The 288358-nt window shown below is 42.9% G+C and overlaps 18 protein-coding genes and 1 non-coding gene across 37 annotated transcripts in view; 7 read left to right on the forward strand and 12 right to left on the reverse strand.

Moving 5' to 3' along the window:
• Positions 1-7938: 7938 nt before the first annotated feature.
• LOC121540261 (ETS-related transcription factor Elf-1) lies at positions 7939-86362 on the reverse strand. Of its 6 annotated transcripts, none has more exons than XM_041849033.1 (9): positions 86124-86362; positions 35098-35485; positions 22056-22227; positions 21749-21853; positions 21081-21236; positions 19042-19125; positions 17729-17921; positions 12544-12906; positions 7939-10004 (listed from the first exon to the last, which is right to left on the reverse strand). In XM_041849033.1, exons 2-9 carry the CDS (start codon positions 35167-35169, stop codon positions 9221-9223), a joined length of 1929 nt encoding a protein of 642 aa, XP_041704967.1. In that variant the 5' UTR covers positions 35170-35485; positions 86124-86362; the 3' UTR covers positions 7939-9220. The 6 variants fall into 6 exon arrangements, with proteins under 6 accessions (XP_041704967.1, XP_041704931.1, XP_041704958.1 ...); XM_041848997.1 differs by having other exon boundaries at positions 21749-21856; XM_041849024.1 differs by lacking the exon at positions 86124-86362 and adding an exon at positions 69940-70222 and having other exon boundaries at positions 21749-21856; positions 35098-35481.
• A 770-nt stretch (positions 86363-87132) lies between these two features.
• Positions 87133-87204, reverse strand: trnae-uuc. The gene has a single exon. It is a non-coding gene; the product is annotated as a tRNA-Glu (tRNA).
• A 4148-nt stretch (positions 87205-91352) lies between these two features.
• Positions 91353-97565, forward strand: LOC121540288 (ubiquitin-conjugating enzyme E2 A). The gene is made up of 6 exons (XM_041849052.2): positions 91353-91732; positions 92046-92126; positions 92353-92378; positions 95999-96088; positions 96246-96334; positions 96511-97565. Exons 1-6 carry the CDS (start codon positions 91689-91691, stop codon positions 96637-96639), a joined length of 459 nt encoding a protein of 152 aa, XP_041704986.1. The 5' UTR covers positions 91353-91688; the 3' UTR covers positions 96640-97565.
• Positions 97566-97797: 232 nt separating this feature from the next.
• LOC121540295 (NF-kappa-B-repressing factor-like) lies at positions 97798-102682 on the reverse strand. 2 transcript variants are annotated; one of them, XM_041849065.2, is made up of 3 exons: positions 102509-102682; positions 100925-101049; positions 97798-100754 (listed from the first exon to the last, which is right to left on the reverse strand). In XM_041849065.2, exons 2-3 carry the CDS (start codon positions 101013-101015, stop codon positions 98515-98517), a joined length of 2331 nt encoding a protein of 776 aa, XP_041704999.1. In that variant the 5' UTR covers positions 101016-101049; positions 102509-102682; the 3' UTR covers positions 97798-98514. The 2 variants fall into 2 exon arrangements, with proteins under 2 accessions (XP_041704999.1, XP_041705007.1); XM_041849073.2 differs by lacking the exon at positions 102509-102682 and having other exon boundaries at positions 97798-100758; positions 100925-101002.
• A 1070-nt stretch (positions 102683-103752) lies between these two features.
• Positions 103753-141874, reverse strand: LOC121540307 (septin-6-like). Of its 5 annotated transcripts, none has more exons than XR_006657392.1 (11): positions 141771-141874; positions 139615-139729; positions 134709-134904; positions 132820-133006; positions 128697-128858; positions 119850-119946; positions 118698-118866; positions 113222-113354; positions 112841-113031; positions 109453-109649; positions 103753-105041 (listed from the first exon to the last, which is right to left on the reverse strand). XR_006657392.1 is itself a non-coding variant. In XM_045207173.1 (11 exons), exons 1-10 carry the CDS (start codon positions 141798-141800, stop codon positions 110873-110875), a joined length of 1284 nt encoding a protein of 427 aa, XP_045063108.1. In that variant the 5' UTR covers positions 141801-141874; the 3' UTR covers positions 103753-105041; positions 110829-110872. The 5 variants fall into 5 exon arrangements, 4 of the variants coding, with proteins under 4 accessions (XP_045063108.1, XP_041705019.2, XP_045063106.1 ...); XM_045207173.1 differs by lacking the exon at positions 109453-109649 and adding an exon at positions 110829-110876; XM_045207171.1 differs by lacking the exon at positions 103753-105041 and adding an exon at positions 110829-110876 and having other exon boundaries at positions 109050-109649.
• Positions 141875-142692: 818 nt separating this feature from the next.
• On the forward strand, positions 142693-144356 carry pttg1 (PTTG1 regulator of sister chromatid separation, securin). 3 transcript variants are annotated; one of them, XM_041849118.2, is made up of 6 exons: positions 142693-142876; positions 143240-143330; positions 143539-143681; positions 143768-143849; positions 143944-144105; positions 144190-144356. In XM_041849118.2, exons 1-6 carry the CDS (start codon positions 142856-142858, stop codon positions 144270-144272), a joined length of 582 nt encoding a protein of 193 aa, XP_041705052.1. In that variant the 5' UTR covers positions 142693-142855; the 3' UTR covers positions 144273-144356. The 3 variants fall into 3 exon arrangements, with proteins under 3 accessions (XP_041705052.1, XP_041705061.1, XP_041705070.1); XM_041849127.2 differs by having other exon boundaries at positions 142697-142840; XM_041849136.2 differs by having other exon boundaries at positions 142859-142918.
• An 86-nt stretch (positions 144357-144442) lies between these two features.
• On the forward strand, positions 144443-146971 carry sowahd (sosondowah ankyrin repeat domain family d). Of its 2 annotated transcripts, none has more exons than XM_041849096.2 (2): positions 144443-145160; positions 145599-146971. In XM_041849096.2, exon 2 carries the CDS (start codon positions 145715-145717, stop codon positions 146738-146740), a length of 1026 nt encoding a protein of 341 aa, XP_041705030.1. In that variant the 5' UTR covers positions 144443-145160; positions 145599-145714; the 3' UTR covers positions 146741-146971. The 2 variants fall into 2 exon arrangements, with proteins under 2 accessions (XP_041705030.1, XP_041705039.1); XM_041849105.2 differs by having other exon boundaries at positions 144443-145122.
• A 1035-nt stretch (positions 146972-148006) lies between these two features.
• Positions 148007-149502, reverse strand: rpl39 (ribosomal protein L39). Its single transcript, XM_041856980.2, has 3 exons — positions 149380-149502; positions 148865-148968; positions 148007-148214 (listed from the first exon to the last, which is right to left on the reverse strand). The coding sequence occupies exons 1-3, from the start codon at positions 149380-149382 to the stop codon at positions 148166-148168; spliced, it is 156 nt and encodes a 51-aa protein (XP_041712914.1). The 5' UTR covers positions 149383-149502; the 3' UTR covers positions 148007-148165.
• A 139-nt stretch (positions 149503-149641) lies between these two features.
• Positions 149642-161786, reverse strand: upf3b (UPF3B regulator of nonsense mediated mRNA decay). The gene is made up of 10 exons (XM_041849149.2): positions 161144-161786; positions 159905-160011; positions 159709-159815; positions 159489-159587; positions 157995-158105; positions 157801-157844; positions 157508-157696; positions 157218-157381; positions 152916-153240; positions 149642-151150 (listed from the first exon to the last, which is right to left on the reverse strand). The coding sequence occupies exons 1-10, from the start codon at positions 161255-161257 to the stop codon at positions 151013-151015; spliced, it is 1398 nt and encodes a 465-aa protein (XP_041705083.1). The 5' UTR covers positions 161258-161786; the 3' UTR covers positions 149642-151012.
• A 114-nt stretch (positions 161787-161900) lies between these two features.
• Positions 161901-162587, forward strand: ndufa1 (NADH:ubiquinone oxidoreductase subunit A1). Its single transcript, XM_041849162.1, has 3 exons — positions 161901-162138; positions 162289-162378; positions 162492-162587. Exons 1-3 carry the CDS (start codon positions 162037-162039, stop codon positions 162510-162512), a joined length of 213 nt encoding a protein of 70 aa, XP_041705096.1. The 5' UTR covers positions 161901-162036; the 3' UTR covers positions 162513-162587.
• Positions 162588-165348: 2761 nt separating this feature from the next.
• LOC121540363 (NF-kappa-B-activating protein) lies at positions 165349-170319 on the reverse strand. The gene is made up of 8 exons (XM_041849188.2): positions 169829-170319; positions 167661-167741; positions 167476-167540; positions 166926-167027; positions 166795-166834; positions 166506-166694; positions 165812-165961; positions 165349-165703 (listed from the first exon to the last, which is right to left on the reverse strand). Exons 1-8 carry the CDS (start codon positions 170164-170166, stop codon positions 165529-165531), a joined length of 1140 nt encoding a protein of 379 aa, XP_041705122.1. The 5' UTR covers positions 170167-170319; the 3' UTR covers positions 165349-165528.
• Positions 170320-170532: 213 nt separating this feature from the next.
• Positions 170533-174615, forward strand: LOC121540356 (transcriptional regulator Kaiso). The gene is made up of 2 exons (XM_041849175.2): positions 170533-170701; positions 171464-174615. Exon 2 carries the CDS (start codon positions 171466-171468, stop codon positions 173377-173379), a length of 1914 nt encoding a protein of 637 aa, XP_041705109.2. The 5' UTR covers positions 170533-170701; positions 171464-171465; the 3' UTR covers positions 173380-174615.
• Positions 174616-184682: 10067 nt separating this feature from the next.
• LOC121540369 (transmembrane protein 255A) lies at positions 184683-207668 on the reverse strand. 2 transcript variants are annotated; one of them, XM_041849200.2, is made up of 10 exons: positions 207338-207667; positions 199040-199182; positions 197433-197495; positions 188195-188284; positions 187755-187826; positions 187454-187542; positions 187221-187292; positions 186643-186805; positions 185826-185975; positions 184683-185561 (listed from the first exon to the last, which is right to left on the reverse strand). In XM_041849200.2, exons 1-10 carry the CDS (start codon positions 207390-207392, stop codon positions 185415-185417), a joined length of 1044 nt encoding a protein of 347 aa, XP_041705134.1. In that variant the 5' UTR covers positions 207393-207667; the 3' UTR covers positions 184683-185414. The 2 variants fall into 2 exon arrangements, with proteins under 2 accessions (XP_041705134.1, XP_041705145.1); XM_041849211.2 differs by lacking the exon at positions 187221-187292 and having other exon boundaries at positions 207338-207668.
• Positions 207669-208904: 1236 nt separating this feature from the next.
• Positions 208905-215436, forward strand: LOC121540378 (protein ATP1B4). Its single transcript, XM_041849222.2, has 9 exons — positions 208905-209089; positions 209338-209407; positions 210276-210501; positions 212412-212540; positions 212674-212781; positions 213419-213618; positions 214272-214328; positions 214455-214547; positions 214666-215436. The coding sequence occupies exons 2-9, from the start codon at positions 209342-209344 to the stop codon at positions 214825-214827; spliced, it is 1041 nt and encodes a 346-aa protein (XP_041705156.1). The 5' UTR covers positions 208905-209089; positions 209338-209341; the 3' UTR covers positions 214828-215436.
• A 5932-nt stretch (positions 215437-221368) lies between these two features.
• On the reverse strand, positions 221369-233499 carry LOC121540401 (lysosome-associated membrane glycoprotein 2). Of its 3 annotated transcripts, none has more exons than XM_041849257.2 (9): positions 233295-233499; positions 230835-230950; positions 230025-230235; positions 229749-229910; positions 229327-229520; positions 228961-229080; positions 228756-228810; positions 228358-228528; positions 221369-222952 (listed from the first exon to the last, which is right to left on the reverse strand). In XM_041849257.2, the coding sequence occupies exons 1-9, from the start codon at positions 233338-233340 to the stop codon at positions 222810-222812; spliced, it is 1218 nt and encodes a 405-aa protein (XP_041705191.1). In that variant the 5' UTR covers positions 233341-233499; the 3' UTR covers positions 221369-222809. The 3 variants fall into 3 exon arrangements, with proteins under 3 accessions (XP_041705191.1, XP_041705184.1, XP_041705199.1); XM_041849250.2 differs by having other exon boundaries at positions 222866-223620; XM_041849265.2 differs by lacking the exon at positions 221369-222952 and adding an exon at positions 223770-226265.
• A 366-nt stretch (positions 233500-233865) lies between these two features.
• LOC121540387 (cullin-4B-like) lies at positions 233866-250318 on the reverse strand. Of its 2 annotated transcripts, XM_041849238.2 has the most exons (21): positions 250153-250318; positions 249306-249728; positions 248811-248926; positions 248022-248125; positions 247643-247712; positions 247445-247518; positions 247163-247325; positions 242477-242566; positions 241899-241981; positions 241618-241685; positions 241303-241421; positions 240939-241131; positions 240620-240724; positions 240253-240363; positions 238599-238684; positions 238293-238391; positions 237974-238087; positions 237786-237891; positions 237407-237579; positions 236748-236900; positions 233866-235133 (listed from the first exon to the last, which is right to left on the reverse strand). In XM_041849238.2, exons 1-21 carry the CDS (start codon positions 250169-250171, stop codon positions 235038-235040), a joined length of 2565 nt encoding a protein of 854 aa, XP_041705172.1. In that variant the 5' UTR covers positions 250172-250318; the 3' UTR covers positions 233866-235037. The 2 variants fall into 2 exon arrangements, with proteins under 2 accessions (XP_041705172.1, XP_041705164.1); XM_041849230.2 differs by lacking the exon at positions 250153-250318 and having other exon boundaries at positions 249306-250141.
• A 431-nt stretch (positions 250319-250749) lies between these two features.
• On the forward strand, positions 250750-263021 carry LOC121540419 (malignant T-cell-amplified sequence 1-A). Its single transcript, XM_041849277.1, has 6 exons — positions 250750-250947; positions 251150-251302; positions 252021-252118; positions 252219-252352; positions 256396-256463; positions 262792-263021. Exons 1-6 carry the CDS (start codon positions 250937-250939, stop codon positions 262871-262873), a joined length of 546 nt encoding a protein of 181 aa, XP_041705211.1. The 5' UTR covers positions 250750-250936; the 3' UTR covers positions 262874-263021.
• Positions 263022-272665: 9644 nt separating this feature from the next.
• On the reverse strand, positions 272666-274990 carry LOC121546018 (C1GALT1-specific chaperone 1-like). 2 transcript variants are annotated; one of them, XM_041857003.1, is made up of 2 exons: positions 274448-274990; positions 272666-273948 (listed from the first exon to the last, which is right to left on the reverse strand). In XM_041857003.1, exon 2 carries the CDS (start codon positions 273928-273930, stop codon positions 272974-272976), a length of 957 nt encoding a protein of 318 aa, XP_041712937.1. In that variant the 5' UTR covers positions 273931-273948; positions 274448-274990; the 3' UTR covers positions 272666-272973. The 2 variants fall into 2 exon arrangements, with proteins under 2 accessions (XP_041712937.1, XP_041712927.1); XM_041856993.1 differs by having other exon boundaries at positions 274444-274990.
• Positions 274991-284612: 9622 nt separating this feature from the next.
• LOC121540425 (chloride intracellular channel protein 2) overlaps positions 284613-288358 on the reverse strand; it is a 4247-nt gene continuing 501 nt past the window's right edge. Inside the window, exons 2-6 of the mRNA XM_041849290.1 lie at positions 287211-287320; positions 286497-286622; positions 286307-286410; positions 285802-285983; positions 284613-285534 (exon numbers count right to left, since the gene is read on the reverse strand). Coding sequence (XP_041705224.1) covers positions 285373-285534; positions 285802-285983; positions 286307-286410; positions 286497-286622; positions 287211-287320 — 684 coding nt within the window. The 3' untranslated portion in view covers positions 284613-285372. The remainder of the gene's footprint in view (positions 285535-285801; positions 285984-286306; positions 286411-286496; positions 286623-287210; positions 287321-288358) is intronic.

Consider the following 288358-nt stretch of genomic DNA (forward strand, 5'->3'; position numbering starts at 1 on the left):
CCAAAATGTATTGATTAAGTCATATGCCACTTTGCGTCAAAAGGCATTATACATCCTGTTCATAATGCTCTATGAAAGTAGTTATAGATGTTTATGAGTACAGTTATTAGCACAGATGTTGTTATAATGTATTATATAGGTTGTTCATGAGAAGTGTTACTGATATCCTTCCTCAAAAATAAACCTAAATAGATGCTCTTTAACCAAAACAACAAAAGAGGTAAAAAAGACAGATGAGAAAAGATAGAGCTGGTTTCACTTTGATTCATGTTGGTTTGAAGTACATCCAATGTCTTGCTCTGTACCCTCCCTCCCAGTAATGTTGCTTTAAACATACCTTAGATTCTCTACATTTAGAATGTTGAGAAGGTAAACAAACTATCAACCTCAAAAAGGTAAAACATTTCGCGAAAATAAGCACATTGACTGTGTCTGTCTTAAGTCTAAACTCAACTTCATTAGTTATGTTAATGTTTTAACAGGCGGAAGTAAAGAACTTGAAGTTCAAGCTGCAAACACATTGTATTTCAAATCAATAATGTCAATGGCCAAGGGCAACATGTCGGGTAAAAATAGTGGCAGGAGTTAACAAATGCAATAATTGCAAACATACTTCAAATGTGCCGATAGGCAGCTCCACCATGCCCCAAGGCGGTTCTGAAAATAATATACAATTTGTGTTGATATGTATTTTGTTTCTGCCTGTATTTTTCCCTTATCACGTCAAATGCTGCTGTGTGTATTGAAGCTGACACAATCAGTATACTGTAGCAACAGACATGGCAAACGATGGAAAGAGAAGGGGAGGGAGAGGGAGAGAGGGAGAGAGGGAGCAGGAGAGGGAGACAGAGAGACAGAGAAAGTCAAACAGACTGAAAGAGCAAGATAGAGAGAGAGGGGATGGACTGACTGTGTATAACAATGGTTAGGTTATCTGAGCACTAGTATTATGTTTGATATTATTGTGATATTGTATGTTTGATGACCAGCGGTATAATGCATTGTCAATCCAACAAGGTTTCCCAGGAGATTCAGGCTTGGCTATTGTGCGGCTGTGAGAGTAAATTGCCCATGGGAGCCTTGAGAGTAATTTTGAGTGGGCCGCCTCACCCTGACGGTGGAATGTGATACAGATATTACAGCAATAGTGTTACTGAGAACATTTCACGCCTACTTGAGAGTCTTGGCCAGTGAATAGAGACGATGAAAGTCAGTCTGTAATGTATTCTACTGTTGTTCCCCTCCCCTCATAATTGAGGATTTCTGAAAGTAAAAGGAGACAGGCAAAAGTTGTTCTGTTAGACAATGCTTTGATACGATTTCCCCACTAATGATGGGTGGGTGTATCAATATCAAGTTGGTCCATAATTGTCAAATTTGCCATGAATAAAATCTCAATTGTTCTCCATCTTTAATGCCATGAGAGCAATAGATTTTGATTAGTAGAGAGACTGAGGACAATCGTTGTTTGGCTGTTGAAATGTGAATTGTCCAATTTGTGAGTAGGTGTATCTTTCCTCAACATACCATGTCCAGATGACTACAAGCTACACATTAAAATCTGTATCTATGATTCCACTCATAGTAAACACCAGAATCAGTAGTTTCAAAGGTAAATCCCTCATGTCCATGTTCCTCATGTAAATGATTCAGCATCTAGGAAAAAATCCCTGGAAGCTTATTTAGCATTGTGTTAAGCAGAGCAGGCATGCAAAAGAGAAACAGTGCTGCAGGATCCATACTGCAGCCATGCAGCCATCAAGTTCAGTCCACCAGGTTAACAAGGCTTTGCTTCGCCTGACTGGCCCAAGAATTAGCCTAGTAACAGGTACTGTAGCCCACTAACCTACACTTGTGAATTCAATCCTTTTGTTACGACATCAAAACTGCAGTGTCATTTACCTCTGAGCTTTTTATTTTGGTTTCAAACGTTACTTATCCATTTATTTAGTTGTGTTGTGTTATTCTGGGGTGAAACTGAGTGTTAGCTAATAAGCAGACACTATGAGAGGGGAGAGCCATATTTGGCTTGTCAGGCGGTTAGTGTTACAGATGTATTACTAGTGCCATCTTGTGGTCTCATGACAGAATGGCCATTTTGAGACTGATCTCTACCAGTGTTGCGTTATGATTACCTGTAGGGGCCCTATGCTTTAACTTGTCAGCTTGAGTACGTAAATGCCTTTCTTTGCCATTTCTAGCTCCAACTTTGAATCATCTGTAAAATTTAAATAACAGCACATATCAACATCTATGGAGAGAAGAGAGCCTCTCCTTTGAAAATCCTTTCATTTTTTCAGAGCCCAGTGGTCCCTCAGATGGCCAAATTCCAGTCAAGGCGGGTTGCTAGGCAGAGCACAGTGCATGGCAGTAGTACTACTAGGCCATGAGACAACAGACAAATGTTACTAAGCTTGGGCTGTATTGTGGGGTCAGTGTACATGGTCCATGATGCACTGAAGGCCTGGTGTTTGAATAATCTCTCCGCCATGGTTCCCGACACAGGCTGGAGGCTCTACCGTGACAGCCGTCATCCTTCAACAGCTCCCTGCTCCGCGTGAGAGAGGCATGTGGCGCCGGCACGGCAGTGAACACTCACTAGCGCTAGCTAGCTCGTCTCACACTGTCACTGGCTGCAGGCGAAGCAGGAAATAGAACTCTCCCCTCCCAGGACCCGGATGGAATGGGCTGTCTGGCTCTCTCTCCGGGGCTCTCTGACTCACTGCAGCACACACACACACACACAATCTCGTCTTTCATTAGCTTTATAATCCCACTACCATCTTGCTGGCTTTGAAGTCAAGACACCACAGGTCTATTCTTCACAGGTCTATTCAGGTGGAGTGAAAAGGTATTTAGCAGCTCACTGTGTGATACAGCATGAAACATAAATGGAGACGGTTTTCGAGTATTACATCGCTATGGATACGTGCAATCGTCCATCGGCGAAGGCTTATGCTGTCATTGTTGGTGACAGGAAGTGGTATTGTGGCAGTTTTTCTATGTTGTTTGGTGTGGTAACCCTATGGTGTGGCAGGAGTGTGTGGTCCACAGCTGTGTGGGGAGGGGGGTTGGGTGTCGTGCATGGAGTGTTGGGGGGGTTTGTGTATAGCAGCCAAACCCATCTGCCAGACAGCGCTCTCAGCAGACCCCCCCCACCCGAGGCTCACTTAATCCCAGCCAATGTACACGTCCCCCCCCCTCCCCTACTCTCAACCCACTGCACAGGCTGCTCTGCATAGTAGGTCAACAGCCATCGCTGTCCCCCAGCACGACTGGACGATCCGCATCACACACACACTAATGTATTCATCTGCCCACGGCGACTGGAAGAGGACTCCGAGGTACGGTCCAATCAGTCTTTTCGGCCTGCTAAAGGCTTCATTCCAGTAGAAAGGCCTTTTCTTCTCCTGTTCTTCAAATCCCATGTTGCAGATTGTCCCCCTAGTACACAGCAATATTGCTCTCTAACTTCAAAGCTTCCAGCTACTTCAATACCATTATGTGTACAATAAAAGCCCATAAGTAGCCCTTTAGAAACCAGCAGCACAGCTGCTTCTGCTATTATCTAGAACAGACTGGTTTATCTGTCTGTCTCCTGAGCACGATTCGTAGCCTCAGTTGCACCAATGAACAGCTTATTATTGCTCAAATCTCAATTGTTGCCAGTTTGTTTCATGTAGACATATTGTAGTTGTTGCCAGTTTGTTTCATGTACACATATTGTAGTTGTTGCCAGTTTGTTTCATGTAGACATATTGTAGTTGTTGCCAGTTTGTTTCATGTACACATATTGTAGTTGTTGCCAGTTTGTTTTATGTAGACATATTGTAGTTGTTGCCAGTTTGTTTCATGTAGACATATTGTCATTTGTTTTCTGCAGTAGCACTAGCAGGCCCACTGTTTTCTGTTGTTTTTACAGCAACAGACGTGGAAGAGGGACATATGACTGGAAACAGCCTGTCCCTCATCAGAGCTCCCTTTAGTTTGTGTTACGGAGTTAAGAACTATAGCTTGAACTATAGCCGATGGAGCTATCCAATTGGTACCTTTGGTATAGCTCAATCAGTTGGTACGTTGTAAGGGAGGATGGTCACGTGTGTTTGTGAGCAGAGGAACACTGGTTCAAGCCTGGCATGGGGACAGAGACAGTGGAGGAAGATATACTGAGAGCAGCACACTGACATCTGTTTGATTTGACCTTGTGGGAAAGTGTGTGTTAATACGCTCATCCAAGAGGAGACAAGGGAATAGTAGTCAGTCCCAGTTTTCAAAACAGCCTGTCTACACCATTTTAATTGTCTCGTGTCATATTGATAGCCTGGTTAAACCAGACTGAATGCTGGACAGATGTTAAAAGTAGCGGAATTAGTCTGGATTCCTGGCTATTACACTGAGTATACAAAACATTCTCTTTCCATGACATAGACTGACCAGGTGAATCCAGGTGAAAGCTATGATTCCTTATTGATGTCACTTGTTAAATCCACTTCAATCAGTGTAGATGAAGGGGTGGAGACAGGTTAAATAAGAATTTAAAGAAGATACATGGATTGTATATGAGTGCCATTCAGAGGGTGAATGGGCAAGACAAAACATTGAAGTGCCTTTGAACGGGGTATGGTAGTAGGTGCCAGGCGCACCAGTTTGTGTGAAGAACTGCAACGCTGTTGGGTTTTTCACGCTCAACAGTTTCCCGTGTGAATCAAGAATGGTCCACAACCCAAAGGACATCCAGCCAACTTGACACAACTGTGGGAAGTATTGGGCCAGCATCCCTGTGGAACGCTTTTGACACCTTGTAGAGTCCATGCCCCAATGAATTGAGACTGTTCTGAGGGGAATGGGGGGGGGTGGTGTTGCAACTCAATATTAGGAAGGTGTTCCTAATGTTTGGTATACTCAGTGTATATTGAATAAACACTGAAGCGGAATTTAAGCAAAATGTGTTTTATTATTAAAAAGGTCCAATGCAGCGTTTATCTCAATACCAAAATCAATTCTGGGTAACAACTAAGTACCTTACTGTGATTGTTTTCAATTAAAATGGTCAAAAAGAAACAAAAAATAGCTTCTTAGCAAAGAGCAATTTCTCAAGCAGGAATTTTGATAGGACTGTCTGGGAGTGTTCTGAGTGGGGAGGGGAAAACTGAAAACGAGCTGTTATTGGCAGAGAGGATTGGAACTCTTTCTTATTGGTCTATTAACTAATTTACTGCCTGGTGATGTTATCAGGTAGGCCAAAACTCCATCCCACCAAAACAGAATGACATTTCAGCCGGTCTTTTTAAACCACTCTTACACTAAAACGGCATTATCATCATTTTCACAATTTCACAGTATTATTCCAGCCTCATAGTGTGGAAATATATATAAAACACAGGAAAATGATGCTTTTGACTGCGCTGGGCCTAAATGTTCTTTCTTAAAAAAAATCTAATCTAGTTTCAGCATAGGAGGAAACCACAGAAAACCCAAGACAAAGAAAAACGTAATGATCGGACAGACAGCGCGGACAGACCCAACATCTCACATACAACAGTGCTTAAAAAGGAAAATACCTGTATATACAACGTAAGTGTCTGTAAGCAGGAAAATCCAGTCAACCCCACCAACAGAGGTCATTGCAGTCAATTATCAACACCAAAGACTGTTTTGGTACTTTTTGTAACCCTAGAGAGAGCATTGATTGTCAGAACTTTGCATTACTTTGTACTGTACAACATTCAGATTGTCAACAAAGAGAGCCCTTTGGTTGACATAAGACTGATGCTTGGGCACAAGTTCTAAAAAGTTGTATTCAAAGTAGCATAACCTAACGTAGCAGGCGTAAAAGAAATGCCTGAGCGGCATTTCTTTCTTTCTGGTCCTGACGATAAAAAAAAACTGTCAGGGGAGGTTCTCTTCTGCACTGTTGAAACAATTCCGTAAATGTGGAGGAGGAGTTAAGATGGAGTGTCACCTTGTTAATGTCCAAAAGCGGAAGTCACATCACAGACTCTCAATTTCCCATGACAATCCGGTTAACCCAGCTGTAGCATTAAAGCTTGTCCTCAGGTGCTGAGCTAGAGGTCAGATGATCTGTTGCTCGCTCCAGCTCCAGTGAAAAAATACAAGCAATTTAGCCATGATAGCGCTCAGGATAAATATGGGTTTACTTACACTAGCATCTGCAGGCTATCACGGCCATTCGTAGACCCTGAGGCCTCCGCCTCAGGTCCTTAACAAAACTGGGACACCCAATAAAAAGAGCACTGACACCAGTCTGACCAAAGACCAAGAGCTAGGAGCGGAGCACCAGAATTGTAAATGCATAGAAGTAGGGAGGAAAACACTGGTGTTGAGTCACAATTTGCGTCACAAAATAACTGGGTTAGGAGAGGTCACAGAGGACCTGATTGAGACCAAATGAACTGGACAGGGGTGTGTGAATCTAACCAACTGTTCTCTACTGCTTGACTGTTGAATAAGGCTAGAGGTATGTCCGCTGTACAACGGGAAGAAGAACCAAAGCACATACAACGCAATGTTTAAATGACACAGGACAGAGATATCTATAGAGACCATCATTTGCGTCGGGTACAAACCACTTTGAGTCCAAAACAGAGAAAGTATCATCATCAACGCTGCGCTGATTATACGGAATGCTTAAAAATTAAAAATATCAGCTTTTCAGAAAAAAAATGTAACCGACATATAAACTTCCTGTTATTTCATTTCATATACTTTGTAGATTTTCCCTCGTATTTTCCATATGTAAATAACAAACAAATGTGCCTTTTTATACAGAATTGAGAAATTCACAAAATAAATACATTTGTGGCCTTAAATTGAATGTCAATAGTATATATATATATATATATATATATATATATATATATATATAAATATATATATATTCCATTTCATATCAACAGGATTAAAGGCCTTAATGGGAAGATAGGAGGCTAGTAAAATCTATTTTATTTTTCCTCCGTATTCTCGCTCTCTCGCTCTCTCTCTCTCTCCCTGCATCAAGTCTGCAGCTATTTACAAACAGGTTTGTGATTGGACTGTCCAGGGGGACAGGAAATCCCAATTTCCATAGTAACACATTGCTGTAAGGTCATGAGTAATGGAGGGGAAAGCACACCTTATAGACAATCTGATAATAAGGGGGGCATATGGAGAAAACTCTGGAAAAGTCACAATCGTTTGAATCAAAACAATCTGAACCGTCATTATTTCCCCTCACAGACTTTTCCTATCAAGATTTTAAACCGTTTTACCTTTACGTATAAGGCACTCTTCAGTAAAGGTCTGTGAGGTGCGTTTCCGTCATTCTTCCATAAAAAAAAAGTGGAGACGGCGTGTAGAAATGACACATTTTCTGTTCATCAAGTCTGATTTCATTGCATTCTCCCACATGAGTTCCCATCTCCTGTTTTTGATTTGCTGTTTTTGTTTCTGTTAGCATTGACACAAGTCTGATGAGATGTACAGGTAGGTAGAAAATTGACTCGTCTAACTGGCACGTGTGGTGGAGTAGATCCCTGGTTATCCAATGGCTGTTCTCCTGGTAGGGACAGGTTTGGGAAGGGGGCGGGACTACTGACAGTAGCAAGGTAGGTAGGTAGATAGTTCGATAGGCCCTCAACACATCACAAAACAATCCCTTGATGTAGAAATTTGGGCACATGATCACAACATCAGTGAGTAAGCAAAAACATCCTGCAGGGCCTAACGTTTGGCCTCCGTTTGTCGCTCCACATTTCAAAATCCATCGCTTTTCAAAATAAGATTATCATTGGGATAAGAACAAGGAAACTTTGTTAAAGAGCAATTCCGCCACTTTTCAACCTCATATTCATTATCTCCAGCACCAAACCAGTATCTACATATGTGAAAACAGCGTGTTTCTATGATCTGTGGTTAAAAAGATAAGAAGAAAGGTCCTAAAAAATGCTTCTCTGTGACATCACAGATTAAAAGAAAAAAACAATTAATCTCATAGTGTTTGAAAATCACTGTTTTTCAAATGTGTTAACTTTTGATGATGTCGGGTAGAACTTTTTAACTTTATATTTGTTTCTACAAAACGTAGAAATGCGCCATTTTCACATATGTATACAATGGTATTGTGCTGGAGACAATGAAAATGAGGTTGAAAAGTGGTGGAATTGCCCTTTAAGTAGTCTTTCTTTATGTTGATTCCATAGTCCAGCTTTGATGGAGTCCAGGCCTACTAGCAGCTTGGCATTTATTGTCATGAATCTTGCCCTGGAGGCAGCTCTGCAGAGTGGGCACTAGCTAGAACAGCCACAAAGTCATAAAATCAGATTTTAATCCTAACCTTAACCAGACGGACTACATAGTTATTCATTGAATGGTTCTCCCATTGATGGGGTTCCCGACTATAAATATCTGGGCATTTGGATTGACAAAAAAATACAGATGAGATAGTTTAAAAGCTAAGATTTAAAGTGGGCTTCTTTTTTAGAAATAGATATTGCCTCTCCCTAAATAGCAGGAAAAAAGATTGTACAGTAAACTTTCCTGCCAGTTATTGACTATGGTGACACCATTTACCAGATTGCAGCAGCCACTACTCTTAAACCTGTAAATGCCATCTCGCATAGCGCCCTTCGTTTTATCACAGGTGACAATTTGATTACTCATCACTGCATCCTGTATCAAAAGCTTGGCTGGTCCTTATTAACGTCCCGTAGATCACTTCATTACTCCCTTCTTGTTTACAAATCTCTAGTACACAAGCTTCCGACTTACCGAACTACGTTGTTAAAGAATAAAAACATGAGATACCAAACTCTTGAGGTTCCTTGTGGTCTCCACCGAACTAGGTAAATCTGCTTTTAGTTTTAAAGCACCTCATTGTAACAGTTTTTTTTGAATATTTGTGTTGTGCTGTATTTTAGTTTTTTCTACATTGTATCTGATTTTGATTAGATTGTGTCTTATGAATTGTATGTGCAGGGCTCCCTTGAAAGAGACCCTGGTCTCAATGGTGACTCCCTGTTTAAATAAAGGTAAAATAAAAAACCTTAACCACACTGCTAACCGTATTGGCTAACCCTAAATTAAGACCAAAAAGCTCATTTTGGTCTTCATTATTTTTTAAGATATAGCCTATTTTGACTTTGTAGCTGGCCCATCTAGTGGAAATCACTCAGTTCTGCCTCCAGGACAAGACTCATGACAATAAAGGTCAGCCTGTGGTCTACTAGCCCTCTGTGGGTTCTGTCTTGATCTGGATGAAGGAGGCCGGGAGGTGGACGGTGATCTCTGGCAGCTCCTGGAGCCCCCTGACCCTCACCATGTGATCCGGTTGCAGGGCCATCTCCCCGCGCACCTCTAGCTCCTCCACGGGGGTCAGGCCCTCACTGGGGCTGCTTCCCTGGGCAAAGTGTCCGTTCACTGGGGACTCACTTCCAGTCTCCCCCTGGCTCGGTCCAAGGCTCTGGTTCATCCCGATGATCACAGTCCTGTAGGTGAGCTCTGCTTCCCCTGCCTCCATCTCCTCCTTCCCAAACGACGGGTCTCCATTAACCAATGACTGCAGGTAGTAGGGGTCCAGCATCTCCTCCTTGATGCCGTGCAGGCCGTGGAGGAGCTCGCCACCACTGGAGGACTTGAGGACCGTAGCAATGACGGTACCCGGCTGCTGGGCCACCATGGGCTGACCGGTGGCCGCGTTGAGGGTGACCAGGCGGGGAAGGACGTTGTGGGAGGCCGTGGTGGAGCTGATGACCCCCGTGGTGGTGGTGGTGGAGCCAAGGCTGGTGACAAGGAACTGGGGGTGCTGATGGTGGTGGTCCTGGAGGCTACCCGTCCCGGTGGCCAGGGAGGCCGTCTGGATGGTGAGGATGTCCTTGCCCCCCGCCGTGGTAGAGGGGACGGTGTGGAGGATGACCCTGGGCTGGGAGGAGTCACCGTTAGACAGGAGGGGCTGCAGCTGGCCGGAAGACGTCAGGACCATGGGGACGGAGGTAGGCATGTTGATGGTCCTGAGGAGAGAGAGGAGATCAGATCAATCAATCAATCAAATGTATTTTATAAAACCCTTTCTATTTCAGCAGTTGACACAAAGTGCTTTACAGTCAGGTTCAGACTCCATGTTTGACGGTGGGGATGGTGTTCTTGGGGTCATAGGCAGCATTCCTCCTCCTCCAAACACGGCGAGTTGAGTTGATGCCAAAGAGCTCGATTTTGGTCTCATCTGACCACAACACTTTCACCCAGTTCTCCTCTGAATCATTCAGATGTTCATTGGCAAACTTCAGACGGGCATGTATATGTGCTTTCTTGAGCAGGGGGACCTTGCGGGCGCTGCAGGATCTCAGTCCTTCACGGCGTAGTGTGTTACCAATTGTTTTCTTGGTGACTATGGTCCCAGCTGCCTTGAGATCATTGACAATATCCTCCCATGTAGTTCTGGGCTGATTCCTCACCGTTCTCATGATCATTGCAACTCCACGAGGTGAGATATTGCATGGAGCCCCAGGCCGAGGGAGTTTGACAGTTCTTTTGTGTTTCTTCCATTTACGAATAATCGCACCAACTGTTGTCACCTTCTCACCAAGCTGCTTGGCGATGGTCTTGTAGCCCATTCCAGCCTTGTGTAGGTTTACAATCTTGTCCCTGACATCCTTGGAGAGCTCTTTGGTCTTGGCCATGGTGGAGAGTTTGGAATCTGATTGATTGCTTCTGTGGACAGGTGTCTTTTATACAGGTAACACGCTGAGATTAGGAGCACTCCCTTTAAGAGTGTGCTCCTAATCTCAGCTCGTTACCTGTATAAAAGACACCTGGGAGCCAGAAATCTTTCTGATTGAGAGGGGGTCAAATACTTATTTCCCTCATTAAAATGCAAATCAATTTATAACATTTTTGACATGCGTTTTTCTGGATTTTTTTGTTATTCTGTCTCTCACTGTTCAAATAAACCTACCATTAAAATTATAGACTGATCATTTCTTTGTCAGTGGGCAAACGTACAAAATCAGCAGGGGATCAAATACTTTTTTCCCTCACTATATTTGGGCTGCAATTTCTGAGGCTGGTAACTCTAATGAACTTATCCTCTGCAGCAGAGGTAACTCTGGGTCTTCCATTCCTGTGGTGGTCCTCATGAGAGCCAGTTTCATCATAGCTTTTGATGGTTTTTGTGACTGCACTTGAAGAAACTTTCAAAGTTCTTGAAATTTCCCGGATTGACTGACCTTCATGTCTTAAAGTAATGATGGACTGTCGTTTCTCTTTGCTTATTTGAGCTGTTCTTGCCATAATATGGACTTGGTATTTTACCAAATAGGGCTATCTTCTGTATACCCCCCCATACCCTGCCACAACACAACCTATTGGCTCAAACGCATTAAGAAGGAAAGAAATTCCACAAATTAACTTTTAAGAAGGCACACATGTTAATTGAAATGCATTCCAAGTGACTACCTCATGAAGCTGGTTGAGAGAATGCCAAGAGTGTGCAAAGCTGTCATCAAGGCAAAGGGTGGCTGTTACAGGGGGGTTCGCAGTTCCGGAGCGACCCACTAGGTGTCCTCCTCCGACAACCTTAGGCACCTCCTCACTCACAGTCTGGACTAATCATTATCCTATTGGTGTCACCTGTGTCTACCTGTTCAGTTGTGTATTTATGCCCTCACTTCCCTGTGTTCCCTTGCTCAGTTTTCTCTGCTAGTTTCTCTATGTCCAGCAGTACTACTCAGTGTCTGATTGTAGATCTATGTACAGGTACTTGAGAAGTGTTCTCCCTGTTTCGTTATTTGTTTCAGTCTTAAGTAGTATTTCGTATTTTGGCTGTCAGCCGGTTTTTGGAGACTGATTTGCTCCGCCTTTCTTTTATCGTGATAAGTCCGTTATTTTGTATTCTGGCTTCGGGACCACCAGTAAAGATCCTTGTTTTACCATCTCTGCTTACTGCCTACTGTATATCCTGCACCGCACCTGGGTCACACTATTTGAAGAATCTCAAATATAAAACATATCTTTAGCTTTATGCTACAAGTAGCTTTATGTTACATACTGGCCTTCTATATGAGCATTCAAAATCTGTGTGTGTGTGTGTGTGTGTGTGTGTGTGGACGTGTTGAACTATTCTTGTGCGGACCAGAAGTCCCCACAAGAATAGTAAACAAACAACAATTGGACCAACTGGGGACATTTTGTTGTCCCCACAAGGTCAAATGCTATTTCTAGGAGGTTTAGGGTTAAGGTTAGAATTAGTGTTAGGGTTACAATTATGTTAAGGGTTAGGGTTAGGGTTAGTTTTAGAGTTAGGAGCTAGGGTTAGGTTTATGGTTAGGGTTAAGGTTAGGTCTTTGGGTTAAGGTTAGGGTTAGGGTAAAAGTACAGGTTAGGTTTAGGGTTAGGGGTTAGGGAAAAGAGGATTTTGAATGGGACTGAATTGTGTGTCCCCACAAGGTTAGCTGTACAAGACTGTGTGTGTGTGTGTGTGTGTATGGATATGCATGTGCATGTACGCATGTGTGTGTGTGTACATATGCCGGGTTGCCATCCATCTCTCACCTCACAGTGTGTGTGGATGCCGGCACAGCCGCCCCCTGGTTGGGCTGCAGCACGTGGACCGTCTGGATCATGTGTTCTGCCTGTTTCCCATTGACCTCATGGTACAGCCCATCAAAATCAATGGGCTCTCTCTTCACTTGTTTTACCGATATAGGACGGTGCACATGGGCATGGTTTTTACCGTGCCCCCCTCTGGAGCCTCCCCGGCCGTGGTGGCTGGGGCGCTGGCCCCCGTAGCCAGGGGTGAGGTCGGGGCATGGGTCCTCGTCGTCAATCACCACTAGGTCAGGAGGCATGTCTTTAAACTGGTAGACCAGCCGCTGACCCTCCACCTTAGCCAGGATACCACGCTGGTAGTAATACCTTAGGGAGGGACAGAAGGGACAGGTAACGTAAGATGTTTGTGGCATTGAATAAACATGAAGTAACATTACAAACAGAAAGAGACTTCAGGAAAGTTACAGCACTTTTCACCATTGACTTCAAAGGATAACTTTCCTTTCTACCCTGTTAGCCCGCATTTTGAATGATCATGGCCGTGGCTTGAATAAGGTCCACCTTGAATAAGGTGCCACTGAATACTTATTTTATGCTTTGGTCCTTGACCTGAGAGACGTGACTTAAACTCCTGGTACAAAGGATGTCTGGGGTCCGAGTGCCTTGCTCACTGTATTCAACATTTTTCTCAGTTATGTTTCATAACAGACATTTATGTTATAATACTGCCTTCAAGAGGAGAAGGGGATGGAGGTGAGATAAGATTGTATTATGTCGGTACAACACAACATACTGCAGTTTGTTGGCTATGTTATCTAGAAGCACCTACTCCATTTTCCATTTAACTATTTACTGCAACAGGGCCACAGACATTTAACTATTTACTGCAACAGGGCCACAGACATTTAACTATTTACTGCAACTGTCATGAGCCCTCTCACTCCACCGGGTTACCACCTTAATTTGTTTCCACTCTGCTCACCACTCTCTCTCTACTCAGCCTAATTAGCTCCACCTGTCCCTGCTCTGCTCGGCTCTAATTACTCTGCCAGCTGCGCTGCATTACCCACTAACCTCTCCCAGTATTTATAGCCCTGTCTTTCAGCTCTCCTTTGTCAGATCGTCTGCAAAGCTCACACCCGAACCTGTGTGCTCGCGCTTCTGGCTCACCCCTGTTTTGTGACCCCCGGACCTGCCTGATTCCTGGATACTCTTCTGCCCCAGGAAAACCAGACCTGCTTTCTGCCATTACGACTCCTGACTACTCTTCGACCCCCGGTAACTCTGACCAGCCTTCTGTCTTGCTACAACGTATTTGGATTTCCCTTGAACTGTACTTCTGCCTGTTTTCATCCGCCCCGTTGTGTCTGTGTTTCCTCCCCCCAGGACTTCTGGACCACCAACCACCGGCGTCATCGGACGCATCGCTGCCACTGGGGGAGGCACAGACCCAGCACATCGGACGGGATAACCCCTGGAGCCTTCACTCACTCCCTACATCCCTTTCCCCTTAAGTTTAAATAAACTTTCTGGTGTGACGCAATTGTGGTCCTCTTGTCGTCTGTCTGAACCGTGACAGTACGATCTGACCATTATGGACTCAGCGCACACTTCCCCCGACATGGAAACCGAAGAACCTGAGCAACCCACCGCCATGCTACGCCTGGAACACACTGAGAGAGAGCTAGGCCGCATGAGCGGCGACATCACCTCTCTGCTTCAGGTCGGCCACCAACAGCATCAGCAGTTCCAGCAGCACCAGCAGCAGTCCCAGCAGCAGCAACAACAACTTCGCCATGATCATCCAACTCCTCACCAACCTTACCCCAGCCAGTCTGCCCACCAGCCCTGCCTCCGAGTTACCTGCCCCGGTCATTGCAGCCGCTGCCCCGGAACCCAAGATTGGAAACCCCGAGCGGTTCAACGGCGATTCTACCCAGGTCCGGCCATTCCTGACTAGTTGCCGACTTCAGTTCTCCTTGCAGCCAAGGACCTTCGCCACGGAGGGGGCTAAGGTCGGGTATGCCATCACTCACCTGACGGGCCGAGCCCGACTCTGGGGAACAGCAGAGTTCGAACGTCAAACCCCCGCATGTGCAACCTTCGACCTGTTTGCTGAGGAGATGCTGAAGGTGTTTGACCTGGATTCACCCACCGCAGAGGCGTCTCGTGAACTGTTCAGTATTCGACAAGGCAGACGTACAGTCGCAGACCATTCCATCGACTTCCGAACCCTGGCTAGACGAAGTTCTTGGAACACACCATCGTTGGTGGACGCGTTCTTCCATAGTTTGGCTGACTATATCAAGGACGAGTTGGTCTCCCATGAACTGCCTTCCACTCTTGATGAAGCCATCGCACTGACTGTCAGGATCGACAGAAGGATACAGACCCGTCGTCGTGAGAGGGGGCGCCAAGGTCCACCTACTACCGGCATTCGGAGAGATCCGACTGGGCTCCTGTCATCTACTGCCACTCACCCAGGTCAGCTTGATCAGTCTGAGCCTATGGAGATTGGGCGAGCCTCTCTCACTCCTGCAGAGCGCCAGCGACGCTTCACCTCAAACCTCTGCCTCTATTGTGGAGGTGATGGACATCGTGTGGTAACCTGCCCTTTAAAGGGCCGAAGCTCACCGGGCATAGGGGGAGTCCGGTTGAGTTCAATGACCATCCAGTCCTCCGACCGCAAACCCCCTGCTGCAAGTTCACCTCCGCCTCTCTGACTCAACTCACACCCTGGCTGCTCTGGTGGATTCTGGCGCCGAAGCCAACATAATGGACATCAAGCTGGCACGCCAACTGGGACTGGAGAACCTCCGTTTGACACCTCCTATTCCTGCCCGGGCACTGGACGGACACTTACTCGGATCGGTCACTCATGTCACGGCCCCGGTCTCGATGGGTCTGTCCGGAAACCATCAAGAAACTATCCAGTTTCACCTGCTCCCCTCTCCAGGCCAACCCCTCATCCTGGGTTACCCATGGCTCCGCCGGCACAACCCTCAGCTCGACTGGGTGACCGGGGTGATCAGGGAGTGGGGAGAGGACTGCCACCGAACCTGCCTGCTTGCTGCCGCACTACCCCCTCGGCCAGTACCTACTAACTCCGCTCCTGACCTCTCCAATGTCCCAGAATGCTACCATGGTCTCAGAGAGGTGTTTAACAAAGCTAGAGCCACACTCCTCAGATCCGTTGCCAGCTACACTACCGGGGCCAACCGTCGGAGAATTCCTGCTCCCACCTACCAGGTTGGTCAAAGGGTGTGGTTGTCATCGAAGAACCTGCCACTCAGGGTGGAGTCGCAGAAGCTGGCACCTCGGTTCATTGGCCCATTCCCTATCATAAGAGTGATTAGCCCAACTGCTGTCCGGCTCCAACTGCCTGATTCCCTGAGGGTGCACCCCACGTTCCATGTGTCTAAGATTAAGCCCATCCATGAGAGTCCGCTGGTCCCTGCTGCGCCTGGTCCTCCTCCTCCACGGCTCGTCGATGGTGGTCTGGTTTACACCGTCCGCCGCCTGCTTCGGTCCAGACGGAGGGGTAGGGGTCTCCAGTACCTCATTGACTGGGAGGGCTATGGACCTGAGGAAAGGACCTGGGTGCCAGCTAGTCGGATTGTGGATAGGACTCTCATCACCGCTTTCCACCAACGGCATCCTGATCAACCTGCAATCCGTAGGGGCCGCCCCAGAGGGATCCCTAACCGTCCTGCCCGCTCGGCTTCCTGTCCTGTGCCTGATCCTGTCTCGGGACCTGTCCCATCTCCCGACCACGGCCCTCCGGCTTCCTCCGAGGATGAGGACGTTCGCTCGGACCGTTCGGAGGAGTTCTAGCCCTCCTCCGGCTCCCCTCCTCCCGCCCGGCGTGGTGTTGCTCTTGGGACTTCTGGGGCCGTCCCTTGGGGGTTCTGTCATGAGCCCTCTCACTCCACCGGGTTACCACCTTAATTTGTTTCCACTCTGCTCACCACTCTCTCTCTACTCAGCCTAATTAGCTCCACCTGTCCCTGCTCTGCTCGGCTCTAATTACTCTGCCAGCTGCGCTGCATTACCCACTAACCTCTCCCAGTATTTATAGCCCTGTCTTTCAGCTCTCCTTTGTCAGATCGTCTGCAAAGCTCACACCCGGAACCTGTGTGCTCGCGCTTCTGGCTCACCCCTGTTTTGTGACCCCGGACCTGCCTGATTCCTGGATACTCTTCTGCCCCAGGAAAACCAGACCTGCTTTCTGCCATTACGACTCCTGACTACTCTTCGACCCCGGTAACTCTGACCAGCCTTCTGTCTTGCTACAACGTATTTGGATTTCCCTTGAACTGTACTTCTGCCTGTTTTCATCCGCCCCGTTGTGTCTGTGTTTCCTCCCCCCCCCAGGACTTCTGGACCACCAACCACCGGCGTCATCGGACGCATCGCTGCCACTGGGGGGAGGCACAGACCCAGCACATCGGACGGGATTACCCCTGGAGCCTTCACTCACTCCCTACATCCCTTTCCCCTTAAGTTTAAATAAACTTTCTGGTGTGACGCAATTGTGGTCCTCTTGTCGTCTGTCTGAACCGTGACAGCAACAGGGCCACAGACATTTAACTATTTACTGCAACAGGGCCACAGACATTTAACTATTTACTGCAACAGGGCCACAGACATTTCACTATTTACTGCAACAGGGCCACAGACATTTCACTATTTACTGCAACAGGGCCACAGACATTTCACTATTTACTGCAACAGGAGCACATACATTTATTATTTACTGAAACAGGGGCACAGACATTTAAATATTTTATGCAACAGGGGCACAGACATTTAACTATTTACTGCAACAGGAGAACACACATTTAGCTATTTACTGCAACAGGGCCACAGACATTTAACTATTTACTGCAACAGGGCCACAGACATTTAACTATTTACTGCTACAGGGGCACAGACATTTAACTATTTACTGCAACAGGGCCACAGACATTTAACTATTTACTGCAACAGGGGCACAGACATTTAACTATTTACTGCAACAGGGGCACAGACATTTAACTATTTACTACGATGGGGGCACAGACATTTAACTATTTACTGCAACAGGGGCACAGACATTTTAGTGTGATAGCCTTCTTAAGTGTGCAGGCCAAATTATGTATGTCTGTGATGTAGGCCAACACCATGTGTGTAGTAACGTTCCTCTCACCTGAGTGCCCTGCCCATGGTTTCATAGTTCATGTCAGGTTTGTTCTTGTGTTTGCCCCACAGTTTGGAAACAGCCTTGGAGTCCACCAGCTTAAAGATGCCCTTCTCCCTCTGCGTCCACTTGATGTACTTGGGACAGGTGTTCTTGTCCTGCAATAGGGCCAGGAGGAACTCCCATAGGTAGATTGTGTTCCCTACATAGGGGGGAGAAAGGAGGAATTCACAGTTTTAACACAGTTCTAATACAGTAAATTTGAGTCTAATACAGTACATGTCAGTCTAATACAGTACATGTCAGTCTAATACAGTACATATGACTCTAATACAGTACATGAGCTTGTAGTTCTGCTACACCTGTCCATAACTCATTCAGCATTGCAGGTTTTACTTAACAAATGGAAATAGGCAGAGACGCAATCGCAGTATTCCCTCCTCATAACCTAAATCAATCAATTTGCTGTTCTCGTCTGTTGTGTGTGTGTACCTAGGCTTGGAAAATAAATACATTGGATGGGACTCTGGCAGTAGATGACTCTTGTTTGTGAAACGGTTAGGGCCAGAAGTAGTTAAAAACAGCAACCCCTCCAGCAGCCACCGTGACAGCGTAATGTATATGTGTGCGGCTGAACCAACCCCGTCTCCCTATCCCCTCTATGTGTCGTGCAAGGGGACACACACAAGGAGAGGGGAAAGGGGTTTTATCAGTAGTTCATCAATGTACCCTCCAGCGTGCAATCACTTGTTTCCCTGTGAAACACAGCACGTTGAGAGCAGCTCGTCAATTAGCAAGCTGAGGTCCAACCCAACTGGACTACAGGGGCTGCTGGTTGCTGATTGCACCACTCTACAAGCAGAAACATGCACAGTAGCTTACAGAAGGGCCCAGGAGAGACCTTCATTTCGATTGGCTGTTTTTTCAAGAAGCAAGCTGGTTGAGAAAGGGCCAGGCGAGACCTTGATTTCGATTGGCTGTTTTTTCAAGACGCAAGCTGATTGAGAAGGGCCCAGAAGAGACCTTGATTTTGATTGGCAGTTTTTTAAAGAAGCAAGCTGGTTGAGAAGGGCCCAGGAGAGACCTTGATTTCGATTGGCTGTTTTTTCAAGAAGCAAGCTAGTTGAGAAAGGGCCAGGAGAGACCTTGATTTCAATTGGCTGTTTTTTCAAGAACCAAGCTGATTGAGAAGGGCCCAGGAGAGACCTTGATATTGATTGGCTGTTTTTTCAAGAAGCAAGCTGGTTGAGAAGGGCCCAGGAGAGACCTTGATTTTGATTGGCTGTTTTTTGAGAGGTGAGCTGGTTGAGAAGAACGCTCACCTTTGCCCTCCTTGCTCTTCTTCTTGAGTGGCAGGCTGGGAGTGGTAATGGGGGAGCAGGGACGTACCGGCCGAGGCTTGCGCACTAAGACAGGACCAAGGAAAATGGTAAAGGTCAACACTGTGACACCCAATTAAGCACATCCCTGTTAATTACTCAATTTAAAAAATGGTCAGCACTGAACAATTTGCTAATAATAAGGCTATACGCTATAGTTAATAAGGATATAAGCTATGGTTAATAAGGATATAAGCTATGGTTAATAAGGCTATAAGCTATGGTTAATAAGGCTATAAGCTATGGTTAATAAGGCTATAAGCTATGGTTAATAAGGCTGTAAGCTATGGTTAATAAGGCTATAAGCTATGGTTAATAAGGCTATAAGCTATGGTTAATAAGGCTGTCAGCTATGGTTAATAAGGCTATAAGCTATGGTTAATAAGGCTATAAGCTATGGTTAATAAGGCTATAAGCAAATATATTTTCCAAGGTACTCCTGTGTAACTCTTAAAAGCATATATTTTCTAAACATGAGAGTAAGTGGAATATCTTCATATAAACTCAGCAAAGAAATAAACGTCCTCTCACTGTCAACTGCATTTATTTTCAGCAAACTTAACATGTTAAAATATTTGTATTAACATAACAAGATTCAACAACTGAGACATAAACTGAACAAGTTCCACAGACATGTGACTAACAGAAATGGAATAATGTGTAACAGTCAGTATCTGGTGTGGCCACCAGCTGCATTAAGTACTGCAGTGCGTTGAGATTGCCTGCAATGACAAAAAGCTCAGTCCGATGATGCTGTGACACACTGCCCCAGACCATGACGGACCCTCCACCTCCAAATCGATCCCGCTCCAGAGTACAAGCCTCGGTATAACGCTCATTCCTTCGACGATAAACGCGAATCTGACCATCACCCCTGGTGAGACAAAACCGCGACTCGTCAGTGAAGAGCACTTTTTGCCAGTCCTGTCTGGTCCAGCGACGGTGGGTTTGTGTCCATAGGCGACATTGTTTTGTTGCTGGTGATGTCTGGTGAGGACCTGCCTCAGTCCAGCCTCTCTCAGCCTATTGCGGACAGTCTGAGCACTGATGGAGGGATTGTGCGTTCCTGGTGTAACTCGGGCAGTTGTTGTTGCCATCCTGTACCTGTCCAGCAGGTGTAATGTTCGGATGTACCGATCCTGTGCAGGTGTTGTTACACGTGGTCTGCCACTGCGAGGACAATCAGCTGTCCGTCCTGTAGCGCTGTCTTAGGCGTCTCACAGTACGGACATTGCAATTTATTGCCCTGGCCACATCTGCAGTCCTCATACCTCCTTGCATGTTCACGCAGATGAGCAAGGACCCTGGGCATCTTTCTTTTGGTGTTTTTCAGAGTCAGTAGAAAGGCCTCTTTAGTATGACCTTAATTACATTTACATTTTAGTCATTTAGCAGACGCTCTTATCCAGAGCGACTTACAGTTAGTGAATACATATATTTTTATTTATTTATTATATACTGGCCCCCCGTGGGAATCGAACCCACAACCCTGGCGTTGCAAACGCCATGCTCTATCAACTGAGCTACATCCCTGCCGGCCATTCCCTCCCCTACCCTGGACGACGCTGGGCCAATTGTGCGCCGCCCATGAGTCTCCCGGTCGCGGCCGGCTGCGACAGAGCCTGGATTCGAACCAGGATCTCTAGTGGCACAGTTAGCACTGCGATGCGGCGCCTTAGACCACTGCGCCACTCCGGAGATAATTGCCTACCGTCTGTAAGCTGTTGGTGTCTTAACGACCGTTCCACAGGCGCATGTTCATTAATTGTTTATGGTTCATTGAACAAGCATGGGAAGCAGTGTTTAAACCCTTTACAATGAATATCTGTGAAGTTATTTGGATTTTTACAAATTTTCTTTGAAAGACAGGGTCCTGAAAAAGGGACGTTTCTTTTTTTTTGCTGAGTTTAGAAGATTAAAAGCAAGACTAAATAATGTGTTGTAACACTGCTCCCTACATTCCAGGAGAACCCCTGCAGTACCTTTGGTTTTCCTCTGTGGTTTGGACACGCTCTTCTGAGGGATCTCGTCCATGGAGGATGTTTCATCATCCAGCGATACATCCATGCAGCCGTTGGGCTCCGGCCTCAAGTGGATATAGGTGTAGTCAGACTCCAACATGGTCCCGTAGGTGTGAACTACAACAACAGAGAAAACAGTAGTACACTCAATTTGACTCCCAGTTACGTAATATTATTGTGAGACTGTGAACTAAAGCAACAGCCAGAGATAATGATAGGAGTTAGGAAATACTACAAATGAAACTGCATACAAATTAAACTGCATACAAATAGCCTTCACCAAAAACGTGCAGGTTTTAACAATATGTTTTGAAAGTGATAAAGCAAATCAAAATGTATTTGTCACATCCACAGGGTACAACAGGTGTAAACAGTATAGTAACTTACAAGCGCTTCTTCAACAATGCAGTATTCAATATCAAAGGTAAAGAAATTGAAAATCCAGAATAGAATCTTAAAAAGAGCACGTAATCAATTCTAGGTCAGAAAAAATAAAAACCGACAAGATAAATGCTCTGGGGTAGAAATTGGATTCAGTTAATACACATGTGGTACCAACATATACAAAAATACTCCTTCCCCTAACCCCCTCCAAGAGAGTAGCAACAACAGAACAACAGAATTCGTACTCATGCGTTTCTCATCCAGGATGTTGTTTGGTGACTCCATGTTAAGAAGGGCTGCCGCAGCCTCGTTGGTCTCCATGTTATCCTCTGTGCCCGACACCGTCGTTTCTACTGGCCAATCAGACAGGGATTGTCATCAGAACAAGAAACAGACAGCTTTAGAGACAAACCTGAAAGGATATTACAAATCTAAGGGTGAATTCTAGGTAATTTAGTTCATACCAGGCACTGTCCGGAATCAACTCCTAGCTCCTACCCCCTAGGCATGCATGCACGCTTGTGTAAAGTATCATGCCCTCCTCCCCCTCACCTGAGAGGCCCACGTCGCCAACCAGAATGGGCTCCTCCATCACATGTAGAGTGTTGTCCACCATAATGCCATTGGTCACCTCGTCCGACTCCATGCCCGAGTAGACCTGCATGAGGTCAGCGGCGGGCACCTGCTCCACAATGACTGCTGGGAACACGGACGGATCATCCAGCTGGACACACAGAGAGGCCAACAGAAGACAGAGACCACAGATGTTAGACCACAGACGTTAGACCACAGACGTTAGACCACAGACGTTAGACCACACACGTTAGACCACACACGTTAGACCACACACGTTAGACCACAGACGTTAGACCACAGACGTTAGACCACAGACGTTAGACCACATACATTAGACTACAGACATTAGACCACAGACTTTAGACCACACACGTTAGACCACAGACGTTAGACCACAGACGTTAGACCACACACGTTAGACCACAGACGTTAGACCACAGACGTTAGACCACAGACATTAGACCACAGACATTAGACCACAGACATTAGACCACAGACATTAGACCACAGACATTAGACCACAGACTTTAGACCACACACGTTAGACCACAGACGTTAGACCACAGACGTTAGTTTTTTATCTTATATCCTGTAAGTACTACAGCCATTGTAAAGTTAATGTAGACTTATACACTGTGCTTTTACAGTTGCTCTTGTATATCTCACACATTGGCTTGGTCCATATGCAGCTGAACAAAAGGAACTACTTACTTTTATAATATTCATACATGTTTCACATACAGACAGACATATCTATATAAACCCATATTTCTCATGTGACCAACATGTCCTCATCCTAACAAGAATTTACATAAACTGCTGGTAATAACGCTACGTATATATTTTTTAAGATGTTTTATTGTCACATACTGTACACCAGATAGGTGCAGTGAAATGTGTTGTTTTACAGGATCAGCCATAGTAGTACACTGCCCCTGGAGCAAATTAGGATTAAGTGCCTTGCTCAAGGGCACATCAACATATTTTTCACCTTGTCGGCTCAGGTATCAGTGTGATATACAACAGAGGGAGAGCTCATTTCAACAGTGCTTCAGTGGCCCACTGGGACATTCTTCTATAGACTGACACCAGCTGCTTCTAGGGGCAGTGGCGGCTCCTGAAAAAATTCTCAGGAGGGGCAATTTTTCTGATGATTTAGGTGACCTACACACGTGCACGAGTCCGTGCACGCGATTCCAGATATCTTTACCTCTGAATAAACTGCCTTTATTATACCATATCCACCCTGTCCAAAGTCTCTACTTGGTCTCAGTTCTCCAGTAAACTTGTGATTATCAACAGTACACAACGGTAACAAACAATTGGGGGAACTCACGGGGCAGATAGTAACCACTTAAAAGGAAGCGATTCCCAAACCTTCCATAACAAAGCCATCACCTACAGAGAGATGAACTTGGAGAAGAGTCCCCTAAGTAAGCTTGTCCTGGGCCTCTGTTCACAAACACAAACAGACCCCACACAGCCCCAGGACAACAACAACAACAACAACAACAACACAATTAGACCCAACCAAATCATGAGAAAACAAAAAGAGAATTACTTGACACATTGGAAAGAACAAACAAAAAAACAGAGCAAACTAGAATGCTATTTGGCCCTAAACAGAGAGTACACAGTGGCAGAATACCTGACCACTGTGACTGACCCAAACTTAATGAAAGCTTTGACTATGTACAGACTCAGTGACCATAGCCTTGCTATTGAGAAAGGCCGCCGTAGGCAGACCTGGCTCTCAAGAGAAGACAGGCTATGTGCACACTGCCCACAAAATGAGGTGGAAACTGAGCTGCACTTCCTAACCTCCTGCCAAATGTATGACCATATTAGAGACACATATTTCCCTCAGATTACAGCGATCCACAAAGAATTCGAAAACAAACCCAATTTTGATAAACTCCCTTATCTACTGGGTGAAAAACCACAGTGTGCCATCACAGCTGCAAGATTTGTGACCTGTTGCCACAAGAAAAGGGCAACCAGTGAAGAACAAACACCATTGTAAATACAACCCATATTTATGTTTATTTATTTTCCCATTTGTACTTTAACTATTTGCACATTGTAACAACACTGTATATATACATAATATGACATTTGAAATGTCTTTATTCTTTTGAAACTTCTGAGTGTAATGTTTACTGTTAATATTTATTGTTTATTTCACTTTTGTTTACTATCTACTTCCCTTGCTTTGGCAATGTTAACACACGTTTCCCATGCCAATAAAGCCCTTAAATTGAATTGAATTGATAGTAAGGTCGCAATGACACAGAAAGCAGTTCAATGTCGGGGTACAGAGTCGCTCTCTTACCAGGATCGCGGTCCGCTCTGACCAGGGTGAAGGTGGCCGGCTCCACTTCTCTGTCCGGGACTCATCCAGCCAAGTCTCCCAGCTGTATTGGGATTCAGCTGCCAGCAGCGTTTTCATTATTTAGTCCGTTCGTAGCGGGTATGTACACGATCAACAAGATCAGTCCAAAACCAACCACTGGAAATCCATGGTTGGCAGAATGTTTGTAAACTAAGTCTACAAATTAAAAACATAAAATAACGCCGCACTGCAGGTCGCAACATAGACACTGATAGCCGCCATTGTCTTAGTTACGTTCAACGTTACGTCACGTATGACGAAAGCGCGTAAGTGCAAGCCCACAGACACCCATAGAGAATGTATTGAAAGCTTTGAAATGTGAAAAAATAGATTTTACATGACAGGCTATGAGAGACTTCTGGGCGATTTTCAACTTGACTGAAATCGCCCCAAAAACGGGCGGGGCCATTTGAAGCACGACTTTAGCCTGATTTGACATTTAGTGGCTGGCAGATCAGACGTGAACACTGATAACTGCTGTTGCCGTGATATAATTGATTAGAAAAAAAATCCCTTCCTTTTCCCGTTTGGCAGTGCGTCGCCCATATCGCCCTATTGAACAAGCCGTCCCTGTCTAGGGGTGAGTTATAATCACATTACGGAGATTATGTAAACCCTAAAGGAAACCATAGGATTCATCATGAATACTGTCAACCCATTCACTCCTATCATACCTCATGAATACTATCAACCCATTCACTCCTATCATACCTCATGAACACTGTCAACCCATTCACTCCTTTCATACCTCATGAACACTGTCAACCCATTCACTCCCATCATACCTAATGAACACTGTCAACCCATTCACTCCTGTCATACCTCATGAACACTGTCAACCCATTCACTCCCATCATACCTCATGAATACTGTCAAACCATCAGCTCCTATCATACCTCATGAATACTGTCAACCCATTCACTCCTATCATACCTCATGAATACTGTCAACCCATTCACTCCTTTCATACCTCATACCCCTGTGTCTTGTTGCTGGGGATTCCAGACACGCTCCTTCATTTCCAGCACAACATTTCTTAACACGGGAAGAGCACATTTCTCAACTAAGGAAATTACCAGAGCTCTGGCCAAACTGAGTACACTGAGTATAAAAACCATAAGAACACCTGCTCTTTCCATGCCATAGACTGACCAGGTGAATGCTATGATCCCTTATTGATGGCACTCAGTGTAGATGAAGGGGAGGAGACAGGTTAAAGAAGGATTTTTAAGCCTTGAGACAACTGAGACATGGATTGTGTATGTGTGCCATTCAGAGGGTGAATAAGCAATACCTTAATATAGACCACATTGAGAATGCAATAAATCAAACAAATGTATATGAATAAAGACTTGCTTAAGTGCCAAAATTCAGCATTTTGACATGTCCCTCCATGCACCTTCTGTGACTTTCAGGAATTTTAACCCACTTAAGCCCAAAATGTCTCCATGTTTTTACCATCATTGAAAGCTCTAGTTTTTTTTTCGCTTTGACAACGTCATTTCTAAAGATTATTATTTATTTAATGTGATTAGTGATTAATTTTAAGGTTTAAAAAATCCTGTCCCTCATTTTAATTTCAACCTTGCTACGTGAACTGAACTCTCGTTTTAGTATGATGAAACTATTCCTTTTTTAAATACTATTTTCAAAAGAAACATTGAACATCTAATAGCCAAATCATGGTGTAAATGCAGGTGAGCTGGTTCTGCTCTTTTTGTAAATGTTCTGGTGTTTTGTGGTGGAAATGTTTGTTTTTTATTGTGAAGCTTCAGCTTGCATTCAATTGCCCATCCCTGTTGCACACAGCAAGCTTCCCTGTCACAAGGGGATTTATGGCTGATTTAAGATGACATCGTCAACCCTGTTACAGTCAACCCTGTTACTTTATTTGGCACTTAATAGGCACTTACTAGTCATTTTTTTATGAGATGGTTAAACTGTTATTTTATTAGGTTGAACATGTGCTCTTTATGACAGAATGTTAAAATTTGGTAAACCTAAAGGTTTTTTTCACCAAGTTACAAATCTCAAAAGGCACTGAATTTGTGGAATGACCCATGCCCAAAAAGCTCCAGTCCCAGCTCGAAAAAAATACATGGAGCAGGCAGGACTCCTAGCTTGCAGGTCTTTTACTTTAGGTTAAGCTATTATATATATATTTTATTTTTTATTTTTTTAAAGGCTCTAATGAAATGGTGCAAAGTATTATAGCCTGATTACAGTGCCTGCACTCTCATAGCCAGAGAGAGAAAAATGAATTCAGTGTCAGTTTCTGAAAATAACCAGGAGATGGCAGCAGACTACAACTCATTGCCTGATTATCATATGATCTGTGATACTTTGTCCTACCCAAACAGTTCATGCAAGTTCTCAATCATTACAAAACAATTAGTGGCCAAATACTTAGCCATATTGAAAGGCAGTAACAACATTTTGACTTAAACTTCCAAACAGGTTTTAATGGAATAGCCTAACAATGTTCAGAGTTGTAGGATAAGAGAGTCTGCTAAATGACTTAAATGTAAATGTAGGACTTTACCTTTCCAATCCCTTGAGATAGTCCTTGTTACGTTGTGGCACATTATAAGGGTTCTGCTTTTTTGGTAATTCTCGTCCATTCTTGTAATTCTATTACTATGGGTCAGCCATCTCTCTCTCTCTCCTCTAAAGCACAAGTTTCCTTTGTTGTGGTTGAACCCCAGGAATTCCAGGTGTCTGAGCTTTGAGCCTTGAGCCCCAGGGAGGGACTAGGGAGTCCAAGGCTACATTCACTCAATGCTACACTTTAACCAGAGAACAAAAAGCACACTGCCACACACAACTGCATTATGTTGAATCATTAATCCTCTAGGGGTCAGTACCATACAATTAGACTATGTAAACGTAGCTACGAGTTCAGGGATTGTTCTAGTAACTTCACAGACAATATCTGTGTATAAAGTATAAAATAAAGAGTTCTGTTGTTGTGAGCTTTGACTGTAAAAGATGAAATGTCATTGACATAATGTTCTCAGACTGTAGTAGCATCTCCGTCAGTAGGGAGCCCCATCTGATGTGAGTGAGTGAGTGAGTGAGTGAGTGAGTGAGTGAGTGAGTGAGTGAGTGAGTAAGTGAGTGAGTGAGTGAGTGAGTGCGTGAGCACATGTGTGTATCCAGACATTAAAAGAGCACTAGTGAGTCTGCTGAGTTCACTCATCTGTATATTAAACACCACACTGTCTTCCCTCCCTAGCAGGACCAGACCACGACAGACTGAATCCCACACAGAATCTGCTGACGGGGCAGAAGACATCTGTTTCTGTCTACTGTTGTTGTTTTGACGTAATGGGGCTCAGTTGCACCTGGAGGGTTTGTCACAAAGCAGGATCAAATAGTTAGCCAGCTAGCTAGCTTTCGTACATATTGCTCCATATGTTTTCTAGAGAAAGACATTTAAAATGTAAATGCTATAGCCTAATTGACTCGATATTCTCAATAATATGTCAGCTCCAGTTTTGTAACAATCCAGAAAATAGCTATATCTGTAGGCTGGCTAACTTAGTGAATCTCCTTTGTGATACACCCCACACAGAAAAACATGGCCGCCCAGTATCATGAAAACATGGCCACCCAGTACCATGAAAACATGGCGGCCCAGTACCATGAAAACATGGCGGCCCAGTATCATGAAAACATGGCGGCCCAGTACCATGAAAACATGGCGGCCCAGTATCATGAAAACATGGCGGCCAAGTATCATGAAAACATGGCCGCCCAGTATCATGAAAACATGGAGGCCCAGTACCATGAAAACATGGCGGCCCAGTATCATGAAAACATGGCGGGCCAGTATCATGAAAACATGGCGGCCCAGTATCATGAAAACATGGCGGCCAAGTATCATGAAAACATGGCCTCCCAGTACCATGAAAACATGGCGGCCCAGTATCATGCAAACATGGCCGCCCAGTACCATGAAAACATGGCCGCCCAGTACCATGTTGACCAGAAGGAGTCAAGAGACACTCTCAGCTATATCAACAAGATAATTAAAGGTGTAAAACAGAGTATGGAATTTAGAAAACGAATTACACAAGCGCCATAATGGCTGCCTCTAGGGAAACCAGAGATAACGATCACTGGGGGATTTTAATCTCCAAGTTCCCAGTTTCGGTTATGAAAGCAAGCCCCTGTGTGTGAGAGGTTCCCTATGATCAACTCTGTTCTGCTTTACCTGCCCATGACGCCATTGTTAGCCGCACCTACCTACTTTTAACATCCCCTAATGGGGCTGATAGAGGAAGTGAATGGCAAACATTACATAGCCACACCACAGATAACAACTGAAATACTTAAAAAAGGGGTGTGCTTTTGAGAGACTGGACCTTATGGAGTGCTGTACTTGAATGGCTGTTCAGTTAAACATGTAAGTGGGTGTAAATAATGTAAGTGTATGACCACAGCAGGCTGCTATATAACTCTAACAGCAGGCTTCCTTAGAACTCCAACAGCAGGCTGCCATAGAACTCTAATAGCAGGCTGCCATAGAAATCTAATAGCAGGCTGCCGTAGAACTCTAACAGCAGGCTTCCATAGAACTCCAACAGCAGGCTACCGTAGAACTCTAATAGCAGGCTGCCGTAGAACTCTAAGAGCAGGCTGCCGTAGAAGTCTAATAGCAGGCTGCCATTGAACTGTAATAGCAGGCTGCCATAGAACTCTAACAGCAGGCTTCCATAGAACTCTAATAGCAGGCTGCCATAGAACTCTAACAGCAGGCTTCCATAGAACTCTAATAGCAGGCTGCCATAGAACTCTAACAGCAGGCTTCCATAGAACTACCAACAGCAGGCTGCCGTAGAACTCTAAAAGCAGGCTGCCGTAGAACTCTAACAGCAGGCTTCCATAGAACTCCAACAGCAGGCTGCCGTAGAACTCTAATAGCAGGCTGCCGTAGAACTCTAATAGCAGGCTGCCATTGAACTGTAATAGCAGGCTGCCATAGAACTCTAACAGCAGGCTTCCATAGAACTGTAATAGCAGGCTGCCATAGAACTCTAACAGCAGGCTTCCATAGAACTCCCAACAGCAGGCTGCCGTAGAACTCTAACAGCAGGCTTCCATAGAACTCCAACAGCAGGCTGCCGTAGAACTCTAATAGCAGGCTGCCGTAGAACTCTAACAGCAGGCTTCCATAGAACTCAAATAGCAGGCTGCCGTAGAACTCTAATAGCAGGCTGCCGTAGAACTCTAATAGCAGGCTGCCATTGAACTGTAATAGCAGGCTGCCATAGAACTCTAACAGCAGGCTGCCGTATAACTCTAATAGCAGGCTGCCGTATAACTCTAATAGCAGGCTGCCATTGAACTGTAATAGCAGGCTGCCATAGAACTCTAACAGCAGGCTTCCATAGAACTGTAATGGCAGGCTTCCATAGAACTCTAATAGCAGGCTGCCGTAGAACTCTAATAGCAGGCTGCCGTAGAACTCTAATAGCAGGCTGCCGTAGAACTCTAACAGCAGGCTTCCATAGAACTCAAATAGCAGGCTGCCGTAGAACTCTAATAGCAGGCTGCCGTAGAACTCTAATAGCAGGCTGCCATTGAACTGTAATAGCAGGCTGCCATAGAACTCTAACAGCAGGCTGCCGTATAACTCTAATAGCAGGCTGCCGTATAACTCTAATAGCAGGCTGCCATTGAACTGTAATAGCAGGCTGCCATAGAACTCTAACAGCAGGCTTCCATAGAACTGTAATGGCAGGCTTCCATAGAACTCTAATAGCAGGCTGCCGTAGAACTCTAATAGCAGGCTGCCGTAGAACTCTAATAGCAGGCTGCCGTATAACTCTAACAGCAGGCTTCCATAGAACTCTAATAGCAGGCTGCCGTAGAACTCTAATAGCAGGCTGCCGTAGAACTCTAATAGCAGGCTGCCGTAGAACTCTAATAGCAGGCTGCCGTAGAACTCTAACAGCAGGCTCCCATAGAACTCTAACAGCAGGCTGCCGTAGAACTCTAATAGCAGGCTGCCGTAGAACTCTAATAGCAGGCTGCCGTATAACTCTAATAGCAGGCTGCCGTAGAACTCTAATAGCAGGCTGCCGTAGAACTCTAATAGTAGGCTGCCATAGAACTCTAACAGCAGGCTTCCATAGAACTCTAATAGCAGGCTGCCGTAGAACTGTAATAGCAGGCTGCCGTAGAACTCTAATAGCAGGCTGCCGTAGAACTCTAATAGCAGGCTGCCGTAGAACTCTAATAGCAGGCTGCCGTAGAACTGTAATAGCAGGCTGCCATAGAACTCTAACAGCAGGCTTCCATAGAACTCTAAAAGCAGGCTTCCATAGAACTCTAATAGCAGGCTGCCATAGAACTCTAACAGCAGGCTTCCATAGAACTCTAATAGCAGGCTGCCATAGAACTCTAACAGCAGGCTTCCATAGAACTCCCAACAGCAGGCTGCCGTAGAACTCTAATAGCAGGCTGCCGTAGAACTCTAACAGCAGGCTTCCATAGAACTCCAACAGCAGGCTGCCGTAGAACTCTAATAGCAGGCTGCCGTAGAACTCTAACAGCAGGCTTCCATAGAACTCTAATAGCAGGCTGCCGTAGAACTCTAATAGCAGGCTGCCGTAGAACTCTAATAGCAGGCTGCCATTGAACTGTAATAGCAGGCTGCCATAGAACTCTAACAGCAGGCTTCCATAGAACTGTAATGGCAGGCTTCCATAGAACTCTAATAGCAGGCTGCCGTAGAACTCTAATAGCAGGCTGCCGTAGAACTCTAACAGCAGGCTGCCGTAGAACTCTAATAGCAGGCTGCCGTAGAACTCTAATAGCAGGCTGCCGTATAACTCTAATAGCAGGCTGCCGTAGAACTCTAATAGTAGGCTGCCGTAGAACTCTAACAGCAGGCTGCCGTAGAACTCCAACAGCAGGCTGCCGTAGAACTCTAATAGCAGGCTGCCGTAGAACTCTAACAGCAGGCTTCCATAGAACTCTAACAGCAGGCTGCCATAGAACTCCAACAGCAGGCTGCCGTAGAACTCTAATAGCAGGCTTCCATAGAACTCTAATAGCAGGCTGCCATAGAACTCTAACAACAGGCTTCCATATAACTCTAATAGTAGGCTGCCATAGAACTCTAACAGCAGGCTGCCATAGAACTCTAATAGCAGGCTGCCATAGAACTCTAACAACAGGCTTCCATATAACTCTAATAGTAGGCTGCTATAGAACTCTAACAGCAGGCTGCCATAGAACTCTAATAGCAGCTTTCAGACACTAAACTGAGCTAAACATCATTCTGAAGTCATTACACCATGGCTCTGACTCAGGGAGCTACTTATTGACTGTAAAATCCAATATAAGAAGGCTAGTATTACTGTCCAGCAAGCTATGCTAGCTGTGGCTTTCTCTGATTGCAACAGCCCACATACGGAAAGATAAACCCTTCAGACTAGCTAGCTCCAGCAAAAACAAAATGGCCACCTTCGCTAGCGTTAGCATTAAATGTAAATAAGTTATCCCAGAGCTATTTTAAGAGCTATTTTCAAGCTACCAGGTGGACAGGCGATGTAATCCTCTGGTAATTGACTGAGTGTGCGCAGGGAAGAAACGAGAGGAGGCCTGTGTTATTTCCACACAACAGGTCTGTCTGGTTAGGCATGAACCAGGACATTCAGGCGAGAGGATCCAGTGACAACTCATTCCTCCACATATACACAAATACAAACAAAGAGACACACAAACACCCACACACACATCGCACAAACATCGGGCACACACACACACACAAACCTGTTCCACAGAATTCAGACAAAGATGTGGAGGTAAGATAAACACACTGAAGTACACTTACACATACAAACCGTACATTTTGTGCCGTAAATTGACTGGGTCCTGGCAAAGCCCCACCCTCTCCTCCAGCGCACACTAAAATAGTCCCAACTCCAGTTCTCGCTCACTTTCCGTCTCTGTCCTCCCAACAGCCCACACTCCATTTCCCAGCCCTCTCCCTGCCATCCCTTCCTCCTCCACTCCTTCTCTCCTTCTCTCCATCTCTCCAAACTAAACTAACATATGGAATTGTTTTAAGATGGTCATACCATGGATCATTTGGCTATTTGATTTAGAATTTTAGGACCCCTTTATGTATACATTAATTTTCTCTTTTTTTATAAAATTATTTGATAAAATATAGAATTTGGCCTTTACTACTATAGCCCATAGAAACGCATTGAATAACACATTCATAAATGGCAAAAAATACAGTCCAAAAATAAATCATAAGGAATAAGGTTTTGAAGTGTCTGTCCTATATCTACAGTTGAAGTCGGAAGTTTACATACACTTAGGTTGGAGTCATTAAAACTAGTTTTTCAACCACTCCACAAATGTCTTGTTAACAAACTATAGTTTTGGCAAGTCGGTTAGGACATCTACTTTGTGCGTGACACAAGTAATTTTTCCAACAATTGTTTACAGACAGATTATTTCACTTATAATTCACTGTATCACAATTCCAGTGGGTCAGAAGTTTACATACACTAAGTTGACTGTGCCTTTAAACAGCTTAGAAAATTCCAGAAAATGATGTCATGGCTTTAGAAGCTTCTGATAGGCTAATTTACATCATTTGAGTCAATTGGAGGTGTACCTGTGGATGTATTTCAAGGCCTACCTTCACACTCAGTGCCGCTTTTCTTGACATCATGGGAAAATCAAAAGAAATCAGCCAAGACCTCAGAAAAAAAATTGGAGACCTCCACAAGTCTGGTTCATCCTTGGGAGCTATTTCCAAACGCCTGAAGGTACCGCGTTCATCTGTACAAACAATAGTACACAAGTGTGAACACCATGGGACCACGCAGCCGTCATACCGCTCAGGAAGGAGACGCGTTGTGTCTCCTAGAGATGAACGTACTTTGGTGCGAAAAGTGCAAATCAATCCCAGAACAATAGCAAAGGACCTTGTGAAGATGCTGGAGGAAACAGGTACAAAAGTATCTATATCCACAGTAAAACAAGTCCTATATCGACATAACCTGAAAGGCCGCTCAGCAAGGAAGAAGCCACTGCTCCAAAACCGCCATAAAAAAGCCAGACTACGGTTTGCAACTGCACATGGGGACAAAGATCGTACTTTTTGGAGAAATGTCCTCTGGTCTGATGAAACAAAAATAGAACTGTTTGGCCATACTGACCATCGTTAAAATTGGAGGAAAAAGGGGGTTGCTTGCAAGCCGAAGAACACCATCCCTACCGTGAAGCACGGGGGTGGCAGCATCATGCTGTGGGGGTGCTTTGCTGCAGGAGGGACTGGTGCACTTCACAAAATAGATGGCATCATGAGGAAGGAAAATTATGTGGATATATTGAAGCAACATCTCAAGACATCAGTCAGGAAGTTAAAGCTTGGTTGCAAAATGGACAATGACCCCAAGCATACTTCCAAAGTTGTGGCAGAATGGCTTAAGGACAACAAAGTCAAGGTATTGGAGTGGCCATCACAAAGCCCTGACCTCAATCATATAGAAAATGTGTGGGCAGAACTGAAAAAGCATGTGCGAGCAAGGAGGCGTACAAACCTGACTCAGTTACACCAGCTCTGTCAGGAGGAATGGGCCACAATTCACCCAATTTATTGTGGGAAGCTTGTGGAAGGCTACCCGAAACGTTTGACCCAAGTTAAACAATTTAAAAGCAATGCTACCAAATACTAATTTATTGTATGTAAACTTCTGACCCACTGGGAATGTGATGAAATAAATAAAAGCTGAAATAAATAATTCTCTCTACTATTATTCTGACATTTCACATTCTTAAAATAAAGTGGTGATCCTAACTGACCTAAGACAGGGAATTTAAATGTATTTGGCTAAGGTGTATGTAAACTTCTGACTTCAACTGTAGTAGATATAAGAAAGCTCAGGAAATATTTTCATTTTTTTGGACACATATTTAACCCCTGATTTCTGTTGGCACAAAACTACCTCCAAATTTCCATTTGTTTGTATGGGTTACCTTCAGAATAGTCCCATGACACTTGTGCGGAAAACAGAGAACACCATCGTGTTCGTGAGAGTCTCCCCTATCCATAGAGTGGTCATAATAGTTTGCAGAGATGTTTTCGTGAGAAGACCGATTTTCGGGATGTCTCACGGTCTGACAAACACCGCTGTAGCTCGGCCACCTTCCACTGCAGACGCGGAAGGCTGACATAGGTGGATTGAGACACAGCCCATGCTCTAGCTTAAACTGACGGATTTTGATGGGGATTTTTGTATTATGTTACTTAGATTGAGGTGCTGGAATCCTTAATGGTGAATCAGCCACGTCCGATGCGATATTACAACAGTAAAGAAGTTACTGCAAACAACGAACACCGTTTTTTCCCCTCAGACATTATTGCAAGCGCGGTAGAAGAGCACAATATGTACTGCAAGTTTTTTTTTACCATGCTGCACGACGCTCCTCAGCTCAGCAGCAAAAACTATAACAGTGGTGGTGGTGCGGCCAGTGGCGCCGTTTCCCCCTACTGCAGATTCCATCTTGAACTTTCTATATTGGTGGTGGTGTTACATCATGATAACACTACTGATATTGACTACTGCTAAACTCCAATGTAATGAAAGGTACCTGGTTGATCTCATCCATCCCATTGCTGGCAAACTCAAACACCAGCTCGTTGGGCTGCACCGCGGTCGCCATAGTGATGGAGGTCCGAGGGTAGGACGCAGACGGACAGACGGGGTGGGTGATTTCCTACCCCTCTAGGGTGTCCAATCACAGGAAAACCACCAGATTGAACCAAAGGTCAGTGATACTGTGGGTCAAAACAAAATAGCTTCCCTTCTTGAGAATCTCCAGTGGCCTCCTCACACCTGTTTCTTTTCTCTGTGGTTGCCTGTTAAGGTGTGGAGCAAAGTGCGACTGAGAGACCCAGGAATCAGAGAAGAGCCGCACTGAGCCTGGATGGAGGCAGCCTCTTCCTGGGGCCTGCTGCGTCTGGAGCATCTACACCTGCCTGAGAGAGAGGGGAGAGAGAGGAACATGTCAGTAAACAGTCATTAGGAGCCAAGTGTGTGTGTAAGACCAGAAGTCGAACCTGGGTCTCCTGTGTACCACAAGACTGTGTTAGCCTGATGAAATAAAGCCTATAGGCACAAAGCCTGTTAAACTAAGCCTCTGGGAGTTCATGCAAGTCTTCAGGTCGCAGGCAATGTTACTCATCACACGAGCAAGATTCACTAAACCACCTATAACCGTGGAACAAAACAAAGTATTTGAAATGTGTGAGAGTGTTTAACAACCACACTCATAGTGTGAGGCTTGCAGCCCAGACAGCGTCTGTGTGTTTATGTGTCTGAGGCCAAGTAGTAAGAAAATATCCCAGCCAGCACAGTACTGTTCGGGTCGACACGAAAGTGTGAAAAGGATATAGGAGACAGCCATGGGCCTGACTCTCTGCTTGCTCCCATGACAAGACTGCTGGTTCCAGTGGATAATTCAGATCCCTGGTTCATTGTTGGCTCAGAGGGCCCCAACCGCGTGCCTGCTTGGCTCAGAGGGCCCCAACTGCCTGCCTGCTTGGCTCAGAGGGCCCCAACCGCATGCCCGCTTGGCTCAGAGGGCCTCAACCGCATGCCTGCTTGGCTCAGAGGGCCCCAACCGCCTGCCTGCTTGACAGCCACTCTTAAAGTAGAATCAAGAGTAGCACTGAGCACACGGAAAAATGCACCACGCTTTCCAATACATGCATCACCCGGCTTCACATTCAGTTACTCTTGCACTCACTTGAAACTGTGTGTGATTATAGCTGCCTGTCTCCTTGGTGAGTAGCTATATTCCTGTTAAATGTGTGTGATTATGGCAGCCTGTCTCCTATAGGTTATACCAGTGTGATGTTCAACATTATGTGAAGTGTCATGACCACCATTTTTGCTGGTGTCAGATCATACTACCATCCAGCACCGTTGTGTCCTTGAGCAAGGCACTTAACCCCTACATAACAACCACTACATAATAACCCCTACATAACAACCACTACATAATAACCCCTACATAATAAACCCTACATAATAACCACTACATAATAACCTCTACATAATAACCACTACATAATAACCACTACATAATAACCCCTACATAATAACCACTACATAATAACCCCTACATAATAACCACTACATAATAACCACTACATAATAACCCCTACATAATTCCAGCCAGGGGCGTTGCACTGCGTTCAACCCTGTGCTTTTCCCCAAATGTGTTGGGTGTGTTTCTGCTGTCTGGAAGACTAATTTCCTTCGCACAATGGACAAACATATTACTGTTCTATTCTACCACCATTTCATGCAGTTAGATCAGGTTATAGAATCTCATGACGGATAACAAACATGATTTCAGGAATCATGACAGAAGTAAATGTTTTTGTTGCTTTTTACATAAACTCAGAAATGCTTCCCTGGCTTGTCAGTGTTGCTCCACTTTCAGAAGCACATACTGTAGTTCCCTTTACTTCGTCAAAGCCCAGTAGCCGTAAGTAGACTACTCCCCTTTTGACGTCACGTCTGAAGTCCCTTGGGAAGGGGGGTAGCACCCCCCTCAACCCCCCAAGGATGTGAGCTCACCCCTGGTCATGAGGGCCAGTGTAAATAAGGGGGGCTGTGGAACCATGGGTAGGGTGGAAGAACAGAACACCTCTGGAAAAAGAACACAGTCTTTCTGATGATCTCTGCCCAAGCCCCCTTCAGGAGATGGCAGCAGTACTTAGAAATACAGTATTTTTATTTCAGGCATATTTAATTATATGTAGTATACAGTCTATGACATCATTGGTACTGCCCAACTCTAATGCTCCCTTATAGACGTAAAGGGACCGTTCACGTCCAAGTCAAATTCAATTACTTCAAATGTATGAGTGTTTTGGGCCTTGAGAAATTTAGATTTTTAAATGAACTGTCCCTTTTAGAGAGGCTAGAATATGATATGACCCTTACAATCCTATCTCCCTTCTCTGTTCAATTTCCCCCTTCTCCTATTCAGCATGCCATCCACCATGACTGTCTAGTTTGGTTGATTCATGGCACTTTCAAATTCTATTACGTTATCTTATTCCAAGAGTTTAGAGATAAGCTTGTGACTGAATGAATCATTCGCACCCTCCAATCTGTTAACAGATCAATAGAAACATCAAGGTAGAAGGGCCTGGCTTTTCTATATGATGGGTTAAATGTGAACAATGTCTGTGTGTGTGTGTGTGTGTGTGTGTGTGTGTGTGTGTGTGTGTGTGTGTGTGTGTGTGTGTGTGTGTGTGTGTGTGTGTGTGTGTGTGCTCTATATCCCTCTTGTTACTGCATCGTTGATCTGGGTGGCCCAGTTGGCAAAGTGCTGAAGGCAGACAGGGACACTACAGTCAGCCATTAGAGAGACCTGCACAGTATCCCAGAGCACATGACAACAGCTGCCTTGTCTGCTCAGGCAGAGGGAGGCTGAGATCACTCTCAGCCACAGCAGAGGAGACACAAGCAAAGCAAAACAGAACAGAGAAGGGAGGGACGCTCTCTTGTTCTGTTAAAGTGTTCCTCAATTTCACAAGCCTCCACAGAGCAAATAAAGCAGTGTGACTTTAGCCTGGGTGGGGCCACTGTAGAACAGCCTCAGACTGCAGGAGTTAGTAGAGGTAATTACCACTCCACTGTGGCTCACGTCACATGACTGACGGTTGACGTGCTCCACACTCTCCCTCCCTCTCCCTGCCTCAAACATGCCTGTCTGTTGTAGCGTGTCCTCAGGTCAGCTCTATGTGCTGTATGCTGAGGAGGAGGAGCTAGCCGAAAACAAACAGCAGAAGACTGCTCTGCCTCTCCCAAAGTGACTAGCAGTCGCAGTAACAACCAATTAGAGGCCTGGGGTCTGTTCAGAAGGGAGCAATGTTACAGAACATTGTCTTTCAGGTGGAATAGAGATTACCCACTGGGCAAAAACCGGTTGATATGACTGTCTGTCAGGTGGAATAGATATTACCCTCTGGGCAAAAACCGGTTGATATGACTGTCTGTCAGGTGGAATAGAGATTACCCACTGGGCAAAAACCGGTTGATATGACTGTCTGTCAGGTGGAATAGATATTACCCTCTGGGCAAAAACCGGTTGATATGACTGTCTGTCAGGTGGAATAGAGATTACCCACTGGGCAAAAACAGGTTGGAATCAATGTTGTTTCCATGTCATTTCAACACCAAAAATCTATGTGATGATGTTGAATCAACTTGGAAAACTGACTGGACTTGCAAAAAGTAATCCAATTACATGGTGATTTTTTTTTCGATTTCGTGTTGAATTCACATTGGTTGACAACTCAATCAAATGTAAAAAAAAAACTCAACGTTGAACTGCAGTCTGTGCTCAGTGGGCAGTGTAGGTACAATTTGTTAGGCCTACCTTTCTATCTGCAATGTTCTGAACGTTTCACAAAATGTAATACACCCCATGTAACAAATGCACAGCTCCCAGCAGGCCATGCTTCCCTCCTCTTCGCTCTCCTCAGCTGAGCTCATTGTTGACCATGAAAGGAGGTAATTTAAGCCAATTGAATGACTAGGCAATGAGTCAGCCTGCATGTGGCGACCACGCAAACATTGTGGGAAACGAAAAAACCGACCAAGAACAAACTATTCTTATCGACCCTGGTTACTTGCGCGAATTACAAAATGTGAGATGTTCAATGTTCAAAAGAGGTGACGTTGTTATAGGGTGGTTGGAGCATGGGTCCGGTGCTTCTGGTGGTTCTGGTATAACTATGTGATGGGCGGTAGTAGTATGGGTGGTGCTGCTTGCTCTAACACTCACTAGCGCTGTATCGAGAGAGTGAGACCAAGGCCTCAATGCTGTCAGCACAAGAGTCTCAGAATAGCTCCTGATCTAATGAGCACTTTTGGGGTGGAAAGGGGAGGAAGTTAGAGAGGGAGGACAGGGAGAGTGTGGAGTTCTTTCCTGCTTGGTGATAGCGGGGAAACTGACTAACACTGGCATTCCTGGCATTTCAGGCAGAACACGCTCAGTTTTCCCAACGCGAGGTTGGATGGAGAGGATAGACAGTGGGCATAAATCACACTCCTCTCTTCACTAAACACCACAAAGTTGAGGAAAACTGACCCACTGCAGTCAATTACAACAGCTCATCATATCCCAGTGACGTAATATAGCCCTCCACTTGAGTAGTTCAGTCTCCGTCTGAGAGACAGACAGAAAAGTTAGCCTCAAATGAATCTCTAGAGCATGGTTTCGTTTCCAGAAACTGCTAGCTATTAGCCTGGCAAAAGTGAGGCTACATTGAAGGTAAACCAATGCAGCTGTATTTCCATAGATCTGACCTGAGAGAGCAAAGCAAAATGCCAATGTACAAGTTGTCAGAAAACCCCAGAAAAACCGAGGACAACACCACATTTTTGTGCTCATCAAGTATAGTCAGCAGAGAAGTGCTGTTTTGCAGGAATCCTCTGGGTTCCTGTTGGGGAAATGACTCAGTGGTATTAGGCTGGTGTCAAGTCAGTCCTGGAGCTCTGTGATAGCCAGTGCCGGGCCTGAGAGGATTCTCATATCAGTTTGCCTGTTTGGCCTCATGCACATCAACAGGGAAAGAAAACACATGGTGTCAGCAGACCAGAGGCTAAGAAATGTATTTCATTTAACAACAACAGCAAAACCCTACTGAGGGAGACAATGAACTAACCACTGTCCTGACATGGTCACAGACAATTAAACATCAAGAGTCTTTTAGACATGCTAGTTGCAAAAAGCTTTTGAGACAACATCTCACACCATGTCCCATGTTAGCGGAACAAAGCACAGACAGCCTTTCAAGGCAAACTAGCCCAGTTGTTTGGGAATTATCCATAGCAGAAAAGGTCACTGTCCTACGAAGTGGCTGTTTGCTAATTCAACAGAGTGAAGGGACAGCAATTAAGAGGCTGCTGCCTAGACACCAGAGAACAGAGCATACACAGACAACGTCCTTTCACCACCACAGCAAACTACAGCAGTGTGTGTAAAAACCGGCAGTAGTATTCTCTGCTCTGCTCAGCACATGTTCATGCATGGGTCATGGTAGTGTACAATGCTCACAGTCCTGGCATGTTTAAACTTTATTGGAGAATAGGAGGTTGGAAGTTACCATGCCGGTCGAGATATATGGCCGGAAATGAAGGCAGAGGACATAGGCATCCTCTAACGATGCCAAGCTTTACCCCTACCCATATGTACATATCTACCTCAATTACCTCGTACCCCTGCACATCGACTTGGTACTGCTACCCCGTGTATATAGCCAAGTTATCATTACTCATTGTGTTTTTATTCCTTGTGTTATTCTTTTTCTATTATTTCTCAATTTTTCTCTCTGCGTTGTTGGGAACGGCCCGTAAGTAAGCATTTCACTGTTAGTCTACACCTGTTTACGAATCATGTGACATATACAATTTGATTTGACTTGATTTGAGCTGGCAAGTGCGGCCAGTAAAGCGAAACAACAAAACATGCTGTTATGTCTGCACTTATATGTCAGAGTTCGCAGTGTTCATTAAGAGTTACATTAACACACAGTTTTACAGTGCTGTTACTGTTCGGTTATGCCTGACGTTTGGGATATGGGATTGATTACTCTGTTCTGTATGAGTCAGTTGAGTTTGATATTAAACAACATTGAGTTAATAATGGAGCTGTCATTCTAAACACAACACCTGCATCCAAACCAACAGTGATGTCTGTCTGTTGTAGTAATGCACAGGGCGGTGGGCTGGTGTGCTAAGGGCGAATGAAGATGGAGAGAAAAAGTTCACCTCCAGCACAGGGTTTTCCGTGGGAGAGATGGAATTTAATCTGATCTCTCGTGAGTCTTGTACTATTCCACTGCAGCCCGAGGCTCTGAGTGAGAGAATATAGACAAGGTCGCAGGCAGCAGCACCCACACGCTCACCCAGACAGCTGCTGCTAGTGCTAACTCGCTAAGGCCAACCCCGAAGAGCTATAGCATTCTGTGGTGTGTGACAACACAGACTGGTGCTGCTAGTGCTAACTCCTTAAGGCAAAATCTGAAGAGCTATAGCTAGCCTTCTGGTGTAACAACACAGACTGGTGCTGCTAGTGCTAACTCCCTAAGGCAAAATCTGAAGAGCTATAGCTAGCCCTCTGGTGTGACAACACAGAATGGGGCTGCTAGTGCTAACTCCCTAAGGCTAAATCTGAAGAGCTATAGCTAGCCCTCTGGTGTGACAACACAGACTGGTGCTGCTAGTGCTAACTCCCTAAGGCTAAATCTGAAGAGCTATAGCTAGCCCTCTGGTGTGACAACACAGACTGGTGCTGCTAGTGCTAACTCCCTAAGGCAAAATCTGAAGAGCTATAGCTAGCCCTCTGGTGTGACAACACAGAATGGGGCTGCTAGTGCTAACTCCCTAAGGCTAAATCTGAAGAGCTATAGCTAGCCCTCTGGTGTGACAACACAGACTGGTGCTTCTAGTGCTAACTCCCTAAGGCTAAATCTGAAGAGCTATAGCTAGCCCTCTGGTGTGACAACACAGACTGGTGCTGCTAGTGCTAACTCCCTAAGGCTAAATCTGAAGAGCTATAGCTAGCCCTCTGGTGTGACAACACAGAATGGGGCTGCTAGTGCTAACTCACAGCTCGTACAGCCACACGAGTGCCATGATCATTTGCATGGTAATTTACAAAAAAATTTAAGCAGACATATCAGCTGTGTGTGTAGAGTTTAGACCATCATAATCTAATTTATTGATCACAGATGACCAAAATTCACATGACTTCTGCATTGAGTCTTCATACGGATGTGGGAGAGTTAAATCATACAAATCTAGGAATGTTTTTTTGAATTACCAATTGTAGCTTACTTGTAGCCTACACAAGTATCCTGATGCTTTGGAAATATATTGACACACACACCTCCCTATCATGGCCGAGCATACTGTGCATGAGGAAACAGAGAGAAAAGGGAGTAGAAAAGTGAAAATAGAGGCGCAAAATATAATTGAGAGAAGAGAAACAAACAGCAGCCACAAACTGACCTGTGAAGCTTGCGCTGACAGGAAATGCATCACTGGGTTTCAGCGACTTCCTGTCTGTTAAACCACATTCAGTAGAAAGTCTCTCTCAGTGCAAGAGTGGAAAGTTATTTTGCACAACTACCCCTCCTTCCTTCTAACTAACTGATTGGGTCTTTGACATGTTTCTACCCCTCCTCTGTGGCCTTACAAAGTCCAAAACGAATTTTACTGTGGGGTCTGAAATGATTGACACCCTTGATAAAGATGAGCAATAATGACTGTATAAAATAAATAATATTGTATGCTATATTGTACGCTACATTTTGGGGGGAAATTATATTATTATACAATTGCTCAGAGAAATATATTTTTTTTTTACAAGTAATACATTTTTTCTCAAAAAGGTAAGGGTCAAAATTATTGACACCTCTAAAGATTCCTATAAATAAAGTAGTCAAAAGTTTAGTATTTATTCCCATATTCCTAGCACAAAATGACTACATCAAGCTTGTGACGCTACAAACTTTTGGATGCATGTTCAGTTTGTTTTGGTTGTGTTTAAGATTATTTTGTGCCCAATACAAATTAATGGTAAATAATGTATTGTGTCATTTTGCAATAACTTTTATTTAAAATAAGAATAGAATGTTTGTGTTTCTAAACACTTCTACATTAATGTGGATGTTACCATGATTATGGATAATCCTGAATAAATCGTGAATAATGATGAGTGAGGATCGAAGATCATACCCCCAAGACATGCTAACCTCTCACCGTTACAATAACGAGAGGTTAGCATGTCTTTGGGGTATGATCTTTGACCCTCTGTAACTTTCCCACTCATCTTTATTCACAATTCATTCAGGATTATTTAGTATATACAGTCCTTATTGCTCATCTTTATCAAGGGTGTCAATCATTTCAGACCCCACAGTATGTATTAAAAATGCCCATATTAATTTGTAAATACGAAAAACTGTGTGATTGCGATTGTGACAGTGAGCCTCTTCTTGTTAACCTAGATATGCTATACATGCCCTTTCAAAACTCACACTTACATCTAATACATATAGAAACACACACACACACACACACACACACACACACACACCACACACACCACACACAGAAACCTGACTAGGTGCCCCCTTTCCATTCCTTCCTTCCTTCCCCATGTGTTCCTGAGCAAGGTGTTGCCTCCCACCACACCATAATGCACCACCAAAGCTGGCCCCTTTCACCACTGGTTTTATGCCAATTCTAAGAAGAACCAAGCTCCTGTCACACTATGTTCTGCCAGTAAAGCATTGGTCAAACATAATATTTTCTATCTTACCAGAGGTAAATAGCCCACAGTCCAAACCATGGATTCTGAATGACAGTCATGGTGTGGTCTTCAGAAACATTTTCAGAACTACCCCCACCACCAGCAATCTATTTCTATTATGTGGCAACAGGCAACATGCCACAGATAGGAAGAGCCATTTGACTTGTGAAAACAGGACAGGAAATTGCAGAAAGGGGCTCAAAAATACATCTGTCCCCTTATATCTCGAGTAAAGCTAGTAGCTACATGAGTGCTACAAGAGGCTACTCATTAAAATGTCAATTCAGCCATTTTACCTGTTCACAGAATGGCAAGAATTATTAGAATCTGGAAACTGCAAAGGCGCCTATTGGTAATCTGTGACCAAAAACAAAGAGTATGTTAATTATATCGAAGAGCAGCGATGCACATCTCACATGGGAGATGGTTGTTTGTTCATCATCATTGACCCCATCTCCAACCTGCTTCATGTGCACTGAGGTGAAATTAATAACTATTAGCAGGATCCAGTTGTGAACTTAAATGATTGCAAAATGTGGGTGTAGACGGATGACTCTGTTGTTGAAGAATCTTTACATTTGTCCTTGGTCCAATAATTTGTTCCCTACTTCTCAAGGCACGTCAAAATAAAGTTTTAGGTTTATGTATGATGTTAATTGTATATCTAATGGTTTTGACATCTGTGATATGAGCCTGGGTGGGTGTTAGCCGGTTAGTTCTCTCTCTATCTCTCTCTGGGCTTTTAGAACCTTTGAGTGACACAATGGGTTGAAATGGAAAAGACAGTCAATGAAAGTATGCATCTCTCTGCCTCTTACTGCGCAATGACAATTCTCCTCTCTCAGAAATATTTGAATTGCTTTGTTTTGAAGACTCTCCCATTGTTTTGGCTGCTGTGAGGGAACAATTAGGTACATGACCAGACTGGAATAGCAAAAAACACTTTCAGTTCCATCCAGCATCCCAACGATCTACAGAAACCTCCCTCTATCTACTAAGCAACAGCTGCCTAAACGCTAACATAGTATCCCTTTAAGTCAAAATTAAGTGGAAACTATTGCTAAGACATGGCCCTGTGAAGCTAATTCCAAGTCCAAGTGCCCTCAGATGGACTTTTTTGAATTATGCTCCATGGTAGCAGATGTGTGATTGTGAAATAGCCAACTCTCTGTCTCTCTCACACACACACAAACACACACACACACACACACACACGCCCACCCCTGATCTGTTTACATTCATACCAATACTGACATGTCACAGCACAGGTCGGCAGGAGGAGATAAAAAAAATAGAAACATACCAGCAGCACAACACCATGCTTCACAGTTCATACACTCACCATGCTTCACCGTTCACACACTCACCATGCTTCACAGTTCACACACTCACCATGCTTTACAGTTCACACACTCACCATGCTTTACAGTTCACACACTCACCATGCTTCACAGTTCACACACTCACCATGCTTCACAGTTCACACACTCACCATGCTTCACAGTTCACACACTCACCATGCTTCACAGTTCACACACTCACCATGCTTCACAGTTCACACACTCACCATGCTTCACAGTTCACACACTCACCATGCTTCACAGTTCACACACTCACCATGCTTCACAGTTCACACACACACCATGCTTCACAGTTCACACACACTCACCATGCTTCACAGTTCACACACTCACCATGCTTCACAGTTCACACACTCACCATGCTTCACAGTTCACACACTCACCATGCTTCACAGTTCATACACTCACCATGCTTTACAGTTCACACACTCACCATGCTTCACCGTTCACACACTCACCATGCTTCACCGTTCACACACTCACCATGCTTCACAGTTCACACACTCACCATGCTTCACCGTTCACACACTCACCATTCTTCACAGTTCACACACTCACCATGCTTCACAGTTCACACACTCACCATGCTTCACCGTTCACACACTCACCATGCTTCACCGTTCACACACTCACCATGCTTCACAGTTCACACACTCACCATGCTTCACCGTTCACACACTCACCATTCTTCACAGTTCACACACTCACCATGCTTCACCGTTCACACACTCACCATGCTTCACCGTTCACACACTCACCATGCTTCACAGTTCACACACTCACCATGCTTCACCGTTCACACACTCACCATGCTTCACAGTTCACACACTCACCATGCTTCACCGTTCACACACTCACCATGCTTCACCGTTCACACACTCACCATGCTTCACCGTTCACACACTCACCATGCTTCACAGTTCACACACTCACCATGCTTCACAGTTCACACACTCACCATGCTTCACAGTTCACACACTCACCATGCTTCACAGTTCACACACTCACCATACTTCACAGTTCACACACTCACCATGCTTCACAGTTCACACACACTCACCATGCTTCACAGTTCATACACTCACCATGCTTCACAGTTCACACACTCGCCATGCTTCACAGTTCACACACTCACCATGCTTCACAGTTCACACACTCACCATGCTTCACAGTTCACGCACTCACCATGCTTCACAGTTCACACACACTCACCATGCTTCACAGGTCACACACCCACCATGCTTCACAGTTCACACACTCACCATGCTTCACAGTTCACCCACCATGTTTCACAGTTCACACATTCACTCATGCAGCAGCAACCTTGAATGAAAACAAAGTTGACCGTGAGATTCCAGCTTTTTCACCTCACCAGACGACCACGGCGCCTTGAAACTTTGCTCTGCATTCTCCAACAGATAATACTTCCGACATGCCAGTTGGCAAGGCTACCCTAAAAACCATGGTTCCATAGACATCTGTTATCAAACGCAGTCAAGATACTTTTGTTTCTCCAGTAGTTGCTTGAGGCAGAAATGATAGCATAACAAGTCTGTATTGAGATAGTACTTAAAGATTTGAGGGCACTATCAGAACACTGAGGCTTTGGCTCCTTCTGGGAGTGGGGACCTGGCTGCTCAGAGCGGTACATACCAAAACAGGTCTGGACACAAGCAGGCTGGTGTGTCCACCCATCGTCAGGCATTCTGCAAGTCAGCAACAGACACAGTCAGCATGCCGACAGAAAGAGGAACTTAACTCTGCTTCATTGGCCTCAATCTTCTCGCAAGCTTTGGGGTCAAAAGCTATAAAATAAGGCTACTTGTCTGTGGGTGAGGGACCAGGGTTTTTCTGCATGCATCCAGATGCATTGAAACTGAGAACATGGGGAAACTGAAGTGAGCACATGTCCTGTGTCCCCTTAATTTTATCCATTTGTAGGATAAAATACACAAGATTTCTTCAATTTACTTGAAACATAATCAATTCGAAGACATTGAATTTGGTCTTCAGTGCCCCTTCAAACAAATCACTTGCATGCATCTACAGTACTGCATTGAGTAAACTCATGAGGTTCTGAAACTGTGGCATATTTCCTGTGGATGAGTCACTTCAGTTCAGTGGCGATTTTAGCATGTAAATCTTGGTGGGGCAAAAAAAATTATTGTGGGATGCATGCCAGCAAAGCCACTACACAACACTAAACAATACATTAATTGCACTATAATGTTGACAAACGGTGCCCACAAACTGTTAGTCTCAACAGCAGTCCCAACACCTTTACACTGCTACACCTGGCCATAAGCTTAGCCTTGTCTGGCAGCAAAACAGTTCATTCAGCCTCATTTACTGCCTTTTAAAAAAACATAGCTGATGTTGCTGACTTGCTTAAACAAATGTGGTTTCTACTTACAATTGAGATGTACAAACTATGGCATAATGGGACGACAAGTGCATAAGAGGCAATCCGTAATTTCGATTAAGACATTAATGAGCGAGCTAGGACGGACGTAGTCAATATAATTATTTGTTCAGCACTTTTAAAATGTACAGCGACAGAATTCAGAACATCGGCAGTTCTTACAGTGTTCTCCCTGTACACCAAGTAAGAACCGTAGGATAAATAAAGGGGGCATATAAGCAGACAATGAAAGCTTTTACAATATTCAATGATGACATTTCTCTAAAACAGGTTATAGGCTACATGTGCACCCCCACGTCAGAACAGTAGGTGAAATTAAGAGGGGAAAATAGACACAATTATTAGGGTGAGGCACATGGGCTACTAAAAGCTTACTACACAGTATTACTTTCTTAGCTACAGTATACTTATCTCCCTGGCATATTACATCATTTATGCAGCAGCATACAGTACATTTTTGGACTCACTTTGTTGTGCTATGCTCACTTGAACAGGGAGGTGGCGTGGTGGTACTTCGTGGGCAAATTTTGTCATCAAATTTTGTCATAAAAGTCTGGCATTCTCTGGATTTATGGTGCTTTCAAGACAAATGGGAGTAGGGCTGTTGCGGTGACCGTATTACCGCCACACCAACGGTCATGAGTCATGAAGGCAGTCAAATTCCACGTGATCGTTTAGTCACGGTAATTAGGCTTCTCCAAGCTCTGATGCTGCTGATGGTCATTAGTAGCCTACCAAACTTGCTAACTGCCTGGTACTCAGCACTCTATTGTCCCTCTAATCACTCGGATATCAATGCAAATGTGATCGAAAATCTAATCAAACAATGAGAGCTCATGTTGCGCAACATTTCTATAGGCTATGCAATTGCGCGAGAAAACAGAGGAATGGCCTCTACTAAAAAGAGGAGGATCCCATCAGCTTTCTATAGGCTAGGCCTACTATATATATTTTTCAACTTTCCTAATATTAAGCATATTGCTTATATTTACAACAGGAGTATAGCCTACCTGGCTGGCATGAAATTGAACCACAGGAAAAGCGTCCTCCATTCGCTATTTAAGTGCATAGATGACATTTTTTCCCGCTGCCCCTGTTTTGAGACAGGTGCATGATAATGGTCCATTCTAAATCAAAACAAATTACACACATATATTATTTAGTATACACTACCGGTCAAAAGTTTTAGAACACCTACTCATTCAAGGGTTTTTCTTTATTTTTACTATTTTCTACATTGTAGAATAATAGTGAAGACATCAACACTATGAAATAACACATATGGAATCATGTAGTAACCAAAAAAGTGTTAAACAAATCAAAATGTATTTGAGATTTGAGATTCTTCAAATAGCCACCCTTTGCCTTGATGACAGCTTTGCACACTCTTGGCATTCTCTCAACCAGCTTCAGCTGGAATGCTTTTCCAACTGTCTTGAAGGAGTTCCCACATATGCTGAGTACTGGTTGGCTGCTTTTCCTTCACTCTGCGGTCCGACTCATCCCAAACCATCTCAATTGGGTTGAGGTCGGGGGATTGTGGAGGCCAGGTCATCTGATGCAGCCCTCCATCACTCTCCTTCTTGGTAAAATAGCCCTTACACAGCCTGGAGGTGTGTTGGGTCATTGTCCTGTTGAAAAACAAATGATAGTCCCACTAAGCCCAAACCAGATGGGATGGCGTATCGCTGCAGAATGCTGTGGTAGCCATGCTGGTTAAGTGTGCCTTGAATTCTAAATATATCATAGACAGTGTCACCAGCAAAGCACCCCCACACCATAACACCTCCTCCTCCATGCTTTACGGTGGGAAATACACATGCAGAGATCATCCGTTCACCCACACCGCGTCTCACAAAGACACGGCAGTTGGAACCAAAAATCTCAAATTGGACTCCAGACCAAAGGACACATTTCCACCTGTCTAATGTCCATTGCTCGTGTTTCTTGGCCCAAGCAAGTCTCTTCTTATTATTGGTGTCCTTTAGTAGTGGTTTCTTTGCAGCAATTCGACCAAGAAGGCCTGATTGACACAGTATCCTCTGAACAGTTGAGGTTGAGATGTGTCTGTTACTTGAACTCTGTGAAGCATTTATTTGGGCTGCAATTTCTGAGGCTGGTAACTCTAATGAACTTATCCTCTGCAGCAGAGGTAACTCTGGGTCTTCCATTCCTGTGGCGGTCCTCATGAGAGCCAGTTTCATCATAGCACTTGATGGTTTTTGCAACTGCACATGAAGAAACTTTCAAAGTTCTTGACATTTTCCGTATTGACTGACCTTCATGTCTTAAAGTAATAATGGACTGTCATTTCTCTTTGCTTATTTGAGCTGTTCTTGCCATAATATGGACTTGGTCTTTTACCAAATAGGGCTATCTTCTGTATACCCCCCCACCTTGTCACAATACAACTGATTGGCTCAAACACATTAACAAGGAAAGAAATTCCACAAATGAACTTTTAAGAAGGCACACTTGTTATTTGAAATGCATTATAGGTGACTACCTCATGAAGCTGGTTGAGAGAATGCCAAGAGTGTGCCCAGCATAAGAAACAATGCCTTTTTGCGACTTTTTCTAATCATAGTCGCACACCTCATGTAGCCTAGCCCAGTGGTTCCCAACCTGGGGTCCGCGCCCACCTTAGGGGGGTGCCAGAGTTCACAGGGGGGAAGCATGATCTCATTTGCTTTGAGGTCAAACATGCATAACATGTTCCATTATAATTTAATTGTAAAATGAATACATTTTAAAATGTTATTAAAAATCATATGCTTGCAATGCCAAGGCCAATCTAAAAAATAATAATAATGGCAGAGAAACGTAAAAGCGGTAATTCCCCCCAAAAAGATCAGTTTCAGCTAGCAGCTCGTTTTTCCTGCAGTCAGAGCATCACTATTTTATTAATAAAACAACATGTCTAAGAAACGAAAAAGTGCCGTAATAAAGTAAGGCTATATCTCGAGAGTTATCTTAACTTCGGTTTTATTGAAGGACAGGACAGGACTCGGCCAGAATGTGTCATTTGTTGCGAGAAGCTAGCTAATGACAGCATGAAGCCAAGCAAAATGCAACGACACCAGGAAACAAAACACCGGTAGACTATTGGTGAAGGTCAAGATCTATTTGAGAGGAAGAAGCAGTTGGCACTATCAAAAAGATCCACAGACATCAGAAAAGCATTTGAAAGAGCAGGCAGTGATTTACACAGAGCCACGGAGGCGTCATTTGAGTGTTCGCTATTAATTGCCAAGGTTAAAAAGCCGCACAATATTGGAGAGCAGCTAATCAAACCCGCCTGCCTGAAAATTGTAGAGAGGCTGTGTGGCCCACAGGTGGTGGATAAAGTGAGAACAGTCCCACTCTCTGACAACACTGTCAAAGACAGAATTGATCAAATGGCTGGAGATTGTCCAAACCAGCTGCACGAGAAGCTTAGGAATGTTCCCTTTGCCATTCAGTTGGATGAAACAACAACAGTGTCAGACGAATCCATGCTCATCGTTTATGTGCAATATATTGACGGTGATGACTTGAAACAAGACATTCTTATGTCTACCAATCTAGCGACAACAACAACAAGCCAATATATTTTTATAGCTATGGACTCATATCTCTCGTCCAACAATCTGCCCTACGAGAATATTGTTGCATGCTGCACTGATGGGGCTGCAGCGTTGATGGGCAAAAACAAGGGATTTAACAGCCGATTTAAGGAAAAAGCCCCGGGGTGCGCAATTTTCCACTGCATGCTACATCGCCAAGCATTGGCCAGTAAAAAACTTTAGGAAGACCTTAGTAACACCCTGGCAACTGTTGTTAAAGTTGTAAACTTCATTAAGGCTCGCCCTACTAACAAGAGACTGTTTGCCCAGCTGTGTGAGGACGAAGTGCATCAAACACTGCTGTTACACACAGAGGTATGCTGGTTGTCACGTAGACAAGTGCTTGTGCGTTTTATGGAACTTCAGGAAAAAATAAAGGAATTCTTGCAAGATCACAATCGACCACTGTGTGAACAGCTGACTGATGCGTTTTGGATCATAACGGCATACCTAGCGGATACATTCACTCTCTACAATGAGACAAACAAGCGGATGCAGGGTCCTGAATCAAACGTCATGCAGTGCAAAGACGCTCTCAACGCTTTTGTGCAGAAACTGGAGTACAGAGTTGGAAAAATGTCGAAAGGGGAGCTACAACAATTTCCACTGCTGATGAAACAGTCTGGTGGCACTGTGCCTGCGTCTTTACGCACTGAGTTTACCCGGCACATGAACATGCTTCGGGAGGAAATTAAATCCCGTTTTGCCGATGTTGACGAATACTTATCAAAGGAATCGTGGGTGATGGACCCTCACATTTGCAGTATCGAGGATGTGGAATACCTCGGCTGATTCTGTGTCAAATAAATATTTCCACGAGAACGGATACAAAAAGTTTTGGATTGTCAAAGGACACGCTGTTGCACCCAGACTGGCCAAACACGCAGCTACAAGGGTTATTCTACCATTCAGCGCTACGTACCTGTCTGAGACGGCCTTCAGCGCGCTTGGAACAATAAAAACAAAAGCCCGTAACAGGCTCCATGTCCACCAGGACTTTAGGCTGGCTGTCACTAGCATCACACCTGACATCCCATCCCTGGTCAGAGGTATGCAGGCCCAAGGTGGCCATTCGTTTTTTAAGGAAGGAAAAAGTTATTGATTGTAACTTACTGTTTGTTATTGTTACTTATTGTTATTTTTATAACACATACATTATACCTGTGTCAAAACCAGTGTTCACATGATGTGCATGTGTGTATGCAACAAACAATAAGGGCCCCGTTTCAGTTAATTGGTCTGAGGGAGATCTAGGACAGAGCTATATAGGATTGGTCTGAGGGAGATCTAGGACAGAGCTATATAGGATTGGTCTGAGGGAGATCTAGGACAGAGCTATATAGGATTGGTCTGAGGGAGATCTAGGACAGAGCTATATAGGATTGGTCTGAGGGAGATCTAGGACAGAGCTATATAGGATTGGTCTGAGGGAGATCTAGGACAGAGCTATATGGATTGGTCTGAGGGAGATCTAGGACAGAGCTATATAGGATTGGTCTGAGGGAGATCTAGGACAGAGCTATATAGGATTGGTCTGAGGGAGATCTAGGACAGAGCTATATAGGATTGGTCTGAGGGAGATCTAGGACAGAGCTATATAGGATTGGTCTGAGGGAGATCTAGGACAGAGCTATATAGGGGATTGGTCTGAGGGAGATCTAGGACAGAGCTATATAGGATTGGTCTGAGGGAGATCTAGGACAGAGCTATATAGGATTGGTCTGAGGGAGATCTAGGACAGAGCTATATAGGATTGGTCTGAGGGAGATCTAGGACAGAGCTATATAGGATTGGTCTGAGGGAGATCTAGGACAGAGCTATATAGGATTGGTCTGAGGGAGATCTAGGACAGAGCTATATAGGATTGGTCTGAGGGAGATCTAGGACAGAGCTATATAGGATTGGTCTGAGGGAGATCTAGGACAGAGCTATATAGGATTGGTCTGAGGGAGATCTAGGACAGAGCTATATAGGATTGGTCTGAGGGAGATCTAGGACAGAGCTATATAGGATTGGTCTGAGGGAGATCTAGGACAGAGCTATATAGGATTGGTCTGAGGGAGATCTAGGACAGAGCTATAGGATTGGTCTGAGGGAGATCTAGGACAGAGCTATATAGGATTGGTCTGAGGGAGATCTAGGACAGAGCTATATAGGATTGGTCTGAGGGAGATCTAGGACAGAGCTATATAGGATTGGTCTGAGGGAGATCTAGGACAGAGCTATATAGGATTGGTCTGAGGGAGATCTAGGACAGAGCTATATAGGATTGGTCTGAGGGAGATCTAGGACAGAGCTATATAGGATTGGTCTGAGGGAGATCTAGGACAGAGCTATATAGGATTGGTCTGAGGGAGATCTAGGACAGAGCTATATAGGATTGGTCTGAGGGAGATCTAGGACAGAGCTATATAGGATTGGTCTGAGGGAGATCTAGGACAGAGCTATATAGGATTGGTCTGAGGGAGATCTAGGACAGAGCTATATAGGTGCTGTTAATCACTTATTACGCTGATAATGAATCATTATTATTATTATTTTGGTAACAATGTGTGTGTATAGGCCTACAGTTAATTATACACAAAGATAACCAGGGCAAACCAAAGAGAAAAGGAAAGAAAAACTATAATTGATGTACATTTTTGCCAATAAAGATTTGGAAAGAATCACTTTATTATTTTGGTGTGTGTGTGTGTGGAATATCGCACAGAATAGAATAGGCTAGTGCTTTTGCTGTTCGTTAGGCCTACTCATCTTGTTGGCCTATGAAAAGTAAATGTGGACAGTTCTTCCAATATCTTCAATATGCACCTCGGAATTGGATAAGGACGCAAGTTGCGTCCCCGATGTGTCTGTCTTCACTTGTAGCCTGTGAGAAAGACCCGATCATGTGATGGAGAGCCATGTGAGTGAGATGTGATTCGGAGCACGCAGCACTCAGGGAGAAGGGCACAATGGCCACTGGCCGCAAAAGGGATGGATTTTTTTAGGGTGCATTATATTTTACATTTTAGTCATTTAGCAGACGCTCTTATCCAGAGCGACTTACAGTTAGTGAGTGCATACATTTTTTTTCATACTGGCCCCCCGTGGGAATCGAACCCACAACCCTGGTGTTGCAAGCGCCATGCTCTACCAACTGAGCTACACGGGACCATTACGGCCACACAAAGGGGATGCCGTCGTGATTCTAGGCATTATCAAGTGCTTGTCAAATTGTGAATGAGTGACTGATGTAGTGTGTACAGCCTGCGTAAAAAAACCAAAGCAGAGCTCATGCCTTTCAAGCGACTTTTTTCAAATCATCATTAGAGTCGCATCATGCAGCCTTACAATTGATTAAAAATCAAAACATATAGCCCAACGTTTGTAGAACAACTAAAGTTACATTAATAACTCTAAATGAAGCATATAGGAATACCTATTTCTTTGTTAACCGCTCAACACAGAGTAGCTGCATGTGCGCACTCCCTCAATCGTTTGGAGAAAATCAATTGTATTCTTCATACTATAAAATAATGCCACAGAATTCTAAGCAAATCGTGTCTGCTAAATGAACTAGTGTAGCCCACAGCCATTTGGCATGGCCAGATCAGGACCTAACATAAGGACAACTCAGAGTATGTTATTCTGTTCTTCTTCTAAATACATTTTCTTCATATCATGCTTCTTTACACCTGTCTAAAATAAATAATGGATTTATTGTGGTGGTGTAGGCTATATTACATGGATTTATTAGACTTTTTAAAATGTAGATGTTCCAAAGGTGGCTTGTAGGCTATGTGTGGAAGCCAGGAGATGCTAAATGTGTTTATGTTAATTAACGGTCAATTACCATGAGACCTACAGTTATTTACTTGACAATCACCAGCTGACAAAATTTTGTGACCACCACAGCCCTAGTGTCAAGTCAACCCCAGTCTCAATATGAGAAGTTTGTAAGAGTCAGTCATTTCTCCATGACGTCAAGCAGACACATCTCAGAGGGACGTGGGGAAAAAAGTATTTTGTGACTAAGCTAACCAGCCCCAAAAAATTCACTCCACATTCATTCATCAGTGACGTTTGGTATGGTATTGCATGCCTGAGGTGTTACAGTAGTAGTAGAGAGTAGTCTCTGCACTTGGCCTTGCCTCGTCATCTTTGTCACATGATGTTGTCAGAACTGAAGCACGTTGGGGGAAGGGTTAAGGGAAGAAAAGAGCTCTAGGACAATGTTGCTTGAAGTCGAGCCACTGTCATTGTATAGGTTGTGACTAAGCTTTTCATCCTAGAAAGACTTTTACACTGCAGCATGTTTGGAGTTTGCACAATTTCATACAAAATAATTGAGATGCGTGCCTAAATATATGACACGTGTGTATGTGTCTGATTTAGAGACTTACGTCCAAAATTAAAATATTTAACTGTTACTGAGGTTGTGGGTTCGATTCCCACGGCGGGCCAGTATGAAAAATGTATGCACTCACTAACTGTAAGTCGCTCTGGATAAGAGCGTCTGCTAAATGACTAAATAAATGTAAAACGACAGGGGGGATTTGTTCATTTGAGTTTCATTCTCGTTGTATTATTTAAAAGTGGAACATGAATTGCATCATTCAAGTCAGGAGTGTGTCCCGAATTTGATGGGTTTACTGATCCCCTCGCCACTCTGGAAGTCACCCTCTGAGTTTCGTCAGCAACACGTAACAACGGAGGGCCCACTGAGCGAGGGGGTATTTTGGGATTCACTGATTGTGCTCAAAAACATAGAATAGAATTACTAAAATGGACATCCATCAAATTGCTGTGGCTTTTCATGTTCTAGTAATTCATTTCCACGTTTGACCATTTTGTAATTTGGCTTTCACTGCAAGGTATTGTATTGTGTGAGGCTGGGTGCAGGTGGGAGAGAGGGAGCCGAGCCAGTACAGGTCAATATTTGTGAAGCAGCGCCGGCCAGACTTTATAAAGCAGGTCGTTTGTTTATGATAGCAGAGGGGAAGGTGCAGCATTGATGCAGGAGATGAGGAGGACAATAAACCACATGGCCATAGACAGACAAGCATTGTTGTAGAAGAGGTGCGGAATGGCGACCTGTTGTTATTCAACCATAGGAGGTGAAAGTAATGTAGTAAGGCCTACTTTAAAGCTGAGTGATCATGTGTATGATACTAGGTGGAAAACATATTACACTATCAGCACACAACATACACATACAGTGGGGGGGAAAAGTATTTAGTCAGCCACCAATTGTGCATGTTCTCCCACTTAAAAAGATGAGAGAGGCCTGTAATTTTCATCATAGGTAAAATCCAGAAAATCACATTGTAGGATTTTTAATGAATTCATTTGCAAATTATGGTGGAAAATAAGTATTTGGTCACCTACAAACAAGCAAGATTTCTGGCTCTCACAGACCTGTAACTTCTTCTTTAAGAGGCTCCTCTGTCCTCCACTCGTTACCTGTATTAATGGCACCTGTTTGAACTTGTTATCAGTATAAAAGACACCTGTCCACAACCTCAAACAGTCACACTCCAAACTCCACTATGGCCAAGACCAAAGAGCTGTCAAAGGACACCAGAAACAAAATTGTAGACCTGCACCAGGCTGGGAAGACTGAATCTACAATAGGTAAGCAGCTTGGTTTGAAGAAATCAACTGTGGGAGCAATTATTAGGAAATGGAAGACCACTGATAATCTCCCTCGATCTGGGGCTCCACGCAAGATCTCACCCCGTGGGGTCAAAATGATCACAAGAACGGTGAGCAAAAATCCCAGAACCACACGGGGGGACCTAGTGAATGACCTGCAGAGAGCTGGGACCAAAGTAACAAAGCCTACCATCAGTAACACACTACGCCGCCAGGGGACTCAAATCCTGCAGTGCCAGACGTGTCCCCCTGCTTAAACCAGTACATGTCCAGGCCCGTCTGAAGTTTGCTAGAGTGCATTTGGATGATCCAGAAGAGGATTGGGAGAATGTCATATGGTCAGATGAAACCAAAATATAACTTTTTTGGTAAAAACTCAACTCGTCGTGTTTGGAGGACAAAGAATGCTGAGTTGCATCCAAAGAACACCATACCTACTGTGAAGCATGGGGTGGAAACATCATGCTTTGGGGCTGTTTTTTCTGCAAAGGGACCAGGACGACTGATCCGTGTAAAGGAAAGAATGAATGGGGCCATGTATCGTGAGATTTTGAGTGAAAACCTCCTTCCATCAGCAAGGGCATTGAAGATGAAACGTGGCTGGGTCTTTCAGCATGACAATGATCCCAAACAAACCGCCCGGGCAACGAAGGAGTGGCTTCGTAAGAAGCATTTCAAGGTCCTGGAGTGGCCTAGCCAGTCTCCAGATCTCAACCCCATAGAAAATCTTTGGAGGGAGTTGAAAGTACGTGTTGCCCAGCGACAGCCCCAAAACATCACTGCTCTAGAGGAGATCTGCATGGAGGAATGGGCCAAAATACCAGCAACAGTGTGTGAAAACCTTGTGAAGACTTACAGAAAACGTTTGACCTGTGTCATTGCCAACAAAGGGTATATAACAAAGTATTGAGAAACTTTTGTTATTGACCAAATACTTATTTTCCACCATAATTTGCAAATAAATTCAATAAAAATCCTACAATGTGATTTTCTGGAATTTTTTTTCTCATTTTGTCTGTCATAGTTGATGTGTACCTATGAAGAAAATTACAGGCCTCTCTCATCTTTTTAAGTGGGAGAACTTGCACAATTGGTGGCTGACTAAATACTTTTTTTCCCCACTGTAGTTTCTAACAAACATGGTAGCCTTCACTACTTTGAATAAAGGGAACAGACAACAATCTCTGGGGGCCTGCGACTTCTCTTGATGAGAATCACAATGCAAAAATGCATAGGTAAACAAGGAGTGGCTGTTGCTTAGGAACGGGCAGAGGGAAAGAGTTTGTAGGGCAGGCTCTGTGATGAGAGAGACTGGCTGGGGTTGTGTGTTTGAGAAGACACAGGCTGCATCCCCCTGACAAACACACACACACACACACACACACACACACACACACACACACACACACACAATGACAGTGCATTGAATGAGTCTTTCAGTCACACAACCCTCAAAGACCTACTCTCCGTGAGGAACTAAGCAGAGTGAGTAGGGCATAAATTATGAACTGAAATGTGCGCACTACTTTCAAGCATCAATTTCCTGGCATGAATTTTTAAACTGAATCTTTCTGAGAGAGGACGATAATGATGTAAATGATGTCATCCTTCACAGTGATGGGAGCTCAGACAGTCAATTTAACAATTTGAAGCCAAGGAAAAAAGGGGAAAATGACTGTTTTGTCATCAATGGAACAAAACTAATGAGCAGCACCTGAGAGAGCAGGTAGTGATTAAGGTCAAAGGGGACAAAGCCGCTCTAAGTTTCCACCCACATGGAAGTTGATTGGCAATTTGACAAGAAGTGAAGCTCAAAAACTTGACAGATTTCACTTTCACAGAGCGTCTAAGGCTGCGTTTACACAGGCAACCCAATTCTGATCTCTTTTTCCACTAATTCGTCTTTTGACCAATCAACTCCTTTGCCAATATTTGAGCAAAAGATCAGAAATGGCCAGCCTGTGTAAAGGCAGTGAAATCTAACCCAATTTGACATCCAAACGGTCTAGAATGTTTAAATAAACTCAATAAAACATGCATACTATTGATAAAAGACATGGCAATCCCAATGCACATTATGTAAGGAATAACAATGTGTGTATGTACTAACCTGTCCTAGATAGAGTTAAACCATGTATTGGTAAGGTGACATGCATTATGGGTACTGTAGTATATCATGCTCCAAACCACAGACAGCATTCATTCCCTGTCATCCTCACTCTCCTCTCAGATCAGTCTGTATTGATCCAGACTGATCTCTGCTGCATTACTGTATTAGTGTGGCTGCTTTGGGAGAGCTTAATGGCTGGAAACTCACACTCATCCCCTGGCAGCCATTCCCAGCCAGCCTCTGATGCAATTTTCTGACTGCATTAAAATTGAACTTTGATATGGCCAGGGCAGCATGGATCATTTTAAGAGCAGTTCTAGCTTCTCTTCTCAGACAGAAACATGAGCAGGCTTCTTAGGTCATCAGATTATTTTTAGCTATGTTTTCTATGGCAATGTTGGGTACAGTGGGAGCTCCTAAATGAATTAACTACATTGTGAGTACATACTTATCAACATATTTTCCACTGTTACATTCTATAGAACTATCAAGTAAAAAAAGATCTGTGCCATCCTTGGCTGCAACCTTTTAGGACCCAAGTTTTGTTAGCTACCAACCTGCACATTACAGACCGATCTGCAAGCAGGAAATAGTTTCATTTCATGGTGGCACCATGGTTGTTGTCGAATACTTGTGAAGCCACTTTCTCACAACATCAGCCACCCTACCCTGTGTCTGTTACTTCACACTGTTCTCATGTCCTCGTACTATTTACACAACTGTAAAATTATTATTCTCACTCTGCTTCTAAAGCTTTGAACTAGGCTTTGAATTTGATAGAGGTTCTGAGGGTGTCTCTTCGGTGTGAAATAAAAGTGCTGAAAACATCAGTAACATTTCAACAAACTTTCTACTAATCCTAACCCTAGCTCTAACCCTAACCCTTATTGTAAACCTTACCCTAACCCTAACGCTAACCTTAGCAAGCAGTTGCTTATCAACAGATAGTCAGTTGATAGTATGACTATCTGTAGAGTATCTACAGATGGACTATCCAAATAAAGTGTTATGGGGGGATCGATACAGTTATTATATCGCAATATTTGTATTTATTTATTTATTTATCATTTGCTAGGTAGCGTTAGCTAGCACTAGTCGGCTGTACCTGCGCCAAAACTCTGGTATTTTTCATCCTATAGCTTGTTCTCCATCTTCTTTTTAAATAGTGAGCCAACATGTTTTCAGCACTTTTATTTCCATGACTGATCAAAACTCATTTTCTCATGCTCTCTCGTCTCTCTGCAGCAGACAGTATAGTATAGTGAGCAATATGTTCGGAACATCAAATTGCAAGTATTGAATCGCAATACATATAGAATCGTAAGAATCGCAATACATATCGTATCGGCACCGAAGTATCGTTATAATATATTGTGAGGTCCCTGACAATTCCCAGCCCTAATTTTGATAGAGGTTCTGATCTTCTCTCTGTAACTGTGGGCTCTTACATCAATCACATTTATTTATAAAGCCCTTTTTACATCAGCAGATGTCACGAAGTGCTATACAGAAACCCAGCCTAAAACCCCAAACAGCAAGCAATGCAGATGTAGAAGTTGCAAGTACATGTGTCTAAGTCAGGAGCCTAGCAGACAGGATCAGTCTCTGTACTGGTCATGGAAGGCATGGCCAGTTTTTCGGATGAAGGACAAGCCTTTGAGCTAGGCATTTGGAAAGAGGTTCTGAACTAGTCTCTGTAACTGTGGGCCCGTGCCTGTGTCTGACTGAGGACTCAGAGCATAGCAGACACAGGAGAAGTCTGTGTTCCTGGAGTCATGGAAGGCTTAAAAAGGCAGGGACCAGTTTTCCACACCACTGACTGCAGAGGCCCACTCCACTCCCGACCAGCCACAGACAACAGTGCAGCTGCGGCGTCTGGGAGCCAAGCCTCCGAAAATCCCATGAAAAATTGTTTTCTCCCGGTGCCTAAGTTAGAATGGCTGATTGTATTACATGCCACTGCATTGCAGGCCCAGATGTTATTGAATAAGGCAGTGTGGCAGTTAATATTAAACGATCGCGATACGATATAGGGAGAAGAAGAAGAAGTTGGATTCAAATGACTGGTTGGTGGTCAGATATTTAAAGGTGGTAGTACTGGGCTTGATGTGTCCTGCAGTTGAAGCACTATAATGTATTTTTGAGGCATGTTACCTCAAGAAGGGTGGGACCGGACCAATGCAGCTGGAAACATGATGCTGTATATGCATGTGCAGAGGCCACAGAACTATACTGTGCTCTTCTGAGATGTCAGTTGGTGGAAATGTCAATACTCCACCTACCATCTCTTCACTAAACAAGAAAAGTTGCAAGTAGCCATGTTGTCTGTATGAGTAAGCCATCAATTGCTGAACCTATACATTTCATACAAACTATTCATCTCTTGCCGCCCACGTACATGTGATACATGTTTCCACGATAGATATTATAGCAAGACAGATTGCAAGAGGCGCTACTGAATCATTGAGGTTTCAATGGGACGTGGGTTAGGGTTGTTCTGTAAAGACTTGCAACATACTCCTGCAGTATGCTGCTGACTAACTTCACCAGATTGACCATACTTGTTGTACTTTATAAGAAAGAATCCTAATTTTGACTAGCTATTTTTCAAGATGATGGATCCCGTTGAATTTCCATGGTATATCAGTCACTAGCCTTGCTATGACTCCTATTACCCAAGGAACCCTGTTGCTGTGTATGTACATAGCTACCTCAATTACCTCATACCCCTGCACATTGACTTGGTACTGGTACTCCCTGTATATAGCCATGTTGTTACCTGCTACTGCCTGTATATAGCCATGTTATTACCTGGTACTCCCTGTTATATCCATGTTCTTACCTGCTACTGCCTGTATATAGCCATATTGTTACCTGCTACTGCCTGTATATAGCCATGTTATTACCTGCTACTCCCTGTATATAGCCATGTTGTTACCTGGTACTCCCTGTATATAGCCATGTTATTTCTACTTGTTTTTGTTATTTGTTATTCACTGGGTATTTATTCCTCGTGTCACTATTTCCATTTGAAAAAAAATCTTTAGCTCTGCATTGTTGGAAAAGCACCCATAAGTTAGCATTTCACTGTTAGTCTACACCTGTTGTTTACGAAGCATGTGACAAATACCATTTTATATCATTTTGATTTGACACTACCAACCCTATTCCCAGAGTTGGAAAGGCTCCGCCCCTCAGCTCACAGCCCTGATGTTGAATAACCGGGAGCGTTATCAATAGGAAGGTGTGATCTGATCTTCACCACAAACAACTCTTTCTTCCCAGGAAAAAAAACTATTTTTATTACCACAACAAGCTGCCTGGGGGCATGGTGGTGGAAGTCGGGCACACCTGCCCACTCCTCAGGGCTAGTGTGGGACAGTGGGAGGGAGGGAGAGATAGGGGGGAGGCAATAGATCTGGCTAATGATCCAGTGAGGCTGAGGACAAAGAGACTTGGTAGGGAGGTAGACGGGAGCGTGTCCCCCAAACATGAGTAAGATGTGTGGTCACATGGTCTTGGTTCCCCTGGTTCACAAACCAAACCAGCCTGAGAGACTGACTAGCTTGCATTCCCCAAAACTCTCATGATTCTTTGTAAGTCATTTGAACTAAGGATGATAATCATGTAGATTTTAAAGAGATTCTCCGGAACTTTTGTATACTTTTTAGCCAGTAGTTCTGAAAGTAGCCCTCACGAGCCAAAAGTGGTCCCCGAAAATTGCTTACTACGTCACGTATGTGCAGATAGGTACACCAAGTCGTTGCTCGCTCTCTCTCGCTGCTGTGTCTACTGAGCCGTTGGGCCCTCTCTGTAACCTCATTGGATAACGCTGGGCAGGCCTCTTGCTAACGGTCACTCAAATGCGAGGGGCTGAAGCTCATTGGCTAGAACTCGAATTGCTAGGGGTCTGGCCCACGTGGGGGGAAATATAGGGAAAATGGCATGGCACAGCTTCAAGAAAACAGTCGCTTTCAAACTAGGGATTTTGTGGCTTATTGAGGTAAAACAGTCATTCTGCTCATAGATAATGCATATATGAACTACACATTGACACAGCCCAAAGTGGGAAGTTTAAAAAATACTTTCTTAGTCCCCAACGTACCGGTGCATGTCTTTAACAGTGACTTGAATTAAAATACTGAATGGCCTATGCAAGTTAAAATAATTAGTCATGTGGAGCTGAATGTTAACCAGATGGAACGGATCAGTGACCTACAGCACCAGTCAAAAGTTTGGACACACCTACTCATTCAAGGGTTTTTCTTTATTTTTACTATTTTCTACATTGTAGAATAATAGTGAAGACATCAAAACTATGAAATAACACATATGGAATCATGTAGTAACCAGAAAAGTGTTAAACAAATGAGGAATGATTTTCCAACAGTCTTGAAGGAGTTCCCACATATGCTGAGCACTTGTTGGCTGCTTTTTCTTCACTCTGCGGTCCAACTCATCCCAAACCATCTCAATTGGGTTGAGGTCGGGTGATTGTGGAGGCCAGGTCATCTGATGCAGCACTCCACCACTCTCCTTCTTGGTGAAATAGCCCTTACACAGCCTGGAGGTGTGTTTTGGGTCATTGTCCTGTTGAAAAACAAATGATAGTCCCACTAAGCGCAAACCAGATGGGATGGCGTATCGCTGCAGAATGCTGTGGTAGCCATGCTGGTTAAGTGTGCCTTGAATTCTGGGCCTCCTGAGTGGCGCAGTGGTTTAAGGCACTGCATCGCAGTGCTAGCTGTACCACTAGAGATCCTGGTTCGAGTCCAGGCTCTGTCGCAGCCGGCCATGACCGGGAGACCCATGGGCGGCACACAATTGGCCCAGCGTCGTCCAGGGTAGGGGAGGGTTTGGCCGGCAGGGATGTTCTTGTCCCATTGCACACTAGTGACTCCTGTGGTGGGCCGGGCGCCGTGCACGCTGACTCGGTTGCCAGGTGTACAGTGTTTCCTCCGACACATTGGTGCGGCTTCTGGGTTAAGTGGGCACTGTGTCAAGAAGCAGTGCGGCTCGGTTGGGTTGTGTTTCGGAGGACGCACGACTCTCGACATTCGCCTCTCCCGTGTCCGTACGGGAGTTGCAGCGATGGGACAAGACTATATACCAATTGGATACCACAAAATTGGGCCTTGAATTCTAAATGAATCACTGACAGTGTCACCAGCAAAGCACCCCCACACCATCACACCTCCTCCTCCATGCTTCACGGTGGGAACCACACATGCAGAGATCATCCATTCACCTACTCTGTGTCTCACAAAGACATGGCGGTTGGAACCAAAAATCTCAAATTTGGACTCAGGTCTAATGTCCATTGCTCGTGTTTCTTTGCCCAAGCAAGTGTCTTCTTCTTATTGGTGTCCTGTAGTAGTGGTTTCTTTGCAGCAATTCGACCATGAAGGCCTGATTCACGTAGTTTCCTCTGAACAGTTGACGTTGAGATGTGTCTGTTACTTGAACTCTGTGAAGCATTTATTTGGGCTGCAATCTGAGGTGCAGTTAACTCTAATGAACGTATTCTCTGCAGCAGAGGTAACTCTGGGTCTTCCATTCCTGTGGCAGTCCTCATGAGAGCCAGTTTCATCATAGCGCTTGATGGTTTTTGTGACTGCACTTGTAGAAACTTTCAAAGTTCTGGAAATGTTCCGGATTGACTGACCTTCATTTCTTAAAGTAATGGCGCACTGTCATTTCTCTTTGCTTATTTGAGCTGTTCTTGCCATAATATGGACTTGGTCTTTTACCAAATAGGGCTATCTTCTGTATACCACCCCTATGTTGTCACCACACAACTGATTGGCTCAAACGCATTAACTTTTAACAAGGCACACCTGTTAATTGAAATGCATTCCAGGTGACTACCTCATGAAGCTGGTTGAGAGAATGCCAAGAGTGTGCAAAGCTGTCATCAAGGCAAAGGCTGGCTATTTGAAGAATCTCAAATATAAAATATATTTTGATTTGTTAAAAAAAAAAATGTGTTATTTCATAGTTTTGATGTCTTCACTATTATTCTACAATGTAGAAAATAGTACAAATAAAGAAAAACCCTGGAATGAGTAGGTGTGTCCAAACCTTTGACTGGTACTGTATATACAGTGGGGAAAAAAGTATTTAGTCAGCCACCAATTGTGCAAGTTCTCCCACTTAAAAAGATGAGAGAGGCCTGTAATTTTCATCATAGGTACACGTCAACCATGACAGACAAAATGATCCAGAAAATCACATTGTAGGATTTTTAATGAATTTATTTGCAAATTATGGTGGAAAATAAGTATTTGGTCAATAACAAAAGTTTCTCAATACTTTGTTATATACCCTTTGTTGGCAATGACACAGGTCAAATGTTTTCACACACTGTTGCTGGTATTTTGGCCCATTCCTCCATGCAGATCTCCTCTAGAGCAGTGATGTTTTGGGGCTGTCGCTGGGCAACACGTACTTTCAACTCCCTCCAAAGATTTTCTATGGGGTTGAGATCTGGAGACTGGCTAGGCCACTCCAGGACCTTGAAATGCTTCTTACGAAGCCACTCCTTCATTGCCCGGGCAGTGTGTTTGGGATCATTGTCATGCTGAAAGACCCAGCCACGTTTCATCTTCAATGCCCTTGCTGATGGAAGGAGGTTTTCACTCAAAATCTCACGATACATGGCCCCATTCATTCTTTCCTTTACACGGATCAGTCGTCCTGGTCCCTTTGCAGAAAAACAGCCCCAAAGCATGATGTTTCCACCCCCATGCTTCACAGTAGGTATGGTGTTCTTTGGATGCAACTCAGCATTCTTTGTCCTCCAAACACGACGAGTTGAGTTTTTACCAAAAAGTTATATTTTGGTTTCATCTGACCATATGACATTCTCCCAATCTTCTTCTGGATCATCCAAATGCACTCTAGCAAACTTCAGACGGGCCTGGACATGTACTGGCTTAAGCAGGGGGACACGTCTGGCACTGCAGGATTTGAGTCCCTGGCGGCGTAGTGTGTTACTGATGGTAGGCTTTGTTACTTTGGTCCCAGCTCTCTGCAGGTCATTCACTAGGTCCCCCCGTGTGGTTCTGGGATTTTTGCTCACCGTTCTTGTGATCATTTTGACCCCACGGGGTGAGATCTTGCGTGGAGCCCCAGATCGAGGGAGATTATCAGTGGTCTTGTATGTCTTACATTTCCTAATAATTGCTCCCACAGTTGATTTCTTCAAACCAAGCTGCTTACCTATTGCAGATTCAGTCTTCCCAGCCTGGTGCAGGTCTACAATTTTGTTTCTGGTGTCCTTTGACAGCTCTTTGGTCTTGGCCATAGTGGAGTTTGGAGTGTGACTGTTTGAGGTTGTGGACAGGTGTCTTTTATACTGATAACAAGTTCAAACAGGTGCCATTAATACAGGTAACGAGTGGAGGACAGAGGAGCCTCTTAAAGAAGAAGTTACAGGTCTGTGAGAGCCAGAAATCTTGCTTGTTTGTAGGTGACCAAATACTTATTTTCCACCATAATTTGCAAATAAATTCATTAAAAATCCTACAATGTGATTTTCTGGATTTTCTTTTCTCAATTTGTCTGTCATAGTTGACGTGTACCTATTATGGAAATTACAGGCCTCTCTCATCTTTTTAAGTGGGAGAACTTGCACAATTGGTGGCTGACTAAATACTTTTTTCCCCCACTGTAGCTCCATTTTGGCTCTTTAGAGATAGCTCACATAGAAAAGTGGCCTAACAATATCACATCAGCATTATCAGTCACTGTAATGAAATCCACATCATCTCCTTTTTCAGGTTTTCTGATTCTGTGGCGAGCAGAAATCTTGCCCTATGTTTCTGCTTCCAGTATTGAGACACCCAGCTCGCATTTCTGGTTCCCCTTGTACCTCAGAACAATGGCTTGCGAGTCTCAACTTGTTTATGTGCGTGTCAGACAGTTGCAACATTGGGAGAGCTGCGCTTTACTCAATGGAAATGGAGAGACGAGTATGGAAACGCGATGCAAATCCGCTCCTGGGTCAACACAAAGGACCCTCAGGCAGGCAACACAGCGCAAGAACAAAAGACAGTCACAGAGTACTAGATCTTTCAACTGTGACCAATGTCCACCATGCACTTTTAGCATGAACAGTCAAACGCATAGTATACCACTTTTTCCATCATCAAGGCTATTGATACTGAATGGGTCCATGTCTCCTTCTGTTTCTGGCTAGCTAGAGCCTGCAGCATCCCCCACAATAAAGGAGGGGCGGCGTTTCAAACCAGAGGTGTAGAATTCAGATCACCTCGAGCAATTCAGATCACCTCGAGCACATTGTGACCTGTTACAGCCAATTTTCCCGTCACTCAGGCCTCAGATGTGTGTGAAACCCCCAAACAACAAAAAGAAGAAGGGGACCACAACCCAACCTAGAATTACCACCCAAACAGGTTCCTGTCACCCCCGTTACCTGAGATCATGTCACCCCTGTTACCAGAGATCACCTGAGACACATGCGTGTAAAAAAAAAATGGAAACTCTGAAATCTCTGACTTACGACTTCAGTGCGTTCAAGACAACTGGGAAAAAAAAATAATAATAACAAACTCCGACTGGGAAAAATCGTTTTGAAATCTAGTTAATGTGTCATAGCAACACGAATGACAAACCAGCATGCCACAGAATGTGCTTATTTACCCATCAACCGCGAAACAGCTTGAACAAACTGCCACCCTCTGTCATTCAATGTCAAATACAGGTTGGATTGTGAAGGGAGAAATGTGAGCCAGAACAGACCCAACCCTCTACTGTTCCATATGCGGGCATGTCAAGCCTGGGCTGATTAAATCCACCCCCCCTCCTCCTCGGCCAGGCCTAATGATCTAATTACAGGCTAAGACTTGTTGACTCTGTATTGTGTGAGGAGCCAACCTGATACTACTGCTGCCCTCCCTCCGTTCCTCCTTCTCTTCACCTCTCTGCCGCTCCCTCCCTTGTGACAGAAACTAGGTCCCTCTCTACAGCCCCTCAATAGGTCAACAATGGGTTTCTCGGGTGTGTTGTGTTTCTCTCATGTCATGGCCAAACCTCAGGTACTGTGCCTCATTTACATGCCAAATCAAAAGGCCAGGGTGGGCACGAAGCATGATTACAAAGTTAGGTCAGAAGATGCAAACTGGGAATAGCTACGGGGTACAACTGAGCTATTCACCAATGTTTAAACTGGGTTATTGACTCATGATTAAAAGTGTGTAAAGTATTGGTTGAATGCAACCTTTTTCAGGTGTAGGCCCTGCTGATCTAAACAGTGACCTAATAACTAGGCCTCTTCATGAATCAGGACCACAACCACAGAGAGCTGATTTGATACAGTATCATCAGGTTTGCAAGACAGAGTGTAAGCTTCTCAAATGAAATGTGAGGAGATCATTGAGCCAATATTGAGTGAAACTGCTTTATTTTGGGTCTTTCAAGGTCTATTGGATCTATAAAACAAAAACGATGTGGTCACTTCGTTTTTAGTGAGTCGCAGAGACATTTTTAACTGCCAACCTCAATAAAGGCTCCATGTGATGTATGAATGTCGCTCAAACAGTTGTTTCGATCATTTCTGAAGCTCATGAGCAGTTTGTCAGTGCATGTTTCTGGTGAAACAGGAACCATGATTTTATCTCTGCAGCAACTTTTAGCAACAGAAACCTACCACAACTAGGGACGCCAAAAGTAACTCTACGAAAACCATTAATGTGAGAATAGCATGCTGAGAGGTGAACTGCTTAGGAGATAATGGTAGCACAACACCAGTTTGTCATCCCCCATGAGTCGCAACAAATACCTGATGACCCTCCTCTGCCTTACAGGAAGATCAACATTCATGCAGGGCTCCGGTGGCCTGATCAGGTCCTGATAAAGAAGCCTGAAATCAAACAGAACCTCACCTGACCATGCAACAGGGCGTGGGGAGAAGCACATTCTAGAATCTAGATACTATATAATTAATTACTTATTATTTTAGAGGTAGGCTAGCGGCAGACCAAAGCAGAGTTAGCAAAAATATAACATAACCTTTTCAGATGTATGGCCTATGGTCTACTCAGAGTTGCCATGAAAGAGAATTACAGGCATTTCTACATCATGACAAACTGTAAACGCTCATGTGGGCTTGGTCAGGGGGCTTGGTCTCGGGGTCAGGGGGCTTGATCGGGGGCTTGGTCAGGGGGCTTGGTCAGGGGGCTTGGTCTCAGGGTCAGGGGGCTTGCTCAGGGGGCTTGGTCTTGGGGTCAGGGGGCTTGGTCAGGAGGCTTGGTCTCGGGGTCAGGAGGCTTGGTCTCGGGGTCAGGAGGCTTGGTTAGGTGGCTTGGTCTCGGGGTCAGGGGGCTTGGTCTCGGGGTCAGGGGGCTTGATCTTGGGGACAGGGGGCTTGGTCTCGGGGTCAGGGGGCTTGGTCACAGTTCCCTCCCTTGCTAATGCACGCCATATATGGCAATGACTCTTAAGCAAAACAACAACGATGACATGTGACAATGATAATTCTCACAAACAAGATAGCCCCCTAGCAATTAGTTTCAGCCAATGAGCTTCAGCCCCTCGCCATTTGAGTGACAGCTATCAAGACGCACACACAGTAGAGAGAGAGAGAGATGACGTGGTGCACATATCTGCACATATGTCACGTAGTACACCATTTTCGGGGAGCACTTTTGACTCATGGGAGCTACTTTCAGAACTACTGGCTATAAAGTATACAAAAGTACTGGACAATATCTTTAATTGTATCAACATGAACCTTTTTGTCTCCACTTATATTTGTGCAAGTCGTACTTCTGCTTTTTTCGTGACACATTCGCAATATAGAAAAACAAATGAGGAACACATACAATGTTAAATACATGACCCATATAAACAACTCTATTTGGTTTGAACCAACTATTCACCCATAAAGAAGCAAAATAGATGCAAATTCAAATAAATACTTCAGTCACTAACCTCAAAGACACGGGACTTGTGTGTCAGACTCCATGTTAACAGTAGAACAAGTGACAGATCTGAATGACTGAAAGAACACGGGGGAAACCGAGACAACTGCAATGAAAGAAAAATAATCCAAGTAAGGGTGTGCCTCCAGAGAGCAGCGGGACCCAGCGCAGTATAGGAGGTGTGGAACACTGACCTGCCTTCTACCTCTCCCACTCACAGCGATAAAACTAAACTGAAAAGAAGAGTGATAAAACTAAACTGAAAAGAAGAAGAATAAAAAGAGAGGCAATGGCTGCTGTTGGAAATGTAAAAAAAAAAAAAAGGAGAAGTGTAGTGAAGCAACTTGCCCTGGCTCTCCCTGTGAGTCACACAGCAGGACAGCCATTGGTGGGGGAGCCCTCAGGCAGTGTGGCTGCACCTGGCCAATCACAAGCCAGGGTGGGCCCTGTATGCAAATCCTTTCAGGTGAGTCGCGGCAGGTGTTGGGGATTGGCTGTGGGTTGGGGGTGGGGGAGGGGAGAGCGGGACGGACCAACCAGCAGGCCACACCTTGAGCAATGTGAGAGACAACAGACTGGTTTCTTCTGCGGAGGAGTGCTGGGGAGGGAGTTGGGTGCTGTAAATGCATAGTTCAGTTTACCATTGGTTGAGGGCACTTGGGACTTTGACCGAGCACTATAGAGCAGTCTCGTCTTGGTGGTTAAAATCAGTAAGGAAAATGGTTCAAGGTAAATGGAAGACCTGGGACACACTTGAGTGTAAACATTGTGTCAGAGAAGAATACAGGCTCATTTTCATCCTTAAGCTTTCATTGGGGGGTTAGACATGAGCTGTGAGGTCATTAAGGCAGCGCAAATGAGACAGTTAGTCAGAAGTAAATCCAAAGGAGTGGCTCTTGAGGCAATAGAGGCCCCATAAAACCAACTTTATATGTGACTCCAGTGGGAGGTACAAGAATAGTGGGCTATAAAGTCCAAAGCAGTCTCACCTGACTGCACTTTGACATCAGAGGCAGGCCACTGGTCTTAGCTAATGCCTCAGCACAGATGGTTCTATAGACCCCCCTCCTCCCCCCTAAAACCCACCTGGATTATATACTGCTGATGTATATGAGTGGCCATACTGTCTGCAGTTCTCATCACATGCTCCCCCATAAGCAACCAACTCAATCAAACACGGGCTAACAGGTGTGCAGCTCTGCTCTGCCAACACTAGAGGTATTACTATTCCCAGAGCAGGATTCTCCATGTTAGCTTCTCCTGTTTGCCTGGTAATGCGCACATTCGCTTCACACACAGACAGAGACAAAGACACACACACGCCTGCCTATTCAGCTGAAAAGGCCTGAAAAGCCAATTCATGTCAATCTGCCACTGGGGCACCACCAGGCCCCATCCACCATCCCCCTCCTCATCCTGTGTTCGGGCTGTGGTACGTCACGTGTCTTTAGATAGCATCTTTATCAGACAATTCGACTGACAAACAGGAAGCTGTTTAGTTCTGTGGCGTAGCTGTGTGTGTGTGTGTGTGTGTGTGTGTGTCAGTGGTGGCTGGTGGGAGGACCTATAGGAGGACAGGCTCATTGTAATGGCTGGATCTGTTTGATACCGTTCCATTTATTCCATTCCAGCCATTACAATGAGCCCATCCTACTGTAGCTCCTCCCACCAGCCTCCATTGGTGTGTATAGTGTGTGTGTGTGTGTGTGTGTGTGTGTGTGTGTGTGTGTGTGTGTGTGTGTGTGTGTGTGTGTGTGTGTGTGTGTGTGTGTGTGTGTGTGTGTGTGTGTGTGTGTGTGTGTGTGTGTGTGTGTGTGTGTGTGTGTGAGAGAGAGACATCTTAGCTACATTTCCAGTAAAAGGAGTTGCATTTGATGTGGTCACCTTTTCACTAACCCCAATCTGAGACCAATCTGGAATGGCAGTTTTTACTCAGGCCGGCCCTGGTTAGGACCACTTCGGCACAGAAGACAGAAATTGCTTCGAACAGAGCAAATAAACCAAACAACACCCATGTATCACCGCCCCTGGAAATACTGCGTGTCCACTACACAGCCCCAGATCAGACGCATTCAGGAGAAGAAGTCCAAGTAGGCCTCTAGTCCTCTACACCATCTGACTCCAGGATCTTAAAGACCCAGGGTTGTTAGATGGTGAGAGACGACCACCCACACACACACACACACAACCACCCACACACACACACACAACCACCCACACACACACACACAACCACCCACATACACACACAAACACAGAGGTAATTCATCATCATTCCCCCTTATCTAAACCCTGAGGATAAACAATTATCTTCATGTCAACACTAATTGATCACAGGACCGTGGCTGGAGCCTGGAGGGCAAGTTGCATAACTTTAATCATATTGCATTAAATAGTGTGGATGTGCTGATTATTAACCAGTAAATAGTGTGGATGTGCTGATTATTTACCAGTAAATAGTGTGGATGTGCTGGTTATTAACCAGTAAATAGTGTGGATGTGCTGATTATTGACCAGTAAATAGTGTGGATGTGCTGATTATTATTATGTCTCACAAAGACACGGCGGTTGGAACCAAAAATCTCAAATTTGGACTCCAGACCATAGGACACATTTCCACCGGTCTAATGTCCATTGCTCGTGTTTCTTGACCCAAGCAGGTCTCTTCTTATTATTGGTGTCCTTTAGTAGTGGTTTCTTTGCAGCAATTCCACCATGAAGGCCTGATTCACACAGTCCTCTCTGAACAGTTGATGTTGAGATGTGTCTGTTACTTGAACTCTGTGAAGCATTTATTTGGGCTGCAATTTCTGATAATGAACTTATCCTCTGCAGCAGAGGTAACTCTGGGTCTTCCATTCCTGTGGCAGTCCTCATGAGAGCCAGTTTCAGCATAGCGCTTGATCGTTTTTGCGACTGCACTTGAAGAAACTTTCAAAGTTCTGGAAATGTTCTGGATTGACTGACCTTCATGTCTTAAAGTAATGATGGAACGTCGTTTCTCTTTGCTTATTTGAGCTGTTCTTGCCATAATATGGACTCTTTTACCAAATAGGGCTATCTTCTGTATACCCCTGCTACCTTGTCACAACACAACTGATTGGCTCTAACGCATTACGGCGGAAAGAATTCCGCAAATTAACTTTTAACAAGGCACACCTGTTAATTGAAATGCATTCCAGGTGACTACCTCATGAAGCTGGTTGAGAGAATGCCAAGAGTGTGCAAAGCTGTCATCAAGGCAAAGGGTGGCTATTTGAAGAATCTCAAATATAAAATATATTTTGATTTGTTTAACACTTTTTTGGTTACTACATGATTTGTGTTATTTCATAGTTTTGATGTCTTCACTATTATTCTGCATTGTAGAAAATAGTACAAATTAAGAAAAACCCTTGAATGAGTAGGTGTGTCCAAACTTTTGACTGGTAGTGTATGTAAATGTGATATTTCTGTTTTTTATTTTTAATACATTTGCAAAATATTCTAAAAACCTGTTTTTGCTTTGTCATTATGGGGTATTGTGTGTAGATTGATGATTGGGAAAAAAAACTATTTCATACATTTTAGAATAAGGCTGTAACGTAATAAAATGTGGAAAAATGCAAGGGGTCTGAATACTTTCCGAATGCACTGTATTAGTGGTGCTGCTCCAAATCAGAAGCATAGCCACAAAAAGGCAAATTTTTGGCAGCGTGTCCTGTTTAAAAAGCAGACACAGCAACACTTCACCTCAAGATGTTATAGTGTGGCTCATGTCTGGCTCAAGTTCTTTTCCCCTCTTTCAAGCAAAATACTTCAAAGGAGAGTCAGAGAAATAGAGACATGAATCACAATATTGTGGGTCAAAGATTAAACTGTATCTGTTTTCATAGAGCTAGGTCTAGTGCATTTATTACCTGGTTTTGTCTTCTTCAACTTGAATCAGCTGACAGACCTTATCTAGACATGAGCAAACGCCCTGCACATGTGGACCATGCGTGGCACATAGAGGAACTCACTACCCAAGGACTTCAGCCAACACAGCTATGTGTGGAGGAAATATACCCTGGCTCAGATATTTTCCTTTCACATTGTCCAGTCCTTTCCACAGGGCCACCGCTATGAGCCTCCTACCTTCTTGCCCGTCCAAATAAAATATTTAAATTTTTATAATTTATTTGACCGAGACGTGCGCCAACAGAAAGATGCATCAATCTCAGATAAAGCATCCGAGCGAGCAAAACAGCGCCCCTCTGTCTCAGTATGTGTAGCCCATGTATTTCTATACTGTCTGGTCAAAAAGAGTATGGCATGTCATACTCTTTTCAGCCAGACAGAATCAAATACATGGGTTACATATAGTAAGACAGAGGGGCGCTGTTTCGCTCACTCTGATGCTTTCTCTGGTGAGATAATTTCAGCAGAGAGGAAGAGGCGAGAGGGCTCACTCACGCCAAAATCTGTCCAGAATAAGCCCAACGCGTTTCTATGGGCTTAATATGCAGACCTAAGCTTGTCGCCTGCCTTCCCGCCTTAGGGACAATGACTCCCATTGTTATGGCGGAGACATGAGCATCTCATCATTATATACAGATCTCTGGTTTCAGCCACTTGCGAATTGGAAAGGAAGGTTGGTGGGTGCATAGTGCACTGTTCGGATACTGGCTTCCCCTAAAGTAAATTGATATTTTGCCAAAATTATATAATTACTCCTGTCTAAATAAAATCATTAAAATACTTCACCAGAGAGCATGACTTAGCCACAGAGGATCATTAACTTCTTACATTTTTTTTGCTGTGGATTGTTTCAAATCACAAGTGCATAGGCCAATTCCGATTTGGGAAGCCAGCAATTTGGCCAGCGTGCGTGGGAATAGGTCTAGCTGATTATTGAGTTGCGGCTGTCAGTGAAAAGCATCTAAAATATGTGTGAAGATAATTTGTCTTGAGTATAGTAAAAATATGTTGAGTAAACAAGAAGTGGAGGGGTGTGGCGAAGATATAGGTGTGTCTCTCTCCAGAATGCCTCAGCTGTCTCACACATTCATTGTTTTAATGTGTGAATTGATTGCCCTTTGATTGTTTATTTTGATCAATTCCCCATTACATATGTCAACTGTAGTAAATGTACCATTAATCCCCATCATTTGGTTACATTAATTTCTGTTAATGCGTTCTCATTCTCAGAATGGAAATGTTGTTTGCAGACTTCAAAACCCGCTACACATGTGAGAAACAAGTTTTGGTTTATTTCATAACCATCATGTAAGAATTTTGTCAATTTTTTCATTGTCTTTTTGACCTGGCCTGCTGCACGCAAATGTAGGAAAGTGCCCATTTAGGGATGTCTGGTATCTTATTGCCTTAACTCACTATGTCCACCACTATTAAGCTGAGCTTCTTAGTAATTTTTTTTTCACCTCACACAGTAAGTCAACAAAGTCTGTTTTATTAACATCCACTGCGAATTATAATAGTTCCTCAATCCTCACAGTATATGAAAAATCTTTCCAACACTCTCCCCCTCGATAATCACCAAGGTTCGGCGTGAAAGAGCAAAATATCATGATCTGATGATCCCATATATCCAGTGGAAACGTTCTAACATACCTGAACACTTTCCCCAAGCTCACTGGCATGGGAAACTCTCAGGGCAGGGCCTGGAATAGGCTAGTTGATACACATGTTGTAAGTTCGCTAGCAACAACTTCAGGCCAGACCCAGTTGATTGATTTGATACAAAGTTGCACTTCACTAGCGATAGTTCAAGTCAAGACAGATAGAAAGGGAGGCAGACAGGTGGAGTAGAATATAACCTGAATTTTCATCAGGATATTTTCTGCTGTTTTTATTTGTTGCTTTATGTTTTTTTACTTAGTTGACAATGGAAGTTATAGGCCTACTGATGCATTGGACTATAGGCAATCTCTGAGTTCCATAAATGCGCTCATTTCTTGAGCCGCCAATGGATCACAGTGTATCAATGTGTCCATATGGCAGAGGCTGGTGCTCTGGCATTAGTTGAATTTTTATCATATTAATTCCGATTTTTACAATTAAGTGAATGACAATGATTTTGAAAAAATAAAACGTTATTATTGAAATGAAACTGTTCCACGAAAATGCGCATATGAAAATCATAACTGGCACACAGATTGGTAGAAATGGTTTTAAATTGTAAGCGTCCCCAAACTTGAAACTCACGCATCGCCTATGGAGTGATTTGTTTGGCAATCAGATGAAAACATCATGACTGGTGTTTATGCCACATTAAAATGTAATACATTTTTACAATTAAATAACATGTTTTTACTATAAAAACCCATTTAAAAAATGTGCACACATAGGAGGTCCCGTGAAAAATACATGCCCTCCTATGGAAATCAAATGCCCAGTCTTTCCAACACAGTTCCAGCAACTATGGTGGATGTGTAACCAGTACATCTTATCTCGGCTCAATTCTATGAAAAGAGTATAGGACTGAATCAAGGGCCTGATTGAAAACCATAAGAAAAGACCGTAAGGGATGGATAGAAATTTACAGAATGGTTACCTGGAGGAAAATGGGGGAGGGTCATGCATTTTACATTTCAGTCAAGGGCAGGGTTTAGTATTTTTTAAATCTAGTCCAGGACAGGGTCATGTAATTTGTAATTGATGAAACATCAATATTTCTCAGTGTTTTAGAATTAGTTGCTTATTAGGCTATATATGGATGTGTGCCCGATGCCACCCCTCATCTCTGATTCTCCACTGGACACACAATATCAAATGTCTATAGGCTACTTAGTGTGGTCTCGATCAAATGATCCATAGCCTATAGGCTATTGGCTACAAAGTGCATGCTCGGAGAAGCACAGAGCAAAGTTATATTTCTAAGATAGCTGCAATACACACTGCAATGGACATTCCAACCAGATTCGAGTAACTTACATTGTGGTGCTGAAACTTGAAGCAGCAGCCGCGGCACAATCAATCTGAAATTGCCAGCTCATGGTGCTGAAAGTAGGAAACTTCGAGTTGGCATAATTCATTTCAACCATCTTCATTTTAGTTACACTTTACTAACAACAAGAGGGCTTTGTGTTGGAGCCTATTTCTTCCTTTTTAAACAATAAGAGGTAGGCCTACCTGTTTGACAGAAAAAATTAGGCTATAGGCTGCTATCCATAGAATTCCTCCACCCACCATGCACTCTTTAAATAGCCTACCTCCGTGTCAGTGAATGGCTGTTAAGTTCAAACCAAGACTCGAATTGAGAGGAATAGAGGGTATGCCATAGGCCTACCTCTTATTAAAGAAAATGGCAAAAAGCACAGGCCTATCCCTTGTTAGCTTAAGATTGTTAAGAAAATAAAACGGATCCGATAATATAAAGTGATCTATAACAGCGCTTTGGTCAGCGATGCTTTATGCTAGAAACAAGCTGTAAAATACCGGGGAAAGACGTGACTCCGATGCATATGGGAATATCATTGTTTCATTTCTTTGACATTCAGAGGCTGAGCTACAACCTTCTACAGCCGAGGAGACAAAACATTAACTTTGTTTGGGAAGTAATCTAATTCTGTCACTATCAATTGATTAAGCTATTCACTTTTTGTACAATAGATGATGTTTAAACCCAGACAGCTTTTAGGGAAACACTTGTGACCTTCTATTGTTGGGTTAAGCCACGGAAGAAGAGTAACCAGCAGTTAAAGCTTAAATTTTTCTGCGTCGGTAGGCCTACTCTGTATGAAAGATAGGCCTAACTTTTGAAAGTACCATGCTCAGATTCCAAATGACGTCTCTGATTTAAGTATTTGCAAACAGGGACAGTTTAGTTGCAAACAAGACACACTGATTTGGCATTGGAGAAATATGATAAGATGAACACATAGGCTTATCTCTCTGTCCATTTCGGTAATTTGTGTGGTATTAAAAAATATTCTTCTAATATGTAAAATTATGTAGAATTGCATTACATTTTTATAAAAGGCCATTTTTTCTCGGACCTGCAAATACGATGATAGATTCATGCAATGCTTTTATTATAAAGGAGATCTTTCCAACCCTATTCTTGTCCATGGTGATCTGTGAACCCACAACCTTCTGGCCCGCAGCCCTGCCCGCTATTAAAATTCCTGTGTTGCCATGTAATGCTTACAGGACGAATAACCGTTTCTAAAACTGCATAGCTAAGGCTCTGGTCTGTCCAAGAAGTGAGGGTAAACGGTAGACATGTTCTCTGCTATCCACTTTGTTTTCATTATTATATTGGGTATAGGGGAGGAGGATCACTTGTTTTTTTCCCAAGTGTTCAGGGAGGGTTTAGGTCAAATATGTTTTGCTGAAGGGAGGGCCATCCATTTTCATTTGAGAGAGGTCCAATTTTCTCCATGTAACCCTTATAAATAACGTTCACTCCCTAAATAAGCCAAACCTTGAGGGCATGAGATGCGGAGCCTTGTGAAGGACAGGCAGTGCTGTTTGTGCAGCTCCAAGGTCAGCTGATGGCTGTTCCCTGAGTGACTCAGAGCTGGAGGTGTGCGTCCCCTATGGGCCCTGGTCAAAAGTAGTGCACTACATAAGGAATAGAGTGCCATTTGGGGCGCAGCCAAGGAAAGTCCTCAGACAGGGCTAAATGGGCCGATAGCATCCCTCACAGGACACGCAGATTGAGGTGGAGCAGGAGAAACGGGCAGCGAGGCATTCTAATGAGCCCCACTGAGATGGACAAAGAGGTACAACTAAACACCATGAAACACTTTGAAATGACAATGGAAAAGTTGTCAATGTTACTCAGGGCAGACTTGCTTCGAACAATGGGTGATTAAAGAAAAGTCTGTGACTCGCTGTTGGAATATTTTATATGAACACCAGACAGTTTGTTTGAGGCCAACATCGTTTATTTCAATGATCCTTAGGAGAGACAATCAATTCTAGTTCACTAACTCTAAACATCTACCAGAAAAAGTCTTAAAAGGTATTAGAAATACATTCAAACACATTATAAAACAGGGTGGTTCGAGCTCTGAATACTGATTGGCTGACAGCCGTGGTATATCAGACCATATACCATTTACTGCTCTAATTACGTTGGTAACCCATTTATAATAACAATAAGGCACCTTGGGGGTTTGTAATAAACTCAGCAAAAAAAGAAACGTCCCTTTTTCAGGACCCTTTCTTTCAAAGATAATTCGTAAAAATACAAATAACTTCACAGATCGTCATTGTAAAGGGTTTAAACACTGTTTCCCAAGCTTGTTCAATGAACCATAAACAATTCATGAACATGCACCTGTGGAACGGTCATTAAGACACTAACAGCTTACAGACGGTAGGCAATTAAGGTCACGTCTCCTCCCGTTGCTCCCCTCCGGCGTTCTGATTCGCCGGTCTACTGAGCCACCGGTCTGAGCGCACCACCTCGGCAACACAGGAATGGAAACCCAACGCACCCTAATAACCTCCAGCGCACCTGCACCTCATAATCTCATCACCACCGCTATAAAGCCCTGGACTGTTCAGTCATTGTTGTGTGTAATTGTTAGCGTCGTGTCGTTTACTCGCTCTTTGTTATTCTCTTTCTCATTGTTAAGTAAACCTTTACCTTGTTGATTCCTGCATCTGCGTCCTGCCTCTTCGTATTCTCAGTACTCGTCACAGAATCACACACCAATCACGAAGATGGATGCAGCAGGTAATCCTCCTGGAGTTTCCCAGCGCCTCGACCAGCACCAGCAGCAGATTGCCCAGCTGAACGCCGGATAGCGCTGGTGATTTCGCTACTTAAAGGAAAGGCGCTGGATTGGGCCACAGCAGTCTGGGAAGGAGGTGAGGCCGCGGCGCTTCCCTACTCCACCTTCCTCACTCGGTTCAGGGCTACAACAGGGAGAGGGGCCCACATCTGAGTACGCTCTGAGCTTTCGCACGGAGGCGGTGTCTTCCGGCTGGAATGAACATGCTCCGCGCACGGCCTTCAGGAGAACCTTACGGGAGGACATCAAGATGGAACTCGCATGTCAGGACGACGAGATGGACCTTGATAACCTCATCGCCACGTCCATCCGTCTTGACGACATGTTGAGAGACAGACGGCGTTCCCAACACCTCCCGGAGCCTCGACGCTCACCCCATCTGAGCTATGGAAGCCGCCCTGCCTCCGAGTCCTCACCCATGGAGGTGGGCAGCACCCCCTACACCTCCACGGACCACAGATCTCCAGGCGGCTCCCAATCTAGGCGGTATGACTCCCGTTGCTGCTCCGTGAGTGTTACGTCATCTCCTATCACAAAACCATTGTTTTTAGTTCCCATAACGGTGACTGGTTATTCCTTCTCTTCCATTTCCACTGCAGTGATAGATTCCGGATCAGCGGGGAACCTTATAAATAGGGAGATGGTCTCTGAATGGGGGTTGCCCACCGTGCCAGTGCCTTCTGAGTCTCAGCGCCATTCCAGTGGAATTCCGTTTCCATGGAATTGCCCTCAACTCTGACTCACAGCAATGACTGTGGATGACTGCATTCACTGCAGCCACACAGAACTAACAGAGAGAGAGGTGTAGGTATTTAGCTGAATGGAAATACATCCAATGCACATAGCCTACAGCTGAGTCACTCTCTCATAGATCTGCCAAATGGGGTGATGGGATGATGCACAGCCATGGGCTGATGCACTGACCATGGGGCTTACCAGGTAAGACTATACCTGAGTCATGTACTCATCAGTCTGGCTGACTACTGAAGCTTGATGTACTGGTGTTCTCACCATGAAACATTGAGCACCTTCATCAGGTTGCCTTGACAGAAAAGTGGTGATCATCAGACGCTGACAGTGGGGAGGGGTCTGCCTCAGCTGGATTATAATCTGCCGACTGTCTCATGTTTCAACTCAGTAACCTGACATGACACAACCATTGCACCTGGATGCACATTAAATTCAATCTCAACCAGGATAGAAATTGAGCTTTATATCCAGGTTATTGCGGCATCCGAATATTCCGCTCATGTAATAACATACCATTTAACACGTCCTGCAGCCCATTTTGTGCGGTAGTACAGCCTTACACAAATAATGCGAGCAGCCAACTAAACCTGCAGTTTATGGGTGGGAATATTTTGAGTAGATAAGAGCAGAATATTAGGTGGGAAGGAGCAGCCTTCCTGCCAAGCCACACAGACACCCTTCACATAAAATGCATCCCATTAAACATTAAACACACACGGCAAGGCCAACATTCCAGACAGTCCACATCACACCTCTGTGAACAGTATCCGCAACATGCAGTCTGGACAAAGACAAGAGCTACCTCCACTGAGGCTAACTGACTGACTTTGTGTCATTGGAAGAACTCTCATTTTTAACAGCTTAAGAGCTGCTAACACTGGGCAACAGCTGAAAGGACTCAAGTTTGGTCTAGTATATAGGTTTGCCGTTTTAGAACAAAGTATTTTTTTCACATTCAGTGTATATAATGCCCACAGGCTTTGGAAGCGTACTGTTGAATGAATACCCAATAGTAGAGTGTAGTTATTAAATAATTCAAATATCAGGCCCGAAGGAGGGACAGTCTGTCACTCTAGAATTCCTATATAATCTGGTGACAGATATATGACAGTAACTTAGCCTATATAATGTATTGACAGATAGGACAGTACCTTAGCCTATATAATGTGGTGACAGATCTATGACAGTACCTTAGCCTATATAATGTGGTGACAGATATAGGACAGTACCTTAGCCTATATAATGTGGTGACAGATATAGGACAGTACCTTAGCCTATATAATGTGGTGACAGATCTATGACAGTACCTTAGCCTATATAATGTGGTGGCAGATATAGGACAGTACCTTAGCCTATATAATGTGGTGACAGATCTATGACAGTACCTTAGCCTATATAATGTGGTGACAGATATAGGACAGTACCTTAGCCTATATAATGTGGTGACAGATCTATGACAGTACCTTAGCCTATATAATGTGGTGACAGATATAGGACAGTAACTTAGCCTATATAATGTGGTGACAGATCTATGACAGTACCTTAGCCTATATAATGTGGTGACAGATATAGGACAGTAACTTAGCCTATATAATGTGGTGACAGATATAGGACAGTAACTTAGCCTATATAATGTGGTGACAGATATAGGACAGTAACTTAGCCTATATAATGTGGTGACAGATATAGGACAGTAACTTGGCCTATATAATGTGGTGACAGATATAGGACAGTAACTACTTCTCTGTGTACTTGATGAGCTGCTAATTGGCTTACACATGTTGTCCAGCTCACTCTTTAAGACGCCGTCACATTTCACACTTTAACTTGTTTGACACTGTGGATCAGCTGAACGAGGTGAGATCTTTCTCTCTCCTGGGAGGCGGCTCATCAGACACATGGTCACAGACACACACTGAAATGACACTGCACGTCAAGCTTTCATGACAGACACATTAGTAGCACTCCACTGACATGCATCCTAACACATAGCAACAATACAAAGCACCAATTCAAACGACAGTGTAAGCAGAGAGAGAGAGGGTGACGCTCCTTGTAGTGATAGGATGCTATGTATGTGGTTAGCTTAGCTGGCTATTGTTTGAGCATCACGCTAGTAGTCAAACCACAATCCAGCCACCCCCGCCCAATTAAATCATGCATCGGATACACAGTGTGCCTGACTAAAAATACCCAAGATACATACGCATCAGTTACAACAAAAAGTACCTGGACTGAGAGGTACAAACTTGAATTTGCACAAATCAGATGGTGCCAACATACGATGACGCGCCAGAAACGAAAAACCTCTGGATCAGTCCTGCCTGATTGTCAATCACTGTTGTGGTTTACCACCATAACTTTGTAACAGAGTAATAACTGAGTAATAGCACAGTTTCTAAATCCAGAGGCGCAACATCCCGAGACTTCCGGGAAAGCTTGCGAAACAGGCCAAGCAGATCAGGCCGGGTTTGGGGTTTGAGAAGTCAATGAAGAAGTGAAACATTCTTCTTTAGTTGATCATTTTCTCGAAATCTAAAGGCACAACACAACCTAGATTTGAGCCAATGTCTTAAGTAGTTGAACATGTTATTACGCCAACCTCGTGAAAGTGACAAACTGACATGTTTTCATTTTCATTAAAAACAACTTTATATCGAAGGAGTGCCTTTGATTTGACAGCCTGCACATGCGCAGTTTGGCACGAGACCCGATGGCGTGTTTCTACGCATGAGCTTAGCTAGCCAATGTCGCCATGACATCACCTACAAGTGTGATCGGGATTTCTATTGGAGAAGCAGTTTCTACATATCTTCATACTGTACTGTCTTTGGTAATAGCCTATATGGGTCATGGGAAGAAAAACTATGTATTCTGGCCATGGCAAAGTTGACCAAGTGTTAGTTAAAGCTACTGCTGAGACACTGCATTGTTGTTTTGGAGCTGGTTAACATACATGACCTCTAATATAAGTATCTCTGGGCCAAACAAGAAACGTTATGTAGTTTACAACACATCAACACTGAGGTTAACCTGATGACAGTACAAATGACAGTTAGTACATATGGAGATATGGAGTCCATTTGTATTGTTTGGACTGGAGTCAAATGCTTCACATTGTGAGAGGCAGCATGCAAGCTGGATGGGGTTACGGGTGGAATTTCCCCTGGCTCCCTTTTCTCTTAGACGTCACGTCGGCCGCTTGGCTGTAACGCTGCCTACTGAGATATCAGAGGACGGAGAAACTCAGGTGACAGAGCTGTTGAAACCAAATCACATTGAAATAAGGAACTTTACAAAGCAAGTTCCCCCACTGTCTTTCAACAGAAACGGGCGGCCACTGTTAGATATCTTTGGTGTGAAATAGGGAAGTATCACGATTTTGTTTCAGGTTTTCTGTGTAAATTTGGTTCCTTTATTTGAGTGAGTCACTTCACATTTCGGTCAACTTATATACTTGTTTACATTGTCAGAGAAGCATTTAACATTGCCACCTTGTGGTTACTTGAGAGGTGTCAAATGACACTAATTTACCTCAGAGAGACTGATCACTATACTGGATTGGAAAGAAGACTTCAAACCAGAAATCTCAAGAGACATTACAAAGGCTTCTAATCTAAAGCTTTTTCAGAGGATGTGGTGATAGAGCACATGTTTCCCACATCAATCTGATTTTAACCCTGACCAAAAAGTATATGACAAACACAAGAGTCCTTTCACTCAATCACCTGTCTCTGTCAAGGCCACTATGTGAGGAATCTGTCCATTGTGAGGCTATAGTGGTGCTTCAGATGCATTATAAAAGTCTGATACAAGTGAGCTGGTAAGATCGATATCCAGCAGCCCATTAAGGCAGCTCTCTGCCAGTTAAGAAAAGCCTCAAGACTGAGGCGGGGACAATGATAGGAGCCCTCGATATTATGGAGTACAAAGGAGCACAGCTCTCCCATTGTCTGGAGTCATCGTCACCCAGTCACACTCCTCAGCACCTCGGGCTACTGTGCCCTGCTGATGGTGACATCACTGTCACACCATAAGTACCAAGGATGCCATTTGCCCCAGCCAGGCAGTCACAGAGGCTAGTGTTCCCAGTCAGTGTGTATAAACACACTATCAACTGCAACCTGATGCCTGGCCGGTTCTCATCATGTTAATCCAAGCCCTGTCTCATGAAAGGCAAGGGAAGTTAGTCCCTCAAAGTCCCTTTGTGTGGGAGAAATCCCTTCAGCAACAAAGTTCAAAGGCAGAGAAGGCTGGGTCATTGATGCACATGACTGCCGAGGCCGAGAGAGAGAGGGAAGGAGAGAAAGAGGGTGGAAGTGAGGAGTGTGGAGTGAGGCAGGCACCATGGGATTTTTTTCAAACTATGCATGGAGTCTGTGCTTGCAACATATGCAAGAGACCACTACACTACAGACAAGTATATTTAGGAGCTCTCGTTGGGGATAATTGGTTTCAGAAGACTGAGATTTCCAATTATCTGCCAGGCCTCTGGGATAGGCGGGCTGTGTTGCAAGGGGACCAGCTGATCTCTGTTGCTGATGGGCTGAGCTGAGAACAAGAGCACAAGTATTCCCCTGTCTCTCGCCCCTCCCTTTCTCCGGACAACAGCAGGCACGGAAGGCCAATGAGATTTCTCAGCTTGCAATGTCCCTGAGGCCAGCATCTTAACTGAAAAATGTAAACATCTGGCAAACATTTAAATTGGCCACAGATGTGTTGAGGAGCTCAAGTCATTTGAGAAAACACGGTTTGGTGGAGATCCAAGCCATCACATTTTTTGGAGGGTGATGGTAATTTATTACATGAAAATAAGCATGAACATGTTAGATGACCATGATGAGTAGACATGGTTCAGACAAGTGCCCCAGAAAGATGGGGTCTTTCTCAACCTCTTGAACTGAATGACAAACTTCAAGATAGAGCAGTGGAACATTGGTAATGGTACCGCATGCCATTTCTAATAATCAGAGGAAATTAGAAGCACTGGTGCAATGACACAGACTATTCTCCAATAGTAAATTCAGAGTCTGGAGAGATATTGGGTATGCTTATTAATGTGATGTCTAATACTTCTGTTGGCAACAATAGGGTGCAGTTGAACTACTCTTTACATAACAGAGAAAACATTAACAATCCATTTATTTCAGGACTGTATAATTGATCCCGCACACTCACATGAAGCACAAATGGCCACTGGACCCTGGAGACAGGCTAGCTCTGTCAGCAGCACACAACAGCCTCACACATTTACCACACAGCCCCCCTGTCACATGGCAGGCATGGTAGCGGCACAGTGACACGGCTTCTCAGTAGGAGGAGGGTTAATAAGGCAGAGCAGTGGGTCATTCAGCCTGGAGGCTTTTCACATCAAATGTGGGGTCAGTGGCAGAACATTGGTTTAATAGAACGCTTTTCAATTTGAGAAATGAAAGTAGTCCATATCTGTAGTAGCCTTGATGAATACATACAGTATAAGCTATTAACTTTTTTTAAACTTTGTTGTGGATTTACATAAATTAAATGCCTTATGTATGCTATATGAAAATGAATTAAATAAATATAAGACGCACTCAATACCTCTCATAAACTTATTGAAAGGGAGCGCGGTCTAGAACGTAACTGTTTGATTAATACACATTCCAGACTAATAGTCAAGACAGCATTAAAAAAAAACAGAAGTACATCATTAGCAATTCGAATAGCGAAGACTCACCTTCAGTCCTTATCTTATAGCCTAGCGTCAGACATTTAAAATTCCAATGTCTTATGCCTCATGAATGATGGCTTCATCAACATCGGCCAGTAGACAAATATCTTCAGTAGGCACTTATCAGCATCTTGGTATTATTCCCCATAAAATATTGATTTCTTTAACGTGAGATGAAAGCTCGACATCATCCGTACAGCACAACGACTAAGCCAACTCCAGTTTCACTACTTTCGCGTGCCTGACAAAAGGTTACCCAGTTTTTTTTCTTAGTTTTTTCTTACGGAAAGCTGATGCATGGGGAATTCCTAGCAGTCACATTTTCCCTAACCTGACGTAGCAGGCGTAAAAGAAACCATAAGACATGATTGGCTAGCATTATTGATTCGCTATGGAGAACTATGGAGAAACAGGACATTACGAAAAATGATGTCATGTTGGTTACTCTTATTGAGAAGTCTAAAAACTTACAGGGATAGGCTAGAATAAACTAGGCCTATCGGAATTTTAACTAAACTGAAAATGATATAGACTCTTCGTCTTTATTATCTGAATTATTCTCTATAGCAGATTGTGTTAACACCAACTAGATTTACAATCGCAAACATTATGGAATTCCCTGCCTATATATAAAAAAAAGCATTCAATACAGAACGCCAAGCATGTGGCACAGGTTAATACATTGAAACAGATAAATGCACACTGTCCCTTATAATATCAACGTAACAGTACACTTTGAACCCCGCCCACTTCAGAGGGATCGCAGTTTCGGTGCATTGCCTGTTTCGGGAATTTACTTCATGTTATAAAAATTTGTATGGACGGATTCTGTGTTGTCCAGTTGAACATAATACATTCCAGACTTAAGATATTGCTGCAGAGTTTTTAGCATACTGGCTGATAAACACATCGGTCCTGCTCTCTGTGAGCAGTTTTACAATTTATTGTGATACATGTACATGTTGATATACATGTATATTGCCTTACATGAACGAGACCATATTAAAATAGTTAATTCCCATACCGGGAGTCGAACCCGGGCCGCCTGGGTGAAAACCAGGAATCCTAACCGCTAGACCATATGGGAACAGATGTGTGAAGGCTGCACACGTACGTATCTATATCTAAACTGTATGAGGCTAGTTTAAAAATAAATAATTGTAAACACGTCAGTTATAGTTAGCTGGCCCTCCTACACTGCCCTGTAGCCTCTTTGTATAAGGTGTTCTACCATTATCATTTTCTAGATTATTACAGATAGGTAACGTTAGCCAGTTATTGTTTTAAAAGTCTGAATTTAACACATCTCCACATTTCTGCTATCCATGGCAATTCACCCCCACCTAGTGTCGACTTCATGTAACTTGTGCCATGCACTAAAAACAGTAGCTATGATCAGAGAGGAAGAGGCGAAGCGAGAGGAAGCCCAAAATCTGTCTTCTCCAGCAGCTTGCGTTTTTTCGCTCACCAAACAAGGGTTGTTGTATGGAGGTCAATGAGAGTGTCGAATTTGCTCAACAAAAAAATCTATGGCTTATTTGCTATGTGAGGTTTATTTGATCAAATATACGTTTCATAATGCTTAAATTATTATGAGTGTACCGATATAAGTAGGACACGTAACTGTAGGTTTAACTCCAACCCTGTTCCTGGAGAGCTAATGTCCTGTAGGTTTTAACTCCAACCCTGTTCCTGGAGAGCTACCGTCCTGTATGTTTTAACTCCAACCCTGTTCCTGGAGAGCTACCGTCCTGTATGTTTTAACGCCAACCCTGTATGCGGAGAGCTACCATCCGTAGGTTTTAACTCCAACCCTGTTCCTAGAGAGCTACCATCATGTAGGTTTTAACTCCAACCCTGTTACTGGAGAGCTACCATCCTGTAGGTTTTCATTCCAACCCTAATCTAGCGCACCTGATTCGAATAATTTGCTGGTTTATAATATGAACAAGGTTAGTTACAACTAGGGTTGGAGTGAAACCCTACAGGAGGGTGGCTCTCCAGGAACAGGGTTGGAGAGCCTGAGCGAGAGGGTTATATAAACTGCTCCTACCATCTCTGTCACAAAATGTTGTTCTTATATATACAGTATAATAATAATATAATATATGCCATTTAGCAGACGCTTTTATCCAAAGCGACTTACAGTCATGCGTGCATACATTTTACGTGTGGGTGGTCCCGGGAATCGATCATAATCACAGTTCACATAATACTCCATAATACTCAATGGGTGTGTAAGTGAGTGTAAAGGATGTAACTGAAGAAATAGATGCAGTGGTTGGTGCGCGCCGACTGACCCCTATGGTGCCACTTCATCCATTATTTTGTTATTTGAAGAAGAGTCTCTCCGTTCGTACGTATATTTGAGTTATGTGAGATATCCTGTAAGAGCCTTCGTGCCCAAACCCTTGCAGTGTGATAAATGTAAACCATTTGGACATGTGCAAAGTGTATGTAGACAGGAGGAGTATCGTATGCCAGTTGAGGCGAAATGCTGCAATTGTGGTGGCGAGCATGCACCTGAATTCATGAAATGCCCTGTTAGGGTGAAGGATACCGAGGTGGCAAGAATAAGGACTGTCCAGCATGTCTCCTATCCAGAGGCGGTGAGAAGACTGGAAGAAGGGAGTAAAGTTGAAGAAACCATGGTAGTTCGATTAGAGACATCAGTAAATGTTACTCACCAACAGGATCCTGACATGTTGCATGTTAAAAAGGTGGACTTTGTATCGTTTATTGCTTTGGTTATAAACTGCACCGCGCAAACACACACAGTAGGTGGTGGCAATACACCAATAGGTGTAGTCTGTTATAAAACCTTAAAGAAGAAGAAGAACTCTGGAGTATGATTAGATAGGGTTAAATAGTGGAATGGGTGGTGTTTTTTTAATAGAGGGTAAATGTTAATAGTTGGCAGGGCAATTTTCAGTGGTGTAAAGTACTTGCAGTTGAAGTCGGAAGTTTACATACACTTAGGTTGGTGTCATTAAAAGTCGTTTTTCAACCACTCCACACATTTCTTGTTAACAAACTATAGTTTTGGCAAGTTGGTTAGGACATCTACTTTGTGCATGACACAAGTAATTTTTCCAACAATTGTTCACAGACAGATTATTTCACTTATAATTCACTGTATCACAATTCCAGTGGGTCAGAAGTTTACATACACTAAAATGACTGTGCCTTTAAACAGATTGGAAAAAAAAAAAAAAATTGTAGACCTTCACAAGTCTGGTTCATCCTTGGGAGCAATTTCCAAATGCCTGAAGGTACCACGTTCATCTGTACAAACAATAGTACGTAAGTATAAACACCATGGGACCACGCAGCTGTCATACCGCTCAGGAAGGAGATGCATTCTGTCTCCTAGAGATGAACGTACTTTGGTGCGAAAAGTGCAAATCAATCCCAGAACAACAGTAAAGGACCTTGTGAAGATGCTGGAGGAAACAGGTACAAAAGTATCTATATCCACAGTAAAACAAGTCCTACATCGACATAACCTGAAAGGCCGCTCAGCAAGGAAGAAGCCACTGCTCCAAAACCGCCATATAAAAGCCAGATTACAGTTTGCAACTGCACATGGGTACAAAGATCGTACTTTTTGGAGAAATATCCTCTGGTCTGATGAAACAAAAATAGAACTGTTTGGCCATAATGACCATCGTTATGCTTGGAGGAAAAAGGGGGTAGCTTGCAAGCCGAAGAACACCATCCCAACCGTGAAGCACGGGGTGGCAGCATCATGTTGTGGGGGTGCTTTGCTGCAGGAGGGACTGGTGCACTTCACAAAATAGATGGCATCATGAGGAAGGAAAATTATGTGGATACATTGAAGCAACATCTCAAGACACCAGTAAGGAAGTTAAAGCTTCCAAATGGACAATGACCCCAAGCATACTTCCAAAGATGTGGCAAAATGGCTTAAGGACAACAAAGTCAAGGTATTGGAGTGGCCATCACAAAGCCTTGACCTTAATCCTATAGAAAAGTTGTGGGCAGAACTAGAAAAGCGTGTGCGAGCAAGGAGGCCTACAAACCTGACTCAGTTACACCAGCTCTGTCAGGAGGAATGGGCTAAAATTCACCCAACTTATTGTGGGAAGCTTGTGGAAGGCTACCCGAAACGTTTGACCCAAGTTAAACAATTTAAAGGCAATGCTACCAAATACTAACTGAGTGTATGTAAACTTCTGACCCACTGGGAATGTGATGAAAGAAATAAAATCTGAAATAAATAATTATCTCTACTATTATTCTGACAGGATCACCACTTTATTTTAAGAATGTGAAATAACTGACCTAAGACGGGGCATTTTTACTAGGATTAAATGTCAGGAATATTGAAAAACTGAGTTTAAATGTATTTGGCTAAGGTGTATGTAAACTTCCGACTTCAACTGTAAGTAAAAATACTTTAAAGTACTACTTAAGTAGTTTTTTGGGGTATCTGTACTTTACTTTACTATTTATATTTTTTTGACTACTTTTACTTTTACTTCACTACATTCCTAAAGAAAATAATGTACTTTTTACTCCATACATTTTCCCTGACACACAAGTACTCGTTACATTTTGAATGGCTAGCAGGACAAGAGAATTTGTCAAATTCATGCACTTATCAAGAGAACATCCCTGGTCGTCCCTATTGCCTCTGATCTGGCGGACTCACTAAACACACATGCTTCGTTTGTAAATTATGTATGAGTGTTGGAGTGTGCCCCTGGCTATCCTTACATAAAAAACAAGAAAATTGTGCCGTCTGGTTTGCTTAATATAGGGAATTTGAAATTATTTATACTTTTAATACTTAAGTATATTTTTGCAATTACATTTACTTTTAATACTTAAGTATATTTAAAACCAAACACTTTTAGACTTTTACTCAAGTAGTATTTTACTGGGTGACTTTCACTTTTACTTTAGTGATTTTCTATTAAGGTATCTTTACTTTTACTCACTGGCAATTTTTATCTTTTCGCAATTGGTATTACGTGAATGGCCTCCCGCACCAGTACAGTAGGTGGCGGTGTATGCACCTAAAAGTTGGATGCGATCCGCCAAACAAATCATGACGAAGAAGAAGAGGAAGAAATAAGAACATACCCTCTCCCCAAAAAATGCTGCTTTTTATTTTATTATTAAACAGTAACAACCAAAACACAAAAATAACAGAACAGCCAGAGGGATTACACAAAGAAAAAAATACACATTATATCAAATCTACAGACCTGTAGCGAAAAAATTTGGGGGGGGCATTTTGTTTTGCATACGTACGTTTTTAATTATTTTAAATAGTTTTCCAAATCAGTTAAAACGTTGTTTTTTTTAATTGCCTTTTTCTTCATAATTTTTTACCATACCCTCATATTTACCCCCCTTTCGCTCGTGAGTGGTAGTGTGTCTAGCCCAGATCCTGTCTGAGGAAGAACGACGCTAACAGCTAGCTAAAGATTGCGGAAACCTAACGTTATCGTGGGAAATATAATCATTACTGTGAAAATCGTTTGTTTTAAAACGTGTGACTTGTAACCGTATACATACGTTTTATTTTTCCAACTGAATAAGATGTCAACTCCAGCAAGACGACGTTTAATGAGAGATTTTAAGCGGTATGTGTGAGGAGCAACTGGCTGGCTAGCTAGCTAGCTTGGCTGTCTATGTGAATCGTTTGTCTGACTGTTGCTAACTAGCAAAATGTTAACGTTTCTGCTAACAGTTACTGGATAACATACGTTACTAGCTACTGGATAACATAAGTTAGTAACGTTAGCTGACACATGGATTGTTAACATAAAGATAACATTACAGCTGAATATTTTCAAGTTGTAGCTAGCCAGGCCAGTTAACGCGTTAGCCTAATTAACTAGTTAACGAACTACTAACGTTTGCTAATTAAGCATCGAAAATAATCTTCTTTCTCAGGCTTCAAGAGGATCCTCCTGCAGGAGTTAGTGGAGCCCCGTCAGAAAACAATATCATGGTTTGGAATGCCGTAATTTTTGGGTAAGTGAATGGACTTTAAAAGTAGTAACTAGCTAACGTTAGCTAGTTAGATATATTTGTTGCTAGAAATATATGTTTAACGTTACCCACAAAATCAATGACGTCATAACATGTATCTAAAGTAGGGTATTATTATGAATTTTCAAGAAATTAACGTTGAAGCTCTTGTCCCTAGCATATTAAAGTTAGCAAACTAACATTAGCTATGTAACTGTTTTCTCCCCAGCCCAGAGGGAACACCTTTTGAAGATGGTAAGTAGCTAGCTAGCTATGTCTTTACTTTTTTGTAGCTGCTACATTCTTGTGTATATGTTTGACAACTCAAATGGAAGTGATCAGTACCATGATAAGGACTAATTAATTGCATGGGAGACCTGTTAGTTGGAACAGTACTTAGACTAGCAGTACTAGTACTACTACCCTATGTACATAGTCATTGAACACTGGTCACTCTGTTTACATACTGCTTCACCCACTTTATATGTGTATATACTGTATTCTAGTCATGGCTCATGATCATCCTATTTAACTACTGCTATACATACCTTTTCTATTCACATACTGTCCATACACACCATTCATATACAGTGCATTCGGAAAGTATTCTGACCTTTTCAGTTTTTCCACATTTTGTTATGTTACAGCTTTATTCTGAAATTGATGAAATTGTTTTTTTACTAATCAATTTACACACAATATCCCATAATAACGAAGCAAAAACAGGTTTTTAGAAATGTTTGCAAATTAAATAAAAAAACTAACTGATAGTACATTTACATAAGTATTCAGACCCTATACTCAGTACTTTGTTGAAGCACCTTTGGCAGTGATTACAGCCTCGAATCTTCTTGGGTATGAAGCTACAAGCTTGGCACACCTGTATTTGGGGAGTTTCTCCCATACTTCTCTGCAGATCCTCTCAAGCTCTGTCAGGTTGGATGGGGAGCGTCACTGCACAGCTATTTTTAGGTCTCTCCAGAGATGTTCGATCGGGCTCTGGCTGGGCCACTCAAGGACATTCAGAGACTTGTCCCGAAGCCAATCTTGGTTTCATCAGACCAGAGAATTTTGTTTCTCATGGTCTGGGAGTCTTTAGGTGCCTTTTAGGAAACTCCAAGCGGGCTGTCATGTGCCTTTTACTGAGGAGTGGCTTCCGTCTGGCCACTCTACCATAAAGGCCTGATTGGTGGAGTGCTGCAGAGATGGTTGTCGTTCTGCAAGGTTCTCCCATCTCCACAGAGGAACTCTGGAGCTCTGTCAGAGTGACCATCGGGTTCCTTGTCACCTCCCTGACAAAGGCCCTTCTCCCCCGATTGCTCAGTTTGGCCGGGCGTCCAGCTCTAGGAAGAGTCTTGGTGGTTCCAAACTTCTTCCATTTAAGATTGATGGAGGCCACTTTTTTTCTTGGGGACCTTCAATAATGCAGACATTTTTTGGTACCCTTCCCCAGATCCGTGCCTCGACACAGTCCTGTCTTTCTAAAAACCTTTTTTCGCTTTGTCATTATGGGGTATTGTGTGTAGATTGATGAAGGAAAATTTTAATTTAATCCATTTTAGAATAAGTCAAGGTCTGAATACTTTCCGAATGCACTGTATATTTAGATTCCAGACTAATTTTCTGCAATTTTATCAATTTTGCCATGGGGTTTTGTGCTGTGTATTTAAATACTCTATTCTCGACAGTCTATTATAATATTTCTACTACTGTACATTGCATTTTAGCTAACTGTTTATACACACCACATGTATTTATATACTAGATTTGTGACATAGCTCACTGTAACATGTCTACTGCTATACATATCATTTTTAGTTTCTATTGTGTAAATGAATCCGGTGTATATGTATAGATTGCAGTTGGATTACTTTTACAGTGCTATTTGGGTTGTTAATTGGATTTGTTCTGACATTTCTTAATTTCTTGTTTTTTAAATATTTGTTTAAATTATGTGTACTTGTTTGACATTATACTGCATTGTTATGAGCTAGTAACATAAGCATTGCACCATACCCACTATAACAACTGCTAAACTGTGTACACAACCAATAAACCTTTTTGATTTGACATTGTAGACCAGCTGGTGTCTTACCAGAGCTACAGCAATCCAGCTGACCTGTTAAATGGCTGAGATGAGATTACTGCCTGCCAGCAAGTGAATGAATCCTGTGAAATATGGGTTAACTCTTTGGGTTTGAGGTCAAAACCAGGGGATTGTACAGTGGCTTGTGAAAGTATTCACCCCCCTTGGCATTTTTCCTATTTTGTTGCCTTACAACCTGGAATTAAAATAGATTTTGGGGGGGTTTGTATAATTGATTTACACAACATGTCTACCACTTTGAAGATGCAAAATATGTTTTATTGTGAAACAAACAAGAAATAAGACAAAAAAACAGAACTTGAGCGTGCATAACTATTCACCCCCCCAAAGTCAATACTTTGTAGAGCCACCTTTTGAAGCAATTACAGCTGCAAGTCTCTTGGGATATGTCTCTAGAAGCTTGGCACATCTAGCCAGTCTCTGCCGATAGAAAAACATCCCCACAGCATGATGCTGCCACCACCATGCTGGTGTTGATGGTGTTCTCGGGGTGATGAGAGGTGTTGGGTTTGCGCCAGACATAGCGTTTTCCTTGATGGCCAAAAAGCTCAATTTTAGTCTCATCTGACCAGAGTACCTTCTTCCATATGTTTGGGGAGTCTCCCACATGCCAATTGGCGAACACAACGTGTTTGCTTATTTTTTTCTTTAAGCAATGGCTTTTTTCTGCCCACTCTTCCGTAAAGCCCAGCTCTGTGGAGTGTACGGCTTAAAGTGGTCCAATGGACAGATACTCCAATCTCCGCTGTGGAGCTTTGCAGCTCCTTCAGGGTTATCTTTGGTCACTTTGTTGCCTCTGATTAATGTCCTCCTTGCCTGGTCCGTGAGTTTTGGTGCGCGGCCCGCTCTTGGCAGGTTTGTTGTGGTGCCATATTTAATGGTGCTCCGTGGGATGTTCAAAGTTTCAGATATTTTTTTATAAGCCAACCCTGATCTGTACTTCTCCACAACTTTGTCCCTGACCTGTTTGGAGAGCTCCTTGGTCTTCATTGTGCCGCTTGCTTGGTGGTGCCCCTTGCTTAGTGGTGTTGCAGCCTCTGGGGCCTTTCAGAACAGGTGTGTGTGTGTGTATATATATATACTGAGATCATGTGACACTTAGATTGCACACAGGTGGACTTTATTTAACTAATTATGTGACTTCTGAAGGTAATTGGTTGCACCAGATCTAATTTAGGGGCTTCATAGCAAAGGGGGTGAATACATATCCACGCACCACTTTCCCGTTATTTATTTTTTACAATTATTTGAAACAAGTTATTTTTTTCATTTCACTTCACCAATTTGGACTATTTAGTGTATGTCCGTTACATGAAATCCAAATAAAAATCAATTTAAATTACAGGTTGTAATGCAACAAAATAGGAAAACCGTGAAGGGGGATGAATACTTTTGCAAGGCACTGTATCTGTTTGACATCATCTGTCAGTGAATATGCATATCAGACCCACCAGTAATCCTCCATTCTAGTAAATGTCCCTCATTGAGTTGCATTTATGTGCATTTGTGCTTTAGGATTTTTTCCCATGTGTATATAATGTTATTTATTGAAATAGCAACACTAATTTAGTTGCCAAATACAGTATGCTTATGCTATTTGGTTGCTCAAAACATTTTGCAGCAAGAACAACTTTGAATTTGTTCTAAGCCATTCTGTTTTAGCCTGGTCCCAGATCCGTTTTTGGTCATTGTCAAGCTAACCTTTTACTCTTGTGTGACTGTTTAGTGCCCACTTGATCGTTAATATTCTCATTCCTTTATTTTTTAGGAACTTTCAAACTCACAATAGAATTCACAGAGGAATACCCTAATAAGCCTCCAACTGTGCGTTTTGTCTCCAAAATGTTTCATCCAAACGGTACGTTTTTCTTCAATGGAAAAGAGGCAGCCATGGCATTTTAGAAACATGCTTATTGCTTACAGGATCGTTTTATGGTGGAACAGCTGAATCTTTTGTCAACAAGACAATCCACCAGTCTTTGTTATGGAGTAAATGTATGTTCTTTATTGTGCAGTCTACGCAGATGGTAGTATATGCTTGGACATTCTTCAGAACCGCTGGAGTCCAACTTATGATGTTTCTTCAATCCTAACTTCAATACAGGTATACTCAGCATTATCCATAAATCTTCATTGAATATTTACTTGCCTTGTAAAGCACCATTGTGCTTTACTTTGTCCTCAAATAACGGTGTTAGAAACAATTTAATTAAAATAATCTAGTCAAAAGGGTGCCAGAATACTATTGTTACTGAAGTGTCTACTATTGTATCGTCCTAGTCTTTACTGGATGAGCCCAATCCCAACAGCCCAGCCAATAGCCAGGCAGCTCAGCTGTACCAGGAGAACAAACGGGAGTATGAGAAGAGAGTGTCTGCCATCGTGGAACAGAGTTGGCGCGATTGTTGACCCCACTCACCGTTCAAAGTATGGACAATATCCAGCCTCAAGGAAGAAAAATATCTCACAAATGAAATGAAATACATGTGGTTTGAATCTTTCTCTGCAGTATGTTTGGCTGTTGTGGTTTCCCTTCATGCAGAATGCTCTTTCTGGACAAGAGCACATCAAAGTAAATGTACCTTGTTATATCTGGGTTACTTACAATGTAATTTAACCCATTTTTTTTTAAATCTTGGCATAAAAAGGTACTTTTTTTTTCCTGATCAGGAGTTACTTTGTTTGTCATTTTAGTGTTTTAAGTCCTCGGCTTGCAGTGTGATTTTCTTGTGTTGATCCACATAAAAGTGTTTTTTCTATGGTTTCAATGTTTTGTTTCTAGCTTTCACACGTTTGCCTTTTTGGCGCTTTTGTATGATAGTAATCCAACTAAGACACAATGTGATGAACACCTGTTTTCTCCAACCAATGTCAATCTCAATACCCTACCTTTTTACATGCACAAACCATGTTCTTGTTGGGGCTTTGTTTATATGAACTGAATGGCTCTTTGAATGATATCTCCCATCAGGAATCAAGTGTTTCGGAAAGGGACATACTTGGTGCACTTTGAAATGCAAGTCCTGTAACGCTGGTGCAAAAGCATATTCATGAGGATGAGATTGACAAATTGCCTGCTCTGAGAATTTGTGGTAAACCTTCTCATGCACAGAACTCAGAATGTATCAAGGCAAGGGTTGTCTGTACTTTTAACGCTCAAATCATATGGTTTAAATGTCCAATTACTTGAGTTCCATTTATTTGTATCCTTACGTAATTACTAATACCACATGGGAATGTTGCAGTGTCCTTAACACCATTCAATCTGTGTAAAATGTGCAGTTGTAACATTTACAAACTACATTTTCTTGTAAATAAAAATAATTATACATATATTTTCTTGAGGGATGATGGTGGAGTGACTTGATTGGTTAAGTTTCGAGCTGGTCCCAGATCCCTTCCTTGTCTCTACAATATTGCTTCAAACTTACAGCCCTGAGAACATTGGCAGGGGAGGGGTATGGATCAAATTGGCACTGTGATATAGTGGTTGTTCATAGGAACTTCAGTGTAAATATAAAAAAGTTTATATGAATATATTTGTAATAACACCAGTCAACTCACAAGTATTGAAGTCCAGACAGTAGACTTAATTTATTGATTAGCGTTATTACAGCTGTGAAAACGAGCAGACGAGTGAACTGTATTCACATAGGCTATACATCTGACATTCCAAAGGGATCACAGCTTGCACTTTTACCATGTGACAAAGATCAAATTCAAGTCATGGAGGCAGTTTTTATTTTAAAATTATCTCTTAACTATCCAAGGGGGGGAAACAACATTGCAAGTATTGTGGCAGGGATATCAGATGTTGCCTCTAGTTTACACCTGTCATCACCTGAGGTGATGCCAACAGTATATACATTTCTACTATTTAAACTTTTGTGTAGGTGAGAAGGTGAAATGGCAGGCATTCTGCTGGTTTAGGCTATTTCTGTAGCCATGAAAAACATTTGCTAAATATGTTTTGAGCATTTCTGTCAAAAGATACAGAACTCTAATCAACTGTAACAGCACAAAGCACTTCAAGACTAGCATATTGTGCAAATTTGAAGCTGACAGAAGACAACAAAATAGTGGAACGACAAGAAGCGTTAAAACAATGTCAGAAAATATACAATTGTATGAAAAGGAATGCAGAAACCACAAGTGTTTCTCCGAAAGACAAGCCTAGAAGATTGAAACATTTTACATTTACAAACTTTTCCCAGATCAGGTGTGTGATTTTTTTTGTGGTAAGTATCAGTCATCGGTAGTTTGTTGAAACTATACCATATCCAGTCAGTGTGAGGCCTGAGGTTTCACCAGCTCGTAGCGTCCCACCTGCCCTTCCTGCAGGAGCTGGCCAATGAGCTGGTCTTTGTGCACTTTTCGGCTGACGATGAGGAAGCGCAGCCTGCCCTGGCCGTATGACTTACTACGCAGGCCATACTTCTGGGATATCTGGTGGATCTGCTTACGTTCATCATTGTTGAGCTCAGTGGAGAAGCGCAGGTCGTCCTGGCGGTCTGAACTGGCATAGTTACGGATGATGTCCTCGATGTTCCGTTTGGTGAGCTGATTCCCAGACTTGTCCATGTCCATACCCAGTCCTTCTCTGGAGAACTGCTCTTTCACCTTGATGGGTTCAGAGATGCCCTCCCCTTCCCGGCCCAATCCGCCACCCTTCCAGCCCATCTTGCGGAGTAGCTGATTCCCAATGTTGTCCTCCTTGATCTCCTGTCTCGAGGACTCCTCACCAGAGCGAGTCAGAATCTGGTGGCGAGAGAGGGCGTCAGCATTACCCTCCTTCCTGAGGTTGGATTTCACCACAGCCTGTGTTTGCCGGAGTGTGGCCAGGGCCTCCTCTGCTGCAATGTGCTTCACTGTTTTCTTGGGTCCGATGCCTGCCGCTACGTACTGACCCTCCAGGTACACCTCACACCTCCAGCGGTGGTCTGGTAGCACTGTGAACTTATAATCGGCAGCTACCTTGTTGAATTGGGCAGTGTCATTGATGATGCAGATGGCATTGTCCGAGTTCTCCAGGATGACCAGTTCGCTCAAGTGTTTCTTCCTAACACCCTGGGGACCGAAACGACCACCCGATGGGTCAGAGTGATGGTTCCCTCGAGAGAACTGCTGTGGTTGTTGTTGCTGCTGTTGCCGGGCTGCCTGGTTCATGCGTAGTTTCCTCACTGCCTCTTCAGCTGCTGTATGTTTCGACGTCTTCTTACTTCCCCTGGCCTGTGCCACCAGCGCATCCTGCAGGTACACGCTACATTGCCATGCACTGCTGTTGGGGACCACGTCGAACTTGTAGTCAATCTTCATGCGGTTGAAGGCGGCAGAGTTGTTAAGAATGCAGATGGCATCATGAGCGTTGTCAACAACGACAAAATCTGTCCAGTGCTTGCGTTTGTCAGGCTCGTATTGCCCCTTGGAGCTAGGCGTCGGCTTGTCCTCTGGGTTACGCAGTGCTGGTAGAAAGGCAGGGGTAGGGCAGTGCATCTGGCAGACCACAATATCATTGACCAAGGAGTGTTTGAATTTGCGCTGCACTACACGGACCTCCACCAGTTTAAAGAAAAGCTTAATAGCCTGCTCAGAAGCACGGTCCCTGGCCCCGTTTTTGCTACCAGAGTAGCCAGTAGCAAGGTAAACACACTGGCATCTCAGCTCACAGGCATAGCCATCAGTCGGTACTTTCCTGTTCTTGGGTAGGTCTGCTGGAGAGATATCCTTGAGGTTGACATAGATGTACTCCGGGTTGGTCTTACAGGCCTGGATGCTACGGCTCAGCATGAAATTGTAGTTTGGAGATTCAGCTCCACACATGAACGCGGGGTCTCTTAAAGTGACAGCTATGGCGGATGCCACACTATTGATCAGCCTCTGCTTTTCGTCCAGCACGGCTTGAGATATAGGGATGGGTTGTGAAGACCCAGAGACAGACGAGGGGCTGCTCCTCCCTGGGCTGCTGTAGACTCTGCTGAATGGTCTGCTGGATGAGGGTCTGTCCTGCTGCCTGAAGCCAAGGCCTTGGCGTCCTGAATCCCCCCAGCCTCCTGATCGATTGCCCCCTCCATATCCATCAAACCTAGGGGCCTGAGAGTATGAGTCCGGCTGCCTAGTGCTGTGGGCCTCGTATCTGGCCGAGTAGTCCTGCTGCACTTTAGTCATGTAATTTGAGGCGGATCCTCGGCTTCCATAACCTAAACCACTTGTGCTACCTGAGGGTATGTCTCTATCTCTTTCTCTATCCCTCCAAGAGTCAGAAGAAGAACCATATGATGAAACTCTGTCGAACGCAGGCCTAGCTGCAGAGGAGCCCTGAGCTCGGTTGCTGCCATAAGCGGGACGGTCAGCGTCCGAGTCCCACTGCTTCACACTGTTCACCTCACTCCTCCGGCGCTCCTTGTCATTCTCCTTCTCATCATTACCAGACCTGCCACTGCTGCCACCACTAACAAAGTGCACAGGCTCAAACCGCGGTCTGGAACCAAATTTGGACACCGGCATTTTCCTCATTGGCTCGTCTCCTAACATTAAAGAACAAAACAGATAATCAATCAATGACAAGTGTATAACAAATCAATAACAGCATATTTGATATGCGTTATGAGTTAAGCTATTTTTCATCTTCCAGTAGATTAGCAAAATACTTTAAACTGTGGCAAGGAGTTCAATCTGAAGAATCAAAATCACTCACTGCCATCTGATGAATTGGGTCTCTTCTTTGCTTCAGCACTTGGAACCAGGTCAAAGGAGGGCATTTCGCCAATGTCAATCCTTTCAGCCATATCCAGCACCTCTAGCCTCAGATCAGGGCCATACCTTTAAAGAAAACAGAGCTATATAAAAATAAAAAAAGGCAAACAAGCACAATGTGTATTTCTATGCTAGCACAGTAACACAGTTAACATGGCTCTACTACCAGAAGTACTCCATTAAAGAGAGAACTTTTGTTCCCACATCAAACTGAGGGCTAAAAACAAATCTGAGGCTACAATTTTCAATTTGCATTCGTTTCACAATATATGGTTTTATGGCTAACCACTGTTTCTCACTTTCGAAATACTGTCGAAACGCATTGACAGTGACTTGGCTGTGTAAAGGTAGTTATTGGGAAGATGGCAAAAATAACTACTGCTAGCTAACAAGATCCGTTTACAGACTGCAACAAAGACGATTAGCTGACGTTACCAGGGGTGTAATCATTACCCAGACACGTTTTGCAACTAAAACGACAGTTTCTATTGGACAAATTCAGGTAGGTCCCTCCCCGTTTCGTTCCGTTTGAGAAACGTTTTGCAACTGAAACGGCGTAATGAATACACCCCAGCTGGCAGCATGGCCACCATCACGACATGAGTCGCTAAGAATTAACGTTATGGCTTAACAATTAACGTTATGGCTAACGTTAGATAGCTAGCTAAGAATAGGCAGACTGATGTGGATAAAAAAAGTATATTATTTATGCTAACATTAGCTACATTTCTGAATAATTAGGACTCCATTGTGTGCACAACTTCTCAAAACCCTATTTTCTACTAAGTATAACCACAGAGTTTCTAAACCCAGAGGCGCAACATCGCGAGACTTCCGGGAACGCTTGCGAAACAGAACAGGGTTTGGGGTTTGAGAAGTGAAAAATTATTCCTTAGTTAATTTTCTCGAAATCTAAAGGCACCACCTAGATTCGAGCCAATGTCTTAAGCAGTTGAAGATGTTATTACTCCAACCTCGTGAAAGTGACAAACTGACACGTTTTAATTTTCGTCAAAAACAACTTCACATTGACGGGGAGCCTTTGATTTGACAGCCTGCACATGCGCAGTTCAACGCGAGTCGACAGTTAGACCCGATGACGTGTTTCTACGCATGTGCCATGACATCGCCTACAAGTGTGATCTGGGAATTCTATTGGAGAAGCAGTTTTGGCCTATCTTCATACTGTACTGTCTTTGGTATAACGTTACCGAGTTAGCTAACTAGCACGCTATGTAGCAGCTAGCTATCCAGTTAACGTTATCATTGATGCACACAATCAAGTCTTCATTTGCTAATTTAAATTGTCTACAGATTAAAGGGTATAACTAACGATCTGGTTTAAAGTAAACCATATTTTAACAGACGAAACAAGTGACGCAGTAAACGAGCAAAGATGGCTAACAGCTAGCTCATTGAAAAAAAGATTGATGCATCATCTTGCACGGAAATGTGATATGGAGCACGAGACAGATAGCTAGTTGTCGAATTGTTTTCAGCTCAAAGGAATATTTGAGCCACTTACCTCAATGCAAAGTTAGAAGTCCGACGTCTCTTTGTGCCCTTGATGTCAGTCTTCCACTAATAGAGCAATATCTAGCGAGCGGCTTCGGCAAAAAGGCTTCGCCTTTGGTCATCACCATAACATCCGGGGGGGTTGTCAGCTGGGGTCGTCACTAGTCACCACAGCCACAAAGTCATAATTATGGATAAACACCGCCTATTTATTTTCTTAAAATCTGATTTTAAACCTAACCGTAACCACACTGCTAACCTTAAATGAAGACCAAAAAGCTCATTTTTGTTTTCATGAATTTATACGATAACCAATATTGACTTTGTAGCTGTAGTAACTAGTGACAACCCGTCAACGTCCCATATAAACACAGATAGAACAATGAGACAGATATTTCACCGAATGTATAAGTGTGAAGCATCCGGTTGGCGTATCCACTCACTACCAAATATGGTGATGAGAGGAAGCCCAGTGGCCGGCAGTGGGAGAATATTAAGCAAGATGAATTTTGGCCGACATTTTGCTAATTTTCTCATCGATAAAACATTTGATCTCAATACAGTTTTCTGCTCCTAGAATATCTGCTCCTAGAATATGACACGAACAGAGTGGACTGCGTTTTGTAGATTTTACCCTTTGCCAAAGTTTTAAAAAATGCGTTGTTTAGGAGTGCACGGGTGAATTGAGTTATTGCACACGCGCACTCTACAGAGTAGGCGTTCCCTAACATAAATATGCAAATACATGCTACAACACGCCAATAGGATCTCGCTAGCTCGTGCTTGGCTCTGCCCCCCTCCTTGCTTGTTCTGCCCACTGACTCATTTGTTCCCATTGGAAACAACGTGTGGTGGTCTATCTAGGGTTAGTTATAAAAACCTTTGCTACAACCCTCGCTTTTCTGTCCATCTAAAATCATGGCGTCTGTGCTTCAGTTTCCGCATGCATGCGTGGGCTGGTAGCAGACTGAGAGGCAGAGTAGCAGACGGTCGACTTTATTCTCTTTAATGTAATGTGTATTAGATATGTTTATCTAGACATTATGTTTTTTTATTTTTTATAGCTAGCTAGTTAATACTTTTAGAATAATTATAGGGTTTACCCCCTCCCCCCTTTAACCAAAAGGTGGCAGTCTTCCTCTTCACCTTCAAAGTGCACCAAAAATGTGGGTTTATTTCAATGTGTGAACATTTATATAACATCAGTGTTTATTATTTGCACAACTAAGTCATTTGGCATACAAAACAAATACACACTATCTGAATCATTTTATTGAAAATTTACATAAATGGAATCAAACTACAATAAAATATTTCATATTACATTTGTGGTGTGGACGGGTAATTGATTAGGAGGGGTGATTATGGCAGATACTAGAAAAATGTATGGCAATTTTTTACACCAAAATGTAACTACACCGGTCTCCACTTCAATACACAAAATATATCCTTATAAATTATACAAATGTATCAATCTGTATCTAGGATTCAACTCCATCTCATTGTAATATTTGGCAATATGGGTGCTGAAAATTGTGGAGAGGGTATAACTGCACATAACAAGGAGTAATACACAAGATACAACTGATCCAAACAATATAGAGCACCAAATGTGAAAGAGTGCAAAACGGAAAGGTTAGGGGAGAAAACAGCTATGGGAGCAAAAGGACAAGATCACAGAGGTGATGAAATAAAAAGGAGCATTAGACATGCAAAATACAGAATAGGTTGATGGCATTAAATGTGACCTACATGGTATTTCAGTACGGAAAATGTGTTTTCACTAAATAAGTGCTTGACATGAATACGGCTCTGGCTCTTCTAAGTTCCAATGAAACAACCTATGCAGTGAACATAAAGAACACTGTTTTGGATCGCAATTGTCTTTTGGTTTTTAAATGACAAAAGTATATACTAGTCACACATATAAGGTAAGATGTCACACTTTGCTCTATCAATCACCAAATTAATGTCTTTGGGTTTTATCAGTGTTTTATTGAGATCTGGGTTGTGCTATTTGTATTCAGAACTAACTACCCCTGTGAATGAGGAGCACATGAATAATATAGGCTATTTGTAATAGTAATGGTAATTTCAAACAGAACAAGCCCATCTCAATATTGACTTAATATATGATTGAATGTTATTACATAAAGACCTCCTTAAAATTAACTGTCAATGAAATTCTGATAGTTTTGTGCAAAATATAAATTAATCCAGAGCCTTGGCTCTTTTACAATTGGTATGATGAAACTATTGATTTGATGTGTTTCTCTTGAACAACCGTCTAGAATCCTACCTGAGCAAAACTCAGTTTATTCACACACCAAGACGGAGCTGCAAAATATTAAGAGTGAAGGACTCCCACTTGCCAAAGTGTACAGTGTGAAGCCCACGTTAGGCCATGGTCAACAAAGCAGATGAGATGGAAGTTAAAAAAGGTTGATGCAGTGAGAAAAGACAGGAAGAAGAAATGGGTGCTTAGTTCTTGTTGAAGCTGCAATCCCCTCTTCAGACAGGTGGCCGAGACAGATTAAAAGAAGCTAGAGAGAGGAAGAGACAAATGCAGTTACAAGAGATGCCGAAGGCAAGGTTCAAGATAAATAAGAAACAAGGATTACTGACATTTTGGGAGGAAAGACAGGAATTATTTCGCTCATCAAAGTCAGCACAGCAAAAACACACAAGATGACAAAAAAACAAACAAAAAAAACACATAGCCATAGGCAAAATATGAACATTAAGCCACAGTGAGCACATATGGTTAGAGCAGCAGTGACATACATATAGGGTTACAGTGGGGGAAAAAAGTATTTAGTCAGCCACCAATTGTGCAAGTTCTCCCACTTAAAAAGATGAGAGAGGCCTGTAATTTTCATCATAGGTACACGTCAACTATGACAGACAAAATGAGAAAAAAAAATCCAGAAAATCACATTGTAGGATTTTGTAATGAATTTATTTGCAAATTATGGTGGAAAATAAGTATTTGGTCAATAACAAAAGTTTCTCAATACTTTGTTGTATACCCTTTGTTGGCAATGACACAGGTCAAACGTTTTCTGTAAGTCTTCACAAGGTTTTCACACACTGTTTCTGGTATTTTGGCCCATTCCTCCATGCAGATCTCCTCTAGAGCAGTGATGTTTTGGGGCTGTCGCTGGGCAACACGGACTTTCAACTCCCCTCCAAAGATTTTCTATGGGGTTGAGATCTGAAGACTGGCTAGGCCACTCCAGGACCTTGAAATGCTTCTTACGAAGCCACTCCTTCGTTGCCCGGGCGGTGTGTTTGGGATCATTGTCATGCTGAAAGACCCAGCCACGTTTCATCTTCAATGCCCTTGCTGATGGAAGGAGGTTTTCACTCAAAATCTCACGATACATGGCCCCATTCATTCTTTCCTTTACACGGATCAGTCGTCCTGGTCCCTTTGCAGAAAAACAGTCCCAAAGCATGATGTTTCCACCCCCATGCTTCACAGTAGGTATGGTGTTCTTTGGATGCAACTCAGCATTCTTTGTCCTCCAAACACGACGTGTTTAGTTTTTACCAAAAAGTTATATTTTGGTTTCATCTGACCATATGATATTCTCCCAATCCTCTTCTGGATCATCCAAATGCACTCTAGCAAACTTCAGACGGGTCTGGACATGTACTGGCTTAAGCAGGGGGACACGTCTGGCACTGCAGGATTTGAGTCCCTGGCGGCGTAGTGTGTTACTGATGGTAGGCTTTGTTACTTTGGTCCCAGCTCTCTGCAGGTCATTCACTAGGTCCCCCCCGTGTGGTTCTGGGATTTTTGCTCACCGTTCTTGTGATCATTTTGACCCCACGGGGTGAGATCTTGCGTGGAGCCCCAGATCGAGGGAGATTATCAGTGGTCTTGTATGTCTTCCATTTCCTAATAATTGCTCCCACAGTTGATTTCTTCAAACCAAGCTGCTTACCTGTTGCAGATTCAGTCTTCCCAGCCTGGTGCAGGTCGACAATTTTGTTTCTGGTGTCCTTTGACAGCTCTTTGGTCTTGGCCATAGTGGAGTTTGGAGTGTGACTGTTTGAGGTTGTGGACAGGTGTATTTTATACTGATAACAAGTTCAAACAGGTGCCATTAATACAGGTAACGAGTGGAGGACAGAGGAGCCTCTTAAAGAAGAAGTTACAGGTCTGTGAGAGCCAGAAATCTTGCTTGTTTGTAGGTGACCAAATACTTATTTTCCACCATAATTTGCAAATAAATTCATTAAAAATCCTACAATGTGTTTTTCTGGATTTTTTTTTCTCAATTTGTCTGTCATAGTTGACGTGTACCTATGATGGAAATTACAGGCCTCTCTCATCTTTTTAAGTGGGAGAACTTGCACAATTGGTGGCTGACTAAATACTTGTTTTCCCCACTGTATCCTTTAGTTAATACATAGAGCAGATTAATGTTTTTTTCTAAACCAGAAGGGTAGGGTCCGCAATGCCTCTCCTCAGCCTTGGGTAACCCGCTACCCACAAAGCCTGGTCCCTTAGCAAAGCTTGAGGGTGGAAGCACCTACTCAGTGCAGAGCCAGGGATTACTGCAAAGGAAAGGTAAATACACAGAGCAGTGAACAGGGGGACTGAAACAGGGTGTGAATGACACCACACAACAAGGCACACCCTGCCAACCCATATAGCTTAGGACGACAGTTCCCCAGAGACATTGAGACAAAGAGCGACTTGAGAAGGGATTGTGAGAAGTTGTAAACCATACCTACTACACCCGTGTACAAGAATGTATTAGCATGTAAGCGACTCATTTCAATACATTTAGAATAAAATAAAATGCCTACATCTGTGGATACTTGTCAGACCAACTGTCCCACCTGTGTCACGGTACAAAGGCATGTTGATTATATTGTCCCCTGTAGCTCAGTTGGTAGAGCATGGCGCTTGCAACGCCAGGGTTGTGGGTTCGTTTCCCACGGGGGGGCAGTATGAAAAATATATGCACTCACTAACTGTAGGTCGCTCTGGATAAGAGCGTCTGCTAAATGACTAAAATGTAAATGTAATTGAGCAAGGACACACAGACATGTTTTTGGAGGGTGATGTGGGGGTTCTAAGAAATGTTTTTCTGATAAACAACACCCTGTCCTCAAGATACAGATGTGAAGGAAGTGGATTGGAAAATAAATACCAACAATCTCATTGGTAGTGTTCCTATCCTGTTTCTCTAGGAGGAATGGAGGATGACTGCTGGCTCAGTCTGTTCAGACAAAAGCAGTGCAGCACTATAAGGCTGAATACTAACTTGACATTTGTGCACCTAACTTAAATGCTCATGCAAGTCTCCCAATGAATTCAATGCATGATTTATGTGAAATTCCAAGTTACGTGCGGATATCCCAAGTTAGGGTTCAGCCCTATGAATTCAAGTTTGCAGACAATTTTGCTCTGTAAAGCTCTGTAAGAGAGTTGTTTTGACAATAACAATGGCGTGATATCTCAAAGCCCTTGAATGAGAGTTAAATATCTAGACCTTAACTCTCTAGACCAAACCCAGTGTTTTCAACTGTAATCAGAATTTATGTGAAACCCTAATATCATCACATGTTCAGAACCCACTCACATACTATATGTTACTGCTTCATTAAATATTTCATACACAATAATCGTGGCCAAAGTTGAAATATTTGGTGAAATTCGCCCTTTATTTCCTTTGGAGATTAAGTATTTTTTGTGTAACACTGATGATACAAGTGCAATACTGATCCCTACATAATTGTTATTTGGTTAAATGGCTTAAAATATGCTGTTATATGTAGAAAAAATCTAAAAGTCACAACTGCACTGGAAATATACAAAATCACATTTGTGTAAAATGTGCAAATGTGAAAAGCTAACAAGTATGCAGATAGTGTACAGTATATGAAAAACAATGAGGTATGGCAAAGAGATGACAAGAAATCTTTAATATCTGCACATGCACCAGGCTAAGATGAAATAACATCAGCAGTTGACTATTAACACTCACTCTCTCCATAGCCTGAGTGCAAGTCTGTTTGTGCCATCATGCCAACTCCCTGTCACTCATTATCATGCCATGTTAGGAGCAGGCAAAAGCACAAACAGATCTGGGACCAGGCTACTCTCTTGATAGGCGGTGGACAACATGCCCTCATTCAAAACATACTATGATTGTATCTTAATTTTCAATAATTATGCATTGCATGCCAATACGATATCAGTGCACACCATCATAATGTCATACTATTGGAGTGGTTGAAGATACCCTGGTAGTGAGTAGAATAGTGGTGGTCTGAAACATGGACCGGAAGATGCTAATGAGCGCGCACACACACACACACACACACACACACACACACACACACACACACACACACACACACACACACACACACACACACACACACACACACACACACACACACACACACAGCTATGTCTTACTATACTAGTGAGGTCTATTTGGGGACCAACAACTGATTTCCATTCAAAATCCTATTTTCCCTAACCGCTAACCCTAAACCTAACTCTTAACCTAACCTTAACCCTTAACCATAACCCTAATTCTAACCCCAATTCTAACCCTAAACCTAACCCCTAAGGCTAAAATAGCCTTTTTACAAGTGAGGACCAACAACATTTCCTCACATCTCTGAATTTTTGTTGGTTTACTATTCTTTTGAGGACTTCTGGTACTTACAAGTATAGTAAAACGTGTCCACAAACACGCACAAGCACACGCACACACCACTGGCCTGGTCTGACCACAGCTGATGTACGTTTCACCTTAGCCTCCACAAACTCCTGCCTGTCACAACAGTAGTTGTGCATATAAAAGTTAAAAGCACACTCAGTCATGCAGAACAGGTCAACAACAAAAACAACAAGAGAATACATCTACTTTCCAACAGAAAACAAACAGGCAGAATGATGGCTTGTAAAAAAAAAAAACGTACAAAAACAAGCATCTTTAGCGCAAAAAGGATGCATTTGAGTCAAGGATTCCCATTCACAGTAATGGCTGGATTCTTCCACTTGGCAGGGGCATGTGTGGGGTTTGGAATGGGGGAGAGGGGGGAGGGCAGGAGGGCACAGAGAACAGCATGGCACTGCCAGGGATGGGGTGAAAAATCATTCCTACAGGAATCCTGAACTGGAAACGAGAGAGAAGGACCATTACTGCTTTCTAGGGGTTAACACCAACACTAGTAGATACCACAGGAGGCTGCTGAGGGGAGGACAGCTCATAATAATGGCCGAAATGGCACAAATGAAATGGCATCAAACACATGGAAACCAGCCATTACCACGAGCCCATCCTCCCCAATGATGGTGCCACCAACTTCCTGTGATAGACATACTTTTTAATCAAATGACAGAATCACATTCATGCTAGTGGTAAGATGTAATGTTAAAAGGAACACGCATTTAGGTTGTTACTGTTTATAGGACTTATGAGTGTTTGGGGGCTGGGGAGATTTAGAGTATCTGTTGAAACTAAATTGATTTGGTATGCTAATAACCTAACACATCTTTGGTATGACTCGGCCTTGTGGTCAGAGTGTGCGCCATGAGATTGGAAGGTTGGGAGTTCCATCCTGGCCGAGTCATACCAAACAAAATAAAATGGGACCTGATGTGTCTCTGCTTGGCATTCAGCATCAAGGAGATAGATTGGGGGTAAGGCCCTGTAATAGTCTAGTGTCCTGTCCAGGGGGTTTACTTGTACATCAAGCTGACTCACGCTACAGAAACAGGAGATTGGCTCCTGCCGCTTGTGCAAGACTACTTATTTTATGGACTAACAAAGATGGGGACAGCCGAAGAAGCCTTTTGGAACCCTTTTTTCGAAGAGTTTATGGCTGAGTCTGTATGAATAGCGTAGCTCTCAGTAGGTGTTTCTTTTGTATCAATAAAGAGGTGGGTGTCAAATAGCTGAAGGATCAACAAAAAAACATTGCTATAAAAAATCCTCATACACAAGGATCGGCCCTGAGGCTGAACAGCGCACTAGAGTGACCCTGCAGTTTCTGCTGGACTTTGAATGGCTCTTTGTGTAGTGGCTGGGCAGGGCAGGGGCGGACCACAAAAGCAGATTGTTGTGGTATTGATAGTAGACATATTGTTGCCTGCATTTCTACCAGCTGCTAGAAGTTAAAAGACTGTTATTGAAATCAATTTGGAAAAGTTTATAATTATAATTTGAGGACTTCCTTCTCATTTAAGTTCAAATATGTGTTTAACTCACATCTGATTAACATGTATTTAAACATTGTTTTATGTGCTTTTTATCATTGGTTACCAGGGGAACAGTTGAATATGCAAGCCTTACCAGGACAAGATGCCTCATGCAGCATGCAGCAAGTGGGGGAGGAGTTAACTGTAAAACAGCATGGATGAACATAGGTGACACATGCACTCACAGAAGACATATGGTGCATTCAAGACAACTCGGAAACTAGGAACCTCCGAGTAAAAATGTACGTACGTTTTTTTGTGTAGATCTTCCTATTGGCTGATTCAGATATTTTCAAAGTGGGAAACTTGGGCCTCATCTTTCTACAACGAGTTTATAAGTCGGAAATGTCAGAGTTTCCGAGTTGTCTTGAATGCGGCAACACATACACATGTCACATCTACACCACTCACATCTACACCACACATTAAAACATGTCATGCTCATGTCCTTTGGTTCCTGAAGAAAACATTAATTTGTAGCATAAGCTATCTACAGGCTTATGTTTTGAACTAGATAAAGAAATAGAAAGGCTCCAAGTTTGGGATCCAAAGGTTTCGCAAATGAGGAAGTATTAACTATAATTCATACGGCCAGTTTCACAGACAAGATTAAGCTAGGCTTTTTAGTCTAGGTCAAGGCTTAATCTGTGTCCAGGAAACTGGCCAATAATGTTTTGATCAGTAACCCAGAGACATGAAGTGAATGGGGAGGAGAGTAAAGTGAACACTGTGAGGAGGAAAAACAGCTGCCTGGTGGGGGGGAAAACTCCAGAGTTCAGAGACAGCGGAGAGAAATGACAGAAGAACTGTAAAGAAAATCATTTAGAATTTTAAAAAAGAACCTTTCTCAGTGCAAGTGTCTTCATTCTCTCTAACAGGGCTCACATCAGCTTGAATACAGTGATTACCAACATGAAAGGACCCACGACAACAACAACTCTCTGTCACCACGGCCCTAATACTGCAGCCCTATACTACAGGTAAAACAAGCTGTAAAAATGACTTCACCAACATTCCTATGGGGTATAGACCTATACCAGCAGTGTCCCTAGTCTAGGGTCAATACAATCAGATTACTGTAATACCAAGTCTAATCTAGATTCATCTGGTTTAGGATATTACTAACTATAGTACTCTACTCTGTATGATAAAGGTGGATAGAAAACAATCTAAAATCACAGTAAAGTGGAAGCGATCCTAATTTCTGGTGCATTTTCGTGTTCATTTTGAGGAGAACATTTGCAAGTCCCCCTCTATACCATAGTTATAAATGCTTAAGAGCAAAAGCTTGCTAGACTGCTAAGCTAAGCATCACTACATCTATTGCTCCTCCATTTCAAAGTAATCAGAGTCAGCTACGTTGATTATCACTCATCCATTAGACTGGGGAGAGAAACCACTCAGTGCTCAGTGACATTAACGGTCAGGCAAAGAGTTCCTGGAAATGCATCGACACAAGGCAAATGAAAGCTTTGATTAAGGAGTTTGTTGTTTGTCTAGGTGTGGTGTGTGCCAGGCTTCTTCATATCTGAGGTGCGGCTGACGCAACAACAGCATACAGTACAGTGGTCCACATACATACAGCACAGAATTAAATCACATTTCTATTTTGATCAGTCCATCCCACCATCTGTATCACCAAGTATACATACATGGATAGGGAAGAACAGTAATACGTCATTTGGATGGCATCTATTCTAAGTGGAATGAATGACCCAGTGTTTCCCCGATTATTGTATAGGCGGGGAACCCCTCATTTTGGTTAATGTTGATTTGGTGGCCTTTGCGCTCTGCCTGGAAAACGATCTAGGGGAAACACTATAGTCACAACTTATCCAGTTGGTCTTTGATCCTCCTAGATCAGGTTGTGACATCAAATTGCTCCAGTCTAGTATCCCTAAGGAATCCTCAAGGATAGCTGGGTCGTGTTCATTAGTGCACGCAACAGAAAACATGTTAAAATGTTTAGAACTAAACATGAACAAGTCCAGGTAGTCCCTCCCTGTTTGGGTCTGTTCTCTTCTGTTTGGGTGCCTAATGAACATGACCCTGAACACTGCCTGCTGTGTGAGTAGGAGGGAGGTGAACGCGGACGAAGATACTTACTTTTTTCTCTCCTTGTCCCTCTTGAGTGTGGTGGAGCCACCTGCCTGCTGGGCCTGGGACTGCAGGAGCTCGGCGGCCATCTTTTTCTGCTTGAAGCCGTTGAGCTCGTCATCCAGGGATTTCTTCTTGTCCTCCAGCTTCTTCTTCTCATCCTGGTGCAGCTTCTTGAGCCGGTCAAACTTCTCGTGCAGCTGTGTGGCGAGGGAGAAGACTTACGTCTTAGATAGAAACTCTTTTAGAAGGTGTGATATCTGTAGCAAACAGAGATGTCACACATGTAACCGTAGTTCTTCTTAGGTTGGTAGGATTGGTGAGGACGTGGCAGAATGAAAGCGTTAACTAGTAACGGAGAAACCTTCCTGTGTACACTAACACACACACCTCTTTCTCGGCCTCCTTCAGCTCAGCCTCCTTTTCTTTGACTCTCTGGACGAACATCTGCCTCATCTCTTCCTCTTTCTTCTGCAGCTCTCCCATGAACTCGTTCCTCTTGGCCTCGTACGTCTCCTGCAGACTGGGCTCCACACAGAAAGAGGAAAGTCAGAAATGATGTCATACTAATGAGTCATACATGTTAGTACTATGTCTACCATTACTGTCATTTAAATCAAAATGCAAAAAGTAGGTGTGATTAACTAAAGGGGTGGTAGAAAGTGGAAAGTAGTGCTTCCCCATTCTCCACCCTTCTCCTAAAGAGTGCACTTGCACACTCCTCAGCATGGATTTTAAAGCATTGAAAGTATGTAAGAATTGGATGGAGGGAGTTTCTTATTTTTTGTAACTATTGATTTTTAATTTTTTTACAGGACTACAACACAAAAACAAAACGCCCACTATACAAAACATTCTTTAAGGTGGTCAACATATGTTTTTCAAATTCTGTCAAATATGTCTGGTTTATGTTTAATTTGATAATATATAGTCTTATGGGATGTAGCTAGATAGTTCAGTCCTCCTGTTTGTTATTGAGGGTGAATATAAGGCTTTCCAATTGATGGCTATCCATTTTATTTGCAACAATTAGACCTAGATTACAAAACTTTCTCTGATATTGATCACCAATATTTACATTTCCCAACAGATATATGTAATAGGTTTCATTTGTGCTTTTTGCATCTCCAACAGATATGTGACATTTCTGGGTGCATTACATGCATTCTGGCAGGAGTGTAGGAAGTCCTATGAATTATCATGAATTGCAGTAGTTTATGTCTTCGGTTGTAGGGGCAGATATGAACATTTTCACATACAGTGGGGAAAAAAAGTATTTAGTCAGCCACCAATTGTGCAATCTCCCACTTAAAAAGATGAGAGACGCCTGTAATTTTCATCATAGGTACACGTCAACTATGACAGACAAATTGAGGAAAAAAAATCCAGAAAATCACATTGTAGGATTTTTAATGAATTTATTTGCAAATTATGGTGGAAAATAAGTATTTGGTCACCTACAAACAAGCAAGATTTCTGGCTCTCACAGACCTGTAACTTCTTCTTTAAGAGGCTCCTCTGTCCTCCACTCGTTACCTGTATTAATGGCACCTGTTTGAACTTGTTATCAGTATAAAATACACCTGTCCACAACCTCAAACAGTCACACTCCAAACTCCACTATGGCCAAGACCAAAGAGCTGTCAAAGGACACCAGAAACAAAATTGTCGACCTGCACCAGGCTGGGAAGACTGAATCTGCAACAGGTAAGCAGCTTGGTTTGAAGAAATCAACTGTGGGAGCAATTATTAGGAAATGGAAGACATACAAGACCACTGATAATCTCCCTCGATCTGGGGCTCCACGCAAGATCTCACCCCGTGGGGTCAAAATGATCACAAGAACGGTGAGCAAAAATCCCAGAACCACACGGGGGGACCTAGTGAATGACCTGCAGAGAGCTGGGACCAAAGTAACAAAGCCTACCATCAGTAACACACTACGCCGCCAGGGACTCAAATCCTGCAGTGCCAGACGTGTCCCCCTGCTTAAGCCAGTACATGTCCAGGCCCGTCTGAAGTTTGCTAGAGTGCATTTGGATGATCCAGAAGAGGATTGGGAGAATGTCATATGGTCAGATGAAACCAAAATATAACTTTTTGGTAAAAACTCAACTCAGTCGTGTTTGGAGGACAAAGAATGCTGAGTTGCATCCAAAGAACACCATACCTACTGTGAAGCATGGGGGTGGAAACATCATGCTTTGGGGCTGTTTTTCTGCAAAGGGACCAGGACGACTGATCCGTGTAAAGGAAAGAATGAATGGGGCCATGTATCGTGAGATTTTGAGTGAAAACCTCCTTCCATCAGCAAGGGCATTGAAGATGAAACGTGGCTGGGTCTTTCAGCATGACAATGATCCCAAACACACCGCCCAGGCAACGAAGGAGTGGCTTCGTAAGAAGCATTTCAAGGTCCTGAAGTGGCCTAGCCAGTCTCCAGATCTCAACCCCATAGAAAATCTTTGGAGGGGAGTTGAAAGTCCGTGTTGCCCAGCGACAGCCCCAAAACATCACTGCTCTAGAGGAGATCTGCATGGAGGAATGGGCCAAAATACCAGCAACAGTGTGTGAAAACCTTGTGAAGACTTACAGAAAACATTTGACCTGTGTCATTGCCAACAAAGGGTATATAACAAAGTATTGAGAAACTTTTGTTATTGACCAAATACTTATTTTCCACCATAATTTGCAAATAAATTCATTAAAAATCCTACAATGTGATTTTCTGGATTTTTTTTTCTCATTTTGTCTGTCATAGTATGAAAATTACAGGCCTCTCTCATCTTTTTAAGTGGGAGAACTTGCACAATTGGTGGCTGACTAAATACTTTTTTTCCCCACTGTATCTGTGACCAATGGTTCTCCTCAATTTCTTCCTTTAGATCTGTTTCCCATTTTTCCTCTAACCATCTGGTAGAGTTTCAATCAACCCTTGGTATAATGACGTAAATGTAAATATAACTTGGCAATCAACTTCTTTGGCGTAGCAGTTTCTTTCAGTATTTTTTCTATACTAGATGCCGTTGGTTCATCCAGATTCTGTTGAATGGAAGAACTTAAAGAAATTGGCCTTGGATAATCCAAATCTTACCTGTAATTGATTGAATGACAGTAGAGATCCATGTTCAAAATTCATAATGCCACTTTGGAACCAGGACTTAAAGGTGTTATCATTAAACACTGGAGGTAAGGTGAGGTTATTTCAAATAGGGGGGCCTGGCGATATTGGATCTTTCCACCTCATTAACTTATGTATATTTTCCAAAACACGAATGAAATTGAGAATCATTGGACTCTGTTTTAGTAGTGAATATAGTGAATATATTTTAGATCATAAGGTATTAAATGTATGGCTTAAATACTCCTCCATGCACAAGGATAGTCTGCTGTCCATTGTTTAAGTGAACGCAGTTGTGCAGCCCAGTAATACATCTTCCCATCTTCCTAAGGTCTTTCCATTCCAAATAAAGTTGGAGCAGGCCATTTATTTAATTTAAAAAGTTGGATGGAATTGAAACTGGCAGGGCCTGGAATAAATACATCAACCTTAGTAATATATTCATTTTGATTATGTTGACCCTACCCAACATGGAGATAGGGAGAGATCTCCATCTCTGAACATCAGATTCAATCCTATCTATTAAAGGAGAGTAATTGATTTTATATGCCTCTTCCAGACTGCATGGTATCAGTACACCCAGGGATTTCATATGTGTCTTTGTCTAGTTCCACTTTGATGTACAGTCATGGTCAAGTTTTGAGAATGACACAAATATAAATTTTCACAAAGTCTGCTGCCTCAGTTTTTATGATGTCAATTTGCATATACTCCAGAATGTTATGAAGAGTGATCAGATGAATTGCAATTAATTGCAAAGTCCCTCTTTGCCATGAAAATGAACTTATAAAAATAAAATAAAACATTTCCACTGCATGTCAGCCCTGCCACGAAAGGACCAGTTGACATCATGTCAATGATTCTCTCGTTAACACAGGTGAGAGTGTTGACGAGGACAAGGCTGGAGATCACTCTGTCATGCTGATTGAGTTAGAATAACAGACTGGAAGCTTTAAAAGGAGGGTGGTGCTTGAAATCATTGTTCTTCCTCTGTTAACCATGGTTACCTGCAAGGAAACGCGTGCCGTCATCATTGCTTTGCACAAAAAGGGCTTCACAGGCAAGGATATTGCTGCTAGTAAGATTGCACCTAAATCAACCATTTATCGGATCATCAAGAACTTCAAGGAGAGAGGTTAAATTGTTGTGAAGAAGGCGTCAGGGCGCCCAAGAAAGTCCAGCAAGCGCCAGGACCGTCTCCTAAAGTTGATTCAGCTGCGGGATCGGGGCACCACCAGTGCAGAGCTTGCTCAGGAATGGCAGCAGGCAGGTGTGAGTGCATCTGCACACACAGTGAGGCGAAGACTTTTGGAGGATGGCCTGGTGTCAAGAAGGGCAGCGAGGAAGCCACTTCTGTCCAGGAAAAATCAGGGACAGACTGATATTCTGCAAAAGGTACAGCAATTGGACTGCTGAGGACTGGGGTAAAGTCATTTTCTTTGATGAATCCCCTTTCCGATTGTTTGGGGCATCCGGAAAAAAGCTTGTCCGGAGAAGAAAAGGTGAGCACTACCATCAGTCCTGTGTCATGCCAACAGTAAAGCATCCTGAGACCATTCATGTGTGGGGTTGCTTCTCAGCCAAGGGAGTGGGCTCACTCACAATTCTGCCTAAGAACACAGCCATGAATAAAGAATGGTACCAACACATCCTCCGAGAGCAGTTTGGTGATGAACAATGCCTTTTCCAGCATGATGGAGCACCTTGCCATAAGGCAAAAGTGATAACTAAGTGGCTCGGGGAACAAAACATCAACATTTTGGTCCATGGCCAGGAAACTCCCCAGACCTTAATCCCATTGAGAACTTGTGGTCAATCCTCAAGATTGGACAAACAAAAACCCACAAATTCTGACAAACTCCAAGCATTGATTATGCAAGAATGGGCTGCCATCAGTCAGGATGTGGCCCAGAAGTTAATTGACAGCATGCCAGGGTGGATTGCAGAGGTCTTGAAAAAGAAGGGTCAACACTGCAAATATTGACACTTTGCATAAACTTAATGTAATTGTCAATAAAAGCCTTTGACACGTATGGAATGCTTGTAATTATACTTCAGTATACCATAGTAACATCTGACAAAAATATCTAAAAACACTGAAGCAGAAAACTTTGTGAAGACCAATACTTGTGTCATTCTCAAAACTTTTGACCACGACTGTACTTTCTAAGCTTGAGAAGTCATGATTAGAAATGGGCATTATTTCAGTTTTCTCCCAATTCACTTTCAAGCCTGATACAGCACCATGTGTCCAACAGTAGTAAAATAATAATAATAATATGCCATTTAGCAAACGCTTTTATCCAAAGCGACTTACAGTCATGTATGCATACATTTTTACGTATGGGTGGTCCCGGGGATCGAACCCACTACCCTGGCGTTACAAGCGCCATGCTCTACCAATTGAGCTACAGAGGACCACAATAAAAAATAAATGACAGAGAATGTTCTGGTTCAGATAAATAAAGTAAAATGTCATCTGCATACAATGATGTCACATGTTGATCTCCACCAATCTCTATGCCCCGTATTGAGCCATGAGTTCTAATTATTGTTGCTAGGGGTTCTGTGGCTAAAGAAAATAAATAACCAGACAAAGGGCATCCCTGTGGAGGGAGTTTCAACCATTGTTAAATCCATGACAAGGAGTGTGCAGGGTGGAGAATCGGGACGCAGTCTCTGAGGGATGTAGGGAGGAAACAGAAACAGGAAGTAAGGAGGAAATATGAAGAGAAGCAGCCTCACCTGAAGGGTTTGCAGTCAGGGTCCGTGTCCTTGAAGCCCATCTCCTCCAGCTTGCAGCGGCGGTAGAGCTCGTAGTGTCTGGTGTGAGTCTGCTCTCTAAGATCCTCCATGTTCACCCTGATCAGCATCTCTCTCAGCTTCACAAAGTCACAGTGGTTCTCATTCTCCACTGCCAATGACACACACACACACACACACACACACATACATACATACAAACACCCCATCATGCGTCAGACAGCTACTACTCAACGGCGTTCGATTAAAACACTACCACTGGTTGTGACAGTGTGGGTCAGATTGAACAAACAACCATTGTAAAAGACCAGAAACATACAGCTCACACAATTGCTTGTTTTAAACACATTTCTGATTAAACTGCAGGCATGTGTAATACTCAGTGATTCAGAAGTCTGCTCATGCGTTAACAAATGTACACTAATGCAGCTCCATTCATGCCCATGTCTAAATTTCTGGTTTTAGAATCTAGCGGAGTGCCACGTGAGGTGGCCCCTGGCCTCCTGCACCATCAATGAACCATAGAGTGAACTGAGTAGAGCATGGTACACAATGTCTGAGACAGCCTCAGCCTCCGGAAACAACTATTGTATATATGTTCCATGTGCTAGGCAGGGCTAGGTCTAGTTCATATAACCCCCCACGTATCCACACACAGCCTACACTGACATACGCACGAGTACACCATACTGAACCAAATAACAAATTGACAGCTGATAAGGTGTGGGGATATGGAGGAAGTGTCATATAATTCTAATATCTTATAATTTGATATACTGAGAATACGAGAGATTTAACATCTGTATTCCTATGGTAAATCAGTGACTTTCCCTGATCATGCTCACAGGTTTCATGATCTACCACTTTTCAAGCAATATTGACTTGTTTGAGATAAATCAATCCCATAGAACCCTCAGACATTTGTGACATGACTCAAGCAACAACTGCTGTAGCTCATACAATTATGAAAGAGTGGGCACATGCAGTGTTAAATAGACAAACATGAATGAGATTACATAAGCAGCAGTGATGGCATCCCTCTTGACGGTATGAATGCAGTTGTTTAGGGAGTTAGGGTGGAATGGGTGTGACGATCTCCCCTCTCATTTCCTCTGTTGATGTGACCTAGCTTACCCTGTACCGTCCCCCAGGGGTACTGCCGCGCTTTCACCATCTTGTTGCCGATCTTCACTTCCTCCGTGCTTCCCACCACGGCGAACGGCAAATGGGCCTGCGGAGCAGACGGGAGAAAGGATTCTCGTCACCGACACCTGAGTCTCTGCCTTTTTTTTTTTACCTTTATTTAACCAGGTAAGCCAGTTGAGAACAGGTTCTCATTTACAACTGCGACCTGGCCAAGATAAAGCAAAGCAGTGCAATAAAAACAACACAGAGTTACATATGGGGTAAAAAACATAAAGTCTAAAATACAACAGAAAATATATATACAGTGTGTGCAAATGTAGCAAGTTATGGAGGTAAGGCAATAAATAGGCTATAGTGCAAAATAATTACAATAGTATTAACACTGGAATGCTAGATGTGCAAGAGATTATGTGCAAATAGAGATACTGGGGTGCAAAAGAGCAAAATAAATAACAATATAGGGATGAGGTAGTTGGGTGGGCTAATTTCAGATGGGCTGTGTACAGGTGCAGTGATCGGTAAGGTGCTCTGACAACTGATGCTTAAAGTTATTGAGGGAGATAAGAGTCTCCAGCTTCAGAGATTTTTGCAATTCGTTCCAGTCATTGGCAGCAGAGAACTGGAAGGAATGGCGGCCAAAGGAGGTGTTGGCTTTGGGAATGACCAGTGAGATATACCTGCTGGAGCGCAGACTACGGGTGGGTGCTGCTATGGTGACCAATGAGCTAAGATAAGGCGGGATTTGCCTAGCAGTGATTTATAGATGGCCTGGAGCCAGTGGGTTTGACTTACGAACATGTAGTGAGGACCAGCCAACAAGAGCGTTCAGGTCACAGCGGTGGGTAGTGTATGGGGCTTTGGAGACAAAACGGATGGCACTGTGATAGACTACATCCAATTTGCTGAGTAGAGTGTTGGAGGCTATTTTGTAAATGACATCGCCGAAGTCAAGGATCGGTAGGATAGTCAGTTTTACGAGGGCATGTTTGGCAGCATGAGTGAAGGAGGCTTTGTTGCGAAATAGGAAGCCGATTCTAGATTTAACTTTGGATTGGAGATTCTTTATGTGAGTCTGGAAGGAGAGTTTACAGTCTAACCAGACACCTAGGTATTTGTAGTTGTCCACATACTCTAGGTCAGACCCGTCGAGAGTGGTGATTCTAGTCGGGTGGGCGGGTGCCAGCAGCGTTCGATTGAAAAGCATGCATTTAGTTTTACTAGTGTTTAAGAGCAGTTGGAGGCTACTGAAGGAGTGTTGTATGGCATTGAAGCTCGTTTGGAGGTTTGTTAACACAGTGTCCAATGAAGGGCCAGATGTATACAAAATGGTGTCGTCTGCGTAGAGGTGGATCTGAGAGTCACCAGCAGCAAGAGCGACATCATTGATATACACGGAGAAAAGTGTCGGCCCAAGAATTGAACCCTGTGGCACCCCCATAGAGACTGCCATAGGTCCAGACAACAGGCCCTCCGATTTGACACACTGAACTCTATCTGAGAAGTAGTTGGTGAACCAGGCGAGGCAGTCATTTGAGAAACCAAGGCTATTTAGTCTGCCAATAAGAATGCGGTGGTTGACAGAGTCGAAAGCCTTGGCCAGGTCGATGAAGACGGCTGCACAGTACTGTCTATTATCAATCGCGGTTAAAATATCGTTTAGTACCTTGAGCGTGGCTGAAGTGCACCCATGACCAGCTCGAAACCGGATTGCATAGCGGAGAAGGTACGGTGGTATTCGAAATGGTCGGTGATCTGTTTGTTAACTTGGCTTTCAAATACTTTCGAAAGGCAGGGCAGGATGGATATAGGTCTGTAGCAGTTTGGATCTAGAGTGTCACCCCCTTTGAAGAGGGGGATGACCGCGGCAGCTTTCCAATCTCTGGGGATCTCAGACGTTATGAAAGAGAGGTTGAACAGACTAGTAATAGGGGTTGCGGCAATTTCGGCGGCTAGTTTTAGAAAGAAAGGGTCCAGATTGTCTAGCCCAGCTGATTTGTAGGGGTCCAGATTTTGCAGCGCTTTCAAAACATCAGCTGTCTGAATTTGTGTGAAGGAGAAGCGGGGGGCATGGGCAAGTTGCAGCGGAGGGTGCAGAGTTGGTGGCCGGGGTAGTTGTAGCCAGATGGAAAGCATGGCCAGCTGTAGCAAAATGCTTGTTGAAATTCTCGATTATTGTAGATTTATCGGTGGTGATAGTGTTTCCTAGCCTCAGTGCAGTGGGTAGCTGGGAGGAAGTGCTCTTATTCTCCATGGACTTTACAGTGTCCCAAAACTTTTTGGAGTTAGTGCTACAGGATGCAAATTTCTGTTTGAAAAAGTTAGCCTTTGCTTTCCTGACTGCTTGTGTATATTGGTTCCTAACTTCCCTGAAAAGTTGCATATCGCGGGGGCTATTTGATGCTAATGCAGTACGCCACAGGATGTTTTTGTGCTGGTCAAGGGCAGTCAAGTCTGAGGAGAACCAGGGGCTATATCGGTTCTTAGTTCTGTATTTTTTGAATGGGGCATGTTTATTTAAGATTGAGAGGAAATTACTTTTAAGGAACAACCAGGCATCCTCTACTGACGGAATGAGATCTACAGTGGGGGGAAAAAGTATTTAGTCAGCCACCAATTGTGCAAGTTCTCCCACTTAAAAAGATGAGAGAGGCCTGTAATTTTCATCATAGGTACACGTCAACTATGACAGACAAATTGAGAGAAAAAAATCCAGAAAATCACATTGTAGGATTTTTAATGAATTTATTTGCAAATTATGGTGGAAAATAAGTATTTGGTCACCTACAAACAAGCAAGATTTCTGGCTCTCACAGACCTGTAACTTCTTCTTTAAGAGGCTCCTCTGTCCTCCACTCGTTACCTGTATTAATGGCACCTGTTTGAACTTGTTATCAGTATAAAAGACACCTGTCCACAACCTCAAACAGTCACACTCCAAACTCCACTATGGCCAAGACCAAAGAGCAAACCAGAAACAAAATTGTAGACCTGCACCAGGCTGGGAAGACTGAATCTGCAATAGGTAAGCAGCTTGGTTTGAAGAAATCAACTGTGGGAGCAATTATTAGGAAATGGAAGACATACAAGACCACTGATAATCTCCCTCGATCTGGGGCTCCACGCAAGATCTCACCCCGTGGGGTCAAAATGATCACAAGAACGGTGAGCAAAAATCCCAGAACCACACGGGGGGACCTAGTGAATGACCTGCAGAGAGCTGGGACCAAAGTAACAAAGCCTACCATCAGTAACACACTACGCCGCCAGGGACTCAAATCCTGCAGTGCCAGACGTGTCCCCCTGCTTAAGCCAGTACCCGTCTGAAGTTTGCTAGAGTGCATTTGGATGATCCAGAAGAGGATTGGGAGAATGTCATATGGTCAGATGAAACCAAAATATAACTTTTTGGTAAAAACTCAATTCGTCGTGTTTGGAGGACAAAGAATGCTGAGTTGCATCCAAAGAACACCATACCTACTGTGAAGCATGGGGGTGGAAACATCATGCTTTGGGGCTGTTTTTCTGCAAAGGGACCAGGACGACTGATCTTTGTATAGGAAAGAATGAATGGGGCCATGTATCATGAGATTTTGAGTGAAAACCTCCTTCCATCAGCAAGGGCATTGAAGATGAAACGTGGCTGGGTCTTTCAGCATGACAATGATCCCAAACACACCGCCCGGGCAACGAAGGAGTGGCTTCGTAAGACGCATTTCAAGGTCCTGGAGTGGCCTAGCCAGTCTCCAGATCTCAACCCCATAGAAAATCTTTGGAGGGAGTTGAAAGTCTGTGTTGCCCAGCGACAGCCCCAAAACATCACTGCTCTAGAGGAGATCTACATGGAGGAATGGGCCAAAATACCAGCAACAGTGTGTGAAAACCTTGTGAAGACTTACAGAAAACGTTTGACCTGTGTCATTGCCAACAAAGGGTATATAACAAAGTATTGAGAAACTTTTGTTATTGACCAAATACTTATTTTCCACCATAATTTGCAAATAAATTCATAAAAAATCCTACAATGTGATTTTCTGGAAAAAAAATTATCATTTTGTCTGTCATAGTTGACGTGTATCTATGATGGAAATTACAGGCCTCTCTCATCTTTTTAAGTGGAAGAACTTGCACAATTGGTGGCTGACTAAATACTTTTTTTCCCCACTGTATATCCATCCATGATACCTGGGCCAGGTCAATTAGGAAGGCCTGCTCGCTAAAGTGTTTTAGGGAGCGTTTGACAGTGATGAGGGGTGGTCGTTTGACCGCGGACCCGTTACGGACGCAGGCAATAAGGCAGTGATCGCTGAGATCCTGGTTGAAGACAGCTGAGTTGTATTTAGAGGGTATGTTAGTCAGGATGATATCTATGAGGGTACCCATGTTTACGGATTTAGGGTTGTACCTGGTAGGTTCGTTGATCATTTGCGTGAGGTTGAGGGCATCTAGTTTGGATTGTAGGATGGCCGGGGTATTAAGCATACCCAATTAAGGTCACCAAGCAGTACGAACTCTGAGGATAAATGGGGGGCAATCAATTCACATATGGTGTCCAGGGCACAGCTGGGGGCTGAGGGGGGTCTGTAGCAAGCGGCAACAGTGAGAGACTTATTTCTGGAAAGGTGGATTTTTAGAAGTAGAAGCTCAAACTGTTTGGGCACAGACCTGGATAGTATGATAGAGCTCTGCAGGCTATCTCTACAGTAGATTGCAACTCCACCCCCTTTGGCAGTTCTATCTAGACGGAAAATGTTATAGTTGGGGATGGACATTTCAGAATTTTTGGTGGCCTTCCTGAGCCAGGATTCAGACACTGCTAGAACATCAGGGTTGGCGGAGTGTGCTAACGCAGTGAATAACTCAAACTTAGGAAGTAGACTTCTGATATTTATGTGCAAGAAACCAAGACTTTTGCGATTACAGAAGTCAGCAAATGATAGCGCCTGGGGAGTAGGAGTGATACTGAGGGCTGCAGGGCCTGGGTTAGCCTCTACATCACCAGAGGAACAGAGGAGGACTAGAATAAGGATACGGCTAAAGGCTTTAAGAACTGGTCTTCTAGTGCGTTGGGTACATAGAATAAAGGGGGCAGATTTCCGGGTGTTGTAGAAAAGATTCAGGGCATTATGTACAGACAAGGATATGGAAGGATATGAGTAAAGTGGAGGTAAACCTAAGCGTTGGGTAACAATGAAAGAGATAGCATCACTGGAGGCATCAATTGAGTCGGTCTCCGCGTGTATGGGAGGTGGGACAAAGGAGCTATCTAAGGCAGGTTTAGCTGGGCTGGGGGATCTACAGTGAAATAGTACAATTAGAAATAACCGAAACAACAATAAGCTAACCATGTTTGGGCTGAGGCTAAACATAAACAGGATGTAGTACCGTAAAAAGGAACAGTCCAGCAGACATCAGCTGTGTAGCTGAGTTATCAAAGGTCCGGTGAACAGCAATAGGATAGTTCGGAGGCTGCTAAAGCACTAGCGAGTAAGAGGCCATGGCTAGCGTGTGCTAGCGGGCCGGGGCTAGCAGATGGAATCTTCGTGGTCGACGTCGTAACCACATCAGACGATTTCGTCGGCAGACCAGTCGTGTAGGATCGGCGGGGCTCCGTGTCAACACTAGGTGGTCCCGTCCGGTTGACAGAGAGGTAGATAGCCGGGAGATGGGCCTAGCTCAGGATGATTAGCCAGACCACAGCGTCCAATTTGTTGCAGCTAGCTGGTAGCGATGAAACCGGAGTTAAAGGTCCAGTGATTCAGTGATTCCGGCAGAAAAACTGATATGTTCTGGGTCGATAACGCGCTGTGCAGACTGGCCGAATATCCGGTGATTAATGTCCAGTGATTAAATTAATCCTGCAGAAAAAAAATCCAATGTTCTGGGTGAAATACCGCTAACTGTGGCTAATAGCAAGTAGCTAGTTAGCTGGCTAGCTAGTTTCAACTGGAGATTCTAGATAAAAGGTAAGTCAATAATAGAATCCGTTCCACATTGAGTGAGGCGGGTTGCAGGAAAGTATATTTTGTAGAAGGATGAAAAGTCTGATAGGGAAATATGTACGAAAAATACAAAAAAACAGGGTATTTACAGGCTATTTACAGACACACGACAAAAACAGAACTGCACTACTACGCCATCTTGGAACGATCAAACTCTCTATCAAACACAACACACATATCACACACAAATACACACAACTAAATACACATCATGCAAGCACACACACTATTCACACTTCCTGCAATTATCATACCATGTTATCACTCCATTACATAACTTGATTATTTATTTGTTTAGATTTGGATAAATTGGAGCATATCTCTTGATAGGCGAACCAACTGGCAGAGTGAACCTAACACAAAGTGAATTACAAGTGACATGTGTCATGTTAGGTCTATATTGCAAGTTAATACACGTTCCATTCATCCAACAGCGATAGCTCATTTTCATAGACAGCAAGGGCTTCTCACTGCAGTGGTCGGTGTGGGTGACCTTTCTGCAAGATCGGTGGCGTCTTCGTGAGATCGGAGGGCGAGAGTCTAAGAGAGCTAATTGACTAATGCAAATCAGCTGGGTTCTGCTCAGTCGCAAGCGTTGGCATTCTCTACTCGCTTATGTCACTCCTCATGGTCCGCTCATTTAGCCCCGGCCCGTTAGCCAGCGGCTCGGGGTCCTTTCTCACACTGAGAGCTTCCTGTAGCGAGAGCTAGCTGATTGTCATACACTGTACTGGACTGTACTGTACTGTACTGTCCTCTCCCTGTGTGGGGCTGCTGTGGCTTCCTGACTAGGAGGAGGAGGTGGTGGAGGAGGAGGAGGAGGAGGAGGAGGAGGAGGAGGAGGAGGAGGAGGAGTGGACACAGATGGTGCTCGTATCCTGCTCTAGTGCTGCTGGTTTAGTTTTCTGAGAATGAACAGAATAAATTACTCAGAACTCAAAGTGAAAGGAAACTCTCACAAGGGGTACAGATACACAACCATATCTACTCCTGTAATGATTTTGTCCACTATATTGTACGTACAGTTGAAGTCGGAAGTTTACATACACTTAGGTTGGAGTCATTAAAACTTGTTTTTCAAACACTCCACAAATTTCTTGTTAACAAACTACAGTTTTAGCAAGTCGGTTAGGACATCTACTTTGTGCATGACACAAGTAATTTTTCCAACAATTGTTTACAGACAGATTATTTCACTTATAATTCACTGTATCACAATTCCAGTGGGTCAGAAGTTTATATACAATAAATTGACTGTGCCTTTAAACAGCTTGGAAAATTCCAGAAAATGATGTCATGGCTTTAGAAGCTTCTGATAGGCTAATTGACATCATTTGAGTCAATTGGAGGTGTACCTGTAGATGTAAACTCAGTGCCTCTTTGCTTGACATCATGGGAAAATCAAAAGAAATCAGCCAAGACCTCAGAAAAAAAATTGTAGACCTCCACAAGTCCGGTTCATCCTTGGGAGCAATTTCCAAATGACTGAAGGTACCACGTTCATCTGTACAAACAATAGTACACAAGTATAAATACCATGGGACCACGCAGCCGTCATACCGCTCAGGAAGGAGACGCGTTCTGTCTCCTAGAGATGAACGTACTTTGGTGCGAAAAGTGCAAATCAATCCCAGAACAACAGCAAAGGACCTTGTGAAGATGCTGGAGGAAACAGGTACAAAAGTATCTATATCCACAGTAAAAGGAGTCCTATATCGACATAACCTGAAAGGCCGCTCAGCAAGGAAGAAGCCACTGCTCCAAAACCGCCATAAAAAAGCCAGACTACGGTTTGCAACTGCAAATGGGGACAAAGATTGTACTTTTTGGAGAAATGTCCTCTGGTCTGATGAAACAAAAATAGAACTGTTTGGCCATAATGACCATCGTTATGTTTGGAGGAAAAAGGGGGAGCTTGCAAGCCGAAGAACACCATCCCAACCGTGAAGCACGGGGTGGCAGCATCATGATGTGGGGGTGCTTTGCTGCAGGAGGGACTGGTGCACTTCACAAAATAGATGGCATCATGAGGAAGGAAAATTATGTGGATATATTGAAGCAACATCTCAAGACATCAGTCAGGAAGTTAAAGCTTGGTCGCAAATGGGTCTTCCAAATGGACAATGACCCCAAGCATTCTTCCAAAGTTGTGGCAAAATGGCTTAAGGACAACAAAGTCAAGGTATTGGAGTGGCCATCACAAAGCCCTGACCTCAATCCTATAGAAAATATATGGGCAGAACTGAAAAAGCATGTGGGAGCAAGGAGGACTACAAACCTGACTCAGTTACACCAGCTCTGTCAGGAGGAATGGGCCAAAATTCACCCAACTTATTGTGGGAAGCTTGTGGAAAACTACCCGAAACGTTTGACCCAAGTTAAACAATTGAAAGACAATGATACTAAATACTAATTGAGTGTACGTAAACTTCTGACCAACTGGGAATGTGATGAAATAAATAACATCTGAAATAAATAATTCTCTCTACTATTATTCTGACATTTCACATTCTTAAAATAAAGTGGTGATCCTAACTGACCTAAAACAGGGAATTTTAACTAGTATTAAATGTCAGGAATTGTGAAAAACTGAGTTTAAATGTATTTGGCTAAGGTGTATGCAAACTTCCGACTTCAACTGTATATTGTATGTACCTGGCCTCACAAAAATATCTTCCATGAAAACAGACAATCAAGTATTGTATCACTTGATATTTCTTCCTAAACAAACCTTGTCAGTCACTCTCATACTTCTCAACAATAACTAGTAAGTCTGTATAACTTGCTGAAATGCTGCTGAACTAAAATGAGCGGCATCAGAGAAGGTTTATCTTACGTTCATGGTGGAGTTGATCTCTGCCACCGTCTCGTCGTCAGTGGGGAATTGGTAGATCAGAACACCGTTGCTGACCAGCTCACTGGTGATCTTGATCTTGAACTTGGTCAACTCGCTCTTGGAGATTGCGTCTGATTTGGCGATGATGGGGATGATGTTGACCTGTTGTTTGAGGAGATTAAATTAGATCAGAAAATGTTATTAGGCTATCCGCTAATGAGGAATGTATTTGTTCAGCAAATAGACAAAACAATCCATCCAAATACATTAAAAAAACACAGGAATTGATTTGTTTGTTTTTTACAATCAGAATTACAAAATTTAGTACAAAGTGTATGCTAGCAGCTAGAGAACAGAGCAGATTTAGGATTGTTATGATCGGCTGACAGTGAAAAGGTGTGAACAAATAATGACCATACATTGGGATGTAGCTAAATAAGGAACAGCTTTGAGGCTCATGTCAAATGAAATGTATAACCCTCTGCTTTCAGAAGGCCAGAAAAAACAACCTAAATTGTCTAAATTGGCTCTACTTTCAAACAGAGCCCATGAAAAACAATGTAGATCAAGATAATCTTATAATCATTTGATCCAAAACCTCTCAGCTCCACACATTAAGGGTTGGTTTCCCAGATACAGATTAAGCCTAGTCCTGGACTAGAAAGCCTTTTCGCTGGAGGTTTGCATTGATCATTTTTAAGTACAAAACTAAGCTTAATCTATAGTAAGCACATACAAAACACTCCCATACAGAAAAATAATATATTGGAATACATTTCAATAATGTTTTTATATATTGGGATTATATTTTAATCAAATATATACATAAATAAAATATATGTAAAATACACACTCACACCTCACAACCTTCTCTACCCAATGATAATGTTGAGTCTCTATTGACCTCTGATACCTTAGCATTAGGTTTCCAAAGTGGTATTTTGCATGCAAAAGTTGTAGTTGAAAATAAATTCTGCAGCCCCAGCCCCGCCTCCAACTGACAGCGCAGCGTTACAATTTAGGCTGTCACTGCCAAAAAGCTTTCTCATGTGTACGAAACATAAGGAACACCTTCCTAATATTGAGTTGCACCGCCTTTTGCCCTTGGAACAGCATCAATTCGTTGGAGCATGGACTCTACAAGGTGTCGAAAGTGTTCCACAGGGATGCTGGCCCATGTTGACTCCAATGCTTCCCACAGTTGTGTCAAGTTGGCTGGATGTCCTTTGGGTAGTGGACCATTCTTGATACACATGGGAAACTGTTGAGTGTGAAAAACCCAGCAGCGTTGCAGTTCTTGACACACTCAAACCAGTGTGCTTGGCACCTACTACCATACCCCGTTCAAAGGCACTTAAATATTTTGTCTTGCCCATTCACACTCTGAATGGCACACATACACAATCCATATCTCAAGGCTTAAAAATCATTCTTTAACCTGTCTCCTCCCCTTCATCTACACTGATTGAAGTGGATTTAACAAGTGTCATCAATAAGGGATCATTGCTTTCACCTGGATTCACCTGGTCAGTCTATGTCATGGAAACAGCAGATGTTCCTAATGTTTTGTACACTCAGTGTCTATTTTGGGAATATATTTTACTAGCTACCACAGCATACTGTCAAAATCTATTTCCACACCATATACTTAAATACAAAAACATATATGTAGAAATATATGAAAATGGCCAATTTTGTAATGACTTAAACATATATTTAGATATCTATAATTTACATACAAATAAATACATGTACATACATGTTGTTAAAATAAATGTTAATATATACTTTTTCTGTATGGGCTACTAAACCCCTATTGATATGATGATTTATGATACAATATTAATTAATGTGTGTAAACTCCTAAGCTGAATGAGTGACAATGAACAGGGACACACCATGTGTTAGTGGTGTCACGAGTGAGGAATAGAAGGTCAGTGTGCCAAGATAGATTGGGGGCCACTGGTGCTAATCTTAGGATGGGTGCGTGATGGAATGGCCTGGCTAGGGTGCCACACTACACCGAGGAGGTAGATGATATGGTGGTGGATGAGTGACAATCAATAATGGTTAGCAACTGGATAAGATAAAAGTAGGTTGGAATAGCAGTATATAAGCTGAGAGATATTCCATGGAAATCATTCATATGACAAGAGGCTAAGCACGTAGTCACTGTTTGTGAATCCATCATCATAACCATTAAATAATGGTTGAATCAAATATCCATCTGTGTCAACTGCTCTCTTGTATCCTGAACTTCTCAATACCAGAAACCCATCAAACCAAAGTTGTACCCAAGCTGCTGGGTTTAGCCTATATTGGGCAGCAGCACCAAGCTGGTGTTCTGATTGGAGAGTGCACCCAGCTAGCAAATAACCAAAGGAGAACCTTCTGGGAACATTACAGGTACGTTCTGTGTTTGCTAGGGAGACCTCAGCTGGAAGATAGCAGAGCGGGGCCGGATAATGCGAGCATCTCCTATGCAGCCAGGTCATTACATCACAGCTAGCTAGCTAAACCACCTGAGACAAGTGGGGAACATCTGGTCAAGACAGGATATAAATAGACCCTGAGATCTGGGCCCACCCCTCCCTTTCTTACGCTTCTCTGGATGCCTTGTGCCTTGGTCTACAGCAGGGAAATCATGCAGACGGATACAAAAGCTATAAATGTAACGTATTTTTATATCTGAACACCTCTAGTCTCTACTAGCTTCAGGGATGTTTGATTCGGGCATATCTATGTGCATTTCCGCCATAATCAGAGCTTGGAACGAAGCAAAGACAGAAAAATAGACAGCAGTGCAGAGCAGTAAGAGCATTTACCAGAGAGGGTAGTATAGTCAACCTCTAACGCAGGATCTATCTCGTGAAGAGATCTCCAAACACAATGTTAATGATGAGAGCCTACTGATCCGGCTTGTTTAGAAGAAACCCTTCCTCCAGCCCCCATGCTTGGTGCCAAAATCAGAACATGGAGAGAGAGGGAAGAGATACAGCATGCCAGAATATCTGCTTCAATGGAGCCCACAGGACTGAAGAGGAGCCAACAGGACTGAAGAGGAGCCCACAGGACTGAAGAGGAGCCCACAGGACTGAAAAGGAGGCCTGAGGATGCAGGGGGGTCTTTGTCAAACATTCACCCATCACCACTTCTCACCCATAAACTCAAGAGACACCGCACTCCCTCCTACGCAACAGGCTTTGTTTCATTGTAGCTGCCTGCCTCCCGCACCACCCACTAGCATTGGCCCTTGGACCTCCTATAGAGGGCTTTACAGTCACTAGTGCCAAGGATGCTGGGATGATGCTAAGAGCCGTGTGACTGTATACACAGGAAGGCTTCTGCTCTGGATCACAGACCACACTGCTGTGAGAGGCTGGAAGGTGGCTAGGGTACAGCTGCTCTGGCAAACACTGAGGAGCCCCTTTGTTCGAAAGTCAGGAAGTCTCTATGCAAATAGGGCCTTTTGGGGTGGCCCTAGGAAAATAGAGTAAGCGGTCACCGTGACGACCAACACCGTCACGGGACAGGAGCCCATCTTTGAGTGTGCAAATGGTGTAGAAGAGTTTATGAGCCACAATGAAATGATGATGAAGTTCTCTGTGATGACATCAATGCTGCCCTGCATCTACATTGTGACATCATCCTCTGTAGCTCAGCTGGTAGAGCACGGCGCTTGTAACGCCAAGGTAGTGGGTTCGATCCCCGGGACCACCCATACACAAAAATGTATGCACGCATGACTGTAAGTCGCTTTGGATAAAAGCATCTGCTAAATGGCATATTATTATTATATTATTATATCATCTTGAGGCTAGAGAGCTTTCTCTTTTCCCCCTGCATTTTATAAATAGCTATGAATAAAATATAACTCTTCAACCGAGATTATCATCATATTAAGGAAGCTGCTTTTCAAGTGACACTTCAAATCAGCAGAGTTCAATGAATGTATTGCGTAATATGATAATTTGGCAGATATCTTTATCTAAAGCGACTTACAGAGAAGCCAACATTGACAGTGACACATATAGGCCAACTCAGTATACTATATCTGGCCCATGCAGGTTGAACCCAGTGAACCATTGGAATCGTAGTGTAATTAGCTAGTCTTGCAGCTCACCTTGCTGTCCAGTTTCTTCATAGTGACTAGGTCCAGGGACTTGAGGGAGTGTCCGGTGGGCGTGATGAAGTACAGGCAGGCGTGGATGCGTGTGTCGTGGTAGCTGTGTAACGTGCGCTTGATTTTCAGCTCCTCCTGCAGATAGGCCTCAAACTGGGTGTCGATAAACTCCACAATAGACTTGTAGCTGAGGAGAGAAAAGCGTGTATGTGTTTCAAGGTGTTATAATCACACCATAAACAGCTGATAAGGAAACTGGACTGAAGACGTAGCTGTGCACCAAAAAGAGAAAATGTGTCTTACTATCGTCTATGAAGGATTCAAGGGTAGGCTATACCTTTACGTTCACTCAAAATGAAGACAGTTCCACCACCATAGAATACCAGAGGGTGTTGTAAAGCATCTCTTAAAGGGATACTTCGGGATTTTGGCAATGAAGCACTTTACCTACTTCCCCAGAGTCAGATGAATTTATGGATACCATTTTTATGTCTCTGCATCCAGTATGCTAGCTGATACCGTAGACTTCCGGCTCATTGCGCTAACACAAGTTAGCAACTTCCTTCCAACTGCACGCAGAAACACATAAATGGTATACACAAGTTCATCTGACTCTGTGGAAGTAGATAAATCCAGAAGTATCCCTTTAAGTGAGAGATTTAAGCCAGTTTGTACTTTAATCCCGGAGTGTTGTCAGTGGGCGGTAGCTAGATGCTAAGTGAGTACAACTCAGCTCCGTATAAGGAATTTGCTGATCCATCATTCAGCTGAGCTGGGTCTCAATAGCTGGGAGTCATCAGGCATAACTTGATGGAGAAGAGATGTGGGAGCGCACGGATCAGGGAGCAGAGGAGAGGCATCAAAGGCATACCATCGCCAAGGAAAGGGAAGATGCACCGCACAGCCGAAGGCGGATCGGAACCGCTGATTAAACTCAGGTCTAACCTCCGCCCTCCGTGTGAGTGACACCTATTCCCACCTCCACTCCCCCTCATAAGAAACTCATATGACTGGTATTGTCTTTGTGATGGATGCCGCTAACTGCTAGCCCTTAGCTCACACTCATCCATCCACCATTTGATAGTGATGTGAAGCAGTTTGAACCTGGAGCGCTGACCTACAAGAGGGTTCCTGTAACTAGCACAGCCTCCCCCTGGGGCCCTAACCAGAGCAGCTAGAGAGGTCTGGGACAGACTGAGGACTGAGATTAGAGAGAGAGCTGCCTGGTGCTCACATGACATCATCCATCCTCTCTCTGATCTCTCATGATGAGGAATGAGGTTCACATGACAGGAGGGAGAGAGAATGGATACAATGAGATCCCATGTTCACTAGAAGGGGGAAGGTGACAGGTAGAGTAGCACTCCCTTTCCCACAGACAAGACACTGTATGATTTAGCCCTGGAGACTCCTGGCTCAAGTGTCAGACTACTGTTATTCATCTTGTCTAACAATAAATATATCAGTGACTCACTGCTTTCATAAGGTATGGGAGAGGCACCATAAGAGTGTAATAAGATTGGTACCTAATGTTCCACCAGACTCCAGAGGGGGCATCTCAAGTCCACACTTCATAGGGGGCATCTCAAGCATGCACAATTAAATAGTGACATTCACAAACTATCACTCCTGTGAAAGATATTATATTCTTGGTAGTGGTATACTGTAGAAACTCCAGGCCTGTATTCATAAGGAGGTTGCGTAAGTTATCATAGTGCCTACCCATTTCAGAGAGTTTTCTTCTGTTTCTAATGAACGCGACCCATAAGTTATTGTACAATCTATACATCTCTTAGACACATGAAGCGGAACCTGGGGCTCTCTTCCCAAAGATAGACAGACAGACATACATTATATTCATCTTGTTTATCTACATCATTGTCTCTCACCTGTTCTCTTTGTTGATCTGGTCTCCGAAGCCCACAGTGTTGACCACGGTCAGCTTGAGGCGCACGTTGCTCTCCTGGAGCTCGTAGGTGTTGGACTTGAGCTGCACGCCCGGCTGGTTGTGCTGGGTGGGCTCACCCTCGAACTTGGTGTTGAACAGGGTGTCCATGAGAGTGGACTTGCCGAGGCCCGTCTCACCTAAATCACACACACACCTTTCAGTTAATTCTCCATTGTGTCCTTTTTTTGTGGACTCTCTATACTATCTGGAGATTGAGTTTGTGTGAGATAGTTGTACTAAGCTCATTAGGCATTTATAAGCTATATTCTTCAAGAGTCAATGGGTATAGGCTACAGTATATCATTAATGGAAATTAGCATTGAACAGCAGGGAATATTCCAGATTGGGCCATTGTCAGACTAAAAGTTTAAAAGATTCTCCCATACTGTACATTACAGGATTTCGTACATCCTGTTGAAAAGACTGCAGTTTTACAATTTGGACTCGGGCTGCAGAGCAGATCTCTCTAATGCCACCAGAATGTTAATTATATGGACTCTTCCCATTTGTCACTTCCCTATACATTTAGCCGTGTGAGCCCCTCCCTCTGGCTCCTCTGCTGCTTTTGGCAGGAGAGGCGCTTTTTAATGGAATAAAAAAAGATGCGCAGCAGAAATGTCTGATAACTTGGGTGCCTTTAAGAGGGACTACATTGAATGTGACATCTTGCAGCGGTGCAGCACAACAGCAAGCTAATCCTATGTCCACCACAGTTGATATCTGGAGCAGACCATCGTAAAAATGGCAGCATGGGTCTGAGTCACAGATGTCCTGATGCATTCTGACAAACTCACACTGTTCAAAGCTGTCAGTCGAGTGAGTAAGACGCCTTCCTTTCCCAGTGTGAGAAAATCTAGTGGTACGTCCCAAATGGCACCTTATTCCCTACGTACTTTTGGGTCAAAAGTAGTGCACTACGTAGGGAATAAGGTGCCATTTGGGATGCAGCACTAGGCTTTCTTCTGTTCATCAGACACCACATCTACACACAGAGCACGCAGAGCGCTACACTGCCAACGGTATAGTAGACTACTATTCACAAGGCATCAGGCTTTCACTCTGAGTGCACAATATATAGTTTAAGGGGGAGGGGGGTTAGAATGGAACAGCACAATGCCAGATTCTCCCCTCCCATTTCCTGCGTCTGAGAGAAACTCCACCTAAGGTCATTGTCAAGATGTTTCCGTGGTCTCTCATCATCCTCATAATAACTTGGCAGGGCTGGACTAAGCAATGAGCATCTCGCCTGGCAGTGACTCAAACTGAACCCCATGCTAAAGATTGGGCCCTGACATCCAAAGGTTTACGTTTGAATGTACCAGCAAAAAGTATAACAAATCTAAGTCTTGTGAAGACAAAAAGGCAGTTGTAATGGAGCTGTATTAAAGCTTTAAAAATGTTTTGCTCTCGATTCAGTTCTTGTTTTGCTTTCTGGGATCCACACACACCAGAATTTATAGAGTAGACTGTAATAATACAGGTTCTTCGGCTTCTGCCATTGCTTTAGAACGTTTTGAGTGCCACTGATAACTTTCAAGTAATTTAAAGTGTTGAAAATGGAGAGGGGATTATATTCTCTGTTTCCTACTTTCAACAAAATGGACAAAATGCTTTACATTTTGCTTTAAAATAAGGCTAATATATGAAAACTCTATAGCAGGTCAATAGGCAGGTTTCCATTCACCCAAGTTTAAACGACAAAAGCAATGTCGCAAAAAAAAGATTGCGACACGTGTAATGGAAACGGCTGACATAGTAGTGTCCAATCAAAAACACATATTTTGACCAATGAGTAAAATAATATGTTCATTGTGTAGATAATCCTCTAATAAAACCAATGGTCTAAACCTCATGTCTCTATCAAAATCCGTTCAAAACTAATTTGCGTTTTTACCCTTGTAGGATGGCCAAAATTAGGGCAAATAAATCAAATGGAGGCCAGAGAAAATAAAGTGGTCAAAAATCAGGAAAACAACATTGCGTCAACTGGGCTGGATGCTGTGGAAGGATCGAGGCTAACTAACAGGCTTACTGTGGAACTCATCTTTCTTCTCCCATCCGGAGGACATAAAACAATATAGAGGTAAGATAGATATCGATTTTGAGACATAGACATTATCATAGTTTAGTATACACTGTTCATATTAATGCGAAGTTCCTGTTCTTTTTCTAAGACTTCTCACAAAAACAAGCGTATCTCTGTGAAATGTCAATGGAGCACTGAGCGTACCGCAAAATTTTATTTTCAAAGCCTTTTACATTTAATTCAGCTCGTGTCATGATCATTTTGATTTTCTAAAGATTGACAACATTTTTATCCAATCGACAGGGGTTGATTTGTCTTTTGTCAAACTTTGTTTATTGCGACAAATTATGATGGAAACAGTGATTTTCCAATGATGATTGCCGAATAATTTTGAAGGTGTCAAAATGATGTCAACACGTAACTATGAAGCTCCACTCCACATTTTAATTCTAAATGCCTACTGCTTGCTAAATCTATTTTTTAACTATACAGTATAACTAATGTTTCTTTGCAGGATCCTTGTCCTGACTTTCAAGAATGGATGAATTGCTTCGACTTCCTTTTCTGGTTGGCTGGATGCATCCAATTATTTCAGATCTACAGGAATGCACGTTTCAACATGGCACAGACAGTGGCGAAAGGTTGGCACATGAGAATGATTTAAATATGTAAATGTTATTTTAATAAGTCTGTCTACATATTTCAAGACATGGCATACGGGGGTGTAGTGAGATACCCAATGTGCTGGACAATTCTCTTCTCATCACTCATCTTGAAAAAACGTATACTAAAAACTTGGAAATTAATCCGCCATCGTTAACACAATGAAAAAATTGAATGATTTATTATTGAAATATTGAAATGGTATGGGCGACAGAGGAAAAACAAACTGATACAATTTAAGGCCGAGTGGCAAACAATAATGCAGGTACTAGGGATGGGAGTGTGAGCATGCGGATCTGGGCAGATTAGATGTAGTCATTGTTTGTGTGCATCTGTGCGTCTGTAAATTGTTGTTCGTATGTATAAGTTTGTATATGTAGTTGGGGGGGGGATTATTTGAATATGGCAAATAATATTAGTCAATTCTTGCATTCTATCCATGCTGGCTTTCGCGGGCTACCTGAGATTTTAAACAGATAGGTGGGAGGGCATACAGGCTGTTGCCAATTTATCAATGCGCAATTTGCCTAAATGGGCAATGGAAACACTTAATTTGCTTCAGATGTTTTATCTGCTCCAATTCTGACTTGTGCTCTGATGAGTTCTGCTTCACTGATTTCTTCTCTCGTAAAAGCCTGGGTTTTCTGCACGTTAACACTAGAAGCTTATTACCTAAAATGTATCAATTGAAAGTGTGGGTTCACAGCTCTTATCCAGCCAGATGTGTTGGTCCTTACTGAGACATGGTTAAGAAAGAGTGTTCTAAACACTGATGTTAACCTTTCTGGTTATAACCTGTTTCGGCAATACAGATCTTCCAAAGGTGGTGGAGTGGCAATCTTTACCAAGGAACACCTTCAGTGCTAGGTTGTCTCCACAATTTGATTTGCTGGTTTTAAGCATTAAACAAATAGCTCTTTGTTGACTGTTGCTGGGTGTTATCATCCACCATCAGCACCGGCCTGTACCCTACCTGCCCTAAGCTCTCTCCTGGCCCACTAAGTCTGAATTTGTCCTGCTAGGTGACCAAAACTGGGACATGCTTAAACCACCTTCCTTCATGGCCTGGCCTGAATTGGTATAGAATCAGCTTGATCCCCTCTGTTGAAGATGCTTGGACCTTCTTTTTTTAAATATTTTCAGTGGTATTGTTAACAAGCACGCCCCCATAAAGAACATGAGAATTAAAAACAGGTTTGAACGTGATCTAGCAGAGTTAGTCCACCTCAAGAACACCATTTGGCGAAAGGCTTGGCACACAAATACTCAGGCTGACTGACTGTCGTTCAGGCAAATGAGAAATAAGTGCACTCAGGCTATCCGGAAGGCCAAAGTTAGTTATTTTAAGGAGCAGTTCTCTCTCTGTGGGTCTAACCCCAAGAAGTTCTGGGAAATGGTGAAAGGCCTGGAGAATAAACCCTCCTCCTCACAGCTGCCCATGTCCCTTAATGTTGATGATGTGGTTGTTACTGACAAGGAGCGAATGGCTGAGCTCTTTAATCACCACTTCATTAAGTCAGGATTCCTATTTGACTCTGTCACGCCTCTTTGCCCATCCAACACTTCCTCATCTCCCAGCCCTTCTAATGCGACTAGCCCCGATGCTCCTCCCTCTTTTTCCCCTGCCCCGCTACACAGTTTCTCCTTGAAGGAAGTCACTGAGTCTGAGGTGCTAAAGGAGCTCCATAAACTTGACCCTAAAAAAACATCTGGGTCAGATGGTTTAGGTCCTTTCTTCTTTAAGGTTGCTGCCCCTATCATCGCCAAGCCTGTCTCTGACCTTTTTAACCTGTCTCTCCTCTCTGGGAAGGTCCCCAGTGCTTGGAAGGCAGCCATGGTGCATCCTTTATTTAGAGGGGGAGATCAAGCTGATCCTAACTGTTATAGGCCAATTTCTATCTTGCCCTGTTTATCAAAAATGTTGGAAAAATCATTTTACTGGCCCAGTCCCAGATGATAGCTCGAACATGACGGAGGATGAATTAGCTACGGTAACCAGAGCTGACTACTGACCAGTGAGAAACCACCAAAGTGAGTCAAAGACAGAATGAATTGGGTTTGCATCTACAGTGGAAACGAATGACATACATTGCGGCGGAGAATGGCTCCCATTTTGCCTTGAGGAGAAAAAGGGAGGTTTCACGCATGACACACTCACCAACGCAGAGGATGTTGAAGCAAAAGCCGTGGTTGACAGACTTGTTGACCAGTTGGTCGGGCATGCTGTCGAAGCCGACATGGCCGGTGAGAGGGACGGCGCGAGCACCTTCGCCCTAAAGACAAGAGAACGATTTTGAGATTAGAAACACTGAGTAAAGATGTGTAATTAATCCTTAACCACCAGGTATAATCACAGATACATATGAAACTGGGGTGGTATGGATTAGGCTATCGTAACTTAGGTAAACATAAGGCTGATCATAATAACATTATTATTTCACCTCAGTTTACACATTTCATGCAGGACAAGACTACACAGAAATATGACATGTCAAACATTCCCTTCCACAACTACTGGTGGTGTAAATTCTAAGGCCCAAACTGTTGAAGTGTTAACCACAGCTACAATCTATGGTTTAAGGTACAATTTAGCTATTTTTGCCATTCTGGTTTCACACATTCCATTGTATTCTAGCAAGATAACGCATGTCAGCTCAATTCTCAGGTTTAGAAACTCTGTGCTCTAGTTGTAATACACTTCCTGTTTCCTGTATGGAGACATATTTGCATGCCTACTGTTGAAACCACCATGTCCATATACGGAAAGTAAAACATCACATTTTGAGAGGTACTGTAGAACAAGGGCATTGTTGTGTGAGAGTTATACTTCCACATGTTATACATGTATTATAACAGATGACCCAACTTGATACAGGAGGACATGGATCCTACGAATCCAATAGGAAATGTTGTAGGCCTGACCCCAAATCCATAAGGGCCTAATATGGATATAAACGTGTGTGTGTGTGTGTTGTGTGTGTGTGTGTGTGTGTGTTTTGTGTGTGTGTGTGTGTGTGTGTGTGTGTGTGTGTGTGTGTGTGTGTGTAGAAAGCTAGCATCATCAGACATCCTGTTTCTAGAACTGCACAGGGTGGTGATGTCGGCAGGAAAACAAGGAATTTAGATGAAATGGAACTGAGGTGTGTGTCCTCAATAGTGAATCAACTGAACCACAGCAACACCACCACTAAAATGCCTAAATGTAACAAAAATGTGCTTTTAAAATATATTGTGGCTTTGAGGCAGACTGCAAAATCTGCTCAGCTAAAAGGGGAGAGGTTGAAAATAGTTACGCAGACTTGGGTAAACAGTTGTCAATTATTTGGATAGTTCGAATTGTGTTTAAACTGCTAAAAGGCCATTGGTTAAACATATGGTATTTCTTGACTCTCAACACACTCCTCAACTGGCCTACATGTGCAGTATTCCCAAACCCAAGGCCTACTTGGGGTCAAAGACACATCTGCCTTGCACAATTACATAACGCTTGTTGTTGACGTCCATTTATTGAGCCATTTGGGTTGAATTAATTGCACAAAAAAGCGTTGATGTAGGCGAACATAACCGGAAAGCCTATTTAGGTTAGCCTACCAATCCTTCACCCAGTGATTTTTCAAGCTGACTCACATTCTGAAATTAAGTAAACCACTTTTGCTGAATCCACATTATTAGCCTCGTTACTTTGTAGTTATATATCAATAATATTAATAATCCCCACGCGGTTAACCTATATGATTAGTTATGCACACCAGACAACGCCCAGCAAAGTAACGGGACTGACAGGACCAGAAACAATGTGATAGATAGGCTACTAACATAATCGAACTCACGAGAGACGGCGGATATGCGTGCAAATTGAAATGTCCAGAAAGAAATACATAGTAATAATGTCCTATCAATAATACCATATCAATGTGATGTATAGATCGTTAACTGCGAAATTGAGAAATTATGAGGATACTGGATCGCAACGATAACCAAGAAAGGGAACGCACGCGAGCAATAGCCTAAATGCAGACAATCGAATGTTCGCGATCATTTTTATTTTGATAAATCATGCGGTTTCGTAATGAGCGATATTTATCTAGATACATTGTATCAATGCCATAATAACGTTGTAATAAAGAGGTAATTTGATATGGAGCTACCCTATAAAAAACGATGCAACATCCATGGGGAGAGGGGCTTTCCACCAACATGTATCCATGCTGTTAGAATTAAATTCACCCAATACTCAAATGTAATAATTTTAGCAAGCTACATCGGTGCCCTAGCCAAAAGAGCAAGAAAAGCATCCTTAATTATAGTACTCACCGCTTGCCTAGCTATTTCAGTGGCCGCCATGGTTATTTTTTGGGATGAAGACCCTATGCAGGAAGCTGCATACAACAAGTTGCCTTCATACACGAGAGAATGTACCACTTGTCCGCAGATATATATTTTGTACAAAATGGTAAGATCATTAATTAAAATATAAACGTTTGAAAACGGGTGGTAGCATATCATTATACGCTATGTTAAGCTTATAATATAACGCTTGCATAACCAACCAATTACATACATAACACACACTTTAATTATATGGTATACCCCTATTTTCATTGGAACCTTCTGAGTAGGCTGGACCGGCTGGACCAGTAAGATGCCATTAAATGCTTATCATTTTGCTAAAATGCCAATAGCCTTTCCATCAAATGATAAGCTATATAATAGGAGGATTACGATTTATCAAGGGGTGAATAGATAAAAGAGATAGGGAATTTTATATCAGTGAAAATATTTTACATCAGTGATAATATCAGGCTGTTTTATAAAGTGAACAACTGATTTATGATATTACAGAGCTAGTTTATTATCGGCACTAAAAAACACATTTAACACACTGTTTGTAGTAGAGGTGAATGACAATTCACTAGTTTCGTGGAAATTGTTACCTTGCAAGTTTTGTTGAAAAGCTGTGAAATAAAAAGATATTTACAAAAATCTGACTGTAACCGATATTATACTACTATATATAGCCTGCGCCTGGTTTGATTGAGTTTAAAGCGTTATGATCATAGGCGTTTACTAGAATATAGCTTCTTCAGATCAGGGGGGTAGTTAACTGTTATCCTTGCTATTCGATTCCTTGGGACGTCCCAACTCTGACGTTACCCGGTTGACGTGGTGGTTAAGGTACGGGTTAAGGTTAGGGTCATTGGGGTTTAGGGTATGGACTTGCCAACGGTCCCGTACAGCACTAACGGTGTGACTGGCTCCCCAGTGCGCACGTAAACCATCGCAATGGGATGACGTAGAGGCGCAGTATAAAAAGGAAGCCGCGAAGACTCGCTTATCCAAATCAAAACAAAACGGACAAGCCCAAGATACCGGACAACAATACGGTAAGATGGACTCATATGACCACTAGCCACCAAACGGCAAGTCTTTGACACGGTAGAATTTAGCACATTATTAGCAAGGTAACTGGCTTGCTAGCGCTTTTGCATGACAAAAGTATGCATGCCTGCAGCTAACTAACTAGCATAGTTTCTCACGATGTAACGTAACGTTAGCTACATCGTGGAGTTGAGAAACTGCTAGCCACCAACCAACCCAAATGTTTTCTGAACAAACTTGGACGCTGTCCTCACTAATGTTACTCTCGGGGTTTGTTCTCTGGGTTGTCACAATCCTCAAGCGTATTTTGATACCCTGATAGTTGATAATAAATAGCCTAGGTAATTGTCTGAAATAGTTAGGTAACAATCTTTTACTAATTAGCTACCACTTTGCCCAAACAGGAAATGGCTTCAATAATCTTCGCAGAGAGAGAAAATGCCAGCCTCCATACACCTGCGCTAAAGATGCGCCAGCGGTTGATATCTGCTCCAGGTAGTCTGCCCTACCTACACACAATTGTCAATTACCGACCTATGTTTGTCTACCTTACTAGAACTGTATGTGACGTTTCATAATCTACATTGGTTGAGTTCATTCCCATGAGAACTCGCATACACTACCATCCGAGACAGTAAACAATTAAAACAATGGCCCTAATGCTTTACTCAGCATATTTACCACTTAAAATGTATGGTTGCAGAAAACCTCTTGAAGACTCCTCTGACAGGAAAAAAGTTGCATGTTCCTTTACAGTCTGGTCGCAAGGCTTTGGGGGTAGTGAACAAGATCACCTCAACTCCAACTGTAAATGGACAAGAGAAGAACAAACTCCTTGAGACACAGGTCAGAAACTCACAATTTCACAAATAATGTTAGCCAGGTGATGTGCCTATATCGGTGTAGTAATCATCATTTTATCACTTCTTTAGGAAACCAAAGTTAAAACCCTCCCTCAGACCAAAGTAAAAGAATACCCGGATATTGAGAGGTTTATCCCGTATGACCCACTTGGTAAGTCAACTCTGGTATTTTACCTTTTGATATTCCTCCACCTCTCTGATAACTCCCACTAATGTATTTTGTATTTTTTTCAATGTGATTCTAGAGTTTGAAAAATATGTCATCCCAGAGGATGTGGTTTGCCTGAGTCAGCTTGCTCTGCCAGGACTGGGATGTCTTCCACAAATGCCATATCTGCCTGAAGAGGACTTTGAAGTGCTCGAGACATACACACGTTTGTCTCCATTGAAGGACCTGCGACGCGCAGGTTCGCTTCAGGATTTGGGGTTAAATTCCATTCTGGGATTGTCAGTTTGTCATATTTCTGTTTCTTTCCTTTTGTTTTACTCAGACAATTGCGCTACGGAATTGGATGCCTTCCTTCAAACTATCAACGAGCTGACCATCGACCTGCCCCTAGAGATGAATGAATAATGAGTCTATAGCTTTGTACAGTTTTACACTTAATCTGTATAATTGTTTTGTTTTTATAAATAAAGTTTAAGCCTGATAGTTTTAGTGAGTTTAATTTTATTTTTGTCACGTTGGCCATCAGAAATCTAGGACACTTGCAGTATGATCATGCTGAAATTATCCCTTGGTAGTCTCAAGTCAGTATTGTGTATTCCTATTCAAGGCTAATCCTTTAGGATATGTGAGCAGTGCTGTCAGTGATTCCTTGCCTGGTCCAAGACCTGTCTGTGCTGCTGTTTTGTCAATTCCTATGGTAATTGTGATGCCCCAATGGCCATGGGAGTTGGCATGACTGCAGAAACAGATCTGGGGCCAGGTGACTTGATTCCAGAGATTGAGCATGAAAATACAAGCTAGATGTAATTGCATGTACTCTCTACTTGCATGTAGGCCACGTGGTATAGTCCACACCTAATGGTAACTCCTTATCTCTGTGTATTAATAAGTGATGAATTGGGAGTGAGTCAGCATGGTGACTGGCTGTAAAATGATTTTTTTCTAAGTTTTACTTCCCTCCCTTTGAGAAGTCCACTAGTGGTCACGTGTGCTTGAGGTTGTAGCGCTGTTGGTTTAGTCATAGGAATTAGAATTGAACTTTGTCAGTGTTGGAGCTAGGGGGAAAGAGCACAGGAGGGAATAGGAAGTGAAAATTAGCTTACATTTTTTTGGGAGGGTGAACTTCAACTTCAAGATAGTTAGTTACAGAGAGCCTATCAATGTAGATGGGTGGTTGCTGTTGACAAAATAGGTTTAAGCTTGTATAACTTTGGTTAAAGAGAAAGTTAAAATGACGCGCGCTACGAGGATATAGGTAAGCGCCTCTTGGCACACCAGGTAGACTGACTACAGGTGAGCGGAACTGTTATGACCTATCCAATATAAAAAAGCAGCCTTTTAAAAATAATTGTTCACATTGTTTACTTGTGTGTCTACAAGAGATGTCACTAAACTGTCTGTGCTAATAGCGATGTAGCCAATGTCTACAAGCCTGTGTAATTGGGCTACTGAAAACAGTAAAGGAGAGTGATCTTATTTGGTTTTCAAACGAGCAATATTCGGGGGATGAAGGGTTCTTTTAATAAATGTTTAAGTTGCACAAAAATGTAGGCCTATAGGCTATAACTTTATTGGGGAGAAGTTCGTCTACACTTCCTTTTTTTTCTTTCCAAAAACCGAATAGAATTAAACGTTTTAGCCTATAACATGTATTTTACAAAATGTATATGACGAGCCTGTGCTACAAAATGTGTGGCCTATAGGCTAATAAAACGATTTGTGTTTTTTCAGAGACTCAAGTATTGAAGGACCAATGCGCAATGGAGACAAGCATTTCCTTGTTTGTAATGCTATCCAAAATACTTATCTAAATTGAGGAAACGAGAAAAACGAGAAAGTCCGGCAACATGTATAACCGCACCAGCATTAGAGAGCCGACAGATAACTCTGTGACACATTTCCAACCACTGCAAGACGGAGGCGCATTGGAGTCTGGATTTGAACCAACTAATAATGGACAAGACTCCCATATCAAGCAATCTGGACAGGCTAACGTCTTGGACCGCTTGTCTAGAGCTGGTGTTCGGGCATTCCCTGCCAGTGCCACTACTTATGCTTCGGCACGCAGATCAAGGCTGCAGAGACAGCCAGAGGTGTGGGAGACCAGCAGTAGCTCACCCGAGAGAGGCTCGCTCACACCCGCCATGCGTAAAAGATACCTGAAGGACTTATTATTGAACAACTCCTCAGGTGGATTTGCTAGTGTTCTGTCTTCAAAAGGTTCCGGTGCGTCTTCAAGGGAGGTTGGTGAGGAGGAGGAGGAGGGGGGGGGAGGTTGGGCTCTGTGCCCCATGGAACACGCATGGATGTTGTCTGTTGTAGATGGAAACTATGAAACCATCATGGACTTTCTTTCTGAAGATTCTAGTCTACTAACCAGGAAAGATTTTGTCAGTGGGTTTACAGTGCTACACTGGTTAGCCAAAAGTGGCCAGGGTGAGACACTAATACAATTGTTAAGGCACGCTGAAAAGGAGGGGATTCCAGTCAACGTGAATTTGAAGGGCAGTGGGGGGCTCACCCCACTCCACGTAGCAGCTATGCACAGTCGATACATGGTAATAAAAATTCTAATCGGTGCGTTCAGTGCCAATATCGATGCCATGGATTACAATGGAAGGAAACCGTGGCATTATCTGAAGGGCAACGCCCCTGATGAGATGAAGGAGCTTCTTGGCACTTGGGATGATGAGCACCGTAGTGTGGGTCAGCAGAACACTAACAACAGTGCCACACTAGTGCCCAAGTCAGAATTAAGTGATGAGGAGAGAGACGATCCAGTCTACTTTGATCGGACTCGAAGGAATTGCAGCTGGCGCGGGTCATTCAAAAAGTTTTTGGCTCCATTCGTGTCTTTTGTGAACAAAAGTTAAAGGTCAGACAGCCACACATTTTTTCACGCGAAATCAAGCATTATCGACTCATTGAGCATCGTTTGTAAAGACTTTTACGCACAGTAGGCCTAGGCTTGGCGAAAAAAACTGATTATTGGCTGTGGTGGAACAGTTTTCTGCACAAAACAATCAAGTCCTGTTTTACTTTAATCTTCAGAATTTACTGTATTAAATTCTCATTAAATAAATACACTGTTCTAGTTGAAGGCATGCACGCGTGTGCTCTTGGTTTTTACACAAAAAAGAGTTATGCTGATCAACACTAATTTTGACACTTCCTGCAGGTTGTGTAAGAATAGATATAGCAAGTGCTACAGAACTAGAGACATGTTAGGCTATATTTGAGAATAATCATTCTAAAAGTGAACTTGTAAAGTAACAATTGTGCTTAGGGTGTTATTTTCAGTATGAAAATGTCTGCACTCACTAAGTCGCTCTGGATAAGAGCGTCTGCTAAATTACAAAAAATGTAAATATGTTATGGTCGTGGCAGGATTATATAAAGCCGAACACTACTCAATTACACACTTTGGTTCCTTTGGATTGAACATCCTAATAACGTTTTGACTTGCACCCTTGTAAACCCATTCCGCATTAAACTAGATTGGACTTCCAAATGTTTCTGGGAAGTCTGAGTCACTGATCAATGCATTAGCCTCACTTAAGTGTAATGCATTTGTAGTGGACAAAAAGCATTGCGCCAGCAGAAAGGGCACGATGCTCCCTCTGGTGGTTAAGAGTAGAATAATCTGACCATTCCATATTTTTCAAGCTTAATTTGTTTAAGCAAGGGAAACAATTCTGAAGTGAGTCCTCACTGATAGGGTCACTAGCTAGTAATTTAGTAAACTTGTCATATGCCCTGTGACCCTAGAGTGCGATGCCTTTCAGTTATCAAATGTAGAGCTTTGCACCATTGTCCACCCTTGCAAAGTAGGAAACACCAATGATGTGTCGCAGGCAAATATTGTGTAAGCGACACTTGCACTAGAAGCTTTCTACAGTTCCAGAGTAAAGGATTGCAGGGTTTCCCCCAAACTCGGTCCTGGGGACCTCAAGTGGTGCACATTTTGGTTTTTGCCCGAACACTACACAGCCGATTCAGGTAGACAACTAATCATGAAGCTTTGAATCAGCGTTGTAGTGCTAGGGCAAAAAACAATGTGCACCCCTTGGAGTCTGTATGACAGAGTTTGGGAAACGCTGATTTATTGAGTTTAGAAAATACACATGGCACAACCAAACCTCATTTATCACAAATCTTTTATTGTCAAACACGAGCATCTGTACAAAAAGACTGCTGTTCCAGATAGTATGGCTTCCTCTCCAGATCAGGACCGAGCAGGTGGTGCTCTTGGCAGGTGGAAGATGCTGTGGACGCTGGAGATCTGAAGACCTGTGCATTTACAAGCCCAGCTTTGTCCTCCTCCAGTGTCTCCTCTTGGAATTGTACCTGGAACAGTGAAACCAGGAATGACTTGTACTGATAATGGAACTACCACAATCAGTCTCCATGGTGGCATTAGTTCAAGGGCCTTAGTATTAAGAAAGTCTGTACTTAGGCTTGTCTAGCTGTTAACACCAACTTGTATCTATACAATAACTTAGCAGAAATCCAAGGAGTCATTTCACAAGACTGGAAAATACTTAAACTGTATTTTACTGGAAATCTGTAGTTTCTGAAGGTGCAGCATAAGTATATCCCAATGCCATGGACTTTATTCCATATGCTCAAAAGCAAGGAAATGTGGTAGAGGTACAGCCAATAGATTACAGCCACAAATGGGGATGTCAGCTCCAATATGGTTGAAAGACATTCAAACTTACTAACGGATAAACAAGAACCACATTACTTCAGTAGACAGCTATGATACTGTGGTCTCCATTGCACTGTCACTACTAAAGAAATTCCCTGTCACAGGTGATGTGACCAGGTGTAAACTCCAAAGCAGGTGGTTACTCTCAGCAGGATTAATGACACCACTCCCACTGAATGGAAGCACTGTAATTGCAGACCTGCTTTAAAATTGTCATAGTATGCATTCAGCACCAGTTTCACCATTATGCACTGTACAGGGGGAGGCTAGGCAGATACACGCATACCTGATCTTGTTGCCTGTCTTCATTCTGATCCACTGTGGGATGGGCCTGTTCTGTTTCTGCTTCTTGGCGAGAAAGCGTTTGATCCTGAAAGTCTTGTGGGACGACTGAAATAAAGAGATGGGGCCCATTTTAACTAGCTAAACATGCATTTATTTGATCAAGTGCAATGCGTCACTGACGTGTTTTCGCTAGCTAGTTAAGCCTGCTAACTAGCGCTTTGCTCGTCTGTTAACTGTAGATGATTGTAAGCAGAAAAGTCAGACAATTTTACATTACATTTATGAAGAAGTTAGTGTTACTTAACTGGCAGGTCTGCTTACATAACTTAAGTAAATTCTTCAGTAGAAACCGGCTTGGTTCACACGATCCTAAAAAGTACTTTTTTAGGGACTGAATACTGCTATCGGAGACAATTTAAAGGCTTTCGGTGTGGCCATGAAAAACACTATGCGAATGACATGAACAAGTATGAATTTCACTTAATTTGACAAGGATGTTATAAGATTTCAACTTACCATTTCGTTCACAGTCCTTACACCACAATGGCGGAGGCCGAAGAGAAAGAAGGAGGGGAAGCGGTGGTGATGTATGCAATCCGAACCAATCAGTGGAGCAAATTCTTGCGCTACGCGCCCACAGCGCCATCAAGTGGATCCCTTCCGCATTGCATCAACATGTTTGTGTACCACTTGTAAAAAGTACGAGTTATGGTTTATCTCTCTTGAAACTATTTACAGTACAGACCAATCTGGAATAATGAATAAATCCCATACACAATTTAGAACAAAACATTATTTATTGCGGTCATTTGTAACTCCTCAGTGTTTAGCAAGGCTACATCAATTATGAAAGAAACAGAAAAGAAAAGTATGTTTATTCCAATTAAAATTGTACCATACAGTAGCATTGTTTATGTATGAAGATGTATATATGTATGACGGGGAAGGCCACAGGTTAATAGTTACCCGCTGGGGGTTCCATGTAGTCTCAAATCAAGGCATAGCTCACAGTTTAATATGTACAATGAAATGGCTATTTCATTCTCCCGAATCGGTGAAATAACATAACTTAATATTGTATTATTTTTATTTGTTTACCTGTACAGAGTATTTCTGTTGCGCATTTGAACAACTAGAGTTCAGTCTTGTATACGTGTTTGGTTGTTTGTCCCCCATGACACCGTAGACGCGGATGCCTATTTCACTTCCTCAAAATCCCCAGAATGAATCTTAGAGAACTCTTGAAATCTGTAATTATTTTTTTGGACGTTTTTGCCGTGGACGTTTTAGTTGAGCGATTTTACATCTAAGGTGTTTGGCCAGGTCTGTCGCACTGTCTATGCTATTGGATAGAGCGCAATCACTGCAGCTGTTCACCCCATGTCATTGGGCAAATTGTCTTCCTCAAATCAAAACCCAACCTTCATTTAGCACGGATGTTCCAAACTCCGTTATAGACGAGGTTGACTTTATGACCAAATGTATCCTATTTACACTTTGTCCAGTTTGACACTAGAATAACTGTTATTGACTCATATCGATGCCACATAGGCCATTTTCAAAGGGATTCGTTACTTTTTAAAGGCAGTCGCTCTTTAAATGTACAGAGTATAAACCTAAAATATGCCTAAAAGTTAACAAAATAGATTTTTATAGATGCAACAGGATATCTTTAAATCAGTAGACTCCTACACTGTTCCAAAAGTAGAGAATGTTGTATTATATGTGATAAAAAGAGAATACACAACCAATGAGAGTGAAAGCCTATTCAATATATGAACCATGCTTTGCAACTGTGTAGCACAGACTGTGTACCAATAAAGTAGTAAGGTCACTTAAAATTCATGTGGTCCTAGAAAGCTTTGGCTTTGTCTCGTTGTGCCCTATAGCCGAACTCTCGCAAACATTAAAAGAAAGTGCTAACTTTCCCTTGATTTTCTTCAGAAACAAAACTAAAAGACGGGCACATTCAGGCACTGAGGGGGGCACCATGGTCACATCCCTGCCTCTGGTTGGGAGTGGGAGGACAGGATGTGGCTGCAGCATTATCACTACAGGCACCTCTCTGGCACCAGTTTGTTTTGCTCAGAGCAAATCTCTCTCCCTCTCCTCACTTGTTTTATCATTCTTTATTTGTGGTCATTTTTTATCATTCATCTCCCTTCTCTTGGGATCTCTTGGTCTCGCCCTCTGACTTTCTCTCTCCAGCATGAGATTCTCCTCCACCACCTCCTCGAGCTCCTCGGTTCCTGGCACCTGGCTGGTAAAGCTGAATGGCAGGCCGATCCTGATGCACAAGGGAACAAAATGACTGGTTAAGAGGCAAACAAATTTTACAAAAGTATTCAGGAATGTGATCAGATCAACATACAGTTGAAGCCGGAAGTTTACATACACTTAGGTTGGAGTCATTAAAACTCGTTTTTCAACCACTCCACAAATTTCTTGTTAACAAACTATAGATTTGGCAAGTCGGTTAGGACATATACTTTGTGCATGACACAAGTAACTTTTCCAACAATTGTTCACAGACAGATTATTTCACTGTATCAAAATTCCAGTGGGTCAGAAGTTTACATACACTAAGTTGACTTTGCCTTTAAACAGCTTGGAAAATTCCAGAAAATGATGTCATGGCTTTAGAAGCTTCTGATAGGCTAATTGACATCATTTGAATCAATTGGTGGTGTACCTGTGGATGTATTTCAAGGCCTACCTTCAAACTCAGTGCCTCTTTGCATGGGCCATGGGCCAAATCAAAAGAAATCAGCCAAGACCTCAGAAAAAAAATGGTAGACCTCCACAAGTCTGGTTCATCATTGGGAGCAATTTCCAAACGCCTGAAGGTACCACATTAATCTGTACAAACAATAGTACGCAAGTATAAACACCATGGGACCACGCAGCCGTCATACCGCTCAGGAAGGAGACGCGTTCTGTCTCCTAGAGATGAACGTACCTTGGTGCGAAAAGTGCAAATCAATCCCAGAACAACAACAAAAGGACCTTGTGAAGATGCTGGAGGAAACAGGTACAAAAGTATCTATATCCACAGTAAAACGAGTGGAAAGGCCGCTCAGCAAGGAAGAAGCCATTGCTCCAAAACCGCCATAAAAAAGCCAGACTACGGTTTGCAACTGCACATGGGGTCAAAGATAGTACTTTTTGGAGAAATCGTTATGTTTGAAGAAAAAAGGGGTAGGCTTGCAAGCCGAAGAACACCATCCCAACCGTGAAGCACAGGGGTGGCAGCATCATGCTGTGGGGGTGCTTTGCTGCAGGAGGGACTGGTGCACTTCACAAAATAGATGGCATCATGAGGAAGGAAAATTATGTGGATATATTGAAGCAACATCTCAAGACATCAGTCAGGAAGTTAAAGCTTGGTCGCAAATGGGTCTTCCAAATGGACAATGACCCCAAGCATACTTCCAAAGTTGTGGCAAAATGGCTTAAGGACAACAAATTCAAGGTATTGGAGTGGCCATCACAAAGCCCTGACCTCAATCCTATAGAAAATGTGTGGGCAGAACTGAAAAAGCATGTGCGAGCAAGGAGGCCTACAAACCTGACTCAGTTACACTAGCTCTGTCAGGAGGAATGGGCCAAAATTCACCCAACTTATTGTGGGAAGCTTGTGGAAGGCTACCCGAAACGTTTGACCCAAGTTAAACAATTTAAAGGCAATGCTACCAAATACTAATTGAGTGTATGTAAACCTCTGACCCACTGGGAATGTGATGAAAGAAATAAAAGCTGAAATAAATCACTCTACTATCATTCTGACATTTCACATTCTTAAAATAACTGACCTAAAACAGGACATTTTTACTAGGATTAAATGTCAGGAATTCTGAAAAACTGAGTTTAAATGTATTTGGCTAAGGTGTATGTAAACTTCTGACTTCAACTGTAGGTAATCAGGAGAAAATAGTACAAATATAATAAAGAGTATCCCAATTACCCCAAGTCAGAACATCAGGACAGAAATGATTGATTGATCCGGAAAAATGAATATTTAACTACATACCAAGAAAGACTGAAGTTACTACCTTGTTTCGTAAACGATCTCTTTTAGCTTTCTCATCCCTCAGGGTTTCTTCAGACTTTTTAGGCTTATCGGTATGGCTTACAGAGTCCCCTGCATTCTCGCCCTTTCTCCTTTCCCAGACACGATCTCCTTTCTCCATTTTCCCTTCCTCATCTGGCTTTCTGTACGAGTTCTCTCCGTCATGCCGTTCCCTTCTCCTTCGTCGATCCTCGTCCTGTCGTCTGATGCGCTCCTTCTCTTTCTGCCGCCGTTCCCGGTCTCGTTCACGGTCCCTGTTTCTTTCTACGTCTCGCTCTCTGAAGTCTTTGTGTCCGTCTTCATCAGCTCTGTGAAAGACAAACGCATTAACATTGTTAGACTCTAGTTTGACATGTACTCATTCATGTTACCATACATGAACACATTAATTGCTTTCCATGTATAAGGAATGTAGAGTACCAGTCCAGTTTGGACACACCTACTCATTCAAGGGTTTTTCTTTATTTTTACTATTTTCTACAGTGTAGAATAATAGTGAAGACATCAAAACTATGAAATAACACATATGGAATCTTGTAGTAACCAAAAAAGTGTTAAATCAAAATATATTTTATATTTGAGATTCTTCAAAGTAGCCACCCTTTGCTTTGATGACAGCTTTGCACACTCTTGGCATTCTCTCAACCAGCTTCATGAGGTAGTCACCTGTAATGCATTTCAAAACAGGTGTGCCTTGTTAAAAGTTAATTTGTGGAATTTATTTCCTTCTTACTGCATCTGAGCCAATCAGTTGTGTTGTGACAAGGTAGGGGTGGTATACAGAAGATAGCCCTATTTGGTAAAATACCAAGTCCATATTATGGCAAGAACAGCTCAAATAAGCAAATAGAAACAATAGTTACTTTAAGACTTGAAGGTCAGTCAATCTGGAAAATGTCAAGAACTTTCTAAGTTTCTTCAAGTGCAGTAGCAAAAACCATCAAGCACTATGATGAAACTGGCTCTCATGAGGACTGCCACAGGAAAGGAAGACCCAGAGTTTCCTCTGCTGCAGAGGATAAGTTCATTAGAGTTACCACCCTCAGAAATTGCAACCCAAATAAATGATTCACAGAGTTCAAGTAACAGACACATCTCAACATCAATTGTTCAGAGGATACTGTGTGAATCAGGCCTTCTTGGTCAAATTGCTGCAAAGAAACCACTACTAAAGGACACCAATAAGAAGAAGAGACTTGCTTGGGCCAAAAAACACGAGCAATGGACATTAGACCGGTGGAAATAAGTCCTTTGGTCTGATAAGTCCAAATTTGAGATTTTTGGTTCCAACTGCTGTGTCTGTGAGACGCAGAGCAGGTGAACGGATGATCACTTTGCTGGTGACACTGTCAGTGATTTATTTAGAATTGAAGGTACACTTAACCAGCATGGCTACAACAGCATTCTGCAGCAATACGCCACCCCATTTGGTTTGCGCTTAGTGGGACTATCATTTGTTTTTCAACAGGACAATGACCCAAAACACACCTCCAGGCTTTGTAAGGGCTATTTAACCAAGGAGAGTGATGGAGTGCTGCATCAGATGACCTGGCCTCCACAATCACCCAACCTCAACCCAATTGAGATGGTTTGGGATGAGTTGGACCGCAGAGTGAAGGAAAAGTGCTCAGCATACAGTGGGGAAAAAAAGTTTAGTCAGCCACCAATTGTGCAAGTTCTCCCACTTAAAAAGATGAGAGAGGCCTGTAATTTTCATCATAGGTACACGTCAACTATGACAGACAAAATGAGAAAAAAAATCCAGAAAATCACATTGTAGGATTTTTAATGAATTTATTTGCAAATTATGGTGGAAAATAAGTATTTGGTCAATAACAAAAGTTTCTCAATACTTTGTTATATACCCTTTGTTGGCAATGACACAGGTCAAACGTTTTCTGTAAGTCTCAAGTTTTCACACACTGTTGCTGGTATTTTGGCCCATTCCTCCATAAAGATCTCCTCTAGAGCAGTGATGTTTTGGGGCTGTCGCTGGGCAACACGGACTTTCAACTCCCTCCAAAGATTTTCTATGGGGTTGAGATCTGGAGACTGGCTAGGCCACTCCAGGACCTTGAAATGCTTCTTACGAAGCCACTCCTTCGTTGCCCAGGCGGTGTGTTTGGGATCATTGTCATGCTGAAAGACCCAGCCACATTTCATCTTCAATGCCCTTGCTGATGGAAGGAGGTTTTCACTCAAAATCTCACGATACATGGCCCCATTCATTCTTTCCTTTACACGGATCAGTCATCCTGGTCCCTTTGCAGAAAAACAGCTCCAAAGCATGATGTTTCCACCCCCATGCTTCACAGTAGGTATGGTGTTCTTTGGATGCAACTCAGCATTCTTTGTCCTCCAAACACGACGAGTTCAGTTTATACCAAAAAGTTATATTTTGGTTTCATCTGACCATATGACATTCTCCCAATTCTCTTCTGGATCATCCAAATGCACTCTAGCAAACTTCAGACGGGCCTGGACATGTACTGGCTTAAGCAGGGGGACACGTCTGGCACTGCAGGATTTGAGTCCCTGGCGGCGTAGTGTGTTACTGATGGTAGGCTTTGTTACTTTGGTCCCAGCTCTCTGCAGGTCATTCACTAGGTCCCCCGTGTGGTTCTGAGATTTTTGCTCACCGTTCTTGTGATCATTTTGACCCCACGGGGTGAGATCTTGCGTGGAGCCCCAGATCGAGGGAGATTATCAGTGGTCTTGTATGTCTTCCATTTCCTAATAATTGCTCCCACAGTTGATTTCTTCAAACCAAGCTGCTTACCTATTGCAGATTCAGTCTTCCCAGCCTGGTGCAGGTCTACAATTTTGTTTCTGGTGTCCTTTGACAGCTCTTTGGTCTTGGCCATAGTGGAGTTTGGAGTGTGACTGTTTGAGGTTGTGGACAGGTGTCTTTTATACTGATAACAAGTTCAAACAGGTGCCATTAATACAGGTAACGAGTGGAGGACAGAGGAGCCTCTTGAAGAAGAAGTTACAGGTCTGTGAGAGCCAGAAATCGTGCTTGTTTGTAGGTGACCAAATACTTATTTTCCACCATAATTTTCCACCATAATCTGGAGAAAAAAAATTCTCAATTTGTCTGTCATAGTTGACGTGTACCTATGATGAAAATTACAGGCCTCTCTCATCTTTTTAAGTGGGAGAACTTGCACAATTGGTGGCTGACTAAATACTTTTTCTCCACTGTATGTGAGAACTCCTTCAAGACTGTTGGAAAAGCAATCCTCATGAAGCTGGTTGAGAGAATGCCAAGAGTGTGCAAAGCGGTCATCAAGGCAAATGGTCACTACTTTGAAGAATCTAAAATATTTTTTTATTTGTTTAACACTTTTTTGGTTACTACATGATTCCATATGTGTTATTTCATAGTTTTGATGTCTTCACTATAATTCTACAATGTGGAAAATAGTAAAAATAAAGAAAAACCCTTGAATGAGTAGATGTGTCCAAACTTTGACTGGTACTGTATATGTTGGGGTCAATGAAGGGTTGATGGGACTAGAAATATGGGAAGTTACTGAGAGCAGAAGTTTCATATTCTGTTCCAAGTTTCTGAGGAGAGAGATGAAAGGCAATTGTTTGTCTCTGATAAGGCAGGCCGGCTGCGGAACTAGGAAGGAGTGAGGAATGCGTCTCAAGGTCAAATCAACAGATAAAGTGAGAAGAAACCTCTGGGAGGGGGGCCAGAGAGGCCCACCACAATGTCACTCCTGTTGTAGAACCATCTCACACATACTTTCCACACCCACAAAGGTTTTACTAACAGGCAGGGCTGTGACTACACCAGTGAGAGGAACCAATTAAATTCCTGCCTAGCAACATAGATGTATTGGTTGTCTAGATGTGTAAGGAGTTGACCACACCTATTAAAGGTTATAAATATATGTGCTTGTGTAATCATGCCTGGTCTTTGCAGCTGTATGACCCAGTGGGTGAATAAACTTGGTTTGAGCTTTTTCTAGTTGTCCATTTGAGTTTTTACTCAGTTTGTTCAGAACCTAACAACATGGGCGGCAGGTAGCTTAGTGGTTAAGAGCGTAGTGCCAGTAACCGAAAGGTCGCTGGTTCTAATCCCCGAGCCGACTAGGTGAAAAATCTGTCGATGTGCCCTTGAGCAAGGCACTTAACCCTAATTGCTCCTGTAAGTCGCTCTGGATAAGAGCGTCTGCTAAATGACAAAAAAAATAAAAAAAAAATATGAATGCAATAGAAGCCTTTAAGTTAAAGACCTGTAACATCCATGAGAAAAATGGCGGTGACAACTTACTTCCGTGATCCCCTATCCTCCCTGGTTTCGTGGTTTTGGCGCTTCTTCATATCAGGACCCCCTGGAGCTCTGTCATCTTTCATCTTGTCCTTCTCAGGTTTCTTTGACTTCTCTTTAGGTTTTTCCACATCCACGTCATCTCCCCGGTCTGGTTTTCTCAGGAGCTGAACAGAGACAAACGCATTACCAACATGAAAAGAGCAGTCTGTTATTCTGCTACAATCACTTCGGGATTACCTGTATCATCACGCAGTTGAGTAGTTAGACAGGATTTCTCCTCCTTTCCATACCTTGATTTTTGGCTCCTCCTTCGCCTGGTCTTTATCTTTCTCGGCAGGTTTGTCTCCTTTCTTGAACTTCTCGGCTTCTTTGCGCTTCCTCCTGTCCTCCTCCCTCCACTTCCGACGTTCGTCGTCCCGCTGGCGCTTACGTTCTAACTCCCGTCTCCTCCTCTCCTCTTTCTTTTCCTCACGGATTCTCTGACCATCAGCAGACAACGCCACATGAATAGTCTGTCCAGCATCATATACCATGCAAGAATAAGCACAGCTAAAATACATCATTTCCAACAGGCTACACATACCTGTTTGTTCTTCAAGAAGTCCAAGAGGGGAGTCGTTTTCTTAGCTAAAGGTGGGGAAAATAAGAAAAATAATCTATTACTGAAATACCCATTTGGCAGACTACTTGATCTCACATTAACACTCATCTAGCGTGTTTCTAGCTTGGATTTCAACCAAATGGAACCAGAAAATATTTCCCTCCATGTTTCCATACCTACTAGTTCCTTTGTTTTAGCCTCGATTTCCTCCAGTAGCGTCTCAGGAGTGGATGTAAATTTTTCATCATCACCATTATAAATCTCCAGGAATTTCTTGTAGTCAGCATCTAAAGAACAAACAGTGTCTCAGCTAGAGGATCTACACTGTACCAAAATATTAACGCAACAATTTCAAAGATTTTATTGAGTTACAGTTCATAAGGAAATCAGTCAATTGAAATAAATTCATTAGGCCCTAATCTATGGATTTCACATGACTGGGAATACAGATATGCATCTGTTGGTCACAGAAACCTTTAAAAAACGGTAGGGGCGTGGATCAGAAAACCAGTCAGTATCTGGTATGACCATCATTTGCCTCATGCAGCGCGACACATCTCCATCGCATAGAGTTGATCCGGCTGTTGATTGTGGCCTGTGGAATGTTGTCCCACTCCTCTTCAACGGCTGTGCGAAGTTGCTGGATATTTTGGCAGAAACTGGAACACGCTGTCATACACGTCGATCCAGAGCATCCCAAACATGCTCAATTGGTGACATCTGGTGAGTATGCAGGTCATGGAAGAATGGACATTTTCAGCTTCCGGGAATTGTGTACAGATCCTTGCGACATGGGGCCATGCATTATCATGCTGAAACATGAGGTGATGGCGGCGGATGAATGGCACGACAATGGGCCTCAGGATCTCATCACGGTATCTCTGTGCATTAAAATGGCCATAGATAAAATGTCCGTACTTTATGCCTGCCCATATCATAACCCCACCACCACATGGCACTCTGTTCACAACGTTGACATCAGCAAAACGCTTGCACACACGACACCATACACGCTGTCTGCCATTTGCCCGGTACAGTGGAAACGGATTCATCTGTGAAGAGCACACTTCTCAAACATGCCAGTGGCCATTGAAGGTGAGCATTTGCCCACTGAAGTTACGATGCCGAACTGCAGTCAGGTAAAGACCCTGGTGAGGATGACGAGCACGCAGATGAGCTTCCCTGAGACGGTTTGACAGTTTGTGCAGAAATTCTTCGGTTGTGCAAACCCACAGTTTCAACATTTGTCCGGGTGGCTGGTCTCAGACGATCTCGCATATGAAGAAGCCGGATGTGGAGGTCCTGGGCTGGCATGGTTAGCTTCTTGATATGCCACACTTGTCAGGTGGATGGATTATCTTGGCAAAGGAGAAATGCTCACTAACGGGGATGTAAACAAATTTTTGCACAAAATTTTGAGCAAAATACGTTTTTTTGTGCGAATGGAACATTTTAATAAATGTGCTAACATTTCTAAAAACCTGTTTTCGCTTTGTCATTATGGGGTATTGCGTGTAGATTGATGAGGATAAAAAAAAAAAAACATTTTAGAATAAAGCTGTAACGTAACAAAATGTGGAAAAAGTAAAGGGGTCTGAATACTTTCCGAATGCACTGTACATGGTGTGCATTTGCAACCTACAATAAAGTGACTAATGTAACATTTTCACCTTCATCGATCGTTCCACTTTTGGCATCCTTTTTCTTACTCCTTTTTTTGGCAATCTTTTGAAAAGGAGCAAATTCAACAATGGCTGGATACTCCTGCCCTGTTGAAAACAAAATAAGGGACAACATTAATACATAATTCACTCAGAAGTTGCTGCAATGTAGGCTTATGTTATGTTCTTATTAGACGTCAATCTCTTAATGAACTGAAATGAATCACACCTCTATTATCAATGAACACATATCCATCAAACCGGTCTCTGAAAAGGACAATATCTTCCTGATTCTTGAAGTTGATGTATGCTCTGGCGAAGACGTGGGGGTACATGCTGTACAGGAGAAATGCTAAGTAAGTAACCAGGGTACCAAATATGTGATTCTGACAGACAATGGTTCATCAACAGCAGGCTATATGCACCTGCTGTCATTGGAGAAAAATTCGAGGTAGTCCACTTCTGGAAGTGGCTGCAATTGATCCTCCAGTTCCTCCTTGGTTATGCTAGGAGGCAGACGTCGGATAATGATCTGTGGAAAAATAAGACACTCAAATGTTAGCTAACTTAGCAATTGAAAATCCAAACATACAAAGCCAGATGGTTAAAATAGCAGCGTCGGTTTTTAGCTAAGTATTGGTTAACTTAGCTAACGGTAACTTAACAGGCTCACTAGTTAACTACACCGAACAAAAATATAAACGCAACATGTAAAGTGTTGGTCCCATGTTTCATGAGCTGAAATAAAAAGATCCCAGAAATGTCCCATACACACAAAAACCTTATTTCTTTCAAATTTTGTGCACAAGTTTGTTTACATCCTGGTTAGTGAGCATTTCTCATTTGCCAAGATAATCCATCCACCTGACAGGTGTGGCATATCAAGAAACTGACTAAACAGCATGATCATTACACAAGTGCACCTTGTGCTGGGGACAATAAAAGGCCACTCTAAAATGTGCAGTTTTGTTACAACACAATGCCACAGATTGCATTGTGCAATTGGCATGTTGACTGCAGGAATGTCCACCAGAGCTGTTGCCAGAGAATTGAATGTTCATTTCTCTACCATAAGCCGCCTCCAACATTGTTTTAGAGAATTTGGTAGTATTTCCAACCAGCCTCACAACCGCAGACCATGTGTATGGCTTCGTGTTGGCAAGAGGTTTGATGATGTCAACGTTGTGAACATAGTACCCCATGATGGCGGCGGGGTTACGGTATGGGTAGGCATAAGCTACGGAAAACAAACACAATTGCATTTTATCGATGGCAATTTTAATGCACAAAAATACCGTTGCGAGATCAAGAGGCCCATTTTTTAAAAGGTATATATGTGACCAACAAATGCATATCTGTATTCCCAGTCATGTGCAATCCATAGATTAGGGCCACATTTATTTATTTCAATTGACCGACTTCCTCATATGAACTGTAACTCAGTAAAATCAATAATTGTTGCGTTTCTATTTTTGTTCAGTATAATTTACAGACATCTCTGTTAACGTTACTCTTCAATATGCAACATTCAAAAGCTAGCTAACGTTAACTAAGTTCAATTATAAAGGCTAATCACGCCAGCTCAACTTGCTAGCTTGCCAGCAATACAGGAGTAGCTAGCTAGCTATGTTGGCTTCGCTAGCTGATGTTGTTAGCTGGCGTACCTTCGTCATTGCTTCTTTCTTCTCCGGCTTTGGCTTCTCCGTTTTTTCAGTATCTTCGCATTTTATCTCCATCATTTTCTCCATCGGACGAGTGTTTTCTTTGTCCTCTTTCATCTTTATGCCATAAACTTGTTGCAATCTGCAGTCCTGTATTAACTTTTTTTTTACTTGCTTGATTGCTAGCAGTCAACAACAAAAACCGGTTGTTGATTGGCTTTTGGGAGACCAAAGATTATCGATATACTGACAAGATACGTCTCTCCGCCCTAACAATGGGAGCCGTTATCCACAAAGCGGCACGCCGGGCTGTCTAGCTCCCGCCTATCCTTTCGTTGGATTGGTAAATACCTCTCATTATTGTAATCTTATTTTGAATATTCGATGAGGGTTGTTGACGTCAACCGCCTGTATTCAATTGAGATGCTACAAACATCATGAATATGTATAGCCATCTTGAGACAACTCCAATATAAATTGTTTTTCTCAAAGTTGCGGGATGTTACGTGTCCTACTTACAACAGTACACTCGTAACAACTTAAGCATTACGAAAATTATATTCGATAAAATAAACCTCACGTAGCAAATAAGCCATACATTTTTGGGGGGACCAAATTCGACACTCATCGACCTACATACAACACTCCTTGCTTGTTGGGCGAAACAACGAAAAAAACGCTACCTGCTGGAGGGAGACAGATTTTCCGCCGAGTTGGGCCTCTCTCCTCCTCTTCCTCTATGTAAAAACCCCCAACTTCCGGAAGTGAACGAATGACCGTCAACCCTTCATGTCGGTCGACATTTTAGCCTTTCTTAGCAAGTTATCAAAATAAACTGTCGTATTTGCCGTCTGACAAATAAACGCTTTGTCACTTGCGTCAACCACATTGCAACTATGTGGTACGAAATTCTTCCCGGTCTCGGGGTCATGACCGTTTGTCTCATCCTTCCTGGGGTTTTCACTGCACAGATCCACAAACTCACCAACGGGGGGAAGGTGAGAGACTGTTGCTTACCAATGTGATGAATGACTGCAATAGCTAGCTAGTTAAATGTGAAGTTTTTAACTGGTTGAAGTAATACCATTAGCTAGTTCTATATACTAAATTAGCTGTGCTAACACTTCTTCTCCTTGACTTTTGTTCAGGAAAAGAGAATCGCCCGGGTTCCATACCAGTGGTATTTGATGGAGAGAGACAGACGAGTGTCAGGAGAGGATTTGTATTACAAATCGAAGGTAAACAGGCAATGAATTCACATGTTTATGCAGTAACGAAGTACTGTAACATTATATTACTACTGTCTGTCAGGCATTGCTTAGGCCTACCTAAATATTTCTCTTCTTTACAGGGACTTGAGAATATCCACTGATCCCAGATCTCACCTATGGAATGGATTTGTCAGAATTTATTGTACATTAATAAAGTTATAAATTGTCTGAATTAACCAGTTTCTTCGTGTAGTTACTGCTCATTATGTTGAAAACCTGATGAAAAAACATCAGGTTTACAGAGTTTTGATTGGATTTGATTTACACTGAGTGTACCAAACATTAGGAACACCTTCCCTATATTAAGATGCACCCCCTTTTTCCCTCAGAACAGCCTCAATTCGTCAGGGCATGTACTCTACAAGGTGTCGAAAGCGTTCCACAGGGAGACTGGCCCATGTTGACTCCAATGCTTCCCACAGTTGTGTCAAGTTGGCTGGATGTCCTTTGGGGGGGTGGACCATTCTTGATACTACCCCGGCCACCAGCTCTGCACCCTCCACTGCAACTTGCCCATGCCCCCTCCCCGCTTCTCCTTCACACAAATTCGGACAGCTGATGTTCTGAAAGAGCTGAAAAATCTGGACCCCTACAAATCAGCTGGGCTAGACAATCTGGACCCTTTCTTTCTAAAATTAGCCGCTGAAATTGTCGCAACCCCTATTACTAGCCTGTTCAACCTCTCTTTCGTAACGCCTGAGATCCCCAGAGATTGGAAAGCTGCCGCGGTCATCCCCCTCTTCAAAGGGGGTGACACTCTAGATCCAAACTGTTACAGACCTATATCCATCCTGCCCTGCCTTTCAAAAGTATTTGAAAGCCAAGTTAACAAACAGATCACCGACCATTTCGAATCCCACCCTACCTTCTCCGCTATGCAATCCGGTTTCCGAGCTGGTCATGGGTGCACCTCAGCAACGCTCAAGGTCCTAAACGATATTATAACCGCGATCGATAAAAGACAGTACTGCGCAGCAGTCTTCATCGACCTGGCCAAGGCTTTCGACTCTGTCAACCACCGCATTCTTATTGGCAGACTAAATAGCCTTGGTTTCTCAAATGACTGCCTCGCCTGGTTCACCAACTACTTCTCAGAGAGAGTTCAATGTGTCAAATCAGAGGGCCTGTTGTCTGGACCTGTGGCAGTCTCTATGGGGGTGCCACAGGGTTCAATTCTCGGGCCGACTCTATTCTCTGTGTATATCAATGATGTCGCTCTTGCTGCTGCCGGATCCACCTCTATGCGGACGACACCATTTTGTATACATCCGGCCTTTCATTGGACACTGTGTTAACAAACCTCCAAACGAGCTTTAATGCCATACAACACTCCTTCCGTAGCCTCCAACTGCTCTTAAACACTAGTAAAACTAAATGCATGCTCTTCAACCGAACGCTGCTTGCATTCGCCCACCCGACTAGAATCACTACTCTTGGCGGGTCTGACCTAGAGTATATGGACAACTACAAATACCTAGGTGTCTGGTTAGACTGTAAACTCTCCTTCCAGACTCACATTAAGCATCTCCAATCAAAAGTTAGATCTAGAATCAGCTTCCTATTTCGCAACAAAGCCTCCTTCACTCATGCTGCCAAACATGCCCTCGTAAAACTGACTATCCTACCGATCCTTGACTTTGGCGATGTCATTTACAAAATAGCCTCAAACACTACTCAGAAAATTTGATGTAGTCTATCACAGTGCCATCCATTTTGTCACCAAAGCCTCATATACTACTCACCATTGTGACCTGTACGCTCTCGTTGGCTGGCCCTCACTACATATTAGTCGCCAAACCCACTGGCTCCAGGTAATCTATAAATCACTGCTAGGCAAATCCCCGCCTTATCTTAGCTCACTGGTCACCATAGCAACACCCACCGTAGTCTGCGCTCCAGCAGGTATATTTCACTGGTCATCCCCAAAGCCAACATCTCCTTTGGCCGCCATTCCTTCCAGTTCTCTGCTGCCAATGACCGAAACGAACTGCAAAAATCTCTGAAGCTGGAGACTTATCTCCCTCACTAACTTTAAGCATCATTTGTCAGAGCAACTTACCGATCACTGCACCTGTACACAGCCATTCTGAAATTAGCCCACCCAACTACCTCATCCCCATATTATTTGTTTTGCTAATTTGCACCCCAGTATCTCTATTTGCACATCATCTTTTGCACATCTATCATTCCAGTGTTAATACGAAATTGTAACTATTTGGCACTATGGCCTATTTATTGCCTTACCTCCATAACTTACTACATTCGCACACACTGTATATATATTTAATGTTGTATTTTTGACTATGTTTTGTTTATCCCATATGTAACTCTGTTGTTGTTTTTATCGCACTGCTTTGCTTTATCTTGGCCAGGTCGCAGTTGTAAATGAGAACTTGTTCTCAACTGGCTTACCTGGTTAAATAAAGGTGAAAAAAATATAAAATATATAAAAAACACACAGGAAACTGTTGAGCATGAAAAACACAGCAGTGTTGCAGTTCTTGACACTCAAACTAATGCACCTGGCACCTACTACCATACCCCATTCAAAGGCACTTCAATCTTTTGTCTTGCCCATTCACCCTCTGAATGGCACACATAACACAATCAATGTCTCAATTGTCTCTAGGCTTAAAAATCCTCCTTTAACCTGTCTCCTTCCCTTCATCTACACTGATTGAAGTGGATCAATAAGGGATCATAGCTTTCACCTAGATAGTATGTCATGGAAAGAGCAGGTGTTCCTAATGTTTTGTACACTCAGTGTATGTTAGGATGCACAATATTGTAATAGCCCAATACAAAATGGCTCTCCAAATCTATACACCATACATCTGCATGGTCCAGTCTTGTGCTCGTTTTTGAATACGTTTGCTTTGTGACAAACAAGCACTTTCCAATATCAAATGGACTACTTTCTAAATAAACAAAATAGTCCACTGTGTCAGAGATGCTTTAAAATATAAGTAATATATTAGTCTAATTCCCAATACAAAGAGGAAAAAAAATAACATTCTCAAATCATGAAACGATGAGAAAATAAACACAACAAAAGATAATGTTGGGAGAAAAAGTTCTCAGAAGCAGAAAGTTCCGAAAGGGGAAGAACAAAAAGCCTCATTTGTCCTCTTTGCCTTTAGTTTTCCTGTACACCATTTCTCTGAAGCTGGAGAGGATTTTGCTCTCCCTCTTTCTCCTTTCCTCCTGGTTGAAGGATGCCAAGGCTCTCTTTTCATCCGCACTGTAGATCTGGTTTTCCTTTCTCAGACGCACAGCCTCCATACGACGATGTCTGGGGGTTACAAAATTGCAATGAGCGTTACAAAGCAGTCAACCAAATGTGTAAAATATGATAAAATATTTCAAATGTCAAAATGAAAACAGAAGAGTACTAATGTACCTGCTACCGCTCATCACGAAGCCAGACATCTCAAAGGTTGCGATTTCGTCACTGGTCAACCCGATTTCACCTCTTCTTGGGATACGCTTGCCTGCTTTGACGTACTCTGCCATAGCAGCACCCTCACCTGGCAGCAGTGCATGACCAAAACTAGGGGGAAAGGGAAAAGTTATGTAAATCAATAAATCAGCCATTCATTGATAATAAAAAATAAAGACTAGAGCTGCATTTTAAAAGCTGGTAATGTCATGACAAACTGTGGAAGCAAGTTGTATGTACCTAGCAGCGCCCTAAAATTAATGTGCTTGGGTCATATTCACTAGGAAATAAACTGGGCTACCTGAATGTGTCCAATAAGAAATGCTGGTTTTCGTTTTCCATTGCAAACCGTTCTGCTAAAGTGCTTAAGATTTGGCTACGGTGTGCACTAATTAATACGACCCTTTTCTACCTAATGCCACATAATTACAAGAGTTGCAGACAGTATGGAGTATCCCTTACAATGTTAACAATAGTAAGATACTAACATCTCTAACGTCATAATAAATAAAACGTTGTAATAAGGTTATTATAACTTCATAACAACATCTGAGAGGAATTTCAAATTGTTTCCATAACTTTGCAATGGCATAACCCCAGCCACAGCACAGAGTAGATTATTGAATGTAAGAAAGATCCTTCTATGTATATTTACTCGAGAGGCTTGTCGTCCTGGGACAGGTGGGTGAGTGGGGCCTCAGGGCCCACCATGTGTTCGTCAATGCAGGTCCTCTCCACCCACAGATCCCCGTTGGCGTCCTCCTCCTCCGACCCGTCGCTGCTGGAGTCACTCACGGACTGCTTGCGGTTCTTCTTAGTCTTCTTCTTCTTGGACTTCTTTGACCTGTGACAAAACATGGTATGGGAAGACACTGTAGTGTATAGGTATGTCAAGTATTTATGTTAGGTACGGTTGACTAGAGGTAGAACGTAGATTAACATACTTTTTGCTCTTCTTCTTCTTCTTCTTTTTCACTTCTTCATCTGAAAGAAAACAGAGGGTGAAATAAACTTAGCCGGACAAGCAGCCTTTGTAATTGAATGTAAAAAAAATTTAAGGTGAAACTTTTCTCACCACCGGAGTCCGACTCTGACTCGCTATCATCGGAGTGTTTCTTGTTCTTCTTCTTTTTGGATTTCTTCTTCTTCTTCTTCTTCTTTTTCTTCTTCTTATCGTCTACGAATTAGAGTGCACTTGTCTTGATCTCTCCCCAATTCAAAGGTGTAATCAGATCATACATTTGACTTACTACAGTACCAGTCAAAAATGTGGACACACCTGCAAAGCTGTCATCAAGGCAAAGGGTGGCTACTTTGAAGAATCTATAAATATAAAATATATTTTGATTTGTTTAACACTTTTGGTTACTACATGATTCCATATGTGTTATTTCATAGTTTTGATGTCTTCACTATTATTCTACAATGTAGAAAATAGTAAAAATAAAGAAAAACCCTGGAATGAGTAGGTGTGTCCAAACTTTTGACTGGTCCTGCACATAATATAATATGCCCAGTTTAGACTTTGTTCTTGACTAGTCAACGCATGTCATTCAGTCAGATATAGGCTAATTCAGGACAGACCTTCATAGAAGGATTATTATAAAGACTACTAGCATACTCACCCGATGAGCTTGAATCTGAGCTGCTGTTTTTCACATCCTCTTCAACTGGTGTATGTTCATCAGAGCTTATTGAAAAAGGTCACAAAATGATCTAAATGTAGATTATTTGATAGTTGGTGTGTATAGCACAACTCTTCAAAATCCTGTACTTGATTAGTTTGATAAGATGCATAACAATTACTTACTCTGGCGCCATTACTCTTGGTGAATAGCCCCAGACCTCAGGTGATCCAAGTTCACCAATTCTCTCCCTCTCTTGTAGCCGCCTGGAATGAAATTCATATAATTAGAAATATACAAGAAATACATTAAACCTTGTGACCAATTGAGTGATGACCAATTGTGGTCCTAGGCTAGAGACACAGGATGTACAAGTTCCAACAGCCTGGAATCCACTTAGTCCAGAGCTAGCCTCTGCCGAGGGAGAAGCTATACTGACACGCCTGCTGCCCAAAATGTATGACATTTGTCGCGCAGTCGAGAGTTGAGTGGGGAGGGACGAATTCGGTTCAGTCCGTTGACCTGATTAGCCCTTCCCAGCTAGCTATTCCATGCTTTTGGCTAGAAACTTCTGCGAGAATTTGAAACTTGTCTGCTGAAGGTGGGACTTCATAATCATTCAGTTTTTATTGGACTACAAAATCAACAAATGTGCTTTAGCTGCCAGTCACCCTGGCCTGATATTAGCTACACCATCTAGCTAGCGTACTTCCCTGCAGGACAGCAGTGCTCGGCAAGCAGGACTTCGGAGCGAAGGACGCTTTGCCCCGTGTTGCTGGCTTGCAGCGCAAACTCTCCCCGTTGAGCAGTAGACTGTTTCACGGTGACATCCAGATGTCCAATAGTACACGTTTGTCTCGTGTAGGCTGCTATCCTACTCGACATATAATCGAGTATAGAATAAATTGGCCACGTTAGTTACCGCCAGCTACGTGATACAGCTGCCCGGTGAAGTTCTGCTGCCCATTGGGAAGCAACAGTGGGAAGCATCTCGATACAACACCGTTGCATTGGTCATTCACACCGGCTAGTCGTTATGTTAGCTAATTAGCATGTTACGGTGACATCCAGATTCCAGATTGTGACCAATACTGCAAGTTATTTCTCCCTAGCCCATTGACATAAACATCACTTTATTTTACAAGTTTTAACTAGCGCCATGCTGTTGTTGTTGCCAGCATAAACTAGCTAGCCGGGACGAGCTCATCAGGACGACTCAAACTGACTGAACCAAATCCATTAGTCTCCACTCGACTCTCAGCTGCGTGACATGCGTTATCAATTTTGGCACCAGGTGTGTCCGTATTGAGCGAAATAGTAATGGCGTCTTTTTGTAGGCACCAACCAAGTCATGGTTCGTTGGACAAAGCCTATCAGGAAATGAATGGCGTTTTTGTATGGTTTTGGGATAAAACGCCAAAATTAAGGTCTGAGGTTAAGACAGGCTTAGGAGATCTTATACGTATTGTTCTATGTGATAATATCAGTCACTTAACATGACCTTTAAGAATTATTAAAAAGTTGTTTTTTTTTTTTACTACAGCTCCGCCTTCAACACCATAGTGTCCTCAAAGCTCATCACTAAGCTAAGGACCCTGGGACTAAACACCTCCCTCTGCAACTGGATCCTGGACTTCCTGACGGGCCTTCCCCAGGTGGTAAGGGTAGGTAACCACACATCTGCAACGCTGATCCTCAACACGGGGGCCCCTCAGGGGTGCGTGCTCAGTCCCATCCTGTACTCCCCTGTTCACCCATGACTGCATGACCAGGCACGACTCCAACACCATCATTAATTTTGCTGACGACAACAGATGATACAGCCTATAGGGAGGAGGCCAGGCCAGGACCAAACTAATTAGAACAATAAAGAAATGTTGTCATACTAGTGGTATATGGTCTGATTAACCACAGCTTTCTGCCAATCAGCATTATGGGCTCGAACCACCCTGTTCATAATACATTTTAACTTCTCCTCCACATTTACAGGATTGGTTGAAAAGTGCAGAAGAGAACCTCCCTCAACAGTTTTTAGTATGTTGGGGCTCTAGTTTCAGGAGTTTATTTTACGCCTACTACTTTAGGTTAGTCCAGAGTTAACACACCTGAATCAAATTGTCAAGGCTGGGATTAGTTGAGTCCGGTGTCTTGGCATCTTGGGCTTGAACGAAAGCCAACTATCTGTGGCCCAGGACCAGCTTTGGCTCATTTTAAACCCTTGAAACAATTTGTCGTTAGATAGTGTGAGCCAGACAATGTATTTGCACGGATGCTAGATAGTTGTGCATAAATAGGGCTACACAGCTGTGAGACCAGGTGGTAACTAATTAACTTGCGCGCGAACTACATTTACCTCGAGATGAAGGCGTCTTGTCTCTGGCATTGAGCATCATCCCGTTCGTAGTAATCATTCCTGCCGCCACCTCCATATCTGCCATCGCCGCGCTGATCGGACCAGCCGTGGTTATTGTACCTCTCGCGGGGGTTTTCCGTACGAAACCTTTTGGCATTTCTCGCTCTCATTTCTCTCTCCCTGTCGGACATTCGAGGAGGTTTATGGTCTTCTTCATATTTGGGGGCCTTGGGCATGGGACCAAAGACTGGACTGGAGTCGCGAGATCGACTGCCGCTGCCAGATCGGCTCCGTCGTTTTCTTCTGGGGCTTCTCTGTTCTTGATCGGACAGAGGCATAGTTACCGTTTTTTATGCCCTCAAATGCGAACAGCCTAAATTCGACAGCTAGGTAAAGAATAAACAGAACTGACTACATAACCTGCTGTTTCGGTCATACTGCGTTGTTCATACGCGAGCTTCAGAAACAGGAAATGATGGGGTGCGAGTGTAAACAGGTCCCCCTTCAAACATGCAGCACAATGCTCTTAGTTCCGCGTAGTATGTTAATAATAATACATGTTAGACTGGAACCGACTTTTAGTAGTCGCTCAAGCAATGTCTCTGGTTTAAATTTGTTTTCCTTGTGGGCTGTATTAATTATCTCAAGTAATGCCGTTGAACATATCTAGTTTCAAACGTTTGAACTGCAGCAAATGTGTAGATCTCACCACATGGAACTCTTGACACAGTTGTTGCGACTCCTGTTGGCCATGCATGAACTAGCAGTAGGTCGCTCCGACAGTAACAAGGAGATTGACGTTTTGTTGTCTACAGCCATCTACCGATACTTCGTTTGGAAAGAGAACCTCAATCATAAGGCTTGGCGTTGCAGGTAAATAACAAGTGTTAGCTACTTGTAGAAGCCCACATCGTATATTGGCCCCATCCAATAATTTTGTAATAATGGAAGATCAACTCTTACCAAAAGGCCGCGAACCTGCCGCAAACCAGGAAGGGAACATCCGTACCCCTTACTGTTAATAGCTAGCTAAGCTAGATCCTTTTCATATAATCAATCAATATGAATCTGCATTTCCCTAATGTAAAATAATACATTGTATAGATACTAGGCTACCTTAAATCACTACCATAATAGCTTTTTATTTTAAAATATATTGGATGTCATTGGCATGCAAGACTATTGAGACCGGCCTTGTGTTTGTGAATGGTGTTAGGCTAACTAGCTAGCAAGTTACAAACGATGCATATTCGTTTTCGTGCACTCCTCCCCAAAAAATAATTGTACAGACTTGGACTTTTATCAATTAAGGCTTTAGTTCGTTAGCTAGCAAGCAATGTAGCTAGTTTGCCAACTATTTTATTCACCACAACAACCAGCATAATGAGTAGCTTGCTGACTCCCTCTGCCTTTAAAACAATAAGCTACTACGAATGCATGATGAGGTCACCTAACAAGAAGTGAAAGGTGATTTGCAATGTACCGCTAGTAGGGCAGTTAAGCAACTGTAAGACCTACTGGGATGGAGGACCTTTAAATTTTTTTTTGCTCTAATAGACTGTCAAGTTAATGCCTTTATTCATTGCTTTTATTATTATTTTATTTTATTTCATTGCTTTTGTCTTCACTCCACAGGGATGTCGGGCCTAAAGCTGATCTCTGCAACTGACACCCGGTATTCAGGAACGGTGCTGAAGTCAATGAATAGACAGCGAAATAATGGCTTGTTCTGTGATGTCACCATAATTATACAGGACCGTAAATTTCGAGCGCACAAAAACATATTGTCGGCGTCGAGCACTTATTTCCACCAACTCTTCTCAGTGGCTGGACAGGTGATCGAGCTGAATTTCATCAAGGCGGAAATCTTTGAGGAAATCCTGAATTACATTTACAGTTCCAAGATTGTCCGCGTTCGCTCTGACATGCTCAAGGAGCTTATCAATGCTGGGCAGATGTTGGGGGTGAAGTTCATTGCGAATCTAGGCGTACCGCTCTCACAAGTCAAGGGCCTACCTGGCCTGTCCAAAGACACAGAAAACAATGAGGTGAGCTCCGTGGACAAAAGCAGTACAGAGCCAACAATGCCCATTATCACCGAGTCCTTTTCACTGTCTGCAGAGGAGTTCAGTCAGACTGACAGAAGTGCAGACCAGGACTCGGACGATGACCTCATGTTTGTGTCCAAAACGGACGCCATCAAGAAATGCAAGCCCTCTGAAATCATTGATTTGGATGCACCCGATACAGAGGACGCCTCTGTGACAAAGCAACCGGTAGAGGCCAGACCCCCCACTTTGACAAAGGACCAAGAGAAAACGGTCAAAGCAGCCCCGCACCTCAACAGCTCCTCTCAAACCCTGCGAGACCACAGTCCTCTGAGCAGCCCCATGGTGTCCCCTGACACCAGTTCCAATATTCCATCTTCACCCGCTGTAGCCTCCTCTTGCAGCACATCCACAACGCCGGCTAGAATTGGCACTTTCACCCCCGAACTACACAGCACCTCCCTGCCCTTAGAAACCCCAGAGATAATAGGGATCCATAAGAAGCAGGTCACACTAGCTCGAAAGGGCAACTTAAAAATCAAGCTCTCTGATATGACGTCACCAGGTGGATTCATCAACGAGGCAGGCATTCCCCAAACGGCTGCAGCTACGAAAAAGACAATCACGCTAGATAAGGCCTCAGAGCTCGGCTCACTTTCTCCAGGCTGCAAGGTGTACGCCAATATCGGGGAGAACACATATGACATTGTCCCCATGAAGGACGATCCCGGGGAGGGAGATTCTAAAAACAGTAGAGGGGCAAAGAGGTCTCTGATGGCCACACCTCTTCAACCTTTCAACACCTCTCAACTGCCACAGGGTGCCTTGAGCAAGAAGAAGGCCAAAACGGAGCAGGAAGATCACTACGAGCTCATCATGGACGGGAAGACCTTCTTTGTGTGCGTTGTCTGCAAGCGTCCCTACGTGTGCCTGACGAGCCTGCGGCGCCACTTCAACACCCACTCTTGGGAGAAGAAGTACCCATGCCACTATTGCGACAAGGTGTTTGCCCTGGCTGAGTACCGGACCAAACACGAGATCCACCACACGGGTGAGCGGAGGTACCAGTGCCTGCTGTGCAACGAGATGTTAATCAACTACCAGCTGTTGTCGACTCACTGCAAACAGGCCCACAACCAGGACCCGTCTGGGAGGAAACAGAAGGATGACACCGACAACAACTTGTACCGCCTGCTCCCTTGCAAAACGGTGCAGTTCAAGACTTACTCATATGAGACGGACGGTTCAGATCCAGGAGGGGTCCCTATTATCCAAGAGGATGGAAGCGTCCAGCACATTAACCCTGGAAGGGGGCAGCTGTCCAACCCACTACCGTTACAGTCCACCCAGGGCAAGATGTTGAACTGGGATGACATATTTGTGGAGCCTCAGGCACATCCTCGACCAGGTGCTCACGCCCACGCCCACCAACCAGGGAGCCACCCCATCCAACCTCCCCCAGGCTCGTCTGAGTTTGAGTTTGTCATACCAGAGACGTACTGAGCAGGGTGGCTCACCGATCTGTGATCTGTGCCTTGTCAGTGGGGTCCCCTTTTTGAATTATGTTTCCTGGGTCCATGTCAAATGTCATTCATGTTGTCTTTTTCAAATGTTCAACAGTTTTGTAGGAAGTTCCTATGTGCTCTAGCTAACCCATCTGGAGTGTAGTGCAACTTTTGTCCTTATCAAGCTCTTGTCATTGAACTGTGTATTGTCTCTCATTGTATTTCTACTGACCCTTTTAATGGTAAATATTTCCAAGTACTTTGGAGTGCTCATGCTGTTCAACAGAAGGACCCTCAATCTAGTCATATACATGTATTTATTGTTAGTACGTATTTTATTTATGTTATGCCTTTGAGAAGATAAAATGTACAGTTGATGTTCAAACCACAAACAGAGATTGGATCAGGATATTGATGGAATTAATTGATGTCATTAATCTCATTGACATTAAATAATGATACTGAAATGATGCTCTTTCTGCGCACAGGTATTCAGATACCAGCTCATTGACGGGATACATTGCTTCAAATACCATATGTATTGATTTCAATCTGGATTGTTCCATTTTCTATTGGATTATTTTTGTGCTACAAATGAAAAGGCAATGAGCACAAATGACTGTTTTTGCTGTGTTAGTAATTCATGGTTGGTTATTCCACTTCTGCCCAATGTTGCAGGGAAACGCAATTGCAATAATTATTTAAAGTGTTCAAATTGGTTGCACGAAGCTATAATTTAAGATTGAATTATGTCCATTAAATATTGAAGTCCTTTCAAATGGTTTGATCATGACTTGCCCAATATGGTCTACTCTTTTGTTGGGACCTTTTCTTTCCTTTCATATGCTGGCCATATATTTTGCAGTCTTTCTGAAAGTCATATGTCAAGGATGCCAGAAGCTGCCTCCTACTCTGTATGTATAAAGTTTACCTACGTAGTGTATCATAGGAATCATGTAACTCATTGGAATCATGTTATTTTTTCTTCCCAGTCTTGTCAGTATGTAGTTGAATTGAGTTGGACTGTAGAGTTAACTTGACATTTTATACTGCTTCAGTATGTCCTTCAATAAAGGCACTTCTGGCTTTTATGGCTAAAATAAACATTACAAAATTAACAGTGGTGTCTTCTACAAAATTGTGCTAAATACCTTTTCCATTTTAACAATTTCTTTGTTTAAATAATGTATTTATTAGGTCTTAGTGCTAAACAAATGTTAATAAAGTAAATACAACCGAAGTGTGTCTCATTTCACAGAAGGGAAGAAATCTATAGCTTGAGATGACTGTCCTTTTAGTATGAAGGAGGATAAATCTGGTAGTGGTCCTAACTCCGATAGTAATGGAGGAGGATGAATCTGGTAGTTGTCCTAACTCCCATAGTAATGAAGGAGGGTAAATGTGGTAGTTGTCCTAACTCCCATAGTAAAGAAGGCCCCTGCATTGGCATTCCGCCACCCCCAGTTGATGCTGTTATTTAAAGAAACGAAAATCAAATGCTCCTTGTGAGTTGTGTTTTCAACACCGGATGATGCTTGTTGACTTTATTTAACCTATACACTGACTACAAAACATCAGGAACACCTGCTCTTTCCATGACATAGACTGACCAGGTGAATCCAGGTGGAATCCATGATCCCTTATTGATGTGACTTGTTAAATCCACTTCAATCAGTGTAGATTAAGGGTTGGAGACAGGTTAAAGAAGGATTTTTAAGCCTTGAGACACGGATCGTGCATGTGTGCCATTAAGAGGTTGAATGGGCAAGACACAAGATTTAAGTGCCTTTGAACAGGGTATGGTAGTAGGAGAACTGCAACGCTGCTGAGGTTTTCACGCTCAACAGTCTCCCGTGTGTATCTAGAATGAACATGGGCCAGCATCCCTGTGGAACGCTTTCGACACCCTGTAGAGTCCATGCCCGACAAATTGAGGCTGTTCTGAGGGCAAAAGTGGATGCAACTCAATATTAGGAAGGTGTTCTTAATATTTTGTATACTCAGTGTATGTTGTCTATGGAAAGTAACACCATACAAGCATTTTTCAAAAAAATTACTTTTAATGGCGAGACACTCAATCCACTCCAGTCAGCAGAAGTCCATCTTCAGCTGTTGAGAAAGTGCTGTTCCAAAAAATTATGCAAAAACAAAGCTGTGTACTTTAATCAATGATCTCAAGAGGCTGCTCTTTACTTTGAGGTCTATATTATTTTGTTTAAGATGCAACACACAAGGCTGTTCTTTTGCTATATTCAAGTGTAAAAGCCTGTTATATCACACCTAGAAAGAAACAGACGAGTTTAGCGTTTAGTCAGTCCCTTTGCAACTTATAAAATACATAACATAACGTTAGGAGTGATAATTTATGTTTCAGATCCACCCCTCACAACAAACAGACAGTATTTTGTCATTATTGGCTCTGCTATAACCCTGCTCACAATCTATAACAACAATAATGCGAGATATAGTATTAAGGTGAACTGTGCTCTACAAAATCTATTCTTCAATACCTTCATTTTCCATTGCACTACTAAAGAAAATTGTGTACCTTTACATAAATCCAAGCACCATTACAGCTGATATTTCTTGTACTGTGGTGATAATGATGGTGATAATGATGATGTACAGTACATTACAGGCTATACACTTTTAGTCTCTGCACTTGTGATCTATAGCTGACCAAAAGTAAAGCAATCTAACATAGTGTTAATACTGTTCAACATGAGATTTCCAAGGCGTATCAATCAGTCCAAATAATCAAAATCAGACAAACCATTCCCACACCACGACACCAGTCTCATGCCACTTGATAAAAGGCAAAAAATAAGGACCAATCACCGTGCCACTTAGGACAGGAAGCATTCATATCAGAGAGAGACGGAGGCGAGAGTCAGAGGGAGGAGAGCACATTGTCCAAGGAGGAGAGCACATTGTCCAAGGAGGAGAGCACATTGTCCAAGGAGGAGAGCACTCTGTCCAAGGAGGAGAGCGCATTGTCCAAGGAGGAGAGCACTTTGTCCAAGGAGAAGAGCACATTGTCCAAGGAGGAGAGCACTTTGTCCAAGGAGGAGAGCACATTGTCCAAGGAGGAGAGCACTTTGTCCAAGGAAGAGAGCACATTGTCCAAGGAGGAGAGCACATTGTCCAAAGAGGAGAGCACTTTGTCCAAGGAGGACACCACATTGTCCAAGGAGGAGACCACATTTTCCAAGGAGGAGAGCACATTGTCCAAGGAGGAGAGCACATTGTCCAAGGAGGAGAGCACATTGTCCAAGGAGGAGAGCACTTTGTCCAAGGAGGAGAGCACTTTGCCCAAGGAGGAGAGCACATTGTCCAAGGAGGAGACCACATTGTTCAAGGAGGAGAGAACATTGTCCAAGGAGCCACATTGTCCAAGGAGGAGAGCACATTGTTCAAGGAGGAGAGCACATAGTCCAAGGAGGAGAGCACTTTGTCCAAGGAGGAGAGCACATTGTCCAAGGAGGAAAGCTTCTCATCTGGCCAGGATAACTGGTGCTTTTCTTGAGTTGACATATATGGATGAGGCACATCTGTAAGTGGTTATCCCACTGGCTATAAGGTGAATGCACCAATTTGTAAGTCGCTCTGGATAAGAGCGTCTGCTAAATGACATAAATGTAAATGTAAATGTCCAAGGAGGAGAGCACTTTGTCCAAGGAGGAGAGCACATTGTCCAAGGAGGAAAGCTTCTCATCTGGCCAGGATAACTGGTGCTTTTCTTGAGTTGACAGATATGGATGAGGCACATCTGTAGACAGTCCTGGCATCTTAAGAGGTCAGCTTGTTTAAGAAAAACGTACAGCCAATCCCAATTCGCTCCCTACCCCTTCCCCTTGGCTCTAACCTTTTGATATTGCCAATTATTTTAATGACTATTTCATTGGCAAAGTTGGCAAACTCAGAAATGCCAAAAACAAACTGTGAGCCATCATATTCATGGTTGAAAAATTGTTATCCATCAATAAAGAGAAATCACCTGGTATTGACTACTTAGATGGAAAGCTACTGAGGATGGTAGCTGACTCTATTGTTAGGCCTACTGCTGCTAGGTAGCTCTCTCTCTCTGCTCTCCCCCTCCCCTCTGTCTGTTCTTAATTGCAGGAGTGAAGTCTGGTGTGCGGGAGTCATGGTTCCAGCTGCAGCTCATTCACCATAATCACCTCAGCCTTAAAGACCCGGTCAAACTTGCCACTCATCGTCAGATCATAGTCAAGACGACCATGTTAGTCTCGCTGCTGACTCAACCTGCTTGTTTTCGCTCTTTGTGTTTTTGGCCGGTTCTATTTATATTTCTCCTGTGCCACAGATTATTGGAACCTGACTCCTGCCTCCGCTTCACTCCTGCCACCACCATCCTGCTTTCCACTACTGGACCTCACATTTGGACTCACCACGGACACTAGGACGTTACGGTACCACTCCTGCTCAGAACCCTGGATCTGTTACCCTCCCTGTAGACCTGGACTTGCTCTTCCCCTATTTTTGGAAACCTGGACAATTTAACTTTGAAATAAACCTGTTAAACCTTCTCTGGCTCGGTGTAGTTGTCTGCATTTGGGTTCATATTCAGTTTAAACCGTGACAGTATGATCTGACCCAAACATGAACCCAGCAGACAGTAGCTCAGATACCACCCCAGAGTTCACTCAAATTCGGACTGCCATAGCCAATCAGGGCATTTTACTTGGCCAACATGATACTTTGTTTAAGACTATTTCTGAGAACAGTCAGATGCTGCTTAATCAGGTTCAATTACTCACCAATCAAGTGTCTGCCCTTACTACCCAAGTTAATACTGCACCCCCGTTCATGGCATACAAACTGCTCCTTCTCCCGCTCCGCCTGTTTTTGCTCCCTGCTCCTCCAGCCCAGATCAGAGAGCCTTTTGTTCCTGCTCCAGAGCGCTATGACGGGAACATGGGAACCTGTGGTGATTTTTTTGACTCAATGCTCGTTAGTGTTTGAACAACAGCCACTCACATACGCCTCAGAAAGATCCCGTATTGCCTACCTTATCAACTCTACTAGCGGTTCCGCTCGTTCTTGGGGATCAGCGGTCTGGGAGAGTCAGTCGGACGTTTGCAACTCTTACGTGGCCTTCACCACTGAGATGAGGAAGGTTTTTCGACCACCCCGCACGGGGCAAGGAGGCTGCTAAACGGTTGTTTTCTTGAGGGTTGGAATGACGAGAGCATTGGAGTGTTCATTAATGCTTTGTCTGAGACTTTGAAAGATGAATTGGTGTCATATGATGAATCGCCTACGCTGGATAACCTTATTTCACTCACCATCAGGTTGGATAATTCCGGATTTGGGAGCGCCGCCGTGAGAGGAGTGTTAGTTCCAAGCAACCTGTCTGTCGTCAACCAACTCCTCCCCGCCTCTTCCCCTACGGAGAAGGCCGAGTCTTCCCGAGTCAATACTAGGAGCACTGAACCCGAAGCCATGGAGGTGGGTCGTGCACGGTTGTCCTCAGAGGAGCGTGCACGTCGATTCAGGCTCGTGTCTGCCTGTATTGTGGAGAAGCTGGTCATTTCGTTCCTTCCTGCCCAGTTCGTCCGGGGAAAAGGGCCGCTCATCATTAATGGGAGAAGTTTTTGGTGAGCCGAGCAGCGATTCTTCCTCTTCTCCCTGCATTCTGCTCCAGGCATCCCCCTCCAGTGGCAGTCCCAGAATTTCCCTGTTAGTGCGCTGGTTGACTCTGGTGCCGATGAAAGCTTTTTTAGATCGAGAGTTGGCTCAACAAATGGATTTAGGAGACTGTTCCTATGGACCGTCCGCTGCAGGCTAAGGGTCAATGGACAATTGTTGACCCGTATTACTCATCAGACTGTCCCTGTTTGTCTCAGAGTGTCGGGTAATCATCAGGAGAACATTCAATTTCACATAATTGACTGCCCACAGACCCCCCTGGTCCTTGGTATCCCCTGGCTCATAAGACACAATCCACACATTGATTGGGTGACAGGTAGAATTGTTTCATGGAGCACATTTTGTCATGTTAACTGTTTGTGTTCTGCTCAGACCCCTGCCAGCACTGTTCCTCAACCTCCACTGGAGTCCATGGATCTCTCTGCTGTCCCTGACGTGTATCATGACCTGGCATCCGTTTTCTGCAAACACAGAGCTACTTCTCTTCCTCCTCACCGGCCATACGACTGCGCCATTGACCTCCAGCCAGGAGCCCCTCTCCCCTAACAGTCGCCTGTACAATCTCTCTCCCGCCTGAGACGGAGGCTATGGAGAACACATTCGGGACTCCTTGGCGGCAGGTATTATTCGATCCTTCCTCGATCACCTGTAGGAGCGGGATTCTTTTTTGTTGGGAAAAAGGATAAGACCCTCAGACCCTGTATTGATTTCCGTGGACTTAACAACATCACCATTAAGAACAAATATTCTCTGCCTTTAATTAATTCTGCTTTTCCCCTCCTTCATGGTGCAACTATCTTTACGAACTGGATCTACGAATGCGTATCACCTGGTGCGCATTGACGTAAAAGGCGATGAATGGAAGACTGCCTTCAACACACCCTTGGGACATTTTGAGTATCTGGTTATGCCTTTTGGTTTGTCTAATGCCCCTGCTGTTTTTCAGGCACTAGTGAATGATGTCCTTCGGGACATGTTGAATCGTTTTGTTTTTGTCTATCTGGATGAAATCCTGATTTACTCAAAAGTCCTCCCAGGAACATGAACTGCATGTGCGCCAGGTGTTGCAAAGGTTGTTGGAAAACAAACTATTTGTGAAGATGGAGAAATGTGAATTTCATGTGTCTGAAACCTCTTTTTGGGTTACATAATAGCTCAGCGGGAGTTGCGGATGGACCCAGCTAAGATCTCTGCTGTCACGGACTGGCCAGCCCCCTCCACCCGCAAACAACTTCAACGATTCCTGGGGTTTGCAAACTTCTACAGGAGGTTCATCAAAGACTACAGCCGCATTGCTGCGCCACTCACCGCTCTCACCTCCATCTCACTACCGTTCGCTTGGAATGAAGGGGCCGAATCAGCGTTCAAAGAGCTGAAACATCGCTTTGCCTCGCTCCCATTCTGATGCAGCCTGACCCCGACCGCCAGTTTGTCGTGGAGGTGGATGCATCCGACACTGGGGTAGGTGCGGTGTTGCACAACGTTCACCTGAAGATAACAAACTGCATCCCTGTGCTTTTCTTTCATGAAAACTTTCTCAGGCAGAGAGGAATTATGATGTTGGCAATCGTGAACTGCTCGCCGTTAAGCTGGCTCTCGAGGAGTGGCGGCATTGGTTGGAGGGGCGGAACAACCCTTCATCGTTTGGACGGATCGTAAAAAATCTTGCATACATCCAGTCAGCGAAGCAGCTCAATCCCTGTCAAGCCAGGTGGGCACTATTTTTTGGTAGATTAAATTTTTCGTCTTACCGTCCTGGGTCACGCAACGTCAAGCCCTGACGCCCTGTCTCGTGTTCATTCTGCTGTTGATACTGGTAGTAACCCTGAAACCATCTTGCCTCCTACCTGCAGTATTGCTGCCATTACATGTGACATCGAAGGGATTGTTAGACAGGCTCAACATCTACAAGCTGACCCCTGGGAGCGGTCCTCCCCTAACCGTTGTTTGTCCCTGAGTCTGTTCGCTCCCAGGTACTTCAGTGGGCTCACCGCCTCCCCTTACCTGTCACCCTGGAGTTACTCTGACCCTTGACTTTTGCGACGGAAGTTCTGGTGGCCCAGGATGGAGGCGGACACTCGAGCCTTCATTGCTGCTTGTACGGTATGTGCACGAAGTAAGAACTCCACCCAGGCCAGCGCTGGTAATCTACGACCTCTGCCAATACCCAGCCGTCCCCTGGTCCCACATTGCATTGGATTTTGTCACTGGACTTCCCCCTCGTCTGGAAAGACTGTCATTCTTACTGTAATTGATCGTTTTTCTAAGTTTGCTCATTTTTTTGGCCCTACCTAAACTGCCCACTGCCAGAGAAACTGCTGATATTTTGGTTGAATATGTGTTCCGCTCTCATGGTCTACCCACTGATATTGTCTCTGACAGGGGTCCCCAGTTTGTCTCCCAGGTATGGAAAGCTTTCTGTAAAGCTTTGGGCATCACATCCAGCCTGTCCTCTGGATATCACCCCCAGACCAACGGGCAAGCCGAGAGAGCGAACCAGGAGATGGAGACCGCTCTCCGCTGTGTCACAGGGTCTAACCCTGGGTCATGGAGCTCCATGCTCCCCTGGGTGGAATATGCTCATAACACCTTGACTAACGCTTCCTCTGGTTTGTCTCCCTTTCTGTGTGCTCTTGGTTATCAACCTCCCTGTTCCCTTCTCAAGAGAGGGAACTGGCGGTACCCTTGTCAGTCCCACATGCGCCGCTGCTTCAAGGTCTGGAGGGAAGGCCAGGGTAGCTCTGTCCCGAGCTTCGTCGTACATGCAGAGGCAAGCCAACCGTCACGGTCCCAGGCTCCCGGTTACTCTCCTGGTCAAGAGGTATGGCTTAAGTCACGTGATCTTCCATTAAAAGTGGAATCTAAGAAGATGGCGCCGCGTTTTATAGGACAGTTTAAAATACTGTCTATTGTCAACCCCTGCTGCGGTTAAACTACAGCTTCCTGCCTCCCTACGGGTTCATTCCACTTTTCATGTGTCCCAGATTAAGCCTGTGTCTGTTAGCCCTCTGTGCCGGCCTCTGTCCCCCTCCTCCGCCCAGGGTCGTGGGTGGGGGGTCCTGTCTACACTGTCCGGCGACTCTTCTGGATGTTCGCCGCCGGGGTCGTGGTTTCCAGTACCTGGTGGATTGGGAGGGTTATGGTCCTGAGAACGTTCCTAAGTTCCCAGGAGCTTCATTGTGGATCCTGCTCTGGTCCGTGATTTTCATCGGTTACATCCTGATAAACCCTGTCGGCCGCCGGGTGGCGTCCGTGAGAGGGGGGTACTGTTAGGCCTACTGCTGCTAGGTAGCTCTCTCTCTGCTCTCCCCCTCCCCCTCTGTCTGTTCTTAATTGCAGGAGTGAAGTCTGGTGTGCGGGAGTCAGGGTTCCAGCTGCAGCTCATTCACCATAATCACCTCAGCCTTAAAGACCCGGTCAAACTTGCCACTCATCGTCAGATCATAGTCAAGACGACCATGTTAGTCTCGCTGCTGACTCAACCTGCTTGTTTTCGCTCTTTGTGTTTTTGGCCGGTTCTATTTATATTTCTCCTGTGCCACAGATTATTGGAACCTGACTCCTGCCTCCGCTTCACTCCTGCTACCACCATCCTGCTTTCCACTACTGGACCTCACATTTGGACTCACCACGGACACTAGGACGTTACGGTACCACTCCTGCTCAGAACCCTGGATCTGTTACCCTCCCTGTAGACCTGGACTTGCTCTTCCCCTATTTTTGGAAACCTGGACAATTTAACTTTGAAATAAACCTGTTAAACCTTCTCTGGCTCGGTGTAGTTGTCTGCATTTGGGTTCATATTCAGTTTAAACCGTGACATCTATAGCCACTCCTATCTGCCATATCTTTAATCTGAGCCTGGAGAAAATTATTTGTCCTCAGGCCAGGAGGGAAGCCAAAGTCATTCCGCTACCCAAGAATGGTAAAGCATCCTTTACTGGTTCTAACAGCTGACCAATCAGCTTGCTGCCAGCTCTTAGCAAACCTTTGGAAAAAATGGTGTTTGACCAAATACAATGCTATTTCTCTGTTATCTAATTAACAACAGAGAAGGGCACTCAACATGTACTGCACTGACACAAATGATTGATGATTGGCTGAAATAAATGGATAATAAAAAGATGGTGGGAGAGACTTCAGTACAACCTTTAATATTATTGACCATAACCTGTTGTTGGAAAAATGTATATGTTATGTCTCTACATCCTTTATCATAGGATGTAAAGCCATAACACATATATGGTACAAATCATTCCCTATGTTCTAGACCTCAGCTGAATCTGGTAACGAATGGTGTGGCTGAAGTTCTCGGTGTCACCCTAGACTGTAAATTGTCATGGTCAAGGCACATTGATTAAACTGTTGTAAAGATGGTCTGTCTGTGATAAAGAGATGCTCAGAATTTTTAACATCACAGTTGACCAAAAGTCCAGCAGGCTCTAGTTTTATCTAATCACTTAACTATTGCCCGGTGATATGGTCAAGTGCAGCAAATAAGAACCTAGAAAAGCTGGCCCAGAACAGAGCAGCACGTCTTGCCCTTCAATGTACTCAGAGGGCTAATGTCAACAGTATGCATGTCAGTCTCTCTTGGCTCAAAATAGAGGAGAGATTGACTGCATCAATTACATATAGCTCTGACAGAAATACTTACCCCACCAGACATGCCACCAGGGGTCTCTTCACAGTTCCCAGGTCCAGAACAAATGAAAGGAAACATACAGTATTATATAGAGCCATGATTGCCACGGCACAACACCTCTCCCCCATGTGACCTACTTTGTTGTGTGTATGTACTGACATGTATGTGTAACTGATCGATGCACACACACACTCTACACACACCCACACATTATTATTATTTAGTTTTATTAAATGTGTCTTTAGTTGTAGTTTATATACAAGTCTGTAATGTCACTAACCATGTTTCCATCCACAGTTTTTATGCGTATAAAGTCATACTGTATAAAAAACAATCATGACAGCTATGAAGGAAACAGGATGTTTCAGTACAATTGTATAAATGCCGCCAGATCATTTCTTTGTTCGACATGGTGGGATCTTTTTGTGTCTGTAAAATTAATTATGTGAGAAATGGCAGTGGAAACGCTTTTATGCGCAAATATATCAAAGTCAACTTGGAGTCACGCGATGATATGGTGTGTGGTCCTCCCACTACGACTCGGGAAACCATGCAGTTTATTAGGCTACAGATGAAATAAGTTATGATGAACTTCACAGGGTGGTGAAAGTGCATGGTGATCTTGATGCTCCTTTCCAATAACTATCGAGGGTCTTACACTGGTGACATGATGATCGATGCTTGACTGCCATTTGACAAATACAAATATTCTTGCCATAATAATCTCATAATTGTAGACTAGCCTACCCGCACTGTATCTGCGAGCTGTTGGCTAGAGCGCACGTGCCAAGACCAGAGTAGGCACATTAACGCAACAGTGTTTGTGACAAAACTATCGGTATAGTTGAAAATGCGATGGAAACACATTGAACTTAAAAAATGTATTCAGTAAACTTAAGTGAAAAAGTAAATTGTCATCACGCACTGATTTTTATCCGCAACAAGTCCATTTGGTGGAAACACACCTCTGGGGGGAAAATTAGCATATTTTCTTTATGCAGATCCTAGAATATTTGCATGAAAATCTGTCCTCAATTGGATGGAAACCTAGCTAGTGTTACTATTTTTAAAGGTATGTAAATTAGAGTATTTTTGTCTGTGATGTCTTTTTTTCGTTATGTGTTGGACCTCAGGAAGACTAGATGGGGATCCTAATGAAATTAAATCAAATAACCATTTGATGTTTGCAGATCTGTAAGGTATAAACAATAGGATGTAGGCTACCCACTACACTGCTTATAGTTATCCAGACCCCTCAGAAATGCAAAACATGGAAGAGTTAGGACCAAGGGGAAGAAGTAGGGAGCAAACTGGCACCAACTGAGAGAGTCTGCTGAGCAAAGGGTGTGTAGGCCAAGCAGGGTCTTGCAATATCCCCCGCTCCATCCAGGTCGGGCTGAATCCTAACAGGCTATACTTATTGGGGGATGAATTATACCTCACAGCACTGGCTTCTAGTCACATCAGTGACTCATGCTCTTTCTTTCTTCCACTAACTCCTTGTATCTTTATATTCCACACAGCTCAGGCAGGCTTGGCTGCTCAGGAACAGTTTGGAGCGCTAGATGCAGCAGCAGCTCGCATTCAAACAGGTTAATATTCAAGGTCCACTAACACCTATCAATGCCCATTGCCCTTTGTTGCCAATGTAGCTGGCAAAAGTGGAGACGATACCGGATGCCCTCCCCTGTTCTTTCCCAGGTCCAGCCTCTCTCCTAGGGGCTGTATGGCGGGGGCTTCTCGTCGGGGGGGCAGTAAGGTGGAGAGTAGCACGGGGGGACCAGGGTGGGCCACATGTGGCTGGCCCCCGACTGGGACTCATCAGACAGGCCAGAAGAGTCAGGGAACATCATGCTGGAGCCCTGAAGAGACAGGAGGGGGAAGATGAGCCGGGGTTTCTACAGTACTCATCCTATGGTCAAGCAGTGAGGACAAAATCATAACTTCAAATCCAACAGTGTAACTCGAATTTTCGTGCATATTCACCATTGACATAAACGCGTGATCTCCTCAAGAGTTGGAGTTACCCACACATAGTTTAAGTTAGTCTTCCGTCCTAATGCATTATTCCTGTTAGTTGTGGCTTTGTGGGGGATAATGAATGATGGGTATTAGTAGCTTATTACCTGCAGGTCATAGGCAGTGTAGGGTGGCAGGTAGGGGGCAGTGTTGTAGTAGCAGTTGAAGGAGGAGGTGCTGGGAGCTGGAAGCTCTGTGGGGACAGGGGCTGCTGGGAGGGGCTCTGACTCACACGAGTCAGTGGTCAGCATGGGCGTCTGACCAAAACACATACAGATACAATGAGTGGTGTGCCCACACACTCTCTCTCACACACACACACACGCACCAATGATTGACGAAGGGCGACACTAAGGGCCACACTAAGGGCCAAGGTGCTACGTTTTCATCTTGAGCAAACCCTAAGTAAATCAAATGCCTAAATGACTAATTAACATCTTTCAACCTTTTAAGAATGGTTGGCCAACTTTTTAAGAATTGTTAGTTTCTGCCTACTGGGTCAATATCTTATACCATGTCTGCTCCTCCATCTCTGGGTCAGTATCTTATACCATGTCTGCTCCTCCATCTCTGGGTCAAATAAGTCCAATAAATACATTTAAATTGATTTAGCTTAAGGTTTGCATGTTTGGGACTATTCCATTGCTTCCACTGTACCAAGTTAAACTCAATCAAGCGCAGCTCAAGTATTTCAAACAATTTGACATAACTAAGTACACTATATACGTCCCAGGGTCGTATTCATTAGGCACCAAATGGAAGAAAGCGGACTGAAACAGGAGGGAATACCTGTACTTGTCCAATAAGAACCGCTTGCTTGCGTTTCTGTTGAAAAATACGTTTCTGTTGAAAAATACTTTAAAACGTAATGCTAGGATGTGGCCTAATGAACACAACCCAGATGTGGCCTGCTGCTTGTCTCACCATGTCCTTGAAGCCTCCTAGCACGGCGGCGGTGATGATGCCCAGGAAGAGAGCGACGATGTTGAGGATGGTGACGGACCACAGCAGATGGTAGAGGTGTACCACGTCCTCGCAGCTCCCCACCTCCGTGTACTCGTGGTAGCCCCCTATCAGCTCCACACGGCTGGGCCAGTGTGTGGGAGAGGTGGGTGGACAAGATCAGGAAGGACAAAGAGTTAAGACATACAGAAGTAAGTAAGAAACACCTTCTTGAGACACAAGAAGGTTTTTTTTTTGTACCACATTCATTGTGTAAACTCTTCGATATAAAATGACAACAGAATATAAATACATGAAAATAAGTTGGCCTTTGGCTGTCAAATTGAGTTGCAATGGAGGAACTAGCTACAACTACTAGAGAGTAAGCGCTAGGGGACAGGTAGGAGGACTGGTCTTCATGCAGGAGTGAGGAGAGGGCACCCACTCATTCCCATGGTGTGTTCCAAGCAGGAAGACTATACAGCTACTGTTAAAATCAACCACAACAACAGAAAATGGGTTGTTAATGATTCTCAAGAGGCTAAAAGAAAGGGACCTACTTCCAAATCATGGACGTTTTCCTAAACTTTTTCAAAACATCTTTATTCGCATGTCCCAAAAGAGGATGTTCTCTGAAACATAAGTCCAAAAAAGTTTTTACAATTACATTTTTCCAACAGTGATGACCTTAATCTGAGGCAAACAAGGAAATAATCAAACTAAGAAAACAATCAAATTGAGCTGAGTTTAGCTGCCCCTCAGGTAGTTTGTGAAAGAGGCTTGGAAAACTCACTTGCCACAGTTGTAGAGGTCACAGCAGTAGCAGGTATTGGACTTCACACGTAGGCTACAGGTTGCGCGGGACGCTGTCTGGCAGTGAACCTAGATTTCACACAAGTAGTCACTGTTATCACATAGTAACGCATATGGATCATGCTCTCTATATTGGGAAACTGATGGATTTTCAACTCTAAGGCAATGTTTAAACAACTTTAAGGCAACTTTTAAACTTTAAGGCAACATATAAACAACTTTAAGGCAACCTTTCAACAATGAGGACAGGAACAGTCAACAGGAAATAAGTGTGCACTCACGTCCTCATAATCCACAGAGGATTTTGAATTGGCGTAGAAATCACAGCGGCCGGCATAGTAAGGTCTAAGGTCCTGGGGCGTAACAAAACATACAAACATTTCATCCTACTGTTTAGGTTTTACACATCACTAGAGAAGAAACAACAGCATCAACCACACCAGCAGAATACACTGCAACAACACAAGTTTCAAATTCACTTATGTCATATAGTTACTCTATACGTTAGTAACCAGTATGTAATTAATAATTTATCATGGAAAATATAGAAAAGGTACAAAAACAATGATATAATTGAAAATAAGTGGCAATGGTCAGATGATATATGAAATCAGTTACTAGTGTGGTTACTGTGTAATAACACCAAAACATTGATATTCCATATGACAGCATGGTATCTGTCCATTAGAGCTTATTGGCTCTGCTTGGTACTGCTACTCACTATGTGTCTTGCTGCAAACACCCCATCCACAATGGCACAGCAGAATGCAGCCACCACACCAAAACTGATGAACACAATGGACGCCACCAGCTGTAAGAGAAACAATGAGTGAGGAGAGAAACAAAGAGTTATCCACTCAGACCTTTGACTTACTACCTTGCATTGGAAAGTCATCTCAGGAAAGAATTTCTCATGCCATGAATAAATGATTGTGTTTGTTGTTCTGCATCTAATGTTGTACATTGTGTATTATCTACTACATTATGAATTATCTACTACATTATGTATTATCTACTTAAGTGATAATGCCCGAGAACCAGTGTTTGGAGGATATATTGGCACGGGTGTATATCCTCCAAACACCAGCTTCAGAGGGTATTATCACTTTTATACAACGGGTTACCAACATATTCAAATAATGATTGGCATATTTTCATGAAAAACATTATTTTGATGAATTTATTCATACTATTTCATCCTTCCACAAGATATAGTCTCGACACAAATCTAGGGTTGCTACCCAAACAAATCTAGTGTTGCTACCCAAGCCGTCTGGTCGTTCATTCTATCGGTTCGGTTGCCAGAGACGCGACCCAGTCGTTCAGTCTTTTTGTTCTGTATCTATGGACGTACCCAGTCGTTCGTTCTAAATGTTCCATTGCCATACCGGCTGGCAACGTTCTTATCCCTTGCTTGCTAGCTAACCAACTACGGCTAACTTACAGTCACGTCAAAAAGTGCAGTCAGAATAACAGCAAAGTAGCTCATTTGCATTTGTTTAAGCTGTTTTCTAGTGACATTTATTTATCCTAGATGTCTTGTCGATATCATCCCACAAACACTGTGGGAAAACCACCTGACTAAATATGGTTCCCAATCAGAGACAACCAGCAACAGCTGATACTCGTTGCCTCTGATTGAGAACCACTCTGGCCAACATAGATATACAAAAACTAGACTAGACACAACGAGCACAAAACATAAACTCTACACACCCTGGCTCAACTTAAAAGAGTCCCTAGAGCCAGGGCGTGACAGTACCCCCCCCTAAAGGCGCGGACTGCGACCGCGCCTAAACATCACCGAACAGGGGAGGGCTGGGTGGGCATTCCTCCTCGGAGGCGGTTCCGGCTCCGGGCTTGACCACCACCCTCTACTAACCCCCCGTAGTGCCCCTGGTCTGGTCTAGCCCCACTGGCTGGAGCTGGACTGGACTTCGGTGGAGCGGATTGCTCAGGCTCCGGTGTGGAGCAGCTGACCGGTACCTGACCAGGCACCGGTGAAACGGGCACGGGCTGGCGTGCGCACCACAGGTTTGGTGCGGGGAGCAGGAACAGGCCGGACCAGGCTGGCGACGCGCACCATTGGCTTGGTGCGGGGAGCAGGAACAGGCCGGGCCGGGCTGGCGCGCGCACCACTAGCTTGGTGCGGGGAGCAGGAACAGGCCGGACCGGGCTGGCGTGCGCACCACAGGTTTGGTGCGGGGAGCAGGAACGGGCCGGCCGGGCTGGCGATGCGCACCATTGGCTTGGTGCGGGGAGCAGGAACAGGTCGGGCCGGGCTGGCGACGCGCACCATAGGCTTGCTGCGAGGGGCAGGAACAGGCCGGGCTGGCGACGCGCACCATAGGCTTGGCGCGATGGACAGGAACAGGCCGGACCGTACTGGGAACACACACCACTGGCCTTACACGGGGATCAGGAACGGGCCGGACCGGACTGGCAACACACTTCAGTACCTCTCGCCGTGCCTCTACATTTTCCTTCCCTCTATACACCAATGGCTCCCGTAACCCGGTGGCCTTCTCTCCTCGTCCACCAACTCGCCCCTTATCTGCCTCCAGTGGCCCCGTCGTCCCTGCCATGTGCCCTCCCCTAAACATTTCTTGGGGGTGCCCCTCGCCTGTCCGACGACTGCCCGGTTGGTGCCGCTTCTCCTCTCCTGCCTGGGCACGCTGCTTGGTCCTGTATTGGTGGGATCTTCTGTCACGATCGTCGGATATAGAGGACCAAGGCGCAGCGTGGAAGGTGAACATACTTATTTATTAAATGATACACGAACAAAACAACAAATCGATACGTGACGTCCACAGGTGCAAAACACAAACCAACACGGAACAAGATCCCACAAACACTGTGGGAAAACCACCTGACTAAATATGGTTCCCAATCAGAGACAACCAGCAACAGATGATACTCGTTGCCTCTGATTGAGAACCACTCTGACCAACATAGATATACAAAAACTAGACTAGACACAACAAGCACAAAACATAAACTCTACACACCCTGGCTCAACTTAAAAGAGTCCCTAGAGCCAGGGCGTGACATTCAGAGGAGCTAGCCAACAACACAGCTAACACAATCACTTCAAACTGAAGCTGGAAAGACTGCAAACTAGCTGCACTTCGTTTCGTTTGACCTTTTTTTTTTCTTTGTGTTAATTATAGGAGGTAGATCAGCTTTAATATTGCAGATAGATTGTAACTTCAATCAATGTAATTGCATCACTTCCAATCCCCCATGTTTGTTTTCTTCAAAAAATATATATATATATATATATATATATACATATATACACATATATATACACATACACACATATAAATACATATACATACATACACTGCTCAAAAAAATAAAGGGAACACTTAAACAACACAATGTAACTCCAAGTCAATCACACTTCTGTGAAATCAAACTGTCCACTTAGGAAGCAACACTGATTGACAATACATTTCACATGCTGTTGTGCAAATGGAATAGACAACAGGTGGAAATTATAGGCAATTAGCAAGACAGCCCCAATAAAGGACTGGTTTTGCAGGTGGTGACCACAGACCACTTCTCAGTTCCTATGCTTCCTGGCTGATGTTTTGGTCACTTTTGAATGCTGGCAGGGCTTTCACTCTAGTGGTAGCATGAGACGGAGTCTACAACCCACACAAGTGGCTCAGGTAGTGCAGCTCATCCAGGATGGCACATCAATGCGAGCTGTGGCAAGAAGGTTTGCTGTGTCTGTCAGCGTAGTGTCCAGAGCATGGAGGCGCTACCAGGAGACAGGCCAGTACATCAGGAGACGTGGAGGAGGCCGTGGGAGGGCAACAACCCAGCAGCAGGACTGCTACCTCCGCCTTTGTGCAAGGAGGAGCAGGAGGAGCACTGCCAGAGCCCTGCAAAATGACCTCCAGCAGGCCACAAATGTGCATGTGTCTGCTCAAACGGTCAGAAAAAGACTCCATGAGGGTGGTATGAGGGCCCGACGTCCACAGGTGGGGGGTTGTGCTTACAGCCCAACACCGTGCAGGACGTTTGGCATTTGCCAGAGAACACCAAGATTGGCAAATTCGCCACTGGCGCCCTGTGCTCTTCACAGATGAAAGCAAGTTCACACTGAGCACGTGACAGACGTGACAGTGTCTGGAGACGCCGTGGAGAACGTTCTGCTGCCTGCAACATCCTCCAGCATGACCGGTTTGGCGGTGGGTCAGTCATGGTGTGGGGTGGCATTTCTCTGGGGGGCCGCACAGCCCTCCATGTGCTCACCAGAGGTAGCCTGACTGCCATTAGGTACCGAGATGAGATCCTCAGACCCCTTGTGAGACCATATGCTGGTGCGGTTGGCCCTGGGTTCCTCCTAATGCAAGACAATGCTAGACCTCATGTGGCTGGAGTGTGTCAGCAGTTCCTGCAAGAGGAAGGCATTGATGCTATGGACTGGCCTGCCCGTTCCCCAGACCTGAATCCAATTGAGCACATCTGGGACATAATGTCTCGCTCCCAGGTCTGGGAGGAGATCCCTCAGGAGACCATCCGCCACCTTATCAGGAGCATGCCCAGGCGTTGTAGGGAGGTCATACAGGCATGTGGAGGCCACACACACTACTGAGCCTCATTTTGACTTGTTTTAAGGACATTACATCAAAGTTGGATCAGCCTGTAGTGTGGTTTTCCACTTTAATTTTGAGGGTGACTCCAAATCCAGACCTCCATGGGTTGATACATTTGATTTCGATTGATAATTTTTGTGTGATTTTGTTGTCAGCTCATTCAACTATGTAAAGAAAAAAGTATTTAATAAGATTATTTCATTCATTCAGATCTAGGATGTGTTATTTTAGTGTTCCCTTTATTTTTTTGAGCAGTGTATATATATACATATCCTTTAAAAAAACATATATTTCCCTTTATTACTTTCCAACCCCACCACCCCTTCCCTAATTGGAGTAAACTAGTGAACAACAATGCTTAGGCCTCTACTTCCAGCTTATACATTCTATATACATTTTATGGACACAGTCAATTTTACAATAATTCTATTTTGTTTGTTTTTACTCCTGAACTTCCTCTACCCTCAACCTCTCCGATCATTTTCATGATGTCCATCCTGTTTGCTTCTATATGCCATATCTTTCTAACTGTGCTCTTTCACAAAAGCTCTCAACCTATAACCTATATACTTATTATGGACACAGTATGCTTTACATTAGTTATCTTGTTGTTATTAGTTGTTGTTAGTTGTTATTAGTCCCATCCTTCAGCTCCATTCAACACCTCCCATCTATCTCTTAACACCATCCATATTGGATTTCTATTTGCCATATATTTTTCAACTGTACTGTGATGTTTCACAAAAGTTCTGAACCCTTCTATTCTCATTGTTTCTACAGATTGTAAATTGAAAATAAACATTTTTGTTAAAAGTATTATTATATTATTGATCGATTGACTATGACTTTTCAGATCACCCAGTAATGCTATCTGCAGGGTTAGCTCCAGGTAAATATTGCAATCCTTCAGCCATTCCTGGACCTGTGTCCAAAAACAAGCTACAAATGGACAGTACCAAAACAAATGATCGAATGATTCTGTCTCTTCGCAGCAAAATCTGCAGAACTGGGAAGATTGCATCCCCCATATAAATAACATTCTATTTGTAGCAAGAATTTTGTATTATAATTTAAATTGAAAAATTCAAAGTTTTGAATCTGGTGTCGTTTTGCATATCAGTTCATAAACACTATGCCATGGAATCGTTACGTCAAATATCTCTTCCCAACTATTTTGCAATCTATATGGGACGGCTGTCAATCCTTCGGTCCTTAAATGAAACTGGTATACGTTTTTATGTATCACAATTTTCTTTAACCAATTATGTTCTTTAATGCAGGGCCGACAGACAAGTTCCTTACTTTTTCCCCCTTCCGCTTTCCTCTTCCATTTTTGCGGTAATACTGCAATTATTTGGTTGTAATTTTGGGTAGAGCAGACATTTCCATATGTTTTTGTTAGCTGCATGTGCGACATAACTCCACCAGTCCTACCTATGATATCATTTACGAAGATTATACCTTTTCTTTAGCCGGTGGTAATTTGTGGATTATACAACAGGTGGGTCTAATCCTGAATGCTGATTGGTTAAAACCGCATTCCAACCGGTGTCTATTACACAAATTACCACCGGCTAAATCTATGACGTTAAAATGCCTATTTACTCTGTTCCATCTGACTGTGCAATCCACTTTCTCATCATCCCAGCCAAGCAATTTATAAACTTGAGCTCCACTATAAAAAGCATCGAGACATTATCTCACATTTCTTTTAAACGAACATTTAGTTTTCAACAGCGGAGATTTGTATAAACCTTGCTGTCTGTCTCTCTGACATTTGCAACATTGTTCCAATATTCAAATTCGATCTCCAGTTGTCCCATAGTAATGAACGTGTCGGGAGTCGGGAAGAGACAGTCAGACAGGCAGGCAGCGTTTCTCAGCCAGCCCAAATCATGAATCAGCTGGCATCATTTTTATGGATATACAGTATTCAAAGAAATGTCAATTGAAAAAAGGTAAAAATGAAACGTGCAGCTAGTTTGCAGTCTTTCCAGCTTCAGTTTGAAGTGAATGTGTTAGATTTGTTGTTGGTAAATAAATGTCACTAGAAAACAGCTTAAACAAATGCAAATCCGGCTACTTTGCTGTTTTTCTGACGTGACTGTAAGTTAGCCGTAGTTGGCTAGCTAGCAAGCAAGGGATAAAAACGTTGCCAGCCAGTATGGCAATGAAACATTTAGAGCGAACAACTGGATACAGAACAAAAAGACTGAACGACTATGTTGCTCGCGTCTCTAGCAACCGAACCGATAGAATGAACGACCAGCCGGCTTGGGTAGCAACCCTAGATTTGTGTCGGGACTATATCTTGTGGAAGGATGAAATAGTTTTTAATGAAAATATGTCAATCATTATTTGAATATGTTGGTAACCTGTTGTATAAAAGTGATAATGCCCTCGAAGCCGGTGTTTGGAGGATCTATTAGCACGGTTTGCCAGCCCTCGACTTTGTCTTGGGCCTAACAACACCCGTGCCAATATATCCTCCAAACACCGGCTTCTCTGGCATTATCACTTAAATAGAAACCGTCTGGAATGCGGTTTTAACCAATCAGCATTCAGGATTAGACCCACCGTTGTATAATACATTTTATAAACTGGGTGGTTCAAGCCCCTGAACGCTGATTGGCTGAAAGCCGTGGTATATCAGCCCTTATACCATGGGTATGACAAAACATTTATTTTTCCTGCTCTAATTAAGTTGGTAACCAGTTTATAATAGCAATAAGGCACCTCTGGTGTTTGTGGTATATTGCCAATATACCACGGCAACGGGCTGTATCCAGGCACTCCGTGTTGTTAATATTATCTACTACATTATGTATTATCTACTACAGTATTATCTACTACATTATGTATTATCTACTACAGTATTATTTACTACATTATTTATTATCTACTACATTATGTATTATCTACTACAGTATTATCTACTACATTATGTATTATCTACTACATTATGTATTATCTACTACAGTATTATTTACTACATTTTGTATTATCTACTACATTATGTATTATCTACTACAGTATTATCTACTACAGTATGAATTATCTACTACATTATGTATTATCTACTACAGTATGTATTATCTACTACAGTATGTATTATCTACTACATTATGAATTATCTACTACATTATGTATTATCTACAACAGTATTATCTAATACAGTATGTATTATCTACTACATTATGTATTATCTACTACATTATGAATGATCTACTACATTATGTATTATCTACTACAGTATGTATTATCTACTACATTATGTTTCATCTACTACAGTATTATCTACTACATTATGTATTATCTACTACATTATGTATTATCTACTACAGTATTATTTACTACATTTTGTATTATCTACTACATTATGTATTATCTACTACAGTATTATCTACTACAGTATGAATTATCTACTACATTATGTATTATCTACTACAGTATGTATTATCTACTACAGTATGTATTATCTACTACATTATGAATTATCTACTACATTATGTATTATCTACAACAGTATTATCTAATACAGTATGTATTATCTACTACATTATGTATTATCTACTACATTATGTATTATCTACTACAGTATTATTTACTACATTTTGTATTATCTACTACATTATGTATTATCTACTACAGTATTATCTACTACAGTATGAATTATCTACTACATTATGTATTATCTACTACAGTATGTATTATCTACTACATTATGAATTATCTACTACATTATGTATTATCTACAACAGTATTATCTACTACATTATGTATTATCTACTACATTATGTATTATCTACTACATTATGTATTATCTACTACATTATGTATGATCTACTACAGCATGTGTGTGTGTGCATATGTGCGTGTGTTCGTATATGAGCGTGTGAGGACATGTGTAAACCAAGTCATTGAGAACGCAGCGTGCCCTGGGTGTGTGAGTATGAATGTTCCCGGTGAGGGGAGAGGGTGGGGGTGTATATTGGGGGTGGGTAGAGGACAACAGTGATAGAGTGCTCTCACTGTCACCTAGGTCCTGCGGTGCCCGCCCCACGTGGCAAGTTGCCCAGCTTTCAGGCACCGCTACCCTCACCCTCAAGTCCTTTCACTCCTCAAAGTAAGACAACATGTATTCAATGACACATCACCCCATCCTTTTTACAACACTCTACAGCCCTCCCTGGGAGGAGAGGATAGGAAGGAAGCAGTAGCCAGTGAAACCACACATTCAAAAGCTACCAGCAACTGCAGGGACTTGTCTCTGAGCCAAGATTCCTTCCATGGGAATCTATTCCATCTATGCTTGGCAACATCAACAACAACAATATTTCCAAATGTTGACATTCTCTAAAATCATGTATACATGTGTGGATGGTGCCGGATATATCCATATGTTGTTTTTGGGCAACAGCTCCACTGTATTATGTGGGATGAATGCACTAGGGTGGCAACAGCTCCACTGTATTATGTGGGATGAATGCACTAGGGTGGCAACAGATCCACTGTATTATGTGGGATGAATGCACTAGGGTGGCAACAGCTCCACTGTATTATGTGCGATGAATGCACTAGGGTGGCAACTGCTCCACTGTATTATGTGGGATGAATGCACTAGGGTGGCAACAGATCCACTGTATCATTTTACATTTACATTTTAGTCATTTAGCAGACGCTCTTATCCAGAGCGACTTACTGTTAGTGCATACATTTTTTTTTTTTTCTTCATACTGGCCCCCCCGTGGGAATCGAACCCACAACCCTGGCGTTGCAAACGCCATGCTCTACCAACTGAGATACATCCCTGCCGGCCATTCCCTCCCCTACCCTGGACGACGCTGGGCCAATTGTGCGCCGCCCCATGAGTCTCCCGGTCGTCCAGCCACTCCCCATAGCCACTCCCCCTGTAGTTTCTGTGTGTTAAGGCTGTCACGCTACACACTCATTCTTCATTTCGGGAGCTATGGGGAGTGGCTATGGGGAGTGGCTATGCCCCTGGCACCACCCTTCATCTGCAGTACCTTCTCTACATTCCTGCGTGGACATCTGTCCTCCTCCTCTTACACATGTCTATTTCTGGGTGCATCTCACAAGAAGGCCTAGGAACTATGTTCTGATAGCCACGCTAAAACCCCTGTGAGCCAACTGTGACATTCTGCTAGAGAAGGTAGCTGTGGTTGTGTGCCCATGCCACATGAAGACCGCAATTTGGATTTTGTCTATGTCAAGTGAATGCAGCTTGACGAATTGAATTAGGTTATTGGTGGTGTATGTCTGCAGAGAGATATAGAGCCGTAGCATAGAAACTGATACGGAAGTGCAGGCGTAATATAATCCTCTTACCATCTGCCTCTTGTTTTCTATCAAATGGGCTCCAATGATTCCCAGAAAGGAGCCAAAGCCCAGCTGAAAAAAGAGCAGACTGTTGTTAGGGCGCCAGTGGAACTGGACTAAATAGGAAATTCATTTGAACGGTAATAGAGATCAACAGCAATTACAACACAACACTTCACTTCTGTGAGACCCTCAGGATCAGGAAGTGGCCCTTCCATTCGGTTCACCCAAATGACCATTCCCCAGAAATAATAAAATGGCCCTGTTCAAATATTGTAGAAATGCATCCTTCCTTCCTTGTTTCCTTGAGGCAAGTGTTCAAGATCACCACCTTATTACTTTCATCAATTAAACAAATTCAGATCTGTGATTACTTCATGGAAGTAATCACAGATCTGTAACAGTTTACCCACCTTTTGCGGAAAAAGCCATTCAAAGTATAGTGAGTGTTACTTTTTTCACCACGACCGGTGATCAGAGTTTACCCACCTATTTTTTACCGCTACATCACTGGTAGGAAGGTAAGGAAGGATGCATTTCTGAAGTATTCGAACAGGGCCCATATCTATGATCGTGATATTGATCACCCAGTAAGATGAATGTGGTGGAAGTACATCCAGTCTCAGCTCTATTCACACAAGTTCACAATAACATTTTCTTGATCTATCCTAGCCAATACTGTTCTTAAATACCTGGCCTATTATTGTATCTGAAATATGATTCACTGGTCTTTCTTCAGATGAATGACCATAGATGATTTATTCTTAGAGACAGCCTAATCATCATCCACACTGAATAGAATAAAACAGAGGAAATGTATTTTTCCTGTTAGGGAGCTTCTTCTTTATAACTTGTTATAAGCATGCATGAGTCTTTATAATGTCTTAGAATAAGGCTTACAATATAATAACATAAGCTCTATAGGATCACCACTGTTGCTTTCTCCTGAGGCAGAATGCTGAGGGTTATATAGAAGGGGTCTCTGAAGCCAATTTATGGATGATGAGTACATGTTTCAGCCTCTAATGACAACAATGCTAAATAATGAATGTGGGGGAAATGCCACCCTCTGAGAGTCCATCATAAATTAGCACTCAAAAGCATCTAAAAGAGAGCTTACATCAGCCAGAGCATATTACCCTGGATGGTATGCAGTACTCCTTTCGGCAACACATAAAGTTACTTAAAGTCTGCAGGCATAACGCGCTTTAGAGTAGAATAGAATAGAGTAGAACAGAATAGAGTAGAATAGAATGGAATAGTAACTAATACATTTATTTTTCCTGTGACGGAATTTCTTGTTTATAACTAATTATTATAATAATGACAATAATTTAATTATACAAGTATAAGCATGTATAAAATATTTATAATGTATTATAAGAATCAAGCTTTTAATATGTTATGTCACTCTGTGTATCAACATTTCAACTGTTTCAAAATGGCTGGTATTTAGTCAGGATCGAGATGATTATAAGCCATTAAAAGAGGGTCAAATACTCATGACAAGTCTTGTGATGCATTATAACTGCATCAAAATGCATTCGTAGTGTTATCCTCTTTTCGTTGAGGTATGACATGTCTCTAAGACAGTAAGATGTTAGACTGCTACTTACAATGACTCCAGGGTAGTAGCCACCGACGGTGATGTTCTGTGTCCTGGTGGTGGCTGCCAGTCCAAAGATAAGGATGAGTACAGACACAATGAGCAACATCATAGCGACCATGATGGACTTCCGTTTCCTCTGTTTGAATGATCCTGGAAGACATACAGTGGGGAAAAAAAGTATTTAGTCAGCCACCAATTGTGCAAGTTCTCCCACTTAAAAAGATGAGAGGCCTGTAATTTTCATCATAGGTACACGTCAACTATGACAGACCAAATGAGATTTTTTGTAACGATCCCGGCAGTCTGAGTCGGGTCCTGTCTGGTGACTAGTTTTTCCTGTTCGTGATCTCCAGTTTCCCGAGGGTTCGGGAACGCTCCGGGGAGCTCTCTTGTTTTCCGCACCTGCATCCCATCAGCAATCTGCACACCTGGTCCTGATCATCACCCTTCTTAGGCTCTGGCCAAACATCCAGTTCCTGCCGGATCGTTAGCCATGAACATCTCTCACCCGGAACCTTCACCCAACCTCTGCCTGATGGTCGGGCGGCTGCCGAGCCATGTCTGGACCTACCACTGCACCCTCAACAACCCATCCACGCCACCCGCTCTGTCCCTGGATTATTCAGCCTCACTCGGGAGTCAATTAATAAACACTCACCTTTTCCTCTAAGTACCTTGTCCTGGTCTGCTTCTGGGTTCTGGCGTAGTATACCGTGACAGAACGATCCGGCCAGTAATGAACCCAGCGGACCTGGACTCTGTTCGCCATGCCATTACCCATCAGGAGAAGATGTTGGGCCATCATAGCACGGTACTACAGGAGATCGCATTGTCAGTTCGGAACCTTTCTACCGGTCTGACGGAGGTCCAGAACCAACGCAAGTTTCCGGTGGAGGATCCACTACCGGTTTCCCCCATCTCGCCTGCCGCTTCGGGAGCTGTGTCCTTCCGTGAGCCCGAGGTTCCGACGCCGGATAGATATGAGGGGGAGCTGGGAAGATGCCGTTCCTTCCTTATGCAGTGTGGATTAGTGTTCGATCTACAGCCCTACTCTTATGCCACAGACAAGGCTAGGATAGCCTTTGTGATTGCGTTGCTGCGTGGTCGAGCGCTGGAGTGGGCTTCAGCCGTTTGGGAACGACAAGACCCCTGCATGGCTTCATACCAGGGGTTCACGGCCGAGATGAGGAAGCTCTTCGACCATTCCGTCCGAGGGAGGGACGCAGCTAGGCGCCTGTTTTCGCTTCACCAAGGAACTCGCAGCGTGGCCGACTTCGTGATCGAGTTCAAGACGTTGGCTGTGGAGAGTGGGTGGAACGAGGAGTCTCTGCAAGCGGCCTTTTACCAGGGTCTGTCGGAGCAGCTCAAGGATGAGTTGATCTCCTATCCGGAGCCTAGTGACCTGGACAGCTTGGTAGCCTTGTCTATTCGGGTGGATAATCGAGTCCGAGAGCGAAGGAGGGAGAAGCAATGGGGTCCGTCCAATCGATCAGCTTCTCAGTTCCCAGTCGGGTCGGGTGGTGGACCAGAACACGTCGATCATTCTCCTCCACAATGGATTAGTGGAGAGGTCCTCTCTCCCGATTCTGAACCCATGCAAGTGGGGCGGCACGGGTTAACCAAGGAGGAGCGTCAACATAGACGTCAGACCAACTGCTGCCTCTACTGTGGTAGCTCGGGACATTACATCCCCACCTGTTCCCGGCGGTCGTCAAACTGCCCGGCTCGCTAAAGTTGGGAGGACTTTTAGCGAGCCAGTTTCAACCTCTCAGTACCTCTGTCAGACCCCGTTTCCCGGCTACCCTTGTGAACAGGAATCAGAGCTTAGCGCTTAACGCTTTTATCGATTCAGGTGCCGATGGAAGCTTTCTTGATGCCGAGTTGGTGGAACAGCTGGGGCTTTCCAAGGAGCAATTGCCGGAAGCCATTGAAGCGACCACTCTGAACGGCAGTAGTCTGGCACGTATCACGATGAGGACTGAACCGGTTAAGATGCGGTTGTCGGGGAATCATTCTGAGATGATTTCATTCTTCATTCTGCCGTCTTCCCATGTTCCTCTGGTCCTTGGATACCCCTGGCTGAAGGAACACAATCCCACGTTCGATTGGGTGACGGGCAAGGTAACGAGTTGGAGCCTTGATTGTCATGCTAACTGTCTCAAGACTGCCTGCCCCCATTCGGTTCCCAGTCAGGTGATTGAGGCTAAACCCCCAGATTTGTCCCTGGTTCCCGAGACATATCACGATTTGGGGGAAGTTTTCAGTAAGCAGAAGGCTCTGTCACTCCCTCCCCACCGACCATATGATTGTGCCATCAACCTGGTCCCTGGAGCTGTCTACCCCAAGGGAAGGTTATACAGTATCTCCCGACCTGAACGTGAGGCGTTGGAGACCTACATCAAGGAGTCCCTAGCTGCTGGTCTCGTTCGCCCCTCGTCATCACCCCTGGGGGCAGGATTCTTCTTTGTGGGTAAGAAGGATGGCTCTCTTCGACCGTGTATTGATTATCGGGGTTGAATGACATCACGATCAAGAACAAGTATCCCCTGCCCTTGATGAGTTCTGCCTTCGACTCCTTACAGGGTGCTACGGTGTTCACCAAGCTAGACCTACGCAATGCGTATCACCTGGTCCGGATCAGAGAGGGGGACGAGTGGTTGACGGGTTTCAATACACCGATGGGTCACTTCGGTATCAGGTGATGCCGTTTGGACTGACCAATGCTCCAGCGGTATTCCAGAGTATGGTGAACGACGTCCTGAGAGATATGATCGGTCTCTTTGTGTTTGTTTACCTGGATGACATTCTGATCTTCTCGAAGGAACCTTCCGACCACGTCCAGCATGTCCGGCAGGTTCTGCAGCGATTGTTGGAGAATCGCCTGTTCGTGAAGGCCGAGAAGTGCGAGTTTCACGCCCACACGACATCCTTTCTCGGGTACATCATCTCCAGGGGAGAGATTAGGATGGACCAGGAGAAGGTTAGAGCGGTTCTGGAATGGGTCCAGCCCGGTACGAGATTGCAGCTCCAGAGATTTTTGGGGTTTGCGAATTTCTACCGCAGATTCATCCGGGATTACAGCCGTGTGGCCGCTCCGTTAACTGCCTTGACTTCCAGTATCAGGACCTTCAAGTGGAATCCGGAGGCGGATCGAAGCGTTTCTGGATTTGAAGAGGCGATTCACCAACGCACCGATTCTCTCTCAACCGGACACGGCCCGTCAGTTCGTCGTTGAAGTGGACGCGTCTGATGTGGGAGTTGGCGCCATCCTGTCGCAGCGATGCTCCACGGACAGTAAACTCCATCCCTGCGCCTACTACTCTCGTCGCCTTTCGCCTGCGGAGAGGAATTACGATGTGGGTAACCGGGAGCTTCTCGCGGTGAAACTTGCCTTGGAGGAGTGGCGCCACTGGTTGGAGGGGGCGGAGCAACCGTTTATTGTCTGGACTGACCACAAGAATCTTGCTTACGTGCAATCGGCTAAACGTCTCAACTCCCGTCAGGCCAGGTGGGCGTTGTTTTCGGACGATTCAAGTTTGCCCTGACGTTCCGACCTGGATCTAAGAACGGCAAGGCGGACGCCTTGTCCCGGATGTTCTCCAAGACGGAGGAGAGGGGGTCCAAGACCGAGACAATCCTCCCCCGGAACTGCGTCGTGGGAGCAGTTATGTGGAAGATTGAGGAGGAGGTGCTGGCGGCCCTTCGGACTCAGCCCGGTCCCGGTAACGGTCCACCCGGTCGGTTGTTTGTGCCTGAATCGGTTCGTCCTGCTGTCCTCAAATGGTCCCACGCCAGCAAGATGGCTTGTCACCCTGGCGTGGCTCGGACTATGGCGTTTCTTCGCAGACGTTTTTGGTGGCCTGCCATGGCCGAGGATACTCGGGGTTTTGTTGCTGCCTGTCCAGTGTGTGCGCAGAATAAGAGTACCAATCGGCCCAGCTCTGGACTACTTCACCCCCTTCCTATTCCCCGGCGACCATGGTCGCATCTGGCCCTGGACTTCGTCACTGGGTTGCCCGCTTCTGAGGGGAACACGGTCGTTCTGACGATCGTGGACAGATTCAGCAAGTTCGCCCACTTTGTGCCTATTGCCAAGCTTCCCTCTGCCTCGGAGACGTCCGAGATCCTGGTTAGGGAGGTTTTCAGGGTCCACGGGTTGCCCAGTGATATCGTTTCCGACCGTGGCCCTCAGTTTACCTCTGCTGTCTGGAAGTCCTTCTGTTTGGCCATTGGAGCTACAGTCAGTCTCACATCTGGTTTTCACCCCCAATCCAATGGTCAGGCGGAGAGAGCCAACCAGAAGATGGAATCCACGCTACGCTGTCTGGTCTCTTCCAACCCCACCTCCTGGGTCTCTCAGTTGCCTTGGGTTGAGTATGCCCACAATACTCTCCCTACATCTGCCACTGGGATGTCTCCCTTCCAGTGCCTGTATGGCTACCAACCTCCCTTGTTCCCTTCTCAGGAGAAGGAGCTCTCAGTGCCTTCTGTTCAGGCCCATATTCGTCGTTGCCACCGGACCTGGCATCGGGCCAGAAAGGCACTCCTTAGAGTTTCGGACCGGTATCAGCTCCAGGCGAATCGTCGCCGGATCCCCGCTCCCACCTACACCATCGGAGATAGGGTCTGGTTGGCCGCACGGGATCTTCCTTTACGGACTGAGTCTAGGAAGTTGTTACCGAAGTTCATTGGTCCGTTTGTGGTGGAGAAGGTGATCAATCCAGTGGCAGTTCGACTCAAACTACCGAGGACGCTCAGAGTCCATCCCACCTTTCATGTCTCCTGCCTCAAGCCTGTCTTCCTCAGTCCTCTGTTGCCTCCTCCGCCTCCTCCTCCTCCTCCTCGGATGATCGGAGGTGGTCCTGCCTACACGGTGCGTCGCATCATGGATTCCAGACGGCGGGGCCGGGGTTTCCAGTATCTCGTGGACTGGGAGGGGTATGGTCCTGAAGAGAGGAGTTGGATTCCGCGGCGACAGGTCCTAGATGCTGACCTCATCAGTGATTTCTACCGCCTCCATCCTGGCGCTCCGGGAGGTCCGCCCGGTGGCGTTCGTCGGAGGGGGGGTACTGTAACGATCCCGGCAGTCTGAGTCGGGTCCTGTCTGGTGACTAGTTTTTCCTGTTCGTGATCTCCAGTTTCCCGAGGGTTCGGGAACGCTCCGGGAGCTCTCTTGTTTTCCGCACCTGCATCCCATCAGCAATCTGCACACCTGGTCCTGATCATCACCCTTCTTAGGCTCTGGCCAAACATCCAGTTCCTGCCGGATCGTTAGCCATGAACATCTCTCACCCGGAACCTTCACCCAACCTCTGCCTGATGGTCGGCGGCTGCCGAGCCATGTCTGGACCTACCACTGCACCCTCAACAACCCATCCACGCCACCCGCTCTGTCCCTGGATTATTCAGCCTCACTCGGGAGTCAATTAATAAACACTCACCTTTTCCTCTAAGTACCTTGTCCTGGTCTGCTTCTGGGTTCTGGCGTAGTATACCGTGACATTTTTTTTCTCCAGAAAATCACTTTGTAGGATTTTTAATGAATTTTTTTGCAAATTATGGTGGAAAATAAGTATTTGGTCAATAACAAAAGTTTCTCAATACTTTGTTATATACCCTTTGTTGGCAATGACACAGGTCAAACGTTTTCTGTAAGTCTTCACAAGGTTTTCACACACTGTTGCTGGTATTTTGGCCCATTCCTCCATGCAGATCTCCTCTAGAGCAGTGATGTTTTGGGGCTGTCGCTGGGCAACACAGACTTTCAACTCCCTTCAAAGATATTCTATGGGGTTGAGATCTGGAGACTGGCTAGGCCACTCCAGGACCTTGAAATGCTTCTTACGAAGCCACTCCTTCGTTGCCCGGGTGGTGTGTTTGGGATCATTGTCATGCTGAAAGACCCAGCCACGTTTCATCTTCAATACCCTTGCTGATGGAAGGAGGTTTTCACTCAAAATCTCACGATACATGGCCCCATTCATTCTTTCCTTTACACGGATCAGTCATCCTGGTCCCTTTGCAGAAATACAGCCCCAAAGCATGATGTTCCCACCCCCATGCGTCACAGTAGGTATGGTGTTCTTTGGATGCAACTCAGCATTCTTTGTCCTCCAAACACGACGAGTTGAGTTTTTACCAAAAAGTTATATTTTGGTTTCATCTGACCATATGACATTCTCCCAATCCTCTTCTGGATCATCCAAATGCACTCAAGCAAACTTCAGACGGGCCTGGACATGTACTGGCTTAAGCAGGGGGACACATCTGGCACTGCAGGATTTGAGTCCCTAGCGGCGTAGTGTGTTACTGATGGTAGGCTTTGTTACTTCGGTCTCACTGTTCTTGTGATCATTTTGACCCCACGGGGTGAGATCTTGTGTGGAGCCCCAGATCGAGGGAGATTATCAGTGGTCTTGTATGTCTTCCATTTCCTAATAATTGCTCCCACAGTTGATTTCTTCAAACCAAGCTGCTTACCTATTGCAGATTCAGTCTTCCCAGCCTGGTGCAGGTCTACAATTGTGTTTCTGGTGTCCTTTGACAGCTCTTTGGTCTTGGCCATAGTGGAGTTTGGAGTGTGACTGTTTGAGGTTGTGGACAGGTGTCTTTTATACTGATAACAAGTTCAAACAGGTGCCATTAATACAGGTAACGAGTGGAGGACAGAGGAGCCTCTTAAAGAAGAAGTTACAGGTCTGTGAGAGCCAGAAATCTTGCTTGTTTGTAGGTGACCAAATACTTATTTTCCACCATAATTTGCAAATAAATTCATTAAAAATCCTACAATGTGATTTTCTGGATTTTTCTCTCTCAATTTGTCTGTCATAGTTGACGTGTACCTATGATGAAAATTACAGGCCTCTCTCATCTTTTTAAGTGGGAGAACTTGCACAATTGGTGGCTGACTAAATACTTTTTTTCCCCACTGTACACAGTGTTAGACAATATACCTGTATATACCCTCAATATACGTGGATATCCCCTCAATATACCTGTATATCCCTTCAATATACCTCTATATACCCTCAGTATACCTCTATATCCCTTCAATATTCCTCTATATACCAACAATATACCTCTATATACCCTCAATATACCTCTATATACATGTATATACCCTCAATATTCAGGTAGTTTAAACAGATCATCATAACTGTTTTTGCTTGGTACTGAAAGTGCTCTTGAAAACCTGACTGCTGCCTCTGACACTTTTTTGGGATTGTATTAACAGTGATGTAATTAACAAAGTACTAAAATATAGTTTTTGACAGTAGTATTCCTGTGTTTGTCATAACACACGCCTCTTCAACTGATAGGTAAATATCAATAGCAGTGTATTATGGTTAGCTGTGTAATAAACCAAGGAATCTAAGGCCTTGATTAAACTAACCATGTTGTTCCCCTCGCTCCATTCCATTAAAAATGCATGCATGTGTAGTTGAGATATTTTATCCTCTTGACATTGATAATTTGCTTCTCATTATTAACATGATCGATTATATGTTGATGATGCATGGTAGCATACATTTTGATAATACTGGGCCTTGTTGGATCCTACTTTTGATTCTATAGGCCTAATGGTGATTTTCGTGATATCAACAATTCGAGAGGACTATAAGGTTTCTGATTCTGAGGTAATTGGCTTTATCTAGTATTCTTTTGTACTTAAGAACATGAATTGGGGTATTTAGAGTGCTATATAGGTAGATAATTGAACTGAACAAGGCTATGTCAATAACTACATTTCGACAAAAATGCAGATAGAACCTTATAGTCCAAGCGCTCGAATTGTCTGATGTAGAATCAGGTGCACGTGTTGTTATAACCATGTAATTAATTAATGATTGCATGGTAATAACATCTTATAGAACTACTTTGTAAGAAACACAAATACAATATAACCGTGCCGTGGGTGTGTGAATGTTGTTGGCAAAGTAACAAAAACAGAATCGCCAACGATTGTATCTAATGCTGCCTGGCTACACCTGCAGTGGCCGAGCAAGAAGAACTGAAAATACTTAATGTAAACTAGCGGCTTTCCCATATTAATCAAGCACTGACCTGCTCGTGTCAAACACATTTCATTCCCACAGAGATAGTATTACATCCTATCTATTTATCCTGACAATGTGACAAATTTTACCTTTCTTCAGGATTTTGACAACAGCACACAAAGAAAAACAGTCAGCGTAACCTACAGTAGCCATACTAGCTAATACGCTACAGACAAAAATATATTGCACCAAGTAGCCTATCTTTTTTCCTGCAACCATGCCGTTGACCTCGCGCACACATACCGTACCTATAGGAGTTTCTGTCAAAATTATTCCGGCTTGTTGATTCTGTACAAGAGGCATTTTCTAATTAATCGCGGGAGCTGAATATAGGCCCAAAATTATGATTCAAGGTTAAAAACTAGACACATAACAAGCGGCACAAAAACGTGTTTACTGCTATGAGCTAATGCACGCGTGACATTTGATTGCAGTGGCATTCTCTAATAGCAGACGTCCCCGCGCCACTACCGTGGCTGTCTCTTTTACATCAGCGTCTCTTTGACATGTCCACTCTCCGCTGTCTTCATCCGTCGTGAACCGCGGAGCGTCAATAGGTGCAAAGTTTTACGCATGCACCACGCTCCAGTCACAGTCACACACCCGACAGTCACACTCAGGACAATAACTCATCATAGGCTTATTTTATCTCAATTTATTAGCTGAACATTTTCATATAGCCTAAATCTGAAAAAGGCAGACTCATTTTAGCCTACTTATATACAAAATAGCTCGATATATTTAGTTTCTGCTTTTTTTGTATTCGTTTTTATTATTGTTATATACAGTCATTAGTATATAACAGTTTTTTTTTATCAGACAGGAAGACATATTAGCTGATAAAAATACTAATTTTAAGCAAGAGTGGAGTAGGATAGGATAGCGATTTGGAGATGTTCGAGCGCCACCCCATGTCAACATTCAAAATTGTTACCATCGATTTTTATAATCTGCTTGGACTAACCTCTGGCCCTAATATAGTAATCTATTCATTCTTCCAGGTTTCCTCAAACTGCTCACTTTCATTGTGATCTGCGCTAATAGGTCCTATATGCGTCATGATTAGGCTAATTAAACCTAATCATACCATTTTGAGTGGCGTGCACGTGGCACAGAGGCAGACATCATGTATCTGATTTGACAGTCAAGGTGGACACGTTTATAAGCACGTGTCTAAATAACTATCTTGGTCACTGTGTGCTTGCGAGAAAATTGCCCTTCACAAATAAGAAAAAAAAGAAGCACAAATGGTAAAGAATATATGTTTTCCCATGACGACATGTCTTATGTAAAAAAAAACTAAAAAACAGCCAGTCCATGGGCTAACAGATCAGGACGTACCTGGAGTGCAGATAGCTCTTGATGACGAGCACTACAGTTTTATGGCGAGCAGCGGATGATGGGCGGTTGCACACGTCAGAGAGTTGAAGAGACTTCATGCACGATCAACATATTACACTATTGGAATTTACTCCTTGCATTACATTTAGCATAGCCTACAGCAAGCAATGGCCATTTAAAAAGCACACAAATAGATACATTATTAATAAAACCCCAGTTAATGCAGCTTTAAGCACGACGGTGACTGACAGTAGCATGTTGGGAATGACATAGAAATAGTATTTTTGGTGCGCTGCGGCTTTGCCTGAGTCTCAGCTCAGCTCAACATACAATGGGACTCTGGTGTGCGTGTGCAGAATGCCGTACATCGGTCCCTGCACTGTTGCCAAAAGTTCTTCTGGGATTAAAAAAGACCTTGCTCCCTCTCACCCACGATTCCCCCCTCCCCCTCCCCGTGTTCCTCATTTCAGTATGCACTCATTCACTCTATGATGGTCGCCTAGTTGAGAGGAGTTTTTCTGTGCCCGGCTCCCGATGTGTGCGTAAAACTTTCTAATGAAATCAAAAAATAATTTTTGACCAACCTAGAATTCGTTCTACTTAGGGTCAAGAGGGATTCAAGACAATCACATAACTTTCCCTGCAAAAGAAAACTTCAGGTATGTCAAGATTCGTTTTTTATCTTTTTGGGAAATCACACCCAGGAGCTGTGCCAAAATCAATTGTGGATAAAAACATTTGTAATAGTTTTGAAAAGTTGTTTGGTAGACCTCACACAAAATTGTCGAAAACAGTGGGGTGCAATGGATTTGTATTACTTTCTAAGGATGTTAGGATGTGCCGCTTTAATTCCTTGGGGAAGGTAGTAGATGTGATTGGTTTAACAAGTACCTTTCTCTCTGTGAAGAATCATGGAGCCCAATTCTACTGCGGGAGGGGCTGAGGAAGAGCACCATGGAAACTACTCACCAAATCCAGTAAGTCCACTTTAGAAAACAGCGGATGACATGAAAACTAATTGATTTCTGGGACTCATTCTGCTGTCTACAAGTGCATCTTGCAAGAGGTTTGGGGTTCCATACCTCATGGATTTAATTCATAATTAATTAAATTCAATAAAATAAAATACCTATCTGCCTGTAACAGTTAACCCATCAAACCTGCATGCCATATATCAGATCTAGTTCTTATTTGGATAATTTAATCATCCAGAAAAGTAATATCATGGAAGGCCTACCAGTAATAGATCCATCTGCAAATAGCAGGATGATAAAAAAAAAAAGTGTATTTGATCTTACAACATAAAGCAATTGAAAACGTTTTTTTTTTGTTCTTAAAAACTCCACTTCATTAAGAAAGTGACATTCTTAAAACCCCAGGGGGTTCCACTGACCACTGGGGATCTTTCTGGGGCCTCTCTATGCTGAGAATCAGTGTTTTACATCTGGCTGTCGCCGTGACCCTCCAGCTCGGCTGCAGCTGTTGCTCCAAGTAGGAAGGTCAACTTCGAGGAGGAGAGCCCTCCCAAAGAGGGCCACCAGGGTCACGACGAAGGTCAATTTAACGAAACATGATGGGACAGGACCATCGTGGAGTAGCGTTGCTATAGCGGATGTCATGCAGTTTAGAAAAATTGCATTTACTCGATAAATAGGGAATAATAGTCTTTATCTAAAAATAAACATGGCTCTTAACCTAAAAAACATGGCTGATTATAATAATCCAAACATGGCTTTCTAAATGAGTTAGAACCAATAGATAGTGATTGACAACATCGTGGCAAGGCAAAGTCAGACTGGGGAGATTCTTACCTTCCCTTTCCCCTCTCTTTTTTCCTTGTGCCAGTCTGCCGAGGTGGCGCCTGGAAAGCACGCGGTGTCAGAGGCCTTGGAAGAGGTGCAGGAGGAGTTGATAGAACATCAACCTCTGGAGCAGGAAGACCTGAACTTTGAGAAATGGAAGCCCAAGCCCAAACCTAAGAGGACGCTCCACGAGAAAGCAGGCGACGTGAAGACATATCTATGGAACGCTGAGACCAGAGAGTTCATGGGCCGCACTGGGCATAGCTGGTGTAAGTAGAAGTGCTCAGTAGTAGCAGAACTGCATGTTGCGCTTGCCTATCATATCACACAAAATATTCCACCCCCAAGATAACGGCTAAAGCTTGTGCATAATGCAGTGTTCAAAACTGCAACATTAGGTCTACTGACACATTGGTACTTAACCTCTGTATAGATCCATTAACCTCACTCTCATTTGTAATCATTACAATGTTAATCGCCAATGGTTGAAGGCAAAAGTGGTGGTTTCGTGGCTTATTGTTTTTAGATGATGGGCTGGGGGGGTTAGCAAGAGAACCTTGTTCCTCGCCTCTGCTCACTGTACTGTGAGTGTGTGTGTCCCCGAGCTCCATGTTTACATAGGTGCACAGACAACTCTGTCCCGATGCGGACAAAAACAAGGCTGCCTGGGGACGGATTCCCGGCGGGAGTGCGCTGTTCCGGGCCGTGCGCTGGCCAGGAATCACATTCCTCATACCCCTCACCTGGCTTTCCACCGCCTCTTTCCCAAAGCTCCCGTGAACTCTGCATTTGACCCTAGCGCGCTCGCGCCCCCACGGTCACAGGCGAACACATAGGGAGTAGACAAGTGGGGAGGGGTTTCGTAGATAGAAAAAGTTGTCAAATTTCGTTGGCTGTTCGGCGCAGTCCGTTAGACAAACTTTCTTGGCAGAGGCTGTTTCCTGGGGTTTCAGAGGCTGTTTCCTGGGGTTTCGGAGGCTGTTTCCTGGGGTTTCGGAGGCTGTTTCCTGGGGCTTGTTGAATCTGTGATGATGGAGCAGGGCTCTTGATCCGACAGCCTTGTTGCTATGTGATGCGTTTGGGTTTGAACTGTACCATACGAGAGCGGTCCAAGGGGCCAAGCTTTGAGAAATGTCTCAAGAAAGAGCATGTTCCTCCTGAAAACGTCAGAAGCTGAAAACTTGCTGTTTTTTCATCATCGTGCCCAGTAATACAGAAGACAAAACGCCAGGCTCAGGACAGGGAGCGATAGTTTCAGAAAGCAATGTGTGCACACTTTGGAAGGATTGGGGCCCAATGTGCCCCCTGGCAAGAAAGGAGAGGGGACTGAGTTTGAAGTATGTGATGTGTGTCCTGTGTGAGATGAGTGTGAGAGGGGGACACATTAACAGAGTGGGGTGATCGGGGCTACTTGGAGCTGGCCGTGGCTCTATGGCTGCAAAAGACCGTCACTAAGATGGCAACCGGAGGTTCACTGTGTTCCTGAGTGAAAGGACTGCTGGGAGAATTCTCACTGAGCTCAAACAGTAAGGCCTTTGTGGGCTCAGGGGACGCAAGGCTGGCTGCAACCAGTCCCCTGTGAAATTGCCTGCGCAGTAAAAGCCTCTAGTTTAGGGCACGTTTGGGTTTGATTAGTTGCTAATGGACTGTTAATTGCAATTTGGGGAGAACAATGGCAGGTTTTCTTTTTTCACACAGTTCAGATAATTTGAATGAGTTTGTTAACTAATATATTTCATAACAAAATACAAACTGATTGGAGTGATTCCCATTTGCAGACATGGAGAGACAACTCTTTTGTATTGGTTAAACACATTAGTGAGCATCCTGAGCAAAGCCATTATGAGTGTCTAGACAGCCCAGACAGTTCCAACTTCCAACATAGTAACAGGGGATTCTTTATACTTCATTATATACATTTTTACATTTACATTTTAGTCATTTAGCAGACGCTCTTATCCAGAGCGACTTACAGTTAGTGAGTGCATACATTTTCATACTGGCAACTCAAATCAAAGACTTTCCGTTCTGATGCCGTGCTTGTAGTCTTTCCAATCCACGCTGATAGCCATAACCACAACTGTTACCCTCGGCGTTCATCTCATCATGTCCATGAAATTGAGTTACAGTGACTGAGATTAATTCATTCTCTTTATCTACCCTCCATGTTACCTCCTAGTTCTGATCATCCTCTTCTACACTGCACTGTATGCCTTCCTGGCGGCCATGTTTGGTGCCTGTATGTGGTGCCTCATGCTGTCTATCAGCCCCTACTATCCAACCCACAACGACAGGGTGATGCCACCAGGTAAATATAAACTCTAACCCCACCACTCCCTATTTCTCTATCATTCTATCCCTCTATCACTCCTCCGTCCCTCTATCTGTCCATTCTATCTGAACGTAAGCACAGTTGACTGTCTATGGGTTTCCTTTGGCAGGTATGACGATGTCCCCACAATTGGATGGGCACTATGAGATCGCCTTCAATGCCTCCGACCGCAAGTCTTGGAAGAAGTACGCAAAGCTAATGGAAGAACAGCTAAGACGTGAGTCAGATACATGATGGAATAGTTGGCATTTGGCCAAACTTGAAAAGAAACATGAACGGAAATTCCACCGTGAACATGACATTACCATGTAGATTCAAACGTTACTTTTAGCTGTACGTAAATGCGGAAGTGTGGTCTGAAAGTTAGCTGAGGATAGTGTTTGTTTGTGTTGGGTCCAATGGGATTTAAATGTTGGGGACATGTTGGGAAACGTTGGGGGTATGACATTGAAGCAGAATAGGCACACAGTAAGTTAATCCTCTCCCCCTACCTTCCCTACCTTTGTCCCCTGCCCCAACCGCCACTGGGAGAACTGCATGCTGGGAAGGGAAAGCCTCTTTGTGGGCAGAGCGTATCCATTGAGTTCTGCTGCTTTTTTTCCCTTCTTCAGTAGCCCGCTTTGGTCAGGCTGCCTGAATCAGAGGCCTGGCGAAGCAATTGGTTTATTTATGGGAGCCCACCCCTCCCCATCCCCCTCATTTTTCAACATTCTCCATTTCTATTTTTTCAACCAGTTGCACTCCTTGACATACAGTAGCATATACCATTCTTTAAATTATCAATGGTGTTTCAGTGCTAACCATTAACCCCCATGAAAAAAACGACAAATAATTGTTTCATGTCTCTCTTTCAGCGTACAATGACGCCGTACAGGAGCAGAGGAACATCCAGTGTCCGCAGGACGCGTACTTCTTGCAGGATGACCAGGAGGAGAGCGCAGAGAGGAAGGCGTGCCAGTTCAAGAGGTCCTGGCTGGGCGAGTGCTCAGGGCTCCAGGACCCCCACTTTGGATTCTCCCAGGGGAAACCCTGCATCCTCCTCCGAATGAACCGGGTAAGACACAGCTCAGATCGTAGAGATCTCCCCCATGGAGGACCCATCTGTTAGCCTGGTCCTGGATCTGTTTGTGGTGCGAGAATGACTCCTGTGATCGTTGTCATGCCAAACGTGCTTGGCACGATCATAGGAGTTGGCAAAGACAGTCCAAACAGATCTGGGATCAGGCTATCCCTCTATAGCATCAGTCACCTAACATGAACTCCATCCTAAAGCTGCATATATAATCAGCGATTGCTAAGAGATAGTGTTATCTGTTATAGACGTAAAGTAGAGTTTATAGATGAAATGGAGGATGATACCATTGAGGTAATCTGAGATGGATACAGACATTTCAGTGACATCTTGTGGCCATTGTGAGGAGCAGATAACAACGGTCTTGTGATATGATTACAGCGTTCCTGTGACTCAAGTCAATGTTATTATTGTTACCATTATATACTGTAACCTATAGTTTTATTGTCCCCATTTTGAACGTTTTCGAGTGAAACCTGGTGGGGATATCCAAAATGTATCTCATCGCTAGGTAGAAAACTGAAGACAGCCACTGTGAATGATAAATATGCATAGATTTACAACATTGTTTCTCATCAAAATGACGTTATAACAATACAAGGGTCCTTTCTTTGCTCTCATTCCTTTGCCTGTAGATACTGGGCTATTTACCTGGCCAAGGCACTCCTGTAAACGTGACCTGTGGAGTCAAGGTACAGTAACAGTCAGCATTCCTCCCTCCAAACATCACAGGGTGTAAAACATCTCTTCGTAACTGAATATCATAACTGCTTTAGTCACCAAAATATAACTCACTAGGTGACCACTCACTCTTTCAGAAAGGAGCGCCAGAAAGCTTGGGAGAACTTCAGTTCTTCCCAAAAAGCATTTTCAACCTGATGTACTACCCGTACTATGGGAAGCTGAGACATGTAAGTGAGGATTTTCAGCATCATGACTTCCACTGTTGCTCTCATGATCTAGATTATATGCATGATCATAGTGACGATAGCCACTCAAGTTGCTTGTGTCCCATATCCCTTCTTCCAGGTGAACTACACAGCGCCGGTGGTGGCCGTGCGTTTCAATGGGCTGCAGTACGACACCCACATCGTTGTAAAATGCAAACTCAATGGCAAGGGCATCATCAATGATTCGCCTACCGATCGCTTCCTAGGCAGTGTGTCCTTCTCCTTCGATGTGGGCGCATAGTAGTATTCCCCATGCTGCATGCTGTCCCCATGACAACCAGAAGACAGGAGAATATAGGAAAAAATCTCATTATGTTGAATCCTTGTTTTGCATAAAATAGTTGACCAGCTTCTCTCTTCTCCCATTCCCTCATGTACTCTTGTGCCTTTTGCTGGAAAAAAACAATAATTTGGAATGTTAATGGATCATAAGCACACACACACCACACAGACACCTCACCGATAGTCCTGAGCACAAGCTAAGTAGAGAAACTGAACATTACCATTGAATACTACGCAAGATTAATACCACTAGCTAGGTTTATGAAATACAAGGCTCATCTCACAGGTAGTTAGTCTCTGTAGCTATGCAATTTATAATTTAAGACATTATTAATATACATAAATACCTACTGTACAATAAGGATATAAGAGGAACATTTTAAGCACATTTTGATTTGAAATCAAATTGTGTACTAATTTCTTTTGAGTTTGTACCTTTCAACAGCATATCTATTGTGTTTTGTAGACTCCAAGGGCTACAATATGAAGAATGGTAAAGGCTGGACACTTTTACTTACACAGTAAGATAAACAGTAAATGACTAGGTTACATTTCAGGTTTTACACAGTAAGATAAACAGTAAATGACTAGGTTACATTTCAGGTTTTACACAGTAAGATAAACAGTAAATGACTAGGTTACATTTCAGTAAGATAAACAGTCAATGACTAGGTTATATTTCAGGTTTTGTTGTTGTTGTTTGATAGCGCCTTATTCTACATTTATTGATAATATACACTGAGTGTACAAAACATTAATATTGAGTTGCACCTCCGTTTGCCCTCAGAACAGCCTCAATTCGTCGGGGCATGGACTCTACAAGGTGTCGAAAGCGTTCCACAGGGATGCTGGCCGATGTTACTCCAATGCTTCCCACAGTTGTGTCAAGTTGGCTGGATGTCCTTTCTTGATACACATGGGAAACTGTTGAGCGTGAAAAACCCAGCAGCGTTGCAGTTCTTGACACAAACCGGTATGCCTGGCACCTACTACCATACCCTGTTCAAAGGCACTTAAATATTTTCTCTTGTCCATTCATCCTCTGAATAGCACACATACACAATCAATGTCTCAATTGTCTCAAGGCTTAAAAATCCTTCTTTAACCTGTCTCCTCCCTACACTGATTGAAGTGGATTTAACAAGTGACATCAATAAGGGATCATAGCTTTCCCCTGGATTCACCTGGTCAGTCTATGTCATGGAAAGAGCAGGTGTTGTTAATGTTTTGTACACTCAGTGTATCAGCCCTATGCTGCCATTTTGTTTTCTTTTGTATGAACACAAGACTGCTACTGAGACTGTAACACTGCAGGCTGACTTTGATCTCTATATTAGCTGATGGAAAGTAAGATCTACTGTGGAAACAGACAGAGGTCACACTGTTGCTAAACTTGTACGCCAGTCTTGCACGCTCTTAATGAAATAACAGGCTATTTTCATATAGGCCTAGAATTAATCCTTGTTACTGTACCTTTTCTATGATTCTACTAAACCTGGTATCCATGTATTTATTCTGATATATCCTATAATAAATACAATGTTGATAAGAACAATGCTTTTTTCCATAGGAATGTATCTTTTTTACATGCAACTCTTTTCTTACGTTGAAGGTTGTCAAGCACAGTACATTAAACATAACTTATTACACATGAACAAACAAGATAAAGTAATGACTATCCTTTAGCCGTCATTCTCTGAAGGTCTACTTTTCCCAGATATACACTCCCCTACATATTTATTTGGACAGTGAACCTAAAATTTTAAAACATGCGTCTCTATACTCCAGTATTTTGGATTTCATATAAAATGTTTTGTTATATGAGGCGACAGAACAGAATGTCACCTTTTATTTGAGGGTATTTTCATATATATCTGTTTTACCATTTTGAAATTAAAGCACTTTATGTATCTAGTCCCCCCATTCGAAGTTGTCATAAGTATTTGGTTAAAAGTTAAGTATTTGGTCCAATATTCCTAGCACGCAATGACTACATCAAGCTTGTGCCTCTATGTGAGATATTTATGCCTCTGTAACTCTCACTCATCATTATTCACGATTAATTCATGATTATCCGTAATCATGGTAGCATCCACATGAATGTTGAAGTGTTCAGAAACATATTCTTATTTACAATAAAAGTGACTACAAAATGACACAATACATTATTTACCGTTCATTTCTATTGGGCACAACATAATCCGGACCGAAACACAACCAAAACAAACTGCAAATGCATCCATTGCCATCCAACAAGTTTGTAGAGTCAAAAGCTTTATGTAGTCATTACGTGCTAGGAATATGGGACCAAATACTAAACTTTTGACAAAATGTAATACACTAAGGGTTGGTTTCCTGGAAATTGACTAAGCATAGTCGGACTAAAAAGCACTTTTAATGGAGATTCTCCACATGCTTTTTAGTCTAGTACTAGGCTTAGTCTGTTTCTGGGAAACCAACTCTATAAGTGAATTTGTCCAAATACTTATGACACCTTGAAATAGGGGGACTAGATACATAAAGTGCTTTCATTTCTAAACGGTAAAACAGATATGAAAAACCCTCAAATAAAAAGGTGACATTCTGTACTGTCGCCTCATATAAAACATTTGATCTCAAATCCAAAATACTGGAGTAGAGACACATTTAAAGTTTTAGCTTCACTATCCAAATAAATAAGTAGGTCATTGTAGGGTATGTTCAAAGGCATTGCAGAATGATTTATTCATTTTATTCCATAATGTTGATATGGTACAGTCAATGATCAACACTGCCTAAAGATATGGAGACTCAAGCTAAGAAATATTAAAATGGTGAGCGTTATGCCAATTCATATTGTTTAATAAAACCACTGTAGCAAATGTAAACAATAAACATGAAATTATATTGACTAATTGAACAATGTGTATCTGTCATTATGTACTGTAAACATTAGGGGATTCACACAAAATCCAGAAAAAAATTACATGACTTCACACTTCCAAGTATAAGACCACAACGTATCAAGTCAGATTAAATTACATTGTTTATTTGAGGTTTATTGATGCACAAAACACAAAACAATATGGGAATCCAACCAATCCATTGGAGAGATGAAGTGTAGATCTATCCATTGTTCTCTGTAATAAATTGAGCTTCCATAGGGATAGGCTCATCTGACCTTAAAAGGAGAAAGAATTTGGGCACCTACCAACATACCAGTGATGACCCCACCCACAGCACAGCACTGGGACTGCGTCTTTTGAACAGGGCCTGTATAGAATACAGTGCCTTCAGAAAGTATTCACACCCCTTGACTTTTTCCACATTTTGTTGTGTTACAGCCTGAATTTAAAATGGACTGAATTTAGATGTGTTGGTCATTGGCCTACTCACAACACCCCATCATTTCAAAGTGGAATTATGTTTTATTTTTATTTTTTTAAAATCTTTACAAATTAATAAAAAATGAAAAGCTGAAATGTCTTGAGTCAATAAGTATTCAACCCCTTCGTTATGGCAAGCCTAAATAAGTTCAGGAGTGAAATGTGCTTAACAAGTCTCATAATAATTGTATGGACTCACTCTGTGTGCAACAATAGTGTTTAACATGAATAACTACCTCATCTCTGTACCCCACACATACAATTATCTGTAAGGTCCCTCAGTCAAGCAGTGAATTTCAAACACAGATTCAACCACAAAGACCAGGGAGGTTTTCCAATGCCTTGCAAAGAAGAGCACGTATTGGTAGATGGGTAAACATAAAAAAAAGCAGACAATGAATATCCCTATGAGCATGGTGAAGTTATTAATTACACTTTGGATGGTGTATCAATACACCCAGTCCCTACAAAGATACAGGCGTCCTTCCTAACTCAGTTGCCAGAGAGGAAGGAAACCGCTGTGATTTTACAGAGGCTAATGGTGACTTTAAAACAATTAAGAGTTTAATGGCTGTGATTACTAACCTAATTGAAAGAGTGAAAAGAAGGAAGCCTGTACAGAATAAAAATATTCCAAAACATGCATCCTGTTTGCAACAAGCCACTAAATTAATACTGCAAAACAAATGGCAAAGCAATTTACTTCTTGTCCTGAATACAAAGCGTTATGTTTGGGGCAAATCCAATACAACACATTACTGAGTACCACTCTCCATATTTTCAAGTATAGTGGTGGCTTGCTAAACTTGTATGCCAGTCTTGCAAGCTCTTAATGAAATAACAGGCTGTTTTGATATAGGCCTAGAATTAATCCTTGTTACTGTACCTTTTCTATGATTCTACTAAACCTGGTATCCATGTATTTATTCTGATATATCCTATAATAAATACAATGTTGATAAGAACAATGCATTTTTTCCATAGGAATGTATTATATATTTTTTACATGCAACTATTTTCTTACATTGAAGGTTGTCAAGCACAATACATTAAACGTAACCTATTACACATGCACAAACAAGATAAAGTAATGACTATCCTTTAGCCGTCATTCTCTGAAGGTCTACTTTTCCCAGATATACACTCCTCAACATATTTATTTGGACAGTGAACCTAAAATGTAAAAACATGCGTCTCAATACTCCAGTATTTTGGATTTCAGATCAAATGTTTTTTTATATGTGGCGACAGAACAGAATGTCACCTTTTATTTGAGGGTATTTTCATATATATCTGTTTAACCGTTTAGAAATTAAAGTACTTTATATATCTAGTCCCCCATTTGAAGTTGTCATAAGTATTTGGCAAATTCACTTATAGTGTATTATTTGGTCCAATATTCCTAGCACGCAATGACTACATCAAGCTTGGTGATTTCACAGAGGCTAATGGTGACTTTAAAACAGTTTAATGGCTGTGATAGGGGAAAACTGATGATGGATTAACAACATTGTAGTTACTCCACAATACTACCCTAATTGAAAGAGTGAAAAGAAGGAAGCCTGTACAGAATAAAAATATTACAAAACATGCATCCTGTTTGCAACAAGCCACTAAATTAATACTGCAAAAAATTTGGCAAAGCTATTTACTTCTTGTCCTGAATACAAAGTGTTATGTTTGGGGCAAATCCAATACAACACATTACTGAGTACCACTCTCTATATTTTCAAGAATAGTGGTGGCTGCATTATGTTATGGGTATGCTTGTTATTGTTAAGGACTGGGGAGTTTTTCAGGATAAAAAATAAATGGAATGGAGCTAAGCACAGGCAAAATCCGAGAGGAAAACCTGGTTAAGTCTGCTTTCCACCAGACACTAGGAGATTAATTCACCTGGCAGCAGGACAATAACCTAAAGGCCAAATCTCCACTGGAGTTGCTTACCAAGAAGTTCCCTGAGTGGCCAAGTTACAGTTTAGACTTACATCTGCAAAACAATCTATAGCATGACTTGAAAATGGTTGTTTAACAATGATCAACAACCAATGTGACATAGCTTGAAGAATTTTGAAAATAATAAATGGGCAAATATTGTACTATCCAGGTGTGGAAAGCTCTTAAGAGACTTACCCAGAAAGACTCACAGCTGTAATCGCTGCCAAAGTTGTTCTACAAAGTATTCACTCAGGGGTGTGAATACTTACGTATACTGAACAAAAATATAAACGCAACATGCAACAATTTCAAAGGTTTTACCGAGTTACAGTTCATATAAGGAAATCAGTCAATTTAAATAAATAAATAAATTAGTCCCTAATCTATGGATTTCACGACTGGGCAGGGGCACAGCCATGGATGGGCCTAGTAGGGCATAGGCCCACCCACTGCGGAGCCAGGCCCAGACAATCAGAATACGTTTTTCTCCACAAAAGGGCTTTATTACAGACAGAAATAGTCCTCAGTTTCATCAGCTGTCCGGGTGGCTGGTCTCAGACGATCCCGCAGGTGAAGAAGCCGGATGTGAAGGTACTGGGCTGGCGTGGTCTGTGGTTGTGAGGCGGTTGGGCATACTGCCAAATTCTCTAAAACGATGTTGGAGGTGGCTTATGGTAGAGAAATGAACATGAAATGATCTGGCAACAGCTCTGGTGGACATTCCTGCAGTCAGCATGCCAATTGCATGCTCCCTCAAAACCTGAGACATCTGTGGCATTGTGCTGTGTGACAAAACTGCACTTGAGTGGTCTTTTGTCCCCAGCACAAGGTGCACCTGTGTAATGATCATGCCATTTAATCAGCTTCTTGATATACCACACCTGTCAGGAGAAATACTCACTAACAGGGATGTAAACAAATTTGTGCACAGAATGAGAGAAATAAGCTTTTTGTGCGTATGGAAAATTTCGGGAATCTTTTATTTCAGCGCATGAAAAATGGGACCAACACTTTACATGTTGCGTTTATATTTTTGTTCAGTATAAATTTGACATTCTACTTTCAATAAATTTGCAAAAATGTCAAAAAACATGTTTTCACTTTATCATTATGGGGTACAGTGTGTAGATGGGTGAGAAAAAAAAAAATGAATTCAGGCTGTAACAACAAAATGTGGAATAAGTCATGAGGTATGAATACTTTGCTACAAAACAGGAACGCAACTTTATTTTAATTCCCTGCCCCAACTGAAGTTCAACAAGATTACACCATCTCAACATTCTTCATCAGATGGAGACAGGGTTGGTTATGAGGGGAATAGTAGTGCAACAAAAAGGCACAAAACGACATCTTGGGGGCAAAATTAAACAGCGGTCCTATGTATTGGTACAGAACAGAAAGTTCATGCTGAATAATGAGCATGATAATAGAACAATAACGAAATATCATCCTTGGTCAAACACACAATGCATTTCACTGGTTTATTAAACATTCAGGCTGTTCATTTACCTGCTTTGAAATGGGGAGGTCCAGAAAGGAGTTTCATTTCTGTCCAAGCTTTGGTCATAAAATCATTCGGGCTAGAATATGTAAATTATTATACTTTATATATGAAGCCTGGGCAGTGTTCAGAAGGACACACCGTAGCAAAACTGTTTGCAACGGGAAAGGGTTATTGGTTCAGGTAGTACCTCCCCGTTTCACTACGTTTCAAAACTCTCCCTATTGAACATGACCCAGGTAGTAGATGTCTTAACAGGAAAAGGCTATAGGGACACTCCTGACAGCAAACCGACATTTCAATTTTGTTTAGTCATTTTGCAGAGTCCCTATAGCCTCGGTCTTAACAGGGCCATTTGTGATACCCGACCAGAGACTATGCCGCAGTCTTCCTTTCCCTGAGAGGGGATTTCTTCCCATTAGAGAAAATACAAAACATAAAAATCACGTTTATGCAACTGCTCCAAATGCTGGTTGGTACGTGTCTTTGTAAAGTTAGTTTCCCTTTTATTGTACTAGGACTAAGAGAAGATTAGTGCAGGGGGTACAATAACATTTAATTACAGGGAATTCACAAAAATAATAGATAGATATTTTCTCATTCTACAAAGATTTAACAATGGATACTTAGATATGAATAGCAATGGCTATGAACTTTCAATAACTTCTTAGTAAAATTCTATACAAGGGAGTAATTAATATACATAGAAATATAATGCAGCACATAAACAGAATAGTGAGAGAAAACAGCCTCATTCATATGAGCCTCTCTGGGAATAAAGAAACTGATGCCCATGATACTTAACTCCATGCAATTTACATCCAAACACACCTGGTGCAATACCACTGATCATTTTGACAGGTTTTGGTGCTAAATGATTTCAGTCATTGTTGGTGTCAAAAAATAGCAACAGACGGTCAACTTTCAAAATCACTGTTGGGTGGGGTGATAATTAGGGTAGGAGTCTGAACAAGGAATATGCTGGGGGTAAGGTCAAGGAAAGATCCATTGGAAATGGAAGGGAAAAGATTGGATACCATAGAAGCATGTTGTGGGGGGCTTGCGTGTTGTGGGGGGCTTGCGTGGGGAAGGATGGGAACGAATGGGCAGAGGCAGAAGCAACTGGGATTGGTTGGATTATACAGACTGGTAGCCGGTGCGACTCTTCCTCCGGCCAATCAGGTAAGAGATAAGCACAAGGATGATTAGGAAGCCGAGGGCCACGCCCACAGCGATGGGCACCAGAAAGCTCAAATCAGAGTCCATGAAGCACTCCACGGCTGCCACAGAGAAGAGACAGAAGAAGGGTTAGCAACATTAGCATGCTAGCGATTAGTCTGAAGAGAGAAGAAACAGGATTTGGTTAAGCTTTTCACAGACAACATGGAGGACATGAGGCTCGAAAAGCAGCAAGACATCAGATCAGAACCCAGACAGTCATCTACAACAACATGGGTGGTTGGGGGTTCTGTCAGAGCATGGGCAGTTACGAAAATATTTGGCCATCATCTGCCATCTATAGTCAACCATGTTATAAGTGAGGAATAAGAGACGTTAATCAATCAATTCTGATTATATCTACAAGAACTGTTACATGCCAAATGTTATCAACGGAGCCAAGCAATTTCTTTAACACAGCACACATCTTCTCCAACTAATTGTTTCATGAGAAAGAGATTTCCTTCAGGTGAATTTCACAATAAGGTTAACTCTGCACAGCGCATATCAATTTGTAGTTAAATTAAAATCAACATGTATCCTGATGAGCAAAGATCCAACCTCAGCATAGCCAGTGGGGTCATTTAGAAGTGCTCATAGCCAGAGCCCTGGTTTCTCTTTCTCCCAATGAAATAGGCGATCAATACAATGAGGACCAGCACAGTCAGAGCAACCCCGATGGCTATAGGAACGACCCAGCTCTCTGTCGTATCGTCTCGGCAATCCTCCGCTGGGTGACAGTAAAGGAAGTGGGCATGAGGGAGGTTGCAGGGTGGAAGAAAGGTAAAACATCAAAATAGTGAATGCATGGTCATACTGAGACGCTTCTCAGTCAAGAACAATTGGAAAACAAAGAGTGATTTACTAATATTTCCGGGGGACCAATAAACACTTTTATTTCTATCATTGTAAAATATTAAAAATGTTCCACAACATTTTTTTGATGGACAATTTCCATTCCCATTTATTGCAGCTAAAAGCCTATTGAAAATGAATTCAAAAATGAACATTTGTTTGGAGCCACACGGAAGAAAATACAATTTATCTTACATTTGGAGGATGGGCCTGTCCTGTATTAGGGATTTTCCTTTTCTTAACATGCTGCATTTTGAATTCATAAACTAGGAGACATTTAGACCAGTGGAGAATCCATTAAATGCAAAGATATCAAACCTGACTGAATCGCAAATGGACAAGCTTCATTGAATAAGGCACATATTTGTCACAATCATAACATTATGTCAAGTGAATGAAAATTGGGGGTAGTAAATGTTAAGTTTCTAAAGGGTATTTTAGGATTGATTTAATACAGTGTCTGAAAATTCAATTTTAGAATCATAGTAACAAACAGGATTTGTACAAAAGCAGTGCATTTTCCAAGACACGTCACATGGACTGTAAAGCAAGACTCAAAAGAATATTTGATAAGGAAAAAAATCTAAATCATTCTCATAATACAGAATCTGAAGAAAAATTGGTTGAATCAACAGCAATTAAAGGCGGCAATCAAATGTATTCATGTCTCATTCTGACCACCGCACTAAAACATAATACCTATTGTAACCCATCCTAACAGTACAAAAATAGACACATCCTGTGGACAATCATCCTTACTACCACTCTCTGTCGATAGGTGCAATTTACATGGGGTCAACTGGGGTTAATTCCATTTAATTCAAGAAGTAAACAAAAATTCACATTCAAATGTTTCTCACTGAAGAGCAGAGAGGACAATTGGAATTAGAATCAGTTTATTGAAATTGACTTGATTCTAAATGGAATTGACCCGAGCTATGTTTACAAGTTCCCCTTACTAACTGGCAGCTTTCGGGAGCAACAGCAATGGCTATACTATACACGGGTGTAATAATTTTACGTCAAACTTACTCAACGATTTAGTGCATTTATATGTACAAAATAATCACAATCTGCGAAGAATACGTTTGAATGGCAGCAAATAAGTCAACTACAGCTATCCCTTTTTGAAACCTAATGCCAACATGTCATGACGGGAGAGGGGTTTGGTTTTACCTTTCTTTTCAGGTTCATCTTTTACATCCTCATGGACTTTTCAGAGTTAATTTAACACTTCAAGGTAGATTTCACACTACACAAAATGAGCCAGTCAGTCAAAGGGCTAACACATAATGCAGAGACAAACAGACATTAGTGGCAATCATATGTCAACTAGTGTCGTGTGTGAACATATAGGGACAGATCCCTTGTTTGGTAATGCCAACTTGGAGAAGGCACTTTATGCCAATAATACCACTGTTTTTTAGTGGCCACACAGATTTCATGTCGTAAAGTCATCCCTTTCCAGATTCAAACTACTGTGACTAGTGGATGATCCGTAAGGGGAGAGAGGAGAGCAAAGCAGAAAACCTTTATCCTAGTTAGTTAGTAAGGAGTTCCTGAGACAAATCAACAAAGCTACTCAATGTCGTCTGATTGAGCTGCCAGGCAAATTCTAAATGTTCAAATTTGTCGAAATATTGCGCTGATATGATGAATTGTGAGGATGAATGAAACCACAAAAGAAAGGTTGAACTAAAATGTACACAAACATTCAATAAGAACATAACGAAACAAAAGAGGGGAGGGAGCAAGTGCATGATTCATAGTGACAACGGCACGGCCCCCCAATTTTCACAACTCCTCGTGAAAATGTGCAAACTGTAGCACAAGGACTCTGACTGGAGTTTCTATAAAAATGTACTACTTGATAAAAAGAGAGCCTACACTGAACAAGAATCATCTGGAAAGTGATGCAAGGAAATGGAGTGTCATAAGATTCAACCACTTTCAGAGATTTTACAATAAATAAGGTCTTCTATACAGTACTGGTAAATACAGAGGCAGAGAATCATGCACTGCTCCTTTGGAACAAAAAGGGAGAAGGGGGGGAAAAATCCAAAGCAAATCAAACAATAGGGAAATTACACACAAATAACAGGGGTGGTCCAACCTGGTCCTGGAAAGCGGTTTTGAGTCTTCAGATTTACATGAACAAAGCTACTCAAGTCTAAACCTAAACGAAGCTACCCTAATCTCAAGTCTAAAAGCAGCTCTTAAGAGTGGCTGAAGTAAGGAGACTATAGTCTGACTATTCCAGTTGTGTGAGTCAGTCATTAATGGATAGATGGCACAGCCAATCCAGGATCAGGCTTTGGGAACCCCACCCCGACACATAAGGATCAAACTGTGTTCTGGATTCATGATCAGAGATTGCTTTTTAAAGGGTCTGATATCCCACATAGGTCTTCCTTCGACCAATCACATAAGCAATCACTACAATGAGAATCAAGCAGGCCAGGGCGGCACCAACAATGATTGGGATTAAGATGCTGGTGTCATCCAGTGAACATTCATGGGCTGCAGACGAGAGAGAGAATCAATGAGCACGACTTGGAACATCTCATCTTCTCATGCTCATTTGGTTTTTAAATCAGTTTAAGCAGGGGCAGAAACATGGCATGGTATCAAATACATTTGAACATTTTAGTCATTTAGCAGTCGCTCTTATCCAGAGCAATTTAAAGGAGCAATTAGGGTTAAGTGCCTTGCTCAAGGGCACAGACAGATTGTGTTTACCTAGTTGGCTCGGGGATTCGAACCAGCGACCTTTCGGTTACTGGCCCAACACTATTAACCGCTAGGCTACCTGCTGCCCTAAATACTTAGCTGTTTCTCAACAAACTGGACAGAACCTATTCTACTGATGCCAATAGTTGTTATTATTGCATACAGTGGGGGAAAAAAGTATTTAGTCAGCGACCAATTGTGCAAGTTCTCCCACTTAAAAAGATGAGAGAGGCCTGTAATTTTCATCATAGGTACATGTCAACTATGACAGACAAAATGAGGAAAAAAAATCCAGAAAATCACATTATAGGATTTTTAATGATTTTATTTGCAAATTATGGTGGAAAATAAGTATTTGGTCAATAACAAAAGTTTCTCAATACTTTGTTATATACCCTTCATTGGCAATGACACATGTCAAACATTTTCTGTAAGTCTTCACAAGGTTTTCACACACTGTTGCTGGTATTTTGGCCCATTCCTCCATGCAGATCTCCTCTAGAGCAGTGATGTTTTGGGGGCTGTCGCTGGGCAACACAGACTTTCAACTCCCTCCAAAGATTTTCTATGGGGTTGAGATCTGGAGACTGGCTAGGCCACTCCAGGACCTTGAAATGCTTCTTACGAAGCCACTCCTTCGTTGCCCGGGCGGTGTGTTTGGGATCATTGTCATGCTGAAAGACCCAGCCACGTTTCATCTTCAATGCCCTTGCTGATGGAAGGAGGTTTTCACTCAAAATCTCACGATACATGGCCCCATTCATTCTTTTCTTTACACGGATCAGTCGTCCTAGTCCCATTGCAGAAAAACAGCCCCAAAGCATGATGTTTCCACCCCCATGCTTCACAGTAGGTATGGTGTTCTTTGGATGCAACTCAGCATTCTTTGTCCTCCAAACACGACAAGTTGAGTTTTTACCAAAAAGTTATATTTTGGTTTCATCTGACCATATGACATTCTCCCAATCCTCTTCTGGATCATCCAAATGCACTCTAGCAAACTTCAGATGGGTCTGGACATGTACTGGCTTAAGCAGGGGGACACATCTAGCACTGCAGGATTTGAGTCCCTGGCGGCGTAGTGTTTTACTGATGGTAGGCTTTGTTACTTTGGTCCCAGCTCTATGCAGGTCATTCACTAGGTTCCCCCGTGTGGTTCTGGGATTTTTGCTCACCGTTCTTGTGATCATTTTGACCCCACGGGGTGAGATCTTGCGTGGAGCCCCAGATCGAGGGAGATTATCAGTGGTCTTGTATGTCTTCCATTTCCTAATAATTGCTCCCACAGTTGATTTCTTCAAACCAAGCTGCTTACCTATTGCAGATTCAGTCTTTCCAGCCTGGTGCAGGTCTACAATTTTGTTTCTGGTGTCCTTTGACAGCTCTTTGGTCTTGGCCATAGTGGAGTTTGGAGTGTGACTGTTTGAGGATGTGGACAGGTGTATTTTATACTGATAACAAGTTCAAACAGGTGCCATTAATACAGGTAACGAGTGGAGGACAGAGGAGCCTCTTAAAGAAAAAGTTACAGGTCTGTGAGAGCCAGAAATCTTGCTTGTTTGTAGGTGACCAAATACTTATTTTCCACCATAATTTGCAAATATATTCATTAAAAATCCTACAATGTGATTTTCTGGATTTTTTTTCTAATTTTGTCTGTCATAATTGACGTGTACCTATGATGAGAATTACAGGCCTCTCTCATCTTTTTAAGTGGGAAAACTTGCACATTTGGTGGCTGACTAAATACTTTTTTTCCCCACTGTATGTCTCAGCTTCAAGCATATTCGCTGCATTTGGCTCTAGTAACCCTAGTAAGCTGTAGCATACGGCTAACACAACACAAAGGTATTGATGACAATTCACCATCTCAGTCACCTACCTGTAGCGAATTCGCCTTTTTTGACTCCAAAGGGCTGGACGCGAAGCGCGAACGTGTAGAGAGTGAGCGTGTCGGTGACGTTTAAGGTCTGCTCCTTGTTGCACATGTAGGAGCTGCCTACCGCCGCCACCCAAACGGACATGTTGGTATTGGCTGCAACGACGGGCGCCCCTGGACGTAACACAGAGTGAGGAAAGAGTGGAGAGAGGTTTTAATATGCATTGTATGTACTGTGTATGTATGTAATGTATAGTGTTTCTTTCTTATAAAGCTGCACTAAGTCCAAGACAATTTTCCCCTGGGGGACAATGAAGTCAATCCTATCCTAATGTCCAAATAGGGACATGGTTTTCTACGCTAGTGCTTTCTGAAAGGGTTTGTAGTGCTATGTTGCCTACCAGTGGCTGGTTTCACTGTGATGTTCAGAGCGTGCAGGTGGAACATCTTGCTGTCCTGTAATGAGCAATGAAACACTTTGAACAGAAGGAGACAAACAGACCTTACGCTGCACCCTACCGCCTTAGTCCAGCTGTCTACAAGCTAAATGCAGTCAACCAGGATAATACCGGCCTTGGTTGCAGATTTTTGGCCTTGTCGACTTACGTTGCTGAAAGTGAACATGATGGTGATTGTGTTCGATGTCAGTATGAGGTCGCTGCTGTTGACCCCACAGGCACCGCCCACATTAGTCGCATTGGGCACCAGGTTGATGGTCTCCACTTTCTAATAAAGGGGAAAGGGGGATACCTAGTCAGTTGTACAACTGAATGCATTCAACTGAAAACACCAGGTTCATAAACAACAAGAACATTAACATACTAGCAACAACAACCTATCTTCATAGACAAGTCATGTTCTCTGTGACAAACATGTCTGAACCTTTTCTACTGAACAGGCCATTGTATGCTAAAATAAGAAACATTTAAAAAAGGGCCTACTTTACAATGGCTATCCTATGTGTATACATACATCTCCTTGCTTGTAGCCTATCCGCAGGCCGAAGGTGGCCATTAAGCAGGCTGTGCTGTTGAAGTCGGGTGCAATGCTGTAATTTCCAGTAGTGGGTGTGGGCAGTGTAGGGGTAGAAGTGGGGGCAGCTGTGGTGGTAACGGTCGTGTTGGGCGCCACAGTGGTGGTGGGTAGGTCAGCGGCGCATACAGTGTCTGTGTAGGAAGAACAGAGAAAGACTTGAGTTCAGAGAACAAACAGGGTTGGGATCAATTCCATTTAAATTCAGTTCACTTCCTGAATTGACTGTATTGAAATGGAATTGACCTCAACCCTGGAGAACAGACACAGCAATATATTGTTTGACATTATGCATAGTAAATCAGATCATTTTGGAACAGTTGATCCTACAATGGCCTGATGCTTGTTCTCATGCAACCTACCAGTGTCACTTTTGCTGCCGTTAGTCACAAACGCCTGTAAAGCAACATCATACAGTGTCTGAGTGACAGACTCTACTTTCAGGAGAACTTTGCTCTTGCAGGAGTAGTAGGTATCCACACCCACGTTGGTGATTGTTGGCTTTACCATCACAGACTTGGTTTCTAAACCCAAAAGAGATTCAGTCAAATATCAGTATGTGTCATATCAACTACAGTACCGAATTGGTATATCATGAATGAACAGTATCATGACAAGGCTGTGTAGTCATTAGTTACCGTTTGACGTAGAGTTGGGGAAGACGCTTGAGTCGTTGAGGTTGTAGGTGAAGACAATGGCATCTACTTGATACGTTTTGGTGTCCTTAGTGAATTTAACGGCCCAGCTGTGCCCGTCTCCAAAACCGAGTTGCAATGTCGATGTTGTGTCATTGCAGGTGCTCCCTTCTGTTGTCACATTTTCAGGCAGTACAAAAAGAGCCGTTTCGCTCTGAAAGGGGACAAAAATATTGGACAGTCATGAAGATATTGTGATAAGAGGGGAATCCATTCCTGTCAAGTACTTTCCCAGGAACAGGGCTATTTCAGATGCTTGCGTCATGAGAAAATAGTACTGTTGACATAACATAACAGTGTGTCCGTTCTTATGATGGATTAGGAGGAAAAAAAAGGAACAAAATAATATTTTATATCCTGGGAAATATCTAGGCCTATAAATCATCCGACAGATGGGATTTAAAGAGAAAAAAATAATAATAAGAAAGTTTTTTTTTTAAATTATAAGGCCTATACTTATTGACCTCCATAAAAAAACTTTGCTTGGTGGGCGAAACAACGAAAGATCGCCACCTGCTGGAGGGAGACATTTTCCGCCAAATTCGGCCTCTCTTCCTCTCTGCTAATCTCGGATGTGAGTATTGTCCGCTCTGTGATTGCATTCAAAACATTCTCTCACAGTAAGAAGCTCGACTCAACACTTTAATAAAGCAGTGCGATACCTGGAATGTTTTAAGAGTTCTCTATAGGCTTAGGAGTACTAGCCTGCAAATTAAAAACATTTAAATACAAGTAAATATACAGATTACGCACCTTATTTACACCAACTTCATAGGTGACTGAGAAGTTGACCATCAAATTGGCGTAGAGGCATAATTTATTCTCTGTGTTGTTGACGGACACCTCAGTTGCATGTGACAGGTGGAGTTCTGCAACAGAAATAAACAGTCTTGGGTTTTATAATAATAACGTATGAGGCAGACTGGTAAACAAACACATTTTCAATCAATTCAAGGTAAATTCATCAAAAAACATCTTATCAGCATAGGTAGGCTAGTCTAACATGCGTTTTGATTATTTTCTACTTCCCTTATACAAGTAGCCTAATGGCATCAAATTACTGTAAAACTCAGACAGTGGGGGAACACACCATAGGCTAATGATTTCCTAACCGTATTTTATTTTTTTAACTGTTGATTAAACCATTCATCAGCTGATTACTCTCATATGGGACTAACTGGTAGGTCACTGTTAGGCTTGACCCGGAGTGACCTGATATCAGAGGCCCTAGCTTGCAACATAGGACTCTGGGGCCATTTCTCAGGCCAAATGAAAACATTCTAATGGAAATAAACATTTTATGCATATGAGGGGAAAAAACGATCAGATGTTTACTACTGAAAACAAAACTAGAACTAGGATTCTGACTGTATTGAATATCAAAAGTGAGTCCTGGCAAGATATCCATGGGCTCAATGTGTACATTCCTTCTATCAATCATAACAAGGGGATTGGTTTATAGACAGCAGCTGCTACAGCAATCACTTTTTTAAGAAAGGGTACCCCAACTGGTTTTATTTGGCCCCCCAAGATTTCTGAGCAAAAAATTAAGACTGTAAAAACACCAGGAATTCCACTCCAAGTGATTTTAATTTTGGAAATCTGTTCCCAAGCATAATAGAGAGACATGATAATATACAAATAACAATAATTAATTGGATTTATATAGCACTTTTCTACCACCTGGGGTACTCAAAGCGCTTTACATAGTAGGGGGAAACTCACCTCCTCAATGCATAGCACCCACCTCAGTGATGCATGGCGACCATTTTTGTGCCAGAACGCTCACCACACATCAACTATCAGGTGGAGAGGTCAGGAGTGATATGCCAATTAGGAATGAGGGGGATGATTAGGTGGCCATGATGGAATGTGGCCAGGTTGGGAATGTAGCCATGATAGTTGGGTGAACACCCCTACTCTTACAATAAGTGCCATGGGATTTTGAATGACCAGTCTGGACACCCGTTTTAACTTCCCATCAGAAAGACGGCACCCTACGCAGGGCAATGTCCCCAAATGTAATCAAGGTTTGAAATGATTATATTTTAGTCAAATATTATCTGTTTAGCCTTCTTCCGGTCAATTAGTAGTCTAAACGTATTTATTGTTGTATTATGTTCCTGCCCCCCAACGATCCGCTCAAGAAAAAATTGGCCCGCGGCTGAATTTAGTTGATGATCCACGGTTTAACATTTCACAGCAGCCGTTTTACAATTAAACACGATTGGCAAAGTGCAATCAAGATATGCTTGGTCATGAGTTGCTACAGATTGTACGCGAGCTAATGTTATAAATATAACCAACGATTTTTGGTGTCCATTACTCATTACTTGGCTTTACAGGAAAGCAGGTTAGTTTGTATGGGGCTTTCCTGTACTGGACACCAACAATCTTTGGTTATATCACATTATCTGGCGTACAATCTGTAGCTAGGTCATGAGACAACTTCCTGATCAACTAGCTTGCTAGGTAGCTAGCTAAATAAGATACAACTGAGGTGAGAATCCTTAATTTCATTTTAGCTTAGATTTTGGATTGAACTGGATTTGCAACAGTAGCTGGTTGCATATTGATAGCTACGCAAATGTCATGTAACAAAGTGTGACTACCGTTAGTAGATTAGTAACTAGCTAGCTAACATTAGCTAGGTGTTCTGAGCCAAGACGAGTCATATTCTGTTCCAAATGAATAGGGTGAATGAAACTGGTGGATTGTTGACAAGTTGAGGTTTGGTAGACACAATAACGACGCTATAAAGCCAAATAAAATGTCAAAACATAATTTGGGGTTATAGCTAGAGACAGCGAAAAACTCGTTATGTTCCCTGTCCACCCAGGAAGAAGTCCTATCTGCAACATGAGCTGTCAAGACAAAACAGATCAAATGCAAAGCAACAGCTAACTAACACAGGCGTGTTACCTAGCTAACTAACTAAGCATGACAGATCAACAGTGCCTTAAACTTCAAGTCTGAGATTATGGAGGCCTTGATAGCCTCCATATCAATTTATTTTTGGAGCCAACGTTTAACTAATATATAGTTCACGTTTGTTAGCTAGCGAACGTTACTGGCGTAGCAAAGAAATAGCTAACAAGCTAACATTATCTGGTTTAGGATAGGCCTGAAGTGACAGAGCACCTAAAGTTTCCTCTTTTGTGGATCACTATGTTAGCCAACGGTGATACAAAGCACTATTTTGTGTAAACATACCATTTCCAAGAGCCAGGAACAAAACCAGAAACGCGCAGCAAAACATGATCACTTGGTAGCCAAAACACTTAACCGGGAAACAACAGCTTTCGACTTCGGCTACCCTCCAAATGTGCAGCTCGAGCGCATCTACCGCAACTGGAAATGTAAGTCATATGACTTGCGGGCAGGGCTTCCAAACAGTCATTGGCTTCTTGTCAAATAAACACGTATCAGAACTCCACAATAAATGTGATTTGATTAAACTTAGTTGCTAGTTCTCCCCGTGAATAAGTGACAAAATATGGATTTTGTAGAAACATGTATCATGTTCTTGTTTATTTTGTGACACACATCACCCAAACAACCAATCAAAACATACTCTTTCCTCCCTCTTTTCGAGGGAACACATTTTACTATTTATATTGTATGGCAATATGGACAAAGATGGTTTAGAAACTCTGATATGGATAACTTATTCTAATAAAAAGATGTGCAGCTGATAGGTTGGTAACCCAATATTATATACTACCTTTCTATTGGGGGGGGGGGTCTGAAAATTAACAGATATGAAGGGGGAAAACAAAATGGAAACACTGACAATTATTTTAATCTGAAGCAATAAAACAAACATTTATTCAGACAGGGCCAAAAAGTCCAGTCAAGCACGATTTCTCAATAAACAGTTTCACCTGTTGAGCTATCAAACAACTCCATCTATCCACAAACACAAGGCCTTCCATAAGGCCTACAGAGAGGACTTACAAAGAATATAATGCTTGTAACTTAAAAGAGATATCATACTTGGGAACATGAAGGGAAACAGGGACTGATGTGGCTGTGCTTTTAATAGTATATAATCTCTGTCGAAGTTTGCACCTAAAATTTCAATACATTTGTAAAGTCTTGTCTATACAAAAATAAAACATTGAAACGGACAGGGCTAAAGTAAAATGGAAAACTAAATGCATATAACATGTACAAGTTAAAGTGTTTGTTTAGCAGCATTAACAAATCATATAACAAAAGAAGTGCTCTATTTTTGGCACGTACTGTCAATTCCTCATATCGCCTTGCTACTTCTTAACAATCGTCCCATTGATTGCTGTTGTTGCTGTTAATGAACAGGAGTAGGTTGAGACTAATAGCTACTGAGAATTGTATGACTTGGCTGCAGGTGTGCACATTTTACACTGAAATCCACCACTGAAAAATTATATCCTACTGTGAATGTTTATCCATGGGTCTCACATACAACATTGATTGAGGAGACAAGCTTTACTTTAGTTTAACTTTTCTTCCAAGTGTAGTATGTTAAGACCAGTGTTAGGTGTTTGAACATTTGCATGGGATAGTACAGAGTGAATTAAAATAAAATAGTGACTTAAAAAACAAGGGCAGAATGCCATAAACAAACGACAATGGACAAAGATCTAAGTTTGAAAATAAATACTTTTTTCCCCTCGCTGTAAAAAAAGAACAAACATTGGTTTGTCTTTTTTTGTCCAAGGTAGCTAGTCCAATTCTCACTGAGCGGCACTGAGAAAATAATGGACAATATTCTTCTTTAACGGGCATGCAGTCCACAGGAAAACAGGCCCCTGACAAAGTCCCGCCGAGCAGTATCCATTCAGTTGTCGGTTGCTGGGTTGAAGAGGGTAACGCTGACATCCATGTAGGCAGAAGAGCATCCACGGGACAGAGTGCTCAGAGAAGCCTTCAGCCGGACTGGACCACCTGCTCTCCGTCTCCCTCTCCCTCTCTTTAAGCCACATAGTTGTATTGGTTGGGGTTCTCCTTGTCGCGCTCCATGTAATCTCTGTCAATGAGAGACTCTATTCTCTTCTTTAGGTCAGCAGGCTGTTGAGAAAGTGAGTGTTAGCAAACAGAAAATATCAAAAATTACAGTCCAATCTGAAGTGCTAGTAAATGTACATGGATCATACGAGTTTTCCTAAAGCCTCGTAGCTAACAAGGCACTTTCTCTCAGCAACCAAGTCACACAGCAACCTGGTCTCAGAGCATTTTATATTATTCTGTAGATAAATCAGAGACACTCCATTTAGTTTGATATGTTATGTTTGGTATGGCAAAAACAAAAGGAGGGTGGTTGGTTGGGGTGGATGGGTGTCCGGTGGTATCGTCGGACGGGGCCACAGTGTCCCCCGACACCCCCCGTCTCAGCCTCCAGTATCTCTGCTACAATAGTCTATATACAGGGGGGCTAGCGTCAGTCTGTTATAATTCTCCTGTCTTATCTTGTGTCCTGTGTGAATTTAAGTATGCTCCCTCTAATTCTCTCCCTCTCCTCCCGGAGGACCTGAGCCCTAGGACCATGCCTCAGGACTACCTGGCCTGATGACTCCTGGCTGTCCCCAGTCCACCTGGTCATGCTGCTGCTCCAGTTTCAACTGTTCTACCTGCAGCTATGGAACCCTGACCTGTTCACCGGACGTGCTACCTTGTCCCGGACCTGCTGTTTTTGACTCTCTCTACCACACCTGCTGTCTCGACCTCTGAATGACCCTGCTGGTCATCTATGACCGTTTGAACATATTGAAGAACAATCTGGCCTTAATGGCCATGTACTATCTCCACCCTGCACAGCCAGAAGAGGACTGGCCACCCCTCAGAACCTGGTTCCTCTCTAGGTTTCTTCCTAGGTTCCTGCCTTTCTAGGGAGTTTTTCCTAGCCACCGTGCTTCTACATCTGCATTGCTTGCTGTTTGGTGGTTTTAGGCTGGGTTTCTGTATAGCACTTTGTGACATCTGCTGTAAAAAGGACTTTATAAATACATTTGATTGATTGATTGATTGACTGACTGACTGATGGGTGGGCGTATAACCCAAAGGTCGCAAGTTCAAATCTCATCATGGACAACTTTAGCTAATCAGCAACTTTAACTACTTACTACTTTTTAGCTACTTTGCAACTACTTAGCATATTAGCTAACCCTTCCCCTAACCCCAATCTTAACCCTTTTAGCTAACCCTTCCGCTAACCATTAAACTTAACCCTAACCTAGCAAACATTAGTGAGCTAGCTAACGTTAGCCACCTAGATATAATTCGTAACATATCATATGTTTTGCAAAGTCGTAACATTTACCAAATTCTTACCCTATTGTACATTTAGCAAATTCGTAACATATTGCACATTTTGCCAATTCGTAACATATAATACGAATTGTAATTTAGAACATATCATACACAATTAATAAATACCATACTAAATGTAACATATAATACTAAATGGCGTGTCGGATTTACGTACAGAATAATATAAAATGCTCTGAGACCAGGTTGCGCACAGAGACCTGAGTAACAATTGCAAAATGTATGTTGGACAGTCAGTCTGGGTAAATAAAGTACCACGTTCGCTACAAAGCTTTCAGAAAACCTCACCTCTGAGTGAGTAGTCTTCTGGCACACAAGGTCATGTGTTTCAAACATGTTTGTTCTTCGTTCACTCACCTTGACAGGGAACTTGAGTTGGTTGTACACTTCCGACACCAAGAGGTTATGGCTCTGAGTCTTCCTCATCTTCATGATCCGGACAATGGCAGCGTCGATCTGATACTGCCGGTCCTGGTAGACTCGTTCCGTGGTGCTGGCTTGCTCCTCCACCTACCAAGGACAATTTACCAAATCAATGAGTGGCTAACATTCACCGCCACCGCCCCCCCCCTTCCATTTTCTTTTGCTTTATAGATATAGACAGTACAGATAGAATCAATGGGTGAGACTGATGAAGTAACTCAGTTGGTAGGGCATGGTGCTGCCAACGCCTGGATAGTGGGTTCAATTCCCGGGACCACCTATAACTAAAATGTATACATGACTAGGTGGCTTTGGATAAAATAGTCTGCTAAATGGCATATATTATAATTATATAGTGGAGAGTAGCAGACTTGGGAACGCCCGCCTCTAAGGGGCAATGCATAGTTCAGAATCGTCAGTGCTAGAACTAGACCTGACAGACTCATATTCCTATCTGAATAGCATTGCGACGTATTCATTATGCACTAAAACTGGAACAGGCAGGGACTACCTGGACCTGTCCAATAAAAACATTACAAATATTTCCTCCTAATGACTTCACCCCTGCTGAGAGAGAGAAAGAGAGAATGTACCGTTTCTTTCATCTGGATCTGGTTGATCTTGATCCTAAAGAGTTTGTGTTTGAAGTCATCGTTACAGGAGAACTTGTCTCCGTCCTCCACGTCTTTGCTCTTGGGGACTTTGTGGATGACCCGCGCCTTGCCACATGCCAACGACTGCAGGGTCCGTCGCAGCTCACCATCCTCTGCACACACATCTTACTTTAGGTCAACGCAAACTCACACCAAAAAGACTGGGCAAAAGCTTGTGGTTCTTCAATCAAAAAGAAAATATGATATTGATAATAATTGATACAGTTTAAGCAACATGTCTGAAATTGTCTCAAGAGGACTGCTATATTTGATCCGTTAGGATTTGTGTCATGACTGAGTACATTGTGATCATACAGACCTATTCCTGTAGCTAGCTTGATCTCCTCCAAGGTGAATTCCTCTCCTTCATTGAACATGAGCAGCACTAGTGTCTGAAACAGGGATACCTGAAGCTCCTTTTTGCCCTATTTGGGAAAAGGAAAAGTTAGCACAATGAATTTCTGCCTAACATACTAGATGACTAAACATCATTACTAGCTACTGTACCTCTTTAAATTCAGCTTTTAAAACACAATGGCCTAACGTCGACTGCCACTGTAGCTTCCTGCCGCTGTGCTTGCCGAGGTAAAATGTCTTGAAAATCTCCTGCAGTCGCACCATCTGGCCCAGAAGGAGTGTTAAAAAATAAACATAGACGATGACTATGTCTGTGTCCCAAATGGCACCATATTCCCTATATAGTTCCCTGGTCAAAAGTACTGCACTATAAAAGGGAACAGTGTACTATTTGTGACATAAATCAAATGTATTACATAGCAGGTCATAAAATAACAGGGAGCCTGAAGGGTTTGATATTTGCACTAACCTCTGGGAGCAGATGGACCTCCATTGGGACGTAGGTGGGCCAGTATCCCATGGTGAGGATGTTCACCGTCAGCTCAATGTTACCAGGGAGGTTTTGACACTATGTAATAGGGAGAAACAAACCAACCAACCCATCATGAGTTTGTCTAATGAGAAAGGCTAATCTAGGCTAATAATTCAAAAGTTATTTGTGCAAATACAAGTTGCCATTTTTTACATATGGATAGCTGACTGTGTAATGTATTTGATACTGTTGCCCTAAAACAGAGATTACTGATGATCATTCCTATTCCAAAAGCATGTGTACCTGTTTGAACTGCACCATGATGTCCTTGGAAAGCTCCATGTCCTTGAACATGCCTTCCAGCTTGCTGGTGAATGCCGCTCCACATTCTAAAGAAAGGACCAAGGTTACGAGTAACTAGCCTCATTCAGTATCACATGCTTCATAGTTGTTGTATATATCACACATACACAGTGCTATGAAAAAGTATTTGCCCCCTTTCTAATTTTCTCTACTTTTGCATATTTGTGATACTGAATGTTATCAGATCTTCAACCAAAACCTAATATTAGATAAAGGGAACAAATAACAACAATTACATATTTATTTCATAAACAAAGTTATGCAACACCCAATTCCCCTGTGTGAAAAAGTAATTGCTCCCTTACACTCAATAACTGGTTGTGCCACCTTTAGCTGCAATGACTCCAACCAAATGCTTCCTGTAGTTGTTGATCAGTCTCTCACGTTGCTGTTGAGGAATTTTGGCCCACTCTTCCATGCAGAAGGTCCTGAGGCAGCAAAGCATCCCCAAACCATCACACCACCACCATGCTTGACCTTTGGTATGATATTCTTACTGTGGAATGCAGTGTTTGGTTTTCACCAGGCATAATGGGACCCATCTCGTCCAAAAAGCTGACTCAAGTTTGCGAAAAAGCACCTGGATGATCATCAAGACTCTTGGAAGAACGTTCTATGGACAGATGATTCAAAAGTAGAACTTTTGGGACGACATAGTTCCAGTAATGCCTGGCGAAAACCAAACTCTGCATTCCACAGTAAGAACATCATACCAAAGGTCAAGCAAGGTGGTGGTGGTGTGATGGTTTGGGGATGCTTTGCTGCCTCAGGACCTGGACGACTTGCCTTAATAGAAGGAACCATGAATTCTGCTCTGTATCAGAGAATTCTACAGGAGAATGTCAGACCATCCGTCTGTGAGCTGAAGCTGAAGCGCAGCTGGGTCATGCAGCAAGACAATGATCCAAAACACACAATCAAGTCTACAGGAAAATTGCTAAAAAGCAACAAATTGGAAGTTTTGGAATGGCCTAGTCAAAGTCCAGACCTAATCCCAATTGAGATGTTGTGGCAGGACTTGAAACGAGCAGTTCATGCTTGAAAACCTACACGTCACTGAGTTAAAGCAGTTCTGCATGGAAGAGTGGGCCAAAATTCATCCACAGCGACGTGAGAGACTGATCAACAACTACAGGAAGCATTTGGTTGGAGTCATTGCAGCTAAAGGTGGCACAACCAGTTATTGAGTGTAAGGGGGCAATTACTTTTTCACACAGGGGAATTGGGTGTTGCATAACTTTGTTTATGAAATAAATATGTAATTGTTGTGTTATTTGTTCACTTATGTTCCCTTTATCTAATATTTGGTTTTGGTTGAAGATCTGATAACATTCAGTATCACAAATATGCAAAAGTAGAGAAAATTAGAAAGGGGGCAAATACCTTTTCATAGCACTGTGTGTGTATATATATATATATATATATAAAATACTAAAAATACTTAGAGAGTTTGATTGAGCCTGCCTGAAGTGTCAGATGGGTGGGGTAGGTTTAGCACCTTTGGGACTATTCCATTGCATCAGTCAATCAAGCACAGCCATTTGATAGAAAATGTACACTATTTGAACCCAGGTCTGATGGGGAACACACTGACCATGTTTCAGTTTCGACAGCATGGACTTCTCGGCATCCACCGAGGCACTCTTTCCCACCAGCAACCTCTTGGCCAGATCTTTCTTGTAGAAGGCCTCAAAAACATCTTTTCCTATTCAAGAATTCAAAAGGGGAGTATAAAGTTCAAGTTCAAAGAGAGATTTCAACAGGCTTCTAAGAGACCTCTCACAGAGGAGAGGAAAGTTAAAAGGACCTGGAGGTAGATGATGGTTTTGCTGAATATGTTGAGACTACATTACCATATGTTGGGACAACATGACCATAAATTAATATGTTGGGACTACATGACCATAAATGAATATGTTGGGACCACATTACCATAAATGAATATGTTGGGACCACATTACCATAAATGAATCGGAAGATGATCATGATCTTGTCCAACATCTTCTCCAGCTCCTCGTCCGTCGCCTCCTTGTTTCCTGCCCTCAGCTTCCAATCCACGTGTTTTGCTACAAAATATAACCATGTGTCGTTTTATTTACATTTTTGTTTACTTATAAAAACCTGGAATAGAATTTTAGCTTAATAGCTTTAAACTGACGGGAGCATAATGCACACAAACGTCTATGGCAAGTTGAAAAGGTGACTTCTCTTTCAGTCAGTTCACTCGTTGTAGTGCCATCGCTATCATGTCTCCCATAGCGATCATCATGAGATACCAACCAATGAGCTCAGCAGGTTTGTTTGTCCTCTTGTTGATGAAGGTCTCGAAGGCCTCCTTCATGGCGTTGACAAACTTGTCATTCTTCATGAAGCAGACGTGGATGATGTGGTCCACCTTGTCCTTGAAGTCCAGCAGCTCCTGTACCATGGTCTTGTCCTTCTCAGGGTTAATGACCATCGTACTTCCAAAGGCCTGTGTGATGTTGTTAGAGGTGTCATGGGTTGCTTCAGGTCATATACTGTACAAATGAATGATTCAATTCCAGAGCTGTTTCGTACTTGGAAGTAAGTATCCCCACACCTCCAAATAGTTAATTAGTAAGAGTAAATTACCGATTCGGACTATTGATGTTTTCAAGCATACCTTGATGTAGTCGATCCAGTGCTGTAGGAGGACTAGCACGCCCCCTCTCACCCGACTGAACAGCTGATAAAGAAGACACAAGTCCTGGATTCTGTTCTCATCTAGCAGGTGATTCAAGCCTGGAGATGGAAAATAGCAGTTTAGTTTAAGGTACTTAGTGATACTTTCATGGTACTAAACAAAAAAGTCAATATCTTTTTGTTTTTAATATTTGATGTTCTCATCATGGAATATGACAATAGCATCGTTAAAATGTCACCCATTGTAAGCAAACAAATGCCCCAGTGTGGTAAGTCTGTAGTCTCTGATATATACCTTTCTGCAGTGTTGCAGTGAGATGTTCACCCAGTAGTTGCTTTTCCACAGTGGCAATGAGAGGTTTTCTGGGAAGAAAAAGGAGGAAATGAGGAGTCATCAATCTCTCTCTTTTCATCATTTATATTTAGACAAGTAGATCCTGCTGAGACCGGTGCCAAAGCAGCAAATCAAACATTCAAATGTAGAACTGAAAACAGAGGGCAACAATACTGATGGACTCTTGGAAGGCTAACCCCTTGTATTCTAAAAGAAATCCAAACTAACAAAAAAATACTCACTGTGTGCTCTGGTCTAGATACGTGATGACTCTGTCCGCTTCCTCCTCTAAGCGTTTGTTGACATGATGGAGATAATCTGGGACCTGACGAGACATTCAAGAAGTGATCAGATTAACCCATCAAGCAGCTGCTAAGTCATTTGGGATACGAAGCCAAAAAGCAACCTATCCTTACAGGGTCAGACAAACATCTAGTGCCATGTAAAACCACTCCACATATCTTTTTTTTTTTTACCAGCAGTAACTATAGTAACTGTAAAATGACTCAAGACTCAAAATGCTAGCCTGGTCCCAGATCTCTTTGTGCTGTATAGCCAAACAATCCATTTTACTGTCAAACATGAAGATCATTGGAGTTGGCAAGAGAGCAAGAACAGACCTTGCCAACTTCTAATATCATTGTCAAGTTTTGGCAGTACAATGTCATGTTTGGCTGTACAGCACAAACAGATCTGGGACCAGGCTATCAAAATGCTGCCTCCAGTCAGACTCAGAATATTCTAATATATCATGACACAGGGCTCTGAGGTTTGGAGTAGACAGTCAGTGGTGTTGCACTGCCTGGGGGGGATAAATCACCTCTCTCTCCTGCATTAGCCTCTGTCCCTCAGCGGCATAGAGACGATTAGTCTCCTCCAGAAAGCGCTGCTCAAAGGAGTCCTGATAAATCTGTCAGGAGAGGGGAGAACATTGGGTGTCATTAAAGCCATTTCTCAAGTGGCGGAGCTGATCGTACATCAACTCAAACCCTGACGCAGCTGCTGCTGATCGCTAATAACACAGCTGACAAACACCCCATGATGTCTTAGACACAGCAGTGTTGGAGATTTGGTATTTATTAGGATCCCCATTAGCCGCTGCAAAAGCATCAGCTACTCTTCCTGGGGTCCACATGAAACATGATACATAGTACAGAACATTATTAGTCAAGGACTGAACTACATACATTTAAAACATCACACACAGCCTACATATCAGTACATACACACAATATCTAGGTATAATACATAGTACAGTGGAAATTACAATACAATATATATAAAATGGCCGTCTCTCTTCACAGTCCCCTTTGTGCAGTAAGGTGATCTCGTATCACTTTCCCTCTGTGTACATCTAAGTGAGATACGTGCTGCTTTGTTCTGGACCAACTGAAATTTACCCGTCTTTCTTTGCCGCACATGACCACACAGCTGGGCAGTAGTCCAGGTGCGACAAAACTAGGACCTGCCTGGTCAACTGAGATGTCAAGAAGGCAGAGCAATGCCCTATCATGGACAGACCTTTTCCCATTTTAGCAACCATTGAATCTATGTTTTGACCATGAAAGCTTGCTATCTAGGGTTACAACCAGCAGTTTAGTCTCCTCAACTTGCTCAATAGCCACATTATTCAATAATAGCTCTAAACAAGGTTTAGCGTTGCGCGAGTGATTTGTCCCAAACATTATGCTTTTAGTTTGAGATATTTAGCACCAGCCTATTGCTAGTTACCCATTCTAAAACTGACTGGAGCTCTATGTTAAGTGTCTCAGTTATTTATTTTACGGTTGCAGCCAACTTGTATACTGTTGAGTCGTCGGCGTACATAGACACACAGGCTTTATTCAAGGTCAGTGGAAGGTCATTTGTAGAAACAGAAAACAATAATAGCCCTAGCCGGCTGCCCTGCGGTACACCACACTCAACTGAATTTGCATGAGAGGGGCTTCCATTAACAAAAACCCTCTGTGTTCTACTAGATAGGTAACTCTCAATCCATAATAAGGCAGAGGATGCAAATCCATAACACCGACGTTTTTTCAGCAATAGGTTATGATCAATAACATCAAAAGCTGCACTGAAGTCTAACAAAACAGCTCCCACATTCTTACTATACATTTCTTTCAGCCAATCATCAGTAATTTGTGTCAGTGCCGAGCATGTTGAGTGCCCTTCCCTATAAGCATGCTGAAAGTTAATTTGTTTTCTGTAAAATAACTTTGTATTTGATCTAACACCATTTTTTCCAATAGTTTGCTAAGCACTTATAAAACAGGCTGATTGGTCGGCTGTTTGAACCATTAAAGGGTGCTCTGCTATTCTTTGGTAGCGGAATGACCCTTGCCTCCCTCCATGTCTGAGGGCACACACACTGTCTTCTAGGCTTAAACTGAAGATGTGGCAAACAGGAGTCACAATGTAGTCTGCTACCAATCTACCATCCAGGTCTTTGGTACCAGGTGGTTTGTCCTTACTTATAGATAGCAACAACAACAAAAATCACCTCTTCCACACCCACTTTGTGGAACTCAAAGCAACAGTGCTTGTCTTTCATTATTTGGTCCATTATGCATGAATATGAAGGCTCAGCATGTGTTGTTTGCATGTCATACCTAAGTGTGCTAATCTTGTCAACAAAAAAGTTCTTAAAGTGGTTGGCGATATCAAAGGGTTTTGTTATGAACAAGCCATCTTCCTCAATGAAAGATGGAGCCTTGTGCCCTTGGCTGTGCTTGTCTTACTGTATGGGAGTATTACATGTTGAGTAGTACAATGAATTGAACGGCCAAAAAAATGATGGCATGGTGCAGGATCAACCCCTAGCCACCCTGCACATTGGAAGAAATTGATAGCTGCAAGAAACATATTGCCATCTGGGCTAGGGGAATTTTTTGACAGATTTCATAAACCTGTCCAATCCTTTCTGATCTACAGAAGTGCTTAGGGGGTAGGGGTTCCCAAACTTTTTTGATATCTGAAAATTCTCACGACCCCATACATGTGGAAAAAAAATTGTCATTAACAGCCAATGTTTACTTTATTTGGGCTACGGCAATCAATTGAAAAACATTCTAACAGTATTTCTGATTGTCTTCCCAATTCACCATCAGTCAATTGCAAATTAGTCCGACATAATATCTCTTATCTCACCACCACTAATGAGAAGGGTGTGCTTGATGCATGTTGCGTCGGAGTTTCTCAAAGTCAGGGGGCGTGATCGACAGTGCGCACCTCATCTCTGCTGTCACATCCAACCTGGATCGATATTGGGTTTTAATGCAGTTGAGAGCACTGAATCCAGCTTCACACAGATATGAGCTGGCGAAGGGTAGCCTACCATGAGTTTTATGGTGCTTTCAAGACAACTGGGAACTCTGAAAAATGCGAGGTCAAATCATGACGTCAGTGATCTTGAGGTCAGAAAGTCGAAGCTCTAGAAAGAGGCCTGAGTTCCCGACTAGGAATTCAGAGTTGGATGACCATTCAAAATTATTTTTCCCAGTCTGAGCTTGTTTCTTTCCGAGTTCCCAGTTGTCTTGAAAGCACTGAAGATTTCAGAGTTGTTTTGAACGCAGCATTAATGCTCAGAGGGAGACGGCAGGGTATTCCCTTCGAGTCAGGAACCAAAACTCCTCCGTAGTGACCCGTGAACGCGGTGTCTGCAGCATTCGATCACAGGACAGCTCGATCAGCTGTTCGATTTCACTTACCGGCATGTCAATTGAGCCAGGATCACAGTCAAACGGATTGGGAAGTAGGTACCAAAGTGCTCTTCCAAGCATTGGAGGTGAGCAGTCATCACTCATGTGGGACACTTTCTGATGCTGTTTTCTGCTATTTTCTTCAATTACACAGAAAGTCAACAAAGTCTGTTTAAAACAATATATATATATATATATATATATATATATATATTGTTTACATCCATTGTGAATGACAACAGTTCCTCTGTCAATGCAAAAAAATCTTTCCAACACTCCCTCTCTATAACCACCAAACCTCAGTGTGAAATAGAACATTGTCATGCTCTGATCCCATATTTCCATAGTTTTATTCGAACAGGCGTGCACGCAGTGGATGTGGTTTGATGTAGTTTATAATCAAAGTTACCTTCTGCAGTATATGTCAGAGTTCTGCGTTCAGCTCTTTTGCCGGCAGTTGCTTTCGGTGTATCATACAATGTGTCCATATGGCAGAGGGAAACACATTGATAACTAGAGTGCAGAGGCCTGCTCGCCATCCTGTAGATGGAGCCCCATCTGTGCAAAAGCCCACCATCAATTTAGCCACGCAGCACACTGAACACCCCCTAACCAGTTTCATGCTCGGGAATCATGAGACAGAACAATACGTCCTCGTGAATAGCATCCCCCGACATGTATAGAGAACAAAAGTCAATGCATGGGCATCTTGGCCCTCACGTCCATTTGGAGAGCATAACCTGGGGAGTTTGAGTCAGTCAGTTTCCTCTTGATTGCTAGCAATAGCATAAATTATTTGTTTAACAGTTATCTGACATAGGTATTGATATTGAGTTTCTGTGCCTCCCAACACATTGTTTTCACCATATCAATTGCCGCCGGTAATATCAAAATCACTGCAATAGTGTGTGGTTTCATAGAGTAGCGGGCCTAGCCATTCACCGTGGTAATGATTCAAGTGCAACGGTCAAGTGCGGTCACTGGTTGAGATACAAAGACAATATAATATATACTGAACAAAAATATAAATGCAACATGTAAAGTGTTGGTCCCATGTTTCATGAGCTGAAATAAAATGATCCCAGAAACGTTCCATACGCACAAAAAGCTCAAGTTGAGGGAGTGTGCAATTGGCATACTGACTGCAGGAATGTCCACCAGAGCTGTTGCCAGATCATTTCATGTTAATTTCTCTACCACAAGCTGTCTCCAACGTCTTTTAGAGAATTTGGCAGTATGTCCAACCGGCCTCACAACCCCCAGACCATGTGTAACCATGCCAGCCCTAGACCTCCACATACGGCTTCTTCACCTGCGGGATCGTCTGAGACCAGCCACCCAGACAGCTGATGAAACGGATAAGCATTTCTGTCTGTAATAAAGCATTTTTGTGTGGAAAAACGAATTCTGATTGGCTGGGCCTGGCTCCCAAGTGGGTGGGTCTATGCCCTCCCAGGCCCACCAATGGCTGCGCCCCTGCCCAGTCATGTGAAATCCATAGATTAGGGCCTAATGAATTTATTTCAATTGAATGATTTCCTTATATGAACTGTAGCTAAAATTGTTGAAATAGTTGCGTTTATATTTTTATTCAGTATATACTTTTTTGGTATAGATTGTTTTCCTTCAGGATTTTGGAAATTCTCCCGCGACCCCATTTTCATCAAGCGTCCCCACATGGGGTCACGACCCCTAGTTTGGGGAACACTGGGGTAGGGGCTAAGGGTTGATTCACCGGGCCAATAGGACAAGATATCCACTGAGTAGACTTTCCCCATGCCCTGTGTGAAGGGGCAGAGCCATACCTGCAGGTCAGAAAGCATGCTCAATAGGCTCCGCAGCAGGCTGCGGTCGATGGTCTCGCCGCTGCGCTCCCTCTCGATGAGCAGCAGGATGCCGTCGATGGTCTTGCTCTGGACCTTGATGTCGCTGACAATGTAAAACCTAAACAACTCCAGGCCCATGTCCCTGAAGGGAAGAGGGGTGATATTAATATGAACCATAGCCAATGACTTGACAAATACGGCTAGAAATAGGACATTATTAATGTTTTCTACAGAATGTTTATTTGAGGAACAGAAACTCACCAGACTGATGGGAGCATTGAATTTTGTAAAACATAGGTGCGGTCCAAGAACAAAAATATACTTCTAATCATGATCTGTAAAAAAAAATTAAAGATGAAAGAAATCATGTAGGCCTATAATCTCAATCATATTAATAGGAAATTAATTGAATGAGACCTATCAAATTACATCCTATCAAGGACAGAGTCCTAGACATACCATTTGTCTGCAGTGATCTTGCCAACACTTGTCTATTTTCTTCAGGAAGAGCGTACTGTCCAGTGCATCCGTGAGCAGAGTCAAGGATGTAGCAGGTTTCATATGCATAACACAAAGCAGCAGCAGTGTCATTTCAGTACACATGATTAAAAGGACATGCATTCAATTTCAGACTTCATAAGGACATTATTTGAGTTTCTGTAGTTCAAAAGGCAAAAGCTATCCCCTAGTAAATACTTGAACAAAATAATTAGACGTATGATAATAGCCTACATTGAGTGATCAAGGATTTAATAGTGTCTAAACATATATTGAAACATGTTATCTTTCTAGTACCATCTATTTACACACACACACACACACACACACAAAAGGATATTCTCTGAATTGATCGATTTGTGCCTTGATGTGGTCTTCACACACAACCTGTAGTTGTTTGTAGAGCTTGGCTGATATCTTATGGGAGCAGAGGTTCTCCACAGCCTAAACAACAAACAGAAAGGAGAGTGCTTAGAGTTTATTACATTTTAGGGCTAAAAACACTGATTATCTATGCATGTAATATCCTACAGAAGACACTCACACCAAGTAATCTAAACATCCCATTACTCAACACAGCTATTAAATAGTGCAGACATATCACGCAAATTATTGTCAAGCTCTTTCGCAAGATACTGGCCTAGAGACATGAATAAAAAAAATAGCTTGTATGTTAGGACTGTTTAGCTTATGGACTGCGAAATCATAGGGTTTGAATAAGAAGTCAAGGTCATGAAAATCACAGGGGAGGAGGGCATCCCATCTGTGGCCAATCATAAGAATAACCACAAAACACAGGGTAGTGTTCATTAGGGCACGGAGCATAAAACATTTTGCATAGGACAATGAAAACAAGCATTGGACAAGTCCAGGTTGCATCACCCTGATTTAGTCAGTTTGGTGCCAAATTATGTTATTTTTACTCGTCATTTTTGTTCACTGTGTATTTATTCCTTGTGTCACTATTTCTATTTATTATCTTTAACTCTGCATTGTTGAAAAATGACCCGTAAGTAAGCATTTCACTGTTAGTCAACACCTGTTGTTTACAAAGCATGTGACAAATAAAATGGTATTTGAACATGACCCAGGGCTGTTCTGATGAGGCAGGTGCAGTATTTTGTTGTACCTGGTAGAGCTCCTCAAGATTGTACTTGATTGAAATGCTGTTCTGAATGGCCTCGACCGCCTCCTTTAGCTTTTGCCAGGTCTCGTGTGTGTAGTTCTCTGGCAATTTGGGCTTTTCTGTGAAGAAAATGAGAGAGACAGGGAAGCAGTTTGAGGACAGTCATTCTCTGGTGTGTCATTATTTTATCTGTACCACTTGTTGTTGTTTTTTTTACACAGAATCAGTATAACACATCTATAAAAAAATAACAATATTCAGAAAAATGAGCTACATCATGTCAGACATTTAAATAGTATAGCGTATCATTGTGCATTTTAAAATGACATATTCAACTGTAAAATTGCATAGATTAGCCAGACAGACTAAAGCACGTATCTTAGGCAAGGCCAAGTAATTAACACCATTTTAGAATACACTTTCACTATAAGGGCCAAATGGGATTACAGCACGCATTTCATTGCATCCATCACTTGACTGTTTTGAATAGCACACTACCTTTGAAGTTCTTGATGACTAGTTTCTTTGCAACGCCAGGTTTGCTGTTGGAGAAGGTAGTGGACCCTGCCGTTTTCGTCAGCCCGTTTGCATGGTGCCCAACACCCCCAGCCAAAAAAACTGTTTTCATCTTGTTAGAAGAACACGATGCAGACGACTCCTCGGCCATTTTCACATCCAGTCCAATGAAATCTACTGAATCTTCGAACCTCAACTTCTTCTGGATGTGTTGCGAAGTGGAGGAGCAGGAGGAAGATGAGGAATTGGTGGTTTTAGGAGATGAAGAGATTGAATCAATGTCTTCCCTTTCAGAACGGTTTATTTTCCTCTTCTTCGAAGACGTGATACTGCTGTCGTTATTTACATCTGAAGCTGCTGGACTAGCCTCTTGGGTTGGCGGTGGGGGATTAGGGGAAGGTAAACCTGTTGGAAACATGAAAAAATGAATACAAATTCTAATAGCTATAGCCAGTGTCCTAATCATAAACCTCCAGGTGTGCCGTGGTTGAACGAGTCGTGTTTCCAAGCTTTATCTTGCTCTATTCCAAACGATTCGTCCGGTCTTTCACAAGTAACTAGTTAAGAAACAGACAATACATTGCAAACTACAGCCCCACTTGGACCAGCTCAATGACTTAGACCCTCTCTCTTTTCTTGTTATTTCTGCTGGCAGAAGAAAGATGGTTGATTACTGCTTCCTATTGTCTTGGCCTCTCTCGAATACCCACGTTGTGGATCGGTACTTAGTTTTATCGGCATCCAATAGAGACTTATTTCTACCCTAAATATTTAATGTATCAAGTGTTAAATGGCCATAACACCTGGAAAGTTCAATATCAAAACGTACCTTCTACAAGCGATTCCATGACCTACCGGAAGTACTTTACCCACATGTAACTGCTGCAAAAGTGGTTTCCACTAGTTACCACAGACACTATATCGTAAAAATGCATGATTTTTAAACTTAATTTAAGGTTAGGGCTAGGCATAAGGTAAGCAGTGTGGTTAGGGTTAGGTTTAAATTAGTACATTTCAGAAGATAAATTGTAGAAATGGGCGGGGTTTATGACTTTGTGGCTGTGGTAACTAGTGACGACCAGCAAAAGTGGCTATGCTACTCAGCAAGCTTTCTTTAGCTGTTTAACTGTCATGTGCCGCATGATGGCGCCAGAGACGGTGTAAATGTATCTCCATGTAGTAGAATCTGACAAAACACCGTTTTATTTCTGGCATGGTCTAATAATGTGTTTTAATATACCCAGCTATGTTTTACTGTCTCAAGTTTTTGGTTTACTGTCTAAAGTTAGGGTTTAGAACGTATTTTCAATGTATAGAAAGGACAAGGAAAGGAAGAAAGTATAGAAGGAAGGGAGAAAGGAAGGACTCATCTTTAAAATATTCGAATGGGGCCTTCGGGGTCGGAGCCTGCCGTATTTTGCTCGAAACTGTCGCATGCATGTCGCAAGTTGACGTCACTTGCTGCCTATAAACTGCGAAACAGGCGTGGGGGAGACTATTGAATTGATATATGAAATACATGTTATTGTATTTTTGTTTATCAAAGTCAAACATCAAGCAAAATAATAGACTTGTCTAGGTAGAGAAGAACACAGTAAGCGCGACCAACGAGGATGTTTAAAAAGTAGGTATTATGCATGATTTCCCTAGCTAACTAGCTATCTACATGACCAGGCAGCTAGTTAGCTAACTATAGCCATTTAGCTAGCTAACTATAAAATGTTGTTAGTCTTCCAAATAGACTTATCAACTGATAACTCTTGATTAGCTTTCATTTGAATGAAGGGTCAAACTAACATGAATGTGTTTCCATTGTCTCGTTTCAGATTTGATGAGAAGGAAAATGTTTCCAACTGTATTCAGCTGAAGACCTCTGTAATCAAAGGCATCAAAAACCAGCTGTTGGACCAGTTTCCAGACATTGAGTCATGGCTCAACCATATCATGCCAAAAAAGGACCCTGTCAAAATAGTGAGATGGTAAGTCAAGAAGATAATATTTTCCCCCTTATCAGTGGCCGTGTTAGACTGTATGTACAGTCCATGGTTTCAGATCAGCAAGTCCATGATGCATTGTGGGTAAATGGTGACCGACTGACTGATCTACAAATAATAATTAGTAGTTATTTATGATCATGCAAGGTGATTTGTAGATCAGTCAGTCGCAAGTCACCTGCAATGTCTAACAAGTCCATTGTCTTTGAATATTTGTTGACATCCGTTTGACTAGCCCAAGATGGACTGAAGGAGTGTAGGCTAGTCTACTCCTTACCGTCCAAGGCCATTATAAGTTATGTCAAGAGGCGAATTGACTCTGGCAGCCAAAACAGTCTGATACTCCATATAAACATGAATGGATTCTCAATTGCAATTTGGTTCTAGAGATGTAAGGCCCTCTACTTTCATATCACATCAAAATAATTTTACAAATCCAAAAAATACACTTACTGTACATTTTAACAGTTGCAGCCAACTATATTGTTTTAGTTTCAACACTTTTCTAGCTTCCTTCTTCCGTTACACACAGGTGTTCAGAGATGCTGGATAGCTATTTAGAAACCGTGTTGGGATTGTTGTACACATTGGCCGCGTTGCATGATTCGGCTGAGAACCCAAGAGGGCTGGGTACAGCCACGCTTGGGTGAACAAGAGAACAGTTTGACATGTTATGTGTTGTGTTCTGTCATCCAACCTGCAGCCATGAACACATTGAAATCTTGACGGTGAATGGAGAATTGCTCTTCTTCAGACAAAGAGAAGGCCCGTTCTACCCAACCCTCCGACTGCTGCATAAGTGTAAGTCCTCTGCTCTTTTTGATGTGCAGTTGTCTGATAAATTACTGTGTGATGTGTTGCAGTGTACTGTTAAGTAAGTTTCTCTGTTCATATTTTACAGACCCCTTTATTCTTCCACACCAACAAGTAGACAAAGGGGCCATCAAGTTTGTCTTAAGTGGAGCCAATATCATGTGTCCTGGATTGACGTCCCCAGGCGCCAAACTCTACCCCTCTGCCTCAGAAACAGTAGTTGTATCCTTCCTATGACCGATTATGCTGATCATGTATGTTCAGTACAACATCTTACCGGGCTGTTTTCTCAGTGTCTATTAGTAAAAGTGTTTATTTAGGATCAGTCCCCCATCCATGTAATCATATTCATTACGATCATGATGATGCTTTCAGAAACTAGGAGGTCCGAGTTCCCAAGTTGGAAATGGCTTACCACTAGATTGGCCCTCAACAAGTCAGAGATACAAGCGGGAAACTCAGACCAGAATTTTGATACCCGAGTGTATGAGTTGTGACGTTTCATCACTGACCTTTCAATTCTTCGAACAAAAGATGGTAAAACAAAGCCATTTACAACCTTAATAATGTGTATAATTTTGCAGTTTGACCCATATATCTGGTTTTACACATTTTAAATGTAAACAAGCTTACTAACTTATTAGCAATGTTTAGGTCATTGGTTGAAGAGTTGTTCTGACTTCAAAAGTACTCGAATGTTGTAGTTATGACTCACCAACTGGGAGCTAATGAGCTCCTGAGAACCTTCCGAACGCACCATTATGTCAAATCAAATCAAACTTTATTTGTCACATGCGCTGAATACAACAGGTGTAGACCTTACCGTGAAATGCTTACTTACAAGCCCTTAACCAACAATGTGTGCACGCGTGACTAAGTCGCTTTGGATAAAAGCGTCTGCTAAATGGCATATTATATAATATTATATTATAAGAAAGAGTTAAGAAAATATTTACCAAATGAACTAAAGTAAAAAATAATAAAAAGTAACACAATAAAATAATGAGGCTATATACAGGGGGTACCGGGTAAATGTGCAGGGGTACAGCTTAGTCGAGGTAATTTCTACATGTAGGTAGTGGTAAAGTGACTATACATAGAAAATAGACAGCGGGTAGCAGCAGTGGAAAAACAAATGGGGGGGGGGTTAATGTAAATAGTCCGGGTGGCCATTTGATTAATTGTTCAGCAGTCTTATGGCTTGGGGGTAGAAGCTATTAAGGAGCCTTTTGGTCCTAGACTTGGCGCTCCGGTAACACTTACCGTGCGGCAGCAGAGAGAACAGTCTATGACTTTGGTGACTGGAGTCCTTGACAATTTTTTGGGCTTTCCCCTGACACCGCCTAGTATATACAGTGAGGGAAAAAAAGTATTTGATCCCCTGCTGATTTTGTACGTTTGCCCACTGACAAAGACATTATCAGTCTGTAATTTTAATGGTAGGTTTATTTGAACAGTGAGAGACAGAATAACAACAAAAAAATCCAGAAAAACACATGTCAAAAATGTTATAAATTGATTTGCATTTTAATGAGGGAAATAAGTATTTGACCCCTCTGCAAAACATGACTTAGTACTTGGTGGCAAAACCCTTGTTGGCAATCACAGAGGTCAGACGTTTCTTGTAGTTGGCCACCAGGTTTGCACACATCTCAGGAGGGATTTTGTTCCACTCCTTTTTGCAGATCTTCTCCAAGTCATTAAGGTTTCTAGGCTGACGTTTGGCAACTCGAACCTTCAGCTCCCTCCACAGATTTTCTATGGGATTAAGGTCTGGAGACTGGCTAGGCCACTCCAGGACCTTAATGTGCTTCTTCTTGAGCCACTCCTTTGTTGCCTTGGCCATGTGTTTTGGGTGATTTTCATGCTGGAAAACCCATCCACGACCCATTTTCAATGCCCTGGCTGAGGGAAGGAGGTTCTCACCCAAGATTTCATGGTACATGGCCCCGTCCATCATCCCTTTGATGCGGTGAAGCTGTCCTGTCCCCTTAGCAGAAAAACACCCCCAAAGCATAATGTTTCAACCTCCATGTTTGACGGTGGGGATGATGTTCTTGGGGTCATAGGCAGCATTCCTCATCCTCCAAACACGGTGAGTTGAGTTGATGCCAAATAACTCGATTTTGGTCTCATCTGACCACAACACTTTCACCCAGTTCTCCTCTGAATCATTCAGATGTTCATTGGCAAACTTCAGACGGCCCTGTATATGTGCTTTCTTGAGCAGGGGGACCTTGCGGGTGCTGCAGGATTTCAGTCCTTCACGGCGTAGCGTGTTACCAATAGTTTTCTTGGTGATATGGTCCCAGCTGCCTTGAGATCATTGACAAGATCCTCCCGTGTAGTTCTGGGCTGATTCCTCACCGTTCTCATGATCATTGCAACTCCACGAGGTGAGATCTTGCATGGAGCCCCAGGCCGAGGGAGATTGACAGGTCTTTTGTGTTTCTTCCATTTGCGAATAATCGCACCAACTGTTGTCACCTTCTCACCAAGCTGCTTGGCGATGGTCTTGTAGCCCATTCCAGCCTTGTGTAGGTCTACAATCTTGTCCCTGACATCCTTGGAGAGCTCTTTGGTCTTGGCCATGCTGGAGAGTTTGGAATCTGATTGATTGCTTCTGTGGACAGGTGTCTTTTATACAGGTAACAAGATGAGATTAGGAGCACTCCCTTTAAGCGTGTGCTCCTAATCTCAGCTCGTTACCTGTGTAAAAGACACCTGGGAGACAGAAATCTTTCTGATTGAGAGGGGATCAAATACTTATTTCCCTCATTAAAATGCAAATCAATTTATAACATTTTTGACATGTGTTTTTCTGGATTTTTATTTTTATTCTGTCTCTCACTGTTCAAATAAACCTACCATTAAAATTATAGACTGATCATTTCTTTGTCAGTGGGCAAACGTACAAAATCAGCAGGGGATCAAATACTTTTTTCCCTCACTGTAGGTCCTGGATGGCAGGAAGCTTGGCCCTAGTGATGTACTGGGCCGTACGCACTACCCTCTGTAGCGCCTTACGGTCAGATGCCAAGAAGTTGCAATACCAGACGGTGTTGCAACCGGTCAGGATGCTCTCGATGGTGCAGCTGTAACTTTTTGAGGATCTGGGGGCCCATGACAAATCTTTTCATTCTCCTGAGGGGGGAAAGGTGTTGTCGTGCCCTCTTCACGACTGTCTTGGTGTGTTTGCACCATGATAGTTCATTGGTGATGTGGGCACCAAGGAACTTGAAACTCTGGACCCGCTCCACTACAGCCCCGTCGACGTTAATGGGGGCCTGTTCGGCCCGCCTTTTCCTGTAGTCCACGATCAGCTCCTTTGTTTTGCTCACATGGAGGGAGAGGTTGTCCTTGCACCACACTGCCAGGTCTCTGACCTCCTCCCTATAGGCTGTCTCATCGTTGTCGGTGATCAGGCCTACCACTGTTGTCTCGTCAGCAAACTTAATGATGGTGTTGGAGTCGTGTTTGGCCACGCAGTCGTAGGTGAACAGGGAGTACAGGAGGGGACTAAGCACGCACCCCTGAGGGGCCCCAGTGTTGAGGATCTGCGTGGCAGACGTGTTGTTGCCTACCCTTACCACCTGGGGGCGGCCCATCAGGAAGTCCAGGATCCTTAGCTTAGTGATGAGCTTTGTGGGCGCAATGGTGTTGAACGCTGAGCTGTAGTCAATGAACTGCATTCTCACATAGGTGTTATTTTTGTCCAGGTGGGAAAGGGCAGTGTGGAGTGCGATTGAGATTGCGTCATCTGTGGATCTGTTGGGGCAGTATGTGAACTGGAGTGGGTCTAGGGTATCCGGGATGATGCTGTTGATGTGATCCATGACCAGCCTTTCAAAGCACTTCATGGCTACTGACGTGAGTGATGTGGGGTGGTAATCATTTAGGCAGGTTACCTTCGCTTCGTTGGGCACAGGGACTATGGTGGTCTGCTTGAAACATGTAGGTATTACAGACTCAGTCAGGGAGAGGTTGAAAATGTCAGTGAAGACACTTGCCAGTTGGTCCGCACATGCTTTGAGTACACATTCTGGTAATCCGTCTGGCCCCGCGGCTTTGTGAATGTTGACCTGTTCAAAGATCTTGCTGACATCGGCTACCGAGAGCGTTATCACACGGTCGTCCGGAACAGCTGGTGCTCTCATGCATGCTTGTCAGCCTGTAATGATGTTATACACCAACATTGGTGTTTTGACACTTCCTGTTAGTATCAAGTGCATGTGAGGTGGTGTTTCCTTGACAATTGGTTTCAGGCCATAATGGCGGAGGGCAAGCAACATGCGCTTTGTGTCGGAGTCATGAAGATGTCTGCAGAAGACATGTAAGTATCACGTCATGTGCTTTTTCCTATTTGGGTCTTTCTATAATCTAGGGTACCAGGGAGGATTTCCTACACTGAACAACTTGTTACAGCTGTTGATAAATCATTGATAATAATCTGCAAAAAACATTATTCATGTCATTACATTAAGATATAAGGGGGTATAGCTATATTCAATAAAATTCACGAGTTGATGTTTAACCCTTTATCATGGTTGGTGTCTTGATGGATCTTTCCCAAAATCGTGTGACCTGAAACTTTTCTGACCTTGCATTTATGGCAGTGTAAGATGCCGTTATATCATATACATTGCTCAAAAAAATAAAGGGAACACTAAAATAACACATCCTAGATCTGAATGAATGAAATAATCTTATTAAATACTTTTTTCTTTACATAGTTGAATGTGCTGACAACAAAATCACACACAAATTATCAATGGAAATCAAATGTATCAACCCATGGAGGTCTGGATTTGGAGTCACCCTCAAAATTCAAATGGAAAACCACACTACAGGCTGATCCAACTTTGATGTAATGTCCTTAAAACAAGTCAAAATGAGGCTCAGTAGTGTGTGTGGCCTCCACGTGCCTGTATGACCTCCCTACAACGCCTGGGCATGCTCCTGATGAGATGTCGGATGTTCTCCTGAGGGATCTCCTCCCAGACCTGGACTAAAGCATCCACCAACTCCTGGACAGTCTGTGGTGCAACGTGGCGTTGGTGGATGGAGCGAGACATGATGTCCCAGATGTGCTCAATTGGATTCAGGTCTGGGGAACGGGTGGGCCAGTCCATAGCATCAATGCCTTCCTCTTGCAGGAACTGCTGACACACTCCAGCCACATGAGGTCTAGCATTGTCTTGCATTAGGAGGAACCCAGGGCCAACCGCACCAGCATATGGTCTCACAAGGGGTCTGAGGATCTCATCTCGGTACCTAATGGCAGTCAGGCTACCTCTGGCGAGCACATGGAGGGCTGTGCGGCCCCCAAAGAAATGCCACCCCCACACCATGACTGACCCACCGCCAAACCGGTCATGCTGGAGGATGTTGCAGGCAGCAGAACGTTCTCCACGGCGTCTCCAGACTCTGTCACGTGCTCAGTGTGAACCTGCTTTCATCTGTGAAGAGCACAGGGCGCCAGTGGCGAATTTGCCAATCTTGGTGTTCTCTGGCAAATGCCAAACGACCTGCACGGTGTTGGGCTGTAAGCACAACCCCCACCTGTGGACGTCGGTCCCTCATACCACCCTCATGGAGTCTGTTTCTGACCGTTTGAGCAGACACATGCACATTTGTGGCCTGCTGGAGGTCATTTTGCAGGGCTCTGGCAGTGCTCCTTGCACAAAGGCGGAGGTAGCAGTCCTGCTGCTGGGTTGTTGCCCTCCTACGGCCTCATCCACGTCTCCTGATGTACTGGCCTGTCTCCTGGTAGCGCCTCCATGCTCTGGACACTACGCTGACAGACACAGCAAACCTTCTTGCCACAGCTCGCATTGATGTGCCATCCTGGATGAGCTGCACTATCTGAGCCACTTGTGTGGGTTGTAGACTCCGTCTCATGCTACCACTAGAGTGAAAGCACCGCCAGCATTCAAAAGTGACCAAAACATCAGCCAGGAAGCATAGGAACTGAGAAGTGGTCTGTGGTCACCAACTGCAAAACCAGTCCTTTATTGGGGGTGTCTTGCTAATTGCCTATAATTTCCACCTGTTGTCTATATGCACAACAGCATGTGAAATTTATTGTCAATCAGTGTTGCTTCCTAAGTGGACAGTTTGATTTCACAGAAGTGTGATTGACTTGGAGTTACATTGTGTTGTGTAAGTGTTCCCTTTATTTTTTTGAGCAGTGTATTAAGCATTAATCAGTTAAATTTGACATTGAACTTGAACCCTTTTAAGATTCCTGGATCTATAGTGTTCTCGGAAATTCAGTGCAGCTATTGTGGTGGACAAACCACTCCGAAGGCAGTCCGATCTCAATATATAAAAGCTTTATTACGAGTATGCATGCAAGGGAAAACCAATTTGACTCGCTCCTTGATCACAGACATTTATACAGACCCAGGATGGGTGGGGTGTTGAACATGCCCTTCGAATGAGTCTGGTACTTCTGCTTATCAATAGATTGCTACACAGAAAGTTAGAACAGGGCAGTTTAGAAACAGACTGGTTATATTACAAAAGGGTAAATTGAATCACTGTGATTTGAGCATATCAGGGAACAGAGCAACCTTACAGACAAGACAAGGAACAGGATGACCCTTCTTCAGGTCATATAAGATATCAAATGTCCTTTTCCACAATCCTCCCTTTTTATGGTATCTCAGCATAACTAGGCCTGGTACTGGAGCTCAGTAAACCAGGGGTTTCAGACTTCCCTGTCTGGGGGAAAGGGCATTTCAGTCATAAGAATGTTCTGTCCCTCCTCTTCCAGAGAGGGAGCAGAGGGGACAGACAGGTAAACATTATTGCTCACACTTTGGGTGAGAATCCGTTTGACACAAAGGCACATACAGCAAGTTACCAGCCAACGAAAACGTAGAGAACAGAATAACAAAGGAACAGATGTTTACAGCATTGATTAGCTCACCATTTTCCCAGGAGAAAATACTATCCCAGAATCGTTCAGTCACAATGGCTGATATATTTTATTTATTTTATTTGACCTTTTATTTAACTAGGCAAGTGTAGTTAAGAACAAATTCTTATTTACAATGACGGCCTACACCGGCCAAACCCGGACGACGCTGGGCCAATTGTGCGCCGCCCTATGGGACTCCCAATCACGGCCGGTTGTGATACAGCCTGGAATCGAACCAGGGGGTCTGTAGTGACACCTCAAGCACTGAGATGCCGTGCCTTAGACCGCTGCCTTAGATTGTTCTACCATCAGTCTGTCAGCCTCTCTCACCTGATTACTGACAGACTCATGGATAATGGACAAGGCCTTCAGATTTTCCCCATGCTAGTATAAAGCGGCGGTCACTATAGCGGTTATATTGAATTTCTGCAATAGGATCCATTTCCAGGTAGCATTTCGTGTCTCCTCATGTTATGGGGTGAAAACAGTCTTCATGGGCATACACATCCAAAATGATGTATGAGATTGCAAAATACAATGCTTCTAACCAAAAGAGTCACCTTACCTTAATACTTAAAACCTAAATCGATACTGTCACTAATGTGGTTCTTCAATAATTATGCGTAATACTTGTTGGATGTGCAGTTGGTGTCCAGCTGATTAGTTAAGTGTGATATTTTCTCACACATCATCTGATCCAGGAAGGAATTTTCAGAATGACAGTCATGTGACGAATAGCTGTTGTGATAGCTCATGCGATGTTCGTGAGGAATGTCCAGAATATTTTGGTGTCTCATTCATTACATCAGTGACAGTTGTGCCTGGATCCACGTTGGCTCTAATATCCGTAGATTTAACAGAGAAAGCATCAATGTAATGAGTTCGTTTTCATATGTTTTTGTGCCCCGGATTGGACACTGAGTCTACTGTGCGGAATTCTATAGGACAGACTTTTCCGCAACACCCAACGCGCTTCCTATTAATTATTCTGGATATACAGTGCATTCGGAAAGTATTCAGACCCCTTGACTTTTTCCACATTTTGTTACATTACAGCCTTACTCTAAATTTGATTTAAATGTTTTTTTCCCCCTCATCAATCTACACACAATACCCCATAATGACAAAGCAAAAACAGGTTTTTAGAAATTTTTGCAAATGTATGAAAATTAAAAACCGGAAATATCACATTTACATAAGTATTCAGACCCTTTACTCAGTACTTTGTGACAGCACATTTGGCAGCGATTACAGCCTTGAGTCTTCTTGGGTATGACGCTACAAGTGTGGCACACCTGTATTTGGGGAGTTTCTCCCATTCTTCTCTGCAGATCCTCTCAAGCTCTGTCAGGTTGGATGGGGAGCGTTGCTGCACAGCTATTTTCAGGTCTCTCCAGAGATGTTCGATCGGGTTCAAGTCCGGGCTCTGGCTGGGCCACTCAAGGACATTCAGAGACTCCTGCGTTGTCTTGGCTGTGTGCTTAGGGTCGTTGTCCTATTGGAAGGTGAACCTTCGCCCCTATTCTGGGGTCCTGAGCGCTCTGGAGCAGGTCTTCATCAAGGATCTTTCTGTACTTTGCTCCGTTCATCTTTCCCTCGATCCTGACTAGTCTTCCAGTCCCTGCTGCTGAAAAACATCCCCACAGCATGATGCCGCCACCACCATGCTTCACTGTAGGGATGGTGCCAGGTTTCCTCCAGACGTGATGCTTGGCATTCAGGCCAAAGAGTTCAATATTGGTTTAATCAGACCAGAGAATCGGGCTGTCATGTGCCTTTTACTAAGGAGTGGCTTCCGTCTGGCCACTCTACCATAAAGGCCTGATTTGGTGGAGTGCTGCAGAGATGGTTGTCCTTCTGGAAGGTTCTCCCATCTCCACAGAGGAACTTTAGAGCTCTGTCAGAGTGACCATCGGGTTCTTGGACACCTCCCTGACCAAGGCCCTTCTCCCCCGATTGCTCAATTTGGCCGGGCGGCCAGCTCTAGAAAGAGTCTTGGTGGTTCCAAACTTCTTCCATTTTTAAAATGATTGAAGCCACTGTGTTCTTGGGGACCTTCAATGCTGCAGAAATGTTTTGGTACCCTTCCCCAGATCTGTGCCTCAACACAATCCTGTCTCGGAGCTCTATGGACAATTCCTTTGACCTCATGGCTTGGTTTTTGCTCTGACATGCATTGTCAACTGTGGGACCTTATATAGATAGGTGTGTGCCTTTCCAAATCATGTTGTAGAAACATCTCAAGGATGATCAATGGAAACGGGATGCACCCAAGCTCAATTTCGAGTCTCATAGCAAAGGGTCTGAATACTTATGTAAATAAGGTATTTCTGTTTTTATTTTTAATACATTTGCAAAAATTTCTAAACCTGTTTTTGCTTTGTCATTATGGGGTATTGGGTGTAGATTGTCAAGGGGTCTGAATACTTTCCGAATGCACTGTAAATAGCAACACATTTCATGCCTAGTGGGCTTATTCACAATATGATCTGGTAATGAGAACATGACATACATTTAGTTTTCCATGTTACACCTGCAATTTTAAAAAATACAAGGAGCTTGAAAGTAGCCAACTTGAATATGGAGCTCAGAAATTCAAGTAGGCTACTGGTATAGGCCTACCTTGAAAATCAGACATTTCCTTAATTTGGTGCATGAAAAGTCCTTGTAATTATTGTAGCCAATTTGTAAGTTCTGCTCCCATAATAATTATCAGCGATTTCATTTTTGATCTGTTTTTGTGGGAGATGTGGCCACTTTCGTTTGTTTCCCGCTGCTTCAATTGAAGGGTGTTGCCCTACTTATTATGAGGATGACATCATCTGTTGTCATCCATACAAATCCTTCCATTATGTGTGCCTGTGTTGGCCACAGGCTACAGAAAAATCACCATGCATCCAATCTATTTAGTCAGGCAATGTCCACATTATTCTCACATATTTTAGAATGTAATAATAATTTGAATATCAATGCATTGCCAAGGCCTAAAAAATGCATTCTTCTTAAAAGGAACTTCACCCAAAAACAACGCTTTTGGTATTTTGTTTCATTGGGGCGGCAGGTAGCTTAGAGGTTAAGAGCGTTGTGCCAGTAACCGAAAGGTCGCTGGTTCTAATCCCCGAGCCGACTAGGTGGAAAATCTGTCGATGTGTCCTTGAGCAAGGCACTTAACCCTAATTGCTCCTGTAAGTCGCTCTGGATAAGAGCGTCTGCTAAAATGACTAAAATTTTAAAAAATTAGTCTATTGTTGATATAAGTAACTTTCAAAATACAGAAATCTGGCACTTATGATGCATTTTGCATCATATGGGCCAGATTTCTGTATTTTGAAAGTTGCATATCTTGAAAACCTGATTGCTGACATGCAAAATATTTTGGGACTATATCAACAATGGACTAATAGTTTTTAGGTGGAGTTTTCCTTAAGTGGTAATGTCACACATTGGCCCCCTTATTTATAGAAAGACCCATTTATACCACAAATGTACTTGCATGTATGTATGTGTACCTAGTGCAGGCTGCTGAGGGGACGGCTCATAATAATGTCTGGAACGGAGCAAATGGAATGGCATCAAACACATGGAACCCATGTTTATATTTGATACCATTTCACAAATTCCGCTCCAGCCATTAACACGAGCCCGTCCTCCCCAACTAAGGTGTCACCAACCTCCTGTGTTGTATGTACTTGTGCAAACATGCCTAATGCTACTCCATTTCACTTTTTGTGAGCAGAGAGAAAGTCAACAAGGGAGTAGGAGTTGAAACTGTTCACTATCTTAATGATGGACTGTGGCACATGAAGACGTATAAGTGAGATGTCTTCACCAACCCCCCTGGACAACGTGAAGTTCTTGACAGCGAGGCTGCCAGTCGATTGTTTACACCAATGGACTTAGCTGTGTAACTAGCTGGAGGCTTTGAACCAATCCCCAATTAATGCACAAATAAAAACCTGCATTCAAGTTATTTTCCATTCTTTTGCACTGCCTTTACATTTCATGGTTTCTTTGCCAAAGTCGATGGGATTCACTGGAGCAAAACACATTTGAAATGGATTGTAGATCATAGTACCATGTATATGCTGTTGCATGGATTTATGACGTTAAATCAATAAAGAATACACTCTTTAGCGAATTGGAGGCTAACTGAAGATAAACCTCCTAAATAAAAATGGTCACATTATTCTCTTTGCATTGAACATTTTAATTGCCAACATTTCGGCTCGCAGGTCTTCATCAGGTGTTGTATGTATGGGAAAACAAGTAATCTAGCAGACACTATATTAAATATACTCCAGGGTGTACAATAACGCTTGATGGGGCATGAATACAGGCATCACAGGTAAACATTCCAAAAGAAAGTGGTCACATTCACAGTTCAATGAAATTATTTTATAAAGAGCAAAATTGTGTTCAGGATAGTGTTTTTGGAGCTCTGTGGGAGAATCTCAAAGCGCATGTATGAAATGAGACTCCACTCAAGCGCCCTTTGAATTTCAAATTCACATTTATTTATAAAGCCCTTTTTACATCAGCAGATGTCACGAAGTGCTATACAGAAACCCAGCCTAAAACCGCAAGCAATGCAGATGTAGAAGCACGGTGGCTAGGAAAAACTCCCTAGAAAGGCAGAAACCTAGAGAGGAACCAGGCTCTGAGGGGTGGCCAGTCCCCTTCTGGCTGCGCCGGGTGGAGATTATAACAGTACATGGCCATTAAGGCCAGATTTTTCTCCAAGATGTTCAAACGTTCATAGATGACCAGCAGGGTCAAATAATAATCACAGTGGTTGTAGAGGTTGCAACAGGTCAGTACATCAGGAGTAAATGTCACTTGGCTTTTAATAGTCGGGCATTAAGAGGTTGAAATAGCATGTGCGGTAGAGAGAGAGAGTTGAAAACAGCAGGTCTGGGACAAGGTAGCACGTCCTGTGAACAGGTCAGGGTTCCATAGCCACAGGCAGAACAGCAGAAACTGGATCAGCAACACGACCAGGTGGACTGGGGACAGCCAGGATTCATCAGGCCAGGTAGTCCTGAGGCATGGTCCTAGGGCTTAATTTTTTACAGAGGAATCCCAAAGTATGTGTAAAGTGTTAAATGAATTTAGTTGGTTGTGTCAGACATTTTAATGATAAGTAGTAGCTTATTGTTTTTAAACTTGTGCATTTCTCTTCCGAGAAAACAACTGATTCAAAGGGGGTGTGGCAGATTTCAAAACGCTTCAGAGATAGGGAGCCGAGAGGATACAGTTGTGCTATAGAGGAGAGGAGGAGGACACCTCCGTTAACTTATTAACAAATTCACACTCCTACATATGGTGGCCCCTGTTCAGTTTTTGGGTCACAAAGGATACTTTTTCCCCAATTGAGAATATGCTTCTAGCATTGGTTGTTGGATAAGGGGGGTGGGGGGGCTAACCTGAACGTGTCCAATTAGAAACAATCATTTCTGTGTCAAAATGTTTTGCTACAATGTGCCCTAATGAAAACACCCCTGTTCTGACAGCATTGGGAAATCAGTAGACAAAATATGTGATCAGGCAATAGGGGTCTCTTGACTCCTTCACTGAGATCAGATCAAAACAATAATGGGGTGGTCTATCTAGACTGAAAAGCAGAGTTGGCCTCTAAAAAACTAAAAGGACAAAACCTGTCCCACCTGTTTTCCACATTCTCTCAGTTGGCATGTGTAAAAGTTAAGGGTATGAAATTAGGGGTTTGATGACATCAGTGAAAACAAAATCCATAGAACACTGTTGTATCTTCCACATAAAAGTTAATGGACACCGATAAACTGGAGCAAATTAACTGATTACAAAATGAGGGTTACAGTTCCAGCCAGTTATCAGATAGGCCTGTTCCTTAATACCCCACTGACACAAGCAATTGCATGTCCTTCAAAATTATACTATACGCTAAGTGTACAAAACATTAGGAACACCGCCCTAATATTGAGTTGCACCCCCTTTTGCCCTCAGAACAGCCTCAATTCGTTGGGGCATAGACTCTACAAGGTGTTCGATGCTTCCCACAGTTGTGCCAAGTTGGCTGGATGTCCTTTGGGTGGTGGACCATTCTTGATACACAAGGGAAACTGTTGAGCTTGACCCAGCAGCGTTGCAGTTCTTGACACACTCAAACCAGTGCGCCTGGCACCTACTGTATTACCATACCCCGTTCAAAGGCACTTCAATCTTTTGTCTTGCCCATTCACCCTCTGAATGGCACACATACACAATCCATGTCTCAAGGCTTAAAATCCTTCTTTAACCTGTCTCCTCCCATTCATCTACACTGATTGAAGTGGATTTAACAAGTGACATCAATAAGGGATCATACCTTTCACCTGGTCAGTCTGTCATGGAAAGAGTGTTTTGTACACTCAGTGTATACAGTGCCTTCAGAAAGTATTCACACCCCTTGACTTTTTCCACATTTTGTTGTGTTACAGACAGAATTTAAAATTGATTACATTTAGATTTTCTTGTCATTGGCCTACACAGAATACCCCATAATGTGCAATTATGTTTTTTTCATTTTTTACCAATTAAATTAAAATGAAAAACTGAAGTCTTGGTCAATAAGTATTCAACCTCTTTGCTATGGCAAGCCTAAATAAGTCCAGTAGTAAAAATGTGCTTAACAAGTCACATAAGTTGCGTGGACTCACTCTGTGTGCAATAATAGTGTTTAACATGATTTTTTAATGACTACCTCATCTCTGTACCCCACACATACAATTATCTGTAAGGTCCCTCAGTCGAGCAGTGAATTTCAAACACATATTCAACCACAAAGACCAGGGAGGTTTTCCAATGCCTCGCAAAGAAGAGCACCTATTGGTAGATGGGTAAAAAAAAAGCAGATGTTGAATATCCCTTTGAGCATGGTGAAGTTATTAATTACATTTTGGATGGTGTATCAATACACCCAGTCATTACAAAGATACAGGCGTCCTTCCTAACTCAGTTGCCAGAGAAGAAGGAAACCGCTCCGGGATTTCACAATGAGGCCAATGTTGACTTTAAAACAGTTACAGAGTTTAATGGACGTGACAGGAGAAAACTGAGGATGGCTCAACAACATTGTAGTTACTCCACAATACTAATCTAATTGACAGAGTGAAAAGAAGGAAGCCTGTACAGAATAAAAAATATTCCTAAACATGCATCCTGTTTGCAACAAGGCACTAAAGCATAGTGGTGGCTGTATCATGTTATGGGTATGCTTATAATCGTTTAAGGACTGGGGAGTTTTTCAGGATAAAAAAGAAACGGAATGGAGCTAAGCATGGGCAAAGTCCTAGAGGAAAACCTGGTTCAGTCTGCTTTCCATCAGACACTGGGAGATGAATTAACCTTCAGCAGGACAATAACCAAAAACACAAGGCCAAATCTGAACTGGAGTTGCTCACCAAGAAGACAGTGAATGTTCCTGAGTGGCCGAGTTACAGTTTTGACTTAAATCTACTTGTAAATCTATAGCAAGACCTGAAAATGGTTGTCTAGCAATGATCAACAACCAATTTGACAGAGCTTGAAGAATTTTGAAAATAAAATAGGTGTGGTAAGCTCTTAGAGACTTACCCAGAAAGACTCACAGCTGTAATCGCTGCTCAGGGGTGTGAATACTTATTTAAATGAGATATTTCTGTATTTCAATACATTTGCAAAAAATCCTATGTTTTCACTTATTCATCATGGGGTATTGTGTGTAGATGGGTGAGAACAAACATCTATTTAATCCATTTTGAATTCAGGCTGTAACACAAAATGTGGAATAAGTCAAGGGGTTATGAATACTTTCTGAAGGCATTGTATACAGTGAGCTCCAAAAGTATTGGGACAGTGATAATATATGTTTTTGGGGCTCTGTACTCCAGCACTTCGGATTTGAAATGATACAATGACTGAGGTTAAGGTGCAGACTATCAGCTTTAATTTGAGGGTATTTTCACCATATCGGGTGAACAGTTTCAGAATTAGAGCACTTTCTGTACATAGTCCCCCCATTTTAGGAGACCAAAAGTATTGGGACAAATTCACTTGTGTGTGTATTGTAGCAGTTAAAAGTGAAGTATTTGGTCCCATATTAATAGCATGCAATGACTACATCAAGCTTGTGACTCTCCAAATTTGTTGGATGCATTTGCTGTTTGTTTTGGTTGTGTTTCAGATAATTTTGTGCCCAATAGAAATGAATGGGCAGCAGGTAGCTTAGTGGTTAAGAGCGTTGTGCCAGTAACCGAAAGGTCGCTGGTTCTAATCCCCGAGCCGACTAGGTGAAAAATCTGTCGATGTGCCCTTGAGCAAGGCACTTAACCCTAATTGCTCATGTAAGTCGCTCTGGATAAGAGCGTCTGCTAAAATGTAAATGTAAAAAATGAATGGTAAATAATGTATTGTCTCATTTTAGAGTCACTTTTATTGTAAATAAGAATAGTATATGGTTCTAAATACTTCTACATTAATGTGGATGCTACCATGATTACGGATAATCCTGAATAAATCGTGAAAAGATCATACCCCCAAGACATGCTAACCTCCTGTTATTGGAATGGTGAGAAGTTAGCATGTCTTGGGGGTATGATCTTTGTGCAGCTAACATTCTCACTCATGCTATGAATAGGAGACCAAATACTAAACTTTTTACTACACGAGTGGATTTGTCCCAATACCTTTGGTCACCTCAAAAAGTGCTGTAATTTCTAAACGGTTCACCCGATATGGATGAAAATAACATCAAATTAAAGTCTGCACTTAACCTCATATAGTAATTGTATCATTTCAAATCCAAAGTGCTGGAGTATAGACTCTATCTCTCTCTCTCTGGGGGTCACTTAGAAATGTTCTTGTTTTCGAAAGAAAAGCAATTTCTTTTGTCCATTAAAATAACATCAAATTGATCAGAAATACAGTGTAGACATTGTTAATGTTGTAAATGCTATTGTAGCTGGAAACTGCTGATTTTTAATGGAATATCTACATAGGTGTACAGAGGCCCATTATCAGCAACCATCAGTCCTGTGTTCCAATGGCATGTTGTGTTTGCTAATCCAAGTTTATCATTTTAAAAGGCTAATTGATCATTAGAAAACCCTTTTGCAATTATGTTAGCACAGCTGAAAACTGTTGTGCTCATTAAAGAAGCAATACAACTGGCCTTCTTGAGACTAGTTGAGTATCTGGAGCATCAGCAATTGTGGGTTCGATTACAGGCTCAAAATGTCCAGAAACAAATAACTTTCTTCTGAAACTCGTCAGTCTATTCTTGTTCGGAGAAATTAAGGCTATTCCATGCGAGAAATTGCCAAGAAACTGAAGATCTCGTACAACGCTGTGTACTACTCCCTTCACAGAACAGCGCAAACTGGCTCTAACCAGAATAGAAAGAGGAGTGGGAGGCCCCGGTGCACAACTGAGCAAGAGGACAAATACATTAGAGTGTCTAGTTTGAGAAATAGATGCCTCACAGGTCCTCAACTGGCAGCTTCATTAAATAGTACCCATAAAACACCAGTCTCAACGTCAACAGTGAAGAGGCAACTCCGGGATGCTGACCTTCTAGGCAGAGACTGGCCAATAAAAATAAAAAATTAAGATGGGCAGTCTGAGATATGGCTTTTTCTTTGCAACCCACAATTGCTGATGCTCCAGATACTCAACTAGTCTCAAGAAGGCCAGTTTTATTGCTTCTTTAATCAGCACAACAGTTTTCAGCTGTGCTAACATAATTGCAAAAGGGTTTTCTAATGATCAATTAGCCTTTTAAAATGATAAACTTGGATTAGCAAACACAATGTGCCAAAGGAACACAGGACTGATGGTTGCTGATAATGGGCCTCTGTACGCCTGTGTAGATATTCCATAAAAAAATCAGCCGTTTCCAGCTACAATAGCCATTTACAACATTAACAATGTCTACACTGTATTTCTGATTAATTTGATGTTATTGTAATGGACCAAAAAATTGCTTTTCTTTCGAAAACAAGGACATTTCTAAGTGACCCCAAACCTTTGAACGGTAGTGTATATATATACACACACACACATACACACAGTGCATTCGGAAAGTATTCAGATCCCTTGACTTTTTCCACATTGTTACGTTACAGCCTTATTCTAAAATTGATCAATCGTTTTTTTCCCCATCAATCTACACACAATACCCCATAATGACAATGCAAAAACCTTTTAAAATATCTATATTTCAGCAAATGTATTAAATAAAAAACTGAAATATAAATTTGCTTAAGTATTTGTTGAAGCACCTTTGGCAGCGATTACAGCCTCGAGTCTTCTTGGGTATGACGCTACAAGCTTGGCACACCTGTATTTGGGGAGTTTCTCCCATTCTTCTCTGCAGATCCCCTCAACCTCTGTCAGGTTGGATGGGGAGCGTCACTGCACCGCTATTTTTAGGTCTCTCCAAAGATATTCGATCGGGTTCATGTCCGGGCTCTGGCTGGGCCACTCAAGGACATTCAGAGACTTGTCCTGAAGCCACTCCTGCGTTGTTCTGTTGGAAGGTGAACCTTCGCCCCAGTCTAAGGTCCTGAGCGCTCTGGAGCAGGTTTTCATCAAGGATCTCTCTGTACTTTGCTCCATTCATCTTTCCCTCGATCCTGACTAGTGTCCCAGTCCCTGCCGCTGAAAAACATCCCCACAGCATGATGCTGCCACCACCATGCTTCATCGTAGGGATGGTGCCAGGTTTCCTCCAAACCTGACGCTTGGCAGTTCAATCTTGGTTTCACCAGACCAGATAATCTTGTTTCTCATGGTCTGAGAGTCTTAGGGTTCCTTTTGGCAAACTCCAAGTGGGCTGTCATGTGCCTTTTACTGAGGAGTGGCTTCTGTCAGGCCACTCTACCACAAAGGCCTGATTGATGGAGTGCTGCAGAGATGGTTGTCCTTCTGGAAGGTTCTCCCATCTCCACAGAGGAACTCTGGAGCTCTGTCAGAGTGACCATCGGGTTCTTGGTCAGCTCCCTGACCAAGGCCCTTCTCCCCCGATTGCTCAGTTTGGCTGGGCGGCCAGCTCTAGGAAGAGTCTCGGTGGTTCCAAACTTATTCTATTTAAGAATGATGGAGGCCACTGTGTTCTTGGGGACCTTCAATGCTGCAGAAATGTTTTGGTACCCTTCCCCAGATCTGTGCCTCAACACAATCCTGTCTCGGAGCTCTACGGACAATTCCTTCGACCTCATGGCTTGGTTTCTGCTCTGACATGCACTGTCAACTGTGGGACCTTATATAGACAGGTGTGTGCCTTTCCAAATCATGTCCAATTAATTGAATTTACCACAGATTGACTCCAATGAAGTTGTAGAAACATCTCAAGGATGATCAATGGAAACAGGATGCAGCTGAGCTCAATTTCGAGTCTCATTGCAAAAGGTCTGAATACTTATGTAAATAAGATATCTTTTTTTGTATATATAATATATATATATATATATATATATATATATATATATATATATATACACAGTACCAGTCAAATGTTTGGACACACCTACTCATTAATTGTAGAATAACAGTGAAGACATCAAAATGATGAAATAACACATATGGAACCATGTAGTAACCAAAAAAAGTGTAAACAAATCTAAATATATTTTATATTTGATATTCTTCAAATAGCCACCCTATGCCTTGATGACAGCATTGCACACTTGGCATTCTCTCAACCAGCTTCACCTGGAATGCTTTTCAAACAGTCTTGAAGGAGTTCCCACATATGCTGAGCACTTGTTGGCTGCTTTTTCTTCACACTGCTGTCCGACTCATCCCAAACCATCTCAACTGGGTTGAGGTCGGGGGATTGTGGAGGCCAGGTCATCTGATGCAGCACTTCATCACTCTGCTCCTTGGTAAAATAGCCCTTACACAGCCTGGAGGTGTGTTGGATCATTGTCCTGTTGAAAAACAAATTATAGTCCCACTAAGCCCAAACCAGATGGGATGGCGTATCGCTGCAGAATGCTGTGGTAGCCATGCTGGTTAAGTGTGCCTTGAATCCTAAATAAATCTCCAATTTGGACTCCAGACCAAAGGACACATTTCCACCAGTCTAATGTCCATTGCTCGTATTTCTTGGCCCAAGCAGGTCTCTTCTTATGATTGGTGTCCTTTAGTAGTGGTTTCTTTGCAGCAATTCGACCATGAAGGCCTGATTCATTCATTCACTCTAATGAACTTATCCTCTGCAGCAGAGGTAACTCTGGGTCTTCCATTCCTGTGGCGGTCCTCATGAGAGCCAGTTTCATCATAGCGCTTGATGGTTTTTGCAACTGCACTTGAAGAAACTTTCAAAGTTCTTGAAACTTTCCGTATTGACCGACCATGTCTTAAAGTAATGATGGACTGTTGTTTCTCTTTGCTTATTTGAGCTGTTCTTGCCATAATATGGACTTAGTCTTTTACCAAATAGGTCTATCTTCTGTATAACCCCTCTACCTTGTCACAACACAACTGATTGGCTCAAACGCATTAAGAAGGAAAGAAATTCCACAAATTAACTTTTAAGGCATACCTGTTAATTGAAATGCATTCCAGGTGACTACCTCATGAAGCTGGTTGAGAGAATGCCAAGAGTGTGCAAAGCTGTCATCAAGGCAAAGGGTGGCTATTTGAAGAATCTCAAATATACAATATATTTTGATTTGTTTAACACTTTTTTGGTTACAACATGATTCCATGTGTTATTTCATAGTTTTGATGTCTTCACTATTATTCTACAATTTAAAAAATAGAAAAAATAAAGAAAAACCGTTGAATGAGTAGATGTGTCCAAACTTTTGATTGGTAGTGTATACATTTGCAACATTTCCTAAAAACCTGTTTTCGCTTTGTCATTATGGGGTATTGTGTGTAGATTGATGAGGATAATTTTTTTTAAAATCCATTTATAATAAGGCTGTAACGTAACAAATTGTGGAGAAAGTCAACGGGTCTGAATACTTTCCGAATGCACTGTGTATATATATATATATGTATATATATATATAGATATATATATAGATATATATATATACACACACACACACACACATTTTAGCTTATCAATAACAAGGGGTAAGATGAAACTGCTTCACTATGAGATAGGCCTATTTGGCTTTACAGTGCTCAGTATTTGGTTTAGCGCTTTTGGTAGTAAGCAACAGAACAGTCTCAGGAGGACAATTCATTTCATTTAGTTTTTGGTATTAGGAGGATAAACATGGCTGTCAATTTCAGCCAATTTTTTATTTCATCAGGTTTTTCAAGTGGGTAAAATAGTTACCCCAAAATGAACAAATCCACCAACATTCATTTCTATTACAATGGTGACAACAATCACGTGTAGCAAACTATCTGTTTACAGACTTTTACAGTCATCTCAATACTTCAAGATTAATTTCAAACGTTCACTCCATGTGGCCTTGTATTAGCCTAATTAAACCAAATTAACCACAAATACCAATGAAATAAAATGTCAATTGTGTGAAAGAAAATTATGTATACTATCCTATACATTACAGGTATGTCAAACTCATTCCATGGAGGGCCTAGTGTCTGCTGGTTTTTCCTTTGAATTAAGACCTAGACAATACGTGACCTTAATTCATCAATCAAGTACAAGGGTGGAGTGAAAACCCGCAGACACTTGGCCCTCTGTGGAATGAGTTTGACACGTGCTCTACAAATGTGTGATTTCTTCATCTGTTCATTCATAATAATGGTATTATGTGCAGAGTGCAAATTTGAAAGGTATAAAATACTAAGAATAATGATTTGCCTGCCTCATGTATTTGCCACCCTCCCTCATGGATACAAACTGAATAAGAAAATTGTCTTTATTCACCAGTCAGACTTGACAGCAGCAGTCTGTTTAATGCCATGTCTGGCCCAAAGGGGGAAGCCTTGCACTTTAGTCATTGTCAGAGCCCTCGGGGGGCAGGAATATCAAGGAATCATGAAAGTTGTGCCCATACGGGCGTAGTCTGTAAACTCCAAACATCATGACCTGCATCTGGTTTGGTGACATTCCGCTGAAGGTGATGGCTAAGTCAGAGCAGCAGCCCTCCACCACGTCCAAGGGGTTTTTGGACATGCTGTCTTGGATGAGTGAACTCACACTCTTACTGTTGAACAGCCCCTTGCCCTGTGTGTCCTCGCCATTCTCTGCAAAGACCCCGGTGTACTTCAGACATAGAGCCAGTTGTTTCTCCTCGCTCAGCTTCCACAGGGCTCTGCCTCGCTCCGGACACTTCTCCTCGTCCTTGAACACGTTCACCAGCCTCTTGAGGGCCTCGTAGCTCAGCACGATGCCGCTCTGGTACTCCACGTACTCCAGTTCGCCCGATTTCATGGCATGGCCGATGTAGAAGGGCTCGTTGGGGTCCTTGGCCAGAACAAGGTACTTGAGGTTCTCGATGATGGCGAAGGTGGTGGGCCGCGCAACGAAGAACCAGCGCAGGTCGCCGGCATTGTCGTACGCGTGCTTCAGGGCCTTGCGCAGCTTGGCCCACTCGTCCTTTTCGTTAAGGTCCACCGCTTCCAGAGCTTTGGCCGACTCAGAGCTGTAGAATACGGCGTGGTCGCAGTGTTTACCCCAGGTGTCCTTGGCTGTGGACCAATACCCCAGGACAGAAGGCTGAACCATAATGACGCAATAGACCCGCACTCTCTGGCTCATCTCCACCATCTGGGGATCAGACAGGCTCTGTAGCTCGTCCTTGGTGGGAGCCTTGATGTGGTGGTGGTGGTGGTGGTCCTCTGGGCTGGACTGCATGCCTGGTGTGAAGCTCCCCAACAGGGTCAACAACAGGCAGAATGTGCCTCCCAGGGCTATCCCCTTCATGAAGGAGCTGCCTTCCGACAACATGTTTGTCAACAGCACACACTGAAAGTAGATATAAATAATTAATTCACCATATTACTAATCAAAATGGATGCTCATGACCTTTAAAGAGCTACATACCTAACAAGTGACTGTCATTTCATGTTATTAGTGTGTTGCAAGCTAGACTCAAGAGACAGATTCCAACATCTGTAAAATGTAATACTTCCCCCCAAAAAACAAATCCTCCTCCAAATATGGTATTTTACAGTTAATACCTACTGTTAGTTAGCTATCTTTTTACTGTTAGCATTAGCAAGGACATGACACAACTGTCAGTGCAAAATTATAAAACTATTTCATGGCTGCCTTGTTACCCTAGCTATAACTTGACAAACAGGTTACAAGTAATGAAGCAAGACGAATAGCTAGGTAGCTTGCTTTCTAGCTAACGTTACAGATAGCTAGCTAGCTAGCTAGATTAGCTTAGCTATAATCACAAAAAGGCACATCTCATTAAGAGAAACGTTTAAACCAAAAAATATATTAAACACTTACCTACAAACGACTGCAGCTGACAGAGAATTCCCTTCCTTCCTTTAGTTTCCACTCCTGTCGAAGGAGGTGTCGTATGCCGATATGCCTCAGTGTTGCAAGCTTGCTGTTGGATTTACAAACACCAGGAACTTCCGGCTTCTTCTTCTTCTTCTTTGGTATCATGGCGTTCGCACATTCTGTTTATGAATGCTGCCACATTCTGTGTTAAATCACTTTACATTTGTGATACAAAAAAAGAAAAAGGGGGTAAAAATAAAAATAAATGCACACCAACCAACCCTACACCTATATACCACTATTTCATAAAGAATCTAAAAACATCTTATAACTCTTCCGCAGTAAAATCTCATACACCCAGGTACTTCTCTGCAGCTGCCACCTACACTCATTAAAAAACCGACTACACCATTCCACTACTTTGACTCTATTTGCTCCTGCCCCATGCCTATGGCCTGGAAGGATGGGACACCCCCACTCAACACACCCTGTAACTCTTCAGAAGTCAAATCTCGTATACCCAAATACTTCTCTGCAGCTGCCACCACAACATCTATTTTTTGTGATTTAAGTTCCATTTCTGCGGTACAGTAGTTAACCATTGCTATGAACGCTAAGAAGCCAACCTTACTGAAGCTCAAAACACTCGATGGCCTATCTTCTTCTTCGATGAGGTTTAACGGCGGTTGGCATCCAATAAATGTTGCATTACCGCCACCTACTAGACTGGAGTATAACTCCCTTGTACGTTGCTTAAAAAAAATAATAATAATAATACTAATACCCTACCATCTAACACTACACTCACAAAACATAAATAATAATAATAAATACCATACTCCACTATTTAAATCTATTTAGTCCTACTTCAGGCCAACAGCCTGAAAGGATGGGACACCACCACTTAACACACCCTGTAACTCTTTTGATGTCAAGTCTTACACACACAAATACCTCTCTGCAGCTGCCACCACAACCTCTATTTTCTGCGACTTACATTCCATCACTGCAGTACAGTTGATAACCATGGCTATAAATGCCAAAAATCCAATCTTACTGAAACATATATCACTTGTTGGTTTATCCCTACGTACTGGTACAGATCTACTACTCACACCACTCCTCTCAGGATCCCTCCTCCTTGACCCATCTTCCTCTACTTTCTTCACTGCCTCAGCATATGACAACTTATGCACTACTCTAACCCTGGAAACCTGCCTCTCTCGCATGGGACATTTTTGATCCCCAGCCCCATGGGTACCCCTACAATTAACACATACCACTACTTTCCCCAATGCTACACATTCCTTTGTCTCATGCCCTTCTGCACACTTCTCACAGCTAGGAACCTCCCTCCTACACACTGCTGCCACATGCCCATAAGCTTGACACCTGTAACAACGTAATGTATTCGTCACAAAAGCTCGTACAGTATAACTTATATATCCTAACATAACTTTGTCGGGCAAAGACTCAACATCAAAACTCAAAAGAACTGACAATGACTCTTCTGTTTCTCCACTCACACCACCCTGTCTGCGTCGCACCAAACAACAAGCATCACAAACACCGGGAATTTTCCCCTTCAGGTACAGATGGCCTATCCCTCTGTGCTGACACAAATCTACTACTCACTGGGATCAGGGTTGCCAGGTCAAGTAAATATTTCTAGCCTAATGACCACTCAAAACCCGCCCAAAAGACCTGAAAACTAGCCTAATTATTTTTCAAAGCAAGAGAGGAGTTGCCATATTTATACATGAAAACTTTTTTTCATAACGTTATCGAGCCAATTAAGAAGGAATATCATAGTAACTTGTAACGACATTAGAAGCAAAATTCAGGTTTCCTCAAAATAATAATGATTTACATAATAAAGGAATTTGAATATGTGGCAAGAGAAAATATAATTAGTCCTTATTAAACTCGCCAGATCATTTGCACAAGGGGGTATGGTATATGGCCAATATACCACGGCTAAGGGCTGTTCTTATGCATGACGCAACGTGGAGTGCCTGGATACAGCTGTTAGACATGGTATATTGGCCATCTACCGCAAACCCCGAGGATGCCTTATTGCTATTATAAACTGGTTAGCAACGTAATTACAACAGTAAAAAGTAATGTTTTGTCATACCTGTGGTATATGGTCTGATATACCACCGCTTTCAGCCAATCAGCATTCAGAGCTCAAACCAGGTTTATAATTGTAAATTAATCCCCTTTGTGCATGTGCATAACTATAGATAAATCCAACAGGAGAGTTTGAGTGGTGAAAGTTGGACAGAGGATCTCGAAATCTCTGAGCAAGAAAAACTTGGATGAACATAAAAAAAACTAATATTAAGCTATTTTCTGGCAATTGTGCTGTTATTATGTGCCAAATGTTAAGACTACAAATGGCCCACTTGCGAGATTGATTTATCATTTCAATAGGCATAGACCACAGACTAAAATCTGGGTTTATGATTGTAATTCCATTTTCCCATGGTTTGCTTAGATAAAGGCAAGTAGCCTATAGCCCCTGATAGGCCTACATCTAATTTCAGATAGTCTACAGTAGCCTAGACAAGATATAGGCAAGATGTAAACTGAACGATTTAGCAACTTGCTTAGTTCAAATTTACAGACTAATTTATTCAATATGAATAGCGAGGCGATTAAGAGGTAAGAAGTGCTTGTGTTTCCCAATAGCCTGCTGGAATAGGCTACTGAGGATGGGGTCATAATTTAAATCACTGAATAAAATATTAATAATCTGTATATGAACTGAATATGCTTGTCAACAACAGCCAGTGTTTATTTTTTAGAATTTGTTTTACCTGTAGCCTAATCTGACTACTGTTACCGTGAATATAATGCGTTCTAACAACTAATCGGCAATTGCGATAGAGCTTTGATAATTTCCAATTTAATTAACTAAACATGTCAATTAATAATTGTATAGTAACACAAGTCTACAACAACAATAAACTGAAGTTATAGGCTATTTATTAAATTGGTTTGCCAGCTCCAGGTAGGCTACACAAGTGGCACAAATTGATTAGCAATGCCTCCAGTAATATCGTTATTTCAACATATTTATTGTATCAAATGGTAGCCTACAATGGCATATACATTAATAGGCTACTTGATGGCCAACAGAGGCAAATGTATCATTCTTCACATTTAGCCTAATGTCAGTTTTTCCCCATAAAAAGAACCACGCGAGGGAATTCCATTACTTCCATTTGAAATTTCCACTCGGGCAGCCCCGGAGACCCAAGAACTGAGCATGCATACAGCACTTCGCTTGATACCGTTTTCTTTAGGCAGTCAACATTAGAATGCAGTTTAAACCACCTCCGAGCGAATTTATGTCATTTCCCAGTGCTTTGTCTCCATTATTTCTTGATGTGCATCAGTTCTAGTGTATTAATATGTTTTATGGAAAATGGGTTAGAAATAGCTGTCTCCATAATGACAATCTAAATACCCTACCTATAACTGGTAAAAAGTTATCACAACGTGCGTGCGTGCTGCTCTCGCTCCTATCGCTCACGTGACTCAGCCAATAGCTGTACTGCTCTCTCAACACACACACACACACACACACCCTTCCGGCCCTCCCCACCACTCACTCACTCACTCATCAACGGCCTGCCTCGCTGCTTTGACAGTCAGCAGCAGGTCACAGTGAAATATATGTTTAAGAGAAATGCCATGGCGGCCGCCGTGCAACTTAGAAATAGCCAAAAAGCCGCCAACCCGCGACAAATACATTTTCACCCGCGACATCGTTTTCAAAGTAGCCCAATTTCCAGGAAAACCACAAACTTGGCAAAACTGACTGGGATCATCTCAGGATTCCTCACCCACTTCCGGGTTAATGTGACTCAATTATCATTGACAGTTAATCTCTGTTGCGGGGTGATAAAAAAAACACCAAAAAATGCAAAATATTATGTTTATGTCAATTTAAACTGTGTTGAATATATTACATTCTAGTTATGTTGATGCAAACCAGATACAAAGCCATGGTACAAACTTAAATGGATGTCATAACTCTTTATATAACATTTTATTTTATATAGCCTTACATTGATATTAGACTTTGGGTTTTATTTTCAAATTGAGCACGACAATACTGTATGTTGGAAGTCCTGCTTGCTTTCAGCACAATTATTTCAGCAAAACGTTTCACCTAAGAATGAGCAGATGAGATTATGTACACCAGGGGTCTCAAACTCATTCCATGGTGGGCCTAGTGTCTGCAGGTTTTTGGTTTTTCCTTTCAATTAAGCCCTAGACAACCAGGTGTGGGGAGTTCCTTACTAATTAGTGACCTTAATTCATCAATTATGTACAAGGGAGGAGCTAAAACCCGCAGCCACTCTGCCCTCCATGGAATGAGTTTGACACCTGTGATGTATAGCGAGACACCAGATTGTTTTCAACAGCAATTTCAGAAACCTGTGTAGACAAGATTATGATAACCTTATCAATCACTTACAACAGTCTGGGCCTTTTGATCATACTTCTATTTCCTGTTTATTAGAAACCTTTCATTTTGACAAAGAGGCCGCTAAATCCCAGTACAATGACACACCGCCCTATGTCACCGCCCTTTTGAACTTTTCTGCTCTCTTTTCTACGGATCACACGGTTATGTATGATCAAGGTTATGTATGATCAAGGTTATGTGTGAAATGTAAATGATTGGATGGTTTTGCATATACAATAATATTTCATTTTTTTTATGTACAGTCGTGGTCAAAAGGTTTGAGAATGACACAAATATTATTTTTCACAAAGTCTGCTGCCTAATTTTTTATGATGGCAATTTGCATATACTCCAGAATGTTATGAAGAGTGATCAGATGAATTGCAATTAATTGCAAAATACCTCTTTGCCATGAAAATGAACATAATCCCCAAAAAACATTTCCACTGCATTTCAGCCCTGCCACAAAAGGACCTGCTGACATCATGTCAGTGATTCTCTCGTTAACACAGGTGAGAGTGTTGACGAGGACAAGGCTGGAGATCACTCTGTCATGCTGATTGAGTTAGAATAACAGACTGGAAGCTTTAAAAGGAGGGTGGTGCTTGAAATCACTGTTCTTCCTCTGTTAACCATGGTTACCTGCAAGGAAACACGTGCCGTCATCATTGCTTTGCACCAAAAGGGCTTCACAGGCAAGGATATTGCTGCTAGTAAGATTGCACCTAAATCAACCATTTATCGGATCATCAAGAACGTTAAGGAGAGAGGTTCAATTGTTGTGAAGAAGGATTCAGGGCGCCCAAGAAAGTCAAGCAAGCGCCAGGACCGTCTCCTAAAGTTGATTCAGCTGTGGGATCGGGGTACCACCAGTGCAGAGTTGCTCAGGAATGGCAGCAGGCAGGTGTGAGTGCATCTGCACGCACAGTGAGGCGAAGACTTTTGGAGGATGGCCTGGTGTCAAGAAGGGCAGCGAGGAAGCCACTTCTCTCCAGGAAAAACATCAGGGGCAGACTGATATTCTGCTAAAGGTATAGGGATTGGACTGCATGAGGACTGGGGTAAAGTCATTTTCTTTGATGAACCCCTTTCCGATTGTTTGGGGCATCCGGAAAAAAGCTTGTCCGAAGAAGACAAGGTGAGCGCTACCATCAGTCCTGTGTCATGCCAACAGTAAAGCATCCTGAGACCATTCATGTGTGGGGTTGCTTCTCAGCCAAGAGAGTGGGCTCACTCACAATTTTGCCTAAGAACACAGCCATGAATAAAGAATGGTACCAACACATCCTCCGAGAGCAACTTCTCCCAACCATCCAAGAACAGTTTGGTGATGAACAATGCCTTTTCCAGCATGATGGAGCACCTTGCCATAAGGCAAAAGTGATAACTAAGTGGCTCGGGGAACAAAACATTGACATTTTGGGTCCATGGCCAGGAAACTCCCCAGACCTTAATCCCATTGAGAACTTGTGGTCAATCCTCAAGAGGCGGACAAACAAAAACCCACAAATTCTGACAAACTCCAAGCATTGATTATGCAAGAATGGGCTACCATCAGTCAGGATGTGGCCCAGAAGTTAATTGACAGCATGCCAGGGCGGATTGCAGAGGTCTTGAAAAAGAAGGGTCAACACTGCAAATATTGACTCTTTGCATAAACGTAATGTAATTGTCAATAAAAGCCTTTGACACTTATGGAATGCTTGTAATTATGCTTCAGTATAACATAGTAACATCTGACAAAAATATCTAAAAAACACTGAAGCAGCAAACTTTGTGAAGACCAATACTTGTGTCATTCTCAAAACTTTTGACCACGACTGTACAACATTCAAATACTTCCCATATAAACTGACATTAGAAAAGCAGGGCACACAATTATCTTTGCTAGTAATTGGGTGCTGCTTCATGTCAGGACAATGAGAAATGGCTAAAACCTACCTAGTGAGTGATTTCCCTGACACTTGCCTAATGAGGGTCTCTAAACACAAAATTATGTAGACAACTGTTGCCTCTTACACTCTTAGAAAAAAAGGTTTAGAATTGTACTTAAAGGGTACAAATGCTTGTCACTGTAGTGGTATCCTGTAAGGTATGCCCATTGTACCTTTAGTTATAGGTACATAATTGTACCCTCGCAGTTCATACCTTTAAGAGCCAATAGTGTACCTTAGGGCAGTGGTTCCCAACCAGGGGTACTAGGACCCCTGGGGGTACTTGACTTATCCACAGGGGGTACTTGAGAAGACTCATGAGACCATAGGCCTACTGATAAAATGGAGATGAGGGGGTACTTCAGGGGTACTCCAGCCATGTAAAATTCAGTTGGTGGTACAGTAACCGAAAAAGGTTGGGAACCACTGCCTTAGGGGATGAAACATGGTTGTTGCGTTCAATGGCTTTCAGTCATGTAGCCTTCACCAAGTGCCTAAGTTAATATTTCATCATTTAAATTCAAATCTTTATGACAATACATTACATATATCATAAGGCCATACTTTGACAGACTAGTTTTATCCCAACACAGGGGTCTGAAACGCCTGGTTTTCAGGCCACATCGGTCAAGTCACATTATGCTGGCTTGCAAAGTGATATTAGTTCCTGTTTGAATCCAGCCAGAGTGAGGAAATCCAAAAATGTGAACTTTTAATCACCCGCAACCTGCGTTTAGCATGACTGCCACAGTGGGGAAAATTAATTGACTGCCTAAACCATTTAAACAGGAACAACTATCTCAGTAACGGGTGCAATAATTACTAACAGATTGGATTAGTAAATTTAAAAAATATTATTTATCTTTGTGTAGCATAATATCAATCTATCAATCAATCAATGTGCATGCAAAAACACACAATGTGTATGCAAAAGTAAAACATATTGAAACAAACTATTTAAAAAAAATCAACCAGCAATACAGCATGCTGGGAAATATGCTAATGATGGGTGTGATTTTGTATCCCCAGGGAACAATACTGTACCCTAACCGTACCCTTTTTTCTGAGTGTATGACTACAAGGGTAAGACAAAGAAAAGAAACAAAGAGACCATAACATATTTCTAAAGAGTCTCTGTGCTTAAAAGGGGCTGTGATCAGAACAGTGATACATGTTGTTCCACCATGTTGTCTGGGATAGGATGAACAACCCATTAGAACAAGAAAATGGTTTCAGTCAGATATAAAGAATTTGAGGATGCTGACTGGCCACTGATTGCTATTGGAGAGCAAACATTTGTAGGGCCCTCTGAACAAGCAGAGATAGGCCCCAGTTGCATTGACAGAGTCCCCTGAATTGCGTCTATGACGATGGGCCCATCATGTCAAAACCATTAAGACTGAGACTGGGTGACATGATGATGTATCGATCCCGTCGTGATGGATGGTCGAGTAAGATATAAAAGTGAAGTTCCCAGTCAGGGTAAGGTAGTGCAGTCCAGAGCCACCTAAGCTATTGTCATCATGCTGTCCTTAGCACTGTTCTACATTTTAGCTGTTATTTGCCCTGCCAGACGGACGCATGCTCTACCACTGTATCCAGACACAAGCTTGGAACCCCAAGAAGGTAGGCAAGATAATCTGGTGTCTTTGATTTCTTTTGATCTGACCATGTCTATGATGTTCTATTTTAGGCATGTCTTGCTGAACCTTCCTTATGAGACATACAATGTCTCATCTTTTCTTGGTGTCATTTATAGTGTTTAGATATCTGGTTTTCATTCTTAGATCCCTATGCATAATGTTGTGAGGGCAATGTTGAACTCTGAAATACTCTGTTCGTTATCAACAACCATGTAGGTCTACCGTAGATGGCAAAGGGGATCGATTTTCCTCTGAGAACATTGAAGGCAATAGCTATTTTTATAGTTAAGTTCAGTCTGAGTCTGGACTTTTAACACCAGTTTTGAGTAACATGACATAATTGGGTTCACTGGAACTTTCAGCAGTGGTGTGGGTCTCAGTATTGATGACGGAGATAATACTGTTTGATTATTGAGAGCTGTTCGGTCTAAGCAGAGCTAATCCAGCAGTTGATGGCAGAGGTGGAGGATGGAGAGAACACTGAGCTGACTGACCAGAGAGAGGTGAAGAATCTCTACCCTCTTCTGCTGCAGCGCGATGGAGCCAGGGACACATGGAATAAAGCAGGTGAGGAGAGACAAAACCTACTATCAAGATACCAAGGATTGGACATGAATGTTCTGATATCCCATAACTCTTTGCCATATGCAGAGGAGTTAGTCAAAAGGACAATGGGTTTTATTCTAAAAAGCTAGTCACCCATATAACGTGATGAGGTCTATATTCACTGGGTTTATCTTCTCAATTTTCCTTCAGGAGCTAAAGATTCTGTGCAGCAGGATAAATTTGTCAACATGGTAAGAGTGTGTTAGACATTTCTATTGACTGTGTGATACAAAATAACCCTCTGGGAAAAGCAGTTATATTCTATTAAGTTCTATATGGATCCATGTGTCATAAAATATATTCTGTCTGTGTTTTTTTAGGTTGATGATCTGAAGGTGGTGGTTTTGAAGCTCGCTGCAGCCGACAAGCTTCGCTCTCAGGGCTTCCTTCGTTCTGAGCAGAACTTGCCGAAAACCAACAAGAGAGGTGATTAAAAACAACGTTATCCTGGACAGACTCTGTCGCAACACCTTTCCTTATGTTCCTTATGCACATAGTAAGATCAGGTGTTTGCTGAGGAAAATTGAAAGCACAGTATCGCGTCAACAACTGAAGAAAATACCATATCTATGCTGGCATATTTACAATGCAATAAAGTGTTTGGTAAGGATGTTTAACTAAGGACTGTCCCGTCGAAGGTGAGATGGAGTGACTACCCATTGGGCACACACTGGTTGAATCAATTCTGTTTATTGAACCAACGTGAAATAGACGTTGAATTAACGTCTGTGCCCGGTGGGTATAGCCTAGCGGGATACCAACAGGATATGATGTAACATGATAGGACTCACGAAGGTAGAATTGATGCACAGAATCTTGACATTTGTCTATCTTTGTCTCTTTCTTCCCTGGATAGCATGCTTCTGGAAATACTGTGTGACAAACTAGAAGATGTGCGCTGAAGGAGGATAAGAGACGTTTCGACGATGCCTGGACAAGAACACCTTATCTTGCCACCCTCGCCCCAAGCTGTATCCCTTATTAAATATTAAACGTACAGCCCCAAGACAATGTTTATACTTATAACCCTAGACTAAATGATTGATGAAAATATATTTTTTAATCCGGTTGAACATGGCCTTGCATTGAGACTGGGTGACAATAAAATGAAATATGTAATGTGGATGGAACGGAACAACTTTGTTTTTGAGACCAACACTGTGTAAGATTGCATATCAATTTCTATACAAATACATAACGTACATGCCTCGAACCAATGCTTGGAAGCGGAATGAAGTCAACAATATTAAACACTAAAATTAGACGTCAACTATATTTTAGTTGACAAATTTAGAAATGCACAGTAAATAAATATTTTGTGTAATCATACCACATAAATCACTGACTGCAAATACTGTATATGGGTTGCTTTGAAATGATCAGCAAACACACACACACACACACACACACACACACACACACACACACACACACACACACACACACACACACACACACACACACACACACACACACACATACACACATACACACATACACACACACTCAAGGGTCAGACATTTATTTTCACATCATAGTTTGAACAGGTGTACTCTATTATGGTAAAACATATTTTCCTGATATCAAAATGTATTTACATGCTAATTGACTGTATTCTTGTTGGTGAGAGCTTAATATTCTGAGTGGTAATGGTAACCATGCACAATAGGTTTTATATCACTAGTTTCAATCACACATTAACATAATTAGAATACACTCATGTATTCTTATGGTATGGGTGTGCAGGTCATAAACAACATGTAAGAAATATATATTTACACTATGGACAAAGAAACTCACTAAATTAGATAAACAGTCAAATTGCACACTTGGCCTATTTAGTGTGGCATATAATGAAATTTGCCAGTATAATTACATGAAATAAATAGTCGGTACTTGACTTCATACATAGACCTTAGTTACTGTAGCAGCTTACTATTACACTGCCTGTAAAACATATGGCATTGTGGTTCATCTTGCGCATGCCCTATAGTGCCTAATTAACATAATGCACTTTAAGCAGGAGGGGGTCTCTTTGTGAACTTTGATTTCTAGAATGCCTATTGGCATCCTCCTGCAGGAATTTATAAATGTCGATTTTTAAACAGTTGGCTTGAGATATTTCAATAATGATTGCTGGCCCCTCCCAAAATTCCTTAATGTTTTGTGAATGAGTTACAATTTCCATGGTAACAGTAAAAGAGGACATGTTGTGTAATAGTTGTGTAATGATTGTGTAATTGTTGGCTAAAGATTGGTTATAGGTTTACTGCCTCTTATTGGCTACGTCCAGGTAAGCCTTCTCGATCTCGATGTTGGCAGGGCAGGTCTGACTGAACTCCTCCCTCTCGTAGGCATTGTTCAGGTACCTCCATACACCGGTGAACTGGACCGGGATGTCAAAGTCACAGTACTTCTTGGCAGCAATCTATCACATAAATCCAAATACATTGCAAAACATTTGAATTGTGAGACACTATAAACAATAATAGTCATATTACACTATTAAAGAAATGTAGAATAGAGAATAAGGGCTGAGAATGTTTATTCCCAATGGTTCAAAATGGAGTTATACTTAGAAAGTAAGGATGGGCCCTGTCATTGCATAGGTTGTGTACTACAGTCATAAGACATGCCTAATAACAGAAAATATTAATATTCCAAACTGTTTATGTCATATGCCAATTTGTCTCACCTTGATGACATGCAGCTTGGGCAGCAGGTTGCAGTCTGCCAGGGTGAGATGGTTGCCATCCAGGAACTTCCTCTTGGAGACGAGAATGTTTTCTCTGGAGTTGTGGTTAATCTCTTCAGGGACGGGGGAGTTCAGGTAGAGATCCAGGCGCTTGAACTCCCGCAGCAGCGCCTTCTCATGGACTATGGATTTAGAGAGACACAGGCATGTATGTCAGATAGGTCTGGAGCTTTGGAGGTATTCCTTATGGATAAAAAAGTACTTTCAGTTGAGATTCTGCATTGAGCATGCTTTTCAGTCCAGGAGTAAGCTTGGGCCGGGCCCTAAAATTCACATCAAACCAGCATTTCATTAAGGCATACGCCAGTGCCAGTGTGTTTTACTAACTGAATCATGGGCATTGTTGGATTTCCGTTGAGTACTTTTAATTGTCATATTTTCCATTGCCTTATAAGACATGGTCTAATCTTAAACATGAATGTGGACTGACTGAAACTTTACTTACAAGTACTGTTGGCTGGGCTGTTCTTGATGAAAGCGGAGAACTTCGCGAAAATGTCAGCGCCCACGTCAAAGGACTCTTTGTTGAGTGGGCTAAGGTGTGGATACCTGAAGGGAGGAGGATGAGAGGAGTATGAGTTTGTTTGAAGAAGGTTAGTGCCATTCACTTTTTCTTTAATATAATAATACTTTACCTGGGAGGGGCCAATGTCTGTTCCAGAAACTCCTCGATCTTGATGAAGTCTGTCTTGAGGGTGCCGTTGTACAGGAGGAACGGAGGATTGGTCCCAGGTGCCAAATCCTTCAGCTCTGCTGGTTTCCTAGAGTGTACCAGGGCAGGGTTGGGTGGAGAGGTGGGCAAAGGGTAGGAAGAAAGAAAGGGAGTAGACATGTTCATATATGGGATCATTCCAGCTTTATAGAAATAGATACCATGCTTAATCATTCAGCGGCACAATCACAACGAACACAAAGGTTATCAAGCCATGTTTCGATTAATGATTCCAACAATGCCTATGATTCAGTTGGTGAAACACACTGGCATGGGAGTGGCTAGCTTAAAGGGTACATGTTGTGTGTTTTCTCAATCACTCAATTATCAGCATCCTGTCAACGTTTCCTGATCTTATTTGCTCACCGGTAATGTGCCTGAGAAACTCACACAAGAAAGGGAATAGATTAAGAAAAGATGTTTGTTCAATTCTACACAGAGCTCTTTGTCCATTCTGCAAATGCTTTAGCCTTTCAAGCTCCGCCCTCTATCACCTCTCTGTATCACACCCCATTACTTTACCCTATTAAACAGTTTGGTTTCTTGCTGAACTCTTTATAGAGCCATGTGTGAGGAGACCTTTAAACAGATGCACAGGAAGTGGAAGGGCGGGAGGCCAGGGAGGCGGGGGGCTTACTTCCTCATGTCGACGGTTGTCACGGTGAACTTGACTCCTTTTAGCCACAGGACCATGAAGAGCCTCTGGCAGAAGGGGCAGTTGCCCATGTTCTGTCCATCGTGGCCAGCCTGAAAGATAAGCAGCATTATTTATTGAGTTTAGGTTATAGCCTGGTCCCAAATCTGTTTGTGCTGTCTTGCCAACTCCTAGGGTCATTGTCACACCAAACAATGACCATAGGAGTTGGCAAGACAATATATTAACACATCTGGGACCAGGCTAGTTTAGTGGTAGTTTATTTCACAGACAGCAATATACGATAACTCCTCAAACACAGAAGACACATGGTCACACATAAGATAGGGAGCCCTTTCCAAATTCCAAAGGTTGATGTTGACATTGTCCATGTAATCCATTACAGTAAGTCCTGATCTCCAACCCTATCATGCAATTCATATTAATCTCATGTCATGACCAAAGACACAAATACACACACTTGTAGTGTTGGGACTGGCTGGGTTATTTTAGGAACTGCTACTTGAGAGGAAAAGCCGGCATTGAGTTGGAAAGGAACCCAACAGAAATGGACATCCACTCCCCTCAGTGCACACCTATAGCACATTATATGACAACAGAGTCTGATTACAGACCCACCTACGCTGCTCTACCTCTGGTATGGATAAATAAATGGGATGGTTCGCTCACTGTTGTACGCAAAAGGATTGTGTGTGTGTGTGTGTGTGTGTGTGCGTGCGTGTGCGTAAATATGTACCATTATGCACGTATATAACTTTACATAGATACAATCCATATCTACTTATTTGCGACCTTTTTTCCGTTGTGTGAATGTGCATATGTGGTTAGAGCATGCATGTATGTGTCAGTGTGTATGTGTGTGTGTGTTTGCTTCAGCGGGGGGCCAGGGGTTCCCAGTGTGCTGCCTCCTCCTCCAGGGCGTGTGGTGATAAGGTGGCCTCCAGTGTCTGGCGTCATTACACAGTGATAAAGGCTACTCTCACTGTCACACTCACTCAAACACACACACACACACACACACACACACACACACTAGCCTCTCAGAGTGCTGTTAATTGAACGTCAAATCTTGCTCAGATGCCAGTGTTTACCCATCCCGAACACAACACTACAAGCATTGAGCCATTCTT

Source organism: Coregonus clupeaformis, chromosome 3 (genome assembly GCF_020615455.1).
Source record: "Coregonus clupeaformis isolate EN_2021a chromosome 3, ASM2061545v1, whole genome shotgun sequence".
In the NCBI taxonomy this organism is placed as follows: Eukaryota; Metazoa; Chordata; class Actinopteri; order Salmoniformes; family Salmonidae; genus Coregonus; species Coregonus clupeaformis.

Coding starts and splice junctions, on each gene's coding strand:
- LOC121540363 (XM_041849188.2), bottom strand. CDS start 170,166: ATGCCTCTGTCCGATCAAGAACAGAGAAGCCCCAGAAGAAAACGACGG. Junction 167,742..169,828: donor CAAGACGCCTTCATCTCGAG/GTAAATGTAGTT, acceptor ATTTCATTCCAG/GCGGCTACAAGAGAGGGAGA. Junction 165,962..166,505: donor CAGGACGACAAGCCTCTCGA/GTAAATATACAT, acceptor CTTTCCCCCTAG/TTTTGGTCATGCACTGCTGC.
- LOC121540378 (XM_041849222.2), top strand. CDS start 209,342: ATGGAGCCCAATTCTACTGCGGGAGGGGCTGAGGAAGAGCACCATGGA. Junction 209,408..210,275: donor GAAACTACTCACCAAATCCA/GTAAGTCCACTT, acceptor TCCTTGTGCCAG/TCTGCCGAGGTGGCGCCTGG. Junction 214,329..214,454: donor ACGTGACCTGTGGAGTCAAG/GTACAGTAACAG, acceptor TCACTCTTTCAG/AAAGGAGCGCCAGAAAGCTT.
- ndufa1 (XM_041849162.1), top strand. CDS start 162,037: ATGTGGTACGAAATTCTTCCCGGTCTCGGGGTCATGACCGTTTGTCTC. Junction 162,139..162,288: donor AACTCACCAACGGGGGGAAG/GTGAGAGACTGT, acceptor ACTTTTGTTCAG/GAAAAGAGAATCGCCCGGGT. Junction 162,379..162,491: donor ATTTGTATTACAAATCGAAG/GTAAACAGGCAA, acceptor TCTTCTTTACAG/GGACTTGAGAATATCCACTG.
- upf3b (XM_041849149.2), bottom strand. CDS start 161,257: ATGAAAGAGGACAAAGAAAACACTCGTCCGATGGAGAAAATGATGGAG. Junction 159,816..159,904: donor TTTTTCTCCAATGACAGCAG/GTGCATATAGCC, acceptor TCTCCTGTACAG/CATGTACCCCCACGTCTTCG. Junction 157,697..157,800: donor ACTTCTTGAAGAACAAACAG/GTATGTGTAGCC, acceptor GCTGATGGTCAG/AGAATCCGTGAGGAAAAGAA.
- LOC121540288 (XM_041849052.2), top strand. CDS start 91,689: ATGTCAACTCCAGCAAGACGACGTTTAATGAGAGATTTTAAGCG. Junction 91,733..92,045: donor TTAATGAGAGATTTTAAGCG/GTATGTGTGAGG, acceptor CTTCTTTCTCAG/GCTTCAAGAGGATCCTCCTG. Junction 92,379..95,998: donor GGGAACACCTTTTGAAGATG/GTAAGTAGCTAG, acceptor TTTATTTTTTAG/GAACTTTCAAACTCACAATA.
- LOC121540369 (XM_041849200.2), bottom strand. CDS start 207,392: ATGCCTCTTGTACAGAATCAACAAGCCGGAATAATTTTGACAGAAACT. Junction 197,496..199,039: donor GCTACTACCCTGGAGTCATT/GTAAGTAGCAGT, acceptor CTCTTTTTTCAG/CTGGGCTTTGGCTCCTTTCT. Junction 187,827..188,194: donor TGTTTGCAGCAAGACACATA/GTGAGTAGCAGT, acceptor GTTACGCCCCAG/GACCTTAGACCTTACTATGC.
- LOC121540356 (XM_041849175.2), top strand. CDS start 171,466: ATGTCGGGCCTAAAGCTGATCTCTGCAACTGACACCCGGTATTCAGGA.
- LOC121540261 (XM_041848997.1), bottom strand. CDS start 35,169: ATGGCGACCGCGGTGCAGCCCAACGAGCTGGTGTTTGAGTTTGCCAGC. Junction 21,237..21,748: donor CCTGGATGAGAAACGCATGA/GTACGAATTCTG, acceptor CTGTTGTTGTAG/TTCACACCTACGGGACCATG. Junction 10,005..12,543: donor GCATCCACACACACTGTGAG/GTGAGAGATGGA, acceptor CTCTCTCCTCAG/GACCATCAACATGCCTACCT.
- LOC121540419 (XM_041849277.1), top strand. Junction 252,353..256,395: donor CTGCCTCAGAAACAGTAGTT/GTATCCTTCCTA, acceptor AATTGGTTTCAG/GCCATAATGGCGGAGGGCAA. Junction 256,464..262,791: donor AAGATGTCTGCAGAAGACAT/GTAAGTATCACG, acceptor TTTTGTGAGCAG/AGAGAAAGTCAACAAGGGAG.
- LOC121540295 (XM_041849065.2), bottom strand. CDS start 101,015: ATGGCTGAAAGGATTGACATTGGCGAAATGCCCTCCTTTGACCTGGTT. Junction 100,755..100,924: donor ACCCAATTCATCAGATGGCA/GTGAGTGATTTT, acceptor CTTTAATGTTAG/GAGACGAGCCAATGAGGAAA.
- LOC121546018 (XM_041857003.1), bottom strand. CDS start 273,930: ATGTTGTCGGAAGGCAGCTCCTTCATGAAGGGGATAGCCCTGGGAGGC.
- pttg1 (XM_041849118.2), top strand. CDS start 142,856: ATGACCACTAGCCACCAAACG. Junction 143,682..143,767: donor ACAAACTCCTTGAGACACAG/GTCAGAAACTCA, acceptor TCACTTCTTTAG/GAAACCAAAGTTAAAACCCT. Junction 143,850..143,943: donor TATCCCGTATGACCCACTTG/GTAAGTCAACTC, acceptor ATGTGATTCTAG/AGTTTGAAAAATATGTCATC.
- LOC121540307 (XM_045207168.1), bottom strand. CDS start 141,800: ATGGCGGCCACTGAAATAGCTAGGCAAGCG. Junction 139,730..141,770: donor CTGAAATAGCTAGGCAAGCG/GTGAGTACTATA, acceptor TCTTGTCTTTAG/GGCGAAGGTGCTCGCGCCGT. Junction 113,355..118,697: donor CCTGACTGCAAACCCTTCAG/GTGAGGCTGCTT, acceptor TGTGGAGCCCAG/TCTGCAGGAGACGTACGAGG.
- sowahd (XM_041849096.2), top strand. CDS start 145,715: ATGTATAACCGCACCAGCATTAGAGAGCCGACAGATAACTCTGTGACA.
- LOC121540387 (XM_041849230.2), bottom strand. CDS start 249,789: ATGATTAGGACACTGGCTATAGCTATTAGAATTTGTATTCATTTTTTC. Junction 248,927..249,305: donor AGTCATCAAGAACTTCAAAG/GTAGTGTGCTAT, acceptor TTTTCTTCACAG/AAAAGCCCAAATTGCCAGAG. Junction 237,580..237,785: donor CAAGCTAGCTACAGGAATAG/GTCTGTATGATC, acceptor ATGTGTGTGCAG/AGGATGGTGAGCTGCGACGG.
- rpl39 (XM_041856980.2), bottom strand. Junction 148,215..148,864: donor AAGACAGGCAACAAGATCAG/GTATGCGTGTAT, acceptor TCACTGTTCCAG/GTACAATTCCAAGAGGAGAC.
- LOC121540401 (XM_041849250.2), bottom strand. CDS start 233,340: ATGTTTTGCTGCGCGTTTCTGGTTTTGTTCCTGGCTCTTGGAAATG. Junction 229,521..229,748: donor CGGCAGCAAAAGTGACACTG/GTAGGTTGCATG, acceptor CTTCCTACACAG/ACACTGTATGCGCCGCTGAC. Junction 229,081..229,326: donor TAGGCTACAAGCAAGGAGAT/GTATGTATACAC, acceptor CCCCTTTATTAG/AAAGTGGAGACCATCAACCT.